The sequence below is a fragment of the Bos javanicus genome, chromosome Y (genome assembly GCF_032452875.1).
Source record: "Bos javanicus breed banteng chromosome Y, ARS-OSU_banteng_1.0, whole genome shotgun sequence".
Lineage (NCBI taxonomy): Eukaryota > Metazoa > Chordata > Mammalia > Artiodactyla > Bovidae > Bos > Bos javanicus.
In genome coordinates, this window is record NC_083898.1 from 2,701,881 (window position 1) to 2,967,957 (window position 266,077).

General features: G+C 40.7%; 1 protein-coding gene and 3 pseudogenes across 1 annotated transcript; all 4 read left to right on the forward strand.

Annotated features, from left to right (window-relative positions):
• Window positions 1-21,074: 21,074 nt before the first annotated feature.
• On the forward strand, window positions 21,075-213,055 carry LOC133243797 (melanoma antigen preferentially expressed in tumors-like; annotated as a pseudogene).
• Window positions 213,056-223,565: 10,510 nt separating this feature from the next.
• On the forward strand, window positions 223,566-232,023 carry LOC133243799 (zinc finger protein 280A-like; annotated as a pseudogene).
• A 4,497-nt stretch (window positions 232,024-236,520) lies between these two features.
• On the forward strand, window positions 236,521-237,207 carry LOC133243891 (histone H1.2-like). Its single transcript, XM_061410621.1, has one exon. The coding sequence runs from the start codon at window positions 236,562-236,564 to the stop codon at window positions 237,180-237,182; it is 621 nt and encodes a 206-aa protein (XP_061266605.1). The 5' UTR covers window positions 236,521-236,561; the 3' UTR covers window positions 237,183-237,207.
• A 5,538-nt stretch (window positions 237,208-242,745) lies between these two features.
• Window positions 242,746-254,456, forward strand: LOC133243800 (melanoma antigen preferentially expressed in tumors-like; annotated as a pseudogene).
• The last annotated feature ends 11,621 nt before the right edge of the window (window positions 254,457-266,077 follow it).

Genomic DNA, 266,077 nt, shown 5'->3' on the forward strand with positions numbered 1-266,077 from the left:
ATATGCCCGTTTTTTTTTTATCCTTTTCTTTATTGTTTAAAACAAGATATGAATATAGTTCCTTATGCTATACAGTACTTGTTTATCGTATTATAGTTTGCATCTGCTAATCGCCAGCTCCCAAACTATGCCTCCCCACGCTTCCCCTATTGGTAATCACATAGTTTGCTCTCTATGTCTGTGAGCCTGTTTCTGTTTCATAGATAAGTTCATTTGTGTCATATTTTAGAGTGCACATGTAAGTGACACCATATGATATTTGTCTTTCTCTTTCTGACTTCCTAAGCATTCTTTTTAATGCTAGTGTAGATTGAAGTGTTTACTTAACTTCATTTTCAGAATATTTGTTGCTACTGTATGGAAATGTTATTGATTGTTTTAAATAGTCATCTTGTATTCCACAAGCTTTTTATTAGTTGTAACACTTGTGGTTTCTTCAGGATTTTTTATATACAAAAGTATGTTATCTCCAATATACTTTGACTTTTTCCTTTCCATTCTGAATGCTGTTTTTTGTTTGTTTGTTTGTTTGTTTTTTAAACAACAACAGCAGCAACTCCTTTTTCTTACCTGATTGCCCTGGTTATAGAACTGCCAGTATAATATTGAGCCAAAGTGTGGAATAGACATCCTTATGTTGTTCCCAATCTTGGAGGGAAAGCTTTCAGTTTTTCATTATTATATACAATGTTTGCTGAGAGAGAGTGAGAGAGAGAGAGAGAAAGAACACACACACGTCCGTGAGAAAGCACTTTGGCTCTTCCTTTTATATGTTTTTTCCTCCACCTTGGCCTGCCCTATGCAATTGGGCTTAGCCAGGAGTGCTGTTTTTTCTGCCTGAAGTCTTCACTCTGGTCCTTGGACCTTCCTTGTCTTTTAGCCACCACCATTTTGGACTCCTTTTCCCTATTCTACCTACCTAACATTTCCCCTTCAAGAGATGGGAGGCCCAATTCTTTGGGAATAGGGACATCGAGGTCTTCCTGGCTACTTCCTGCTGAACTGTGTCAGCGAGGGGTATTGGGCCTCCCCCTCTTGCTAGTCTCAATCCTCAGAGTCCTTAAAGCAGTGTCCAAATATGTGTGATATTTTCCGTGGTTGGCTGTAGTTTTATATCTTTGCTGAATTGGCACTGCATGTTGTAGCTTGTTGACCTGGGCAGAGACAAAACAGGTTAGACAATTGATAGTACGTGGAATAATCATAAGCATCATCAATATAGCATAACAAAGACTAGTAGGGACATTGGTCAAATTTAAATACACATCGCCAGGATGGCTCAAGTCCCTCCTTGTTCAGGGATCAGAAGATCTATCTCCTGTCTGTTTTAGAGTACAGTCTCTGTCAAGCTGTGTCACCTCTTTAGAGTTATCCTGAGAAATTTATCCCCAGAAACCAGATTTTGGGGGTGTTCATTAGAATTGGACTCATTGGTAGTCCTGAATAGGTATCTGAGATCTCCCAGGGGCTCACAGGTGTATTGAGTGTCCTCTTCTGTTTTCTTCCATGGCTTGACTCATGAGTAGTGAATCCAGGAGTCATGTCCTGGTACCTTGACTGCTGTGGGGGTAGAAAGTATCACAGTGTAGGGGCCCTTCCATGTGGGCTGGAGTTGAGCCTTTGGGGACCCATCTTTCCAGACTTTAATTAGGACTTGAATTCCTGGAGCATATAGTGGTGACTCTTTAGAATCTTTTGGGTCCTGGTTCATACCCCACAAGCGTATATCCTGTTGGAATTGCCCAATGGCCATGGTATAAGACTGGAGGATCTGAACCTCTGAATCTAGGAAGAGGTCATTGACATAAACAAAAGGTCTCCCATATAGCATCTCATAAGGTCTAAGACCAACCTGTTCTTTAGGGGCAATGCCAGTGCGGAGGAAAGCTATTGGTAAAACCTCCTTCCACCCCAGGGAGGTCTGTTGGGTTATCTTTTTTATCGCTGATTTTAAGAATTGATTGGCTCTTTCTACTTTGCTGAAGATTGAGGCCTCCAGGCACAATGGAGATAAGTAATGCCCAATGCTTTCAAGACCTCTTGGGTGACCTTAGAAGTAAATGATGTCCCATTGTCACTTTGTAATGACCTGGGCAGACCAAATCTTGAAATGATTTCATGGAACAGTTTTTTTTTACCACCTTCTCAGCCTTCTAAGTCTGGGTGGGAAAGCCTTCAATCCATCCTGTGAATGTATCTATCATAACTAATAGGTATTTGTACCTTTGAGAAACTGGCATCTGGGTGAAGTCCATCTGCCAGTTCTATCCTGGGTAGGCCCCACATCTTTGGAGGGGCTGGGCCAGCTGGGGTCTTCAAGCTCCTTGGGAGTTGTTTAATTGGCAACTAGGACAAGAGGAGACCAACTGTCTTATAGTTGTTTGGAAGCCTGTTCCTCTGAAGGACCTTTCTAGTAATCTTTGGAGGGCCTTTTCTCCTAAATTAGTATTGGGGACCCTCGGGTGGTCAAGTGGCCCCATTCTTTCCAAATGGCCACATGCACATGTAGCACCAGAAAGGCATACTTGGAGTCAGTGTAGATGGCTATTCTTTTTCCTTTTCCCAGCTCTAAAGCTCGAGCCAGGGCTATGAACTCAGCTAATTGGGCTGAAGTACCTGGTGGGAGAGGCTTAGCCTCTATGGTCTCAAAATTGGAGACTACTGCATACCCGGCTCTTCTTTTTCCATCCAAGACAAAGCTGCTTCCATCAGTGTACCAGATTTTCTCAGGATTGGTCAGAGGATCTTCTGACAATCCCTCTCAGGCTTTTTCCCAGTGGTCCAAGGTTTCTAGACAAGAGTGAAAGGGGAGAGAGCCCTGGGGATAGGTAGGAGGGTGGCTGGGTTAAGAACCTCACAAGGGTATATAATAAGGCTTGGGTTTTCCATCAGCATTACTTAATATCCAAGGATTCTTTGATCAGACATCCATAAATGGCCTCTCCCATTTGGAGGTTGTTTTACTTAGTGGCTGGTAAAAATAGTTAGTTTTCCCCCAAAGGAGAGTCTTAAAGCATCTTCTATCATCATTGCAATAGCTGCAAGATTTCAAAGGCAGGAGGGCCAGCCTCAGGTAGTTGGATCGAGCCTCTTGGATAAGTAAGCTGCAGGCTGGGCTCAGATCCCAACCTTTGAGTTAACACTCCCAAGGCTATTCCCTCTCTTTCATGGGCATAAATTTGGAATGCTTTTTCTGGGTTTGGCAACCTCAAGGCAGGTGCCTGAGTTAAGGCCTGTTTTAGTGTAGCCTCTGCCTTCTTTTGAGGAGTTCCCCACATTAGTGGGATTGAATCATCTCGTCCCTTTAAGCTTTAATATAAAGGCTGGGCAATTAGACCATAATGGAGTATCCAGATTCTACAATAACCAGTTATCCCCAGGAAAGCTCGCAATTGTTTTTGAGTCATGGGGGAAGGCAACTGGAGAATTCCTTGTACCCGATCAGAGGACAGCCTCCTGGACCCGTGTGTAATCTGAACTCCCAGGTAAGTAACCTTTGTCTCGACCATCTGTGCCTTAGCACGGGAGACTTTATATCCCCTTTCTGCCAAGAAGTTTAGAACCTGAATTGCATGTTGTTGGGCACTTTTCTCATCTGGAAGGCAGATGAATAGGTCATCTACATATTGTAATATTTTCCCATTAGTTCCCAGGTCTAGATCTAGGAGGTCCTGGCTAAGGGCTTGTCCAAACAGGTGGGGACTATCTCTGAACGCCTGAGGTAATACTGTCCAAGTCATCTGTTGGTGTTTTTCTCCTGGGGCCTCCCACTCAAAGGCAAAAAGGTATTGGGATTCTTTAGCCAGTGGTATGAAAAAAAATGCATCTTTGAGATCCAAGACTGTAAACCACTTAGCACTGGGTGGGATTTCTCCCAAGATTACATAGGGATTGGGTACTGTGGGATGGAGGGGGACTACAGCTTCATTTATGGTCCAGAGATCTTGAGCCATTTGCCAGGTTCTGTCTTTTTTCTTTACTGAGAGGATTGGTATGTTACATGGCGAACAATAGCCCACAAACAAGGAACTTATGTATTGAAGGCTGTAGTCCCTCCCAAGCCTCTCTTTTGAGAGGATATTGTTTCTGGTTAGGAAACCGAGTGGGATCTCGGAGGACAATGATGACTGGTTCAGCTTGGTGGGCTCATCCAGGAATCTCCTGGTCGCACACCTGGGGGTTAATTTTGTCTTCCCATAGTTTTTGGTCCCTCTCTATTGAAGGTATAATGAGTTCTTCAGTATTAACCAGGAACTGTAGAGCTCTAGGGGCTGAAAAACTTCCCACCATAAGGGTGGTCCCCAGTTTAGTGAGTATATATCTTCCTAATAAGGGAGTAGGACACTCAGGGACCACCAGAGACTGGTGGGAAATTTTGTCCATCCCAGCAACAAAAAAGTGCTCAGGTGAATCTTTTAGTAGTTGCTTTTCCTGTAGCACCCAAAATGGTACAGGTTTGGGAGGAGAAGCCTCTGGAGTAGGAGATCAAGAGAGTAGGTAGCCCCTGTGTCAACCAAGAAATTCTCGGACCTACATGCCACATCCAGTTGCACCCTTGACACCAGCCCCATTATGGTTATCTGTGACAGGCGGGCTGGCTGGAGTGGGCAGCTTCAGTCATCTTGAACCATCGTGAGGGTAGGCTTGGCGCTCAACCTTGAGGCTCTTGGGTCCCGAGGGCAGAGTGCCACCCAATGTGCCAGAGCATGGGACATTGCTCATGTCCCAAGAGCATGAGACAGGAGGGAAGGAGGCAGAGCACAACCTTTGAACGAATAACATAGCACAAGGGTATAATGCAAACCAATTAAAATTAGTTGGGTCCAAGATGATTCAAGTAAACCTTAATCCCCAATCTATAAGCCAACAGACACACCCACAGGTGGCAGGACAGCTCCAAGGCACAGTCAAAAGAGGGAGGAGTGGGTGGTTCCCCAATGGCTGGGATTATCCTCTCACTCTTCAGCATACGAATTCCATCCCCTCACAAAACCTAGCCAGGTCTAATACCATGGCCCCAGCCCTTGCCCTCAGCAATGATTCACACCCTGAAGAGTGGCTTCTCTCTGGATCCTAACAAATCCACCTCTTATTGCTTTGTCTCCCAATGAATTTTTGCAATGAGACATCAGAGCCTGAGTTTCATTAGTTTTGGCCGGGCTTAAGTCCTGGGAGAGAGCTGAAGGACAGGAGGAAAAAGCAGTGTGCCAAGGAATCCCCTTCATAGCCCACCAGAAAATTTGGTAAATATCTGACTGGTGCTCACAGTTTCATTGGTCTGATCCTTGGCACAGAGAAAAGAAAGGACAGAAGAACTCCACCAGCTTGTGTAACAGCTACTGGGGCTCAGCAGATAGCACCTTTGGGACATGCTGAGGAGTAGCCTCTCCAGAGTCCCTCAATTGTGCCTCCTGCTGTCCACCTGTTTGTGGCAGGTTCGAGGAAATAAGAAATGAGAGATTGTAAAGGTCCCTCCAGCCATAGGAGTGAGGACCTCTTACCTTAACCAGAAGTCTTCTGGAATCTGAGATTAGGCCGCATGAGCTTTCTGCTGAGTTCATTTTTCATGGTCCCAGTTTCCAGCACTATGGGCCTTCCCCTGCACTGAGTTTCTTTGCCTTCCACTTCTAGCGAGGGAGCTTCGCTGAGCTGGGCTCCTGCTGTGCTTGGCCTCTTCTGCGCAGAGGTTGTTTCAGCCCGGTTAAATCTGAGTCACAGCACCGCAGATGTCACACTAGTGTATGTTCCTCAGTTTTTTGTCTCATCACAACAAAGATTTGGAGCGACAGACATTAAAGCCCTCTGCACGTCACAGCTCTCGGATCTTGGACAAACTGTGCTACAGTTCTTAGGCAAATCAGTATTACAGCTCCATTGTATTTAGAAGATAGCAGGAGAATCCAAGACTCAAAGAGAAGAGAGTGGAGGAGCGTGTGGGGGAGGGAGGAAAGGAGGGAGGGAGGGAGGGGGAGAGAGAGAGAGAGAAAGGGGGGGGGGAAGGGAGGGAGGGAGAGAGAGAGACAGTCAGTGAGAAAGCGCTTTGTCTCTTCCTTTTATATGTTTTTTCCCCTCCACCTGGGCCTGCCCTATGCAAATTGGGCTCAGCTGCCTGAAGTCTTTACTCTGGTCCTCGGACCTTCCTTTAACCTTCCTTGTCTTTTAGCCACCGCCATTTTGGACTCCTTTTCACTATTCTACCTACCTAACAATATCCAACTATCTAATCTGTGATTATACTTGTGGAAATCTTTTTTCTTGTGGTCTCCAAGGGCTCTTTCACAGACCTGTGGGGAACCCTCTAAGTATTGATTCCTGAACATCAGCACACTTGGCTGCCTCTGTGGGTTCCTGGAGTTGAGTCTCCTTGCTGCACTGCTGCTAAGTCTCATCAGTCGTGTCCGACTCTGTGTGACCCCAGAGATGGCAGCCCACCAGGCTTCCCCATCCCTGGGATTCTCCAGGCAAAAACACTGGAGTGAGTTACCATTTCCTTCTACAATGCATGAAAACAAATAGTGAAAATGAAGTCTCTCAGTCATGTGCGACTCTTAGCGACCCCATGGACTGCAGCCCACCAGGCTCCTCCGTCCATGGATTTTCCAGGCAAGAATATTGGAGTGGGTTGCCATTTCCTTCTTCAATGCATGAAAGTGAAAAGTGAAAGTAAAGTTGCTCAGTCATGTCCAGCTCTTTGTGACCCCATAGACAGCAGCCCACCAGGGGCTGAGTCGTAGCCCCTTTAGGAATCCAGTGTTTCATCATTGTATTCTGCCCCTGTGTGTCTAAATTTAAATGATTACTTACAAACAAAGCATAACGTAGAACATGATGTGGAGAGAAATACTTAAATTTTCTCCGTCTTAATTTAGCTATCTGATTTTTTTAAAGTCTGGTGCACACTTTCCAGTATGGTTTGACCTTGGGGATTATAAAGTATTCTTTTTGAATGAACTATGGAAAATTGTTGACAAAATCTCTTAAAAGCAGCAGAAGTATAAGCCGGGACATTATCTGTTTTTATCTGCTCAGGGAGTCTTATTTGGGAAAAGCACTGAAACAGGTGCTGAATTACATCTCTTGCTGCTTCACCTGATCTGGCAGAGGCTATAATAACATGAGAAAAGGTATCCATGGTAACATGCACAAAGAACAGTTTTCCAAAGGCAAAGATATGAGTTACATCCATTTGCCAGAGAGCATTAGGCCTAAAGCCTAGGGGATTTTTCTTCTAATGGTGGAGACGATTCAAATATTGGGCAATTTGGACATAACTATTTGTCTAGCTGTTTCCTTAGGGATATGAAATTCATACATTAAACCAGCTGCATTTTGATGGTGAATTTTGTGAGAATTTTTGGCCTTGTCAATCTTTTCATGTAAGTTTAAAGCAATTACTTTAGTTAATGTATCTGCCAAAGCATTTCCTTCATGTAAAGGGCTGAGCAAACTGGAATAGGCTCTAATATGTCTCACAAAATATGTTTATCTCTATGTTTAACCTATTCCTGTAAATCAGATAACAAGGAAAAAATGGTAATTTTATTTTTCAGAATATTAGCAGTCTCAATATGAGGAAACAACCCTACAATATATCGGGAGTCAGTCAGAAGATTGAAGGTGTGGTCTCTTAAATGTTGAAAAGCCCAAATAACTGCTCATAACTCAGCCTTCTGGGCAGATGTCTATTCAGTTACCTGAACATGGGATATTAATAATTGTGACTGCTTTACTATTAGAGGAACCATCTGTGAAAACTAAAATTGCCCCTTCCAAAGGTTGAATAGAAAATTTCTTCAGAAAAATCACTGGATGAGTTTTCAAAAAATGCAACAGGGGGCCTGAGGGCAAATGAAACAAAATTTGACCCCTGAAATCTACCAGGGCAAGTTGCCAATCATCACTATTTTGTAAAAGAAATTGCAGTTGATCCTTATTGAATGGAATCACTATGTTTGCTACTTCTTTTCCAAAAAGTTCCACACTTATTTTTCTTTTATAATTTTCCACCCTTTTCTTTTCTTTTATAATTAATTGTGCCACCGAGCTGGGATAAGATAAAACTATTTTTCTTGGGGTCATTGGTAGATGGGCCATTCCAATGGGCCTTCTTGCCACAAGCATCCTGTAGGTGTATTCTCTGTGGTGACCATAATTATATCTCATCCTCTGGTAATATTAATCCTAGTTAACTGATCATTTAAAGCCTCATACACTTTAACAAGAGCTGACTCTGCCTCACTAGTCAACTTTCTCTTAGAACTGGGATTAAGATCGCTTTTTAAGTAATCAAACAAAGGCTTCAAATCTGCAGTAGTCAGTTTTAAATGTGGGCATATCCAATTAATATCTCCTAGTCAGCCCTGGGATTTCTTTGGAAGGAATAATGCTAAAGCTGAAACTTTAGTACTTTGGCCACCTCATGCGAAGAGTTGACTGATTGGAAAAGACTCTGATGCTGAGAGGGATTGGGGGCAGGAGGAGAAGGGGACGACAGAGGATGAGATGGCTGGATGGCATCACTGACTGGATGGACGTGAGTCTCAGTGAACTCCGGTAGTTGGTGATGGACAGGGAGGCCTGGCGTGCTATAATTCATGGGGTCGTGAAGAGTCGGACACAACTGAGCGACTGATCTGATCTGAATAATTTCAAGAAATCATTTAAAGTTAGTAAATGATCTCTCCACAGCTGCAAAGGGGAATGACCCATGGTATGGATATTTAATACCCTCCCTAAATAAGAAAAAGGAGGATTTACTTGTATCTTATCTGGAGCTATCTTTAAACCCCAGTTTTCCAAGGCCTCAATCAATTCAGATAAAATTTGTTGTAATAAGGTTCTGTCCTAATGACCTGTCAAGATATCATCCATATAATATATCAAATATAGATTTTTATACTTTCCTCTAACATTTTGCACAGCTTGGTCTACAAATTTCTGACACAAGGTGGGACTATTTTTTCATTCCCTAAGGCAAAATCTTCAATTGAAACCTTCTATAGGGCTGTTTAAAATTAGCTGAAGGAAGACTGAAGGCAAACTGTTTAAAATCGTGATCAGCCAGGGGAATGGTAAAAACAAAAAACAAAAACAAACAGACAAACAAACAAAAAACCAAAAACCAATCCTGTAGATCTATAACTACCACATTATACTGAAAAGGCATAGCCACTGGGGAAGGGCCCCATTGTCTTCCATAGTTGCATTTATAGCTCTCAAATCTTGTAATAAATCTCCATTTTCCTGATTTCTTCATAATAACAAAAATAAAAGTATTCCAGGGGCTATTAGAGGGCTCTATATGGCCGGCTGCCAGTTGTTCCACAACTAAATCCTCAGCTGCCTGTAGCTTTTTAGCTGTTAAGGGCCATTGTTCCACCAATACCAGATCATCAGATTTCCAGATAATAGGGTCAGCTGCAAGAGCAACAGACTGTAGGATAAATTTGAATATCCTAGACCTTCCAGATTTTTGTTAGGAACCGCCTCTAATGGAGAAACAATTTTCTGCTGATCTTCACCAAAGCCCCTTATCAGGAGTATACCTCACTTGCAGCATTTGATTAGTAACCATTTAATCTGGGCTATATAAAACCATTCCCATCTGAGATAATATATCACTTCCCCATAAAGAAAAAGGTACTGAAGGAATCACATATGGACAAAAAGTGCCGTGTGCCCCCTTCTCATCTGACCAGGTTAAAATTTGTGAGCTCTTAGCAACCGAGGATATTGACCGTGTTCCTACCAAGCCAGCACTGGTCAAGTTTGTCAGCCAGGACAAGGGCCAATCTTTTCCAGCAATTCAAGAGACGTCTTCTCCAGTATCTAACAGCCCTGACATTTTATTCCCTTGAATTAAAAGATCTTTCAAAGGTCTTGAAGCTGTAATTTCCTGCACCCCAAAGGCTAGATCATTAGATCCAAATGCTCCGTGGCCCCTAGCTTGAGAAGTCAAGTTTTTTCCTCTCTGATAATAAAGTAAAAGCAAAAGCTGTGTTACTCTTTGACCTTTATCAATTTACAAAGTTTTGGTAGGCGGGGAGATCAAAACTGTAATTTTCCCAATATAATCAGAATCTACTACACCAGGCACCACCGAAATTCCTTGAAGAGTAAGCGAGCTATGCCCAGCCCCAGCACAAGTCCTACAATGCCCTCAGGTAGGGGACCAGCCACTCCCGTTGGAGTCGGAGTAACCAGCATGTCAGGGATTAATATTGTTGCCAAGTCCCCTCCTCTTTCTGCTTCTCTCCTAGCCTGGGTGAGGCCCTCCTGAGGGAGTTTTCTCCAAGAGCACACTTTGCATATCGTGTGTGCCTCTGCTTTAAAAGCTCCTTTGTTCAAAAAACTCTATTTCTTCCTCAGCCTTAGATAACGCTCTGGGAGGCTTTGGGAGCAAAGTGGGGAACTCCTGGGCCCTGGGATGTGCAAATGGAGGCAGCGGCGGGGCGATCGCTTTAAATCAGAAAGTGGTGGATAAGCTTTTACAGGTTTGAGTAGGGGGCGGAGGGGGCTCGCCAGGGTATCTTGCTGCAGCGTCCTGTAAGCCCGTTCCTTTCTCAGGAGGTAGAGCACAGTCTCCCTCCTTTTCTTCATCAATGGCAGAAAATATGATCTGAGCAAAAGGTGGAGACCCACAATCCACTGCTATAGCCTCTCCCATAGGCTGTCTAACAGCCTAATGACAAGGGTCCAGGGCATTTCTAATCATATTCCACAGAGCAAAAGCATCTACAGGAAACTTTTCTGGCCCACGCAAAGTATAAAACAAACATAGAAATTTAAACAGTCTTCCTGTGCTTTCTTTAATGCCTCTATGGGCTAACATGTGAAGTAATATTTCAATAAGTATGTGTCTATTCTTATATTCTAGAGAATATTCTTGTTCATTCTGTACCCTCATCACCCTGCCTAAACTGCAGAGGGGTGCCGGCCACTGACAGGTACAATCCTAACTGCCTCACGTTACAATTTCAAATTACCTACCCTTTAGTGTCCCCTGCTCTGGGCACCACTTGCCAGAGTCCAGCTCCCAGCAGCCAGGAATTCAACCTGAAGGGGTGAGCGGTGTCAGTGAGAAACTGAGGCAGCCTCTCAGTTTTCTTGGACTGCCTGTTTATTTCAAGCTTATGATTCTCTTTTATACTTTTACAAAAGCATTAGGTCAGAGGTTTGATATTTTCAAATACTCCTGACCCAGATGTGTTGTCTCCATAAATCATTGTTGCCCCTCAAAAGGAGTTTCTGCCTCAGCGATTCTATATACTTTTTCCCATGTGTCCTTGTGAATACACTGTAACTCATGCAAATGCTTGGGCTGAATACCACATTCCTCAGTTTATTTCTTATCTGTCTAAGTCCTGTTTGCTCCCAGTATCCTAAGCTCACTATTTCTTAGAAAGGGCTTCTAGCTAATAATATCTCTAAAGTCCCTAATTTCTATAAGCTATAGTAGAATATGCTAACATTACAGTAGCCCTTAGATCTTATAGCTTCTATTTTAAATATTCCTAAGCCCTAAATTCAGCAAACTCCTTTGCCATAAACACTTTCCTCACAAATAGGCTTCAGATAGCAATCCCTCTCATGGTCTCAAGCTGCGGCTTCTGTGCTCAAACTGGAACACTTTTTTGTAAAAGTCCTTGAACATATGTCAGTGATTAACTTTATGAATTATTCTCTGAGCATGGCTGCAGAAGGCTTTGTGCCTTTTCATGCTTCTCTCAAAAACAATAAGCACGTTAATATTCCTTTTCAGTCAACACGTTAATATTCCTTTTCAGTCAATTCAGCCAAGGAGAGGAAAAGACAAGTCAGAATTACAAGGCCTAACTCCTTCATCCTGGGACCGTGCCTGTGGAATGAGGAGAGGGGTCTGGGGCCATGCCTCCATTTTATCAGTAATGCCTAGCAAGACTCCTGACAATAGTTAACAGTGAGTTGAATTCTTTCAGGAGCTTTCTCTGTTTTTCTATTGATTTTTTAAGGCAATGTCACTTTGTTTTGTTTACAAATATATTTAATATCTGTCAAGATTATTATTTTGTCATTGCCCTTTGTGAATCCCCTTGTCTATTTTGTTATTTCAGATAAATTGTATTATTTTATTAATGTCTTAAAAATTGTAAGTAAAATTACTATTTATAGAAATAAAATCTTTATTCAAAATTATTCCTTCTATCTGTCTTTTTACAAATAACATGGGATATTTTTAACTTTTTAAAATAATCTTTTTGTGTTGGCCAGGACTTCTAAACAGTGATGTGTAAATGGGTTTTCTTGTTCTTAGTACCATCAAAGGCAATGAGTATATCACTTAATAAATTTCTATTTCTGTTTTTATAATTTAAAGAGAATTGTTTTATTGGATAGATTAAAACATCTGTTGAGCCATTTACATTTCTTTCTCCCTTCCTTTCTTCCCCTGTCTCTCTTCCTATTTCTTTCCTTCCTTCCTCCCTTTCTTTCCCCAGGTTTTTGCTTGACTGGACCTTTCCTGAAACAAAAGTAATTCCACTCAGGGTTGAATATTATCCTCTTGAAGTCTCATTCCATTTCTACTCCTAGTATTGGAATTAAATTCCTCTTCCCCTTATTAGATTTTGCAATGTTATATCAATGTTTCTGATTTATGTTTTCCAAGAAGCAGTGCTTGTTTTATTATCCCAACAAGTTTTATTTTTGTTGTTTTCTATTTTTGTTTCAATTCATATATACCTTCTACTTTCTTTAGGATTTGGTTATAACCTTGTATTTTAAAGGCCATCTTTATAAATCATTATGGAAATATATTTGATTTGCAATGTTGTGTTTCAGATGTATATCAGAGTGATTTAGTTATGCAGATACATATCTATTATTTTTTTAGGTTATTTTCCATTATAGGTTAATGCATGGTACTGAGTATTTATTTTTTTATAAAGGGTTTAGGATTTTACATACTTTTATTTAAATAGCAATTTTGTCTGAATCCCAAATATTTTTTGTATACATTTTTTAAATTAAAATTTCATTCTCTATGATTTTTGGCAAGGTAATTCCAAAGATTTCATTATTTACAGCCTGAATGTTTTAATTTATAGTTTACTGAGAATTCAGTTTTCCTTGGAACTCTGGGGGTATGTGTGTATATACACTGACATGTCTATATATACATTCTTTTCATATCACTACATGCATTTTTTTTAAAGATATATAAAGATATTTTCTGTTGTATGGTAGAAACGTGAACTGTTTTAATTCTAGAAATCTGTTCCCCCAAATGAATATAGTATAAAATGTATAGGTATAAAAATATTCCTTTGAGAATAATTCCTAGTAACCAAACTTGTAAATGTTAAAAAAGTATTCATAACACTTACTAAAGGTGGTAAGAAAAACTTTATTCAAGGTAAGAGTACTACAGCAGGGTCTTATAATAGGGGAGAGAGATTGAGCTTAAGTCTGACTCCAGCAGGGACACAGCTGGAATTTATAACTAAGGAATAGGGTGGGTCCATGGGGTTGCAAAGAGAGACTGGGAGACTGAAAAGCAATGAACAACAACAAAACTAGGGTGAGTGTCAGTGGATGGAAACTTGTTAAGAGGACCATAAGGGTGAGGGTGAACATGAGGGTGGTGGTGGACCATAAGGGTGAGGGTGAGGGTGAGGGTGGATGAGGGTGAGGGTGAGGGTGAGGTGAGTTCTGGTTAAACTGAGAGGATCATTGCTGAGGCTAGGCAAGGCTGATAAGATATTGAGGTGAGTGATGAGGAATTTGATCTGATACTGAGAGTGGTCAGATCAAGTGTGGGGTGTATTTTCTACACTGACATAGCAGATTCTGGCTTAGATTGGACTAAATGGACAGGCGCCCCTGGATAAAGACATTGGCAATGCATTAATGAACTACTGCTGCATAACTAAATTACCCCAAACTAACAGCTTAAAACAATATCATCTCATACTGCTGCTGAAAATGGGGGATTCAGGAGTAATTCAGCTGAGTGTTCTGGCTCAGATTTTCATGAGATTGCCATCATCTGAAGCCTTGACATGGGCTGGTGGATTTCCTTCCAAGATGGCTTACTCACATAGTTGTTTAAACCAGTTTCCTTGCTGGGTGTTTGAAGAAAGCTTCAGTTCTTTCACGTGGGCCTCTCTACTGGGCTACCTGAGCATTCTCAAAATACGACTAAGCTGGCTTCTAGAGTGAGTGACCCAAGAGAATGAGAAATGAGGCTGCAGTGCCTTTTTTGACCTAGTCTCAGACACTTCATTTTCGTTTCTACAATATTCTAACATAAGAAGTGAGCCACTAAGTCGAGCCCACATGTGAAGATCCACCCTTGAAGGAAAGGATTTGTAGACATAATCTAATACCACGTAGTATACACATGGCTAAAAGTTGTTTCCATACTGTATGTCCAAAGTGTTTTCCTGCCAGTGCTTTGAAAGTTTTTATCCATTATAGCACTAACTTTAAGTTCAGGACCTTGTCATCTAAGTCAGGTCCAGATACGGATCACTGTCCAGTTGTGTAGTATCTCAAGTATTCAGTCGCTCAGTTGTGTCCTACTCTTTGTGACCCCATGGGGTGCAGCATGCCAGGCTTCCCTGTCCATCATCAACTCCAGAAGCTTGCTCAAAGTCAAGTCCATTGAGTTGGTGATGCCATCCAACAATCTCATCCTCTGTCGTCCCCTTCTCCTCCTGCCTTCAATATTTCCCGCATCAAGGTCTTTTCCAATGAGTCAGTTATTTGCATCAGGTAGCCCAAGTATTGGAGCTTCAGCTTCAGCATCAGTCCTTCCAATGAATATGCAGGACTGATTTACTTTAGTATTGACTGGTTTGATCTTCCAATCCAAGAGACTCTCGAGTCTTCTCCAACACAGCAGTTCAAATTAGTGTAGTTCCTCTAGACCTGAGGGTCCGTGAACAAAATAGATGAGTTAATCTGCTCACTTTCACAGCCAGCATACAGTGGTGGGTCAGCATAGATCACCTACATAGACACTCCTGTTACAGAAACGGGACGGGAGATGGGAGTCAATAGTATCAGTTCTGAAATCCCGCACGTTCTTGTTGACATTTCTTGGATTAAGATTCAAGGCCTGGAAACTTCCTAAGCTTCAATCTCTGATTTTTTAATTCTGCCCTCTGACATGATTCCATTGCATGAAAGGTGGGTAGTAGATGGTTACAGTGAAACAGTATGCCTAGCCTGCTTCCTGCTTGTAGAATGTAGAAGTCCACGGCTCTCCTATTTTATATTATTGCTGGTTCTTTCAGTCCAAGCTGAACTTAAATATATTATCTTAAAAACTTGGTGTGTCTCCTTATAATCTCACTGGTGTTCATGCCAAAGCACCCCACTCCAAAGTCACAATCACACATCTCTTCATAATAAGGCCTACTCTTGCATGAGCCTGAGCATCCCCATTTGGAAAGGACAGTGTCTCCGATACTACATGGCTGTCCCTTCACAACCCACTTCCAGACCCCCCTCATCACATGTGTTTCTGTCAGTTACCTCCTATGGAATAACCTTCCTCCCTGGGGTAGTACTTCAGGGGATTGTCCCACACGTCTTTGCTGATGATTTGCTGGCCACACTAGCAAGGTCAGCCTGGGGCTGACCAGGCTCCCAACCCTCCCATGAGCAGCCAAGAACTCCAACATCAATCACCAACTGTGTGCAGACCCAAAGCAACTCCACCTCAGCAATCCTGTCGATTCTGGGCAGTTGAAGCCTGACAACCTGTTGAGAAATTTAAGGCTCCTGGTGTCCAGCCTGCTGCTTGGTGCTCCCTATTTAAAGTCCTAGAACCACTGGACTGGCGTGGAATGATGTTCCCTATACCCTTCAGACAGACAGGGGAGACTGGGGTGGATCATTCACACCCTTGCACACCCACACTCATCACCCCGGGAGCCACCTTTTACCAGTGATGTCAAGGTAATACTCCTTAATGATCACCGAGTTCAAGAAGTAGGGGTTGTCCCGAAAGGAAAAGATCAGCTTGCAGCGGGACGGCGGATGGCTCCGCACCTGCACCTGCCAGGATAGGGAGGAGGGAAAAGGTGCAAGCTTCTAGGGGCTTTAGCTTGCCTCCCAGGCAGGCATTAACAGCTTCCACGATGCCTCTCCAAAGTCTCACAGCACGGAAACATGGATAACATGATCCTCCCACTCCGCATCAGGTCACATACCCAGCTGTCCTCAGTCTCCTTCACTGAACTTCAACTCAATCATGTATCTGAGAAAGTTGTTATTTTGGTCACTAATCATGCCAAACTTGAAGGTGGTTCATAATCTGCTTTAGGTCAAGGAGCCATTCAGATCACATGTCGGGCGAAGAAGAGCCAGGAGCATCAGTCCTAGTCTGGAATGGAAGAAGGACACTGGAACAGGCATCTGCAAGGATGCTGGGCACTTCTGCTTGCCCAGCCAACACTGATGTCCTCAGGCCCTGCCATAACATCAGACATGCTCATGGCTCTGGGTTCCTTGTGGTGTTCTTCATCTGAGGTGATCTGCATTCCCCAAGCAGGCACTGTTTCTGATCTCTACTGTTCTCCTCCATACCTGTGTATGCTGGATAGTGGCATGTCACTGCTTATACGGTCAGACTTGCAGTCCTTGTGACAAACCGTGTCTGAAAGCAAAGGTGTTTGTGTGTGTGTGTTTATGTGTACGTGTGTGTGTGTGTGTGTGTGTGTGTGTGTCCTATGTCTCAGCTATATCCCAGGATCATCCATATTTACAACAGTAACTGTCTGCCAAGGCTGCTCTGGTGTACTCTCTCTGGTCATTCTTGACTTGGAGGCTTTGGGTGCTGCTCTTCCTCAGATGCAGGACTGAAGGAGACACTTAAAGTCATGGCTATGACACTTACCATTGTAACCCTCCCTGGGCTGTACTCAGTTGTGCCTTTGCAGCCGTCCAATTGCCCAGAACCACACTTCCTTCAGGGATCTCTGGCGCCCTTCCTGTGCCCTCCTCCCCAACCCTCCTCCTGTTCCTGCCTCTGCCTCTCCTCCTCCTCCTGAGCAGCGGACCCCAAGGAGCAGCGCAAAGGATACAGCTTTGGCCCAGAAGCCAGGGATGCCCTGGATGATGGCGCTCCTCCGAGCCAAGTGACGCTTCCTCCTCTGATGGTTCTTGCGCATGAACCGAACGTAAGCCCTGCGGTTTTGCTCACGCTCAGAGCTCAGTTCTACCTGCAGGGCGGCCAGTGCCTGCAGTGCATCTAGTGCCTGACGCTCACTCCAGCCTCCAGGCCTCTCCTGGCCCTGCTCCTCCACCGTCTACTCTTCCAGTTCCTGGGAGGACCCCTGTTCCCACTCCTCATCCGCCCACAACCTCCACCTCCTCCATGATGTCTTCCACCAGCAGCTGCAATTCCCACCTGATCCCCGACACATCTCTGTCCACCAGGGCCTCGCTGTCCTCCATTGCCTCCACCCTGAAGTGGGTGGCCTCTTCGCCTGGCATGACAACTGGTGGCTGCAAGGTCCCAGCCATGGACAGCATCATGACAGCAGGCCGCAGGGCCCCTGCCCTCTGAGCACCCGAGCTGACAACTAAGAAGGTCCAAGGTCCTGGGACGCTCCTGCCTTCCTCTGACCTCCTCTCACGCTCCTTTAGGCCCTGGCCTTGACCCCGAGCTGTGGCAGATGCTAAGGGACGGGACATAATAGCACAGCAAGCGGTGTCCAATGGCAGCCCAGGTTGTAGTAAACCTGTGCGGCCCACTAGCTCTTTGGGGGCGGGGAGTGTGTGGGTTGGTCGAGAGGCAGGGGCTGATGTGTGTGGGGGTGACCTGAGGCTGAAGAAAGGGGAGACAGACAGCCCAGGACAGGGTGAACATATCTTCCAGGATCACCTGAACAGGTGGGGCCCTAGGCTATGAGCCATGCGCAGGCTACTGGCCAAAATCTAGACAATTGGCTGAGAGGGTAGTGGACAGCACCCTTATGGACACTCCCCTAGACCAGAGGGCATCTTCCGCAGTTCCTGGACTCCAGCGCCCCCATGTGGCCACATTCTTCTCCAGGGAGATGGCAGGTTTTGCCTCTGCCACAAATCCCAGATGCTGTCATTGACTTGGTCTGGAAATTCCAACCACTGGTTCCCACTCCACAATCCGAACAGGACCCTCCTGTGTCCCACGGGACCGTCAATAACTAACTGGGAGCTCTCCCTGAAGTATTTAAAGCATATGCAGGTATGCCAAGTGGCTGGATACTTTTCTCCATGGGACAGAGAGCCTGTTGCTGTCTGGATGCTAGGGGAGTAGGGAAAATTCCCATCGTTTGCTAAAGTTGATCTCCACTGTTCAGGGACACCAGAGCCTTAGGGTACTGAGCTTGCTCTGTCTCTTATCTCTGCTTCTGGCATAGAGCTGTTTGGGAAATCCTTCTCTGTGTGTACCAGGGGCTGGTGTCTATGTGTCTCTGTCTCTAAGTGGTGCTTTGCTGTCTGCCATTTTCTGCACTCAGAAGAGACGATTATCCTTGGCATGAAGGCAAGCTCTTCTCGTCCTGAGTGAGTTGAACCAATGGGAGATCAAACATTTTTAGTCCACACGTTCAGAGAGTGCTTTCTCAAACTTGAAAGCCATCAGTGGGCGGTCACTTCTGAAGTGCAAACGGGGACGGGTGACCCTCCCTCCCTCGCTGGACAGACGTGAACGGTGCACAGGCCTGAGGAAGCTTGGCTGCACTTTGCACAGAGGGAGAAACAGGGCATGCTCTGCTGGCATGAGGGAACTCCTTGAGCCTTATTCAAATGCCTGCCAGGGAGACGCTAAGGACAACTCCCTATTAAGTTCCATGACCCACCAGTGCCAGAGACATGCACGTCTGCCCATTTACCCTATTGAGGCCCTTTCAAAGAGGTTCTGTTCTCCATGTGAGAATACATCCCTTCCTGCCTGGTTGCCCAAGCCTGTGGAGCCAAGAGCAGCAAGAGTGTAAAGCTAAGCCACCCATCCAATAGTCCTGATACCCAATATATGTGTTCTGCAATGAGCACAAAGATTGATGGTTCAGACTGGAAGACTCTGCAGGTAGCAGGTGCTTATGCTGCAGTGCTTGTCCATCACTGAAACCACACACCAAAAAAGCAAGGATTGCTCATGCTCATGGCAAGGTCAGGGAAAGTATGCCCGGCACTTGAGAAGGACAGAGAGCCCCTTGTAGTCAGGTGTTTAAGGGACTGTGGGGTCAGCCATTGCAGCTTCTGTGTCTGGGATTGCAGCCTGTTCTGTGTCTTGGAACCTCTGCACTCTCACTGGGCACCCCCAGCCACTTTCTTCCTGCCACTCCTTTCTGCCAGGCATCCTGTGTGCACCACTGTGATTCCATGTAGAACTTGCTCGCTCTGTGAAATAACGGGGATCGATGCCCAGGCTTCAGTGCTTCTGCTGGCCAGAGTCTATGTACCTTTCCCTATGACTTTCATGTTTTCACTACCCAACTTCCATCATCTGGCTAGGTCAGTTCTGACAGTTCATAACCATAAGCGTACTTGAAGGTGCTTCTGCTCGCACTTGTGCACACACATGCGTGTGCACACACATGCGTGTGTACACACTAACATCCCTGTGAGTAAACTTGGACATATGCAGAAGCACCAGCCATGTCAGGTTACACTAACTCTGTGACTTATCCTCAAAGCTTACAAAATCTTGGCATTTTCTCGTGACAGGGACCGACCTGAAGAGCAGTGGGCAGGGTTGGAAGTGCTAGCCCTGGACTGCTGAGTGACACACGCCTGCGTTCTGCATTCTCCCATCACCTTGGACAGCTTCACAGTACCAGTCACGTTGGCCTGATCCACTTCTTGTGCATTCCTTCACGGTACCAGAAAACAAGGACCTCTGGGCTCAGCTGACTTGGAGAACTGCTTTCTCAGTGTGCACCTATCTAGGTCATTCCTTGTCAATGTTGTGTCCCTGTTGCTAGCCTACCACCTCCTAGGGCCCACAACATTCTGAATGAGGCCCCCCTGTTCTTCCTATCTGTGTAGACTTCTGGGTGCACCTGTCTACCTGTGCCCTCAAGTGCCATTTGGACATCCAGTTACAAGAACCTCTTCCCAATTTCCCCACCCCACCCCCAGCCCACACCCTAACCCCCATCCCCACCCGACACCTCTACCAAACCTCACCTGACTCCCCTACCCTGACCCCATACCCCACCTCCACCCCACCCCCCACCCCACCTTATCCCAACCCCACTCCCTACCCCCAAGCCATCATCCCACCACCACGCCACCCCCCACCAAGCCTTACCCCCAATAGGCAACAAGACCCCCTCTCTCCCTGCCCTCCCTACCTCTTTAAATAAGCCCCTTCTGGACTCCTTGGGAGACCCACTGGCGATCCCAAGATCTCATGAGCTTTGTTCCAGGAGGAAACAGGAGCTGGGATTGGTTGGGCCACGTGATTTCCGGACACTGCTGAGTCACCAATTCTCTCCCATCAGGGTTCAGCAGGGACAAGTTGTGAGGCGCAGCTGCACAAACATTAAATTCCAACTTTGGGTCCCCCACTTTCCCACAAGGTGACCTTCAGCTAGTCCCTGGTTCACCCCCATGGACCACCATTTCTATTTGCTGCCATAAAATGAGTTATCTGAACGAGTGGCTGGAGTGAAGGCTGAAGCAGGTGAGGAGCCAGCCAGGGCCACGTGCTCCAGAAAGAGGCTGTGGAACCACTCTGTGGACTCAATAATCCAGTTAACTAGGGTCTGCTGCCACTTGGCACTGGACATGGGGTCCCTTTCTTGAGGTGGCAGGATGTGGTGGGCTGAGAAAGGGACAGAAATCGGACTTTGGGATGGTGGTCAGTGTCCTTAGAAGGGCTCTTTGACCCGAGCACCAGCTCGGCACTTCAATTGTCCACTGGTCCAGCCCTTGAAATGTTTGCTCAGATTTGGAGAAAAGAGGACAATCACACTCACATGGCGGGGTTGGCTCTCCAGTTTTCAGTTTATCGCTTGGCTTCCTAAATACACACTTTAACATACCGTCTGCTTGCTTTTGGAGCATTTTGCTTCTTGCTCTCAGAATGAGGTGGACACGGGTGACTGAGAGGATAGGAGATCAGTGAAATCAGGTGTTTGAGGGCCTAAGGCCATTGTGAGCTGAACCAGTGTGGGTGGAAGTCATCTTCAGGTAAGCTGGTCTCCGTCACCACCTCTGATTCCACCTCCATGCTTGTCATCGTGGAGCTGGGTAGTGTCTGCAGCTCGAGGCCCTCAGGGCAGGAGGAGGATGAGCAACCTTTAGTTTCCCAAGTCATTTTCCTAAGAGAGCTTTGGTCCTGCTGCTGTCTTGGAAGAGGTAGCAGCAGCGTGTTGGGGATCTATTCCCGAAGCCATGGTTAGGTTCAGAACCTGTGCTTGGGAGGCTGGTTTCAGACCCCAGACACTTGACCCCTGTGTGGTATTGGGCAAGGGCTGGGTGGTGAGCCCAGGGAAGTTTTGCTCTCCCTAAGTGTGGAACCCCTGGGAGTGAGATGCTCCAGGCAACAGAGTGAGTCCTCTAGCTGCAGCTGGAGGAGGCCCATGGAGGCCATATGGCCAGACATGAAACGGAGAAAGGAGAGGGACCCCAAAGGCAAGGACGACATTATGCACTGGGGCTGCTGGGTAGCCCTTGGCCGCTGCTGATCACAGCACACCTGCCTGTAACCACCAGTATCACTGCTGTCTCCAGAGCAGAATATGTGGACCCTCTGTCTCAGAGCTACAGACTCTTGAGTGTCTGTGTCAGGACTGACTGGGGCCAGGACCATGAGAGGAGAAAGATGTGCAAAGTGGAGAGGTCAAGGTCATGAATCCAAGGGAGTTCAGGGCTGAGGGAGAAAAGCGTCAGCCTGGGGCTGCCAGCCAGTCCCCTTCCTGTGCAACAGAGTGTGATCAGAGCCCAGGCCATGGTGGAGAGTCCCGGAGCTCTTCCTCTGCAGTCACGGCACTGGACCAGGGTCCCCACACCCATCATATCTCCTTCCTTACCTGTGGGAGGGGCTTTTGTGCACAGCTGCTCCCTAAATCCTGCTGGTGACATCCCATCAGTGAATCTGCCTACTTGGCCCTGTGGAGGGCAGGCAGTACTGGGAGGTTTCCTGCTGGGAGATGGCCTGAGCCTGAGCCCTTGGGGGACAGCTGTTGAACTGAGGTAAGGTGTAAATCTAGGACTTTCTGGATTTCTCCCCTAATATTGCACCATTGCCCCATTCTCCTGGATGACTTGGCAGTACCCACACATCTGCTCAATTCCTAGACTGTAGTGGGTGGTGTCCCCTGAAAAGAGGCTCCTGTTCTGTGCTCTGGTAGTCCCTAAGCTTTTCATTGCCCACAAATAGAGTAGGGTATTCTAGTCCTCAGAGACTTCCCTGGCCCAGGGATGGCTTAGGGAGACCTGGACCTGGCTATAGGAATCATTCCCATGTCATTCTCTGTGGCCCCTTCTGTAACACTTTCTTGAGCCCCAGGCCTTGCCTGTGAAAAGTAAAAAGCACGATAAGGCCCCTGTTGATCTGACGATGTTTCAGTTTTTGAGGAAGAAACTGAGATGAGGAAAGTGAAACACTTGGTGATTTAAAATCTGCCAAATACGAGGTACTGTCATTTTTGATTTAAAAACTAGCTTCAGGCTCTTATTCCCCATCTCCTTGAGAAACTTGAATAAAGAATGTGTTTGTGACAAAAGAAGTGAATATGTCTCAGAGTCAATGATGCCAGCAAATGTTACTTCACTTGGTAGTAATAAAGATACTTGGAGATAGTATCAGGCCTGAAAGTACAAAGAATGAGTCATTGGAAGCAGATCCAGGCTTAGGAAGTAGGGTGACAATTGGCCAGGTGGTGCATAGGAAAGATGCTCACCCCCAGTTGTAAGTTATGTGCTGAGAAGAAAGGAAGCAGAGTTGAGAGGACTCCTTGCTGACATTTATCAAAGAAATGAAACAATTTAATTCTCAATACTTAAGATCATAGAGTATTAAAAAATATAGCTTTACTATATTTATTTCTCTAAACATTTACAACCATTCAATCCTAAAGGAAATCAACCCTGAATATTCAATGGAAGGGCTGATGTTGATGCTGAAGCTCCAAAACTTTGGCCACCTGACGTGAAGAGCTCACTCATTGGAAAAGACTCTGATGCTGTGAAAGATGGAAGACAAGAGGAGAAGGGGATGGCAGAGAATGAAATGGATGGATGGCATCACTAACTCAATAAACATGAGTTTGAGCAAACTCTGGGAGACAGTGAAGGACAGGGAATATTTGTGTGCTAAGGTTCACAGGGTCGCAAAGAGTCAGACAGGACTGAGTGACTGAACAACAACAAACATTTACAACAGTAAGTGTAGCAGGGTTCTTAACTTAAAAACAAATATTGAATGGCCATGGAAAAATGTCATAATTGTGCCTTAGATTAATTATGAAAGTTGGCTGGGCAATTTCAGCAAGAATTGTCACCCTGATGGTCCTGCTCCACTGTACAGATCAGGTTTGCCTGTCATTATTTTGAGGCTTGCTTGATTTTCCTTTTTTCAGACACCCTGAGTGGAAGATCATGCCTTTGTTTCTCTTTTTTTCCCCAGTCTTACTGAGATATGAGTAGAATTGTCTCATAGCCCTGGGTAAGTTTAAGGGGTTCAGCATCATGAGTCCACTTACATCCATCCTGCAGTGGTGAGTGCAGTAAGTCTAGTGAACATTCATCATTTCATATGGATACAAAATTAAATAGAAAAAAGTATTTTCATTTTGATGAGAACTCTTAGAGTTTACTCTATTAATTTTTTTTCTATTAACTTTTATATATAACATAAAACAGCATTAGTAATATTTGTGTTGCATGTCACCTAATAAAACAATGTTAGTTATACTTGTATTGCATGTCACCTCCCTCATACATACTTCTAACTAGAAGATGAAGATGATAGTTTCACATGTCTCTCCATCACAGAGAATGATGACCCTCAGCCACTTTATAAATATTAGAAACATCCCTACTAGGCTGCCCACACCCACTTCTCTTTGAGCCTCTCTCATTTGTGTGTCCAGTCTCAGTGCTCCCTCCGAGTGCCCTTGGAAGTAGGAAGTGGGTACAGCCGCTGACATCTCCCCTAGGCAAAGAGAAACAGAGTCGGACCTTGTGAAACCATCAGGTCTTGTTTCCAGGGCTCCAAAGAGCTCTGGCACCACAGTCTTTTATGTCTCATGATGTAACAAATAGCCCCAGGTCATGCACCTTAAAACCTATATAAATAAACAATCAGCCAAGCAGAGGTATAGAATTGGTATAGAATTTAAAGACTCAAGAGCCGGTTTTCTGTAAGAGGTCAACCAGGTTTATCCTCTACTGCACATTAATGAAGTCTCCTTCATGTACAGTTGGGAAGGTTCCCTGGAGTCAGAAATGACAACCCACTCCAGTATTTTTGCCTAGAGAATCTCATGTACAGAGGAGTGTGGTGGGCTATAGTCCATGGGGTCGTGAAAATTCAGACACAACTAAGCAACTATGACTTAATCCTAGAAAGAACTTAAGTGAGAAGCAAAGTGCTAGAAAAGAAGTAATTTATTAGAGTAGGACACTTGGAAGATTCACAAGCATTGTATTACCCTAAGTACTCAGTTACACTTTCACAATTAGAGGAAGAGGGGAGAGGGGAAAGATCTTTTTCTTGAGTAGACAGCGTGTTTCCATCATCAGTGCCTCCCGCAGGTAGGGCGGGCAAGTTTGCTATTCCCGCTCTATATGGTCAGTCTAGGACTATCAAAGTTCAGTTCAGTTGCTCTGTCGTATCTGACTCTTTGATTCCTTGGACTGCAGCACGCTAGACTTCCCTGTCATATTACTTGGGAAAAATATTTTCAGGTCTCAGTACAATGCATGTCTTTCATTTTGAAGAGTTACCTTTCCATAAGTGGTTGTGTTTTGTATGCCCAGAGCCCATTTGGGGAGTAATAACTTGATGACCAATGAACAGGTTGTAGGCCTTGTTTTCTGATAGTTTTATTGTTTAGGGGCACCTTCTGAGAAGAACATGTCTTAGGGCCCAAAGAGCATTTTTCAGGGTTTATTAACTCATGGAGCTCACTGGGCAGAATGTAAGTCTTATCCCACCATTGTTTTATTGTTTTGGTCCATGACTCATGCTTCTGTTGCATGGTTTTGTTGCTAAGCAAGTTGGCTTGATTTAAACAAGCCAAGCTGGCTTTGTTACTAAGCAAATTGTTTTGCCTTGTGAATGGAGCAAGCCCACATGTTTCAGAATTTTCCCATTACTTTCTTTATTTTTTTAAATTTTTTGATTTTTTAATTTTATTTTTTAACTTTACAATATTGTATTGGTTTTGCCATATATCAACATGAATCTGCAACAGATATACACATGTTCCCTATCCTGAACCCTCCTCCCTCCTCCCTTTCCTTACCATCGCTCTGGGTCGTCCCAGTGCAAAAACCCCAAGCAGCCAGAATCGTGCATTGAACCTGGACTGGCGACTCCTTTCATATATGATATTATACATGTTTCAATATCATTCTGCTAATCATCCAACCCTCTCCCCCTCCCACAGAGTCCAAAAGACTGTTGTATACATCAGAGTCTCTTTTGCTGTCTTGTATACAGGGTTATTGTAACCATCTTTCTAAATTCCATATATGTGCATTAGTATTGGTGTTTTTCTTTATGGCTTATTTTACTCTGTATAATAGGCTCCAGTTTCATACTCCTCATTAGAACTGATTGAAATGTATTCTTTTTAACGGCTGAGTAATACTCCATTGTGTATATGTACAACAGCTTTCATATCCACTCATCTGCTGATGGGCATCTAGGTTGCTTCCATGTCCTGGCTATTATAAAAAGTGATGCAATGAACATTGGGATGCACGTATCACTTTCAATTCTGGTTTCCTCAGGGTGTATGCCCAGCAGTGGGATTGCTGGGTAATAAGGCAGTTCAAATCCTGAAAGATGATGCTGTGAAAATGCTGCACTCAGTATGCCAGCAAATTTGGAAAACTCATCAGTGGCCACAGGACTGGAAAAGGTCAGTTTTCACTCCAATCACAAAGAAAGGTAATGCCAAAGAATGCTCAAACTACCTCACAATTGCACTCATCTCACATGCTAGTAAATTAATGCTCCAAATTCTCCAAGCCAGGCTTCAGCAATATGTGAACCGTGAACTTCCTGATGTTTAAGCTGCTTTTAGAAAAGGCAGAGGAACCAGAGATCAAATAGCCAACATCCGCTGGATCATGAAAAAAGCAAGAGAGTTTCAGAAAAACATCTATTTCTGCTTTATTGACTATGCCAAATACTTTGACTGTGTGGATCACAATAGACTGTGGAAAATTCTGAGAGATGGGAATACCAGACCACCTGACCTGCCCTTGAGCAATCTGTATGCAGGTCAGGAAGCAACAGTTAGAACAGGATATGGAAAAACAGACTGGTTCCAAAAAGGATAAGGAGTATGTCAAGGCTGTATATTGTCACCCAGCTTATTTAACTTAAATGCAGAGTGTATCATGAGAAATGCTGGACTGGAAGAAACACAAGCTGGGATCAAGATTGCTGGGAGAAATATCAATAACCTCAGATATGCAGATGACTCCACCTTTATGGCAGAAAGTGAAGAGGAACTCAGAAGCTTGTTGATGAAAGTGAAAAAGGAGAGTGAAAAAGTTTGCTTAAAACTCAACATTCAGAAAACGAAGAACATGGCTTCCGGTCCCATCACTTCCTGGGAAATAGATGGGGAAAGAGTGGAAACAGTGTCAGACTTTTTTTGGGGGGGGGGTGCAGGGGGCTCCAAAGTCACCGCAGATGGTGACTGCAGCCATAAAATTAAAAGACGCTTACTCTTTGGAAGGAAAGTTATGACCAACTTAGATAGCATATTCAAAACCAGAGACATTACTTTATCAACAAAGGTCCATCTAGTCAAGGGTATGATTTTTCCTGTGGTCATGTATGGATGTGAGAGTTGGACTGTGAAGAAGGCTGAGTGTCAAAGAATTGATGCTTTTGAACTGTGGTGTCGGAGAAGACTCTTGCGAGTCCCTTGGACTGCAAGGAGATCTAACCAGTCCATTCTGAAGGAGATCAACCCTGGCATATCTTTGGAAGTAATGATGCTAAAGCTGAAACTCCAGTACTTTGGCCATCTCATGTGAAGAGTTGACTCATTAGAAAAGACTTTGATACTGGGAGGGATTGGGAGCAGGAGAAGGGGACAATAGAGGATGAGATGGCTGGATGGCATCAGTGACTTTATGGATGTGAGTCTGAGTGACCTCTGGGAGTTGGTGATGGACAGGGAGGCCTGGCCTGCTGTGATTCATGGGGTTGCAAATGTTGGACACGACTGAGTGACTGAACTGAACTGAACTGAACTGAAGGCAGTTCTATTTCCAGTTTTTTAAGGAATCTCCACATTGTTCTCCATAGTTGCTGTACTAGTTTGCATTCCCACCAACAGTGTAAAAGGATTCCCTTTTCTCCACAACCTCTCCAGCATTTATTGCTTCTAGACTTTTGGATCACACCTTCTGACTGGCGTGAAATGTACCTCATAGTAGTTTTGATTTGTATTTCTCTGATAATGAGTGATGTTGAACATCTTTTCATGTGTTTATTAGCTATCTGTATGTCTTCTTTGGAGAAATGTCTATTTAGTACGTTGGCCCATTTTTTTTATTGTGTTATTTATTTTTCTGTAATTGAGCTGTAGGAGTTGCTTGTATATTTTTGAGATTAGTTGTTTGTCAGTTGCTTCATTTGCTATTATTTTCTCCCATTCTGAAGGCTGTCTTTTCACCTTACTTATCGTTTCCTTTGTTGTGCAGAAGCTTTAAGTTTAATTATGTCCCATTTGTTTATTTTTGCTTTTATTTCCAATATTCTGGGAGGTGCATCATAGAGGATCCTGCTGTGATGTATGGCGGAGAGTGTTTTCCCTATGTTCTCCTCTAGGCGTTTCATAGTCTCTGGTTTTACGTTTACATGTTTAATACAATTTGAGTTTATTTTTGTGTATGGTGTTAGAAAATATTCTAGTTTCATTGTTAAAAGTGGTTGACCTCTTTTCCCAAAATCACTTGTTAAAGAGATTGTCTTTAATCTATTGAATATTCTTGCCTCCTTTGTCAAAGATAAGGTGTCTATAGGTGCATGGATTTATCTCTGGGCTTTCTATTTTGTTCCATTAATCTGTATTTCTGTCTTTGTGCCAGTACCATACTGCCTTGATAACTGTGGCTTTGTAGTAGAGCCTGAAGTCAGGCAGGTTGATTCCTCCAGTCCCCTTCTTCTTTCTCAAGATAGCTTTGGCTATTCGAGGTTTTTTTTTTTTTTTTCCCCCATACAAATTGTGAAATTATTTGTTCTAGCTCTGTGAAGAAACTGTTGGTAGCTTGATAGGGATTGCATTGAATCTATAAATTGTTTTGGGTAGTATACTCATTTTCACTATATTGATTCTTCCAATCCATGAACATGGTATATTTCTCCATCTATTAGTGTCCTCTTTGATTTCTTTCACCAGTGTTTTATATATAGGTAGAATATATATATATATATTCTTTAGGTAGATATATTCCTAAGTGTTTTATTCTTTTCATTGCAATGGTAAATGGAATTATTTCCTTAATTTCTCTATTTTCTCATTATTAGTGTATAGGAATGCAAGGGATTTCTGTGTGTTGATTTTATATCCTGCAACTTTACTTTAATCATTGATTAGTTCTAGTAATTTTCTGGTGGAGTCTTTAGAGTTTTCTATGTAGAGGATCATGTCATCTGCAAACAGTGAGAGTTTTACTTCTTCTTTTCCAATTTGGATTCCTTTTATTTCTTTTTCTGCTCTGATTACTGTGGCCAAAACTTCCAAAACTATGTTAAGTAGTAATGGTGAAAGTGGGCACCCTTGTCTTGTTCCTGACTTTAGGGGAAATGCTTTAAATTTTTCACCATTGAGGATAATGTTTGCTGTGGGTTTGTCATATATAGCTTTTATTATGTTGAGGTATGTTCCTTCTATTCCTGCTTTTTGGAGAGTTTTTTTTTTTTTTTTTATCATAAATGGATGTTGAATTTTGTCAAAGGCTTTCTCAGCATCTATTGAGATAATCATATGGTTTTTATTTTTCAATTTGTTAATGTGGTGTATTACATTGATCGATTTGTGGATATTGAAGAATCCTTGCATCCCTGGAATAAAGCCCACTTGGTCATGGTTTATGATCTTTTTAATGTGTTGTTGGATTCTGATTGCTATAATTTTGTTAAGGATTATTGCATCTATGTTCATCAGTGATATTGGCCTGCAGTTTTCTTTTTTTGTGGCATCTTTTTCAGGTTTTGGTATTAGGGTGATGGTGGCCTCATAGAATGAGTTTGGAGGTTTATCTTCCCCTGCAATTTTCTGAAAAAAAAAATTGAGTAGGATAGGTGTTAGCTTTTCTCTAAATTTTTGGTAGAATTCATCGGTGAAGCCATCTGGACCTGGGCTTTTGTTTGCTGGAAAATTTTTGATTACAGTTTCAATTTGCATGCTTGTGATGGGTCTGTTAAGATTTTCTATTTCTTCCTGGTCCAGTTTTGAAATGTACTTTTCTAAGAATTTTTCAATTTCTTCCACGTTGTCCATTTTATTGGCATATAATTGCTGATAGTCGTCTCTCATGATCCTTTGTATTTCTGTGTTGTCTGTTGTGATCTCTTCATTTTCATTTCTGATTTTGTTGATTTGATTTTTCTCCCTTTGTTTCTTGATGAATCTGGCTAACAGTTTATCAATTTTATTTATCCTTTCAAAGAACTAGCTTTTAGTTTTGTTGATTTTTGCTATGGTCTCTTTTGTTTCTTTTGTATTTATTTCTGCCCTAATTTTTAAGATTTCTTTCCTTCTACTAACCCTGGGGTTCTTCTCACTATTATTGTGTTATTGGTAATTTCCCCTTTCATACTTGTTAGCATTTATCTTACATATTGTGGTGCTCCTATGTTGGGTGCATATATATTTATAATTTTTATATCTTCTTGGATTGATCCTTTGATCATTATGTAGTGTCTTCTTTGTCTCTTTCACAGCCTTTGTTTTAAAGTCTATTTTATCTGATATGAGTATTGCTACTCCTGTTTTCTTTTGGTCTCCTTTTACATGAAAAATCTTTTTCCAGCCCTTCACTTTCAGTCTGTATGTGTCCCGTGCTTTGAGGCAGGTCTCTTGTAGACAACATATGTAGGGGTTTTGTTTTTGTATCCATTCAGCCAGTCTTTGTCTTTTGGTTGGGGCATTCAACCCATTTACATTTAAGGTAATTATTGATAAGTATGATCCCATTCCCATATACTTCATTGTTTTGGGTTCGAATTTATACACCCTTTTTTTGTTTCCTGTTTACAGAATATACTTTAGTATTTGTTGGAGAGCTGGTTTGGTCTGAATTCTCTCAGCTTTTGATTATCTGTAAAGCTTTTGATTTCTCCTTCATATTTGAATGAGATCCTTGCTGGGTACAGTAATCTGGGCTGTAGGTTATTTTCTTTCATCACTTTAAGTGTCTTGCCATTCCCTCCTAGCTTGAAGAGTTTCTATTGAAGGATCAGCTGTTATCCTTATGGAAATTCCCTTGTGTGATATTTGTTGTTTTTCCCTTGCTGCTTTTAATACTTGTTCTTTGTGTTTGATCTTTGTTAATTTGATTAATATGTGTCTTGGGGTGTTTTGCCTTGGGTTTATCCTGTTTGGGACTCTCTGGGTTTCCTGAACTTGGGTGACTTATTTCCTTCCCCATTTTTGGGAAGTTTTCAACTATTATCTCCTCAAGTATTTTCTCATGGTCTTTCTTTTTGTCTTCATCTTCTGGGACTCCTATGATTCGAATTGTATTTTTGAAATACAGTTAATATTGTCCTGGAGGTCTCTGAGATTGTCCTCATTTCTTTTAATTCTTCTTTTTTCCTCTCTGATTCATTTATTTCTACCATTCTATCTTCTAACTCACTAATCCTATCTTCTGCCTCTGTTATGCTTCTATTTGTTGCCTCCAGAGTGTTTTTGATCTCATTTATTGCATTGTTCATTATACATTGTCTCTTTTTTTATTTCTTCTAGGTCCTTGTTAAACCTTTCTTGAATCTTCTCAATCTTTGTCTCCAGGCTATTTATCTGTGATTCCATTTTGATTTCAAAATTTTGGATCATTTTCACTATCATTATTCAGGATTCTTTATCAGGTAGATTCCCTATCTCTTTCTGTTTCATTTGTTTTGGTAGGCATTTATCCTGTTCCTTTACCTGCTGGGTATTCCTCTGTCTCTTCATCTTGTTTATATTGCTGAGTTTGGGGTGTCCTTTCTGCATTCTGGCAGTTTGTGGAGTTATCTTTATTGTGGAGTTTCCTCACTGTGTGTGGGTTTGTACAGGTGACTTGTCAAGGTTTCTTGGTTAGGGAAGCTTGTGTCGGTGTTATGGTGGGTGGAGCTGGATTTCTTCTTTTTGGAGTGCATTGAAGTGTCCAGTAATGACTTATGAGATGTCTATGGTTTTGCAGTAACTTTGGGAAGCCTGTATATTGGAGTTTAGGGCTGTGTTCCTGTGTTTCTGGAGAATTTCGTGGTATGTCTTGCTCTGGAACTTGTTGGCTCTTGTGTGGTGCTGGGTTTCAGTGTAGATATGGAAGCGTTTGATGAGCTCATGTCAATTAATGTTCCCTGGAGTCAGGAGTTCCATGGAGTCAGAGTTTGGACTTAAGCCTCCTCCTTCCGGTTTTCAGTCTTATTTTTACAGTAGTCTCAAAACTTCTCCTTCTATACAGCACCATTGATAAAACATCTAGGTTAAAGATGAAAAGTTTCTCCACAGTGAGGGACACCCAGAGAGGTTCACAGAGTTATATGGAGAAGAGAAGAGGGAGTGGGGAGTTAGAGGTGACCTGAATGAGATGAGATGGAATCAATAAAGGAGAGAGCAGTTTAGCCAGTAATCACTTCCTTATGTACACTCCACCACTGGACCGCTCAGAGATGTTTACGGAGTTTTACAGAGAAGAGAAGAGGGCGGAAGGAGACAGAGGTAGACAGGAAGATAAAATGGGGGAATGAAAAGGAGAGAAACAGATTCAGCCAGTGATCAGCCGGCTAAGTGTTCTCCACTGTCTGGAACACACAGAAATTCACAGAGTTGGGTAGAGCAGAGAGGGGTTAGGGAGGAGACACAGGCGACCACAGGTGGAGAAAAAGGAGAGTCCAAAGGGGCAGAGAATAGTCTAACCAGTAACCTCGCTCCCAAGTAAAAATGGATAGTGAAGATTGGGTTCTTAAAGGTACAAAATTGATAACAAATACCAAAATGAAAAAAATAAAAATCTAGAGTAGAGTTTGGAATTTCAAAAATACAATGTTAAAGAAAAGAAGAAGAAAAAGAAAGATTAAAAAAAGTCACAAAAATTAAAAAAATATGTAGGTACAAAATTGATAACAAATACCAAAAAGCAAAAATTAAAAATCTAGAGTGTGGAATTTCAGAAATACAATGTTAAAGAAAAGAATAAGAAAAAGAAAGAGGGAAAAAAAAGTCAAAAATATATATATACAAAATTGATAACAAATACCAAAAAGCAAAAATTAAAAATCTAGAGTAGAGTTTTGAATTTCAAAAATACAATGTTAAAGAAAAGAAGGGAAAAAAAAGGAAAGAGAAAAAAGAAAAATAGTCACAAAAATTATAATATATATATATATGAAGCTTTCTTTTTTTAAAAAATAGGGTCTTTTTTTATTGCAAAGTAATAGTAGGTTATAAAAGTGAAAATTAAAGGAGTAATAGGGGACTCACATAGTCAGACATGACTGAAGCAACTCAGCAGCAGCAGCAGCAACAGTGGACTTAAAAAAAAAAAGGAAAGAATGATTGTAAAAATAGTAAAAATATATCTAGGACTTTCTCAGAGAAGGCAATGGCACCCCACTCCAGTACTCTTGCATGGAAAATCCCATGGATGGAGGAGCCTGGTAGGCTGCAGTCCATGGGGTCACTAAGAGTTGGACAAGACTCAGCAACTTCACTTTGACTTTTCACTTTCATGCATTGGAGAATGAAATGGCAACCCACTCCAGTGTTCTTGCCTAGAGAATCCCAGGGATGGGAGATCCTGGTGGGCTACAGTGTATGGGGTTGCACAGAGTCGGACACAACTGAAGTGACTTAGCAGCAGCAGCAGGACTTTCTCTGGTGTTGTGGTTATTGTGGGTTCAGTTCATTTTCCACTAGTTCCTTGGTCTGGCTTATATTTCTCAAGATCTATAGTCCCCTTCCTATGTAGTCGGTACTAACGACAGGGTTTTAATCTATTGCACCTGTCGCTTCCAAGGCAGTTCCCTCTGTTTTAGCTTCTTCTGTTTGCTGGTCTCTTCAGTGTCTGATTTCTGCCCAGACACAAAGGGGGCGGTAGTGGACACTTTTTTTTTTTTTTTTTTAGGCTCACATGTTCAGTTGCACTGTGGAGAGGGAGGGACGCTGCAAACAAGTAACATTGGAGTGTGCTCGCAGTGACTCAGCCACACTGGGCCTGCCCTGGCTCACGGTGCATGTACATTCCCTGCCCACACTGCTCAGGCTCTAGGTTGCTCCACCAGGAAACATCCGAGGCCGGCCCTGGGCTGCATGGACCTCCCAGGTCTAAGCTGCTCAGGTTCAGGCACTCGGGTAGTCCTCAGAGGCACAGACTTGGTTGGGCCTGCATTTTATGCCCTTCCAAGGTCCGAGCAGCTCAGGTGATGAGGTATTTGGAGAGCATGGTCGCTGCAAACAATTGCCTCCCTGCCACTCGGTTTTCTGGATGTACAACCGGCACACCTTCTCAGGTGGATGTTGACTGTCCAGAACCCCAAGAAGTCTTAGTTAGCAAAGAAGCCTGTTTACAGTTTTGTAGATAATGTCTCTCTGGGGCTGTTATTGCCCACTTCCAGCTCTGGCTGCCTGTCACCGGAGGGGATGGTCTGCAGCTGGCTATCTCTGTTCAGTGTGCGGGCCTGGCAGTGTCTTAGGTTAGGGCTGGCTTTTTGTGTGGTAGTTATTCCACAGTCTGATTTACTAACCCAAGTTAGTTCGCTCAGATTGTGCTCGGGGCATTCAGGCCACATCCTTACTCTAAGCGATGCAGCCCGCACTTCCCTGTGCAGCCCCCGCTTGCTAGTAGCGGGTGCAGGTGTCTGTGCTACTTCTCCACTGGGGGAGTTACTGTTGGGCTCATAATCTGTGGGTTTTAATTATTTATTTTTCCTCCCTGTTATGTTGCCCTCTGTACTTCCAAGGCTCAGCACAGACCAGGCAGTTAGAGTGTCTCCTGGTGTTTGGAAACTTCTCTCTTTTTAAGACTCCCTTCCCAGGATGGAGCTCCATCCTTTCCTCTTTTGTCTCTTTCTTTTGTCTTTATTTTTTCCTACATCCTTTTGAAGACAAAGGGCTGCTTTTCTGGGTGTCTGATGTCCTCTGCCAGTTTTCAGAAGTTGTTTTGTGGAATTTACTCAGCATTTTAATGTTTTTTTGATGAATTTGTGGGGGAGAAAGTGGTCTCCCCATCCTATTCCTCCACCATCTTAGCTCCTCCTCCCTCCGCCATCTTCCCCTTATATTTCTTAGAGACAAAAGTATTCTATTCTTCCTCTGGTAAGTTTGGAAAAATTAAAATAATTTTCTAGTAACAAAAAAGAGCAAGTGTAATAAACTCACATTTTGAACATAATAGCAATTTTTTTTTATTCTATCACAGTGCATTTTATTATAAAGTTATGAGTTTTTGAGTAAGAGTGAAGGTTCTAATGACATATAGGTCGTTTAAAAATACTAAGATAATTGCGAATCAGATCAATACTAACTTGGCAGTAAATTTCTTATAGAGGTTTCATCATGACTTTGTTCTCTGTGATATGTTTGTAGTTAGGAAGATTTTTCTTGGAATGAAATTGTTGAACCAGGTTTGAATACAAGCAGTTTCTTGTACAGTTCAGTGTTTTAGTATTAATCAGTATTATTTCTTTAAATACACAATTAATCTAGTAACATCTTGATTTTATATCTTTAAAAGTATGCTCTTACTCTTTTTAGCCGAACTTAGTGAAACAGATCCTTTGATCCTGAAGATGATGATGAAATCCAGTTTAGGGACCCTGCAGGTGAGAATGAAGACATTGATGTGTAAGTCCAGGCTGAACCGTCTGTGTGTGCTTTTTATTGTTTTATATATGAAAGTAGTCAGATCTTTCACCGTCTTAGGTCTCAGAAGGTTGAACATTGAATTGAATATATATTGAGGCGTATGCATCCACGAATTTGAATATTCATTAATATTCAGAAGCCAGGTGGCAACCTTTTAAATTTTCAAGAACTTTATAATTCTTTGGATCTTTTTTTTTTTTTTAATCAATTAGGTCTGACACTGGGTACTCCATAATGACACTTTACTAGGCAAGGGGGTCTACAGTGATAGTAGTAAAAAGTTTAGAAGACAGTTTTAAAATGTTTCATCTCCCAAGGCAGGTACATTTAAAGAGGAAAAGCAAGTTGAAGCCACCTTGCTGAAGATTGTAATTTCAGTGTACTCCAAAGCATTCTTAAAGTGAAGGCCTGTATTGTTGCCCATGTATTTAGAGATTACATTAATTTTCCTGTATCACTCTAGGACAAAATTTAGTTTGAAGTTTGTGGAAAATGGTTGTTTATCTTGGTAAGGAAATAGTGATGATAGGAGTTTTAAATGCCTCACTTTTTGGATGTATTTAAGTAAACATTTCCTTGATTGTATCTCTTGACTTATTAGACAGGCATATCAAGTAATTGGAATGACAGTATGGCTTATACTCTTGTAAGGCCTGCTAGACTTCTTCTTTTGGTACTTCTGTAGTAAAACTGTACTGTAGAAACCAAAAGTGTAAAAGAATCAATTAGTTCTTGATTGAATACTAAGTTGAAGTTTAGAATTCCAGAAACAGATTTTAGGAAGTCTAAATTGTATCACTGACCTAGAACACAGATTTCAAGATCTTTCAGTCACCAGCGTCCTTATTAAGAGCATTTTCAGACACTCAGAGAAAGTGAATTTTAATTTGAAGTGAGCAATCACATATTCACCAAGATTATACAGTTTACAATTTTCTACTCAGTGTGTCACATCTATCCTGTTTATACCAGTCCATATTATACTTTGACAGATTTTCCAAATCCTTTAGGAAATGAAAACAAGGCACTACCCTGGTGGTCTAGTGTTTTAAGATTCTCACTGTAGGGATCACGAGTTTAATTCCTTGTTGGAAAAGAATGAGCCGTATCCTGGATTGCATGGCCACAATTCACAATGAAAACCCAAGTTGTTTCAGATTACTCACACCATGAATTAGAATAGCTGAATATGTACCTTTATTTTTTTTTAATTTTATTTTATTTTTAAACTTTACAGTATTGTATTAGTTTTGCCAAATATCGAAATGAATCTGCCACAGGTGAATATGTACCTTTAATGATGAAATTTTTTATCAGATTTTTATAGATTTTAAAACAAATGATAATACTCTACTGAAGTGAAAGTGAAGTTGCTCAGTTGTGTCCGACTCTTTGCAACCCCATAGACTTTAGCCTCCCAGGCTCCTCCGTCTATAGGATTCTCCAGACAGTAATAGTGGAATGGGTTGCCATTCCCTTCTCCGGGGGATCTCCCAACCCAGGAATGGAACCCAGTTCTGCATTGCAGGCAGACGCTTTACCCTCTGAGCCACTAGGGAAGCCCAATACTCTACTGATGTTGTAATGCACTGTAAAACACACGAGTAATATTAAATGAAAAGATTAGGAAAATATTGTTGAAATATCATTAATGTTTTTAAATTTTTTTATGTTCCAGTTTTGCTATTACCAGAGGCCAAAAATTATACATAAATTTTTATTTTATATATTTGTGATGTTTTTGTCATCATCTTTTATGTATTTGGAGTTATGAATTATGTAAATGTTAAAATGAACATCTTAAAGACGTCCATTAAATCTTAGCTTAAAAAAAAAAAAGTTCTATTTGAAAAAGTGGACCCCAGGTTTAGGAATCAGTTGCAAATAAGAAAGCATAAAATGATTATATACGAATCAAAAAACCAGTAATGAAATGTGTATTAAGTTGATGTCTATTTAGTGATGTATTTGTAGTTTATAGGTCGTTTGTAATGCTGACAACAGCTTTCATACAAATACTGTCCTCTCTAACATTTTGTTCAGTTTTGCCAGAGCTTCCTTGTGGCTAAGTTAATACTCTGGAGGTACAACTGACAGTTATCCTCTGTGGTAAGAATGTAAAATGCACCAGTTGCATAGTATGTTATTTGACACCTGAAGATTGTCACAACTGAGCTGGGGTTGAAGGCAAGGAATCCAACCAAAGGGAACTCTTGAATACCAAGCCCCACAGAGTTAAGCCTTTCCTTAGAAGGAAAAGAGAACAGATTTCTGAAGCTGTGACTAAGCGGCTCAGTTGGGGAAAAGACGAAAGGCAATGGTAATGAAAAGAGTCAAAGAATCTGTGTTTATTTGGAAATTTTGTTTAGGTTTATATGTTTTATGTCAGAATCCTAGTTCTTAACCAGAGTCAGTTATCCCAGTGACTTACTAGACTGTTACTCCTATGATCATATTGAGTCAGAAGACTTTGATTTAGTACCACCCTTCAGTCTTTAGGAGGAAATAAGATGCTAAACTCCAATTAAAATAAATGCTGCTGCTCCTGCTGCTTCTAAGTCGCTTCAGTCATGTCTGACTCTGTGCGACCCCATAGACGACAGCACACCAGGCTCCTCTGTGTCTGAGATTCTCCAGGCAAGAATACTGGAGTGGGTTTCCATTTCTTTCTCCAGTGCATGCGTGCATGCTAAGTCGCTTCAGTCATCTCTGACTCTGTGAGACTCTGTAGACAGCATCCCTCAAGTTTCCTCTGATCACAGGATTCTCCAGGCAAGAATACTGGAGTGGGTTGCCATTTTCTTCTCCCATTAAAATGAATAAATTAGTTTAAAATATATTAAAAAATAATAGCTTGCATACCATGTGATGTTCTCACGGTGATCATAGAGATTCCGTGAAAAAAGATAAGAATGGAGAAATCAATCTGGTTGGTGTCCTTAACTTTAGTTCAAAAGGATTAGTTTTCTAAACAGTGTAAAGAAGATCCCTTATGTATTATTACAAGAATTAATTTTTCTGTAGATCAAATATTCTTGTCACTTACAGATCTGAATTGAACTCAGAGGTCTGAGATCATGCTACAGCTTGAATTTTGGTTATCACCTTTTAAGAAGTGTAAAACTTCAGTATGAATGTAGTTTAAAGTACACTGTGCCTTAAATAACCAATGGTGTGTTTTCATTGTTTTAAACTATCATATTTCTTTTAAAAACTAATGAAGCTGAATTATTTTGAGGAAAATGTTAACACTTGATTCTTTCAATATAATGGGGTAAAGACCCCTTTACTTAGGGGTAAAGACCACAAAATCTGCTGTGAAAACACTAGGAAGAAAAAAAGAAGAGAAAAGATTCCTCTCCTGTTTTACCTCCAGTTGACAGATGTTTTGAATAAATGGTCTCATCATCATAAGCCCTAGAATGAACTCATCTGTTTGCAGAGTCTTTCTGTATATTCCACTTATCTAAACATTTTCTTTAGATTTTTGATAGAATTTAAGGAAAGCAGAAATATGCATTTGAATTTAATAAAAAGGGCTATTTTCTTATGTACATTGCTCGTGTAGTTTTAATAACTTTCGGTAACATATATCATTTTCATCACTTTGTGTTGCCACTATCATAAGAAGGACATTTCCAAAGTGAAGTTTTCAGAAGACAGGATTGAGTTATAATTTTCAATTCGTATGATTAGAAGACGCAGAAATTCTACAATAAGTAATACTCAGTGTGTATGCCCAGCAGTGGGATTGCTGGATCATAAGGCAGTTCTAATTCCAGTTTTTTAAGGAATCTCCACACTGTTCTCCATAGTGGCTGTACTAGTTTGTATTTCCACCAACAGTGTAATAGGGTTCCCTTTTCTCCGCACCCTCTCCAGCATTTATTATTTGTAGATTTTTGGATCTCAGCCATTCTGACTGGTGTGAAATGGTACCTCATAGTGGTTTTGATTTGCATTTTTCTGATAATGAGTGATGTTGAGCATCTTTTCATGTGTTTGTTAGCCATCTGTATGTCTTCTTTGGAGAAATGTCTATTTAGTTCTTTGGCCCATTTTTTGATTGGGTCATTTATTTTTCTGGAGTTGAGCTGTAGGAGTTGCTTGTATATTTTTGAGATCAGTTGTTTGTCAGTTGCTTCATTTGCTATTATTTTCTCCCATTCTGAAGGCTGTCTTTTCACCTTGCTAATAGTTTCCTTTGATGTGCAGAAGCTTTTAAGGTTAATTAGGTCCCATTTGTTTATTTTTGCTTTTATTTCCAATATTCTGGGACGTGGGTCATAGAGGATCCTGCTGTGATGTATGTCAGAGAGTATTTTGCCTATGTTCTCCTCTAGTTTTATAGTTTCTGGTCTTACATTGAGATCTTTAATCCATTTTGAGTTTATTTTTGTGTATGGTGTTAGAAAGTGTTCTAGTTTCATTCTTTTATAAGTGGTTGACCAGGTTTCCCAGCACCACTTGTTAAAGAGATTGTCTTTAATCCAGTGTATATTCTTGCCTCCATTGTCAAAGATAAGGTGTCCATATGTGCGTGGATTTATCTCTGGGCTTTTTTATTTTGTTCCATTGATCTATATTTCTGTCTTTGTGCCAGTACCATACTGTCTTGATAACTGTGGCTTTGTAGTAGAGCCTGAAGTCAGGTAGGTTGATTCCTCCAGTTCCATTCTTCTTTCTCAAGATAGCTTTGGCTATTCGAGGTTTTTTGTATTTCCATACAAATTGTGAAATTATTTGTTCTAGCTCTGTGAAGAATACTGTTGGTAGCTTGATAGGGATTGCATTGAATCTATAAATTGCTTTGGGTAGTATACTCATTTTCACTATATTGATTCTTCCAATCCATGAACATGGAAACAAGAAGGGAAAGAGACACGTGTACCCCACTGTTCATCGCAGCACTGTTTATAATAGCCAGGACATGGAAGCAACCTAGATGTCCATCAGCATATGAATGGATAAGAAAGATATGGTACCTAAACACAATGGAGTATTACTCAGCCATTAAAAAGAATACATTTGAATCAGTTCTAATGAGGTGGATGAAACTGGAGCCTATTATACAGAGTGAAGTAAGCCAGAAGGAAAAACACCAATACAGTATACTAACACATATATATGGAATTTAGAAAGATGGTAACAATAACCCTGTGTACGAGACAGCAAAAGAGACACTGATGTATAGATCAGTTTTGTGGACTCTGTGGGAGAGGGAGAGGGGGGGCGGAGATTTGGGAGAATGGCATTGAAACATGTATAATATCATGTATGAAACGAGATGCCAGTCCAGGTTCGATGCACAATACTGGATGCTTGGGGCTAGCGCACTGGGACGGCCCAGAGGGAGGGTATTGGGAGGGAGGAGGGAGGAGGGTTCAGGATGGGGAGCACATGTATACCTGTGATGGATTCATTTTGATATTTGGCAAAACTAATACAATTATGTAAAGTTTAAAAATAAAATAAAATTAAAAAAAAAAAAGTAATACTCAGTTTTCCTAACGTTGAAAGTTTTTATCTGTTTGTTGAGAGTGTTTTAGTTAACATTTTAAATATTTCTCAAGTATAACAACCATTAAGGATAAAATAACTGGATGATCCTTTACAGATAAAATAGGTTGTATGTCATTTCATTCTCAAAAGTCAGATGCACTGTAACCAAATACTGCTGAATTTGATGAATCATATGGCAACCCACTCCAGTCCTCTTGCCTAGAAAATTCCATGGACGGAGGAGCCTGGGTGGGCTACAGTCCATGGATTCACAAAGAGTCGGACACGACTGAGCTACTTCACTTTACAACTACATTGTATGAATGAAAATCTAATTTCATAAATAAATACTATAAACTAAGACTTTCATAAATTTATCCCTTAGCTGAGATAAGGGAAAGGAAGGAACAGCCACTGAAAAATTCGAGAAAGTGTTGCACACAGTGTATTTTTGTGTGTTCATATTTTCCTGCAAATTTAGATACTAACCTTGCTTTTTAAAAGTGTGCTTTGAATGCATCTTCTGTAGTAAGATGAAATGAAGTTCAGGGCTAGTTCATTAAACTCAATAAAAGTATACTTGTGTGTAGTGATAGACCATTCATTAAGTAATTTCTGAAATATATTGCTTCTGAGAATTTATAGGGAATACACATTTAGCTGGGTTTTGTAATACAAAAAAGGGGAAGTAAACCCTCAGATGGTTTCATTTAATTTTGCTAGAGTTTCTTTTCCCAAGTTTATAAACTGAGTGTATACAGAATTAAATCCAAGAAAAAGTTCTCCGATGTGGTTTGTGGTGCTTCATCTGTGGAGGTCCTGAACACTTATATGCTGAATGTATTTGAGATGGAGGATTAGTTTTAGTATGCTGAAGAAAAAGCTTGAGAAGTTCACTTTATGGGTAATTGAAACTTCCTGGTGATTTAGTCTTTTTACATATCTTTCTTCAATCCTTTGCCAAAAATATCAGAATCTGCACACATGACAAAGTAAAAGACTTTTCTGTGGACTTTCTCAAACACATACAGGTTTGTCCAAAGATTTAATCTGCACTTAAATTGTAACAGTTGTCATGGTCTGATTGTTGTATGCTTGTTTGTTTTTTTTGTTTTTATCTTCCTAAAAATTGTATACTAGTCCCCTAGACCCAGAAGTTGATAGTATTGGGAAGCAGGCCCTCTGGAATGTCCTTCTGCCACCATGGAGGAACTGTTGCAAAAGGAATCTGTCCACGTATAAAGGAGGCTTCAGAGGGTTCACCATGAACAGAGGCAGCAAGAACTCAGCAGTTTGCAAATCAGAGGATCTACACCAGAAACCTAACCCGCACACTAATCCTAGATTTCCCATGACTGGAAATGAAACTTTCCATTGTTGAGAAGCCAGTTTGTAGTATTTTGACGTAAGAACTTGAATGAAGTGACACACTGGTGACAACATATTTTTTTTCTCATTGTTTAGTAACTGTGAGGCATCTTGTATCATCTTGAGTTGCTTATGTGCAATTTTATATGGAAGAATTATTTTGATACATGTCATGTAGAGATTGTATAGGTAAATTTTTGTCAGGCCTAGAAACTTTATTCAGAATTGAATGTCCCAAATTTATTTGTGCCTAAAAGTGAGTGATCTCTTTTGTTTCCTCTCCAGTAATTTGAAATATTCTATAAGATACTCTGGAGGGGAACACAAAGTAATATTTTAATAGAAACTTCACAGTTCTGTTTTGTAGGATTTTTGAGTGTGGGAACACAGTTCTTAGCATCATAGTTTGACACTGCTGCTGCTGCTAAGTCGCTTCAGTCGTGTCCAACTCTGTGCAACCCCATAGATGGCAGCCCACCAGGCTCTCCCGTCCCTAGTATTATCCAGGCAAGAACACTGGAGTGGGTTGTCATTTCATTCTCCCATGCATGAAAGTAAAAAGTGAAAGTGAAGTTGCTCAGTCGTGTCTGACCCTCAGTGACCCCATGGATTGCAGCCTTCCAGGCTCCTCCACCCATGGGATTTTCCAGGCAAGAGTACTGGAGTGGGGTACCATTGCCTTCTACCCTCATTAAAATCAGACATTGTTACATAGGTTCAGAAGATATGCTGGACCATGAGCTCCAAACACTGAAATTTTAGAAAGCAAATTTTACATTTTTAAAAATTATTTTAATGGGAAGATATTCAGTTTACATTATTGGGCTAATTTTTGCCTTCCATGAACAAGAGTCAGTCACCACTACACACGTGTTCACACATCCAGAACCTTCCTCCCACCTAACTCCCCATTCTTGTTTTCCCAGAGCACTGTCTTTGGGTGCCCTGCATCATATGTGAACTTGCACCGGTCACCTGTTTACATATGGTAATGTACATGTTTCAATGCTCTTCTCTCAAATTACCCCACCATTGCCCTCTCCACAGAGTCCAAAAGTCTATTCTTTCCATCTGTCTCTTTTGCTGCCCTGCATGTAGGATCATCGTGACCATCTCTCCAAATTGCATACATATGCATTTCTATACAGTATTTGTATTTATCTTAATGAATTTACTTCACTCTGTAGAACAGGCTCCTGTTTCACCCACCTCTCTAGAATGAACTCAAATGCTTTCCTTTTCAAAGCTGAGTAATAGTCCATTGTGTGTATATACCACAACTTCCTTATCCATTCATCTGCAGTGGATATCTAGGTTGCTTCCATGTCCTAGCTATTGTAAATAGTCCTGGGATGAATATTTATGTACATGTGTCTCTTTCAGTTCTGCTTTCCTTAGGGTCTACGCAAGCATTGGGATTGGTGAGTCACATGACAATTCTATTTCCAGGTTTTTAAGAAATCATATGGTTTACTGTGGCTATACCAGTTTTCATCCTACCAACAGTGTAAGTTGGTTACCTTTTCACTCCCTCTCCAGTGTTTCTTGCTGGAGATTTTGGGTGATGGTCGTTGTGGACAAGTGTGAGATGACACCTCATTGTGGTATTGACTTTCATCTCTCTGATGATGAGTTACGTTGAGCATCTGTCCTGTGTTCATTAGCCATCTGTATATCTTCTCTGTAGAAATGTCTGTTTAGTTCTTTGGCCCACTTTTACCCGGGTTGTTTGTTTTTCTGGTATTGCGTTGTATAAGCTGCTTGTATATGTGGCAGATTAACTCTTGGGCAGTTGTTTGATGTGCTGTAATTTGCTCCAGTTCTGAAGGCTGTCTTTTCACCTTGCTTATATTTTCCTTCACTGTGCAGACGCTTAGAAGTTTAACTAGGTCTCTTTTGTTTCTTTCTGTTTTTATTTCCATTACTCTGGGAGGTGTGTCATAGAGGAAAGGATCTTGCTATGATTTCTGTCACAGGGTATTCTGCCTATGTTTTTCTCTAAAAGTTTTATAGTTTCCTGTCTTCCACTTAGGTCTTTAATCAATTTTCTATTTATTTTTGTGTGTGGGGTTAGAAAATATTTCTTTCTTTTAATGTGGTTGACCTGTTTTCCCAGAACTGCTTGTTCACGAGGTTGTCTTTTTCCCATTGCATATTTATGGCCCCTCTGTCAAAGACAAGGTGGCCGTGGGTGTGTGGCTTCATCTCTGGACTTCCTATTTTGTTCCGTTGATCTGTATTTCTGTCTTTGGCCCAGTATCTTACTATCTTGATGACTGTAGCTTTGTAGTATAGTCTGAAGTCAGGAAGGCTGATTCCTCCATTTCCATTGTTTCTCAAGAGTGCTTTGCTCATTGGAGGTCTTTTGTGTTTCCACACAAATTGTGAAATTATTTGTTCTAGTTCAGTGAAAAACACTGTTGGTGTTTTGATAGGGATTCCACAGTTGAATCCAAGAATATCAATGGTGAATAAATGTGTCAATAGATCGCCTTGTGTTGTATACTCATTTTCACTAAATTGATTCCTCTGATCCAAGAACATAGTATACTTCTTCATCTGTTTGTGCCATCTTTGATTTCTTTCAACATGGCTTTATAGTTTTCTGTACCAGATACTTGCTTTTTTTAGGGAAATATATTCCTAAATATTTTATTCTCTTCATTGGTTGGTGAATGATATACTTTCCTTAAGTTCTCTTTCTCATTTTTCATTGCTATTGTATCAGAATGAAAGGGATTCCTGAGTATTAATTTTGTATTCTGCAGCTATACTCTATTCATCGATTAGCTCAAGTAATTTTCTGCTGGCATCCTTAGTGTTCACTCTGTGGAGGGTCATGTCATCTTTTAACAGTTATAGTTTGTTTGTTTGTTTTTTCCTATCTGTATTCCTTTTATTTCCTTTTTCCTTGATAGCTGGACCGGGACTAATTTAAAAACTAATTCCAATACATTTTTCACCTCAGAAAATCTTACTGATGAAATTACGAATCACTGAGAAATCTCAATTCTACCAGAGTCCCACAGTAAAATCATGAAAAACTTCAGGAGTTAGGGGTAATTTTTTTTTGGGGGGGGGGGGCAGGGGGATCATAAAGTGTTTAATTCTTTAGAAAAATGTAGCATAATCAAATTAGTCTGGAATACTTGTAGTATTTCCTTCAGTTTCAGAAGATTCGACAGCCCCAAGAGTTATGCAGGGCTTTCTAACTGAAACCAAGAAACTCACCAAGAGCTCACCAAACTCTAACAGTGTATATTAGAAAAATTGTGTTACTGTGCTGTTAAATCTTGTGAGCTTTATAGCTAAATTAAATAATGGCCAAAAAAAAAAAAAAAAAAAAAACCACCTTCAAGATGATTGTGATAAAGAGACTGCTAAAACAGGTGAGGACACAGGGCAAGAGAACAGGGAAGTTGTGGGAGACCCCTGAATGAAGTGTGGTCCGGGGGAGAGGCAGGCTCCAAAGGCACAGCTGAGAAGAGTCTGGCAGGGCTACACCTGTAAGTGTCACAGCCATGACTTTGGGTGTCTTCTTCAGGCCTGCATCTGAGGAGGAGCAGAATCTGAGACCTCTAGGTCAAGACTGGCCAGAGCAGCCACCGGAGATAGTTATTGTTGTAAATATGGATGATCCCAGGAAATAGCTGAGAGAGCGGTCAGTCAGACCCCCTGGAGTTGTGCTCACTAGTGCAGTGCAAAGGCACGAGGATGCCCACAAGCAAGGTGGAGTTGGAAGGGACTGCTATTCTCATCTGCTCTGAGTGCCAGACGAGCTCAGAAACATGCCTGCCATTCATTGTGAAGATAGGAAGCAGGACAGAGACTCAGGTTTTTCTTGCTGAAGACACACAAAAGCGCTCACGTGTGCGCGTGTGCATGCGTGCACACACACACACACACACACACACACACACATGCACACCACCTCCTTGCTTGAAGACACAGTGTGCAACAGGGACTGCAAATCCTGACCAGGTAAGCAGTGACATGACAGTACCAAGCACACACAAGTCAGGAGGACAGTAGTAGTCAGAAACAGCCCGTGCTTGGGGGATGCAGACCACCTTAGATGTAGAAGACCACAGGGAACACAGAGCCATGAGTGTGTCTGATGGTATGGCAGGGCCTGAGGACATCAGTGGTGGCTGGGAAAGTGGAAGTACACAGGATTCTTGGAAATGCCTATTCCATGTCCTTCTTCCACCAGAGTAGGGCTCTTGCTACTGGATTGTCTGGCCCAGCATATGGCCTGAATGGCTCCTTGACCTAAAGCAGATTATGAACCACCCTCAGGGGTCCATCATGTTCAGCGACCAAGATAAAGACTTTCTTAGCTACAAGATCAACTTGAAGGTTAGTGAGGGATACTGAGGAAGGGTGGGTATGGAACCTGGTGGGGAGTTGGGGAATCATGGTGTCCATGTTCAAGGGATGTGACTTTGGAGAGGTGTTGTGCAAGCTGTTAAATGCCTGCCTGGGAGGAAAGCTGAGGCCCCTAGAAGCTTTCACCTTTCCCCTCCTCCCTATCCTGGTAGGTGCAGGTGCAGAGCATCCAAGGTCCCACTGCAAGCTGATCTTTTCCTTATGGGACAACCCCTACTTCTAGAACACAGTGATCATTAAGGAGTATTGCCTTGACATCACTGGTAAAACGTGGCTCCGGGCTGGTGAATGTAGGTATGTAAGGGGGTGGATGATCCACCTGTCTAATCTGCCCCTGTGTCCCCTGTCTTTCTGCAGGGTATAGGGCATATTGTTCCACTCCAGTCCACTGGTTCTGGGTCATTGAATGGGGAGGACCCAGCGGCAGGCTGGACACCAGGAGCCTTACATTTCTCAAATTGTTGTCAGGTGACAAGTGCCCAGAATCAGAGAGAATTGCTGAAGTTGGGTTGCTTTGGGCCTTCATACAGCTGGCAATTGATGTTGGAGTTCATGGCTGCTCACGGGAGGGTTCAAAGCCTGGTAAGCCCCTGGCAGACCTTGCTAGTGTTGCCATAATATCATTGGCAAGACTTGTGGAACGATCCTGTGAAGTAACTACCCTAGGGAGGAAGGTTCTGACATGAGAGCTAACTGACAGAAACACATGTGGTGATGGTGTCTGGAGGTGGGCCCTGAAGGGACATCTGTGTAGGAGCCGGGACACTCTCCTTTCCCAAATGGGGATGCTCAGGCTCATGCAAGCTGGCTGTGGAGTCAGAATTTGGGACATGCATATAGCAGGTGGCCTGATGAGACTGGGGAACTGGGCACTTGGTGTGTCCCTGAGAGAATCAAATCTCCATCAAATCAGCTGTGATTGCAGCATGAGAATCCTAGGTGATACTACTAGTGGCAGGGTGAATTAAGTATCTTTGTCAGAATCATCTTTCTGTGGGTCCTGCCATCTCCCGGCCTCCTGCTTCTCACTGAGTTTGAGATTGCCTGGGCCCTTCACTCCCGCCCCTTACCGTGGAAAGGCCTGTCATTGAAAGGGCATCCTCTTCAGGGTCCCAGTGCACTTGTATGCTGACTTTGCGATCTTCTGTGAATTTTCACTTCCAACACTTGGCATCTCATGACCACCACACATGTTGCACTGGAAGCGGCTTCAGGCTGCCTTGGGAAAATACAGAAGAGCCCGGGGAGGAGGTGAACAGGTAGCCCCAAGGACAGGACATGTTGCCTACTGTCACCATCTCTGACATTGCTGAACACGGGCGTCTTCAGTTCCTGAAACACTTGTGTTCCCTGTTTGCGTTTGTGCCCCCGTGCCAAGAATGTGTGTGTATACACACGTGTGTTTGTGTCGCCTGTGTTTATGTGGGTGTTCATATGTGTTCATATGTGTGTGTCCGGCCCAGGGCAGACACAGAGATCAAGGCGACAAAAGAGGAGGTGTCGAGCAACCAGATGAGAAGACACGAGGCGTCCCCAGTCTAGGGTGTTTAGTCGCCATACCTCTGACCCCGTCCAGGATGGGAATTAGGAAAGGATGGCCAGTGATAGCTCTGGATTGTGGCTTCAGAAATCTGCATATAAACTAAATACATAACACGCTCACCATTTCTACCATGTTTTCGTGTGTTTGGACCGGGAAGAGGGGGTTCATGGTCTGAGAATTCACCCAGGGCAAATCAGGTGGAGTGGGCTTTGAAACCACTACCTGTGGAGCCCTCAGTCTGTGGGGATGTGGGCCAGCCTGTGGAAATTGTGAGCGTGGCTAGAGCAGGACCCGGGATGGTGAGGAGGCTAAGGTCCTGCAGAAAAGGGCAGATACCCGAAAGAAAATAGGCACAGTTTGCCTGCGGCACTGGAGACTTGTTCCACATATAGAAGGAGACCCAGGAAGGTCCTGGGCCAGTGCTGCCTAGGATCAGCCCATCAGCCAGCACACCGTCTACAAGAGGGTGGCACACCCTGGCACAATGCAACACAAAATGAAACAGCCTTGGGAGAGTGGGAGACAGGGAAGCCCCTGGAGGCAGTTCAGAGCCTGCTGATTTCCAAGGTCAAGGGTCTAGGCAATAGCAGTCCTGCCAGATACTCCAAGACTCATGCTGAAAATCCTGATGCGAATTCCTTTCTTCCTCTGGGGTCTTGCCTCTGGCTGTGGGGGCCAGAGGGACAAAGGTGTGTGTTGGCACCAGAGGATTCTGGCATACTAGCTGAAGAAGAATCAGGATTTTGTCCTAGGGGATCTGCACCAGGTGACACTCAGAGGGACCCTGCCTTCCAGGTGACCGACAGTCTTGGATGCCCCTGGGCCCAGCTGGAGGCTGGCTCCCTGGCATGTGGGCTGTGTAGGCAAGCAGTGATGCCTGACTGTAGGGAGTCCTACCTGGGGCTAACGAGAGTAACTGAAAGAGAGTCTTGGCATTTAGCAAGTCAGTGAGGCTTGGGGGGTTCAAGCCCTCTTGGTGCATTTAAATAGAAAAACTGTTTTCTGCCCAAGGAAGGCATGAACTGTGGGCCCAGAAAAGGCAGGTTTCCCAGGGCATCATCTGTTTGAGGACTCCATGTGTCTGAGTAGTGTTAAACAGAAGGGATGATGTGTAGGGATGCCACCGTACCTTTAAAGGCCTCAGGTTCCATGCCTTGTATCAGAAGAGACCCTGTATTCATCTGCACCTACTTCACAACATTGGACCTACCCAGGTCTGTCACAGTCTCTTGGGGCTCTTGGAGGCTCAGGCGTCTCTTTGACTTTTTCCTGATACAGGGAGATAGTGCTTTGGGGCACAGGTAGACATAGGCACAAAGACAGCTACACAGATAGGAAGAACAGGGGTCCTATTTAAGAATGTTGTGGGCCCTAAGGTGTGGTAGGCTAGCAACAGGGCCACAACATTGACATGGAATGATCTAGATAGGTGTACACTGAGAAAGTGGTTCTCCAAGTCAGCTGAGCCCAGTGGTCCTTGTTTTCTGGTTCCCTGAAGGAATGCACAGGCAATGGATCAGGCCAATGTTACTGGTACCATGAAGCTCTCCAAGGTGATGGGAGAATGCAGAACACAGGTGCATGTCATTCAGCTGTCAAAGGCGAGCACTTCCAACCCTGCCTGCTGCTCTACAGGTCAGTCCCTGTCATGAGAAAACGCCAAGATTTTGTAACCTTTGAGAATAAGTCACAGAGTTAGTAGTGCAAACGGACATGATCGATGAGTGAGTGAAAGTAAATAACCAGGACAAAGAAAGTCTGGTGCTTATCAAAATTCAGTTCCTGGAGAAGAAAGTGTGTACATCTGCATATGTGCAATTTCTTCTCAGAGATGTTAGTGTGTACACATACATGTTGTGTGCACAAGTGTGCGCATAAGTGCTTGCCAGTATGCTTGTGAGTATGAGCTGTCATAACTGACCTAGCTAGGTGGTGGAGAGCAAAAACCTGAAAGTATTAGGGAAAGGTACATAGAATCTGGCCACCAGAAGCACTGAAGCCAGGGAATCAATCCCTGTTATCTCACTGAGTGAGCAAATTCTAAGTGGAATCACAGTGGTGCACTGAGGATGCCTGGCAGAAAGAACAGGCAGGAGGAAAGCACATGGGGAAGACCAGTGAGAGTGCATAGGAGCTGAGACAAAGAACAGGCTGCAATCCCAGACACAGAAGCTGTGAGAGGTGACCCCACAGCCCCTTTGACACCCAGATACTGGGGTCTTTCCCTCCTTCTCAAATACCAGACATTCTTTAATTGACCTTGTCATGAGCATGAGCACTCCTTGCCTTTTTTGTGATGTTTCAGAGATGTATCAGCACTGCAAGATAAGCACCTGCTACCCGCAGTCTTCCAGTTTGAAACATCACTCTCTGTACTCTTTGCAGAATGCATATATTGGGCATCAGGACTATAGATGAATGGCTCAGCTTGATTCTCTTGCTGCTCCCGGCCCCATAGGCTTGGAAAACCGGGCAGGCTGGGATGTGATCTCACATGGAGAATAGAACCACTTTGAAAGGGCCTTGATAGGGTAAATGGGCAGATGTGCATGTCTCTGGCACTGGTAAGTCATGGAACTTAACGGGGAGCTGTCCTTAGCATCTCCCTTGAAGGCATTCTAACAAGGTTCAGGGAGTTCCCTCATGCCAGCAGAGCATGCCCTATTTCTACCTCTGTGAAAAGTGTGGCCAAGCTGCCTCAGGCCTGTGGAGTATTCATGTCTGTCCAGAGAGGGAGGGAGGGTCGCCCATCCCTTTCTGTGGTTCAGCAGTGACCACCCACTGCTAGCTTTAAAGTTTGAGAAAGCATTCTCTGAACGTGTGGACTATTACAATCTGATCTCCCATTGGTGCAACTCACTCAGGAGGAGAAGGGCTTGCCTTCATGCCAAGGATAAGCATCTCTTCTGAGTGCTGGTGTCCTGAGAGTGGCAGATGGCAACAGCACCACTTAGAGAGAAGGAGACACACAGACACTAGCCCCTGGTACACACACAGAAGAATTATCCAAAACAGAATTATGCCAGAAGCAGAGATAAAGGGACATAGAGCGAGCTCTGTATCCTAAGGTTCTGGTGTCCATGAACAGTGGAAATCAACTGTAGTAAACGGTTGGGGTTTTCCCTACCCACTTAGCATCCAGACATGGAGAGGGCATTGAGAGCCCAGTCCATTGCTCTTGCTGGAATATCCCATTGATGGAGGAGCCTTGTAGGCTGCAGTCCATGTGGTCACTAAGAGTCAGACAGGACTGAGTGACTTCATTTTAACTTTTCACTTTCATACACTGGAGAAGGAAATGGCAACACACTCCAGTGTTCTTGCCAGGAGAATCCCAGGGACAGTGGAGCCTGCTGTGCTGCCATCGATGTAGTCGCATGGAGTCAGACACGACTTAGGTAACTTAGCAGCAGCACCAGTAGCATCCAGACAGCAACTGACTGTCCCTAGAGAAAAGTATCCAACCACTTGGCGCCCCTGCATATCCTTTGGATACTCAGGGAGAGCTCCCAGTTATTGATGGTCCTGGGGGACACAGGAGTGTGGTATTTGGATTTCAGACCAGGAACCCGTGGCTGGAATTTCCAGAGCCAGGTCAGTGACAGCGACTGGGGCTACCCCAATTCAGTTCAGTTCAGTTCAGTTCAGTCGCTCAGTCATATACGACACTTTGCAACCCTGTGAATTGCAGCATGCCAGGTCTCCCTGTCGATCACCAATTCCCGGAGTTCACTCAAACTCACGTCCATCCAGTCGATGATGCCGTCCAGCCATCTCATCCTCTGTCTACCCCTTCTATTCCTGCCCCCAATCCCTCCCAGCACCGGAGTCTTTTCCAATGAGTCAAGTCTTCCCATGAGGTGGCCAAAGTACTGGAGTTTCAGCTTTAGCATCATTCCTTCCAAAGAACACCCAGGACTGATCTCCTTCAGAATGGACTGGTTGGATCTCCTTGCAGTCCAAGGGACTCTCAAGAGTCTTCTCCAACACCACAGTTCAAAAGCATCAATTCTTTGGTGCTCAGCTTTCTTCACAGTCCAACTCTCACATCCATACATGACCAAAGGAAAAACCATAGCCTTGACTAGACGGACCTTTGTTGTTAAAGTAATGTCTCTGCTTTTGAATATACTATCTAGGTTGGTTATAACCCTCCTTCCAAGGAGTAAGCGCCTTTTACTTTCGTGGCTACAAGCACCATCTGCAGGCAAATGAAAAACCCGCTATCTCCCTGGAGCAGAATCTGCCTACCTGTGGGCGCAAGAGCGCAGGAACCATGAAAGATGCCTTCCAGTCTAGGGGCGTGTCCACAAGAGTGCCGCCCACTACCCTCTCAGCCATTGGTCTAGATTTGGGCCAGCAGCCTGTGCATGGCTCACAGCCAAGGGACCTGCTGGTTTGCTGATTTCCCAGGGTCCCTTCACCCTGTCCTGGCTGCTCAGCACCCCTTTCTTCAGCCTTAGCCCACTGCTCACACACCAGCCCCCAGTTCCCAACTATCCTCCTCACTTCCCACTCCCAAAGAGCTAGTGGGTCACACAGGTTTACTGCACCCTGGGCTGACAATGCATACCACTTGCTGTGCTATTATGTTGTGTACCTTCACATCTGCTCCAGGTGGGGATCATGGCCAGGGCCAAGAGGAGCGTAAGAGGCAGTGAGAGGAAGGCAGGAGCATCCCCAGACCCCGGACGTTCCTGGCATCCCTGGCCTCAGGGCCAAAGCTGTATCCTTTCTGTTGCTCCTTGGGGTCAGCAGCTCAGGAGGAGGAAGGGCAGGAGCAGTAGTAGGAGGAGGGGTGGGGGCAAGGGTGCAGGAAGGGCTGAGGAGTCCCCTGAAGAAAATATGGTCCTGGGCAATTGGCAGGCTCCAAAGGCACAGCCGAGTAGGGCCTGGGCAGGGCCACAGGTGGACGTGTCGCAGCCATGCCTTTGAGTGTCTCCTTCAGGCCTGCATCTGAGGAGAAGCAGCACCTGAGGCCTCTAAGTCAGCAATGACCAGAGACAGTACACCAGAGCAGCCTCTGCAGTTATTGTTGTAAATGTGGATGATCCCAGGATATAGCTGAGACATGGGAGTCATGTGCGCGCATGCACACACACACACACACACACACACACACACACACACACACAAACACATGTATACATACACACACACACCAACCCCTTTACTTTCAGACATGGCTTGTCACAAGGACTACAAGTCTGACCATATAAGCAGTGGCATGCCATTACCCAGTATACACAGGTCTGGAAGAGAACAGTAGCAGTCAGAAATAGTCACTGCTTGGGGAATGCAAATCACCTCAGATGTACAACTTCACAAAGAACCCAGAGCCATGAGCATGTCTGATGATATGGCAGGGGCTGAGGACATCAGTGGTGGCCGTGCAAGCGGCAGTGCCCAGCATACTTGCAGATGCCTGTCCTTCTTCCACCCCAGGCTAGGGCTGATGCTCCTGGCTCTTCCTTGCCCAGCATATGGCCTGAATGGCTCCTTGACTTAAAGCAGATTATGAACCACCCTCAAATTTCTGTCAGGATCAGTGACCGAAAGTTTCTTGGCTACATGATCAACTTGAGGGTCAGTGAGGGAGACTGAGCATGTCTGGGTATGGGATCTGTCAGGGAGTGGGAGGATCATGTTATCCATGTTCCTGCGCTGTGAGACTTTGGAGAGGCATCATAGAAGCTGTTAATGCCGGCCTGGGAGGCAAGCTGAGGCCCCAAGACGCTTGCACATTTTCCCTTCTCCCTATCCTGGCAGGTGCAGGTGTGGAGCCATCCACGGTCCTGTAACAAGCTGATCTTTTCCTTTCAGGACAGCTCCTACTTCTTGAACATGGTGATCATCAAGGAGTATTACCTTGAAATCACTGGTAAAACATGACTCCTGGGGTGATAAGTGTGGGTGTACAAAGGTGTGGATGCTCTACCTGTGGGATCCGCCCCAGTCTCCCTGTCTTTCTGCAGGGTATATGGCATATTGTTCAACTCCAGTCCACTGGTTCTGGGATTTTGAACTGGGAACAATCAGCCACAGGCTGGACACCAGGAGCCTTAACTTTCTCAACTGGTTGTCAGGCCACAACTGTCCAGATTTGAACAGGATTGCTGAGGTTGTGTTGTTTGGGGCCTACACACAGTTGGAAATTGATGTTGGAGTTCTTGGCTGCTCACGGGGGTGTCGAGGCCTAGTCAGCCCCGGGCTGACTTGCTTGTATTTTCAGCAGATCATCAGCGAAGATGTGTGGGATGATCCCATGAAGTACTACCCCAGGGCGGAATGTTCTTCCATGAGAGATAACTAACAGAAACACATGTGGTGAAGGGGTCTGGAGGAGGGCCCCGAAGGGATAGCCGTGCAGTAGCCAGGACACTGTCATTTCGCAAATGGGGATGCTCAGCCTCATGCTAGCTGGCTTCAGAGCCTAAGTTTGGGTCATGCATGTAGCAGGTGACCTGCTGAGACTAGGGGATTGGGGACTCGGTGTGTCCATAAGCGAATCAAGCCTCCCTCAAATCAGCTGTGGTTGCAGCGTGAGAGTCCTAGGTGATACTACTAGACACAGGGTGAATTAAGTATCTATGTCAGAACTATCCTTCCGTGGGTCCTGCCATATCCCGGCCTCATGTGTCCGGCCCAGGACAGATGCTGAGATGAAGGCAACAGGAGAGGAGGTGCCAAACAACCAGAAGAGGAGGCACAAGGCATCCCCAGTCTGAGGGTGGTTGGTTGCCCAATCTCCACAGTGACCCTATCCATAATGGGAATGAAGAAAGTATGGCCAGTGATAACTCTGGACCATGGCTCCAGAAATCTGCAATTAGACCAAATACAAAACACGCTCACCATTTCTACCATGTTGCTGTGTGTGTTTGAACTGGGAGGAGGGGGTGGGTGCATGGTCCCCCTCACTCCCCGCCCCCAAAAACCTAGTGGGTCCCACAGGTTTACTGCAGCCTGGGCCGCCATTACGCCCCACTTGTTGTGCTCTTATGTCGCGTCCCTTCGCCTCTGCCCCAGCTCGGGGTCACCGCCAAGGCCAAGAGGAACGTGAGAGGCGGTCAGAGGAAGGCGGGAGCGTCCCAGGACCCTGGACCTTCTTAATTGTGAGCCCGGGTGCTCAGGTGGCAAGGGCCCCGTGGCCTGCCCTCGTGATGCTGTGCGTGGCTGGGAACTTTCAGCCACCAGTTGTCACGCCAGGCAAAAAGCCACCCTCTTCATGGTGGAGGTAGTGGAGGACAGCACAGCCCTGGTGGACAGAGACGTGGTGGGGATCAGGTGGGAGTTCTAGCTGCTGGCAGGAGACATCATGATGGAGGTGGAGATTGTGGTGGATAGGAGCAGGAACAGTGGTCCTCCCATGAGCTTGAGGAGAAGACAGTGGAGCAGCTGGGCCAGGAAAGACCTGGAGGCCCAAGTAAGCGCCCAGCACTAGATGCTCCGCAGTCACTGGCCTCTTTGTAGGTGGAACTGAGCTCTGAGCATGAGAAAAACTGCAGGGCCTATGTTTGCTTCATGTGAAAGAATCATCAGAAAAGGAAGTTTCACTTGAAGAAATGCCATCATCCAGGGCATCCCTGGCTTCTGGGCCAGAGCTGTATCCTTCCTGCTGCTTCCTGGGGTCCACTGCTCAGGAGGAGGCGGAGGAGGGGCCAGAGCAGGAGGAGGGTTGGGGGCTAGGGCACAGGAAGGGCTCTGGAGTCCTCTGAAGGAAGTGTGGGCCTGGGCAATTGGCAGGCTCCAAAGGCACAGCTGAGTAGGATCTTGGCAAAGCCACACATGTATATGTCACAACCATGCCTTTGAGTGTCTCCATCAGGCCTGCATCTGAGGAGAAGCAGCACACGAGGCCTGTAAGTCAGCAATGACCAGAGATAGTACACCAGAGTAGCCCCTGCAGATAATTATTGTAAATGTGGATGATCCCAAGATATAGCTGAGACATGGGAGACACACACACCAACCCCTTTGCTTTAAGACATGGTTTGTCACAAGGACTGCAAGTCTGACCATGTAAGCAGTGACATTCATGCACAGCATACACAGGTCTGGAGTAGTTCAGTAGCAGTAAGAAACAGCCCTTCTTTGGGGAATGCAGACCACCTCAGATGCCAAACACCACAAGGAACCCAGAGCCATGAGCGTGTCTAATGGTACGGCAGGGCCTGAGGACATCACTGTTGGCTGGGCAAGTGGAAGTGCCCAACATCCTTGCAGATGCCTGTTCCAATGTCCTTCTTCCACCCCAGACTAGGGCTGATTATCCTGACTCGTCTTTGCCGGCATGTGGCCTGAACGGCTTCTTGACCTAAAGCAGATTATGAACCACACTCAAGTTTCTTTCATGATAAATGATGAAGATAAAGACTGAAGCTGGCAGCTGGATTTTGACAGGCCTGCCTTGTTCATGAACTGACAGATCTGTTCGCATTTCCCAGATTTGAGGGGAGGAATAAGGGATGTTTCCAAGTGGTGTATAAAAGCAACGATCATACATATATGGGTGACATACAGAGGGTAGGTGTAGCCTCTGTTTTCACTGTTTCCCCATCTATTTTCCATGAAGTGATGGAAATGGATGCCATGATCTTAGTTTTTGGAATCCTGAGTTTTAATCCAATTATTCCACTCTCCTTTTCACTTTCATCAAGAGAATCTTTAGTTATTCTTCACTTTCTTCCATAAAAGTGGTGTCGTTTGCATATCTGAGGTTATTGACATTTTTCCCTGCAATCTTGATTCCAGCTTCTGCTTCATCCAGCCCAGCATTTCTCGAGTTATATACTGCATAGAAGTTAAATAAGCAGGGTGACAATAGGCAGCCTTGATGTACTCCTTTTCCTATTTGGAACAAGTCAGTTGTTCCATTTCCAGTTGTAACGGTTGTTTCCTGACATGCATACAGATTTCTCAAAAGGGAGGTCAAGTGGTCTGGTTATTCCATCTCTTTCAGAATTTTCCACAGTTTATTGTGATCCACACAGTCAAAGCCTTTGCCATAGTCAATAAAGCAGAGACAAATATTTTTTTTTTTTCTGGAAATGTCTTGCTTTTTTGATGATTCTGAAGATGTTGGCAACTTGATCTCTGGTTTCTCTGCCTTTTTGAAAACCAGCTTGAACATCTGGAAGTTCACGGTTGATGTATTACTAAAGCCTGGCTTGGAGAATTTTGAACATTACTTTGTTAGTGTGTGAGATGAGTGCAATTGTGTGGTAGTTTGAGCATTGTTTGCATTGCCCTTCTTTGAGATTGGAATGAAAACTGACCTTTCCCAGTTCCCTGGCCGCTGCTGAGTTTTCCAAATTTGCTGGCATTTTGAGTGAAGTACTTTCGTACCATCATATTTTTAGGATTTGAAATAACAGGAATTCCATCACCTCCACTAGCTTTGTTCGTTGTGATGCTTCCTAAGGCCCATCACATTCCAGGATATCTGGCTCTAGGTGAGTGAACATTCTATCGTGATTATCTAGGTCATGAATATCTTTTATGTACAGTTCTTCTGTGTATTCTTGCCACCTCTTCTTAATATCTTCTGCTTCTCTTAGGTCCATACCATTTCTATCATTTATTCTGTACATCTTTGTATTAAATTTTCCCTTGGTATCTCTAGTTTTCTTGAAGGGATGTGTAGTCTTTTCCATTCTTTTTTTTTTTTTTCCCCTCTATTTCTTTGCACTCATCCCTGAGGAAGGCTTTCTGGTCTCTCCTTGCTATTCTTTGGAACTCTGCATTCAAATAGGCATATCTTTCCTTTCATCCTTTGCATTTCAAATCCCTTATTTTCACTGTTTTGTAAGGCCTCCTCAGATAGCCACTTTGCTTTTTTGAATTTCTTTTTCTTGGGGATCACAAACCTTCATCCATAGTTCATCATGCACTATGTCTATCAGATCTATTCCCTTAAATCCATTTCTCACTTCCACTGTATAATCATCAGGGGTTCGATTTAGGCCGTACCTTAATGGTCAATGAGCAGGGGCCTTTTAATCATGGCTGCAGTGCCTATCACTTTGATGTTAGTCCTTAGTAAAAAAAATTAGTAATATACCAGTTTAATATTAACTACCTGTTTCTTTCTCTTTATTTTGATGCCTGCTTTTGTCACTTAAGTCAAGAATGTATTGACTTCGTACTATTGTATTGACTATGGTACTTCATACCATATTGGCTAATTCTTAAATCAATGTATTCTAGTGACAGTAGAATCAGATGGAGTCTTGACTATTCTTAGGTTATAATTGTTTTTAAACATTTAACAGTTTATCTTGAAATACGATTTTAAGAACGTTAGAATAAGCATCAACTTGTTCTCAAGTAAAAGTTTGTTAATGATCAACCTACTGTTTATTATCTGTAGTTAATGAGAGAAAGGATAGCCATGATTTGATGAATACTCGAGTGAGAGATTGCTAAGTCAGCATTTAGAGTGTAGTTTGAAATAAGCCGCTTTGATATCCAAAGATAGAGCATGCAGTCATGAAGACTAAGACTGAATTGTTTTTCTCAAATTAGTAGATAACTTAAACATTCCCAGCAGCAGATAGCTTTTTGTGGAAATAGCATTTGTGATTTTGGATTAAAGCTTCACTTTTGTTGATTTTTACTTGCTCTAAAAATAAGGGGTTAAATACATAAATGTAGCTGGAAGAGATTATAGACATTGTTTCAGAGACTAAGCGTCCTTTCACTTTCACGGAGAAAATTAATATATGTCACCTTGAGACAGCTCTCATTTGTTATAATACTTGACTTTTTTTTTTTTTTTTAATCATGGTTTGGTCTAAAGGTAGCACTAAAACTTAAGTTACCAACCTATAAACAAATGTTACATTTTAAGAAAAATCGAACACTATATTACAGGTTTGTTTGTTTGTTTTTCTTTTCTTTTTTGCCCTTTCTGAAGAATATGCTCAGGTAACCAAAATGTTGGAAAAGCACGATTGGAGGCAATGTGTTTGGATGGTGTGACAAGGATATGTCATATCCGAGGGAGTTTGAGACAAAAAATCAGTATGTATATATTTTTTACTTTAATACGAAATTTTCCTTTAAACATTTACCTGTGCTTCCAAGTGACTGGCTTTTGTGAATTCTTGAATACTTCAAAAATAGTGATTTATGTGGCAATATAAATGCATAAAATTAGAAAACCTTGATAAATTTCATAATAGTATTTATATTTAGAAAGGATGATTTGTGACACCTAGGCTGGATTTATGCCAGGTATGTTTGCACTTGAGGAAACAGACAAATTCTGTGTATGAAACAAATGGCCTAGACTCTTAATAAATATATTGAGCCATGAAAGAAAGAAAGAAAGAAAAAAAAACCCTGAAAATTATTTTTAAGACAAAAGGAGTCTAATTGCTAGCTAAATATAGTGTATGGTCTTGGGTAAGAATTTGATTTGTGGTAACAGCTGTAGGAGGTGTTGGGAACATTTGAAATTGGAACATGATAGACCATCTTATTTAGTAATTTTGGCACATTTATTGATCATATTGTTTTTTTTCTTTATTTATTTTTTAAATTTCATTTTATTATTTAACTTTACAATATTGTATTGGTTTTGCCATATATCAACATGAAACCACCACAGGTATACACGTGTTCCCCATCCTGAACCCTCCTGCCTCCTCCCTCCCTGTACCATCCCTCTGGGTCATCCCAGTGCACCAGCCCCAAGCATCCAGTATTGTGCATCTAACCTGGACTGGTGACTCATTTCATATATGATATTATACATGTTTCAATGCCATTCTCCCAAATCATCCCACCCTCTCCCTCTCCCACAGAGTCCAAAAGACTGTTCTATATATCAGTGTCTCTTTTGCTCTCTCGTTTACAGGGTTATTGTTACCATCATTCTAAATTCCATATATATGCATTAGTATACTGCATTGGTGTTTTTCTTTCTGGCTTACTTCACTCTGAATAATAGGCTCCAGTTTCATCCACCTCATTAGAACTGATTCAAATATATTCTTTTTAATGGCTGAGTAATACTCCAATGATTATATTGCTTAAAAGTTCCTTCAACCCTAATTGTTTGGATTAAAAAAATAGTTTTGTTCTCTTGAGTCATTATTCTCCAGTGACTTGGGGCCTGAATTGATGTAGATTGGTAACTATGTGGCTATATTTGTGTAGATGACTTATTTTAATTTGTTTAAAATAATTAAAAATTCCCAGAGCGATTTGTGAATAAAAGTAATTTACGTGAAAAAGAACTATGCTTTTGTAATTTTAAAAGGCTTTAGTTAAAGTAAAATTGTTGTATATTTTAATATACTAAATTAGAAAATTTGACCCAAACTGAACTGCCTAACTTTAGTTTATGCTTAATATACTGTAACTATCTATAATTAGACTTTGTCTCATAGGTATGAGGACACACACTCATCATACACACATACCTGCACATGCACACAATACACACACACACACACACACACACACTCATCTGTAGTTTTCCCCTAATTCTTAGCAGATACTTTTCACACACTGAGTGAATTGTATTTTTTGTATCACATTAAGCATGGCTTAACATCAAACACTATTGTTTGTTTGCATTTTAAATATAATATACTGTGAGTTTTCTTTTATAGATTTGGATAAATACTTCAGATATTATATTGATTGGTCTTTGAGACTATCAGGTAACAATTACACTTAAATTTACAATGTTCTTGAATTTAGGAATCATTAATATCAGTATTTCATTGATGCGATAAGATACATTCGACCTGTTCTAGCCAGTTATGATTCTCATCCTTCTGGCATCAAAATTTGTTATGATCCACTTATGTTTAAGATGATAGAATTCTGGCTGACTGACGGTATATGTGTTCTGTGGGAAGACTGGTTGTTTGTTTTCTGATTTTAAATATAATATGCAATACATATTCTCTTATAATTTTGGATAAATACTAAAGCTCATCCTTCTGTCCTTTAAAGTGCAGGTGTATTCAAGGCTCTGTGCTAGGTTTTCAGGGATTAAGCTGCAGGCTGATATTTTCAGTGTTCTGTAGTAAAATGAGAAGGTATTTTTGTATTTTATTATATATATTTCACAAAGCTAGATTATTCATTTTCCTTTCATTTTTTTTTCTTTAATATTTGATGGCACTGCAGGATGTGGGATCTTAGTCAGGGATTGAACTCAGAATACTGCTGTGAAAGCCCTGAGTCCTAATCATTGGATCAACAGAGGACTCCCTCCAGTTTTGCTTTTTAAATATTTTTGAAAAATGATCTTTTCTGAAATAAGAACAGTAGCATATGACAGTGATTTTCATTAGTATTCTCACTCATCAAAAGAAAACATTTAGTAAGTTTATATTGGGTTCTCAGTTATGATTTTTAAATTTAAAGGTCTCAGATCCAAGTTTGAGAAACCACTGCTGTAGATGATGCAGTTAAATAAGGCAAAACATCTATCTCCAAAAAAGGTTATTGTTTTTTGGCAGGGGGAAGTGCGGGGAGGCGGCTTATAGGAGAAAGGTAAGACATAGACTAGGTCTTTTAAAGTGTAAGTTATAAATCTGAGATGAATACTTAGAGAACTAATGGATAGTTGCCCACTATGGTCTCAATGTTCTGAATAAGACTTGTGAGAGAGAAATCCTTTTGATTTCTGTGTCAAACCCACTGCTTGTGCTTCATTAAATTTTGAGTAAAAAACAGCTGTTTCTCTCTATTCTACTATTGTGTCGTGTTTTCTGTAAATACCTAAGACTTTAAAGTTTTAAAGTCTTTTGTAAAGTTTCAGTCTTCTGTCTCCTTGTTGATTTTTTTGGTGCGACTTTTCTATTAGTGATTTAAAGAAAGAGTTTGAGGTCAGCCACTTCACTTTCCATCTCCAATGGTTTTCTTTTAAAGAATCTGTATGTCTTGATTTTCTATTGAAATATTCTAGAAAATAATGGAAAGATGCAATGTCACCTCACTCCAGTATTCTTGCCTGGAAAATCGCATGGATGGAGGAGCCTGGTAGGCTGCAGTCCATGGGGTCGCTGAGAGCCGGGCATGACTGCACGGCTTCACTTTCACTTTTCACTTTCTTGCATTGGAGAAGGAAATGGTAACCCACTCCAGTGTTCTTGCCTGGAGAATCCCAGAGATGGGGGAGCCTGGTGGGCTGCCGTCTGTGGGGTTGCACACAGTCGAACACAACTGAAGTGACTTAGTAGCAGAAATATATATATATATATATATATATATATATATATATATATATATTTATTTATTTATTTATTTATATATATACACACACACACACACACACACATTGTTTCCTGTATTCTTTTTATCTATGCTACCTGATGTAAAGTCTCTGTTAAGTCCAGCTTCTAGGCTTTCTGAGCCATGCTTTGGATGGACTACTTATTTCCTTATATGTGACCTCACACTTTCTCCTATTTGTGTGTCTCGTTTCGTTGTTGTTGTTGCTGCTGTTTTTGTTATTGAAAATGAAAAAATGCACATATAACATGTTGGTTTGTCCCCACTCCCCTACCATCCGGACAGTAACAGGCTTTCCGTCCCACGAAGGAAACCATCCAGTCACTTTGCACCCCTGCTAATTCTTTGGATACTCAGGGAGAGCTCCCAGGTATTGACAGTACCATGCAACACAGGAGTGTGCTGTTTGGAGTGTGGAGTGGGAACACGTGATTTGAATTTCTAGAAGCCTACTCAATGACAGCACCTGGGATAGCTCCAGACGCAAACCCCACAACTTCTATGGAGCGGTGTTTAGATACTTGGGGGCGCTGGAGCCCTGGAATCCCGGAAGACGCCCACTGTTCTAGGGGTGTGCCACAAGGGTGCCACCCACTACCCTGTCTGTCACTGGTCTAGATTTGGCCCAGCAGCCTGAGCATGGCTCACCGCCTAGGGATCCTGCATGTTAGGTTGATCTTCCAGGACCCGTGCACCATGTCCTGGGCTGTGCACCACCACTTTCTTAATCCTCAGGCCACCCCTACACACCACTCCCCACCTCCAGACCATCCCCCTCACTCCCTGCCCCCAAAGAGCTAGTGGGCCCCACAGGGTTACTGCAGGCCGGGCTGCAATTGCACACCACTTGCTGTCTATTATGTTCGGTCCCTTCACATCTGCCCCAGCTTGGGGTCATGGTCAGGGCCAAGAGCAGCCTGAGAAGTGGTCAGAGGAAGACAGGCACATCCTAGGACTCCAGACCATCTTAGTCATGAGCCCGGTGCTGAGGGGACAGGGGCCATGTGTCCTGATGTCATGATGCTGTGTGGAGCTAAGACACTGCAGTACAAGTTGGCATGCCAGGCAAAGAGGCCACCTGCTTCAGGGTGGAGATGGTGGATGATGGCAGGGCCCCAGTGGATAGTAAAGTGGTGAGGATTGGGCGGGAGTTCCAGCTGCTGCAGAGGACATCATGGAAGAGGTGGAGATTGTGGCAGATTAGGAGAGGCAATAGGGGTCCTCCCAGGAGCTGGAGGAGAAGAGGGTGGAGGACCAGGGCCAGGAAAGGCCCGGAGGCCTGAGTGAGCACCGGACCTAGATGCCCTGCAGGCACCCAGCAGGTGGAACTGAGCTCTGAGCATGAGAAAAACTGTAGGACCTATGTATGTTTCATGTGCAGAACCAAGAGAATAAGAAGCATTACCTGGCTTGGAGAAGCGCTAACATGCAGGGCATCCTTGGCTTCTGAGCCAAAGCTGTAGCCTTTCTGCTGCTTCTTGGGGTCTGTTGCTCTGGAGAAGGAGGAGGAGGGGCAGGAGCAGAAAGAGGTGTGGAGGCCAGGGCATATGAAGTGTCCCAGAGGCCCCTAAAGGAAGTGTGGTCCTGGGCAACTGGCAGGCTCCAAAGGTACTATTTTAGGCTCAAAAATCACTGCAGATGGTGATTGCAACCATGAAATTAAAAGGCTCTTACTCCTTGGAAGAAAGTTATGACCAACCTCGATAGCATATTCAAAAGCAGAGACATTACTTTGACAACAAAGGTCCGTCTAGTCAAGGCTATGGTTTTTCCAGTAGTCATGTATGGTTGTAAGAGTTGGGCTGTGAAGAAAGCTGAGTGCTGAAAAATTGATGCTTTTGAACTGTGGTGTTCAAGCATCAACTGTGGTCTCAAGACTCTTGAGAGTCCCTTGGACTGCAAGGAGATCCAACCAGTCCATTCTGAAGGAGATCAGCCCTAGGATTTCTTTGGAAGGAATGATGCTAAAGCTGAAACTCCATACTTTGGCCACTTCATGTGAGGAGTTGACTCATTGGAAAAGACTCTGATGCTGGGAGGGATTGGGGGCAGGAGATAAAGGGGATGGCAGAGGACGAGATGGCCTGATGGCATCACCCACTCAATGGATGTGAGTTTGTGTGAATTCCCAGAGTTGGTGATGGACAGGGAGGCCTGGTGTGCTGCAGTTCATGGTGTCACAAAGATTCGGACATGACTGAGTGATGGAACTGAACTGATGCAGTAAACACTGATAATTTAAAATATATCTATAAAATTTATTAATACATGTTTTCCCTGAAACTAACAGAGTTACCCAGGGGTGGGGGAGCCTGTTGGGCTGCCTTCTATGAGGTCGCACAGAGGTGGACACGGTTGAAGTAACTTAGCAGCAGCAGCAACTGTGTTACTCACTGTTGTGTCTGACTCTTTTCAATCCCATGGACTGTAACCCACCAGCTCCTCTGCTGATGGGATTCTCCAGACAATAATATGGGAATCAGTTTCCGTGGCTTATTCCAGGAGAAGAACCCACTGTCTCCTTCAGAAAGAGTGTGAAAAAAAAATCTAACCCTAAAGAAAGGTGAAAGAGGAAAGTAATAACATTTAGAATTGAAATACAATAATAGAAAAAGAAAAGACAAAAGTGAAAAAACAAAGTTAATAAAAATGGAAAAACATAGGAAAACTGAAAAAACAGAAGGGGAAGAGATTCATTTACTGAAAGCAGAATGATTAAGATGCCTTTGCTATGAATTCATACTAGATAAAGAGGATTGTTAGGTACTTTGGACAAATATTTATGCCAAGAGAAGTCTTAAGTTTTATGAAACAGTAAATTGCTATAAGAATAGACTTGATGACACAATTTAAAACATGAGAAAATCTGAATAGACTTAACAACAAAGAGGATATATTAGTAATCATATTTTCTATAAATAGAAGCATATAACCAGATAATCTTTATGGTGTACTGTACCCAATATTTTTATGAGCATTTAAATGGCAAATATGAAAAGCACAGGTGTACTAGATATATTAGCCATAAGTTAAAGTGCTATTTTGTGTTATTTTGTGCTATTTTCCTTCAGTAATGTCCAACTCTTTGTGACCACTTGAGCTAGACCACTAGGCTCCCTCGTGTGTAGCATTCTCCTCCAATGGCAGTGGCAACCCACTCATGTATCCTTCTCTGGAGACAGGAAAAAATCAACCAATTTAATTCATGAACACAGAGGTCTCAAAGAAATGGGATGCCTGAAGTGACCAAAGCACACTCAATATATATGATTTTATCTTTAAAAAAGATAAAATATATAGCTCTCCAATCATGAGGAGAAGCTAATGTCTTCTTCAGAAACCGAGGGAAAATATCTAACTCCTAGGCAAGATGAAAGAGGACTCTATATGATTTTTGGACAGATATTTATTTGTAGATTTCACAAATAAAGAAGCTTGTGCTTGGAAAAGAATATTCATAGAGAACTATCAGAGTTTGTTTATGTAGCTTTCTTACCCTTAAATTCCCTAACTCTGGGGACAAGGATCATGTATATGCTTCTGTCATAGGGATGGTAAAGTCATATGAATTCATTTCCCACATTCAGTGGGAGGTATGGGGACTGTAATACTTTTATTTTTGTTTTTAATCATTTTACCTTATTGAACATTTCCCAGGCTGGTTTTATTCAAAACAGTCAACATGCCAGTAAGGTATGTTTTGAGAAGCCTGCTATGAGCCCCAAGAGTTTCCACTGCTGCAACTTTCCTGGCAATTTTGCAAACTCAAAGCTAATTTTGAGGTTGTGGAGAGCAAACCTGGGTCAGTAGCTCAATGTTAAGAGATCGGCAGAAACAAGATTGTAGATTAGAATGAAGATGAAGGAACTGAAAATAACAAATCAAGTCAAAGTACACCTTCTCAAACCCTATTGAAACAGTTCTCCATTCCTGGAGGTAGATTAGTCCAAAAAATGGCTTTTCTTTACATGACAGAAGTGTTTTCTTCACTTTCCCTACTTTGTACATCATTTTCCCCATTTGATTTACATAGAAGTAGCAGTTTTAGAGAAATGATTCACAAGCTTTTCTGGATTGAGTAGTCAGGATGCTCAAAGCAAGTCTATTTTAGAGGATGATTGAAGCTAGGCTGTTAACCTGTGGCTGAAGCTTTTTCATAGTCTTCATAGGGGAAAATAACTGAACTCTTGATCCACTAATATGGAGAGAGATAAGATGACTTTTCCAACTTACAGCCTCCAGAGACTGGGAATAAGATCCTGAAAACTGAAAAGAAATTAAGAGTTGTGATATGCAGTGAATCGTCTATTATGTCCCCACTAAGACATTTATTGGGCAGAGATGGATGAGCAAAGGAGCCAGGTTTTCTACTTTGACTGGAATTTAGGGTGGCGGAAGGACTCTGTTACCAAAGTCCCCATCGTGCTGACCATTCAGATGGACACTCTTTATATGCATTGTTGCCCACGAACTTAAAAAGTCCAGTGTGGTTGGTAGACAAGGTTAGAATGGAACCTGTAATCTCCAGGGTCTGGTGTATTTCCTGACCTTTGCCATTGATAATGCTAGCATCCCTATACCTCCATTTTCCATGAGCTTCTGTCAGTCTGTGAGGGAAGAATGGGTTGCAAAAGAGTTGGTATAGGAGGCCTGAACTGTGGCATTGCCAGCTTTAAATCTTGGTTCTGTGGCCAAGTGAGTCTAAATTTTTGCACTGTTCCCCACAAATGCAGTGTATATATTGCCTGCTACAGTCAATTACAATCCTTTTCAAAAGTCTGAATTGCCACTTGTGGGATCAAAGCGTAGATTCTAAGTGTACTATGTGTCTCTAGGATAGGCCTGGTATCAGGTTTGTTTTGTCAGTAAAGTGACAGTTTTTATTTGTGCAAAGAACAGTTCTTGATCTTCCACAGAGGTTATCCAAGATCCATGGACTCAGCAGAAAAAGAGCCACAGGAACTTTTTCTTGGCTGTGGGTGCCATAACTTTTTCATTCATTTCACATACTTAGACCGTCAAATGTTCACATCTGTTGGAACAAAGAATACTCCAGATGCTTTAGCAGTGTCTAGATGCCAGCATGACCAGCAGTCAGATCAATTATGTCAGGCAGTTATAAACTGGCATAAGTTAACAATTTGGATTGTTCTCTTTGTATTGAAAAAATCAAGGTTAATAAGAGTAACAATGGGTTGTACAAAGACCTGTTATTTGAGGAGAGAAAGTATGATGGACAGGTACCAGCTGACAGTAAGGGCGACTCTTTGAACATTTTCTAACATCTCACATCTCAAGCAAGTAACAGTTTTTTTGCACATATTGAAGTTTAGATTTGGGGGCTACATGGCCTCATACATGTATTCTTAAGAGAATGAGGGAGGCTATAAGCACTCCCTGATTAGTTTAGTTAAAAGTAAAAGGGCATCAACCCATTAGATATGAAAGGAGACTAGCGTGAAGGCTACAGAGTGTATGATAGCTTTGAAAACTTGACAAAATTTTGAGGAGGACTCTTAACCTTTTTGGGAAAAGAAAATTAGAGCCACTCACTTGTATCCAACTCTTTGAAACTCCCTGGTCTATACAGTCTGTGGAATCTCCTCACCAGAATACTGGAGTGGGTAGCATTTCCCTTGTCCAGGCGATCTTCCCAACCCAGGAATCAAACTGAGGTCTCCCGCATTTTACAAACTAAGCAACAAGGAAAGCTAAAATTTCTAGGTTAAGGTCAAAAGGGTGAGAGGATTTGGCAAAAAGTTTGTGGCTCTTTTAGTTAAGTTCAATCGCTCAGTCGTGTCTGACTGAGACCCCATGAACCACAGCTTCCAGGCCTCCCTGTCCATCAGCAACTCCTGGAGTCCACCCAAACACACGTCCATTGAGTCAGTGATGCCATCCAACCATATTATTCTCTGTCGTCCCCTCCTGCTCCTGCCCTCAATCTCCCAGCATCAGGTTTCTTTCAAATGACTCAGTTCTTTGCATCAGGTGGCCAAAGTATTGGAGTTTCAGCTTCAACATCAGACCTTCCAATGAACACCCAGGATTGATCTTTAGGATTGACTGGTTGGATCTCCTTGCAGTCAGAGGGAGTCTTGAGAGTCTTCTCCAAAACCACAGTTCAAAAGTATCAATTCTTTGGCGCTCAGCTTTCTTTATAGTCCAAAGTGCACATCCTTAAATGACCACTGGAAAAACCATAGCCTTTACAAGATGGACCTTTGTTGACAAAGTAATGTTTATGCTTTTTAATATGCTGTCTAGGTTGGTCATAACTTTCCTTCCAAGGAGTAAGCATCTTTTATTTTCATGACTGCAGTGATTTTCATCATCTGCAGTGATTTTGGAGCCCAGAAAAATAAAGTCAGCCACTGTTCCCACTGTTTACTCATCTATTTCCCATGAAGTGATGGCACCAGATGCCATGATCTTCGTTTTCTGAATGTTGAATTTTAAGCCAACTTTTTCTCTCTCCCATTTCACTTTCATCAAGAGACTCTTTAGTTCTTCTTCACTTTCTGCCATAAGGGTGGTGTCATCTGCACATCTGAGGTTATTGATATTTCTCCCAGCAATCTTGATTCCAGCTTGTGTTTCCTCCAGCCCAGTGTTTCTCATGATGTATTCTGCATAGAAGTTAAATAAGCAGGGTACCAATATACAGGACTGACATTCTCCTTTTCATATTTGGAACCAGTCTGCCATGCCATGTCCAGTTCTAACTGTTGCTTCCTGACCTGCATACAGATTTCTCAAGAGACAGGTCAGGTGGTCTGATAATTCCCATCTCCTGAAGAAGTTTCTGCAGTTTATTGTGCTCCACACAGTCAAAGGCTTTGGCATAGTCAATAAAGCAGAGATAAATGTTTTTCTGGAACTCTTTTGCTGACAAGTAATGGGCAAAGAATGTGGACTGAACTCTCTTTTACCATGTCATAACTCCTTGGGAATTAGCAGTACTAACCTAATCTGTCAGATCATAGACTTTCAAGGGACTTGTGATCTATGCTGTTACTGTGTACTGTTACTTAGATCCCAAACTTGGATTGGTAGTCAGGAAGCACCTAGCTTGCTAGGAATCCAAAGTTCAGAAGCTAGATGGAGCTCTAGCTCCAAGAGCATCTCTGAGGTTAAAGGTTACTCAGATTGGAACTACAATGGATATTTTTCCTTTGGTAACTTGCTCTTAGTGGCCCAGAGGAGGCTTTTATACTGCTGTGATGACTCCTGGAAGGAATATTTTAGTTTTATGTTTGTGTCAGTCTTATTGTGGTGAGGAATACACTCAGGGTTGTCCACAGGAACTCAGGTGAGGAAAGTTTCCCCCAGCAGCCTTCACTTGTGAGAACTTCTAGAAGGATACTCTGATCGCACCCCAGGTGGCATCAGAGGCAAGCAAAGTTTTAACGGTGAGGAGTTAGATGTCAGTCAGGGATGTCATCAGGTCTACCCCTCGTGCATCTCCATCACTTCTCGGTGGTAGACCTGGGAGGGACAAGTATGGCTCCTGTGTTGGTAAGGGACAGACTAAGTCTGACCAGGAAAGAAAAGCTTTCATGTAAAATCTGTCTATACTCCTATCTAGAGCAGGGAGGGACGCCTTTGGTAAAAGATGGAGCTGGTCACTTTTTTTTTTTCCTCTCTCTCTCTCTCTTACAGATGGGAGCTAATAATTCCAGCCTCACTTCTTTGAACTGTTTCCTGCTTAAACATAATATTGTTTTACTATTAGACCCGTTCTGTAGAAAACAAGGGAAATGGGTAGAAGTAGCATATGTGTTGCCCTTTTTCTCTCTGAGTTATGCCAGACTTATGTCCTCAGTTCAGTTCCTTTCAGTCACTCAGTCATATCCGACTCTTTGCGACCCCATGAATTGCAGCATGCCAGGCTTCCCTGTCCATTACCAACTCCCGGAGTTCACTCAAACTCACGCCCATCAAGTCAGTGATGCCATTCAGCCACCTCATCCTCTGTTGTCCTGTTCTCCTCCTAGCCCCAGTCCCTCCCAGCATCAAGGTCTTTTCCAGTGACTCAACTCTTCCATGAGGTGGCCAAAGTACTGCAGTTTCAGCTTTAGTATAATTCCTTCCAAAGAACACCCAGGACTGATGTCCTTTAGAATGGACTAGTTGGATCTCCTTGCAGTCCAAGGGACTCTCAAGAGTCTTCTCCAACACCATAGGCCAAAAGTATCAATTCTCAGGGCTCACCTTTCTTCATAGTCCAACTCTCATATCCATACATGACCACTGGAAAAATCATAGCCTTGACTAGATGGACCTTTGTTGGCAAAGTAATTTCTCTGCTTTTGAATATGCTATGTAGGTTGGTCATAACTTTCCTTCTAAGGAGTAGGCGTCTTTACATTTCATGGCTACTGTCACCATCTGCAGTGATTTTTGGAACCCCCCAAAATAAATTCTGACACTGTTTCAACTGTTTACCCATCTATTTCCCATGAAGTGATGGGACCAGATGCCATGATCTTCATTTTCTAAATGTGGAGCTTTAAGCCAACTTTTTCACTCTCCTCTTTCACTTTCATCTAGAGGCTTTTTAGTTCCTCTTCACTCTCTTCCATAAGGGTGGTGACATCTGCTTATCTGAGGTTATTGATATTTCTCCCAGCAATCTTGATTCCAGTTTGTGCTTCTTCCAGCCCAGTGTTTCTCACGATGTACTTTGTCCTACGGTTATAGATTTGGGTGTGGAACCTTCGGGTCCCTCCTGTCCTCCTACTATGCTAGATGAGATGGAGGACAGGAGACAAAGAAATAAAGAAAAGCAGGTTTCTCCAATCTACCCCTGGCATCATATGTGCAGAGCAGCCAGAGAGACTAAGGAACAGACACACAAGCTGTTGCCTCTTCATGAAGCACCCACTGAGAGAAAGAATCAGTAAATCAGTCTGTGAGATTTAATAAGCCTTTTTCTTGTCAAAAAATACAAAGAATGAGGAGGATCCGGGAGACTATTCAGAGGACAAAGAAAAATATACTAGAGCTTTTAAAGGTGTTAATCTGCTTTATGACCTTACTTGGAAGGATGTGATGTAAATCTCCGGACAAACTCTGACTCCAGACTCGTCTCAGAAACTCTAGTTTTGGGGAAAGCGGTTGCTTATGGAGATGAATAGCTTTGTAATGAATCAGTAGGGAAGAGGGAGGACGAGATAACCGCCCTCCCCACTGGGAATCAGATCAGATCAGATCAGTCGCTCAGTCGTGTCCGACTCTTTGCGACCCCATGAATCGCAGCACACCAGGCCTCCCTGTCCATCACAAACTCCCTGAGTTCACTGAGACTCACGTCCATCGAGTCAGTGATGCCATCCAGCCATCTTATCCTCTGTGGTCCCCTTCTCCTCCTGCCCCCAATCCCTCCCAGCATCAGTCTTTTCCAATCAGTCAACTCTTCACATGAGGTGGCCAAAGTACTGGAACTTCAGTTTTAGCATCATTCCTTTCAAAGAAATCCCAGGGCTGATCTTCAGAATGGACTGGTTGGATCTCCTTGCAGTCCAAGGGACTGCACAGTTCAAACACCACAGTTCAAAAGCATCAATTCTTCGGCACTCAACTTTCTTCACAGTCCAACTCTCACATCCATACATGACCACAGGAAAAACCATAGCCTTGACAAGACGAACCTTTGTTGGAAAAGTAATGTCTCTGCTTTTGAACATGCTATCTAGTTTGGTCATAACTTTCCTTCCAAAGAGTAAACGTCTTTTAATTTCATGGCTGCAGTCACTGTCTGCAGTGATTTTGGAGCCCAGAAAAATAAAGTCTGACACTGTTTCCACTGTTTCTCCATCTGTTTCCCATGAAGTGATGGGACCAGATGCCATGATCTTCGTTTTCTAAATGTTGAGCTTTAAGCCAACTTTTTCACTCTCCTCTTTCACTTTCATCAAGATGCTTTTTAGTTCCTCTTCACTCTCTTCCATAAGGGTGGTGACATCTGCATATCTGAGGTTATTGATATTTCTCCTGGCAATCTTGATTCCAGCTTGTGCTTCTTCTAGCCCAACGTTTCTCATGGTGTACTCTGCATAGAAGTTAAATAAGCAGGGTGACAATATACAGCCTTGATGTATCCTTTTCCTATTTGGAACCAGTCTGTTGTTCCATGTCTTGTTCTAAGTGTTGCTTCCTGACCTGCATATAAGTTTCTCAAGAGGCAGGTCAGGTGGTCTAGCATTCCCATCTCTTGAGGAATTTTCCATAGTTCCTTGTGATCCACACAGCCAAAAGCTTTGGCATAGTCAATAAAGCAGAAATAGATGTTTTTCTGGAACTTTCTTGCTTTTTTGATGATCCAGCAGCTGTTGGCAATTTGATCTCTGGTTCCTCTGCCTTTTCTAAAATGGTTTGGCTGAGTAATATTCCATTGTGAATATGTACCACGTTTTTTAATCCATTCGGGTGCTAATGGACATCTAGTTTGTGTCCCTGTCCTGGCTATTATAAACAGTGCTGCAATTAACATTGGGGTACATGTGTCTCTTTGAATTTTGGTTTCCTTGGGGTGTATTACCAGCAGTTGGATTGCTGGGTCATATGGCAGTCCTATCCATTTTTTTTTTTATTTTTTTTAAGGAATCTCCACATGGTTCTCCATAGTGGCTGTACTCATTTGTATTCCCAACAACCATATAGGAAGGTTCCTTTTTCTCCACACCCTTTCCAGAATTTATTGTTTGTAGACTTTTGAATAGCAGCCATTCTGACCGGCATGAAATGGTACCACATTGTGGTTTTGATTTGCATTTCTCTGATAAAGAGTGATGTTGAGCATCTTTTCATGTGTTTGTTAGCCATCTGTATGTATTCTCTGGAGAAATATCTGTTTAGTTCTTTGGCCCATTTTGTAATCAGGTCTCTTATTTTTCTGGAATTGAGCTGTAGGTGTTTCTTGTACACTTTTGAGATTAATTCTTTGTCAATTGCTTCATTTGCTATTATTTTCTCCCATTCTGAAGGCTGCCTTTTCATCTTGTTTATAATTTTCTCCGTTTTGAAAAAGCTTTTAAGTTTAATTAGGTCCCATTTGTTTTATTTTTGCTTTTATTTCCATTATTCTGGGAGGTGACTCATAGAGGATGCTGCTGCAATTTATGTCAGAGAGTGTTTTGCCTATGTTTTCTTCTAGGAGTTTTATAGTTTACGGTCTTACTTGAAAAAACAGAAAATAAATTAAGGAAACAATCCCATTCACCATTCCAATGAAAATAATAAAATACTTAGAAATAAATTTACCTAAAGAAACAAAATACTTATACATATTAAACCATAAAACAGTGACAAAATAAGTCAAAGATAGCACAAATAGATGGAGACATAAACCATGTTCATGAATTCGAAGAACTGATACACTGAACATGAATATACTACTCAAAACAATCTGTAGATTGAACACAACCCCTATCAATCTACCAATGGTATTTTTCAGAGAACTGAAACAAATAATTTCACAATTTGTATGGAAACACAGAAAACCTCAAACAGCCAAAGAAATCTTAAGGAAAAGGAATGGAACTGGAGTATGAACGTTCTTGACTTCAGACAATACTACAAAGTTATAGTCATCAAGACTGTATGGTACTGGCACTAAGACAGAAATGTAGATCAATGGAAAAAATAGAAAACCCAAAGATAAATCCACACACCTATGGATAACTTATCTTTAATAAAGGAAGAAAAAGTATACAATGGAGAAAAGACAAACTCTAAGAGACGATGCTGGGAAAACTGGTCAACCACCTGTAAAAGAATAAGACTAGAACACTTTCAAACATCATAAATAAAAATGAACTCAAAATGGATTAAATATCTAAATGTAAAACCAGAAACATAAAATGATTGGAGGAAAACATAGGCAGAACACTATGACATAAATCATAGCAAGATCCTCTATGATCCACCTCCCATAGTAATGGAAATAAAAACAAAATTAAACAAAAAGATCCTGTTTAAATTTAAACCTTTTACACAATGAAGGAAACTATAAGCAGTGTTATAAAACAGCCTTGAGAATGTGAGAAAATAATAGCAAATGAAGAAACTGACAAAGAATTAATCTCCAATATATACAAGCAGCTCATGCAGCTCAATTCCAGAAGACTAAATGACCCAATTTAAAAAAATATGGGCTAAACAACTAAACAGGGTTGTTTCCAAAGAAGACATATAGATGTCTAACAACCACGTAAAAGGATGCTCAACATCACTCATTATTGAGAAATGCAAATCAAAACCACAGTGACATGCTATCTCATGCTGGGTAGAATGGCTGCCATCAAAAAGTTTACAAACAATAAATGCTGGAGACGTTGTTCAGAAAAGGGAACCCTTTAAGCTGTTGGTAGTAATGCAAACTTGTACATCCATGGTGGAGAACAATGTGGAGATCCCTTTAAAAAGTAGAAATGGAACTTCCATATGACCCAATAATCCCCCTGCTGGACTAATACACCTTGGAAATCAGAATTGAAAGGGACACACATACATTAAAGTTGAATGCAGCACTGTTTACAATAACTAGGACATGTAAGCAACTTATATATCCATCAGCAGATGAATGTATAAAATTGTTGGTACCTATGCCCAATATTCAGAAGTCAGAGTTCATTTCAGTCACTCAGGTGTGTCCGACTCTTTGTGACTTCATGGACCACAATACTCCACATTTCCCTCTCTATTGCCAACTCCCCAAGTTTACCCAAACTCATGTCCATTGAGTCCGTAATGCCATTCAACCATCTCACCCTCTGTCATCCCTTTCATTTCATGCCTTTAATCTTTCCCAGCATCAGGGTTTTTTTTGTTGTTGTTGTTGTTATTGTTGTTTCCAATGAATCAGTTCTTTATCAGTTGGCCACAATATTGGAGTTTCAGCTTCAGCATCAGTCCTTCCAAACAATAATTAGGACTGATTTCCTCTAAGATGGACTGGTTTTATCTATTTTCAATCCAAGGGACTCTCAAGAGTCTTTTCAAACACCACAACTCAAAAACAAATTCTTTGGTGCTCAGCTTACTTTATAGTCCAACCCTCACATCCATAAATGACTACTGGAAAAACCATAGTGTTGATTAGATGGACCTTTGTTGGAAAAGTAGTGACTTTGCTTTTCAATACCCTGTTTAGTTTGGTCATAGCTTTCCTTCCAAAGAGCAAGTGTATTTTAATTTCATTGCTGTAGTCACTATCTACAGCAATTTGGGAGCCCAAGAGAATAAAGATTCTCACTGTTTCTATTGTTCCCGTGTTTACTTGCCATGAAGTGATGGAACAGGATGCCATGATCTCTGTTTTTTGAATGTTGAGATTTAAGCCAGGGTTTTTCACTGTCCTTTACTTTCATCAAGAGGGTCTTCAGTCCTTCCTTGCTTTCTGCCATAAGGCTGTTGTCATTTACATACCTGAGGTTATTGATATTTTTCCTGGCAATCTTGATTCCAATTTGTGCTTCATCCTGCCTAGCATTTTGCATGATGTACTCTGCATATAAGTAAATAAACAGTGTGACACAGACTTGACATACTTTACTTTCACAGTTTGGAACTAGTCCACTATTCCATGTCTGGTTCTAACTGTTGCTTCTTGACCTGCATACAGATTTCTCAGGAAGCAGGTAATGTGATCTGGTATCCCTTTTCATTCAGAATTGTCCACATTTTATTGTGCTTGCACAATCAAAACTTTTGGTGTAGTCAATAAAACAGAGGTAGGTGTTTTTTGTGTACGTGAACTGTCCTGCTTTTTCTATGATCCAACAGATGTTAGCAATTTGATCCCTGGTTCCATTGTATTTTCTAAATCTAGTTTGAACACCTGGGAGTTCTAAGTTCTTGTACTATTGGAGCCTAGACTGGAGAATTTTGAGCATCACTTTGCTTGTGTGTGAGAAGAGTGCAATTGTGTGGTAGTTTAAATATTCTTTGGCATTGTCTTTTTGAGGATATTTGAAAAATAGAACCTCCTAAAAATGAAACAGGAGGAAATAGAGAATTTACACAGATGAATCATGACTATGTAAATCAAACTTTAATATGAAGTCTTCCAACAGGAAAAGCCCATGACCAGAAGGCTTAAGAAGTAAATTCTAACCAAAAAAAAAAAAAAAATTAGAGAAGAGATAACATCCATCCTATTCAAACTCTTCCACCAATTTTCAGACAAAGAAAAACTCTAAAACGCATTCTAAATCACTACCATCACCCTGATAACAAAATGAGAAGAAGATACCATAGGAAAAAAATAAAAAGAAATGAAAAAGAAGAAAAACGGGTCGGTATCACTGAAGAACATATATGTAAAAATCCCCAACAAAATTTAGGCAAACAGAATGCAATAGCATATCAAAAGCATCATATATCATGATCAAGTAGGCTTTATCCCAGAAATGCAAGGATTCTTCAATAGTCACAAATCAATAAATGTGACGCATCATATCACCATATTGAATGATAAAAGCCATATGATCATTGACAAAATTCAGCACTGATTTATGGTAAAAACTCTCCAGAACGTATACATAGAAGAAAAATACCTCAACAAAATAAGACCATATATTAAAAACCCACAGGAATCATTATCCTCAAGGCAAAACACTTAAACCATTTCCTCTAAAATCTGGAAGAAGGAAAGAGCTCTAACTCTCACCACTACTATCCAGCTTAACTTTGGAAGTCCTAGCAGCAACAATAAGAGCAGAAAGAGAAATTAAAGAAATCCAAATTGAAAAAGAAGAATTAAAACTCATGCTGTTTGCAGATAACATAAAACTCTATGAAGAAAATCCTAAAGACACTATCAGAAAATGACTAGGACAGATCCATGAATATAGTAAAGTTGCAGAGTATAAAATTATTTTACAGAAATCTCTTGCATTCCTATACATTAAACAGGAAAAATCAGGAAGAGAAATTGAGGGGAAAAAATCACAGTCATTTTTGCAATGAAAATAATAAAATATGTAGGAATAAATTTACTTGAAGAGACAAAAGGACTATAAAAGAAAACATAAACCTGATGAAATAAATCAAAGGTGACATAAATAGTTGTATAAATATACCGTGTTCTTGGATTAGAAAAATTAATATAGTGAAAAGGAGTATATTTCCCAAAGCAATCTATAGAGTCAATGCAACCTTTATTGAATTACCAAAGGTATTTTTCACAGAACTAGGACTGATATATCCACAATTTGTATAGAAATGCAGACTCTGAATAACCAAAGCAGTCTCCAGAAAGTAGAATTCAACTGAAGGAATCCACCTTTCTGACTCCAGACTATGCTACAAAGTTATAGTCATCAAGACAGCATAGTCCTGGCACAACAACAAAATTATAGATTGATGAAACAAAATAGAAATTCCAGGGATAAATCTACCCATCCGTGGATACCTTATTTTTGACAAAGGAGGTGAAAATATATAATGGAGAAAAGACAGTCTCTTCAGCAAGTGGTGCTCAGGAAACTGGTCAACTATTTGTAAAAGAATGAAAGTAGAATGCTTTCTAAAACCATAAACAAAAGAGACACTGATGTATAGAACAGTCTTATGGACTCTGTGGGAGAGGGAGAGGGTGGGAAGATTTGGGAGAATGGCCATGAAACATGTAAAATATCATGTAGGAAACGAGTTGCCAGTCCAGGTTCGATGCATGATGCTGGATGCTTGGGGCTGGTGCACTGGGACGGCCCAGAGGAATGGTATGGGGAGGGAGGAGGGAGGAGGGTTCGGGATGGGGAACACATGTATACCTGTGGCGGATTCATTTTGATATTTGGCAAAACTAATACAATTATGTAAAGTTTAAAAATAAAATAAAATTGGAAGAATAAATTTTAAAAAAATAAATAAATAAATAAAAAGTGGTTTAGCAACCTAAGTGTAAGACTAGAAACTGTAAAAGTCTTAAAGGAAAGCATAGGCCAAATATTCTCCGCATAAACCTCAGCAAGATCCTCTATTACCCACACTCCAGAGTAATGGAAAAAAAAACAATAAATGAGACCTAATTAACACCCCCAGGGACGGCGGAGCCTGGTGGGCTGCCGTCTATGGGGTCGCACAGAGTTGGACACGACTGAAGTGACTTAGCCGCAGCAGCAGCAATTAAATTTTAAGCTTTTGGAGAATGATAAGCAAGGTGAAAAATCAGCCCTCAGAATGGGATAAAATTAATAGCAAATGGAGTATTACTCAGCCATTAAAAAGAATACATTTGAATCAGTTCTAATGAGATGGATGAAACTGGACCCTATTATACAGAGCGAAGTAAGCCAGAAAGAAAAACACCAATACAGTATACTAACGCATATATATGGAATTTAGAAAGATGGTAACAATAACTCTGTGTACGAGACAGCAAAAGAGACACCGATGTATAGATCAGTCTTATGGACTCTGTGGGAGAGGGAGAGGGCGGGGAGATTTGGGAGAATAGCATTGAAACGTGTATAATATCATGTATGAAACGAGTCGCCAGTCCAGGTTCAATGCACGGTACTGGATGCTTGGGGTTGGTGCACTGGGATGACCCAGAGGGAGGGTAGGGGAGGGAGGAGGGTGGAGGGCTCAGGATGGGGAACGCAGATATACCCGTGGTGGATTCATTTCGATATTTGGCAAAACTAATACAATATTGTAAAGTTTTAAAATAAAATAAAATTTTAAAAAATTAATAGCAAATGAAACAACTGACAAAGAGTTGATCTCTAAAATATACAAACAGCTCATTAAACTCAATATCATAAAAGTGGATAGCCTAAATAAAAGGAGACAAAAGCCCTAAACAGACATTTCTTTAAAGAAGACGTCAGTCCAGTTCAGTCACTCAGTCCTGTCCGACTCCTTGTGACCTCATGAATCACAGCACGCCAGGCCTCCCTGTCCATTACCATCTCCCGGAGTTCACTCAAACTCCTGTCCATCGAGTCGGTGATGCCATCCAGCCATCTCATCCTCTGTTGTCCCCTTCTCCTCCTGCCCCCAGTCCCTCACAGCACCAGAGTCTTTTCCAATGAGTCAATTATTCGCATCAGGTGGCCAAAGTACTGGAGTTTCAGCTTTAGCATCGTTCCTTCCAAAGAACACCCAGGACTGATCTTTAGAATGGACTCCTTTAGTGTGGATCTCCTTGCAGTCCAAGGGACTCTCAAGAGTCTTCTTCAACACCACAGTTCAAAAGCATTAATTCTTCGGCACTCAACTTTCTCCACAGTCCAATTCTCACATCCATATACATGACCACTGGAAAAACCATAGCCTTGACTAGATGGACCTTTGTTGGCAAAGTAACGTCTCTGCTTTTGAATATGCTATCTAGGTTGGTCATAACTTTTCTTCCAAGGAGTAGGTGTCTTTTAATTCCATGGCTGAAGTCACCATCTGCAGTGATTTTGGAGCCCCCCAAAATAACGTGTGACACTGTTTCCACTGTTTCCCCATCTATTTCCCATGAAATGATGGGACCAGATTCTATGATCTTCATTTTCTGAATGTTGAATTTTAAGCCAACTTTTTCACTCTCCTCTTCCACCTGCATCAAGAGGCTTTTAGTTCCTCTTCACTCTCTTCCATAAGGGTGGTGACATCTGCATATCTGAGGTTATTGGTATATCTCCTGGCAATCTTGATTCCAGCTTGTGCTTCTTCTAGCCCAGCATTTGTCATGGTGTACTCTGCATAGAAGTTAAATAAGCAGGGTGACAGTGTACAGCCTTGACATATTCCTTTTCCTGTTTGGAACCAGCCTGTTGTTCCATGTCCAGTTCTAACTGTTGCTTCCTGACCTGCACATAGCTTTCTCAAGAGGCAGGTCAAGTGGTCTGGCATTCCCATCTTTTGTAGAATTTTCCACAGTTTCTTGTGATCCAACACAGTCAAAAGCTTTGGCATAATCAATAAAGCAGAAATAGATGTTTTTCTGGAACTCTCTTGCTTTTTTGATGATCCAGCAGATGTTGGCAATTTGATCTCTGGTTCCTTTGCCTTTTCTAAAACCAGCTTGAACATCTGGAAGTTCATGGTTCATGTATTGCTGAAGCCTGGCTTGGAGAATTTTGAGCATTACTTTACTAAAGTGTGAGATGAGTATAATTGTGCGGTAGTTTGAGCATTCTTTGGCATTGCCTTGACCTACAGATGGCTAATAAACACATGACATATGATTAGCATCATTCATTATTAGAGAAATGAAAATCAAAATGGCAATGAGTTGTCATCTCACACTGTTCATAATGGCCATCAGCAGAAATTCTACAAGCAAGAAATTCTGGAGAGGGTGTGGAGAATAGGTAACCCTATTACATTCTTGGTGGTAACACAAACTGCCACAACTTGTATGCAGACAAGAACTGCTACAACCTGTATGCAGAAGAGTTTGGAGATTCCTTGAGAAACTTGGAATAGAACTGTCATATGACCCAGCAACCCCACTTCTTAGCATATACCCAGAGGGAATTAGAATTGAAAGAGACACATGTATCACACACACACACACACACACACACACATATATATATATATATATATATGGAATATTACTCAGCTACAGAAAAGACATATATTTCTGTCACTTTTAAGGAGGCAGTTCAACCTGCAGCCTATTATTTAGAGTGAAAAAAGTCAGAAAGAGGGAGGCAAATATTGTTTAATAATGCATGTATATTGGATTTAGGAAGTCAGTAACAATGATCCTACATGCAGACTAGTAAAGGAGATGCGCATATAAAGAACAGACTCTTAGACTCAGTGGGAGAATTCAAAGATAGGACGATTTGAGAAAGTAGCATTGAAACAGGTACATTACCGTATATAAAAGAGATGACCAGTGCAAGTTCAATGCATGAAAGATGCACCCAACTCTGTCTGTGGAAGAACCCATAAGGATGGGGTAAAAAGGGAGGTTTGAGTTGTGTTCAGGTATGGGGGACACATGTTTTCATGTGGCTGGTTCATTTGATGTATATGTCAAAAACCATCACAGTAATGCTTAGTAATTCTTTTCCAATTAAAATAAATGATTTTTTAACAACACATTAAAAAGATCATACACCATGACCAAGTGGGCTTTATCCCAGGGATGCAAGGATTCTTCAATATCCACAAATCAATCAATGTAATACACCACATTAACAAATTGAAAAACAAAAACCATATGATTATCTCAATAGATGCAGAGAAAGCCTTTGACAAAATTCAACACCCATTTATGATAAAAACTCTCCAGAAAGCAGGAATAGAAGGAACATACCTCAACATAATAAAAGCTATATATGACAAACCCACAGCAAACATTATCCTCAATGGTGAAAAATTGAAAGCATTTCCTCTAAAGTCAGGAAAAGACAAGGGTGTCCACTTTCACCATACTATTCAACATAGTTTTGGAAGTTTTGGCCACAGCAATCAGAGCAGAAAAAGAAATAAAAGGAATCCAAATTGGAAAAGAAGAAGTAAAACTCTCACTATTTGCAGATGACATGATCCTCTACATAGAAAACCCTAAAGACTCCACCAGAAAATTACTAGAACTAATCAATGATTATAGTAAAGTTGCAGGATATAAAATCAACACACAGAAATCCCTTGCATTCCTATACACTAATAATGAGAAAACAGAAAGAGAAATTAAGGAAACAATTCCATTCACCATTGCAACGAAAAGAATAAAATACTTAGGAATATATCTACCTAAAGAAACTGAAGACCTATGTATAGAAAACTATAAAACACTGGTGAAAGAAATCAAAGAGGACACTAATAGATGGAGAAATATACCATGTTCATGGATTGGAAGAATCAATATAGTGAAAATGAGTATACTACCCAAAACAATTTATAGATTCAATGCAATCCCTATCAAGCTACCAACAGTTTCTTCACAGAGCTAGAACAAATAATTTCACAGTTCGTATGGAAATACAAAAATCCTCGAATAGCCAAAGCGATCTTGAGAAAGAAAAATGGAACTGGAGGAATCAACCTACCTGACTTCAGGCTCTACTACAAAGCCACAGTTATCAAGACAGTATGGTACTGGCACAAAGACAGAAATGTAGATCAATGGAACAAAATAGAAAGCCCAGAGATAAATCCACGCACATATGGACACCTTATCTTTGACAAAGGAGGTAAGAATATACACTGGATTAAAGACAATCTCTTTAACAAGTTGTACTGGGAAATCTGGTCAACCACTTGTAAAAGAATGAAACTAGAACACTTTCTAACACCATATACAAAAATAAACTCAAAATGGATTAAAGATCTCAACGTAAGACCAGAAACTATAAAACTCCTAGAGGAGAACATAGGCAAAACACTCTCTGACATACATCACAGCAGGATCCTCTATGACCCACCTCCCAGAATATTGGAAATAAAAGCAAAAATAAACAAATGGGACCTAATTAAACTTAAAAGCTTCTGCACATCAAAGGAAACTATTAGCAAGGTGAAAAGGCAGCCTTCAGAATGGGAGAAAATAATAGCAAATGAAGCAACCGACAAACAACTAATCTCAAAAATATACAAGCAACTCCTACAGCTCCACTCTAGAAAAATAAATGACACAATCAAAAAATGGGCCAAAGAACTAAATAGACATTTCTCCAAAGAAGACATACAGATGGCTAACAAACACATGAAAAGATGCTCAACATCACTCATTATCAGAGAAATGCAAATCAAAACCACTATGAGATACCATTTCACACCAGTCAGAATGGCTGCGATCCAAAAGTCTACAAATAATAAATGCTGGAGAGGGTGTGGAGAAAAGGGAACCCTCTTACACTGTTGGTGGGAATGCAAACTAGTACAGCCACTATGGAGAACAGTGTGGAGATGCCTTAAAAAACTGGAAATAGAACTGCCTTATGATCCAGCAATCCCACTGCTGGGCATACACACTGAGGAAACCAGAAGGGAAAGAGACATGTGTACCCCAATGTTCATCGCAGCACTGTTTATAATAGCCAGGACATGGAAACAACCTAGATGTCCATCAGCAGATGAATGGATAAGAAAGCTGTGGTACATATACACAATGGAGTATTACTCAGCCATTAAAAAGAATACATTTAAATCAGTTCTAATGAGGTGGATGAACCTGGAGCCTATTATACAGAGTGAAGTAAGCCAGAAGGACAAACACCAATACAGTGTACTAACGCATATATATGGAATTTAGAAAGATGGTAACGATAACCCTGTATACGAGACAGCAAAAGAGACACTGATGTATAGAACAGGCTTATGGACTCTGTGGGAGAGGGAGAGGGTGGGAAGATTTGGGATTCAAATTTTCTAAATAAAAAAAAAGAGAGAGAAAAAAAAATAAATGATTTTTTAAAAGAAATATGAAGAAATGGGAAAAAAAAGTGAGTTCAGAAATAGCAGGGACGTGCTCCAGAATACAACCTCAAAAGTTGTTTCATACCTATTTAAGAAAGTCATCTTAGGAGGGGTAAAACATGTGTGCTGGTATAGAAGCTGAAAGTCAAATAAGATAAGCTTGAGATTGCAACTATTTAGTTGTAGCATGACCTCAGTATAATAGTCTAAGTAGTGGAAGATTCATGTGGCAGAATGCAAGCTAGAAGATCAGCATTACTACTCTGGAGCATAGGCTCAGTAGGAGTCAAATGCATGCACTTGAGCATCCTCTCAAGAATGACAGTACATGTGTTTCAGAGTTAAGATAAATAGGTGCAGCAAAAGTGTTCTAAAATGTTGGCCAAATACTTGTAAAAAGGAAAGTTCAGAGTGGAAGCTCAGTATTTGTGGGACTAATGCTATAGACTTAGACTTAAATTGAAGAAAGTAGGGAAAACCACTAGATTATTAAGGTATGACCAAAATCAAATCCCTTATGATTATACAGTGGACGTGACAAAAGATTTAAGGGAATAGATTTGATAGAGTGCCTGAAGAACTATGGATGGAGGTTCATGAAATTGTACAGGAGGCAGTGATCAAGACCATCCCCAAGAAGAGAAATGCAAAAAGGCAAAATGATTGTCTGAGGAGGACTTACAAATAATTAAGAAAAGAAGAGAAGCAAAAGGCAAAGGAGGAAAGGGAAGACATACTCATATGAATGCAGAGTACCAAAGAATAACAAGGAGAGATGAGAAAGCCTTCCTTTGTGACCAATGCAAAGAAATAGAGGAAAACAGTAGAATGGGAGAGATTAGAGATCTCTTCAAGAAAATTAAAGATACCAAGGGAACATTTCGTGCAAAGATGGACACAATAAAGTACAGAAATAGTATGGACCTAAGAGAAGCAAAGATATTAAGAAGAGGTAGCAAGAATCTATACAGAAAAGACTAAAGAACAATACAGAAAAGATCTTCATGATGCACATAATCATGATGATGTAATCACTCACCTAGAGCCAGACATCCTGGAATGTGATGTCAAGTGGGCCTTAGGAAGCATCAATACAAACAAATCTACTAGAGATATGGAACTCCAGTTGAGCGACTTCAAATCCTAAAAGATAGTGCTGTGATAGTGCTGAACTCAATATGCCAGCAAATTTGGAAAACTCAGCTGTGGCAACAGGACTGAAAATATCAGTTGTTGCAGTATATGTATTTTAGAGCCTGTTCTCTGTAGTGATGAAATGCATCCCACAAAATGTTAGACACAACTGAAGCAATCCTGTTTAAATAGGTGCAAGAATTTTTTTTTTTTTTAACCTGTGGCAGCTTTTCCCCAGTGAGAGTTAACTGTGAAGGTGGAACGGCTGTTTGGCCTTCAGGGATCCTGGTGGTTCTAAGTGTGCAAGGTGAAGGGATACAGACTGACTACATCACAGGAGTTATGGCCCTATCAGAATCTTTTCTTGAGCTTCTTGTAGCTAACGACCAGAAGGCCTCTTTGGCCAGTGTTTCTTCCTAGTTCCACCCATTCAGGCACTTAGAAATCTTCCTTGCCTAGGATCCTTCTCTGTTGTTTCATGTGTCAACACATAGAGAGATCTCACTGCCTGGGGTCCTACTCTGTAGATCAGTGCATCAGGCACTTAAAGGAACACCCTGGGTGGTGTCCTACTCTCTTTTTCAGTGTGACAGGCATTTGATGGGCCAGCCTCTCTATTGTAATAACTGCTGATGCTAGCGTATAGGGAGAAAGAGGCTATGGTAATTGCTCCATCCCCTATATGTGACTCAGCAATATCACCTTGCTTCCATGGATGCCTGGCTTTCCTCCACACATGTATCCTACCACAGTCTCCTCCCTCACACCCCCTCTCTCCATCTCTCCACAGTCTACAGCAGCCCTCACACTGGAGTTGCTCCAAAATCCCTAAACTCCAGCTCCCAGCCACTGTGCCTTTCAGGGGACACGTGTCCCTATCTGGGATATGTACAGTTGCAACAAAGACTGTCTGATTCTCATTCTATCTAGGTTTCCACACATCAGATGTTTCATTATCAGCTTTAAATGTTTATTCTATGATTCAAACAATCACCCCAATGTGGGATTGGACCCCTGTTTCAGTTCCTTCACCCAATGAGGGCAGATCCAGTCCTACTAACACTCCTGCTTTTTCTCTCCCAGTTCTTTCATTCTACTGAGTTTTTCATGGTTCTATATGTTCTTTTCCACCGGTAAGGTACTCCTGTATGCTTTTAGCTGATGTTCTGATTATCCTTCTATGTCTAAAGGTGTATGCCTGATGGAGTACATGGAGAAATGTATTCCATATCCACCTACTGCCTCACTATCTTGTCCTCTCATCTCACGATGGTTTTAAAGCACAGAATCCACAGTGGCAGCAGGTGTGCTAGAAAATGTGAGTTCAGACATACTCCTGAGGGCAAGTTCAGTGACTTCAGCACAGCTGATCTAAAGCATGGACTTACTGTTGGCCAGACACATGCTTCACATGTTAAGAAAATTACTTATAGGGTGCCAATTCTAGAGCACAAGATCTGTAGTTGTATAACATTTGCTATAGAATGCAAGTTCAGTTGTGGAAAAAGGTATGCTCCACAATGCAACTGATGCACAATGTATAAAATGCACCATGTATAAAATGCTCCACAATTTTATACATCTTATGCTATAGCACAGCTCAACAGTGGTGGGAACTTTGGTCTAGTGTGCATTCAACAGTGGCTGGATGCCTGTTGCCTTTGCCAATGGGATAGCTTCAGACAGCCTGTTTTACAGTGCAAGCACCCTAGTGGCAGAACATGTTCTCCAGATTGCAAGCTAAGCATTTCAGTACTTCTATGTCAGAGCTCAGACACAGTAGTGATGTATGCAGGCTCTAAAGTGCCATCCTACTATTTGTGTCAAGTCTGCTCCAGAGCACAGTCTTAGAAATGGTGGAGAGAATCTTCCAAAGCACAATTTCAGGAGATGAAGCACATGTTCTCTAAAGCAAAGATTCAGTATTTGAAGCATGCCTGCTCTAGATCATGGGTCTGTATTAACAGGGGTATGTCTAAAGTGTTTCACTATTGAGATGCATGCTGAAGAGTTAAGCTCAGCAGATGCAACATGGCTGCACTGTGTGCTTCAGAGTGTTGTCTCAGGAGTTGCAGTGCACATGCTCAAGAGTGCAGACTCAGTAATTGAGAGACATGTTCTCTTGAATGCTGGGTTTTTATTTTTGGGTGCATAACCAGAGATCAAATTCAGAAAGTGTGATACACCTGCTCTTCCACACAAGCTCAGTACTGCAAAGACAAGTCCTCAACAGTGCAAGCACAAGGGTTGTGGCATATGTTTGTTGTGACCCATAATCAATTGAGGCAGGAAATATGAAGTATACACCAGGTCTGTAGTTGTGGCATGTCATACATAGATGTGAACACAGGTACACTACTCACAGCTTGCACAGTCTAGAGTGCTGGATAACTAGCAGCATAATGGCTGGTATAAAATGCTACTGGAGTAGCTGTTGCACACACTTCTAGAACAATACCTCAAGGAAGTGACTTTAATACTTCAGAATTCAAGGTCACTAGTGGTAATACAGTTGATCTAGAATGAGGGATCACTCATGGTTAGGATATATGCTTTGCAATGCAGCCTCCATTGCCCTGGAATAGGCCCTCCAGAATGCAACCTCAGTAATTGGAACACCTGGTCTAGACTACAGGAAGAATAGTGGGGGGAAATATGCAACAGAGGTCAAGCCAAGTCATTGACAAATTCCAGCTACAGAGTGTGGGCTTACTAGTGTAAGCACACAGGCCATGGAGCAAGATTAGTAGTAGTGGAACTCACGCTCTGCAAGGCAGGCTCAGCAGTGATAAAACAGAGTACCAGAGTGCAAAATCAGTAGCTGAAACATGAGTGTTTTGGGGCCTGGGCTTACAAGTGGCAAGACACATGCTTCAGAGTGCAAAATTAGTAATGGCCACACACATGCTGTAGACCACATGCTCACTAGCTGTGCCATGCCTACTTAGTGTAAGGACTCAGAAGTGACAAGTGTGCTGTAGTACCAGGATTTATCCTGCTGGGATGAATGATTCAGTGTGCAGTTGTGTAGTTCAGGTATTCTTACTCCACAGCATAATCTCAGTAGTGTCAGGACATTGGTTGTAGAAGGTCCACACAGTCATGGTGGGACATATGCTTCTGGGTAAACCTTAGTAGAGCAAAACCCATGCCAAAGTGTGTGCACCCTGTAGTCATGAGATCTGTACTCCCTGTGTGCAACTAGAGCATGTTCTCAGCAGAACCCGGATACCTGCGCTTGAGCTGATCCCCAGGAGAAGTATACCACATCCTCCAGTGTTCAAACTCACAATGTCTACAGGAGTGCTGGCTGAGTTGTGTCCAGAAGTAAACTTCAGAGTGAAAGTTCAATAATTGTTTAGGAACACCTGAACTACAGCACAGGTTGAGTAGGGGCCTGACTTGTCCATAAGGCAACAAGCTAATTATTGTGATATTTATGCTTTGGAGTGAAAGTTTAGTAGGTGATGCACTCTTGTTCAGGAAGGCAATTTCAGCAGTGCAGTGAAGCAGGATCCAGAGTGTAATATATCAAAACTGTATGTGTACTTACAACAGGCATGTTTTAGGGACAGGCTCAGTAGTGGCAGGACATATTCTCAAGAACCCGGGTTCAGGAGTAATGGGATGTATGCTCTACTGTGCAGTCTCAGTGACAGCAGCACACGTGTTCTAAATCTTGTTAATTTCAATAGTGGCAGAAAGGGTGATCCCCACTGGAAACTAAGTAGTTCCAGCGAGCGTCCTCTAGATGGCAGTCTCAGTATTGACAAGTGCGTATTCCAGAGTGCAAGCTCAGTATTTGTTGCATGTGTGGCTTGAAATGGGAGAAGGAAATGGCAACCCACTCCAGTATTCTTGTCTGGAGAATCCCGTGGATGGAGGAGCCTGGTGGGCTGCTGTCCATATGTTCGCACGGAGTCAGACAAGACTGAAGCGACTTAGCATGCATGCATGCATGCATTGGAGAAAGAAGAGGCAACCCACTCCAGTATTCTTGCCTGGAGAATCCCAGGGATAGGAGAGCCTGGTGGGTTGCTGTCTATGCCGTCACACAGAGTCGGACACGACTGAAGTGACTTAGCAGCAGCAGTAGCAATGGTTTGAAATCAGGAGTAAGTAGTTGTGAAAAGCTTCTTGCATTTTCAGTCATTATGGCATGCCAGGTCCAGAGCGCAGGCACACTTGGTTGTAATACGTGGGCTCTACAATTGTAATGTATGCTCCAGAGTGCAATCTAATTAGCATAACTGTCCTAATTCAATTCTCAGTAAAAGCGGAATACAAACTCGTGATTTCTTTATTTTATTTTTTAACTTTACAATATTGTATTGGTTTTGCCATATATCAAAATGAATCCGCCACAGGTATACATGTGTCCCTCACCCTGAACCCTCCTCCCTCCTCCCTCCCCATACCATCCCTCTGGGTCGTCCCAGCACACCAGCCCCAAGCATCAAGTATCTTGCATCGAACCTGGACTGGTGACTTGTTTCATATATCATATTGTACATGTTTCAATGCCATTCTCCCAAATCATCCCACCCTCTCCCTCTCCCACCGAGTCCAAAAGACTGTCTATACATTAGTGTCTGTTTTGTTGTCTCGTATACAGGGTTATTGTTACCATCTTTCTAAATTCCATTATATATGTGTTAGTATACTACATTAGTGTTTTTCCTTCTGGCTTACTTCACTCTGTATGATAGGCTCCAGTTTCATCCACTTCATTAGAACTGATTCAAATGTGTTCTTTTTAATGGCTGAGTAATATACTCCATTGTGTATATGTACCACAGCTTTCTTATCCATTCATCTGATGATGGACATCTAGGTTGCTTCCATGTCCTGGCTATTAGAAACAGTGCTGTAATGAACGTTGGGGTACACGTGTCTCTTTCCCTTCTGGTTTCCTCAGTGTGTATGCCCAGCAGTGGGATTGCTGGATCATAAGGCAGTTCTATTTCCAGTTTTTAAAGGAATCTCCACACTGTTCTCCATAGTGGCTGTACTAGTTTGCATTCCCACCAATAGTGTAATAGGGTTCCCTTTTCTCCACACCCTCTCCAGCATTTATTATTTGTAGACTTTTGGATCGCAGCCATTCTGACTGGTGTGAAATGGTATCTCATAGTGGTTTTGATTTGCATTTCTCTGATAATGAGTGATGTTGAGCATCTTTTCATGTGTTTGTTAGCCATCTGTATGTCTTCTTTGGAGAAATGTCTATTTAGTTCTTTGGCCCATTTTTTGATTGTGTCATTTATTTTTCTGGAGTTGAGCTGTAGGAGTTGCTTGTACATTTTTGAGATTAGTTGTTTGTCCGTTGCTTCATTTGCTATTATTTTCTCCCATTCTGAAGGCTGCCTTTTCACCTTGCTAATAGTTTCCTTTGTTGTGCAGAAGCTTTTAAGTTTAATTAGGTCCCATTTGTTTATTTTTGCTTTTATTTCCAATATTCTGGGAGGTGGGTCATAGAGGATCTGCTGTGATGTATGTCGGAGAGTGTTTTGCCTATGTTCTCCTCTAGGAGTTTTATAGTCTCTGGTCTTACGTTTAGATCTTTAATCCATTTTGAGTTTATTTTTCTGTATGGTGTTAGAAAGTGTTCTAGTTTCATTCTTTTACAAGTGGTTGACCAGTTTTCCCAGCAACACTTGTTAAACAGATTGTCTTTAATCCATCGTATATTCTTGTCTCCTTTGTCAAAGATAAGGTGTCCATATGTGTGTGGATTTATCTCTGGGCTTTCTATTTTGTTCCATTGATCTATATTTCTGTCTTTGTGCCAGTACCATACTGTCTTGATAACTGTGGCTTTGTAGTAGAGCCTGAAGTCAGGCAGGTTCATTCCTCCAGTTCCATTCTTCTTTCTCAAGATCGCTTTGGCTATTCGAGGTTTTTCATATTTCCATACAAATTGTTAAATTATTTATTCTGGCTCTGTGAAGAATACTGTTGTTAGCTTGATAGGGATTGCATCGAATCTATAAATTGCTTTGGGTACTATACTCATTTTCACTATATTGATTCTTCCAATCCATGAACATAGTATATTTCTCCATCTATTAGTGTCCTCTTTGATTTCTTTCACCAGTGTTTTATAGTTTTCTATATATAGGTCTTTAGTTTCTTTAGGTAGATATATTCCTAAGTATTTTATTATTTTCATTGCAATGGTGCATGGAATTGTTTCCTTAATTTCTTTCTGTTTTCTCATTATTAGTGTACAGGAATGCAAGGGATTTCTGTGTGCTGATTTTATATTCTGTAACTTTACTATATTAATTGATTAGTTCTAGTAATTTTCTGGTGGAGTCTTTTGCAGAGAAAGCCTTTGACAAAATTCAACAGCCACTTATGATAAAAACTCTCCAGAAAGCAGGAATAGAAGGAACATACCTCAACATAATAAAGGCTATATATGACAAACCCACAGCAAACATTATCCTCAGTGGTGAAAAAATGAAAGCATTTCCTCTAAAGTCAGGAACAAGACAAGGGTGCCCACTTTTACCATTATTATTCAACATAGTTTTGGAAGTTTTGGCCACAGCAAGCAGAGCAGAAAAAGAAATAAAAGGAATCCAAATTGGAAAAGAAGAAGTAAAACTCTCACTGTTTGCAGATGACATGATCCTCTACACAGAAAACTCCAAACTCGTGATTTCAACCTCAGTAGTTGGTGCATGCTTAATCAGGAGTAGTGGTTCATGCACTCATGAGTGCCACACCATGAGTTTCAGCATAAGTGTCACAGAGTGGGGCACAACAATGATAAGAAGCATACTTCAAAGTGCACACTAAGTAGTTGCTGGATGCATACTACAGAGGGTGAGCTCAGTAGCTTCACTGCCTGCATGCTGTACACTATGAGCTCAATAGTACTTGATGGTGTTATATTGACAGTATGGCTACTTTAGAGCACTTGCTTAGTAATGGCAGAATGCATACCTTAGAATATAAACTCGGTAGACTGGTCCTAAGATGGCAGTGGGGTATGACAAGGAGTTCAATTTCCTCCCAGTAAATACCTCAAAATATTGTCAGCATGTAGAGTAACTGTCACAAAACAAAACAGAAGCAGACTCACAGACATAGAGAACAGTCTTGTTGTTGCCAAGTGGGGAAGGGAGAAAGGTTTGGGAGTTCAGAATTAGCAGATGCAAACTAATTTATTTATAGGATGGGTAAACAGCTTCATACTGTACAGCAGAGGGAACTATATTCAATATCAAGTGATAAACTATAATGGAAAAGAATATATATGTACAACTGAATCACTGCTATAGAGCAGAAATTAATGCAGCTTTGCAATCAATTATACTTCAATAAAAATATAAACAAAATAAAAGGATAATTTTGTCTAAGACTGTGAAATAATATATCTAGGAAAACGAAAAGAAGAACAATCATCAATCAGGAAATCACAACAATCCTAACAATCTGAAATCAAAGTTGCACATGGAGCCAAGGGGGAAGGAAGAACTTCAGGGGGAGCGGTGGAGGGGGGGGGGTAGCGAGGGGTGGGGGGTGTATTGCGAGTCTGGGGTTAGCAGATGCAAACTAGTATATATATATATATATATATATATATATATATATATATATATATATATATATATATATATATATATATATATATAAGACTGCATGAACAATGAGGCCCAAGTGAATAGCATACAGAACTATATTCAATATTCTATGATAAATCATAATGGGAAGGAATATAAAAAAGAACCCATGTATAACTGAATCCCTTTGATATACAGCAGAAACAAACATAATATTGTAAAACAACTATTAAAAAAATAAAAAATAAAAGTTATATATGCTGACAGAGGACACCAGATACCCAGAAAGGCCAATCAATTTGCTCATAATGAGGGAGGAGAAGAGATAAACAAGAAAAGAGAGACAAAGGATTTAAGGATAGAGCCTGGTTCTAGAACCAGACGTACAACAATGGACTGGTTCTGAATTGTAACTCTGCTTATTTAAATTAGATGCAGAGCACATCATGTGAAATGCCAGACTAGATGAAGCACAAGCTGGAATCAAAATTGCTGGGAGAAATAGAAATAACCTAAGATACACAGATGACAAAACCCATATAGCAGAAAGTGAAGAGGGACTAAAGAGCCTCTTGATGAAAGTGAAACAGGAGAGTGGAAAAACTGGCTTACAACTCAACATTCAAAAACGAAGATCATGGCATCTGGTCCCGTCATTTCATGGCAAGTAGATGGGGAAACAATGGAAACAGTGAGAGATTTTATTTTCTTGGCTCCAAAATCACTGTAGATGGTGGCTGCAGCATAAAATTAAAAGACACTTGCTTCTTGGAATAAAAGCTATGACCAACCTAGACAGCATATTTAAAAAGAGAGACATTACTTTGCCAATAAAAGTCTGTCTAGTCCAAGCTATAATTGTGAGAGTTGGACTATACAAAAATCTGAGCCCTGACAAATTGATGCTTTTGACGTGTGGTGTTCGAGAAGACTCTTGAGAGTCCCTTGCACAACAAGGAGATAAAATCAGTCAGTCCTAAAGAAATTCAGTCCTGAATATTTATTGGAAGGACGGATGCTAAACCTGAAGCTGCAATACTTTGGCTACCTGATGCAAAGAACTGACTCTTGAAAAAGACCCCAGTGCTGGAAAAGATTGAAGGCAGGAGGAGAAGCAGATGACAGAGAATGAGGTTGAATCCATCACTGACTCAATGGAAATGGGTTTGAGCAAGCTATGGAAGTCGGTGATGGACAGGGGAGCCTAATGTGCTGCAGTCCTTGGGGTTACAAATAGCTGGAAACGACTGAGCAACTGAACTGAACGTGTGCTGGGGATAGGTTGCCTAGATCTTACTTAGGCAGACTGGTAAGAAGTCTGGTCTCCACAAAGAGGTGAAATGTGTCTGGGTTCTGGAATTCTCAAGGAGGAGAAAGGGGAAAACATACTTTTATTTTTTCCTCTATATTCCTTAGACTTAGTCACATAAAATGATTTTTTTTTCCTTTAAGCCTGAAACTGCTGATTACAAAACCAACAGCTCAGTTTAAACTCTGTAATTGGGATTATATAGCAACAATGTATTATGCTTGAGGACAGTTTCTCCTTTCTGAAAACCTTCTAACTAATCCTAATACTTTAGAAGGTATATTATGGGAATGGGTCTGGTAAGGTTTTTCTATTGTTAAATTCTAATCCTGTTATCCTAAAATGTAAATTCCGGGAGTAGGCCTGGTAAAATTTTCACAAACTTGAGACTTTCTTGTGATTTATTATGATAACTAAGTTAAAATGTATGTAACTCCTTTGCTCACATTAGCAAAGGGGGCATTCTCTATCCCCCTTCTGACGTCCATGTCAGAAGCTTTCTCTGTCCCTTTTCTTACTTTAATAAAACTCTGCTATGCAAGCACTCTTGAGTGATCAAGCCTGGTCCCTGGTCCTGAAGTTAAATCTTCTTCTTCAGAGATCATGAATCTGACACCACTCATGTTAGGCTATTAGAGAAGGAGACGTTTCCATACCACAGGAAACCCTCTCAGAGGTTGATTCAATGGGCCACTTTGGAATCTCAGAGGGTAGTATAACCACTGCCCCCCACCCCCAAAACAAAAATCATCTCAGAATTCAAACCAAAAAGGCAATTACCAGTGGAGAATTGCCTCACAGTCTTGTGTCCACCCACGATGAATGGGGTCTGTGTATAGAGGCTCCCTCTTCATCTTCAGTCTTTAGAATAAAGATGAGGAAAATTCTGAAAGAGATGGGAATACCAGACCACCTGATCTGCCTCTTGAGAAATTTGTATGCAAGTCAGGAAGCAACAGTTAGAACTGGACATGGGAAAACAGACTGGTTCCAAATAGGAAAAAAAGTACATCAAGGCTGTATATTGTCACCCTGTTTATTTAACTTGTATGCAGAGGACATAATGAGAAATGCTGGACTGGAAGAAACACAAGCTGGAATCAAGATTGCCGGGAGAAATATCAATAACCTCAGATATGCTGATGACACCACCCTTATGCCAGAAAGTGAAGAGAAACTCAAAAGCCTCTTGATGGAAGTGAAAGTGGAGAGTGAAAAAGTTGGCTTAAAGCTCAACATTCAGAAAACGAAGATCATGGCATCCAGTCCCATCATTTCATGGGAAATAGATGGGGAAACAGTGGAAACAGTGACAGACTTTATTTTTCTGGGCTCCAAAATCTCTACAGATGGTGACTGCAGCCATGAAATTAAAAGACGCTTACTCCTTGGAAGGAAAGTTATGACCGACCTAGATAGCATATTCAAAAGCAGAGACATTATTTTGCCAACAAAGGTTCGTCTAGTCAAGGCTATGGTTTTTCCTGTGGTCATGTATGGATGTGAGAGTTGGACTGTGAAGAAGGCTGAGCGCTGAAGAATTGATGCTTTTGAACTGTGGTGTTGGAGAATACTCTTGAGAGTCCCTTGGACTGCAAGGAAATCCAACCAGTTCATTCTAAAGGAGATCAGCCCTGGGATTTCTTTGGAAGGAATGATGCTAAAGTTGAAACTTCAGTACTTTGGCCACCTGATGCGAAGAGTTGACTCATTGGAAAAGACTCTGATGCTGGGAGGGATTGGGGGCAGGAGGAGAAGAGGACAACAGAGGATGAGATGGCTGGATGGCATCACTGACTCGATGGACATGAGTCTGAGTGACCTCTGGGAGTTGGTGATGGACAGGGAGGCCTGGCATGCTGCGATTCATGGGGTCTCAAAGAGTCGGTCACGACTGAGCGACTGACCTGATCTGATCTGATCTTGAATGCCCTGAGGACACTCTGAGAGGACTAATGTGATGTAGCAGCATGAACCACAGAATGTTAGAGGAAAAGAAAATAAAAAACGAAAGAAAGGGAAGTTTCCCATGGGAAGACTCTAAGACCACACTGTGATTGCTGACCTGCTCACAGAACAGACTGTGCCGTAGTATTTACCAAAGGAGAGCAAGCCAGCTTCCATTATGGCCCTCCCAGGAGGCAAAGATTCAGAATGCTGACAACCAGAGGCATAAGGCCATGACTTAGGCCCAGGAGACTGCATCTCCTGCCAAGATGCGAGCAAACTCTATCCATGAGCAGCCACTAATCATGGCTTCCTGGAATTTAGTACAGTTGACAGCTGCCAAGAATTTCATAACCTGAGAGCAACTCCTCTGAGGAGATGCACAGCTCACTATAGACTGTATCCTTGTGGAGCATCTGAGAAAATGACCAGATTGAACCTGAGCAGTGCACGATAAAGATTGTCCACCAGGGACTGTGATGTCATAGCTATCCTGAGGGCCTGAGTGGCTCTCTGGAACAGTGTACTCTGGAACATCCTGGAACCTGAGCAGCTTGGACCTGGCAAGTTCATGAGGCAAATAGCGCACCTGGGAGTATGCTCTGGCAGAACACTAGGCCCCCTGGGCCTGGGAAGATCAGGAGATGCATGGTTCAACTAGGCCTGAGCATTCATAGAACAGCCAGGAATCTGAGCAGCTTGGGCCTGGGAAGTATAGAAGGCAAAGAACCCACCTGGGACTGTGCCCTGACAGAGAACTGGGGGAGGGGGGGTGGTCTGGGCTTCTTCATCCTGGGAAGAGCAAGAGATACATGGCTCAACTGGGACTGGACCTTCATAGAACACCCAGGAATATGAGCAGCTTGAACCTGGGAAATGCAGGAGACACACAGCCAACCTGAGACTGTGCATGCCTAGCACATGATGGACTCTGAGTATCTTGGACCTGGGAAATGCATGAGCTGCATGGCCCACCTGTGACTGTGACCCACTCCGTGTTCTCACGGAGCACCCAGGAGCCTGAGTGGTTGGATCTGAGATACACACATGACTTTGGACTTTGGCAGACCCATCGCTGTCCATTCACTACAAGGGATCCCCACAAATCCCAGTGGTATTGTTTGCAGTGTTCCTACCTCTCCACAGCACAACAGAGCAAATGACCCTGAGTGTCTACTGTCACCTCTTCCTATCAGGGCTTAGATTAGACATTGAAGAGACTTGCAAGCAGAAGAGGACAGCGTAAGCAAAGACAATATGGGAGAACCACACCAGAAGTGGCAGATGCAACAGATTAAAATCAAGCAAAATTGCATTTAAGGACAATTTCAGACTTTGAGAAAAAGTGCAAGCTAGAACAAGGGATTACCTGACACTGAACTGACCCAATATCTCTTCTAATTTTTGTTGGCATTTATGTTTTGGTTTATTTAGTGTTGTACATCTGAGAGTCCAAATCCTACCCTAGGTTTTTAATTTTTGCTTTCTGATACTTGTTATTAATTTTGTAGCTTTAAGAGTCTATTTTTCTTTATATCCATTTTCACTCAAGGATTTGATTACAGGCTTGACTGCTTTCTTTTCTTTTGACTTTCTTTCCTCCTCCTGATAACCTTTATCAACCTCTTCACTCCTCTTTTCTACATATAATGCTGTGAATCTCTTTGACTGTTCAGGATGTGGAGTTATTTCACCATTAATGGTTTGTCGTCTGTACAATGTTGAAAGAGTAGTCTTCATGTCACTGAAATAGGGGGACCAAAAACCAGAGGCAGGTAGCTCAGCTCCAGAAATTTGAATTATCATAGAACCCCTGACCCTAGGGAATAGTGATAGACAAGATCTCATCCAAAAGGATACATGCCTACACTGAAAGCAAGCTCCACTCAAGAGCAGCAAGCTCCAGTGCAAGACAACCCATGTTAATCTTCCAGCAAAGAGGAACACACTCAAAAAATTAAAAGACAGTTTTCTCAGTTCAGTCACTCGGTTGTGTCTGACTCTTTGCAACCCCATGGACTGCAGCACACTAGACCTCTCAGGTCCATCACCAACTTCCAAGGTTTACTCAACTAATGTCCACTGAATCAGTGATGCCATCCAAACATCTCATCCTCTGTCATGCCCTTATCCTCTGGACTTCAATCTTTCCCAACATCAGGGTGTTTTCAAATGAATCAGCTCTTCACATCAGGTGGCCAAATATTGGAGTTTCAGCTTCAGCATAATTTCTTCCAATGAATATTCAGGACTAATCTCCTTTAGGATGGATGGGATGGATCTTCTTGCAGTCCAAGGGTCTTTTAAGAGACTTTTCCAACACTAAAGTTCAAAAGCATCAATTCTTTGGTACTCAGCTTTCTTTAGTAGTCCAACTCTCATATCCACACATGACTACTAGAAAAACCATAGCCTTGATTAGACAGACTTTTGTTGGCAAACTAATGTCTGCTTTTTAATATGCTATCTAAGTTGGTCATAACTTTCGTTCCAAGGAATAAGTGTCTTTTAATTTCATGGCTGCAATCACCATCTGCAGTGATTTTGGAGCCCCCCAAGATAAATTCAACACTGTTTCCCCATCTGTTTGCCATAAAGTGGTGGGATCGGACACCAGTATTTTAATTTTCTGAATGTTGAGGTTTAAGACAACTTTTTCACTCTCCACTTTCACTTTTGTCAAGAAGCTTTTTAGTTCCTCTTCACTTTCTGCCATAAGGGTAGTGTCATCTGCATACCTGAGATTGTTGATATTTCTCCTGGCAATCTTGATTCCAGGTTGTGTTTCTTCCAGTCCAGTGTTTCTCATGATGTACTCTGCATAAAAGTTAAATAAGCAAGGTGATAATATACAGCCTTGATGTATTCCTTTTCCTTTTTGGAACCAGTTATTCCATGTCCAGTTCAAACTGCTGATTTCTGGCCTGCCAAGAGGCTTCTCAAGAAGCAGGTCAGCTGGTCTGGTATTCCCATCTCTTTTATTATTTCCCAATGTTTATTGTAATCCACACAGTCAAAGTCTTTGGCATAGTCAATAAAGCAGCAGTATATCTTTTTCTGGAACTCTCTTGCTTTATTAATAATCCAGTGTATGTTGGCCATTGGATCTCTTGTTCCTTTGATTTATTGAAAACCAGCTTGAACATCTGGAAGTTCACGGTTCACATATTGCTGAAGCATGGCTTGGAGAATTTTGAGCATTACTTTACTAGCACATGAGATGAGTGTAATTGTGTGGTAGTTTGATCTGGAGCCAGACATCCTGGAATGTGAAGTCAAGTGGGCCTTAGAAAGCATCACTACGAACAAAGCTAGTGGAGGTGAAGGAATTCCAATAGAGCTATTGCAAATCCTGAAAGATGGTGCTGTGAAAGTGCTGCACTCAATATGGCAGAAAATGTGGAAAACTCAGCAGTGGCCACAGGACTGGAAAAGGCCAGTTTTCATTCCAATCCCAAAGAAAGGCAATGCCAAAGAATGCTCAAACTACTGAACAATTGCACTCATCTCACACGCTAGTAAAGTCATGCTCAAAATTCTCCAAGCCAGGCTTCAGCAATATGTGAACCGTGAACTTCCTGATGTTCAAGCTGGCTTTAGAAAAGGCAGAGGAACCAGAGATCAAATTGCCAACATCCGCTGGATCATGGAAAAAGCAAGAGAGTTCCAGAAAAACATCTATTTCTGATTTATTGATTATGCCAAAGCCTTTGACTGTGTGGGTCACAATCAACTGTGTAAAATTCTGAAAGAGATGGGAATACCGGACCACCTGATCTGCCTCTTGAGAAATTTGTATGCAGGTCAGGAAGCAACAGTTAGAACTGGACATGGGAAAACAGACTGGTTCCAAATAGGAAAAGGAGTTCGTCAAGGCTGTATATTGTCACCCTGTTTATTTAACTTATATGCAGAGTACATCATGAGAAACGCTGGACTGGGAGAAACACAAATTGGAATCAAGATTGCCGGGAGAAATGTCAATAGCCTCAGATATGCAGATGACACCACCCTTATGGCAGAAAGTGAAGAGGAACTCAAAAGCCTCTTGATGGAAGTGAAAGTGGAGAGTGAAAAAGTTGGCTTAAAGCTCAACATTCAGAAAACGAAGATCATGGCATCTGGTCCCACCACTTCATGGGAAATAGATGGGGAAACAGTGGAAACAATGTCAGACTTTATTTTTCTGGGCTCCAAAATCTCTACAGATGGTGACTGCAGCCATGAAATTAAAATATGCTTACTCCTTGGAAGAAAAGTTATGACCAACCTAGATAGCATATTCAAAAGCAGAGACATTACTTTGCCAACAAAGGTTTGTTTAGTCAAGGCTATGGTTTTTCTTGTGGTCATGTATGGATGTGAGAATTGGACTGTGAAAGAAGGCTGAGCACCGAAGAATTGATACTTTCGAACTGTGGTGTTGGAGAAGACTCTTGAGAGTCCCTTGGACTGCAAGGAGATCCAACCAGTCCATTCTGAAGGAGATCAGCCCTGGGATTTCTTTGGAGGGAATGATGCTGAAGCTGAAACTCCAGTACTTTGGCCACCTGATGCGAAGCGTTGACTCATTGGAAAAGACTCTGATGCTAGGAGGGATTGGGGGCAGGAGGAGAAGGGGACAACAGAGGATGAGATGGCTGGATGGCATCACTGACTCGATGGACGTGAATCTGAGTGAACTCTGGGAGTTGGTGATGGACAGGGAGGCATGGCGTGCTGCAATTCATGGGGTCGCTAAGAGTCCGACAGGACTGAGTGACTGATCTTATCTGATCTGATCTTGAGTATTCTTTGGCATTGCCTTTCTTTGGGATTTGAATGAAAACTAACCTTTTCCAGTCCCGAGACACTGCTGAGTTTTTTAAATTTACTGACATATTGAGTGCAGCACTTCCATAGCATAATCTTTTAGGATTTGAAATAGCTCAACTGGAATTATATCACCTCCCCTAGCTTTGTTCATAGTGATGCTTCTTAAGGCCCACTTGACTTCACATTCCAGGATGTCTGGCTCTAGGTGAGTGATCACATCATCATGATTATTTGGGTTGTGAAGATATTTTAAGTACAGTTCTTCTGTGTATTCTTTGCCACCTCTTCTTAATATTTTCTACTTCTGTTAGGTCCATGTCATTTCGTCCTTTATTGTGCCCATCTTTGCATGAAATGTTCCCTTGGTACCTCTAATTTTCTTTCCTTTTTTTTTTTTTCTAATTTTCTTTTATTTTTAAACTTTACATAATTGTATTAGTTTTGCCAAATATCAAATTGAATCTGCCACAGGTATACATGTGTTCCCCATCCTGAACCCTCCTCCCTCCTCCCTCCCCAAACCATCCCTCTGGGTCGTCCCAGTGCACTAGCCCCAAGCATCCAGTATTGTGCATCGAACCTGGACTGGCAACTCGTTTCTTACATGATATTTTACATGTTTCAATGCCATTCTCCCAAATTTTCCCACCCTCTCCCTCTCCCACAGAGTCCATAAGACTGTTCTATACATATCAGTGTCTTTTTTGCTGTCTCGTACACCAGGTTGTTGTTACCATCTTTCTAAATTCCATATATATGCATTAGTATACTGTATTGGTGTTTTTCCTTCTGGCTTACTTCACACTGTATAATAGGTTCCAGTTTCATCCATCTCATTAGAACTGATTCAAATGTATTCTTTTTAATGGCTGAGTAATACTCCATTGTGTATATGTACCACAGCTTTCTTATCCATTCATCTGCTGATGGGCATCTAGGTTGCTTCCATGTCCTGGCTATTAGAAACAGTGCTGCGATGAACATTGGGGTACACGTGTCTCTTTCCCTTCTGATTTCCTCAGTGTGTATGCACAGCAGTGGGATTGCTGGATCATGAGGCAGTTCTATTTCCAGTTTTTTAAAGAATCTCCACACTGTTGTCCATAGTGGCTGTACTAGTTTGCATTCCCACCAACAGTGTAAGAGGGTTCCCTTTTCTCCACACCCTCTCCAGCATTTATTATTTGTAGACTTTTGGATCACAGCCATTCTGACTGGCATGAAATGGTACCTCATAGTGGTTTTGATTTGCATTTCTCTGATAATGAGTGATGTTGAGCATCTTTTCATGTGTTTGTTAGCCATCTGTATGTCTTCTTTGGAGAAATGTCTATTTAGTTCTTTGGCCCATTTTTTGATTGGGTCGTTTATTTTTCTGGAGTTGAGTTGTAGGAGTTGCTTGTATATTTTTGAGATTAGTTGTTTGTCGGTTGCTTCATTTGCTATTATTTTCTCCCATTCTGTCTTTTCACCTTGCTAATAGTTTCCTTTGATGTGCAGAAGCTTTTAAGGTTAATTAGGTCCCATTTGTTTATTTTTGCTTTTATTTCCAATATTCTGGGAGGTGGGTTATAGAGGATCCTGCTGTGATGTATGTCGGAGAGTGTTGGGAGGTGGGTTATAGAGGATCCTGCTGTGATGTATGTCGGAGAGTGTTTTGCCTATGTTCTCCTCTAGGAGTTTTATAGTTTCTGGTCTTACGTTGAGATCTTTAATCCATTTTGAGTTTATTTTTGTGTATGGTGTTAGAAAATGGTCTAGTTTCATTCTTTTACAAGTGGTTGACCAGGTTTCCCAGCACCACTTGTTAAAGAGATTGTCTTTAATCCATTGTATATTTTGCCTCCTTTGTCAAAGATAAGGTGTCCATATGTGTGTGGATTTATCTCTGGGCTTTCTATTTTATTCCATTGATCAATATTTCTGTCTTTGTGCCAGTACCATAGTGTCTTGATAACTGTGGCTTTGTAGTAGAGCCTGAAGTCAGGTAGGTTGATTCCTCCAGTTCCATTCTTCTTTCTCAAGATCGCTTTGGCTATTCGAGGTTTTTTGTATTTCCATACAAATTGTGAAATTATTTGTTAAAATTTGCATAGAAACGAATGAAAATGAAAACACAACAACCCAAAACCTGTGGGACATGGTAAAAGCAGTCCTAAGGGGAAAGTTCATAGCAATACAGGCACACCTCAAGAAACAAGAAAAAAGTCAAATAAATAACCTAACTCTACACCTAAAGCAACTAGAAAAGGAAGAAATGAAGAACCCCAGGGTTAGTAGAAGGAAAGAAATCTTAAAAATTAGAGCAGAAATAAATGCAAAAAAACCACAAAAGAGACCATAGCAAAAATCAACAAAACCAAAAGCTGGTTCCTTGAAAGGATAAATAAAATTGACAAATTATTAGCCAGACTCATCAAGAAACAAAGGGAGAAAAATCAAATCAACAAAATTAGAAACGAAAATGGAGAGATCACAACAGACAACACAGAAATACAAAGGATCATAAGAGAGTACTATCAAGAATTATATGCCAATAAATTGGACAACGTGGAAGAAATGGACAAATTCTTAGAAAAGTACAACTTTCCAAAATTGGACCAGGAAGAAATAGAAAATCTTAACAGACACATCACAAGCATGCAAATTGAAACTGTAATCAAAAATCTTCCAGCAAACAAAAGCCCCGGTCCAGACGGCTTCACAGCTGAATTCTACCAAAAATTTAGAGAAGAGCTAACACCTATCCTGCTCAAACTCTTCCAGAAAATTGCAGAGGAAGGTAAACTTCCAAACTCATTCTATGAGGCCACCATCACCCTAATACCAAAACCTTACAAAGATCCCACAAAAAAAGAAAACTACAGGCCAATATCACTGATGAACATAGATGCAAAAATCCTTAACAAAATTTTAGCAATCAGAATCCAACAACACATTAAAAAGACCATACACCATGATCAAGTGGGGTTTATCCCAGGGATGCAAAGATTCTTCAATATCCACAAATCAATCAATGTAATACACCACATTAACAAATTGAAAAATAAAAACCATATGATTATCTCAATAGATGCAGAGAAAGCCTTTGACAAAATTCAACACCCATTTATGATAAAAACTCTCCAGAAAGCAGGAATAGAAGGAACATACCTCAACATAATAAAAGCTATATATGACAAACCCACAGCAAACATTATCCTCAATGGTGAAAAATTGAAAGCATTTCCTCTAAAGTCAGGAACAAGACAAGGGTGCCCATTTTCACCATTACTATTCAACATAGTTTTGGAAGTTTTGGCCACAGCAATCAGAGCAGAAAAAGAAATAAAAGGAATCCAAATTGGAAAAGAAGAAGTAAAACTCTCACTATTTGCAGATGACATGATCCTCTACATAGAAAACCCTAAAGACTCCACCAGAAAATTACTAGAACTAATCAATGATTATAGTAAAGTTGCAGGATATAAAATCAACACACAGAAATCCCTTGCATTCCTATACACTAATAATGAGAAAACAGAAAGAGAAATTAAGGAAACAATTCCATGCACCATTGCAATGGAAAGAATAAAATACTTAGGAATATATCTACCTAAAGAAACTAAAGACCTATATATAGAAAACTATAAAACACTGGTGAAAGAAATCAAAGAGGACACTAATAGATGGAGAAATATACCATGTTCATGAGTTGGAAGCATCAATATAGTGAAAATGAGTATACTACCCAAAGCAATTTATAGATTCAATGCAATCCCTATCAAGGTACCAACAGTATTCTTCACAGAGCTAGAACAAATAATTTCTAATTTTCTTGAAAAGGTCTCTAGTCTTTCCATTCTGTTGTTTTCCTCTATTTCCTTACACTGATCACTGGGGAAATCTTTCTTATTTCTCCTTGATATTTTTTTGAATGCTGCATTCAAATGGGTATATCTTTCCTTTTCTACTTTGCCTTTTGCTTCTCTTCTTTTCATAGCTAAATGTAAGACCTCCTCAGGCAGCCATTTTGCTTTTTTGTATTTATTTTTCTTTGGGATGGTCTTGATCCCTGTCTCCTGTACTGTGTTGAACCTCCATACATAGTTCATCAGGCACTCTATTAGATCTAGTCTCTTAAATTTATTTCTTCCTTATAGTATACAATTATAAGGGATTTGATATAGGTCATTCCTGAATGGTCTCGTGATTTTCTCTGCTTTCTTCAATTTAAGTCTGAATTTGGGAATAAGGATTTCATGATCTGAGCCACAGTCAGCTCCCAGCCTTGTTTTATCCTGTCAAGGAGGAGTAAGCATCTTTTAATTTCATGGCTGTAGTCACTATCTGCAGTGATTTTTGAGCCTGTCAAAATAAACCTGCCACCATTTCCACTGTTTCCCCATTTATTTGCCATGAAGTGATAGCACCAGATGCCATGATCTTCAGTTTTCCTAATGTAGAGCTTTAAGCCAACTTTTTCACTCTCTTCTTCCACTTTCATCAAGAGGTTCTTCAGTTCCTCTTCACTTTCTGCCATAAGGGTAGAGTCATCTGCATATCTGAAGTTATTGACATTTCTCTTGGTAATCTTGATTCCAGTTTGTGTTTCATCCACCCCAGCATTTATCTGCATAGAAGTTAAATAAGCAGAGTGACAACATACAGACTTGACATACTCCTTTTCCTATTTGTAGCCAATCTGTTGTTCCATGTCCAGTTCTTACTGTTGCATCTTACCTGGATACATGTTTCTTAAGAGTCAGGTCCGGTGGTCTGGTATTCCCATTTCTTTCAGAATTTTTCACTGTTTATTTCAATCCATACAGTCAAAGGCTTTGGCATAGTCAATAAACCAGAAATGGATTTTTTTCTGGAACTTACTTGCTTTTTCGAAGATCCAGTGTATATTGGTAATTTGATCTGTGGTCCCTCTGTATTTTCTAAAACAAGCTTGAACATCATGAAGTTCAAAGTTGATATATTGCTGAAGCCTGGCTTGGAGGATTTTGAGCATTACTTTGCTAGCATGTGAGATGAGTGTAATTTCATGATAGCTTGACCATTCTTTGGCAGTGCCTTTCTTTGAGATTGTAATGAAATCTGAGCCACTGTTGAGATTTTCAAATTTGCTGGAATATTGAGTGCCTCTCTTTCACAACTTTATCTTTTAAGATTTGAAATAGCTCAACTGGAATCAAAGCCATAATAGAGCTCCCTAATTCCCTAAGGGACAGTGCATTGCCTCACAGAAGAAATGAGATCCACACCCATCTTCTATAACAAAAAAGAAACATTCCCTCAACTAGAAAACCTTAGCAAGCCACTGGTCCCACCACATTCACTGGGAGGAGACTACAGAATCAATAGCAATGATGACCTTCCAGTCCGCTGAAAATAGACCTCAAAAACAGCCATCTAAACAACACAGAAAGGCAGAGACATATCCAACAGGTGAAGGAACACAGTAAAAACCAATAAACCAATGAAACAGGACAACAATTCAGCATAATAATAGTCAAAATCTTGGAAACAAATGGAGCTTCAGATAAATGGACTTTAGACATGGATTGAGAAGATGAAAGGGGTGTTTTAAACGAAGCTAGAAGAAATAATAAGTAGTCAATCAATAATAAACAATGCAATAACTGAGATTGAAATCACTCGGGACAAGAAAAACAGTAGATTTACTCAGGCAGAAGAAAGACTAAGTGAACTGGAAGATACAATGTTGGAGATAAATGAAGCAGAGCAGGGGGAAAAAATTAAAAAAAAAAAACAAAAAAACAGAAATAAGGACAGCCTCAGAGAGCTCTGGGACAATGTTAAATGGCCCTATATTTAAATAATAGATTTCACAGAGAAAGTAGACAAAATGAAAGGGCATGAGGAAATATTTGAGGAGATAATGGTTGAAAACTTCCCGGAAATGGGAAAGGGAATAGCCACCTAAAATGAAAAATCCCAGAGTGTCCCATAGGGATAAACCCAATACAAAACATATCAAAACACACATTAATCAAACTAAAAACAAACAAACAAACCAATATACACAACGAACAAATATTAAAGGCAGCAAAGAAATAACAACAAATGGCATAGAAGGGAATCCCCATAAGGATAACAGCTGATCTTACAATAGAAACTCTTCAGCTTAGAAGGGATGGCAGGATATACTTAAAGTGATGAAAGGCAAAAACCTACAGCCAAGATTACTCTATCCAACAAGGATAGCATTCTAATTCAAAAGAGAAATCAAAAGTTTTACAGACAAACAAAAGAATTAGAATTCAGAACCACCAAACCAGTACTTCAGGAAATGCTGAAGGATCTTTTCTAAACAGGAAACAGAAAAGCTTTATAAAAACAAAGCCACAAAAATATATAGTAAATGGTAACAAAACTATACTTATCAATAACTACCTTAAACATAAATGGGCTAAATGCTCCAATGAAAAGACAGGCTGACCAAGAATGCTTGGGGCTAGTGCCCTGGGACTACCCAGAGGGATGGTATGGGGAGGGAGGAGGGAGGAGGGTTCAGGATGGGGACCACATGTATACCTGTGGCAGATTCAGTTTGATATTTGGCAAAACTAATACAATTATGTAAAGTTTAAAAATAAAATAAAATTAAAATAAAAGAAATTGTAATCCTTTCAAGCATATTTTCTGATCACAATGTTCCCAGATCAGATATCACCTAAAGGAAAAAAAAAAAAAAAACAGAGGAAACACAAATAATTTGGAGGCTATAAACAGCAAAAATTCAAATTTGAATTCAACAAAATTCAGAGTTTTTTATGAAGTAGGCATAAACGGGACATACTTCAACACAATGAAAACCAAATATGACAAAACCACCGCAAACATTATTCTCAATAATGAAAAACTGAAAGCATTTCCTTTAAAATCAGCATTAAGACAAGGGTGACCACACTCACCACTACCAGTTTGGGGAATTCTAGCCACAGCTTTCAAGAAGAAAAAGATATAAAAAGAATTCTCATTGGGAAAGAAGAGGTAAAACTCTTTCTATTTGCACATGATACTATCCTTTACACAGAAAACCCAAGAGATGTCACCAGAAAATTACTAGAGATAACCAATGAATAGAGTAAATGTACAGGGTATAAAATTAATACACAGAAACTTTTATATTCCTATACACTAACAATGAAAAATCAGAAAGAGAAATTAAGGAACAATCCTGTTCACCATTGCAATGAAAGGAATAAAATAACTAGAAATAAATTTGCATAAAGAGACAAAGGGCTTCCATGATAGCTCGATTGGTTCAGAAGCTGCCTGCAACGCAGGAAAGAAAGAAAGAAAGTGAAGTCGCTCAGTCATGTCCGACTCTTTGCGATCCCATGGACTGGAGCCTATCAAGCTCCTCTGTCCATGGGATTTTCCAGGCAAGAGTGCTGGAGTGGATTGCCATTTCCTTCTCCAGGGGATGTTCCTGACCTAGGAATCGAACCCAGATCTCCAGCATTACAAGCAGACGTTTTACCATCTGAGCCACCCAGGGAAGCCCCAGGAAACCCCTATTCAATTCCTGGGTCAGGAAGACCCTCCAAAGAAGGGATAGGCTACACACTATAGTATTCTGGGCTTCCCTTGTGGCCCAGCTGGTGAAAAATCCTCCTGCGATGTGTGAGACCTGTGTTCGATCCCTGGTTGGGAAGATCTCTGGAGAAGGGAAAGGCTACCCATTCCAGTACTCTGGCCTGGAGAATTCCAAATTCCGTACACTATATAGTCCATGGGATTGCAAAGAGTCAGACACGACTGATCAACTTTCACTTTTGCAGAGAGGTAAAAGAACTGATGAAATAAATCAAAACACATATAGATGGAGAAACATATGTTCTTGTATTGGACAAATTCATGTAGTTAAAATGAATATACCACCCAAAACAATCAATAGATTCCATGCAATATCTCTCAAACTACCAACAATATTTTTCATAGAACTAGAACAAATTATTTTATGATTTGCATGGAAACACATAAGACCTCGAAGAGCCAAATTAATTTTGAGAAAGAACAATGGAAATAGAGGAGTCAAACTTTCTGACTTAGGACTACACTACAAAGATATCAAAAGAGTATGAAAGTTGCACAAACATAGACATATAGACCAATAGAACAAAATATAAAGTCCAAAGATAAATTCATGCACCCATTATCTTTAATAATAGAGGCAAAAATATGCAACAGAAAAATACAGTTTCTTCAAAAAGTGTTACTGGATAAACTGGACAGCTTGTGTAGAAACTAGAACACTATCTAACATCTTGTTTAAAAATAAACTCAAAATGGATTAGAGATGTAAATGTAAGATCAGAAAATATAAAACCCTTAAAGTAAAAAATAGGTAAAACCACTCCAAAATAAGTCATAGAAAGATCATCTATGACCCACTGCCTAGAGTAAAGGAAATAAAAGCCATTTTTTTAAATTTTTTTTCTTTTTTTTTATTGTTTTTTTTCTTATTATCTTTATTTTTTTTAATTTTATTTTATTTTTAAACTTTACATAATTGTATTAGTTTTGCCAAATATCAAAATGAATCCACCACAGGTATACATGTGTTCCCCATACTGAACCCTCCTCCCTCCTCCCTCCCCATACCATCCCTCTGGGTCGTCCCAGTGCACTAGCCCCAAGCATCCAGTATCGTGGATCGAACCTGGACTGGCAACTCGTTTCTTACATGATATTTTACATGTTACAATGTCATTCTCCCAAATCTTCCCACCCTCTCCCTCTCCCACAGAGTCCATAAGACTATTCTATACATCAGTGTCTCTTTTGCTGTGTCGTACACAGGGTTATTGTTACCATCTTTCTAAATTCCATATATATGCGTTAGAATACTGTATTTATGTTTTTCCTTTCCATGCAAATAGGGACCAAAAGAAAGCAGGAGTAGCAATACTCATATCAGATAAAATAGACTTTAAAACAAAGGCTGTGAAAAGAGACAAAGAAGGTCACTACATAATGATCAAAGGATCAATCCAAGAAGAAGATATAACAATTATAAATATATATGCACCCAACACGGGAGCACCACAGTACGTAAGACAAATGCTAACAAGTATGAAAGGAGAAATTAACAATAACACAATAATAGTGGGAGACTTTAATACCCCACTTACACCTATGGATAGATCAACTAAACAGAAAATTAACAAGGAAACACAAACTTTAAACGATACAAAAGACCAGTTAGACCTAATTGATATCTATAGGTCATTTCATCCCAAAACAATGAATTTCACCTTTTTCTCAAGCGCACATGGAACCTTCTCCAGGATAGATCACATCCTGGGCTATAAAGCTAGCCTTGGTAAATTCAAAAAGATAGAAATCATTCCAAGCATTTTTTCTGACCACAATGCAGTAAGATTAGATCTCAATTACAGGAGAAAAACTATTAAAAATTCCAACATATGGAGGCTGAACAACACGCTGCTGAATAACCAACAAATCACAGAAGAAATAAAAAAAGAAATCAAAATTTGCATAGAAACGAATGAAAATGAAAACACAACAACCCAAAACCTGTGGGACACGGTAAAAGCAGTCCTAAGGGGAAAGTTCATAGCAATACAGGCACACCTCAAGAAACAAGAAAAAAGTCAAATAAATAACCTAACTCTACACCTAAAGCAACTAGAAAAGGAAGAAATGAAGAACCCCAGGGTTAGTAGAAGGAAAGAAATCTTAAAAATTAGAGCAGAAATAAATGCAAAAGAAACAAAAGAGACCATAGCAAAAATCAACAAAACCAAAAGCTGGTTCTTTGAAAGGATAAATAAAATTGACAAACCATTAGCCAGACTCATCAAGAAACAAAGGGAGAAAAATCAAATCAACAAAATTAGAAACGAAAATGGAGAGATCACAACAGACAACACAGAAATACAAAGGATCATAAGAGACTACTATCAACAATTATATGCCAATAAAATGGACAACGTGGAAGAAATGGACAAATTCTTAGAAAAGTACAACTTTCCAAAATTGGACCAGGAAGAAATAGAAAATCTTAACAGACCCATCACAAGCATGGAAATTGAAACTGTAATCAAAAATCTTCCAGCAAACAAAAGCCCCGGTCCAGACGGCTTCACAGCTGAATTCTACCAAAAATTTAGAGAAGAGCTAACACCTATCCTGCTCAAACTCTTCCAGAAAATTGCAGAGGAAGGTAAACTTCCAAACTCATTCTATGAGGCCACCATCACCCTAATACCAAAACCTGACAAAGATCCCACAAAAAAAGAAAACTACAGGCCAATATCACTGATGAACATAGATGCAAAAATCCTTAACAAAATTCTAGCAATCAGAATCCAACAACACATTAAAAAGATCATACACCATGATCAAGTGGGCTTTATCCCAGGGATGCAAGGATTCTTCAATATCCACAAATCAATCAATGTAATACACCACATTAACAAATTGAAAAATAAAAACCATATGATTATCTCAATAGATGCAGAGAAAGCCTTTGACAAAATTCAACATCCATTTATGATAAAAACTCTCCAGAAAGCAGGAATAGAAGGAACATACCTCAACATAATAAAAGCTATATATGACAAACCCACTGCAAACATTATCCTCAATGGTGAAAAATTGAAAGCATTTCCTCTAAAGTCAGGAACAAGACAAGGGTGCCCACTTTCACCATTACTATTCAACATAGTTTTGGAAGTTTTGGCCACAGCAATCAGAGCAGAAAAAGAAATAAAAGGAATCCAAATTGGAAAAGAAGAAGTAAAACTCTCACTATTTGCAGATGACATGATCCTCTACATAGAAAAGCCATTTTTTTAATGGAACCTAATAAAGCTCTAAATCTTTTGTACAACGAAGGAAACTATAAGTAAGGTGAATAGGTAGCCTTCGGAATTAGGAGAAAATAATAGCAACTGAAAAACTAACAAAAAAATTAATCTCCAAAATATGCAAGCTGCTCGTGCATGTCAATGCTCAGCTACACATACTACTAAGAAAAACAAACTACCAATCAAAACATAGGCAAACGCCCTCTCCAAAGAAGATATATAGATTACTAAGAGGCATAGAAAAGTTGCTCAGCATCACTCATTATAAAAGAAATGCAAATCAAAACCACATTGAGGTATCATTTCACACTAGTCAGATTGGCCATCATTAAAATGTTTACAATATAATTGCTGGAGAGGGTGTGGAAAAAAGGGTACCTTTTTACACTATTGATGGGAATGCAAACTGGTACAACCATTATGGAGAACATTGTGGAAACTCCTTAGAAAGTTGAAAATAGAAATGCCATATGACCCAGCAATCCCACTTTTGAGCATGCACCTCAAGAAAACAGCACCCCAATGTTTATTGAAACATTGTTTACAATAGTTAGGATGTGGAAGCGACCTAGAGGTCCATCAGCAGATAAATGGTTAAGGAAGTTTTGGTACATATACATAAGAAATATTGCTAAGCTATAAGAAGTCAAGCATTTGAGTCAGTTCTAATGAGGTGGAAGAGCATAAAATATATTACACAGAGTGAAGGGACTAAGAAAGAGAAAGACACTTCAGGCTCTATTACAAAGCCACAGTTATCAAGACAGTATGGTATTGGCACAAAGACAGAAATATTGATCAATGGAACAAAATAGAAAGCCCAGAGATAAATCCACGCACATATGGACACCTTATCTTTGACAAAGGAGGCAAGAATATACAATGGATTAAAGACAATCTCTTTAACAAGTGGTGCTGGGAAAACTGGTCAACCACTTGTAAAAGAATGAAACTAGAACACTTTCTAACATCATACACAAAAATAAACTCAAAATGGATTAAAGATCTAAATGTAAGACCAGAAACTATAAAACTCCTAGAGGAGAACATAGGCAAAACACTCTCCGACATACATCACAGCAGGATCCTCTATGACCCACCTCCCAGAATATTGGAAATAAAAGCAAAAATAAACAAATGGGACCTAATTAAACTTAAAAGCTTCTGCACAACAAAGGAAACTATTAGCAAGGTGAAAAGGCAGCCTTCAGAATGGGAGAAAATAATAGCAAATGAAGCAACGGACAAACAACTGATCTCAAAAATATACAAGCAACTCCTACAGCTCAACTCCAGAAAAATAAATGACACAATCAAAAAATGGGCCAAAGAACTAAATAGACATTTCTCCAAAGAAGACATACAGATGGCTAACAAGCACATGGAAAGATGCTCAACATCACTCATTATCAGAAATGCAAATCAAAACCACTATGAGGTACCATTTCACACCAGTCAGAATGGCTGCGATCCAAAAGTCTACAAGCAATAAATGCTGGAGAGGGTGTGGAGAATACAAGCAATAAATGCTGGAGAGGGTGTGGAGAAAAGGGAACCCTCTTACACTGTTGGTGGGAATGCAAACTAGTACAGCCACTATGTACAACAGTGTGGAGATTCCTTAAAAAACTGGAAATAGAACTGCCTCATGATCCAGCAATCCCACTGCTGGGCATACACACTGAGGAAACCAGAAGGGAAAGAGACACGTGTACCCTAATGTTCATCGCAGCACTGTTTATAATAGCCAGGACATGGAAGCAACCTAGATGCCCATCAGCAGATCAATGGATAAGAAAGCTGTGGTACATATACGCAATGGAGTATTATTCAGCCACTAAAAAGAATACATTTGAATCAGTTCTAATGAGATGGATGAAACTGGAACCTATTATACAGAGTGAAGTAAGCCAGAAAGAAAAACACCAATACAGTATACTAACGCATATATATGGAATTATAAAGATGGTAACAATAATCCTGTGTACGAGACAGCAAAAGAGACACCGATGTATAGATCAGTCTTATGGACTCTGTGGGAGAGGGAGAGGGTGGGGAGATTTGGGAGAATGGCATTGAAACATGTATAATATCATGTATGAAACGAGTCAACAGTCCAGGTTTAATTCATGGTACTGGATGCTTGGGGCTGGTGCACTGGGATGACCCAAAGGGAGGGTAGGGGAGGGAGGAGGGAGGAGGGTTCAGGATGTGGAACGCAGGTATACCTGTGGCGGATTCATTTCGATATTTGGCAAAACTAATACAATATTGTAAAGTTTAAAAACAAAATAAAATTAAAAAAAAAGAGATGGGGAAAAAAAAAGAAAGAGAAAGACAAAGCTGTATATTAATTCATATATGTGGAATTTAGAAAGATGACCTATATGCAGGCCAGAAGGAGACAAAGATCTAAAGAACAGACTTTTTAACTCAGTGGAAGAAGGCAAAGGTGGGATGATTTGGAAAAATAGCATTTAAATGTGTACAGTACCATATGTAAAAATAGATGACCAGTGTGAGGTTTTATAATATGGCCACTATAGAACACCCATGTCATAACTTCTGAACTTGCAATCTAATGCATGCATCAGCCACCAATGAGCCCGCATTCCAGTGCACATCTTGCACAGCTTGCAGCCTGGAGCTATCATTTTGCCCCTTCTGACCCCATTATCCAAGGTGGGCATGTGGTAACTGCTGAATTTTTGTTTTAGGGGAGGCATCACAAACTGATTAAACCCGCCTTCTAGTGCAAACATGCTGCATCTTGAACTTGAACTCTGGAGCATGTATCTTGCCACTACTAATACTCACTTTTTCTCATCATTTAGTGTTTCACTGTCATGACATGCTTCCATCGCTTCTTCATCTCCTCAGGTCATCACTTTGAGTAGTTTATCACCATCCAATGTTTATTTCAGTCCTGCGACCTGTTTCAAGTGCTTGTTCAACCCACTTCAGGTCAAATGTATCTAGTATTCAATGCTGTGACAGGTTAAGTGTTTCTTCATTTTCCCCTGTTTAAACACACACAGTAGTTTACCACCCTTCGTGTTTCAGTTCTGTGACATGCTTCTATCCACTCCAGGTCTAACACACTCAGTAGATTATCGTCATCCAATGTTTTAACTGTGGAACATTCCACAAGTCTTCTTCATGCACCCCACGTCAAAAACACCCAGTAGCTTATCACCATCCTGTGTTTAAATGCAGTGACATGATTCAAGTGTTTCTTCATTTTTTCCATGTAAAGTACACTCAATAGTTTGTCACCAGTGTTTCACCTGTGACATGATTTTTCTTAGTTTATTTAGTTGGCTCTGTTGGGTCTTAGTAGTGTCATGTAGGATAGTCCTTGAGACAAGCCAACTCTCACCATGGCATGCAGTCTTCAGAGTGTGAGAACTTCAGTATTTGCAGCTGTGCAGGTTTAGTTACTTTGTAGGATATGGGATATTAGTTTCCCAATCAGGGATTAAACCGTCATCCCAGTCAGGGATTGAACACTACAAGGCAGATGCCTAACCACTGGATCACCAGCAAAGGCCCTGTGACATGCTTTAAGTGCTTGCTTTTACATCCCATGTCAAAAAGACACATTGATTGATGGAAATATATCACCATCCAGGTTTCCAAAGCTTTGACATGCTTCAAGAACTTCTTCATCCACACTGGTCCATAACAACCAAGTTTTTATCACCATGCAGTGCCATTCCAAGTGCTTCTTCATTGATTACTCATTGAACACATCCAATAGATAATCATCATCCAGTGTTTCAGTGCAGTGACACCTCAAGTTATTCTTCATGCACCCTGGGTCAAACACATCCAGTTGTATATCTCCATCCAGTGTTTCACTGCTGTGACATGCTTTCAGTGTTTCTTCATCCACCCCACATCAAACATACTCAGTAGCTTATCGTTATCCACAATTCAGAGAGGAGGTTCAGCCACATCTTTGTCCACCCCAGCTAAAATAGACTCAGCAGGTTATCACTTCCTGTTTTTCATTGCTGTCACAAGTTCAAGTGCATCTTTATCAAACACACCAGTAGCTTATCACCATCCAGTATGTCCAAGCTGTGACACAAACTGCTTTATCATCCAGACTGGAAAATTATATCCAGTAGTTTATCAAAGTCAGTGTTCAGTGTTGTGATGGGGTTCAAGTGCCTATTCATTCACTCTCTGGAAATACACACTCTGTAGTTTATTACCATGCAGTGCTCAGTGCCTTGACATGTGACATGCTTCAAATGCTTCTTTGTCCACCTGGTGTCAAATACTCAATAGTTTATCAACATCTATATTTCAGTACTGTGAATGGCTGCATATTCTTCTTTGTCAATCCTGGCCCATCACTCCTAGGAGTTTACCATCCTTCAGTGTTTCAGTGCTGTGATATGCTTCATGTGCTTCATCCTCTCCTGTAAAACATACTCATTAATGTATCATTATCCAATATTCAGTACAGTGATATGCTTCAAGTGCTTAATAGTCCACATCAGTAGAATGTTCCCAGCATTTTATCATTAGCCAAGGTTGCAGGGCTGTAACTTGTGGCATATATTAGTGTTTGCTGGGTCAAACTCAAAAAGTGTTTTATCACCATTCACTATGTCACTATCTGTGCTGTGACATACTGCAGTGCTTCATTATCTACTCTGGGTTAATACACACATCCATTCTTTCAGTGCTGATAAATGCACAAGTGTTTCCTCAACTATCCTGTTTCAAATACATACAGTAGTTTATCAACATCCAGTATTTAAGTGCTGTGACACACTTAAGGTGCTTCTTTATTTGCCCCTGATTGATGTTTTTCAGTCACACAGTCATGTCCAGCTCTTTGCAACCCCATGAACTATAGCACACCGGGCTTCCCTGTCCTTCACTATCTTCTGGAATCTGCCCTAATTCATGTCCATTGAGACAGTTATGCCAAGAGTCAACCATTTCATTCTCTGTCATAACCATCCCCACCTGCTTACAATCTTACCCAGCATTAGTGTCTTTTCTAATGATTTGGCTCTTTGCATCAGGTGGCCAAAGTATTACAACTTCAGCATCAGTCCTTAAAATGAGTAGTCAGTGTTGATTTCCTTCAGAATTGATTGGTTTGATCTCTTTGCAGTTCAAGTGACTCAAGAGTCTTCTCCAGCACACAGTTCTAAAACATCAATTATTTGGCATTCAACCTTCTTTATGGTTCAAATCTCACATCCATGCATGACTACTGGGAAAAACCATACCTTGATTATATGGACCTTTGCCAGCAAAGTTATGTCTCTGGTTTCAAATGCTGTCTAGGTTTGTCATAGCTTTTCCTCCAAGAAGCAAGTGTCTTTTAACTTCTTGGCTGCAGTCACCATGCACAGTGATTTTGGAACTCACAAATATAAAAACCTGTCATTGTTTCCTTTGTATCCTGATCTATTTGCTATCAAGTGATGGGACTGGATGACATGATCTTAGTTTATTGAATGTCAAGGTTTAAGCCAGCTTTTTTAATTTCCACTTTCATCTCAGCAAGGATCTCTAATTCCTCTTCTACTTTCTGTCACCTGCATATGTGAGTTTATTGATATTTCTCCCAGAAATTTTTTTTTCATGTCACCAATTTTTATTAAAAAAATTCCACATTTAAGTGAAATTATGCATTATTTGTCTTTCTCCTTCTGACTTATTTTTCTTTTTTTTTCTTTAATAGAAAATTATTTAATTTGTATACATGTGTTCCCCATCCTGAACCCTCCTCACTCCTCCCTCCCCACACCATCCCTCTGGGTCATCCCAGTGCACCAGCCCCAAGCATCCAGCATCGTGCATTGAACCTGGACTGGCATCTCGTTTCATACATGACGTTTCACATGTTTCAATGCCATTCTCCCAAATCTTCCCACCCTCTCCCTCTCCCACAGAGTCCATAAGACTGTTCTATACATCAGTGTCTCTTTTGCTGTCTCGTATACAGGGTTATTGTTACCATCTTTCTAAATTCCATTCCAGCTTGTGCTTCATCCATTCTGACATTTTGTATGATGTACTCGGCATGTAAGTTAAATAAGTGGGATGACAACAAGACAGCCTTGAAGTACTCCTTTACCAATTCTGAACAAGTCCATTGTTCCTGCCTGATTCTGTTACTTCTTGACCTGCATACAGGTTTCTCAGGAGCCAGGTAAAGTGGTCTAGTAGACCTATCTCTTTAAGAATTTTCCACAGTTTCTGTGACCCACACAGTCAAAGGCTTTAGCATAATGAATGAAGCAAAAGTAGATCATTTTCTGGAATTCCTGCTTTTTCTATGATCCAACGAATGTTGGAAATTTGATCTCTGGTTCCTCTGCCTTTCCTAATCCAATTTGTGTATTTGAAAGTTCTCAGTTCACATATCCTTGAAACCTGCTGCTGCTGCTGCTGCTAAGTTGCTTCAGTCGTGTCTGATTCTGTACCACCCCATAAACGGCAGCCCACCAAGCTCCCCCATCCCTGGCATTCTCCAAGTAAGAACACTGGAGTGGGTTGCCATTTCCTTCTCCAATTGTTGAAACCTAGGTTGAGGAATTTTGAGCATTACCTTGCCAGCATATGAAATGTGCACGATTGTGCAGTAGTTTGAGCATTTCTTTACACTGCCCATCTTTGGGATCAGAGTGAAATTGACCATTTCCTGTCCTGAGGCCATTGATGAGTTTTCCAAATTTCCTGGCACATTGAGTGCAGAATTTTAACAGCATCATCTTTTATTTTATTTTTATTTTTAATTCTTTTTTTTAAATTTTATTTTATTTTTAAACTTTACATAATTGTATTAGTTTTGCCAAATATCAAAATGAATCCACCGCAGGTATACATGTGTTCCCCATCCTGAACCCTCCTCCCTCCTCCCTCCCCATACCATCCCTCTGGGTCATCCGAGTGCACCAGCCCCGAGCATCCAGTATCGTGCATCGAACCTGGACTGGCAACTCATTTCTTACGTGATATTTTACATGTTTCAATGTCATTCTCCCAAATCTTCCCACCCTCTCCCTCTCCCACAGAGTCCATAAGACTGTTCTATACATCAGTGTCTCTTTTGCTGTCTCGTACACCGGGTTATTGTTACCATCTTTCTAAATTCCATATATATGCGTTAGTATACTGTATTGATGTTTTTCCTTCTGACTTACTTCACTCTGTATAATAGGCTCCAGTTTCATCCACCTCATTAGAACTGATTCAAATGTATTCTTTTAAATGGCTGAGTAATACTCCATTGTGTATGTGTACCACAGCTTTCTTATCCATTCATCCGCTGGTGGACATCTAGGTTGCTGGACAGTGTGGAGATTCCTTAAAAAACTGGAAATAGAACTGCCTTATGATCCAGCAATCCCACTGCTGGGCATACACACTGAGGAAACCAGAAGGGAAAGAGACACGTGTACCCCAATGTTCATCTCAGCACTGTTAATAATAGCCAGGACATGGCAGCATCATCTTTTAAAATTTGAAATAGCTGAGCTTCAAGTTTAGCATGTTTGTGGTAATTCTTCCTAAGGTCCACTTGACTTCACACCACAGGTTATCTGCTCTATGTGAGTGACCACACTATTGTGGTTATCTAGGTGATTAAGACCTTTCTTTGGTATAGCTCTTCTCTTATACTCTTGCCAACACTTCATATTTTCTCCTTCTGCTAGGTTCATACTATTTCTGTCCTTGATTGTGCCCATGTTTGCATGAAATTTTCCGTTGGTGTCTCTAAGTTTATTCCCAAGATTTCTAGTCTTTCCTATTCTATTGTTTCCTCTATTTTTTGTTGGCATTAAACACACACAGTATTATATCCCTATCCAGTGTTTAAGTTCAGATATTCTTCAAGTGTTTTTTAATCCACTCCAGAAGAAATTCATGTGATAGCTTATTGCCATCCATTTTTTTTCTGTATTGTGACATGTTTTGAGCCTCCTCCATTCCCTCCAGGTCAAATACACCCTGTAAATTATCATCATCCACTGATGCTGTGCTATTACATGCTTGAAGTGTCCCTTTGTCTAATTTAGTCAAACACTCCCTGCAGTTTACCACTATCCAGTGTGCCATTATTGTGGCATGCCTCATGTGCTTTATCCTCTCTAAATAAAATATAGTCAGTAACATATCACAATTACTGTTTCAATTCTGTGATGAGTTTCAAGTCCTTCTTTAATCCATTCTAGATCAAACACATTCCTAAGTTTATCATGGTCCTATGTTTTACTCTGTGCCATACTTCCAGTTTCTTTTCAGGCAACATGTATCAAACACACCCATAGTTTATCAACACCCAGTGTTTCAGCACTGTTTCCTGCTTCAACTGCTTCTTCATTCTCTGCAGAAAATGCACAAACCATAATTTATCACAATCCAGTGTGTTAATTCTGGTATATGTTTCAAAAGATCCTTTGTCCACCAAAAGTTGAGCACATTCTTAGTTTATCACAATCCATTGATGCAATGCTGTTACATACTTTCATTGATTTTTTCAACTACTGCAGGTCATCCTACACAATGATTTATCATGATCCAGTTTCAGTGTTGTGGCCTGCTTCATGTGCTTCTTTTCCTATACAAGGTCAAACACAGACCATCTGAAGTGCGATCATATAGTGTTTCAGTCATGCAACACACTTCAAGTGGTTCTTCATTCACTCCACATTAAATACACTATACAGGTTATCGACATTCATTGTTTCAGTGCTGTGACACATTTCAGTGGCTGCTTCACTAACTCCCAGTCAAACACATCCAGTGTTTTTATCACTATCCAGGGTTTCAAATCTGTGACATGCTTGAAGTGCTCCTGAAATTACTTAAGGTCAAGTGCACTCAGTAGCAAATGCACTTAAGGTCAGATGCACTCAGCAACCAATTGTTGATGGTTGTTATTGTTGTTGTTCAGTCATTCAGTCATCTCCAACTCTTTGCAATCCCAAGGACTGCAGCATATCAGGCATTCCTGTCCTTCACCATCTCCCGGAGCTTGTTCAATCTCAAATCCATTAGATCGGTGATGCCATCCAACCATCTGGTCCTCTATCATCCCCTTCTCCTGCTCCAATCTTTTCCAGAGCCAGAGTGTTTTCCAATGAGTTGGCTCTTCATATCAGCCTCAGCATCAGTCCCTCCAGTGAATTTTTAGGATTGATTTCCTTTAGGGTTGACTGGATTGATTTCCTTGCAGCCCAAGGGACTCACAAAAGGCTTCTCCAAGATCAAAGTTCAAAAGTATCAATTCCTTAATGCTCAGCCTCCTTTATGGCCTAACTTACATCTGCACATGACTACTAAAAAAAAAACAACAAAAACAAAACAAACAACAACAACACAAAAAAACATAGCTCTGACTATATGGACCTTTGTTGGCAAAGGAATGTTTTGCTCTTTAACATACAGTCTAGGTTTGTCATAGCTTTTCTTCCAAGAAACAAGTGTCATTTAATTTCACAACTGCAATCATCATCTGCCATGATTTTGGAGTACAAGAAAACAGAAGTCTGTCACTGTTTCCATTGTTTCCCCATCTATTTGCCATGAAATGATAGGACTGGATACCATGATCTTTTGAAGGTGATGATCTTCTTGAATGTTGAGCTTTAAGCCAACTTTTTCACTGTCCTCTTTCACCTTCATCAAGAGGTTCTTTAGTTATTCTTTGCTTTATGCTGCATGGGTGGTGTCATCTGCATATATGTAGTTATTGATATTTCTATTGATATTGATATTTTTCTCTTAATTTCAGCTGATGTTTCCTCCAGCCCAGCATTTTCCAAGATGTGCTCTGCATATAAGTTAAATAAACAGGGTGACAATATAGTCATTTCCCACCTACCCACCCCAATTTCAAACCATCTGTTCTTCTATATCTGATTCTCACTGTTGTTTCTTGACCTGGATACAGGTCTCTCAGGAGGCAGATAGGTGCTGGTATTTCCATGTCTTTAAGAAAGTTCTACAGTTTGTTGTGATCCACACAGTGGATTTTGCCATAGTCAATGAAGCAGAAAGAGATTTTTTTTTTTAAGAATTCTATTGCTTTTTCCATAATCCAATGGATATTGCCAATTTGACCTCTGATTTCTCTGCCTTTTATAAATCCAGTTTGAACACCTGCAATTTCTAGGTTTATATGCTGTTGAAAATTAGCCTGAAGAATTGTGAGCATGCCTTTGTTCAATTCAGTTCAGTTGTTCAGTCGTGTCTGACTCTTTGTGACCCCCATGGACTGCAGCATGTCTGGTCTCCCTGTCTATCACCAACTCCCTGAGTTTCTTCAACTCATGTCCTTTGAGTCGGTGATGCCATCCAACCGTCTCATCCTCTGTCCTCTCCTTCTCCTCCCACTTTGAATCTTTTCCAACATCAGGGTCTTTTCTTTCTTTCTCTCTCTCTCTCTCTCTTTATTTTATTTTTTAACTTTACAATATTGTATTGGTTTTGCCATGTATCAACATGAATCATCAGGGTCTTTTCAAATGAGTCAGCTCTTCACATCAGGTAGCCAAAGTATTGGAGTTTCTGCTTCAATATCAGTCCTTCAAATAAATATTCAGGATTGAGCTCCTTTAGGATGGACTGGTTGGATCTCCTTGCAGTCCAAGGGATTCTCAAGAATCTTCTCCAACACCAGAGTTCAAAAGCATCAATTCTTTGGTGCTCAGCTTTCTTTATAATTCAACTGTCACATCCACCCATGCCTTCTGGAAAAATCATAGTCTTAACGAAACAGAACTTTGTTGGCATTTTAATATCTCTGCTTTTTTAATATGCTGTCTAGGTTGTTCCTAATTTTTCTTCCAAGGAGTTAGCATGTGAAATAAGTGCAGTTGTGTGATACTTTGAATATTTTTTTGCATTGTCAGTCTTTGGATTTCAAATGAAAAACTGATCTTTTCCAGTCCTGCAGCCACTGCTGAGTTTTCCAAAATTTTCTGTCATATTGAATGCAGCACTTCAACAGTATCATCTTTTAGAATTTGAAATAGCTCAGCTGGTGTTCCATCACCTCCATTATCTTTGTTGGTAGTGATGCATTCTAAGAGGCACTTGATTTCACACTCAAGGATGTCTGGTGAGTGACTGCACCATCATGGTTATCTGGGTCAGTGGGATGTTTTTGGATAGTTCTTCTATGTATTCTTGCCATCACTCCTTAATATCTTCCACTTCTTTTAGGTTCATAACTTTTCTGTCCTTTATCGTGCCCATATTTTCAGGAAACACTCCCTTGATATCTTTTATTTTCCTGAAGAAATCTCTAGTTTTTCCCATTCTGTCATTCCCACTCAGTAGTTTAGCAACACTTATTGTTTCATGACTGTGACATGCTTCCAGTGCTTCTTCTTCCACTTGAATTCTGACACTCCCAGTAGTGTATCACAGTCCCATGTCTCAGAACTGGGACCTGCTTTATCTGCTTCTTTTCAACCTCAGATTAAACACATTCAGTACTTTATTACCATAGAGTATTCAGTGCATTTACATGTGACATTTCCCAATATTTCCTTGTCACCTGGGACTAATCACCCAGTCGTATAACTGCCATCCTCTACTTCAGTGCTCTTACAGAGTTCAAGTGCTTCACTTTCTGAAGATAAAACAAACTCATCATCCAATATCTTAGTGCAGAGACTTGCTTCAAGAGCTTCTTCATCCACCCAATCAAACACACCCAGGAATTTTTCACCATCCAGTATTCAAGGTCTGTAACATGCTTCAGGTGCTTCTTTGTGTGCACTGGGTCAAACACACCCAGTAGTTTGCCATTATTCAGTGTTTAAATTATGCAACATGCTTCTGGGTTTCTTCATTCCCTCAGGTCATCACACCAAGTAGTTTATCACCATCCAGTATTTCAGTGTTACAACATGCTTCCAGAGCTCCTTTTTTTCTCCCTGGGTAAAACATACCAAGTAGCTTGCCCACATCCACTTTTGATTCCTGTGAAACGGTTCATGTGCTTCTTGTCCACCCTAAATCAAGCACACTCAATAGTTTGCCACTATCCAGAGTTTCATGTTGATGACAAGGTTCAGATACTTCCTATGCACTCTTGATCATACACATCCTGTTATTTATCACCTCCTATTTAAGTTTTTTGACATGTTTCAAGTGCTTCTTGTCCATCCTGAGTCAAACACACCAGTAGTTTAGCAACATTCAGCGTTTCAGTACTGTAACATATTTCAAGAATTTTGTCATACATCACCATTCCGTAATATCCAATAGTTTATCAGCATCCCCTGGTTCAGTTCAAGGGCTTGCCTCAAGTGCTTCTTCACAACCCTAGACAAAACACACCCAGTAGATTATCACCATCCATTGTTTCAGTCCTGTGGCATGCTTCATGTGCTTCTTCATCCTCTCCAGGTAAAACAATGGGGTAACTTATCACCAGTTAGGGTTTCAGTTTCATGACATGCTTCCAGGATTTTTCCATCCTCACTAAGTCAAACACACTCAGCAGTTAACACCATCCAATGTTTTACTGTGTGACATTCCTCAAGTCTTCTTCATCACCCCAAATCAAACACATCCAATACATTCACCACCTACTGGCTCAATGCTAAGATGCATTTCAATTGTGTGTTCAGTCACACCATTTGAACACATTCACTAGTTTATCACCATGCAGTGTTCAACTTCAGTGACATGCCTCAAGTGCTTCTTCATACATTCAATGTCAAACCCAGCTGGTAATTATTGACCATTCAGGGCTTCATGGTGTGACGTGTTTAAAGGGCTTCTTTATTCACCCAGGTCAAACGTGCCCAAGACTTACTTTAAAAAAACCACTCTTTAAAGGGTGTTCAGTTCAGTTCAGTTGCTCAGTCATGTCAAACTCTTTGTAATCCCATGACTAAAGTATACCAGGCCTCCCTCTCCATCACCAACTCACAGAGTAGACCCAAATCCATGTCCATTGAGTCGGTGATGCCATCCAACCATTTCATCCTCTGACGTCCTCTTCTCCTCCTACCTTCAATCTTTCCCAGCATCAGGGTCTTTTCAAATGAGTCAGCTCTTCACATTAGGTGGCCAAATTATTGGAGTTTCAGCTTCAACATCAGTCCTTCCAATGAACACTAAGGACTGATTTCCTTTAGGATGGACTGATTATATCTCCTAGCCATCAAGGGACTCTTAAGAGTCTTCTCCAACACCACAGTTCAAAAGCATCAATTCTTCAGTGCTCAGCCTTCTTTACAGTACAACTCTCACATTCATACATGAAAAACCATAAACCACCGGAAAAACCATAACCTTTACTAGATGGACATTTGTTGACAAAGTAAAGTCTCTGTTTTTGAATATGCTGTCTAGGTTGGTCATAACTTTCCTTCCAAGGAGTAAGCGTCTTTTAATTTCATGGCTGCGATCACCATCTGCAGTGATTTGGGAGCCCAGAAAAATAAAGTCAGCCACTGTTTCCACTGTTTTTCCATCTATTTTCCATGAAGTGATGGCACCGGATGCCATGATTTTAGTTTTCTGAATGCTGAGCTTTAAGCCAACTTATTCACTCTCCCGTTTCACTTTATCAACAGGCTCTTTAGTTCTTCTTCGCTTTCTGCCATAAGGGTGGTGTCATTAGCATATCTGAGGTTATTGATATTTCTCCAGCAGTCTTGATTCCAGATTGTGATTCCTCCAGCCCAGCGTTTCTTGTGATGTACTCTGTATAGAAGTTAAATAAGCAGGGTGACAATATATATCCTTGAGGTACCTCTTTTCCTATTTGGAACCAGTCTGTTGCTCCATGTCCAGTTCTAACTGTTGCTTCTGGACCTGCAAACAAGTTTTTCAAGAGCCAGGCCAAGTGGTCAAGTATTCTTATCTTTTTCAGAATTTCCCAACGTTTATTGTGATCCACACCGTGAGAGTCTCAATAATACAGAAGTAGATCTTCTGGAACGCTCTTGGTTTTTCAATGATCCAGCGGATGTTGGCAATTTGATCTCTGGTTCCTCTGCCTTTTCTAAAACCAGTTTGAACATCTGGAAGTTCATGGTTGATGTATTGCTGAAGCATGGCTTGGAGAATTTTGAGCATTACTTTACTAACATGTGAGACGAGTGCAACTGTGCGGTAGTTGGAACATTCTTTGGCATTGTCTTTCTTTGGGATTGGAGTGAAAACTGACCTTTTCCAGTCCCATGGCCAATACTGAGTTTTCCAAATTTGGCATATTGAGTGCAGCACTTTCACAGCATCAGAATTTGAAGTAGCTCAACTGGAATTCTATCACTTCCATTAGCTCTCTTTGTAGTGATGCTTCCTAAGGCCCACTTGACTTCATAGTCTAGGATGTCTGGCTCTAGGTGAATGATCACACCATTGTGATTATCTGGATCATGAATATCTTTTTTGTATATTTACTCTGTGTATTCTTGCCACCTATTCTTAATATCATCTGCTTCTCTTAGGTCCATACCATTTCTTTCCTTTATTGAGTCCATTTTTGCATGAAATGTTTCCTTGGTATCTCCAGTTTTCTTGAGGAGATCTCTAGTCTTTCACATCCTATTGTTTCCCCCTATTTCTTTGCTTTAACTGGTGTGACACAATTCAAATTCTTCTTTTTTTCACTCTGTTCATAGCCAATATTTAGTACCATCCAGTGTCCAATGTTGTGACATATGACCAATTTCAATTTTTCATCAATGAAGTGAGTAAAAAAAAAAAAAAACCCACAAGAATTTATCAACACACAGTGTTTCATGGCTGTCACTGGATTCAAGTACTTATTCACTCACTCCAGGTTAATACAGTAGTTTAACACCATCTATTCTTTCTGTACACTGACATGCTTCAAGTGCTTCTACATCAACCCTGGTGTAAAACTTCTAGTAGTTATCAACTGCCAGTGTTTTAGTTTTGGAGCATGACTCAATGGCTTCTTCATTCTCATCCATGAACCAGACTCCGTGGTTTGTCACCATCCAGTGTTTACATACTGTGACATGCTTAAAGAGTTTCATCATCCACCCTAGATCTAGACAGTCAGTATTTTATCACCATACCAGCGTTTCAGTGTTGTAACATGATTTGAAATTTTGTTTGTCCATACCGGGGCATACACACCCAGTAGTTCATCATCCTCCAGTATTCCAGGGCTTTGATAATAGTAAATGTGTTTTTGTCCTACTGACATCAACATACTCACCATTTATAACCATCTTGTTTCACTGCAGTGACATAATGTCAACTGCTTCTTCATCCATTCCTGTGTCAAACGGACCAAGTACTTTATCCCCATCTAGTGTTAGTGTTCAGTACCATGAAATGATTCTGGAGCCTCTGTGTGTACCCCAGCTCATACATAGTCAGTATTCTCAATCAATGCTTCAGTGATGTCACATGCTTCAAATGCTTTCTTCACTCACTCCATATCAAGTATACTCAGTCGTTTATAAACAGCCAATGTTTCAGTTTTGTGACATGCTTCAAATGTTTCTTCAATACACTTGACCTGAAACATATCCAGTAGCTTATAACCTTCCAGTGTTTCAGTGCTGTGACATGTTTCAAGTTCTTCTTCTACTCCATGTTAAATACAAGCAATAGTTTATGACCATCAGTTGTTTCAGTTCTGTAAAATTCTTCAAGTCTTTTTTTCATATACTCAGGTTCAAATACACCTGGAAGTTGTTCACCATCAAGGGTTTAGTTCTGTGATATGTTTCAACTGTTTCTGTACATACCAGTTCATACACACTCATAAATTTATCACCATTCTCCTGTGTTTTAGGGCTGTAATATGATGAAATGAGTCCCCATCCTACCCAGGTCAAACACACCCAGTATTGATCAACATCCAGTCTTTCAGCTATATGACACATTGCAAGTGCTTTATCAGCCATTCTTGGAAGATACATCTAATAATTTATCAAATTCCAGTGTCTCAGTGCTGTGACTTTTCAAGTGTTTCTGCATCCAAATAGCTCAGGCATGGTTAATAGATTATAACCATCACTGTTTCCATTTTATGACATGATTCAAGTACATCTTCATCCACTTTAGTTGGAACACAATATTTACCACCATCCTGTAAGTCAGAGGTGAAACATTCTTGGAATGCTTCTTTGTCTACTGTGGGTCAAACACACCTAGTAGTTTTTCACCATTCAGGTTTTCAGTGCTGTGACAACGTCTCCTGCTTCTTCGTGTACCACAGGTCATCACACCAAGTATGTTGCAACTACTAACTTGCACTCTAGAGAACATATCTCTCCACTACTGAGACTGAGTTGGAGAGCATGCATGTCATCACTACTAAGACCCCATTCTAAGCACACAGGTCACTTCTGCGGTGGCTAAACTCTGGAGGAAATGTGATAATAGTATTGATCCTGTATTCTAGAACACACATGTTACCATTACTGAACCAGTGTTCAATAGCAGGCTTACCACAACTACTGAGCTTGCATTCTGGAAGTATCATCCTACCTCTACTGAGTCAATATTATATGGTGTACATGATCCAACTTCTGAGTTTGCACTATAGAATGCACATTATGCCACTACTGAACAACTCTAGTGTACACATGACAAAGTACTGATCCCCACATAAAACAGCAATGCCAAAAATTATTCAAAGTACTGCATAATTGTGCTCATTTCACATACTAAGCAAGGTAATGCTCAAAACTCTTTGAGCTAGGCTTCAAAGTATGTGAACCAAGAACTTCCAAATATATACGCTGGATATAGAAAAGGCAGAGGAATGAGGGCTTATACTGCCAACATCCATTGCATCCTAGAAAAACTAGGAAATTAAGAGATACCTGGAGTAGCAGGCAAGTTTGACCTTGGAGTATGACATGAAGCAGAGCAACAGCTAACAGATTTTGCTAAGAGAACTCACCATTCATAGCAAACACCCTCTTCCAACAACACAAGAGATGACTCTAGAGATGGTCAATGCTGAAATCAGATTGATTATGTACTTTGCACCCAAAGATGGAGAAGCTCTATACAGTTTAGCAAAAACAAGACTGAGCAGTGACAAGGCTCAGATCATGAATGCCTTAAAGTGAAGTTCAGATTTACATTGAATAAAGTATGGAAAACCACTACACCATTTGGGTTTGACCAAAAGCAAACCCTTATGATTACACAGTGGAGATGACAAATAGATTTGAGGGATTAGATCTCATAGACAGACTTCCTGGTGAACAATGGACCAAGGGTCATGACATTCTACATGAGACAGTGATCAAGACCATATCCAAGAAAAATAAATGCAAAAAGGCAAAAGGGTTGTCTCAGGACGCCTTACAAATAGCCTAGACTAGAAGAGAAGCTAAAGGCATAGGATAAAAAGAAAGATAACTCATTTGAATGCAGTTTTCCAAATAATAACAAGGAGAGATAAGAAAGCCTTCCTCCGTGATCAATGCAAAGAAATAGAGAAAAACAATAGATTGGCAAAGAACAGAGATTGCCTCAAGAATATTGCAGATACGAAGGGAACATTTCATGTAAAGATGGGCACAATAAAGGAGAGAAACTAAATGGAACTAACAGAAGCAGAAGATATTAACAAGAGCTGGCAAGAATACACAGAAGAACGGTACCAAAAAAAGATTTTAATGACCCAGATAACCATGATGTTTTCTTCCCTCAACTAGAACCAGACAACCTGGAATATGAAGTCAAATAGCCCTTTGGAAACATCACTATGAACAAAGTTAGTAGAGGTGATGGATTTCCAGTTGTGAAATTTTGAGTCCTACCGGGTGATGCCATTAAAATCCTGCACTCAATATGCCAGCAAATTTGGGAAGCTCAGCATTAGCCACAGAACTGGAAAAGGTTAGATTTCACTCCAGTCCTAAAGAAAGACAATGCCAAAGAATGTTCAAACTACCACACAATGGCAATTATCTCACAATCAAGCAGGGTAATGTTCAAAGTTCTCAAAGCCAGGCTTCAATAGTACATGAACTAAGAACTTCCAGATGTTAAAGCTGGATATAGAAAAGTCAGAGGAACAAGAAATCAAATTGCCAACATCCTTTGGGTCAGCGAAAAAGCAAGGGAGGTCAGGAAAAACATCCACCTTGGATTTGGACTATGCCAAATGTTTTGACTGTTTGGATGACAACAAACTATGGAAAATTATTAAAAAGATGCAAATACTAGATCTCTCTAGCTGCCTCCTGAGAAATCTTTAGGCAGGTCAAGACGCAACAGTTAGAACTGGACATGGAACAATGCACTAGATTTAAATTGGGACATAACATCTAGGCTGTATATTGTCATATGGCTTAAATAACTTATATTCAGAGCACATCATGTGAAATGCCAGGTTGGATGAAGCCCAAACTAGAATCAAGATTGCCTAGATAAATAATAATAACCTCAGAAATGCAGCTGACACCACATATATCACAGAAAGTGAAGAATAACTAAAGAGCCTGTTGATGAAAAGAAAGACGAGAATAAAAAAAGCTGGCTTAAAACTCAACATTGAAAAAATGAAGATCATGGCATCTGGTCCCATCATTTCATATCAAATAGATGGGGAAAAAATGGAAACAGTGATAGATTTTATTTTCTCGGGCTCCAAAATCACCGCAGATGGTGAGTGTGGCCATGAAATTAAAAGTTTCTAGATCCTTAGAAGAAAATCTGTAACAATCTAGAGAGCATATTCAAAAGCAGAGGCATTACTTTGCAATTGGCAGTCTGTCAGGTCATACCTATGGCCTTTCCAGTACTCCTGTATGGACGGGAGAGTTGGACTATACAGGAAGCTGAGCATGGAATAACTGATGCTTTTGAACTGTGGTGTTGGAGAAGACTCTTGAGAGTCCCTTGGACTGCCAGGAGATCAAAGTAGTTAATCCTGATGGAAATGAGCCCTGAATAGTCTTTGGAAGGACTTTTGCTGAAGCTGAAACTCTGATACTTTGGCCACCGGATGCAAAGAACTGACTATAGGAAAAGACTGATGCTGGGAAAGCTTGAGGGCAGAAGGAGAAAGGCCCAACAGAGAATGAGATGATCGGATGGTACAACTAATTTGACACACATGAGTTTGAGCAAACTCTGGGTGTTAATGATGGACAGCGAGGCCTGGTGTGCTGCAGTCCATGGTGCTGCAGAGAGTTGCTATGACTAAGCAACTGAACAACAGCAGAATAATACATTTCAGTAAGAAGACACAACTTTCAAGACGGTACTCAGAGAAAAAGAGAAAAAATATCAATTCACTTCTGATGCACCCATTTTTACTGCTATTAAAACAAGATTTTCCATATTTAAATATGACTTTCCTGAAGTTTGTGAATTCTAATTTTTTTTTTCATCTCAGAGAGGTGTATTGATGAAATCATGATGCACAGAGAAATGTCAGTTCTCACAGATTCCCTTAATAAAATCATGATGTACTTAAGGAGTTAGGGGTATTTTTTGCATGACAATAAAATATTTTGATGAGTAAATCTTTAATTCTTTAGAAAACATTAATTAATATAACCAAATTAGTTTGGAATATTTGTAGTTCCCTTTAAGTATCAGAAGATACTACTGCCCTAACAATAATGCAGGGTTTTTCAACCAAAACCCTGAAACACATGAGCTCACCACACCCTAACAGTACATGAGAAAAGTGTTGTTAATTTGCTATTAAAATCAGTGAGCATTGTACCCAAATTAAAGAATGGCAAAAACAGCTTGAAAAACATCACTAGAGCCTGATAAAAGAAACTCAGTACAGGCTTAATGGTATGCAAGGTTAGGGTAGACGAAAATCCAAATGGCTTCAGAATGAAACATAAACGTGCAGAAGAGAGTTAACAGCTAAAGTAGATATATGCATACTCGAATTATAGGAACAATGTGATGTTCCATAGGCTTTTAGGCATTCAAACCACAAATTTGAGCTCTGATGGTTAGGATACCCTTACCTCTCATCCTGGTGAACTATTGCATAGAATATTTTCATTTTGTGATAAATTTGTTCTAATCAGTATTGTTCTATCATGTTTTGAAAAATAAGTATTTTTGTGCTTTCAACTTTCAAAGTACATTTGCTTGTTGCTACATATATGGAACTACACTTCTATGTTAAACAAATTCGCATTAAAAAAGTCTCATTTATTATTATTTTAAAAATTATATTTATTTTGGTGGGGCCAGGTATTCATGGATGTTCAAGGGCTTTCTCTAGCTGAGGCAAGTGGTACCGTGCGTTTCAATATGGTGTGTAGCCCTCCCATTGCAGTGGTTTCTTTTGTTGCAGAACACTGGCTCTAGTTTTGGCACAAGAGCTCATGAGTTGTGGCCCATGAGCTTAGTTACACTTCAGCACATGGGATCTTCCTGGACAAGGATCATTGGGAAGCTGACTATTAACCAATAGATCACTAGGGTAGTTCTGAACAAACCCAGACTACACCATCTAGAAGTTTGATACAGTACATATGAAAGCCACGAACTACTTCTTAAGCAGATACTGTGTTGCTTTTGGGGATTCTCCCGGTGGCTCAGTGGTAAAAATTCCACCTCCCAATATAGGTGACCTAGGGTTGAGAAATCCCTGAGTTGGGAAGATAGATCTTCTGTAAGAGAGAATGGAAACCAACCTCAGTATTCTTGCCTGGGAAATCCCATGGACAGAGAAGCCTGGTGGGCCATGGAGATGAAAAAGCAGAAGAAATGACAGCAACTAATCACGACCACCACCACCATGTTTTGGGGGGAGATAAAGTAGATAGTTTGCTTAAATGACCTTTTTCTGAAATGTCTGAAAAGTTGTTGATGTTTTTGATTATTAAAACTATGCATAACTAAAAGGCATTTCTATTTTATTGTGAGTAAAAATCCTTTACAACATTGATTACAAATACTTATAGTGTATTGCCAGAGAACTTAGGCAGTCTTTATATAAATTTATTTAGTTCTCTTTTGAAGCCATATCTTACAACTGCAACTGATTTCAATTATGTTCTTGCTTTGGTATTCCTCTCGAATTAGATTTTTTTTTTTCATTTTTGAAAGTAGCATTTCATTAGGTTTAAATCATTTATTTAGAGGGGAGGAGCTAAGATGGCAGAGGAGTAGGAGGGGGAGAACACTTTCTCCCCCACAAATTCATCAGAAGAACATTTAAACGCTGAGTAAATTCCACAAAACCACTTCTGAATGCCAGCAGAGGACATCAGGCACCCAGAAAAGCAACTTAAGTCTCCGAAAGGAGGTAGGAAAAAATATAAAAAACAAAAAAAGAAACAAAAGAGGGAGGGACAGAGTTCTGTCCTGGGAAGGGAGTCTTAAAAAGAGAGAAGTTTCCAAACACCAGGAAACCTTCCACTGCCAAATCTCTGCCGAGCCTTGGAAGTACATAGGGCAACATAACAGGGAGGAAAAATAAATAAACAATCAAAACCCGCACACTGCAAGCCCTACGGTAACTCCCCCAGCGGAGAAGCAGCGCAGACGCCTGCATCTGCCATTAGCAAGCGGGGACTGGGCAGGGAGGCACGGCGCCTGCTGCATCCCAAGGATCTGGCCTGAATACCCCGAGCACTATCTGAGCGAAATAATTTGGGCTAGCAAACCAGACTGTGGGATATCTACCACGTGAAAAGCCAGCCCTAACCTAAGACACAGCCAGGCCTGTGCATGGAACAAAGGACTGAACAGAAATAGCAGGCGGCAGACCATCCCCCTCCAGTGATAGGCAGCCAGAGCCAGAAGTGGGCAATAACAGCCCCAGAGACATTATCTATAAAACTGTAAGCAGGCTTCTTTGCTAAGTAAAACTTCTTGGGGGTCTGGACAGTCAACATCTGTCTGAGAAGGTATGCCAGTGCACACCTAGATAGCCGAGCATCAGGGAGGTGATAAGTCGCAGCAATCGTGCACACCAAACACCTCATCACCTGAGCTGCTGGGATCTGGGAAGGGCACAAAACGCAGACCCAACTGAGTCTGGGCCTCTGAGGACTACCCGAATGCCTGAACCTTAGCGGCTTGGACCTGGGAAGTGCAGGCAGCCCAGGGCTGGCCATGGATGGTTCCTGGGGGAGCAACCTAGAGCCGGAGCAGCGTGGGCAGGGAGGCTACATGCGCCGTGAACGGGGGGCAGACCCAATGTGGCTGAGGCACTGCAAGCACACGCCTGTGTTATTTGTTTTCAGCATCCCTCCCTACCTCCCCTCAGCGTGACTGAACAAGTGAGCCTTAAAAAATAATAATAATAATAAAGTGTCCTCCACCTTCCCCTTTGTGTCAGGGCAGAAACCAGACACTGAAGAGACCAGCAAACAGAAGAAGCTATAACAGAGGGAACCGCCTTGGAAGCTACAGGCAATAGATTAAAACCCTGTGGTTAGTACCAACTACATAGGAAGGGGCCTATAGATCTCGAGAAATATAAGTCAGACCAAGGAACTAGCCGAAAATGAACTGACCCCACAATACCCAAAACAAAACCAGAGAAAGTCCTAGATATATTTTTACTGTTTTTACAATCATTCTTTCTTTCTTTGTTTTTAACTTTTTTAATTAAAAAAAATTTTAAGTCCTCTATTATTCCTTTAATTTTCACTTTTATAACTGATTACTTTGCAAAAAAAAAAAAAAAAAAAGAAGACCCTATTTTTTTAAAACAAACTTCATATATATATATATATATATATACATATATATATATATTATAATTTTTTGACCTTGTTTTTTTTTCCTTCCCTTCTTTTCTTTAACATTGTATTTTTGAAATTCCAAAATAGTTTTTTTTTAATAATTTCTGTGACACTTTTTTCTTTTTCTTTTTCTCTGTTTCTTTCTCTTTTTCTTTTAAATAACAATGTATATCTGAAATTCCAAACTCTACTCTAGATTTTTAATTTATGCTTTTTGGTATTTGTTATCAATTTTGTACCTGTATTTTCTTTAAAATTTATGCGACTTTGTTTGTTCTTGTTTGTTTTCTTTTCTCTCTCTTTCTTTTTCTTCTTCTTTTTTTAACATTGTATTTTTGAAATTCCAAACTCTACTCTAGATTTTTAACTTTTGCTTTTTGGTATTAGTTATCAATTTTGTACCTATATTTTCTTTACAATTTTCGCGACCTTGTTTGTTTTTGTTCGTTTTTTCTCTCATTCTTTTCCTTCTTCTTTTCTTTAACATCGCATTTTTGAAATTCCAAACTCTACTCTAGATTTTTAATTTTTGCTTTTATGTATTTGTTACCAATTTTGTACCTTTAAGAACCCAATCTTCAGTACCCATTTTTCACTAGGGAGCGAGATTACTGGCTTAATTGCTCTCTCTCCCTTTGGACTCTCCTTTTTCTCCACCAGGTCGCCTGTGTCTCCTCCCTATGCCCTCTGTACTCTACCCAACTCTGAATTTCTGTGTGTTCCAGAGGGTGGACAACACTTAGGGAACTGATTACTGGCTGGATCTGTCTCCTTCCTTTTCATCCCCCCCTTTTATCCTTCTGGCCACCTCTGTCACCTTCCTCCTTCTTCTCTTCTCTGTATAACTCCATGAACAACTCTGAGCGATCCAGTTGTGGAGTGCACATAAGGAAGAGATTACTGGATAGCCCACTCTCTCTATTGATTCCACCTCATCTCATTCAGGTCACCTCTAACTCCCCCCTCCCTCTTCTCTTCTCCATATAACGCTGTGAATCTCTCTGGGTGATCATCACGGTAGAGAAACTTTCATGTTTAACGTAGATGTTTTATCAATGGTGCTGTATAGGAGAAGCTCTGAAACTACTGTAAAAATAAGACTGATAACTGGAAGCAGGAGGCTTAAGTCCAAACCCTGACTCGAGGGAGCTCCTCACTCCAAGGCACATTAATTGACAGGAGCTCATCAAATGCCTCCATACCTGCACGAAACCAAGCGCCACACAAGGGCCAACAAGTTTCGGGGCAAGACATACCAAGCAAATTCTCCAGCAACAAGGAACACAGCCCTGAGCGCCAAGATACAAGCAGCCCAAAGTCATCCCAAAACCATAGACATCTCATAACTCATTACTGGATATTTCATTGCACTCCAGAGAGAAGAAATACAGCTCCACACACCAGAACACTGACACAAGCTTCCCTAACCAAGAAACCTTGACAAGCCACCTGTACAAACGCACACAGAGTGAGGAAATGCCACAATAAAGAGAACTCCATGAACTGCCAGAATACAGAAAGGACACCCCAAACTCAGCAATTTAAACAAGATGAAGAGACAGAGGAATACCCACCAGATAAAGGAATAGGATAAAAGCCCACCAAAACCAAACAAAAGAGGAAGAGATAGGGAATCTACCTGATAAAGAATTCAGAATAATGATAGTGAAATTGATCCAAAATCTTGAAATTAAAATGGAATCACAGATAAATAGCCTGGAGACAAAGATTGAGAAGATGCAAGAAAGGTTTAACAAGGACCTAGAAGAAATAAAAAAGAGTCAGTATATAATGAATAATGCAATAAATGAAATTAAAAACACTCTGGAGGCAACAAATAGTAGAATAACAGAGGCAGAAGATAGTATTAGTGAATTAGAAGATAGAATGGTAGAAATTAATGAATCAAGGAGGGTAAAAGAAAAATGAATTAAAAGAAATGAGGACAATCTCAGAGACCTCCAGGACAATATTAAATGCTACAACATTCGAATCATAGGGGTACCAGAAGAAGAAGACAAAAAGAAAGACCATGAGAAAATACTTGAGGAGATAATAGTTGAAAACTTCCCTAAAATGGGGAAGGAAATAATCACCCAAGTGCAAGAAACCCAGAGAGTCCCAAACAGGATAAACCCAAGGCGAAACACCCCAAGACACATATTAATCAAATTAACAAAGATCAAACACAAAGAACAAATATTAAAATCAGCAAGGGAAAAACAACAAATAACACACAAGGGAATTCCCATTAGGATAACAGCTGATCTTTCAATAGAAACTCTTCAAGCCAGGAGGGAATGGCAAGACATACTTAAAGTGATGAAAGAAAATAACCTACAGCCCAGATTATTGTACCCAGCAAGGATCTCATTCAAATATGAAGGAGAAATCAAAAGTTTTTCAGACAAGAAAAAGCTGAGAGAATTCAGCACCATCAAACCAGCTCTCCAACAAATACTAAAGGATATTCTCTAGATAGGAAACACAAAAACGGTGTACAAAATCGAACCCAAAACAATAAAGTAAATGGCAACGGGATCATACTTATCAGTAATTACCTTAAACGTAAATGGGTTGAATGCCCCAACCAAAAGACAAAGACTGGATGAATGGATACAAAAACAATACTCCTACATATGTTGCCTACAAGGAACCACCTCAAAACAGGGGACACATACAGACTGAAAGTGAAGGGCTGGAAAAAGATTTTTCATGCAAATAGGGACCAAAAGAAAGCAGGAGTAGCAATACTTATATCAGATAAAATAGATTTTAAAACAAAGGCTGTGAAAAGAGACAAAGATGGTCATTACATAATGATCAAAGTTCAATCCAAGAAGAAGATATAACAATTATAAATATATATGCACCCAACATGGCAGTACCGCAATATGTAAGACAAATGCTAACACGTATGAAAGGAGAAATTAACAATAACACAATAAGAGTGGGAGAATTTAATACCCTACCTACACCTATGGATAGATCAAATACACAGAAAATTAACAAGGAAACACAAACTTTAAACGATACAATAGACCAGTTAGACCTAATTGATATCTATAGGACATTTCATCCCAAAACAATGAATTTCACCTTTTTCTCAAGCGCACATGGAACCTTCTCCAGGATAGATCACATCCTGGGCCATAAAGCTAGACTTGGTAAATTCAAAAAAATAGAAATAATTCCAAGCATCTTTTCTGACCACAATGCAGTAAGATTAGATCTCAATTACAGGAGAAAGACTATCAAAAATTCCAACATATGGAGGCTGAACAACACACTGCTGAATAACCCACAAATCACAGAAGAAATAAAAAAAGAAATCAAAAGTTGCATAGAAACTAATGAAAATGAAAACACAACAACCCAAAACCTATGGGCCACTTTAAAAGCAGTCTTAAGGGGAAAGTTCATAGCATTACATATGAATGTATGTATATGATACATTCATATGAATATGCTACATTCATAGCATACCTCAACAAACAAGAAAAAAGTCAAATAAATAACCTAACCCTACACCTAAAGCAACTAGAAAAGGAAGAAATGAAGAACCCCAGGGTTAGTAGAAGAAAAGAAATCTTAAAAATTAGAGCAGAAATAAATGCAAAAGAAACAAAAGAGACCATAGCAAAAATCAACAAAGCCAAAAGCTGGTTCTTTGAAAGGATAAATAAAATTGACAAACCACTAGCCAGATTCATCAAGAAACAAAGGGAGAAAAATCAAATCAATAAAATTAGAAATGAAAATGGAGAGATCACAACAGACAACACAGAAATACAAAGGATCATAAGAGACTACTATCAACAATTATATGCCAATAAAATGGACAACATGGAAGAAATGGACAAATTCTTAGAAAAGTACAACTTTCCAAAACTGGACCAGGAAGAAATAGAAAATCCTAACAGACCCATCACAAGCACGGAAATTGAAACTGTAATCAAAAATCTTCCAGCAAACAAAAGCCCCGGTCCAGACGGCTTCACAGCTGAATTCTACCAAAAATTTAGAGAAGAGCTAACACCTATCCTGCTCAAACTCTTCCAGAAAATTGCAGAGGAAGGTAAACTTCCAAACTCATTCTATGAGGCCACCATCACCCTAATACCAAAACCTGACAAAGATCCCACAAAAAAAGAAAACTACAGGCCAATATCACTGATGAACATAGAAGCAAAAATCCTTAACAAAATTCTAGCAATAAGAATCCAACAACATATTAAGAAGATCATACACCATGACCAAGTGGGCTTTATCCCAGGGATGCAAAGATTCTTCAATATCCATAAATCAATCAATGTAATACATCACATTAATAAATTGAAAAACAAAAACCATATGATTATCTCAATAGATGCAGAGAAAGCCTTTGACAAAATTCAACATCCATTTATGATGAAAACTCTCCAGAAAGCAGGAATAGAAGGAACATACCTCAACATAATAAAAGCTATATATGACAAACCCACAGCAAACATTATCCTCAGTGGTGAAAAATTGAAAACATTTCCTCTAAAGTCAGGAACAAGACAAGGGTGCCCATTTTCACCATTACTATTCAACATAGTTTTGGAAGTTTTGGCCACAGCAATCGGAGCAGAAAAAGAAATAAAAGGAATCCAAATTGGAAAAGAAGAAATAAAACTCTCACTGTTTGCAGATGACATGAAACTTTACATAGAAAACTCTAAAGACTCCACCAGAAAATTACTAGAACTAATCAATGATTATAGTAAAGTTGCAGGATATAAAATCAACACACAGAAATCCCTTGCATTCCTATACACTAATAATGAAAAAACAAAAGAGAAATAAGGAAACAATTCCATTCACCATTGCAATGGAAAGAATAAAATACTTAGGAATATATTTACCCAAAGAAACTAAAGACCTATATATAGAAAACTATAAAACACTAGTGAAAGAAATCAAAGAGGACACTAATAGATGGAGAAATATATCGTGTTCATGGATTGGAAGAATCAATATAGTAAAAATGAGTATACTACTCAAAACAATTTATAGATTCAATACAATCCCCATTAAGCTACAAATGGTATTCTTCACAGAACTAGAACAAATAATTTCACAATTTGTATGGAAATACAAAAAACCTCGAATAGCCAAAGCTATCTTGAGAAAGAAGAAGGGGACTGGAGGAATCAATCTACCTGACTTCAGACTCTATTACAAAGCCACAGTTATCAAGACAGTATGTTACTGGCACAAAGACAGAAATATTGATCAATGGAACAAAATAGAAAGCCCAGAGATAAATCCATGTACATATGGACACCTTATCTTTGACAAAGGAGGCAAGAATATACAATGGATTAAAGACAATCTCTTTAACAAGTGGTGCTGGGAAAACTGGTCAACCACTTGTAAAAGAATGAAACTAGAACATTTCTAACACCATACAGAAAAATAAACTCAAAATGGATTAAAGATCTCAACGTAAGACCAGAAACTATAAAACTCCTAGAGAAGAACATAGGCAAAACACTCTCTGACATACATCACAGCAGATCCTCTATGACCCCCCCCCCCAGAATATTGGAAATAAAAGCAAAAATAAACAAATGGGACCTAATTAAACTTAAAACTTCTGCACAACAAAGGAAACTATTGGCAACGTGGAAAGGCAGACTTCAGAATGGGAGAAAATAATAGCAAATGAAGCAACCGACAAACAACTAATCCCAAAAATATACAAGCAACTCCTTACAGCTCAACTCCAGAAAAATAAATAATACAATCAAAAAATGGGCCAAAGAACTAAATAGACATTTCTCCAAAGAAGACATACAGATGGCTAACAAACACATGAAAAGATGCTCAACATCACTCATTATCAGAGAAATGCAAATCAAAACCACTATGAGGTACCATTTCACGCCAGTCAGAATGGCTATGATCCAAAAGTCTACAAGCAATGAATGCTGGAGAGGATGTAGAGTAAAGGTAACCGTCTTACACTGTTGGTGGGAATGCAAACTAGTACAGCCACTATGGAGAACAGTGTGGAGATTCCTTAAAAAACTGGAAATAGAACTGCCTCATGATCCAGCAATCCCACTGCTGGGCATACACACTGAGGAAACCAGAAGGGAAAGAGACACGTGTACCCCAATGTTCATCGCAGCACTGTTTCTAATAGCCAGGACATGGAAGCAACCTAGATGCCCATCAGCAGATGAATGGATAAGAAAGCTGTGGTACATATATGCAATGGAGTATTACTCAACCATTAAAAAGAATACATTTGAATCAGTTCTAATGAGGTGGATGAAACTGGAACCTATTATACAGAGTGAAGTAAGCCAGAAAGAAAAACACCAATACAGTATATTAACACATGTATATGGAATTTAGAAAGATGGTAACAATAACCCTTAGTACGAGACAGCAAAAGAAACACTGATGTATAGATCAGTCTTAAGGGCTCTGTGGGAGAGGGAGAGGATGGGGAGATTTGGGAGAATGGCATTGAAACATGTATAATATCATTTATGAAATGAGTCACCTGTCCAGGTTTGATGCAGAATACTGGATGCTTGGGGCTGGTGCACTGGGACGACCCAGAGGGAGGGAATGGGGAGGGAGGAGGGTTCAGGATGGGGAGCACCGGTATACCTGTGGCGGATACATTTTGATGTTTGGCAAAACTAATACAATATTATAAAGTTTAAAAATAAAATAAAATTTAAGAAAATGATTTATTTAATCATTTAATATTTTCTAATACTACAATTTGTCTCTAAAAAAGGGAAATGACACTCCACTTCTTCTCTGATTTTACATGCACAAGAGAGTAGTAAAGTTTATTGCTTTATGTATTTTTTCAGGGTTAAAATACTCTTTCTAAGGCAGACTTCCAAATTTCAAGCTTTTCAAGCATCTTTTTTTTCTAATCTATTTTTGTTGCTGGTCTGCTTATTCCCACAGTCGTGTGACCCTCTGGACTATAGTCCATCAACCTACTCTGTCCACGGGGATTCTCCAGGCAAGTATACTGGAGTGGGTTGTCAGGCCACTCTTCCAGTGGATCTCTCTTAGCAGATGGATTTTTACCATCTGAACCACAAAGGAAGCTTAAAGAATACTGCAGTGAGTAGTCTATTGCTTCTCCAGAGAGTCCTCCCAAACTACAAATCAAACTAAGATCTCCTGCATTGCAGCAGATTCTTAAGCAGGTGACCTCCCAGTGAAGCCCTGGTTTCTGCTAAAAAGTACCAATTGTCATTCCTTATTATGTGGACTCACTCATCACATGTCATAATTAGGTAGGAGACAAACTTTCAGTACAGTTTCATGCTTGAAGTCAAAAACAATTTTTTTCCTTCAAGAAAATTATGCTATATGGATGAAAATACCCAATAAACAATACATACTAAAATTAGAATAAATATTCAAAGAAACTCAAGGACCATAGCCTGAGAAATGGTCTTTCATACAGTTTTGAGAGGAGTGTTCTGAAGATGTAGGGGCAGAGCCAGTACATATAGAAATTTCTTTAAAGTGGAAAATCCATGACTGAAATATATATCATGATAAAAGGATCCTGTTAACCACAAAATACAGATGTGGCAAGCAGTAATGTTGGTGTTTTCCTAGGCAAGAACATGGAATCATTAACCTTCTTACTTATCTTAACTGACTAGGAACACACAACCCCAAAGCACAGAAATGCCCCATCTTGTTTTCTCATCCTGAATTTCCCAGAGGTGCATTGATGGTAGAAAACTGCAGTAGATTTTGACTTCCCCATTCAAGTGGATACCCAGTGACTATTCTTCATTGTTAAAGCAGATGTATGATATTTGTTTCACAGGTCAAAAATAGGGTGTCTAGCATAAAGTTCAAATAAAATTATATCTAGCCAGAATGTTCACTAACACGTAAATAGGTGAAAAGGTCTTCCATCACTATGAAAAACAATCCTAAACATTTTATTTCTGAAGGGAACATATTTTTTGTTTATTTGTTTACACTAACTTTCAACTTTATTCCATCACTCCAACATTGGATACACAGACTAGGGGGTTCAACCCTGATAAAACCAACAGTCCCTAGCTTAGTGGACCTAAATATTTCAAAGAGAGGGATCTGTAATGAACCTCAAGAGGCTGCTGTGTCCCAAACCTAAGGATGTTTGTTGAGGTCCTTTGAGAGATATATAAACTTTCTCTTTAATTCTTCCACCAACAGAAACATCCTGAGGGAATTCGTTATTCCAAGAAGGAAGATAACAGATACAAATTAAGTGAGGAAATGATCAGACAAGAGCATTTATTAACACATTCAGTTCAGTTCAGTCGCTCGACTCATTGCAACCCCATGAATTGCAGCACTCCAGGCCTCCCTGTCCAACACTAACTCCCAGGGTTCACTCAAACTTATGTGCATCGAGTCGGTGATGCCATCCACCCATTTCATCCTCTGTCATCCCCTTCTTCCCCTGCCCCCAATCCTTCCCAGCATCAGAGTCTTTTCCAATGAGTCAACTCTTCACATCAGGTGGCTAAAGTATTGGAATTTCAGCTTCAGCATCAGTCCTTCCAAAGAACAACCAGGACTGATCTCCTTTAGAATGGACTGGTTGGATCTCCTTGCAGTCCAGGGGACCCTCAAGAGTCTTCTTCAACACCACAGTTCAAAAGCATCAGTTCTTCAGTGCTCAGCTTTCTTCACAGTCCAACTCTAACATCCATATATATCTACTGGAAAAACCATAGCCTTGCAAGACTAGACGGACCTTTGTTGGCAAAGTAATGTCTCTGGTTTTGAATATGCTATGTAAGTTGGTAATAACTTTCCTTCCAAGGAGTAAGCATCTTTTTCTTTTTAAATTTTATTTTATTTTTAAACTTTACATAATTGTATTAGTTTTGCCAAATATCAAAATGAATCCGCCACAGGTATACATGTGTTCCCCATCCTAAACCCTCCTCCCTCCTCCATTTTATGGCTACAATCACCATCTGCAGTGATTTTGGAGCCCCAAAAAATAAAGTCTGACCCTGTTTCCACTGTTTCCCCATATATTTATTTCCCATGAAGTGACGGGACCAGATGCCATGATCTTGGTTCTCTTAATGTTGAACTTTAAGCCAACTTTTCCACTCTCCTCTTTCACTGTGTTGGATTCATTTCTATATTTGGCAAAACTAATACAATATTGTAAAGTTTAAAAATAAAATAAAATTTAAAAAAAAGAAAAAAAAATAGGCTTTTTCATTCCTCTTCCCTTTCTGCCATAATGGTGGTGTCATCTGTACCTCTGAGGTTATTAATATTTCTCCTGGCAATCTTGATTCCAGCTTGTGCTTCTTCCAGCCCAGCATTTCTCATGCATATAAGTTAAATAAGGAGGGTGACAATATACAGTCATGACATAGTCCTTTTTCTATTTGGAACCAGTCTGTTGTTCCATGTCCAATTCTAACTGTTGCTTCCTGACTTGCATACAGGTTTCTCAAGAGGCAAGTCAGATGGTCTAGTATTCCAATCTCTTTCAGAATTTTCCACAGTTTATTGTGATCCACACTTAAAAGTCTTTGGTGTAGTCAATAAAGCAGAAGTAGATGTTTTTCTGGAACTCTCTTCCTTTTTCCATGATCCAGCGGATGTTGACGATTTGATCTCTGGTTACTCTGCCTTTTCTAAAACCAGTTTGAACATCTGGAAGTTCACAGTTCACGTATTGCTGAAGCCTGGCTTGGAGAATTCTGACCATTACTTTAGCAGAAGTCTATTCAGTAGTATGAGTTAGCTCAAGCGGTTTCTAATTGGCAAAATGCATGCAGTCTCCGTTATATTAACACATCTCCTTTGTGTGGTTTTCTCCAAAAATCTATCACTCTTTACTGGAATCTGACACAGCACCCCTCACAAGGTTGAGTACCAGGAAGTCTGTTGATTTGGACTACACGTGCTCCATAGGGCAGAAGGGACTGTGCTTGGGGAATTGGCCGGTAGCATCATGCGCAAGGAAAGTGATGTTAACCCCATGACACCAGCTGGGTTGCTATTTTGTTGCTGTTAAGCATGGCCACGTGCCTCTCTCTCCCAAGTTCTCAATTCAGAGAGTGTAACTTAGTTCCTTGGAAGCCTCAGAGGATTACCTGGCAGCAGCAGCAGCACAGGAAGCTGCTTGGCAACAGTGAGCCTGCCGCTACAGCTATGCCCAAAAATAAAGGTAATGGCTCGATTTCCCAGAACCACCAATTGCTCAGCCGCCGTCAGTTGTAGTTCCTCCTTGTGGTTGGCTGATGTCTTTGAGCGGGACTGCACAGTCCACATAGGAGCAAGAAGCTGCTCCTGCTTCCTCCCGCTCTGTTCACATAGAGGTATAATCTCCTTTCCCTTTTTGTCAGTTTTACACAGAGGGTAAAATACTATTAGTTTTGGATTCCTGCCAGGTTAATTGCAGGTTCATTAGTAAACTGGTAGAAGCCTACTTTTGGTCAGTGGAGGCTTCGCCCGCCAGCCTTCATCCCTTCCCAGGACGCTCCCTTAGCTGTTGTTTATGACATACTGATTCTTTCTTTTGGGACTGTTAAATATTTGTCCATACTTTACTTTTCAGACAGTTAACTACTGGTGAAAATACTGCTTCTTTGCAAAGTGAAAGTCAAGTCACTCAGTCATGTCCGACTCTTTGCGATCCCATGAATTGTAGCCTACTAGGCTCCTGTTGTCCATGGGATTTTCCAGGCAAGGGTACTGGAGTGGGTTGCCATTTCCTTCTCCAGGGGATCTTCCCAACCCAGGGATCGAACCTGGGTCTACCATATTGCAGGCAGACTCTTTACCATCTGAGCCACCAGGAAGCTTCTTTTCAAAGACAACGGTAAATCCATGTTGCATGTTTAGGGTCATGTCTGCGGTTTACTTTCCTCTACCTGTCACAAACCTTAACCTTTCTTAGGAGGCACACATATCCCAACGTGTTCAGCCTTCTTTTCTCATAAAATAGATGCCGGCACTATGTATTTCTACCTATCTTTATTCTGAGGCAGACAGTTCACAAATAATCAGATTTGACAATAACTTTACACGTAACTTCCAAAACAGAACTTCTAAGCTAACTGTAGCTGGGCACTGGGATACTCATTCCTTGAATTCGCCTTTTTACAGACCTGAGTTCTGCTTATGTCATGTTTACTGTCCTTGTAATGCCTCCTGGAAAACTAACTGCAAGGAATGGGAATATCTCCTTCAGAATAGCACCACATTTCACATTCCACAACAAATCTCTCATCATTATTCATTCCTGGCACTTCATTTTCGCTCTCAAGTCTTACTTAACCTTTGCCATATTCAGTCACACTTATTTGCCTTTGAGTTCACTGCTCTCTAGATTCCAAAAACCACTGGCACAGCCTTTCTCTAGCAAATGCTTTACTGCTAACTATTCAGGGAAACTCTAGGAATATCTTTTTCATAATATGTTAGGTAAATTACAAACCACTTCTACTTTTTTTCTAATCTATTTAATTCAGTTTTAGCTTACAAATAAGTTTTACATTTCTATACATTCCGTGTTTCCTCCTCTGTTTCTAGGAATGAAGTTTCAGATTCCCATGTTGGATTGTGTATTCTAAAGAGAATAGCAATTATTTTATGAAGGCAGAATTACCATAACTTGGTGCTTAATATATGTTCAACACATTTTTGTTAATGCTATCTTCCTAGGCTTCATTCCAGCCTTGGGTAACTCCCTTCTTCCTTCTGTGGAACTTTTAACCCAGATAACAAAAGAAATAAAAATGGAAATCAAATTGAAATACAAACAAAAGAAAATAAAAATATGACACCCCAAAAGTTTTGGATTTAGTAACAAGCAGTGTTAAGGAAATGCATAGCATATAAACCTGCCTCAAGGAAGAAGAACATCAAAGAAACAGCCTACCTTTACATCTAAAGCAAACACAAAAAGAGGAAAAGAAGAACCCCAAAGCTAGAATGAAAGGAATCATAAAAATCAGAGCAGAAACAAATGAAAACGTAATAAAGGTGGCTATGTCAAAATTCAATAAAACAAAAGTCTGGTTCTTAGAAACATAAATCAAGACAGATCATTAGCCACAGAGATCAAGGGGGAAAAAGGGGTGAGGGGTGGGGTGACGGAGAAGAATCAAAATAATAAAATTAGAAATGAAAATGGAGAAATCACAAAAGACAACATAGAAATACAAAAAGTGAAGTAAGCCAGAAAGAACAACACCAATACAGTATACTAACACATATATATGGAATTTAGAAAGATGGTAACAATAACCCTGTATACGAGACAGCAAAAGAGACACTGATGTATAGAACAGTCTTTTGGAATCTGTGGGAGAGGAAGAGGGGGGGGTGACTTGGGAGAATGGAATTGAAACATATATAATATCGTATATGAAATGAGTTGCCAGTCCAGGTTCGATGCATGATACTGGATGATTGGGGCTGGTGCACTGGGACGACCCAGAGGGATGGTATGGGGAGGGAGGTGGGAGGAGGGTTCGGGATGGGGAACACATACATATCTGTGGTGGGTTCTTTATGATATATGGCAAAACCAATACAATATTGTAAAGTTAAAAAAATAAAATAAAAATTAAAAAAAGAAATACAAAATGTTATAAGAGATTACTGTGAGCAGTTATATGTTACTAAAATGGACAACGTTGAAGAAATGGAAAAATTCTTAGAAAAGAATAAGTCCATAACTGAATGAGCAAGAAGTAGAAAATCTTAACAGAAACATCAGAATCATGGAAATTTAAGCTCTCATAAAAAATCTTTCAACAATCAAAAGACCAGGACCAGATGGTTTCACAGATGAGCCATGCAATTTATTTATTTTTTATTTTTTAGAATTTACCAAAAAACAGGTTTATTGAAGAATGAACACGTTACCAACTCAAACTCTTCCAGAAAATTGCACGGGATGGTAAGCTCTCCAACTCATTCTATGAGGCCACCATCACCCTAATACTGAAACCAAACAAAGATGCAACAAAGAAAGAAAACTACATGCCAATATCACTGAACATACTGGCAACATAAATGCAGAAAATTTCCTGCAACTGTTAGTAAACATAATACAAGATATTGAAAAAATCATACATCATTACCTTATAAGTATGTTGGCTTCATGCCATGGATGCAAGGATTCTGCAATATTTGCAAATCAATCAATCAATATGACAAACCATATTAAACTGAAAGTTTAAAATCCATATGATTATCTCAATAGATGCAGAGGAAATCTCTGACAAAATTCAAAACCTACTTTTGAAAACTCCCCAGAAAGCAGGTATAAAAGGAACATATCTCAACACAGTAAAAATCATATATGAGAAAACCACATCAAATAGTGTATTCACTGATGAAAAATAGAAAGAATTTCCTCTAAAACCAGGAACAAGACAAGGGTGCCCACTCTCACCACAACTCTTCAACATTGATTTGGGAGTCCTAGCCACAACAGACAGAGAAGAAAACGAAATAAAAAGGAATCCATGTTGGTAAAAGAAAGAAAGAAAGAAAATCTCACTGTTTGCAGAAGACATGATCCTCTACATAGAAAGCCCTAAAGACACCACGAGAATATTACTAGAGCTAGTTGATGAATAAGATAATGTTGCGGATTATAAATTATTACATAGAAGCCTCTTGTACTGCCATACATGAACAATTAGAAAAGAAAAAGAAATTAATGAAACAATCCTGTTCACCTTTGCAATGAAAAGAATAGCATCAATTCAGTCCAGTTCAGTCACTCAGTCATGTCTGACAATTTGCAACCCCATGAATTGCAGCACGCCGGGCTTCCCTGTCCATCACCAACACCTGGAATTCATTCAGACTCACGTCCATCGAGTCAGTGATGTCATCACTGACTCGATGGACGTGAGTCTGAATGAATGCCATCTCATCCTCTGTCATCCCCTTTTCCTCCTGCCCCCAATCCCTCCCAGCATCAGAATCTTTTCCAATGAGTCAACTCTTCGCATGAGGTGGTATTTTGGAGTTTCAGCTTTAGCATCATTCCTTCCAAATAAATCCCAGGGCTGATCTCCTTCAGAATGGACTGGTTGGATCTGCTTGCAGTTCAAGGGACTCAAAAGTCTTCTCCAACATCACAGTTCAACAGCATCAATTCTTCGGCGCTCATCTTTCTTCACAGTCCAACTTTCACATCCATACATGATGACTGGAAAAACCATAGCCTTGACTAGACAGACCTTTGTTAGCAAAATAATGTCTCTGCTTTTCAATATGCTATCTATATTGGTCATAACTTTTCTTCTAAAGAGTAAGCATTGTTTAATTTCATGGCTGCAGTCACCATCTGCAGTGATTTTTAAGCCCTCCCCAAATAAAGTCTGACACTGTTTCCACTGTTTCCCCATCTATTTCCCATGAAGTGATGGGACTAGATGTCATAATCTTCGTTTTCTGAATGTTGAGCTTTAGGCCAACTTTTTCACTCTCCACTTTCACCAAGAGGCTTTTTAGTTCCTCTTCACTTTCTGCCTTAAGGATGGTGTCATCTGCACCTCTGAGGTTATTTATGTTTCTCCCAGCAATCTTGATTCCAGATTGTGCTTCTTCCAGCCCAGCATTTCTCATTATGTACTCTGCATATAAATTAAATAAGCAGGTTGACAATATACAGCCTTGACGTATTCCTTTTCCTATTTGGAACCAGTCTGTTTTCCATGTCCAGTTCTAATTGTTGTTTCCTGACCTGCATATAGGTTTCTCAAGAGGCAGGTCAGGTGGTCTGGTATTCCCATCTCTTTCAGAATTTTACACAGTTTATTGTGATCCACACTGTCAAAGGCTTTGGCATAGTCAATAAAGCAGACATAGATGTTTTTTTTCTGGAATTCTGTTGATGATCCAGCAGATGTTGGCAATTTGATCTCCGATTCCTCTGCCTTTTCTAAAACCAGCTTGAACATCTGGAAGTTCACAGTTCATATATTGCTGAAGCCTGGCTTGGAGAAGTTTGAGCATCACTTTACTAGTGTGTGAGATGAGTGCAATTGTTTGGTAGTTTGAGAATTCTTTGGCATTGCCTTTCTTTAGGATTGGAATGCAAACTGACCTTTTCCAGTCCTGTGGCCACTGCTGAAGGGTAAATTTACATAAAGAAAACAAAAGATGTATGTATATATACAAAACTATAAAACAATAATGACATAAACAAAAGACGAGAAAAACAGATGGAGAATTATACCCGGTTGATGGACCTGAAGAAACAATATAGTGAAAACAAGAATACAAACCAAAGCAATCTACAGGTTTCTTTGGTTTGTATACCAGCTGTAACAGAATGAAACCTCAACCATTATCAAGTTACCAATTGTATTCTTCACAGAACTAGAAGAAATATGTTCACAGTATGTATACTTTCACAGTAAGTATAGAAACACAAGGTAACCTCTAATAGCAAAAGCAATCTTGAGAAAGAAGAATGGAAATGGAGAAATCAACCTGCCTGACTTCAGAATATACTCAAAACTAGTCCTCAAGACAGTAGCACAAAAACAGAAATCTAGATCAATGGAACAAAATAGAAAGCCTAGAAGTAAGTCCACGCACCTATGGACATCTTAATTTTGGCAAAGGAGGCCGGAATATACAATGGAGAAAAGACAATCTCTTTAACAAGTGGTACTGGGAAAAAACGATCAACCAAATGTAAAAGAATAAAACCACAACCCTTCCTAACACCAAATGCAAAACTAAACTCAAAATGGATTAAACGCTCCCAAAACAGGAATTTTGCATTTTTGCATTTCTTTTTCTTAGGGGTGGTTTTGCTTCCTGTTTGCTGTACAATGTCATGAACCTCCATCTATAGTTCATCAGGCACTCTGTCTATCAGATGGAGTCCCTTAAATCTTGGCTTGGGTATCAGGACTCTGCAAAGGATGGCTTTGGTTGATCTTCTCACTGCTCTTGCTCCCACAATGTTAGGGTGATAGGATAAGCTGGAATGTGTTCTCACCTGGAGGCTGGAAGGAAAGAGAACTACTTTCAAAGGGTCTCTGTACAGTCAATGGCAGACTTCAGTTATTGTGGAACCCATGAATTATGGCCTTTACTACAGTGCTGTCCCTTTTTATCTCCACATTTAGTGACTTTTCATCTGTAAATTTCTCTCCATAGAGAGAATTCCAATTCTAAATATAGAATTCTCTGAATGTCACATACTGACATGTGGGCAAAATTTTGCTATATAAAGCATTGAACTCAATAGTTCACATATGAATACATGCATGTAATTTTCCTCTCTGAAATATGAAATTCTCTGTATTTCACCTGGGAAAATAACAGCAACAAACTTTCCAAAACAAAATTGGAATTGTCTATATTTCATATGAAAATCTGTGCACTCCCACTTGAAATTAGGAATTTTATATTTTACATATGTGAAAAACTTGGTGCTATCTTTTCTCCATGAAATGTGGAATTTTGCATGTTTCCCATATGAACATATGGCTATTGATTTTAGCACACAAAAGATGGAATTTTGATTTTTTCACATATGTAACACAGGACACTGATTTCCACTATTAAATATGGAATATTCTATATTTCATATTTGAAAATCCAGGCAGAGATTCAACCCATCAATAACGAATTGTCTATATGTCATTCATAAAACGTGGGTCATGATTTCCCTACATGAAATATTCACTTATCTATATTTCAAAAGTGGAAATATCAGCCCAGATTTTGCTACATGAAATATGGATTTCTCTATCTTTGGCTTTTTAAACTCTAGGCCTTCCAGGATAGATCATATCCTGGACCATAAATCTAACCTTTTTACCAAGGATAGATTTATTTATTCATTTATATTTATTCAAAATAATTGAAATCATTCCAAGCATCTTTTCTGACCACAGTACAGTAAGATTAGATATCAATTACAGGGGAAAGAAATCTAAAAATTCCATTATATTAAAGCTAAACAACACACTTCTGTATAACCAGCAAATCTCAGAAGAATTAAAAACAGAAATCAGCATACACAAAGAAATGATCAAAAGTGAAGACACCATAACACAAGACCCATAGGACACTGTAAAAGCAGTGCTAAGCAGAAGTTTCATAGCAATACAGGCTTACCTGAAGAAACAAGAAATAAGTAAAAAAAAAAAAAATCACCTAACTCTAGATCTAAAGCAACTAGAAAAGGAAGAAATGAAGAATGCCAGAGCAAGTAGAAAGAAAGATATTATAACAATTAGGACAGAAATAAATTCAAAAGAAACAACAGAGACAATAGCAAAAATCAACAAAGCTAAAAGCTTGTTCTTTGAGAAGATAAATAAATTGAAAAACCATTAGCCAGAGTCATCAAGAAACAAAGGGAGAAGAATCAAATCAACAAAATTATAAATGAAAATGGAGAAATCCTAACAGACAACACAGAAATACAAATGATCATGAGACAACTTATGATCATAAATTATAATAATAACTTATCATAAGAGAAAACCTACCAGCAACTATAGGCCAATAAAATGGACAACTTGGAAGAAATAGACAAATTCTTAGAATGGTATAAGGCTCCAAAACTGAAGTAGGAGGAAATAGAAAATCTTAACAGACACAAGCATGGAAATCAGAACTGCAATCAGAAATCTTCCAGCAAACAAAAGCCCAGGACCAGACGGCTTCACAGCTGAATTCTACCAAAAATGTCCAGAAGAGCTAACACCTATTCTACTCAAATGCTTCCAGAAAATTGCAGAGGAAGGGAAACTTTCAAACTCATGCTATGAGGCCACTTTCACCCTAACACCAAAACCAGACAAAGATGCCACAAAAAAAGAAAACTACAAGCCAATAACACTAATGAAAATAGATGCAAAAATCCTTAACAAAATCCTTGCAAAGAGAATACAACACCATATTAAAAAGCTCATACATCATGAACAAGTGGGCTTTATCTCAGGGATCCAAGGATTCTTTAATATTCACAAGTCAATCAATGTAATACACGACGTTAACAAATTGAAAGTTAAAACCATATGATTATACCAATAGATTCAGAGAAGGCCACTGACAAAATTCAACATCCATTTATAATAATAATAAAAAAAAACTCTCCATAGAGAAGGAATAGAAGAAACGTACCTCAACATAATAAAAGCTATATATGACAAACCCACAGCAAAGATGATCCTCAATTGTAAAAAATGGAAAGCATCCCCCCTAAAGTCAAGAACAAGAGAAGAGTGCCCACTCTCACCACTAATATTTAACATAGTTTTGTCAGTTTTAGCCATTGGATCAGAGAAGAAAAAGAAAAGGAATTCAGATTGTAAAAGAAGAGTTAAAACTCTGACTCTTTGATGATATCATGATCCTCTCCAGAGAAAACCCTAAAGACTCCACCAGAAAATTACTAGAGCTAAGCAATGAATACAGTAAAGTTTCAGGATATAAAATTAATACCCTGAAGTCCCTTGCATACTTATACATTAACAATTAGAAAACAGAAAAGCAATAAGGAAATATTATCATTTGCCATTGTAACATAAAGAATAAAATACTTAGGAATAAATCTACCTAAAGAAACAAAAGATCTATATAGAGAACACTATACAACACTGATGAAAGAAATTAAATAGCACATAAATAGATGGGGATATATACCATGTTCATGGATTGGAAGTATCAATATAGTGAAAATGAGTATACTGGCTAAAGCAATCTATAGTTTCAATGCAATCCTTATCAAGCTACCAATTGTATTTTTCACAGAACTATAACAAATAATTTCACAATTTATGGAAATAGCAAAACCTTGAATATCCAAAACAATCTTGAGAAAGAAGAGTGGATCTGGAGGAATCAACCTGCTTGAGTTCAGACTATACTACAAAGCTGTAATTACCAAGGCAGTATGGTACTGGCACAAAGCCAGAAATATAGATTAATGGAACAAAATAGAAAGCCCAGAGATAAACCCATGCATCTATGGACAACCTCTCTTTGACAAGGGAGGCAAGCACATACAATGGAAAAAAGATAATCTCTTTAACAAGTGGCGCTGGGAATAATGGCCAATCACGTGTAAAAGAATGGAACTAGCAATGAGGTACCTTCTCATGCCTGTCAGAATGGATAATATCCAAAAGTCTACGAAAAATAAATTCTGAAGAGGGTATGGAGAAAAGGGAACATTCTTACACTGTTGATGGGACTGCAAACTATGACAGGCACTATGGAGAACAGTGTGAAGATACCTGTGGCAGATTCATTTTGATATATGGCAAAACCAATACAATATTGTAAAGTTATAAAATAAAATAAAATAAAATAAAAATATATATATAACTGGAAACAGAACTGCCATATGACTTAGAAATCCCACTGCTGGGAATACACACCAAGGAAACCAGAACTGAAAGAATCGCGTGTACCCCCATGTTCATCACAGCACTGTTTATAAGATCTAGGACATGGAAGCAACCTAGACGTCCACTGCCAGACGAATGGATAAGAAATCTTTGATACATATACACAATGAAATATTACTCAGCCATTAAAAAATTCATATGAATCAGTTTTAATGAGGTGGATTAAACTGTAGCCTATTATACAGACTGAAGTAAGTAAGAACGAAAAACAATAGAGTACACTAATGCAGATATACGGAATTTAGAAAGATGGTAACAATGACCCTATATGTGAGACAGCAATATAGACACAAATGTAAAGAAGAGTCTTTTGGACTCTATGGGAGAAGGCAAGGGTTAGATGATTTGGGAGTATAGCATTGAAACATGTATATTATCATATGTGAAACAGATCATCAGTTCGGGATTGATTCATGAGACAAGGTACTCAGGGCTGGTCCCCTGGGATGATGCTGAGGGATAGGATGGGGAGGGAGGTGGAAGAAAAGTTCAGCATCAGGAACACATGTAAACCCATGGATGATTCATGTCAATGTATGGAAAACCCACTACAATATTGTAAAGTAATTTGCCTGTCAATACAGGGGACATGGGTTTGACTCTTGGTCTGAGGAGATCACACCTGCTACCAAAGTAGATAACCCTGTTTGCTCCAACTACCTAACCTGTAGATTAGCAGAATCTAGAAATTCTGCTTTGCAAGAGAAGGAACTGCCATGAGAAGCTAGCTCGCTGCAATGAAGAGAAGTCCTCACTGCAAGTTGAGAAACTTTGTGCAAAACAATGAATTCTCAGAGCAACCATAAATAAATAAATAAATCCTAAAAAAAAAAACTCTAGATACATAAATTTCTTCCATGTAATATTAAATTCTTATATTTCATTGAATATCTGGATGTTGAATTTACTACTTGAAATTTGGAATTCCTATATTTCAAATATAAAACTCAAGGGCACTATTCCTAAATGAAATATAAATTCTCTATATTTCACATCCAACTAACTTGGTGTAGATTTTCCTATATGATTCTCTAAATTTCACACAGGAAAATCTAGGTGTCAATTTTATTTGAAAGTTGGAATTCTCTATAACTCACATTTGAAATTCATGATGGTTATGCTTCCTACTCCAAATGTGAAATCCCTAATTTTGTATGAAAATCTGGGTGTAAGTTTTCGCAGATGAACAATCCAAATTTCTGTATTTCAATTCTTTACCATTGAAGCTACCAGGGAACTTGAATAGTTTTAGGAAAACCTCCAAAGTTTTCTAAAATTAACACCCCAAAGACATGGGGTGAAGAAAAGTCGTGACACACCTGGCTTCACAATGTACTGAGAAGCAGAGATATCTTTTTGTTGACACAGGTCTGTGTAGGCAATGCTAGGTTCCCCCTGCCCAGGGGATATGTATGGATGTCCATCTAGTGTGACCCTACAAAGCATCACTTAGTTTCACTGAGTTAGACAATGCGGTGGTCCATGTGATGGATTGGTTAAGTTTCTGTGATTGTGGTTTCAGTGTTTCTGGCCTCTAATGCCCACTTTCAGCACCTACCATCTTACTGGGATTTTTCTTACTTTGGACGTGGAGTATCTCTTCACTGCTGCTACAGAAAAGTACAGTCACTGCCCCTTACCTTGGACGTGGGATATATCCTCTTGGCTGATGGCTGTTCCAGTGTCACAGAGCCACAGATCTCTGCTCCAGTGAATTTGGAATACTCAGCAATGCCCACAGGAATGGAAAGTGTCAGTTTTCATTCCAATCCCAAAGAGAGGAAATGCCAAAGAATACTCAAATTACTACACAGTTGCCTTCATCTCATGCACTTCGTGTCTAATACTCAAAATTCTCCAAGGCAGGCATCGACAATATGTGATCCGTGAACTTCCAGATGATCAAGCTGGTTTTGGAAAAGGCAGAGAAACCAGAGGTAAAATTGCAAACATCTGCTGGATCTCTGAAAAAGCAAGAGAGTTAAAAAAAAAAATCTATCTCTGCTTTATTGACTATGCCAAAGACTTTGACTCTTTGGATCACAAATAACTGTGGAAAATTCTACAAGACATGGGGATATCAGATAACCTGACTTGTCTCTTGAGAAATCTGGATGCAGATTAGAAAGCAACAGTTAGAACAAGGCATGTAAGAACAGCCTGGTTCCAAATAGGAAATGGAGTAGGTCAAGGCTGTTTGTCACCCTGATTATTTAACTTGCATGCAGAGTACATCAGAGAACACTGGGTTGTATGAAATACAAGCTAGAATCACGATTGTATGGAGAAATGTCAATAACTGCAAATATTCAGATGATACCACCCTTATGGCGGAAAATGAGGAAGATCTAAAAGTCTCTTGATGAAAGTGAAAGAAGAGACTGAAAAAATGGCTTAAAAATGAACATTCAGAAAACTAAGATCGTGGTATCTGGTCCCATCACTTCATGCCAGATAAATAGAGAAGCAGTGTTAGACCTATTTATTTTGCTGGTGGAAGATGGTTCCAAAATAACTGCAGATGGTGATTGTAGCCATGTAATTAAAAGATATGTACTCTTTGAAAGGAAAGTTAGGACCAACCTGCAGAGCATATTAAAAAGCAGACCTTATTTTGCCAAAAAAGGTTTGTCTAGTCAAAGCTATGGTTTTTTTTCCGTAGTCATACGTGGATGTGAGAATTGGGCCACATAGAAAGCTCAGCAGAGAAGAATTGAGGCTTTTGAACTGTGATGCTGGAGAAGACTCTTGAGATTCTCTTGGACTGCAGGAGATCCAACTAGTCCATCTTAGGGAGATCAGTCCTGGGTGTTCATTTCAAAGACTGATGTTGAAGCTGAAACTCCAATACTTTGGTCACCTGATCAGAAGAGCTGACTCATTGGAAAAGACCCTGATGCTGGGAAATATCGAGGGCAGGAGGACAAGGGGACGACAGAGGATGAGATGGTTGGATGGCATCGCAGACTCAATGGGCATGAGTTTGGGTAGACTCTGGGAGCTGGTGATGCACAGGGAGGCCTGGACTCCTGGAGTCCATGTGGTCACAAAGAGTTGAACATGACTGAGATAATGAACTGAACTGAACTGAGCTGATGTCTGGATGTGAGAGTTCGACTATAAAGAAGTCTGAGTGCCGAAACTTAACCTTTGGACCTCTCTTGCTGAAGGTACACCCAAGATGGAAGGGTCATGGTAAGGTTTTGACAAAACGTAGTTCTTGGAGAAGGGAATAGGAATCTCTTCAGTATTGCTGCTTTGAGATTCCATAAGCATCATCCAATGGCAAAAGATAGCATAGAGAAAGAGGAACTCCCACGGTTGGCATGTACCCAATATGCTACGGGAGATCAGTGGAGAAGGAATTACAGAAATAATGAAGGCATGGAGCCAGAGCAAAAACAGCACCCAGTTTCATATATGACTGGTGATGAAGTCTGATCTTGTAAAGAGTAATGTTGCATAGTAACCAGGAAGGTTAGTAGTGAAGTAGTGAAGTCCCTCAGTCGTGTCTCTTTGAGACCCCATGGACTGTAACCTACCACACTCCCCCATCCATGGGATTTTGCAGTCAAGAGTACTGGAGTTGGGTTGCCATTTCCTTCTCCAGAGCATCTTCCCCACCTAGGGGTCAAATCCGGGTCTCCTGCATTGTAGGCAGATGCTTTACCGTCTGAGTCACCAGGGAAGTTGTTAGGTCCACGAATTAAGGTGAATTGCAAGGGATCAAACATTGAAGACAAGCATGAGCATCGATCTTTTAGGAATCAGTGAATTAAAATGGACTAGAATGGGTGAATTTAACTCAAATGACCATGTCCTACAGTGAGCAAGAGGACCTTAGAAAAATTGGAGTAGCCGTCATAGTCAAGTGTCTGAAATGTAGTACTTGGGGGCAACCTCAAAAACAAAAGAATGATCTCTGTTTGTTTCCCAAATAAATCAGTCAATATTAGTCATCCAAGCCTGTGCCACTAATAGTAATGCTGAAGAAGGTGAAGTAGTACAGTTCTATGAAGACCTACAAGCACTTCTAGACCTTACACAATAAAAGATGTCATTTTCATCATAGGGAAATGGAATGTAAAAGTAGGAAGTCAAGAGACACCTGGATTAACAGGCAAATTTGGCATGGAGGACAAAATGAAGCCACTCAAAATAGAGTTTTGCCAAGAGAACATAGGATGCATAGAAAGCACTCACTCCCAGCAACAGCAGAGAAAACTCTACACATGGACATTTCCAGATGGTCAACACTGAAATCAGATTGATTCTTCTCTTTGCAGCCAAAGATGGAGAAACTATATATAGTCATCAAAAATAAGACTGGGATCTATTGTGGCTCAGATTATGACCTCCTTAATGCCAAACTCAGACTTAAACTTGAAAAAGGAAGGAAACTACTATTCAGGTAGGACCTAAATCATACCTCTTATGATTTCACAGTGAAAGTGACAAATAGATCCAAGGGGTTAGATCTGATAGACGCAGTTCCTGAGTACTATGGACAGAGACTTGTGAAATTGTACAAATGGCAGTGACCAAGACCATCCTTAAGAAAAATAAAGGCAGAAAATCAAAATGGTTGTCTGAATATAACTTAAACATTTCTGAGAAAAGAAGAGAAGCTAAAACAAAGGAGTAAGGCAAAGATATATCCTATGAATGCAGAGTTCCAAAGAATAGGAAGGAGAGATAAGAAAGTCTACCTCAGTGAACAATGCAAAGAAATAGAGGAAAATAATGGAATGAAAAGACAAGATATCTTCAAGAAAATTAGAGTTACCAAGGGGACATTTCACGCAAAGATGGTCAAAATAAAGAACAGAAATTGTACGGACCTAACAGAAGCAGTATGTATCAATAAGCAGTGTCAAGAATTCACAGAAGAACTATACTAAAAGGATCTTCAATACACAGATAACTACTATGGTGTGATCACTCACCTAGAGCCAGACATTTTGGAATTTGAAGTCAAGGCATCCTTAGGAAGCATCACTATGGAGAAAACTAGTGGAGCTGATGGAATTCCAGTAAAGCCATTTCACAGACTAAAAGATGATTCTATGAAAGTGCTACACTCAATATGCCAGCAAATGTGAAAAACTCAGCAGTTGCCACAGGACTGGGAAAGTTTAGTTTTCAGTCCAATCCTAAAGAAAGGCATTACCAAAGAATGTTCACACTACCACACATTTGCCCCAATGTCAAATGGTAGAAACATAATGCTCAAAATTCTCCAATCCAGGCTTCAACAGTTCATGAACAATGATCTTCCACATGTTCAAGCTGGATTTAGAAAAGGGTGAGGAATGAAAGATCAAATTGCCAACATCCACAAGATCATTAAAAAAGCAAGAGATATTTATATTGAAGCCTTTGTCTGTGGGAATCACAACAAATTGTTTAAAAAATTTAAAGTGGTGGGAAAACCAGACCACATGACCTAACTCCTGAGAAATCTGTATCCAGGTCAAGAATCAACAGGCTATGGGACAGCAGGCTCCTTCCAAATCAGGAAAGGATTATACCAAAACTGCATATTGCCACTCTGTTTATTTAATTTCTATGCAGTGTACAGCATGTGAAATGCCAGGCTAGATGAAACACAAGCTTGAATTAATACTGCTGGGAGAAATATCAATAAACTCAAAGAATTAGATGACATCACTCTTATGGCAGAAAGTGAAGAAATAAAGAGCGTCGATGAAAATGAAAGAGCAGAGGGAAAATTTTTACTTAAAAACTCAATATTCAGAGAACTAAGATCATGACACCTGATCCAATCATTGCTTAGCAAAGGGATGGAGAAACAATGGAAAGAGCAAAAGACATTATTTTGGGTGTTCCAAAATTACTGCAGATGTTAACTGCACCATGAAATTAAAAGGTGTACTCATGGGAAGAAAGCTATGACCAAACTAGACAGCATGTTGAAAAGCAGAAATATTGCTTTGCCAACAAAGGTACACATAGTCAAAGCTATGGTTTTTCTAACAGTCATGTATGGATGTGAGATTTGGACTCTAAAGATAGCTGGGTTTGGAAGATTTGATGCTTTTAAACTGTGTTGTTGGTGAAGATCTTAAGTGTCTCTTGGCCTTAAGGAGGCTAAATGAAATAAATCCTGACTATTCATTGAAAGGACTGATTCTGAAGGTGAAACTCCAATAATTTGTACACCTGATGCAAAGAACTGACTCTTTTGAAAAGACCTTAATGCTTGGAAACATTGATGGCAGGAAGAGAAAAGGATGACAGAGGATGAGATGGTTGGATCACCTACTCGATGGACATTAGTTTGATTATGCTCCAGGAGTTGCTGATGGATAAGGAGGGAAGCATAGCATGCTGCAGTCCATGGGGTCACAAAGAGTTGGACACGATCCAGAGACTGAACTGAACTAAACTCAAATGGAGGATCACCTACATTTTTACACGTGAATAAGCTGATGCTGGATTTACTACATGATATCTTATATTTTTATTTCACTTCATGAAACTATAGAAGCTGTTTTTCTTACAAGAAAGGTGGAATTATCTACACCTCATGTGTGAAAATCTACATGGTGGTTCTATACCATTAAATTTGGGAATATGTATATTTCACATATGAAAATGTTGGCAGTGGCTTTCTGAAGATAAGGAGAACCAGTATGAAATTTCAATTTTCTCTGTTGCACAAATGAAAATCTGGACACCACTCTTTCTTCATAAAGTAGAGAGTGTTTGGATTTCTCAAACATATATCAAAACATAGAGTTTGTTCCATGAAATGTGGAATGTTGGACTTTTCCATATTTCATATTTGAGATCAGAATGGAAATTTTCCTATGAAAACATGGAAATCTCTATATTTCATATGAAACCCTGGTTCTTCAGCTACAGAAACACCTATGTTCCCTGTTTGCCTGTTTTCCTGTGCCTTAAACATCTCTTTGTGTCTACATGTGTGAGGTTGTTTTTTGTGTTTTGTGTTTTGTTTTGTTTTCTGTGTGAATGTGTGTCCTTCCACAGCTGATGAAAAGATGAAGGTGACAGATCACGAGATGTGTAGCAAGAAGGATCTCTCTTCGTTTCCAAGACAAACCATTCAATCGTACAGTAATCCAAGCCTGTTTTCTGACGAGTACACTGAAGTAGCTGAAGTGGAACAGTTGTATGAAGACTTACAAAACCATCTAGAACTAACATCCAAAAACAAAAAAGAAATCCTTTCCTTCATAGAGGAATGGAATGCAAATGTAGAAAGTCAAGACATACCTGGAGTAACAGACAAATTTGGCATTGGAGAACAAAAGGAATCCAGTCAAAGGCTAGCAGAGTTCTGCCAAGAGAATCTGGACACAGCTTATAGCAAGTACCCTGGTCCAGCAACACAAGAGAAGACTGCACATGGAATCACTGATGTTCAATACTGACATCAGATTGATTCTTTTCTTTGCATCCAAAGATGGAGAAGCTATATATCAAAAACAGGACTGTGATCTGACTATGGTTCAGATCATGAACTCCTTATTGCCAAATTCAGACTTAAGTTTAAAAAGTAGGGAAAGGCATTCAACTCTTCAGGTATGACCTAAATAAAATCCCTAAGATAACACAGTGAAAGTGACAAATAGATTCAAGGTATTAGATCTGACAGAAAGAGTGCCTGCGGAACTATGGACAGAGGTTTGTGACACTGTACAAGAAGCAGTGATCAAGACCATCCTCAAGAAAAAGAAATTCAAAAATGAAAAATGGTTTTCTAAAGATGCCTTACAAATAGATGTGAAAAGGAAAGATATACCCATTTTAAGGCAGCGTTCCAAAGTATAGGAAGGAGAGATAAAGCTTCCTGAGTGATCAATGCAAAAAAGTAAAGGAAAATAATAGAATGGGAAAGACTAGATCTCTTCAAGAAAATTAGAGATACCAAGGGAATATTTCATGCAAAGCTGGTCAAAATAAAGGACAGAAATTTCATAGACTTAATGGAAGCAGAAGATATTAAGAATTGGTGGCAAGAATACAGAGAAGAACTATACAAAAAGGGTTTTCATGAACCAGATTACCACGACGTTTTATTTAGTCACCTAGAGCCACACATCTTAAAATGTCAAGGAGTTCTTATGGAGAATCCGTATAAACAAAGGTGTGAAATTGATGGAATTCTACTTGAGTTATTTCATAGCTATAGAAGTGCTTCACTCAATATGCTACCAAACTTGGAAAACTTAACATTGGACACAGGACTGGAAAAGTTCATTCTGATCCTATAAAAAGACAATGCCAAAGGCTGTTCACACAATCATACACTTGCCCTCATCTCAAAGGGAAGCAAAGTAATGTTCAAAGTTCTCCAGGCTAGGCTTCAACAGTACATGAATCATGAAATTCCAGATGTTCATGATGGATTTAATAAAGGCAGAGGAACCAAAATTCAAATATCCAATATGTGTGGGCTCATCAAAATAAAAAGAAATCTCCAGAAAAAAAAAGTATACTTCTTTTTCATTGTTTATATCATTGAGTTGGTGATCCTATCCAACCACTCAGCCTCTGTCATCCCTCTCTCTTCCTGCCCTCAATCTTTCTCAGCATCGGGATCTTTTCCATTGAGTCACTTGTTCGCATCAGGTGGCCAAAGTATTTGAGTTTCAGCTTCAATATCAGTCCTTCCAATGAACGCCCAGGACTGATCTCTTTTAGGATGAACTGGTTGAATCTCCTTGCAGTCCAAAGGACTCTAAAGAGTCTTCTCCAACACCACAGTTCAAAAGCATCAAAACACCACAGTTCAAAAGCATCAATTCTTGGTGCTCAGCTTTCTTTATAGTCCAAATAACACATCCATACATGACTACTGGAAAACCATAGAATCAACTAGACAGACATTTTTGGCAAACTAATATGTCTGCTTTTTAATATGCTGTTTAGGTTGGTCATAACTTTCCTTCCAAGGAGTGCATTTTTAATTGCACTCAACATCTGCAATCAACATCTGCAGTGATTTTGGAGCACCACCCCCAAACAAATAAAAATAATGTCAGCCAGTTTCCACTGTTTTCCAATCTATTTGCATTGAAATGATGGGACTGGAAACCATGATCTTAATTTTCTGAATGTTGGGCTTTAAGCCAAATTTTTCACTCTCTTCATCACTTTAATCAAGAAGCTCTTTAGTTGTTCTTCCCTTTCTCCCATATTGGTGGTGTAATCTGCATATCTGAGGTTATTGATATTTCTCCCAGCAATCTGGATTCCAGCATGCATTTCCTTCAGCCCAGCATTTCTCATTATGTGCTCTGCATTTAAGTTAGATAAGCAGGGTGACAATTTACAGCCTTGACATACTTCTTTTCCTATTTGGAAACAATCTGTTTCTCCATGTCCAGTTCTAACTGTTGCTTCCTGACCTGCATACAAGTTTCCCAAGAGTCAGATCAGGTGGTCTGGTGTTCCCATCTCTTTGAGAATTTTCCACAGTTTATTATGATCCACAGAGTCAAAGGCTTTGGCATAGCCAATAAAGCCGAAATAGATACTTTTCTGGAACTCTCTTGCTTTTTCGATGATTCACCAAATGTTGGCAATTTGGTCTCTGGTTCCTCTGCCTTTTCTAAAACCACATTGAACATCTGGAAGTTCACGGTTCACACATATTTGAAGTAATGGCTTGGAGAATTTTGAGAATTATTTACTAGCGTGTGAAGTGAGTGCAATAATGCAATAGTTTTAGCATTCATTGGCATTGCCTTTCTTTGGGTTTGGAATGAAAGCTGACCGTTTCCAGCCCTGTGACTACTGCTGAGTTTTCCAAATTTGTTGACATATTGAATGAAACACTTTCACAGCATCATCATTTAGGATCTGAAATAGCTCAATTGGAATTACATCACCTCCACTGGCTTTGTTCATAGTGATACTTCCTAAGGCCCACTTTGACTTCCCATTGAAGGATGTCTGGCTCTGGGTGAGGGTAAGTGATCACACCATTGTGATTATGTAGGTCATGAAGATCTTTTTCGTACAGTTCTTCTGTGTATTCTTGCCACCTCTTCTTAATATCTTCTACTTCTGTTAGTTCCATACCATTTCTGTTCTTTATTGAGCCTGTATTGGTATGATATGTTCCCTTGGTATCTCTAATTTTCTTGAAGAGACTCTAGTCTTTCCCATTCTATTGTTCTCCTCTATCTCCTTGCATTGATTGTTGAGGAAGGCTTTCTTAAGTCTTCTTGCTATTCTTCGGAACTCTGCATTCAGATGCTTGTATCTTTCCTTTTCTCCTTTGTTTTTCACTTCTCTTCTTTTCACAGCTCTTTGTAAGCTCCTCTCAGACAACTGTTTTGCTTTTTCGCTTTTCTTTTTCTTGGGGTTGGTCTTGATTCCTGTCCCCTGTACAATGTCACAAAACTCCATCCATTGTTCATATGTAGTGTACAACATGCTAAATGCCAGTCTTGAAGGAGCACAAGCATGAATCAAGATTGCTGGGAGAAATATCAACAGCCTCAGACACTTAGATGAAATCAAGCCTATAGCAAAAAACGAAGAAAATGTAAATAACTTCTTCATGAAAATGAAAGAGAATGAAAAATTTGGGTTAAAACTCGACATTCAGAAAACAAAGATCCTGATATCCGGTCCAATCACTGCTTAGCAAATGGATGGAGAAACAATGCAAATACCAACACACTTTATTTTGGGTGGCTCCAAAATTATTGCAGATTGTGACTGCTGCCATGAAATTAAAAGACACTTAGTGCTTGGATGAAAAGCTGTGAACTACCTAGAGAGCATATTCAAAAGCAGAGAAATTGCTTTGCCAGCAAAATTCCACCTGGTCAAAGTTATGGTTTTACACCAGTCATGTACAGACGTGAGATTTGGACTGTAAAGACAGCTGAGCATGGAAGAATTGATGCTTTTAAATTGTGGTGTTGGTGAATACTCTTGAGAGTCTCTTGGACTGCAAGGAGACTAAAGGAAATCAGTCCTGAATATATATTGGAAGCACTGATGCTGAAGCTGAAACTCCAATAACCTGGACCCCTCTTGCGAAGAACTGATTCATTGGAAAAGACCCTGATGCTGGGAAACATTGAAGCCAATAAGAGAAGAGGACGACAGAGGATGAAATGAATAGATGACATCACCGACTTGATGGACATGAGTTTGAGTAGGGTCTGGAAGTTGCAGTTGGACAAGAAGCATGGCATGCTGCAGTACATGGAGTCACAAAAGTTTAACACAAGTGAGACACTGAACTGAATTGAACTCAAATGTAGAATTACCTACATTTTACATGCAAATATAGTGATGCTTGTTTTCTTCCATGTTATATTGCATTTTTTATTCCACTTTATGAAAATCTGAAAGCTGTTTTTCTTATCTGAAATGTGGACTTCTCTATAGCTCATATATAAATTTTGGTGGTGGTTCTTTACCATTAAATATGAAGTTCTGGATATTTCACATAGGAAAATCTTGGCACTGCTTTTTTTAAGATATGGAAACCCATAAGAAAATGGATTATGTCTATTTAGGAAATGAAAACCTGGGCACAACTGTTTCTTCATAAAGTAAAGAGTTTTGTATTTCTAATAAGGTATACCAAAACAAAATATTGATTCCATGAAGTGGGAAATGTTTTGTATTTACTGTATCAAAACATAGGTGCTAAGTCGCCATCATGAAATTTGAACTTCTCATGTAGATCACAAAAAAAAAAAAAAAGAAAGAAAGAAAAAAAACCTGTGGAGAATTCTGAAAGAGATGGGAATACCAGACCACCTGACCTGCCTCTTGATAAACCTATATGCTCGTCAGGAAGCAACAATTAGAACTGGACATGGAAGAAAAGGCTGGTTCCAAATAGGAAAATGAGTACGTCAAGGCTGTATATTGTCATCCTGCTTATTTAATTTATATGCAGAGTGCATCATGAGAAATGCTGGGCTGGAAGAAGCACAAGCTGGAATCAAGATTGCCAGGAGAAATATCAATAACCTCAGATATGCAAATGACACCACACTTATGGCAGAAAGTGAAGAAGAAGAAAAGAGCCTCTTAATGAAACAGATGAATGAATAAGTTGGCTTAAAGATCAACATTCAGAAAACTAAGATCATGGGATCTGGTGCCATCACTGCATGGGAAATTGATGGGAAAACAGTGGAAACAGTGTCTGACTTTATTTTTCTGGGCTCCCAAATCACTGCAGATGATGGTGGATCCATGAAATTAAAAGACACTTTCTCCTTGGAAGAAAAGTTATGACCAACCTAGATAACATATTGAAAGTTATGACCAACCTAGATAGCATTGCTTTGCCAACAAAGGTCCTTCTAGTCAAGACTATGGTTTTCCCAGTGGTCCTTCTAGTCAAGGCTATGGATTGCCCAGTATGGATGTGACAGTTGGACTGTGAAGAAAGCTGAGCACCAAAGAATTGATGCTTTTGAATTGTGGTGTTGGAGAAGACTCTTGAGAGTCCCTTGGGCTGCAAGGAGATTCAACCAGTCCATTCTAAAGGAGATTAACCCTGGGTGTCCTTTAGAAGGAATGATGCTAAAGCTGAAACTCCAGTACTTTGGCCACCTCATGTGAAGAGTTGACTGATTGGAAAAGACTCTGATGCTGGGAGGGATTGGGCGCAGGAGGAAAAGGGGACGACAGAGGATGAGATGGCGGGATGGCATCACTGACTCGATGGACGTGAGTTTGAGTGAACTCCTGGAGATGGTGATGGACAGGGAGTCCTGGCGTGCTGCGATTCATTGGGCCACAAAGAGTAGTACACGACTGAGTGACTGAACTGAACTGAACTGAACTGAATTCCTTACATCAGGGAACATTACAGGACAAGCACACACCCCAGAGTTTTCATGTATACCTGGAAAGCAATCTCTACACTCGAGCCAGCAAGTTCAGTACAAGAAAACCCACAGCTATTCTCTAGTAAAACAGAAACATAACAGTGAATATTATAAGAGGGGGCTCATGAAGCCATACCAACCCACAAACTCCCCAAAGCACAATCCACGGACAATTCATTGCACTTCAGAGAGAAGAATTACAGATCCACCTGCCACTGCACAGACACAAATTCACCGAAGCATTAAACCTTGACAAGTCACTGGTCCCATCCCACCCACAAAGGGCAGTTTCTACAACACAGTGGAGCCATAACCCTCCAGCCTGCAGAAAAGAGACCCAAAACACAGCAATTGAGACAAAATGAAAAGGGAGAGAAGTATGCAGCTGGTGAAGGTAAATGATAAAAATCCACCAACAAAAACAGAAGAAGAGGAGATAGGAAGTTTTCCTGGAAAACAATTCAGAATAATGAGAGTAAAGATGACCAAAATCTTGAAAACTTAGTAGAGTTGCCATTAAATACACTGGAGTTCTTGAATGATAAGAAATTAAAATGTTTACCGTGGATATCGAAGAAATAAAGAAGCAATCATCAATGCAATAACTGAGATTAACAACACCCTGAAAGGAACCAACAGTAGAATAACTGAGATAGGGAAAGAACTAAGTACAAGGTAAATTGGAAGTGGTCAAACAGGAGATGGAAAGAGTGAACTTCCATATTCTAAGAATCAGCAAGCTACAACGCACTGGAATGGATGAATTTAACTCAGATGACCATTATATCTACTACTGTGGGCAGGAATCCCTTAGAAGAAATGGAGTAGCCATCATGGTCAACAAAAGAGTGAAATGCAGTACTTGGAGGCAATATCAAAAATGACAGAATGATCTTTGTTCATTTCTAAAGTAAACCATTCAATATCATTGTAATCCAAGCTTATACCCCAACCATTAATGCTGAAGAAGCTGAAGTTGAATGGTTCTATGAAGACCTACAAGGCCTTTTAGAACTAACACCCAAAAAAGATGTCCTTTTAATTATAGGGGACTGGAATGCAAAAGTAGGAAGTCAAGAAACACCTGGGGTAAAAGGCAAACTTGGCCTTGGAATACGGAATGCATCAGGGCAAAGGCTAATAGAGTTTTGCCAAGAGAATGCACTGGTCATAGCAAACACCCGCTTCCAATAGCACAAGAGAAGACTCTACACATGGACATCACCAGATGGTCAACACCAAAATCAAATTGATTCTATTCTTTGCAGCCAAATATGGAGAAGCTCTATACAGTTAGCAAAATCAAGACCGGGAGCTGACTGTTTTTTCCAAATTCAAACTTAAATTGAAGAAAGTAGAGAAAACCACTAGGCCATTCAGGTATGAGCTAAATCCAATCCCTTATGATTATACAGTGGAAGTGAGAAATAGATTTAAGGAACTAGATCTGATAGACAGAGTGCCTGATGAACTATGACCAGAGGTTCTGAAATTGTACAGGAGACAGGGATCAAGACTATCCCCATAGAAAAGAAATACAAAAAACACAATGGCTCTCTGGGGAGGCCTAACAAATAGGTGTGGTAAGAAGAGAAGTGAAAAAGCAAAGGAGAAAAGCAAAGATATAAGCATCTGAATGCAGAGTTCCAAAGAATAGCAAGGAGAGGTAAGAAAGCCTTCCTCAGCTATCAATGCAAAGAAATACAGGAAAACAACAGAATAGGAAAGACTATAGATCTCTTCAAAAAATTAGAGGTACCAAGGGAACATTTCATGCAAAGATGGGCTCAATAAAGGACAGAAATGATATGGACCAAACAGAAGCAGAAGATATTAAGAAAAGGTGGCATGAATACACAGAAGAACTGTAAAAAAAAAAAAAAAAAAAAAGTCTTCAGGACACAGATAATCATGATGGTGTGATCACTCACGTGGAGCCAGACATCCTGGAATGTGAAGCCAAGTTGGCCTTAGAAAGCATCACTATGAACAAAGCTAGAGGAGGTGATGGAATTCCAGTTGAGAAATTTCAAATCCTGAAAGATGATGCTGTGAAAGTGCTGCGCACAATATGCCAGCAAATTTGGAAAACTCAGCAGTGTCACAGGACTGGAAAAGATCAGTTTTCATTCCAATCACAAAGAAAGGCAATGCACTCATCTCACACACTACTAAAATAATGCTCAAAATTCCCCAAGCCAGGCTTCAGCAATATATGAACCATGAAATGAAACACAGTGTGATGCACACACACACACACACACACACACACACACACACACACACACAGAAAACTGGAAAAGATCTGATTGGGGCAATGATAAATGTCTCATGATGAGAAACATAGGTTTCCTGATGGAGAACACCAAATCAAAAAGGAGTGAGGTACATGGAAATTTCTTGAGGAAGTAAAAGTTGAAACCACCCTTAAATGAATCAACACACAAGCATTGGGACCAGACAGGGAACAATTGAGCACTTCAAAACTGGGAAAGGAGAGTGACAATGCTCTATATTGTCACTTGCTTATGTGAATCATATGCAGAGTATACTATTAACATACCAGGTGAGTGAATCACAAGCTGGCATCAAGGTTGTTGTGAGAAACGTCAAAAACCTCAGCTATATAGATGGTAACACAGAAACAAACAGAAAATGAAGAGGAAATAAAGAGCCTTTTCATGATGGCTGAATGAGGAGAGTGAAAACCTGTGCTGAAAACTTAACATTCATAAAAACAAAGATAAGGGCATCTGGTCCTATCACTACTTGGCAAATAGAAGGGGTAAACATGTGGAAACAGTGACAAGCTTAATCATCTTTGGTTCCAAAATTACTAAGAATGGTGACTGCAATTATCAAATTGTATGTCACTTGCTTTTGGATGTAAAAGCTATGACAAACCTAGACATTGCATTATAAAGAAGACACATCACCTTACTAAATTCTCAGTAAACAAAAGGTCAATTAGGGTAAGTGTAGAGGCTATGGGATGTTGTTGAGTAATGTACATAGCTTTTGATTGCTAATTTATTTAGCATCTCTTTATTGCTAATTCAGTAAGTAGGTAAAATACATTATTTGGCAGACACTATATCTTAGCTGATGTGCAAGATACATATGGAAACTTGGGTAGACATGAAACACATAGAGGAATTAGATATCTATGGTTAACTTGGTGGGAAGGAAGACAGATTCTTTCCAATCCCAAGCAAGTGCTTAGGAAAAGTTGTGAAATGTAGCTTATTATGACTGAAAATATTTCTCCTGATTGTAGCTCTAGAAGTTCAGTGAAACAGATAATGAAGCTAAGAAGAGAAACAGATGTCATGTCTTCCAAGAACTGATTACCATGCTGAGATGCTGCATTCACCACAAGGATTTAAGTCTGTCTTTGCAGGAACAGGAAAGCAACATCAAAATATCCATTAGGAAATATAGGGTGGTGTCTTGGTGGGAATAAATAAAGTCATGACATAAGGAGAGCAGAGCAAGAATGACCTTTTATAATACCACTTGTAAAATGCCAATTTTTTGCTGACTGTGGTGCAATTTTTCAATATGTCATGTTATCATTGGTATCCCAGTAATGCTATGATAGTGATCATGATTAATGAGTAGGCTTCATCTACATTTTAAAGTATGAAACATATAAATAAAGACAAAATGCTGTCTAACCTCTTAGCTTTGTTCCCAGTAATGGACATAATATAATAAAACTGAGAAAACACTAAAGTACATACTGTTCATTTGCTTTTTCTAAATTTGATTTGTATCTATTCCTTCTCCCATACCATCCTAACTTAGACATCCAGTCAGTTCAGCCTGGATGATATCAGAAATCAATTTATTTACCTTTCATCTGTTAACTTTGTTCACATTTTCTATTATTTTCAAATAATTCATTAGGTGTAATTTACCTAGGGTACATATGGAATGTTTCCTTGAACAGAAGTGTTTATATTAAAGCAGAGTAAACTATCCAGGAACTGAAATTCTCATTTTAGTCTTAATTATTTCAAATAGAAATTAACACTGTGAAGATGAATATGTAACTTTATTCTTCAAATAAGCAAATTGCAGGAATTTGTTGATATCTGCCAATATTAATTTTAATCTTCCATATCCTGCATAATCTGACAATTATTTGGTACACCAGATGTATTAGGATGATTTTCAAATAATTAAGATGTTTGATGTGTTAACCTAGAAAGAGAGGCAGCAATGTATCAGGGATCTTTGGCATTGGGAAACACAAATTACCTGCCTGTTGTAGTTTAAGAAAAGGATCATCATGGGCTGACCTATTACTGTACAAACCTGGAAAGGTAGAAGGTTCCACCCTCAGTCCAAAATAACTTTATGTAATGGAGATAAAATGTGGTACTAAGAAATAGAACTAGACATAGCTGCAAAATTTTTATTAGAGCCATTTGATTTAGTGCAGCTGCTAGGTGAAATACCATGAAAAATGCTCAACCTAGATTGTGGGATGGTGAAGGATATGGGAGGGTGTTCCAAAAGGGAGGGAATATAGGTATATCTAAGGCTGATTTATTTTGAGTTCTGACAGAATACAGCAAAATTTTGTAAAGCAATTACCCTTTGATTAAAACAACAACAACAGTAGGTTAATGTATCACAATATGCTCCTGTGGTCTAACTGATATTGATGATAGAGAAGAGAAATAATTTCAAGTTGGGGCACTTGTATCAACAACTATCTGGATGGTAGAACACTTCAGTTTGAATGGCACACTTAAACTTCTGCAGGCTGAAAATACATTCTCTTCTCTAGTTTCAGGATGGAAGTAGGAGTTAAGATCATCCACATTACCCCTTGCTTTAACATTCTTCTTCTTATAATCTCAGACTAATGAAGATATTGTAGTGACATTTTTATCCCCAACTCTTCATTTGATTCTTATTAAATCTGGGGATATCCTCATTCAAAATATGGTTATGATAGAAATGTAACTAAAACCAAAGTGGGGGGGATATTTAGTAACTTTTTGAACCAAGATAAGTCAGGAAAGCAAAGAAAAACTGATTATTTTAATAAAAAGTTAATAGCATCAAATAATCACAGTCCATTAGTAGTTTAAGAAATTATATAGTAGTAGAAATTATGCTCCTCAAGTAAAATATGTTATAAATTGATATTAAATGCCATTTAAATGGCTTCATTATTTGTATCCTTATCCAAGATTTTTTTTGTTTCTTGGTCAAAATATAATTTAAGGCATCTTTATTAAGCTGGAAAAACAAATGACACACCCAAGAGAGGACCTCTCCAGATGGTCAACATTGAAATCAGATTGATTATATTCTTTGCAGCCAAATATATAGAAGCTCTATACAGTAACCAAAAACAAGACTAGGGCTGACTGTGGCTCAGATCATGAGTTCCTTATTGCAAAATTCAGGCTGAAATTGAAGACAGTGAAGAAAACCACCATAGCATTTAGGTATGACATAAATCAAATCCCTTATGACTATACAGTGGAAGTGATAAATAGATTTAAGGGACTAGATCTGATAGATACAGTGCCTGATGAACTATTATTGGAGGTTCATGACATTGTACAGGAGACAGTATTCAAGACCATGCCTAAGAAACAGAAATGCAGAAAAGTGAAATAGCTGTCTATGGTGGCCTATCAAATAGCTGTGAAAAGAAGGGAAGTGAAAAACAAAGGAGAAAAGGAAAGATATACCCATTTGAAGGTAGAGTTCCAAAGAATAGCAAAGAGACATAAAAAGGAATTCCTCCGTGATCAATGCAAAGAAATAGAGGAAAATAACAGAATGGGAAAGGCTAGAGATCTCTTCAGGATAATTAGAGATACCAAGGAAATATTTCATGCAAAGATGGGCTCAATAAAGGGCAAAAATGGTAGCGACCAAACAGAAGCAGATGATATTAAGAAGAGGCAGCAAGAATACACAGAAGAACTGTACAAAAAAATACCTTCATGACCCAGATAATCACAATAGTGTGATCACTGACCTAGAGCCAGACATCGTGGAATGTGAAGTCAAGTGGGCCATGAAAGCATCACTATGAACATAGCCAGTGGAGGTGATGGAATTCCAGTTGAGCTATTTAAAATCCTGGAAGATGATTTTCTTAAAGTACTGCACCCAATAGGTCAGCAAATATGGAAAACTCAGCAGTGGCCACAGGGCTGGAAAAGATCAGTTTTCATTCCAATATCTAAGAAAGGCAATGGCAAAGAATGCTCCAAATATCACACAATTGCACTCATCTTACACACTAGTGAAGTGATGCTAGAAACGTTTTTTTTTTTTTTAATATTTTTTATTATTTTTTTAAATTTTATTTTATTTTTAAACTTTACATAATTGTATTAGTTTTGCCAAATATCAAAATTAATCCATCACAGGTATACATGTGCTCCCCATCCTGAACCCTACCATCCCTGTGGGTCGTCCCAGTGCACTAGCCCCAAGGATCCAGTATCGTGCATTGAACCTGGACTGGCATCTTGTTTCATACATGATATTTTACATGTTTCAATGCCATTCTCCAAAATCTTCCCACCCTCTCCCTCTCCCACAGAGTCCATAAGACTGTTCCATACATCAGTGTCTCTTTTGCTGTCTCGTACACAGGGTTATTGTTACCATCTTTCTAAATTGCTATATATGCGTTAGTATACTGTATTGGTGTTTTTCCTTCTGGCTTACTTCACTCTGTATAATAGGCTCCAGTTTCATCCACCTCATTAGAACTGATTCAAATGAATTCTTTTTAATGGCTGAGTAATACTCCATTGTGTATATGCATCACAGCTTTCTTATCCATTCATCTGCTGATGGACATCTAGGTTGCTTCCATGTCCTGGCTATTATAAACAGTGCTGCAGTGAACATTGGGGTACACGTGTCTCTTTCCCTTCTGGTTTCCTCAGTGTATATGCCCAGCAGTGGGATTGTTGGATCATAAGGCAGTTCTATTTCCAGTTTTTTAAGGAATCTCCACACTGTTCTCCATAGTGGCTGTACTAGTTTGCATTCCCACCAACGGTTTTTAAAAACTTAGATGTGACTTGGCCAATAGCGACCCATAGAGTCACATCTATGGTCTTTCCAAAGACATGTACAGATGTGATAACAACAAGGAATTACTGACTTTGAACTGCTTTGCTGGGGAGGGCTTGTAAGAGTCCCTTGGACTGCAGGAATATCAGACAAATGAATCGTAAAGGAAATCAACATTGAAGAATCACTGGAAGGACTGATGCTGAAAATAAAGCTGCAAAGCATGGTCCATCTGAGGTAAAGAGCTGATTTATTAGAAAATACCCTGATCTTTAGAAAATGTTGAAAGCAGGAGGAGCAGTAAGTGAGAGAGGATGTGACATTTGGATAGCATCAGCAATTCAAAGGACATGATGTTGGGGAGATTATAGGAGATAGTGAGGGACAGAGAAGCCTGATGTGCTACAGTCCAAGGGGGCACAAAGAATCAAACGTGGCTTAATGGCCAAAGAACAACAACATTTTTGTTAATAAAATGGGCCTTGGAGGTTGACTATGTATGAATATGAGAGTTGGACTGTGAAGAAAGCTGAGCGCCGAAGAATTGATGCTTTTGAACTGTTGTGTTGGAGAAGACTCTTGAGAGTCCCTTGGACGGCAAGGAAATCCAACCAGTCCATTCTGAAGGATATCAGCCCTGGGGTTACTTTGGAAGGAATGATGCTGAAGCTGAAACTCCAGTACTTTGGCCACCTCATTCGAAGAGTTGACTCATTGGAAAAGACTCTGATGCTAGGAGGGATTGGGGGCAAGAAGAGAAGGGGATGACAGAGGATGAGATGGCTGGATGGCATCACTGACTCAATGGACATGAGTCTTAGTGAACTCCGGGGGTTGGTGATGGACAGAGAGGCCTGGTGTGCTGCGCTTCATGGGGTTGCAAACAGTTGGATACGACTGAGTGACTGATCTAATCTGATCTGATCAACCTTGGGTTTTATCTTCTGTTCTTAGGATACAGAATTCTTGATGCTACTGTAACTCAGGGACCAAAACCCAGAGGCCATGAGGTCAATTCCAGATCTTTATATCATTGTTGAACTCCTGCCACCAAGGAACATTAAAAATAGATTCAAATGTTTCCATGCCTATGTGGAAATCAAGCCCCAAGCTGAGGCCAGCAAGTTCAGTGCAAGACAACCCACACCTATTCTCCAGCCAAGCAGGAACACAAAAATGAATATTATAAAAGGTGCCACCTGAAGCCATACCAAACCCACAGACTCCACAAAGCACATTACAGGACAATTCATTGCACTTCATAGAGAAGTGATCCAGCTCCACCTGACAGACCACACGTACAAAATATCCCAAACATTAAACCCCGGAAACTTACCGGTCCAATCCCACCCACAAAGATCAGGTTCCACAGCAAATTGGATCCAAAAGTCTCTAGCCTGCAGAAAGAGGACCCAAACAACAGCAATCTAAACAAAATGAAAAGGTATAGAATCAGGTAGCTGGTGAAGGTACATGATAAAAACCCACCAAAACAAACAAAAGAAGAGGACATAGGACTTTTCCTGAAAAAAAGAATTCAGAATAATGAGAGTAAAGATGACCCAAATCCTGAAAGCTAAGTGGAGTTGCCAGTAACTACACTGGATGCTTGGACTAAGAAGAAATAAGCATATTTACTATGTATCTAGAAGAAATAAAAAAGAATCAAGCAGTAATAATCTATGTAATAAATTAGATTAGCAAACACCCTGGAAGGAGCCAACAGTTAAATAACTGAGACAGAGAAGGAACTCATTAGGTGGAGGTAGAAAGGAGGAAATAAACAAAATACATTGGGGGTGTAAAAAAAAAAAAAAGAAAAAGAAAAACGTGGAAAGCTCTGAGAATTCTTGGACAATAGCAAATGCCATCCCATGAGAATATCCACATGAAAAAGACCAAAAGAAAACACCAAAAGGAAAAAGAGGGGAGGGGCTTGAGAAAATTCTTAAAGAGATGAAAGTTGAGAACCTCCATTAAATACGGGAAGGAAATAGCTCCCTGAGTGCCAACACACCAGAATGTTCCAAACAGGATGAACCCAGTGAAACACCCTACAACAAATACTTTAATCAAATACTGGAAATATAAACAGAAAAACAAACAGACAAACATTAAGTGTAGCAATAGGAAAGACATAAATATTATACAATTGGATAGCCATAAAGACAACAGTGATCTTTCAATAGAAAGTCTTCAGGGAAGTAGAGCATGGTAGAATGTTCTCAAAATGATGAATGAGCCAAACCTAACACCAACCAGGATCTCATTCAGATATAAGGGAGAAATCAAATGGTTTAAGCAAAACCTTTGAGCAGTCATTAACATGAAGCTGCTAAATTCTTGGTGATGCTATTAAACTGGGATACTGAATTCACGTCATCAGATTTGGAAAACTAATCAGTCGCCATGAGATTGGAAAAGGTAAGTTTTCATTAACTCAAAGGAGGGTAATGCTAAAGAATGTTCAAACAAGCATGCACTGTTGCTCCTTTCACATGCTAGCTGGGTAAAACTCAAAATTCTTCAGCAGTACATAAGCCAAGCACGTCCAGAAGTGAAAGCTAGACTTGGAAACAATAGACGAACCAGAGAACAATTTGGAAACATTCACTGGATCCTAAAGGAAATAAGGGAATTTAAGAAAAGCATTTACTTCTGCTTCAGTGACTTCACTAAAGACATTGGCTGTGTGTATCACAGTAAATTATGAACAGTTTGAAAGAACAGGAGCCACAGACCTTCTTACCAGTCACCTGAGAAATGGGTATGCAGGTCAAGATGCAAGAGTTGGAACAAGACATGGAACAACTGATGAGTTTAAACCTGGGAAAGGCAAGTGACAAGACTGCACATTATACTCTGCTTATGTGAAATATACACAGACTATACTATTTAAAATGCCAGGCTGGATGAATAATAAACTGGAATCAAGGTTTCTGGAATAAACTTCAACAATCTTAGATATGCAGATGGGAACATTGTAAAAAGAGAACGTGAAGAGGAACTAACGAAGACCTTGATGAGGATGAATGAGGAGAGTAGAAATCTTGCTGAGAACTCAACATTCAAAAGACTAACACAGGGTGTCTGGTCCCATCATTACTTGGCAAATAGAAGGGGAAAACGTGGAATCAGTGATAGACTTAATATTCTTGGGCTCCAAAATCACTGTAAATGGTGACTGCATGTATGAAATTAAGAGACACGTGCTTATTGGAGGAAAAGCTATGACAAACCTAGACCTTGTATTAAGAAGAAGAGATATGAGCTTATTAACAAAGATCTACTCTGTCACAAACCCCTGTTTTTTATCCAGTAGTCATGTATAGATGTGAGAATTGGAATATAGAGAAGGCTGAGAGCTGAGGAACTGATGCCTTCAAACTGTGATGCTGGAGAAAACTCTGAGGGGTGCCTTGAACTGCAAGATCAAACCAATCAATCCTTAAGGAAATCAACCCTGAATATACTTTTGAAGTACTAATGCTGAAACTGAAACTAGAGGATTTTGCCAACCTGATACAAAGAGACAACTCTGGAAAACATCATGACAGTGGGAAATACTGAGGAAAGGAGGAGAAAGGGGTGACAGAGGATGAGATGGTTGGACGGCATCACTAATTCAATGGACATAGTTTGTTTGAACAAACTATGGGAAACAGTGAAAGAGAGGAAGGCCTGGTGTGCTGCAGTTCAGGGAATCACAAAAGAGTTGGACATGACTGAATGAATGAACAACAGCAATCAAAATATCTAGAACTATTTCTTTCTTTTTTTTTTAATTTAAAATCACTCTAAAATATATTTAGTAAAAGAAATACCAGGGACAACAACAACAACACATTAAGATGGTATACTAGAAGATGGGACAATGAATTTATTTTTAATATGGCAACAATAGACTGTAAAAGAGACAAATCTTACAATTGAATAGATTTCTAACATTACATTGTAAGGAACATTTTATGCTAGCAATAAGTAATAGAGTGCCATAGTTGCTGTACTAATAGAAAACAAACAGACTTTAAATCAAAAATGATATGAAACAAATGGCATTAAATATATTCAGAGTAGTCACACAAACATATCTGATTCTTTGCCACCCCATGGACTGCTGCATTCAAGGCCCCCCTGTCCAAAACCAACTCCTTACGTTTTCTCAAACTCCTGTCCACTAAGTGGTAATGCCCTCCAACCATATATCCTCTGTTGTCCCCTTCTCCTCTTGCCTTCAATCTTTCACAGAAACCGCGTCTTCCCAAATGAGTCAGTTCTTCGCATCATGTGGCCAAGTATTGGAGTTGTAGCTTCAGCATCAGTCATTCCATGATTATATTAAATATACATTTTTCATATTATCTGTATATTAGTGATATATGGATATATCACACACAGAGACACACACATGCACATAAGTTCACATCATCAGAGTTACAGTTGCCCAATATTTGACTGGTTTCTCTGCCTTTAGGCTAACATGAAGTGTAAAAGCTGCTAAACATGAGCAAGAATTATAGTCCAAGAATAAATATCCAGCAATAAATATTAAAATAATTCAATAAGATGATAAGACCACTGAGGGATGAGAAAACTAAAATCACAATACAAACCAGTGGGCCAAACACAGATGTGCAGAACATTCAACCCAAAATGAACAGAAGAATACACATCTGTCTCAACTGCACATGGAATAATCTCCAGAATATTCCTGATAAATGGGTTTGTATTAAGCCATGGAATAACCATTAATAATGCAAATCATACCAAATATGTTCTCTTGCATCTAAACCATATAAATTGAAATTAAAAATGGGAGGACATTTTGAAAAATGTGTAGAAAATTAAACAGCAATTCTGAAGGGCTGAATGAGGCAAAGAATAACTCACAGGGGAAATGAGAACGTATTCTGAGGTGATTCAGAATGAAAACACAATGTAGCAGGTCATCAGATACAGCACGAGAAGAACACAAATATATTTAAGCTTATATAAAAAGAAAGCTCTCCAATCCTGGGAAGAAGCTAATGCCTTCTTCAGAGGCTGGCAAAAAAAAGTCTAAATTCACAGCAAGCAGAAAGAGGAAGTCAACAAATAATAGTATGAGTATAAGATAATACAAGTAGTAAAAGAATAGAAAAAAATCAACAAGAAACAGAATTAGTAAAAAGAACATTCAGTTCTGTTCAGTTCAGTTCAGTTGATCAGTTTCATCTAACTCCTTGCTAAGTTGCTTCAGTCGTGTCCGACTCTGTGCGACCCCATAGATGGCAGCCCACCAGGCTCCATGGTCCCTGGGATTCTCCAGGCAAGAACACTGCAGTGGGTTACCATTGACCAGGCCTCCCTGTCCATCACCAACTCCCAGAGTTCACTCAAACTCAGGTCCATCTAGTCGGTGATACCATCCAGCCATCTCATCCTCTGTTGTCCCCTTCTCCTCCTGCCCCCAATCCCTCCCAGCATCAGGGTCTTTTCCAATGAGACAACTCTTCACATGAGGTGGCCCAAATATTGGAATCTCAGCTTCAGCATCAGTCCTTCCCAATGAACACCCAGGACTGATCTCCTTTAGGATTGACTGGTTGGATCTGCTTGCAGTCCAAGGGACTCTCAAGAGTCTTCTGCAACACCACATTTCAAAAGCATCAATTCTTTGGCACTCAGCTTTCCTCACAGTCCAACTTTCACATCCACACATGACCACTGGAAAAACCATAGCCTTGACTAGATAGGCCTTTGTTGGCAAAGTAATATATGCTTTTAAATATGCTATCCGAGTTGGCCATAACTTTCCTTCCAAGGAGTAAATGTCTTTTAATTTCATGGCTGCAATCACCATCTGCAGTGATTTTGGAGCCCCAAAAATAAAGTATGACACTGTTTCCCCATCTATTTCCCATGAAGTGATGACACCAGATGCCCTGATCTTCATTTTCAGAATTTTGAGCTTTAAGCCAACTTTTCACTCTCCCCTTTCACTTTCACCAAGAGGCTTTTTAGTTCCTCTTCACTTTCCTCCACAAGGGTGGTGTCATCTGCATATCTGAGGTTATTGATATTTCTGCCAGTCTTCTTGATTCCAGCTTGTGCTTCTTCCAGGCCAGCGTTTCTCATGATGCATATAAGTTAAATAAGCTGGTTGACAATATACAGCCTTAACACACTCCTTTTCCTATTTGGAACCAGTCTGTTGTTGCATGTCCAGTTCTAACTGTTGCTTCCTGACCTGCATATAGGTTTCTCTAGAGGCAGGTAAGGTGGTCTGGTATTCCCTTCTGAAAAGTCTCTTTCAGAATTTTCCACAATTTATTGTGATCCACACCGTCAAAGGCTTTAGGTAAATTAAAGAAATGAAAAGAGAAGATTTAGTTCCTGAAATGAAAATGAAAAAGATGCCATTGCTATTACACATACTAAATAAAGAAGAATTTTAGGTGTTTAGGACTAGTATTTCTGTCAACAAAAGTCTCAAGCTATGTGAAGCAGTCAAATTTATAGAACAGATTGACTAAAATAATTTTCAAAACTGGAAACAAATGAACAGATTCATAAAAAAAAAATGAGGTTGAATTGGTTATCCCATTTTTCTAAATAAACCCATAGAACCAGATTTTTTTATGCTGTACTATACAGGTCTGTAGGTGCACAATATGCCACTGGAGATTAGTGGAGAAAGAACTCCAGAAAGAATGAAGAGATGGAGCCAAAGCAAAAACAATACCCAGTTGTGGATGTGACTGGTGATAGAAGTAAGATCCAATGCTGTAAAGAGCAATATTGCATAAGAACCTGGGATGCCAGTTCCGTGAATCAATGTAAATTGGAAGTGTTCAAACAGGAGATGACAAGAGTGAACGTCGACCTTCAAGAATCAGTGAGCTAAAATGGACTGGAATGGGTGAATTTAACTCAGATGACCATTATATCTACTACTGTCGGCAGGAATTCCTTAAAAGAAATAGAGTAGCCATCATGGTCAACAAAAGATTCTGAAATGCAATACTTGGAGGCAATCTCAAAAATGACAGAACGACTTCTGTTCCTTTCCAAGGCAAACCATTCAATATTATGGTAATCCAAGTCTATGACCCACCCAGTAATGCTGAAGAAGCTGAAGTTGAACAGTTCTATGAACAGCTACAAGACCTTTTAGAACTAACATCCAAAAAATATGTCCTTTTCATTATAGGGTATTGGAATGCAAAAGTAGGAAGTCAAGAAACATGTAGGGTAAAAGGCAAATTAGGCCTTTAATACGGAATGAAGCAGGGCAAATATAAATACAGTTTTGCCAGGAGAATGCACTAGTCATAGCAAATACCCTCTTCCAACAACATAAGAGATGACTCTACACATGGACATCACCAGATGGTCAACACTGAAATCAGATTGATTCTATTCTTTGCAGCCAAAGATGGAGAAGCTCTATACTGTCAACAAAAACAAGACCAAGAGCTGAGTAAGGATCAGATCATGAACTCCTTATTGCTAAATTCGGACTTAAATTGAAGAAAGTAGGGAAAACCACTAGACCATTCAGGTATGACCTAAATAAAATTCCTTATTATTATACAGTGGAAATTAGAAATATATGTAAGGGTCTAGATCTTATAGAGTGCCTGATGAACTATTGCTGGAGGTATGTGACATTGTACAGGAGACAGAGATCAACACCAACCCCATATAAAAGAAATGAAAAAATTTAAAAAGGCTGTCTGAGGAGGCCTTACAAATATCTGTGAAAAGAAGAGAAAAGCAAAGGAGAAAATGAAACATACAACCATCTGAATGCAGAGTTCTAAAGAATAGCAAGGAGAGATAAGAAAGCCTTCCTCAGTGATTAAAGCAAAGAAATGCAGGAAAACAACAGAATGGGAAAGACTAAAGATCTCTTCAAGAAAATCAGAGATACCAAGGGAACATTTCATGCAAAAATGGGCTTGATAAAGGACAGAAATGATGTGGAACTTAAAGAAGTAGAAGATATTAAGAAAAGGTGGCATGAATACACAGAAGCATTGTACAAAAGAAGATCTTAACCACCCAGATAATCATGATGGTGTGATCGCTCACCTAGAGCCAGACATCCTGGAATGTGAAGTCAAGTGGACCTTAGAAAGCATCACTATGAACAAAGCTAGTGGAGGTGATGGAATTCCAGATGAGCTATTTCAAATCCTGAAAGATGACGTGTGAAAGTGCTGCACTCAATATACCAGCAAATTTGGAAAATCAGCAGTGGCCACAGGACTGGAAAAGTTTAGTTTTCATTCCAATCCCAAAGAAAGGCAATGCCAAAAATGCTCAAACTATAGCACAATTGCACTCATCTCACATGCTAGTAAATAATGCTCAAAATTCTTCAAACCAGGCTTCAGCCATATATGAATGTTGAACTTCCAATGTTCAATCTGGTTTATAGAAAAGGCAGAGAAACCAGAGATCCAATTGCTAACATCTGCTGAATCATCGAAAAAGTAAGAGAGTTCCAGAAAAAAAAAAATCTATTTCTGCTTTATTGACTATGCCAAAACTTTTGACTTTGTGGATCACAATCAACTGGAAAATGCTGAAGGAGATGGGAATATTAGATCACCTGACCTGCCTCTTGAGAAACCTATATGCAGGTCAGAAAGCAACAGTTAGAACTGGACATGCAACAACAGACTGATTCCAAATATGAAAAGGAGGACGTCAAGGCTGTATATTGTCACCCTGCTTATTTAGCTTGTATGCAGAGTACATCATGAGTAATGCTAGGCTGAAAGAAGCACAAGCTAGAATCAAGATAGCTGGGAGCAATCTCAATAACCTCAGATATGCAGATGGCACCTCCCTTATGACAGAAATTGAAGAGGAACTAAAAAGCCTCTTGATTAAAGTGAAAGAGGAGACTGAAAAAGTTGGCTTAAAGCTCAACATTCTGAAAATGAAGATTTTGGCATCTGGTCCCATCATTTCATGGGAAATAGATCGGGAAACATTGGAAACTGTGTCAGACTTTATTGGGGGGGAGGGTGGCCTCCAAAATCACTACATATTGTGACTGCAGCCATAATTTTAAAATGATTACTACTTGGAGGGAAAGTTATGCAAAACATAGATAGCATATTCAAAAGCAGAGACATTACTTTACCAACAAAGGTCTATCCAGTCAAGGGTATGGTTTTTCCAGTGGTCACATATGGATGTGAGAGTTGGATTGTGAAGAAAGCTGAGCACTGAAGAATTGATGCTTTTGAACTGTGTTGTTGGAGAAGAGTCTTTAAAGTCCCTTGGACTGCAAGGCGGTCCAACCAGTCCACCCTAAATGAGATCAGTACTGAGTGTTCATTGGAAGGACTGATGCTAAAGCTGAAACTCCAATACTTTGTTCACCTCATGCACGGAGTTGACTCATTGGAAAAGGAGCTGATGCTGGGAGGAATTTGGGGGTAGGAGGAAAAGGGGACGAAAGAGGATGTGATGGCTGGATGGCTCACTGACTCGATGGAAATATGTTTGAGTTGGTGTTGGACAGGGAGGCCTGGTGTGCTGCAATTCATGGGGTCGCAAGGAGTCTGACATGACTGTGCAAGTGAAGTGAAGCGAGTGAATGAACTGATTTTTTACTGAACATGTTATTGGTAATATATGAAAGGAACACTTATGATATATAACTTATGATATGTATACACTTATGATACACACACATACACACACACACACACACACACACATATATATATATATATTAGTACTCATTACCATGATATTTTTTTGTGTTAAGTCACTACACTCCTGTCTGACACTCTGTATCACAAAGATTGTCACCATTGTGTATTGTCAATCCATGGGATTCTCAAGCCAAAGAAATAGGAATAGGTTATCATGCTTAGTTCCAGGAGATTCTCCCAACCCATGGATCGAACATGCATCTCTTATGACTTCTGCATTAGAAGGTAAGTTCCTTAGTATTAGTACTACCTGGGCAACCATTATTTTATATATAGCTACATGTATATGTGTATGTATATGTAGAAAGTTTAGGTGTATAATTTTCTGTCTATAGGCAACAGTATATATTTTGCAAGAGATACATAACTGCAGGTATGTACTTTTGCAGGATCTGATGATTAGCTAAAACTGCTTTCCCTTACATTTACCTCAGATAATTACCTAATTTCCCTTCTGACTTTCACTTCGAATTATTGGTTCTTTAGGAAAGTTGTGTTTGATTTTACACACATTGACAAATTTGCAAACATGTATCCCATTTTTAACTTTTAGCTCCACTTCTTGGTTTTCAGAGAATATACTTTATATGATTTAAAATACTAAGACTTGCGTTATGCCTTAAAGTGAAGCCTATTTTTGAGAATATTCCAGAGAAAGTTCAGATACATATGGAAATATATGTGTGTGTGCTTATATATGAGTAGAGATAAATATATACACAGTATATGTATATAGGCCTATTTGAAACTATTAGTTGTAGGTACATAATTTCAAATATACCTATATACATACATTTTACCTTCCTTAATCTTCAAGTGTTTTGGGTCATGTTCTTCAAATTTATATTTTGCTTTCAGTCTCCTGTCTCTTTGGGATTTGTACTAAACCCGTATTAGGTATTTTCACATTACTTTAGGTCCTCTGTATATCCTGTTGAGGTAGAAGCCCACAGTCACCTTCTGTGAAAATATAAGAATCTTTCTACAGATAGTAACTTTTTCTGAGGTTGTAGAGAATAGCACACTGTGAACCAAGAAATTTGCTAGCCGTATCAGTAAACAAAAGATGCTGCAGTCATCAAGTAATAAGCCACTGCATCCATCCATAAATGTGAATCATGGGGGAACTCTTGATGAAATCAGGTTGCCCGATATCAAGTCCTTAGTTACTGCAGCTGCAGTGTTGCCCGAAGAACTGACTTGAGACAGAAAGAATAGATACTAGCCCTAGTTAAGGTGCTTATCAAAGGAATTATTTCAAGGAGCCCAGATTCTTGCATCTTCCCATAGGTAGAAAATATCTCAATCCATTCACTCGAAGTGTCCAGTTTTTAATTCGATCATCATAGTATTTAAACATTCTCTATGCCTGATCATTGTACAAAAACTGTAAAACCTGGATTCTCCTAGCCATCTTCAGAGCAGTCTTTTCACAATACTTGAGAAGTTGCTTCTCATGAATAAATCCTTAGGATGAAAGGCCTGAGGAAGAAAACATAATTTTCCACTTTTGGGCTATGCATTTTTCCCAGTCAGTAGCACACATTCTAGAATTGCAATATAAGGGATTCTTGTGCAGCACCTCAGTTTTAACCTACGTTTACTAATTCCTACTTAGTATAGTTCTAAAAGTCAAAGGTCTGCTATTACTTATTAGAACTTGAGGGGATTCATGGCTTCATAAATTGGTGACATCAATTTATGAAAACATATAACCATATATGTTTACTTTACTTTTAGAAATCCCTTCTTTACTTTCAGAAACAATGAAAAATTAATGAAGTGAAAGGACCCAAGTGTAGAGCATGAATGTATTCTGGCTAACTTAGCTCTGCATTCAAGTTTTGTTTTGTTTTCTTTTGCTTTGTCTATATATACTAAAGCAGTCCTGGGTACACATTTTATTTGACACACACTGTAATGCTTTATTTGTCATTTGCAAAAGTTAGCCAAGGACTGATTTTCTTTCTTCACTTGAAACAAAATGATTAAAATTTGGAGTATAATTAACTTACAATGCTGTGTTAGCTTCTACTGCCCAGCAAATAAATCAGTTATTAGTAAATGTATCTGAGCCTCCCTTTTGAGCAGTCCTCCCATCTCCCTCTTAGGCCTCCTCTCCTACCCCACAACCCACTCATCTAGAGCACTCCATAGCACTAGCTATCAATACATGGTATTATACATATGTTAGTGCAATTTGTTCAATTCATTCCATTATCTCCTTCCTACTCTGTCCCCACAAGTATGGTTTTTATGACTGCATCTCTTCCTATCCTCCCAGTGGGTTCTTCAGTACCTTGTTTCTGGATTCAAGGTAGAAACTTACAAATATTAATATGCAATGTTGATCTTTCTGTTTTTTAATTGCTTCACTGTGTAATAAGCTATAAATTCCTCTGCATCTCTACAAATAATCCAACTTTGTTCCTTTTTGTGGGTGAGTAATTTTCCATCCTAAAACACAGCAGTGGCCACAGGACTGGAAAAGGTCAGTTTTCATTCCAATCACAAAGAAAGGCAATGCCAAAGAATGCTCAAACTACCACACAATTGCAGTCATCTCACATGCTAGTAAAGTAATGCTCAAAATTCTCCAAGCCAGGCTTCAGCAATATGTGGACTGTGAACTTCCTGATGTTGAAGCTGGTTTTAGAAAAGGCAGAGGAACCAGAGATCAAATTGCCAACATCTGCTGGATCATGAAAAAAGCAAGAGAGTTCCAGAAAAACATCTATTTCTGCTTTATTGACTATGCCAAAGCCTTTGACAGTGTGGATCACAATAAACTGTGGGAAATTCTGAAAGAGATGGGAATACCAAGCCACTTGATCTGCCTCTTGAGAAATTTGTATGCAAGTCAGAAAGCAACAGTTAGAACTGGACATGGGACAACAGACTGGTTGCAAATAGGAAAGGAATACCTCAAGACTGTATATTGTCACCCGGCTTATTTAACTTATATGCAGAGTACATCATGAGAAACGCTGGTCTGGAAGAAATACAAGCTGGAATCAAGATTGCCAGGAGAAATAGCAGTAACCTCAGATATGCAGATGGCACCACCCTTATAGCAGAAAGTGAAGAGGAACTAAAAAGACTCTTGATACAAGTGAAAGAGGAGAGTGAAAACGTTGGCTTAAAGCTCAACATTCAGAAAATGAAGATCATGGCATCTGGTCCCACCACTTCATGGGAAATAGATGGGGAAACAGTGGAAACAGTGTCAGACTTTATTTTTCTGGGCTCCAAAACCACTGCAGATGGTGACTGCAGCCATGAAATTAAAAGATGCTTACTCCTTGGAAGGAAAGTTATGACCAACCTAGATAGTATATTCAAAAGCAGAGACATTACTTTGCCAACAAAGGTCCATCTACTCAAGGCTATGTTTTTGTTTTTGTTTCCTGTGATTATGTATGGATGTGAGAGTTGGACTGTGAAGAAGGCTGAGTGCCAAAGAATTGATGCTTTTGAACTGTGGTGTTGGGGAAGACTCTTGAGAGTCCCTTGGACTGCAAGGAGATCCAACCAGTCCATTCTGAAGGAGATCAGCCCTGGGATTTCTTTGGAAGGCATTATGCTAAAGCTGAAATTCCAGTTTTTTGGCCACCTCATGCGAAGAGTTGACTCGTTGGAAAAGACTCTGATGCTGGGAGGGATTGGGGGCAAGAGAAGGGGACGGCAGAGGATGAGATGGCTGGATGGTGTCACTGACTCGATGGACGCGAGTCTCAGTGAACTCCAGAAATTGGTGATGGATAGGGAGGCCTGGCATGCTGCGATTCATGGGGTCGCAAAGAATTGGACACGACTGAGGGACTGGTCTCATCTGATCTGATCTGATGTATGTACCATAGCTTCTTTATCCGTTCTTCATTCAATGGACACTGAGGTTGCTTCCCTTTATTGGCTCCTCTAAATGGTGTTGTTATGGTTACTGACATACATATCTATTTTTCATTAAGTTTTCCTTTGAGTATAAGCCAAGTAGTGGGATTGTTGGTTTAAATGGTAGTTTTATTCCTGGTTATCTAAAGAACTTCCATACTGTTTGGCATCATAGCAGTATTTATTAATATTCCTAACACTAGTGCAGGAGGGCAGGAGGATTCTCTTTTCTCCACACCATTTGCTTCATATATTATTTGCAAATATAATATATATTTATACCCACACACATACGTTTACCTCTTTATTTGGTTGCCACAAACCTCAATCACTGTGTGTGGAATCTAATTACATGACCAGGGATCAAGCCTGAGATCCCTGCATTGGGATCATGGTGTCTTCACCGCTGGACCAGCAGGGCAGACACCTGCTGTAGTTTTTGTTTTTTTTTTTTTTTTGATTATGGCCATTTGGAATGGTGCAAGGTGATACATAATTGTAGTTTTGATTTGTGTACCTTTGTTAATTAGAGGTAGTTTTTGCTATGTTCAGTTTTTGGAGAGTTTCTATCACAAACACTTGTTGAATTATATCAATGTTTTTTCAACATCTATTGAGGTGATCATATGGCTTCAATCCTTCACTATACATTGATATGCAGCTTTTGAAGATTGTTTACATATCTGGGAGAAACCCCCCACTTGATTACGGTGTTCAATCCTTTCAAGGTTTTGGTGGATTTTTTTGCTCATACTTTGCTAAGGATATTTGCCTCTGTTCACCTATGTGATATTGGTCTCTAACTTTCCTTTTCTGTGTTATCTCGGTGTTGGTATCAGGGTGATGATGACCTTGCAGGATAAGGTTGTGGGTTTTCCTTCCACTCTAGAATTTTGGAAGAGTTTCAGAAGTGCATGTGTTAGCAGTTCTCTGACTGGTTCATAAAATTTCCATGTAAAGCCATCTGGCTTTAATTTTGTCAACTGGAAAATTTTCACCATAGTTTCAATATTAGTGCTTGTAATTGTTCTGATCATATTTTCTGTTTCTTCTTAGTTGAACTTCTGAGCATTTGTCCATGGATTTCAGATTCTAAATTTTATTCAGTTAGAGTTGTTTGCTGTACTCTGAAGACGTCTCCTCTTCAGGAGGGCTCTCTTCCCCTCAGGACAGCTCTCCCACAGGACAGCTCCCCCCTCAGGACGGCTCCCCCTTAGGACAGCTGCCTTCAGTATGGCTGTATCCCCCTCAGGATGGTTTGATTAACGTTATGATTCTTTGATATTGCTGTGGTATCAGTTATGTCATCCTTCCTCATGTAAAATTTGATTGATAAGTGTTTGTATTTTTTTTTTTTTTTCGTCATAAGTCCGGACTACGATTTATCTATTTTGTTTATCCTCTCCAAGAGAACCCTTTTAGTGATACTGATTTTGGCCATTTTTTTTCATCATTTATTTTTTTTAATGTCAGTAAGTGCCCAATATGCTACTGGAGATCAGTGGAGAAATAACTCCAGAAAGAATGAAGGAATGGAGCCAAAGCCAAAAGAATACCCAACTGTGGATGTGACTGGTGATATGAAGCAAGGTCCGATGCTGCACAGAGCAATATTACATAGGAACCTGGAATGTCAGGTCCATGATTCAAGGCAAATTGGAAGTGGTCAAACAGGAGATGGCAAGAGTGAATGTCGACATTCTAGGAATCAGCGAACTGAAATGGACTGGAATGGGTGAATTTAACTCAGATGACCATTGTATCTACTACTGAAGGCAGGAATGCTTAAGAAGAAAGGAAGTGGCCAACATGGTCAACAAAAGAGTCCAAAATGCAGTACTTGGATGCAATCTCAAAAACGACAGGATGATCTCTATTCGTTTCCAATGCAAACCATTCAATATCACAGTAATCCAAGTCTATGCCCCAACCAGTAATGCTGAAGAAGCTGAAGTTGAATGGTTCTATGAATACCTACAAGACCTTTTAGAACTAACACCCCAAAAAATGTCCTTTTCATTATAGGGGACTGGAATGAAAAAGTAGGAAGTCAAGAAACACCTGGAGTAACAGGCAAATTTGGCCTTGGAATACGGAATGAAGCAAGGCAAAGACTATAGAGTTTTGCCAAGAAAATGCACTCGTCATAACAAACACCCTCTTCCAAGAACACAAGAGAAGACTCTATACATGGACATCACCAGATGGTAAACACCGAAATCAGATTGATTATATTCTTTGCATCCAAAGATGGAGAAGCTCTATACAGTTAGCAAAAACAAGACCAGGAGTTGACTGTGGCTCAGACCATGAACTCCTTATTGCTAAATTCAGACTTAAATTGAAGAAAGTGGGGAAAACCACTAGACCATTCACGTATGACCTAAATCAAATCCCTTATGATTATACAGTGGAAGTGAGAAATAGATTTAAGGGCCTAGATCTGATAGAGTGCCTGATTAACTATGAAATGAGGTTCATGACATTGTAGAGGAGACAGGGATCAAGACCATTCCCACAGGAAAAAAAAATGCAAAAAAGCAAAATGGCTGTTTGGGGAGGCCTTACAAATAGCTGTGAAAAGAAGAGAAGTGAAAAGCAAAGGAGAAAAGGGAAGATATAAACACCTGAGGGCAGAGTTCCAAAGAATAGCAAGAAGAGATAAGAAAGCCTTCTTCAGTGATCAATGCAAAGAAATTGAGGAAAACAATAGAATGGGAACAACTAGAGATCTCTTCAAGAAAATCAGAGATACCAAAAGGAATATTTCATGCAAAGATGACCTCAATAAAGGACAGAAATGGTATGGATGTAACAGAAGCAGATGATATTAAAAAGAGATGGAAAAAAATAAATAAATAAAAAGAGATGGCAAGAATACACAGAAGACCTGTACAAAAAAGATCTTCACGACCCAGATAATCATGATGGTGTGATCACTGACCAGGAGCCAGACATCCTGGAATGTGAAGTTATTGGGCCTTAGAAAGCACCACTATGAACAAAGCTAGTGGTGGTGATGGAATTCCAGTTGAGCTATTCCAAATCCTAGAAGATGATGCTGTGAAACTGCTGCCCTCAATATACCAGCAAATTTGGAAAACTCAGAAGTGGCCACAGGAATGGAAAAGGTCAGTTTTCATTCCAATCACAAAGAAAGGCAATGCCAGAGAATGCTCAAACTACCACACAATTGCACTCATCTCACACGCTAGTAAAGTAATGCTCAAAATTCTACAAGCCAGGCTTCAGCAATATGTGAACCATGAACTTCCTGATGTTCAAGCTGTTTTAGAAAAGGCAGAGGAACCAGAGATCAAATTGCCAACAACATCCACTGGATCATGGAAAAAGCAAGAAAGTTCCAGAAAAACATCTATTTCTGCTTTATTGACTATGCCAAAGCCTTTGACAGTGTGGATCACATTAAACTGTGGAAAATTCTGAAAGAGATGGGAATACCAAATCACCTGATCTGCCTCTTAAGGAATTGTATGCAGATCAGGAAGCAACAGTTAGAACTGGACATGGAACAACAGACTGGTTGCAAATAGGAAAAGGAGTACGTCAAGGCTGTATATTGTCACTCTGCTTATTTAACTTATATGCAGAGTACCTGATGATAAACGCTGGACTGGAAGAAACACAAGCTGGAATCAAGATTATTGAAATATCAATAACCTCAGATATGCAGATGACACAGAAAGTGAAGAGGAACTCCAAAGCCTCTTGATGAAAGTGAAAGTGGAGAGTGAAAAAATTGGCTTAAAGCTCAACATTCAGAAAACGAAGATATGGCATCCAGTGCCACCACTTCATGGGAAATAGTTGGGGAAACAGTGGAAACAGTGTCAGACTTTATTTTTCTGGGCTCCAAAACCACTGCAGATGGTGACTGCAGCCATGAAATTAAAAGACGCTTACTCCTTGGAAGGAAAGTTATGACAAACCTAGATAGCATATTCAAAAGCAGAGACATTACTTTGCCAACAAAGGTTCATCTAGTCAAGGCTATGGTTTTTTCTGTGGTCATGTATGGATGTGAGAGTTGGACTATGAAGAAGGCTGAGTGCCAAAGAATTGATGCTTTTGAACTGTGGTGTTGGAGAAGACTCTTGAGAGTCCCTTGGACTGCAAGGAAATCCAACCAGTCCATTCTGAAGGAGATCAGCCCTGGGATCTCTTTGGAGGGAATGATGCTGAAGCTGAAACTCCAGTACTTTGACCACTTCATGAGAAGTGTTGACTCATTGGAAAAGACTCTGATGCTTGGAGGGATTGGGGGCAAGAGGAGAAGGGGACGACAGAGGATGATATGGCTGGATGGCATCACTGACTCAATGGACATGAGTCTGGGTGAACTGAGGGAGTTGGTGATGGACAGGGAGGCCTGGCTTGCTGCATTTCATGGGGTCGCAAAGAGTCGACACAATGGAGTAACTGAACTGAACTTAACTGAGACAGTGTATCTGCTGATGATTTGGTTTGTGTTTCTGTCTTGCTTGTTTTGTGGTGTGAGGCATCAGCTCTGGGTTTTGAGGGAGTTGGGTGGATTGTATCTTAGGTTAAGAAGGAGGCCTTCATGGAGACTGTCACCAGTTAATATTTACTGTAGACAGGAATTCTCTGGTGTCCCATGATCCTGGTCTCAGTGCTTTCACCCGAGAAGATCAGGCCCAACTTATGCTGAGAGAACCATTATAACATAGTAAGAGATTGAGGAGGTTAAAACAGTAACATAGGTAAATGGCAAAATAAATAAATAAAAGGTACCACAAGCAATAACACTACACAGAAGACAACTGATTCATAAAGAGAACTAATCAAGTTAATCTCAAGGCAAAAAACAACACCAGAGCAGAGTATCAACTGAAGGATAGAGAAAGCAAGTCTGACAAGATCAGATACAGCCCCCACAGAATAACAGAAAATCACAGTTAATATAGAAATGCATACCTGTTTTTAAAAAAATGAAGAGATGCAACAGCAACAAAAGGCACAGAAAATAGGAAAACAAATTAAAAGTAAAAATAGCTATACAAAAAATAAAAATATAGTTGAAATAATCTTAAAAGACCAAATCAATGTGTAGTAACAAAGAAGACTACAACTAAGAAAAATAGTGCACCTACAACACAATAATTCAATGCATCAAAAGAATAATACATATTTCCTAGTGCCACATCTGTCAGTGTCCTAGTCCCCAACATGAGCCAGAGGACCTTTTTGGGAAGCTCTCCAAAGATGGAGAGAACTGGACTCTGGATCTCTCTAAGGACAGCTCAGACTCAAAACTTCTATAATTCCTGTGTTTTCTTACAACTACCTGAGGCTGGGCATTTTCTTTCATTTGACCTCTTCTCATCTTTTGATGTATTCCATAGACACAGGGTCTGTGTCATAAATTGTGTGTATTTAATCTGCAGCATGCACAACTGATTGGAAGATTTCCAATGCTCTTCCTTAATGGCTCTGTCCCTGGGTCTCAGATGTAATTTCCATTCTTCCTCACATGAGGTCACCAAAGGATTCTGCTTTGAGACACTTGTATAGCACTGGAGTCTGCCTTGATGAGCACTAGAGGTGATACAGCTGCTTGGAGTGCTGGAACCCTGGTGGTGCCAGTTATGAATAGGAGCCAGCAGCCATGGAAAGAAGAGATTTGGCCTTAATGGGTTCCTTTTCTAGCCTGTTTGCAGGAGCATGAGTGGTACTTCTGAATGGTCTTTCTCTATTGCCTTGTAGCAGGTGTTAACAGGTGGGATGAGGAGGGCTACAAAGGAATCTCTACCTCTCGAGTATGACACAGCAGTAAGGTCCTGCCTCTTTGGCAGTTTGGGAATTCTCAAAAGGCATTCCCTGCTACACAACTACTTGTATCTGCTCTGTCAGACCCTCTGCACATAGTCAACAGCAGTCCTCTCCCAGGATGGCTCTCTAAATCCCGTGTTCCAGTTTCCAGACCCCATGCACACTGGTTGAGCTGCATTGCAGTCTGGGCCATATAGGACCATGACACACATTGTGTGATTCTAGTTCTATACAAATTATATTTCATCAGCTGCTTTACCTTGCTTCCTTTCATTCCAAAGTAATTTACCCTTTAGTGAAGGGGTTTGCCTCATTCTGGAAACCTCTTCCCTGCTTCTCCATCTTCCACCCAAAGGCACAGGTTTTGACTTGTTTCTTCTTATCCTCCTCCTCCAATCTTAAGTCCTCTCCACCCAGGTATTTCTGAAACCCACATGGGACACTTTGGTGACCAGGGTCTTCTGCTAGTACTTATGTGATGCTCTGGAAGAACTATTGTACGTGTAGAAGTATTATTTGTGATCCAATCATTGAGAAAGCTGCATTTCACATCCTCCTACATTTCTGCCTTCTTGGAACTTCTCAGTTTTCCTGGAAAGCTCTATTATTTTTTTTTCCTTAACAGTAAAACATGAAACATTAGTTAACATGAATTAATCTGTTTGATGGGAGGTTGCATACATACACACATAACTAGTACTACTTTGACTTCCAGCATCCAATCAAGCACATTTGTTGTTGTTGTTGTTGTTTTTCTTTCCCCCTTGGAAATTTCTCTTAATGAGGAATTGTCATCAGCATGAAGAAATGCAGAATTTTCCACATAAAATATAATAGCATAATTGGGCTCAAAAAGTCAGCACTTGAATATATATAGCTTTTAAAAAAAAAAATGTTCCTGACATTTTCCCAGAGTACAGATGTTTGATTTTGAATCTTGAAGTTTAACTCCATTCAGTGGGTGTCAAACGTCGGAGACTGTCATGTGCATAATTTAATTTTTATAGAATAAGATTGCAAGTTCATAGGAAATTACCAGTTGGCACTTGACTACTTGAAAAATAGAGAAACTAACAACAGCAACCATGACCAAAAAATAAAACAAAACAAACAAACAAAAAAAAACCCAAGCAAACACAGGAATGTGTAGTTGGTGATTTAGTCATAAGAGGTAAACATGGAATGTGTAGTTGGTGATTTAGTCATAAGAGGTAAACATGAATGGATATTTGGATCATAGAAAAAGCAAGGGGATACCATACAATCATCTATATCTGCTTAATTGTCTCTGCTAATGACTTGGACACTGAACCACACAAACCAGAAAAAAAAAAAAAAAGAAAAGTAATTTTGGAAAATTCTTAGAGATAAGAATACCAGAAGTCCTTACCTGTATCCTGTACAAGTGTATGCCTGTAAAAGTGCAACAGTTAGAATTGGACACAGGACAAAATCGGGAAAGGAATAAGTCAAAGCTATATATTACTGCCCTGCTTATTTAATTTATTGCAGAGAACATCATGAAAAAATAAAGTCCTAGCTCAAGCTAGAAACAAAGTTTATGTGGGAGATAAGAATAACCTTAGTTATCCTGATGACAACACCCAAATGACAGAAGAATAATAGGAACTAAGGCACCTCTTGATGAAGGTATTATCTGTTTCAAGTATAGACATCTGAAATGAGATCAGTTCAGTTCAGTTCACTCAGTCAGTCATGTCCGAATCTGTGACACCATGAATTGCAGCATGAAAGGCCTCCGTGTCCATCACCAACTCCCGAAGTTCACTTAAACACAGGTCCATCTAGTCGGTGATGCCATTCAGCCATCTCATCCTCTCTCGTCCCCTTTTCCTCCTGCCCCTAATCTCTCCCAGCATCAGAGTCTTTTCCATTGAGTCAACTCTTCACATGAGGTAGCTAAAGTACTGGAGTTTCAGCTTTAGCATCATCCTTTCCAAAAAACACCCAGGGCTGATCTCCTTTAGAATGGACCAGTTGTATCTCCTTGCAGTCAAAGGGACTCTCAAGAGTCTTCTCCAACACCACCAAAAGCATCAATTCTTCAGTGCTCAGCTTTCTTCACAGTCCAGCTCTCACATCCATACATGACCACTGGAAAAACTATAGCCTTGAGTAGACGAACCTTTGTTGACAAAGTAATGTCTCTGCTTTTGAATATGTTTTCTAGGTTGGTCATAGCCTTCCTTTCAAGGAGTAAGCATCATTTAATTTCATGGCTGCAGTCACAATTTGAAGTGATTTTGGAGCCCCAAAATCAAAGACTACCATGTTTCCACTGCTTCAGCATCTATTTCCCATGAAATGATGAGACCAGATGCCATGATCTTCATTTTCTGAATGTTGAGCTTTAAGCCAACTTTTTCACTCTCCTCTTTCACTTGCATCAAGAGGCTTTTTAGTTCCTCTTCACTTTCTGCCATAAGGGTGGTGTCATCTGCATATCTGAGGTTATTGATATTTCTCCCGGCAATCTTGATTCCAGCTTGTGTTTCTTCCAGCCCACCGTTTCTCATGATGCACTCTGCAAAGAAGTTAAATAAGCAGGGTGGCAATATACAGCTTTGACACCCTCCTTTTCCTATTTGGAACCAGTCACTAATGCATATGTATGGAATTTAGAAAGATGGTAACAATGACCCTATATACGAGACAGCAGTATAGACACAAATGTACAGAACAGTCTTTCGGACTCTGTGGGAGAAGGCGTGGGTGGGATGATTTGAAAGGATAGTATTGAAACATGTATATTATCATATGTGAAACAGATCACTAGTTCAGGTTCAATTCATGAAACAAGGTGCTCAGTGCTTGTCCCCTGGGATGACCCTGAGGGATGGGATGGGGAGGGAGGTGGAAGGAATGTTCAGCATCAGGAACACATGTAAACCCATGGCTGATTCATGTCAATGTATGGAAAACCACTACAATATTGTAAAGTAATTTGCCTATCAAATGCAGGGGACATGGGTTGAACCTTGGTCTGAGGAGATTGCACATGCTACCAAAGTAAATAACCCTATTTGCCCCATCTACATAACCTGGGTGCTCTAGAGCTTCTGCTTTACAAGAGAAGACACTGCCATGAGAAATTAGCTCACTGCAATGAAGAGCAGTCCCCACTTACTGCAACTTCAGAAACTTTGTGCACAGCAATGAAGACTCACTGCAGCCATAAATAAATGAACTACAAAAATTATAAATAAATTAACTATAGGTATGTAAATTTATTTCATGTAATATGAAATTCTTGTATTTCATTGAATATCCAGATGTTGAATTGACTACTTGAATTATGGAATTCCTATATTTTGAATAAAAAACTCAAGGGCACTATTCCTAAATGAAATATAAATTCTCTATATTTCACATGAAACTAACTTGGTGTAGATTTTCCTATATGATTTTCTAAATTTCATATATGAAAATATAGGTGTCGATTTCTAGGTGTCAATCTAGGTGTCAATCTATTTGAAAGTTATTCTTCTGTCTTAAATTCTTCTTTCTTAATTCTTAAAGGAATTTTCTATAATTCACACATAACATTCAGGATGGTTATGGTTCATACTGCAAATGCGGAGTTTCCTAATTTTGTTTGAAAATTTGGGTGCAGATATTCGTAGATGAACAATGTAAATTTCTATACTTCAATTCTTTACCATTGAAGCTACCAGGGAACTGTAATAGTTTTTAGAAAACCGCCAAGATTTTCTAAAATTAACACCCAAAAGAGATGTCCTTTTCATCATAGCTGACTGTGATGTAAAAACACGAAGTCAAGAGACATGTGGAATAACATGCAAGTTTTGACTTGGGGTACAAAATGATTCCTAACAAAGGCTAAAGGCTGAGTTTTGCAAATGCAAAGATTAAAAATGGAAACAGCAACAGACTGTTCTTGGGCTCCAAAATCACTGGGGATAGTGATTACAGCCATGAAAATAAAAGACTCTCACTCTCAGGTAGAAAAGCTGTGACAAACCTAGACACAATGTACTGAGAAACAGAGACATCACTTTGTCGACAAAGGTCCATGTAGGAAAAGCTAGGATTTCCCCCTGCCCCAGGAGATATGTATGGATGTCCATCTTGTTTAACCCTACACAGCATAGCTTAGTTTCATTGAATTAGACAAGGCAATGGTCCATGTGATGGACTGGTTAGGTTTCTATGATTGTGGTTTCAGTATTTGTGCCCTCTAATACTCTCTATCAGCACCTACCAGCTTACTGGGATTCCTCTTACTTTGGACATGGAGTATCTTTTCATTGCTGCTACAGCAAAGTACAGCCACTGCTGGACATGGGATATCTCCTCTTGACTGCTGGCTGCATCAGTGCCACAGAGCCACAGTGCTGGTCCAGCGAATTTGGAAAACTCAGCAATGGCTAAGGGAATGGAAAATGTCAGTTTAAATTCCACTCCCAAAGAGAGGCAATGCCAAAGAATACTCAAACGACTACACAATTGCCTTCATCTCATGTGCTAGTAAAGTAATACTCAAAATTATCCAAGGCAGGTTTCAACAATAAGTGAATCGTCAACTTCCAGATGTTCAAGCTAGTTTTTGAAAATGCAGAGGAACCAGAGATCAAATTGCAAACATCCGGTGGATCTCTGAAAAATCAAGAGAATTCCAATACCTATTTCTGCTTTATTGACTATGCCAAGACTTTTACTCTATGGATCACAATAAACCGTTTGAAATTCTTCAAAAGATAGGAATATCAGACCACCTGACTTGTCTCTTGAGAAATCTGGATGCAGATCAGAAAGCAACAGTTAGAACAAGGCATGGAAGAACAGATATGTTCCAAATAGGAAATGGAATAGGCCAGGGCTGTATTGTCACCCTACTTGTTTAACTTATATGCAGAATACATTATGAGAAACACTGGGTTGTATGAAGTACAAGCTGGAATCAAGATTATACTGATAAATATCAATAACTGCAAATATGCTGATGACACCACCCTTATGGCAGAAAATGAGGAAAATGTAATAGCTTCTTGATGAAAGTGAAAGAATAGAGTGGGGGAAAAAATGGCTTAAAATTCAATATTCAGAAAACTAAGATCATAGTATCTGGTCCATCATTTCATGGCAAATAGATAGGGAAACAGTGTTAGACTTTATTTATTTATTTGGTGGAGGGTGGGTCCAAATCACTGCAGATGGTGACTGTAGCCATGAAATTAAAATATGCTTCCTCTTTGGAAGGAAAGTTATGACCAACCTAAACAGTATATTAAAAAGCAAAGGCATTACTTTGCCAACAAAGGTCTGTCTAGTCAAGTCAGTGGTTTTCCCAGTAGTCATAAATGGATGTGAGAGTTGGACTATGTAGAAAGCTGAGCACAGAATAATTGAAGTTTTTGAATTGTGATGCTGGAGAAAACTCTGAGGATCCCTTGGACTGCAGGAGATACAACCAGTCCATCTTAAAGAGATCAGTCCTGGGTATTCATTTGAAAGACTGATGTTGAAGTTGAAATTCCAATACTTTGTCCACCTGATGAGAAGAGCTGACTCATTGGAAAAGACCCTGATCCTGGGAAATATTGAAGGCAAGAAGACAAGGGGATGACAGAAGATGAGATGGTTGTATGGTATCGCACACTCAATGGGCATGAGTTTGGGTAGACTCTGGGTGTTGGTGATGGACAGGGAGGCCTGCAATCCTGTGTTCTATGTGGTCACAAAGAGTTGGAAATGACTGAGAGAATGAACTGAACTGAACTGAGCCAATGTATGGATGTGAGAGCTCAATGATAAAGAAGGCTGAGTGCCAAAGAACTGAGGCTTTGAACCTGTCTTGCTGAAGGTGACTCTTGAGAGTCCCTTAGACAGGAAGAAGATCAACCCCTTCAATCCTAAGAGAAAGTAACTAAATATTCATTGGAAGGACTGATGCTGAAGATAAAGCTCCAATACTTTGGCTAAAGGACTCATGAGAAAAGACTGATACTCTACCTTGTCTTGAAACATTATTGACTCTGATATGGCAAAGACTGAGTGAAGAAGAGGGCAAAAGAAGTTGAGTTGGTTGGACATGCTCGAATCTCTTGACTCAGTAAAGATGAGTCTGAACAAAGTTTTGGAAACAGGGAAGGGCAGAGAAGTCTGGAGTGCTACTGTCCATGGTGTTGCAGAGTTGGAAATGGCCAGTCAACTGAAAAACAGCAACAAATTTGTTTCACATATTTCAACCAGAAGCAGATTTTTTAACATGAAATCTTGAATTTTCTATAACCTCATAGGATAATTAGATACTTCTTTATGAATTATGGACATCACTCTATTTCATTTCAGAATGTCTGGGAGGATATTTTACTTCTGAAACTATGAGAGATTCAATTACTTAGACATCAAACTTTAATAAAAATATGTTTACATGTAATATGGAGTATTGTACATTTCAAATGTGAAAATCAGTGTATACATGTTCTTATGGGAAATATTTTCAAGGCTAGAAAACTATATGCAGGTTAGGAAGCAACATGGACATGGAAGGACAGACTGGTTCCAAATAGGAAAGGAGTATGTCAAAGCTGTATATTGTCACCCTGCTTATTTAACTTCTTTGCAGAGTACATCATGAGAAACGCTGGACTGGAAGAAACACAAGCTGGAATCAAGATTGCCGGGAGAAATGTCAATAACCTCAGATATGCAGATGACACCACCCTTATGGCAGAAAGTGAAGAGGAACTCAAAAGCTTCTTGATGAAAGTGAAAGTGGAGAGTGAAAAAATTGGCTTAAAGCTCAACATTCAGAAAACGAAGATATGGCATCTGGTCCCATCACTTTATGGGAAATAGATGGGGAAACAGTAAAACAGTGTCAGAACTTACTTTTCTGGGCTCCAAAATCAGTGCAGATGGTGAAAGCAGCCATGAAATTAAAAGACGCTTACTCCTTGGAAGGAAAGTTATGACCAATATAGATAGCATATTCAAAAGCAGAGACATTACTTTGCCAACAAAGGTCTGTCTACTCAAGGCTATGGTTTTTCCAGTTGTCATGTATGGATGTGAGAGTTGGACTGTGAAGAAAGCTAAGTGCCAAAGAATTGATGCTTTTGAACTGTGGTGTTGAAGACTTTTGAGAATCTCTTAGACTGCAAGGAGATCCAACCAGTCCATTCTAAAGGAGATCAGTCCTGTGTGTTCTTTGGAATGAATGATGCTAAAGCTGAAACTCCAGTACTTTGGCCAGTTCATGCGAAGAGTTCACTCATTGGAAAAGACTCTGTTGCTTGGAGGGAGAAGGGGCAGGAGGAAAAGGGGATGAGAGAGGTTTAGATGGCTGGATGGCATCATGGACTCAATGGAAGTGAGTCTGAGTGAACTTCAGGAGTTGATGATGGACAGGGAGGCCTGGTGTGCTGCAATTTATGGGGTCGCAAAGAGTCAGACACGACTGAGAGACTGAACTTAACTGAACTGGATTGTCCTTTTAATTAAAATCCAGCTTCAGGCTCTCATTCCCCATGCCAGGAAAAACCTTGAATAAAGAGTGTGTTTTTGACAAAAGAAATGAAGATGTCTGAGAATCAATGATCACAGCAATTGTTACTTCACTTGGTAGTGGTAAAGAAACCTGGAGATAGTATCAGGCCTGAAAGCACAAAGAATGACACGTTGGAAGCAGATTCAGGCTTAGGAAGTAGAAACAATTGGCCGGGTAGTGCATAGGAAAGATACTCACCCCCAGTTGAAAGTTATGTGATTAGAAGAAAGGAAGTAGAGTTGAGAGGACTCCTTGCTGATGTTTATCAAAGAAATGAAACACTTTAATTCTCAATGCTTAAGATCACAGAGTACTAAAAAAAAAAAAAAAAAAAGCTTTACTATATTTATTTCTATAAACATTGACAACCAGTCAATCCTAAAGGAAATCAACCCTGAATATTCATTGGAAGGGCTGATTTTGAAGCTGAAGCTCCAAAACTTTGGCCACCTGATGCAAAGAGCTGACTCGTTGTAAAGGCCTCTGATGCTGGGAAAGATGGAAGACAAGAGGAGAAGGAGATGACAGAGCACAAAATGGATGGATGGCATCACTGACTCAATAGATATGAGTTTGAGCAAACTCTGAGTGACAGTGAAGACAGGGAATCCTGGTGGGCTAAGGTTCCTGGGGTCTCAAAGTGTTAGACAGGACTGAGTGACTGAACAGCAACAAACATTTACAACACATAGTGTAACAGGGTTCTTAACTAAACAAATATAGAATGGCCGTGGAAAAATGTCATAATTGTGCCTTAGATTATGAAGGTTGGTTTTGCGATTTCCACATGAGTGTTCATCCTGATGGCCCTGCTTCACCATACAGATCAGGTTTTCCTGTCATTATTTTTGAGGCTTGCTTCTTTTCATTTGTTCAGACACTCTGAGTGGAAGATCATGACTTTTTTTTTTCCTTTCCAGTCTTACTGAGATATTAATCGAATTGACATATACCCTGTGTAAGATTAAGGGGTTCAGCATCATGAGTCCACTTATATCCATCCTGCAGTGGTGGGTGCAGTAAGTCTAGTGAACATTCATCATTTCATATGGATACATATGAAATTTAATGTAATGGAAAATTAAATAGAAAAAATATTTTCATTTTGATGAGAACTCTTAGGGTTTACTCTATTAACTTTTATATCTAACATAAAACAGCATTAGTTATACTTGTGTTGTATATCACCTAATAAAACAGTAAGTAAGTAAACAGTAAGTTACACTTCTGTTGTATATCACCTCCCTCATACATACTTCTAACTAGAAAATGAACATGATAATTTCATGAGGTATCTCTCCCGTCACTGAGAATGATGACCCCCCAGCCACTTTTAAAATATTAGAAACATCCCTTCCCAGGCTGCCTACACCCACTTCTCTCTGAACCTCTCTCATCTGTGTGTCCAGTCTCAGTGCTCCCTCCGAGTGCCCTTGGAAGTAGGAAGGGAACAGCCACTGGCATCTCCCCTAGGCAAAGAGAAACAGAGTTGGGCCCTGTGAAACCATTAGGTGTTGTTTCCAGAGCTCCAAAGAGCTCTGGCACCATAGTGCTTTATGTCTCATGATGGAACAAATAGCCCCAGGTCATTCACCTTAAAACCAACATAAATAAACAATTGGCCAAGCAGAAGTATAGAATTGGTATAGAATTTAAAGACTCAAGCACCGGTTTTCTATAAGAGGTCAACCGGGTTTATCCTCTACTGCACATTAATGAAGTCTCCTTCATGTACAGTTGGGAAGGTCCCCTGGAGTTGGAAATGACAACCCACTCCAGTATTTTTGCCTAGAGAATCCCATGGACAGAGGAGCCTGGTGGGCTAAAGTCCATGGGGTTGCAAAAAGTCAAACACAACTGAGCAACTACGACTTGATCCTAGAAAGAAATTAGACGAGAAACGAAGTGCTAGAAAATAAGTGATTTATTAAAAGTAGGATACATGGAAGGTTCCCAAGTGTTGTGTTGCCCTAAGTACTCAGTTACACTTTCACAATCAGAGGAAGAGGGGAGGAGAGAAAGATCTTTTTCTTGAATAGACAGCACGTTTCCATCACCAGTGCCTCCCCCACGTAGGGCAGGGAAGTTTACTTGTCTGCTCTATATGGTTAGGCTAGGACTATCATAGTTCAGTTCAGTTGCTCAGTCGTATCCGACCCTTCGCCACCCCATGGACTGCAGCACACTAGACTTCCCTGTCATATTACTTGGGAATAATATTTTCAGATCACAAGGCAGGTCTTTCATTTTGAAAAGTCACCTTTCCATAAGTGGTTGTGTTTTTTATGCACAGAGCCTGTTTGGGGAAGTAATTAACGTGATGACCACTGGACAGGTGTAGGTCTTATTTTCTGCTATTGTTTTATTGTTTGGGGGTGCATTCTGGAAAGAACATATTTTAGGGTACAAAGAGCATGTTTTGGGGTTTATTAACTCATGGAACTCACTAGGCAGAATGTTAGTCTCATGCCACCATTGTTTTATTGTTTTGGGCCATGTCTCATGCTTCTGTTGCATGGTTTTGTTGCTAAGCAAGTTGGCTTGATTTAAGAAAGCCAAGTTTGCTTTGATGCTAAGCAATTTGTTTTGCCTTGTAAATTGAGCAAGCCTACATGTTTCAGAATTTTCTCATTACTTTCTTGAGTGTCATTAGTCTTATTGTGGTATCCCAAAACCACGTAAAGTTTCTTCTCTATCTACAGTTCCCTAATGGGGTATGGAGATAACTGTTTGATCATTCTGTTCTCTTGTTCTTCCCTACCACCTGGGGACACTCCCAGCCCCCAAGTGCAGGCTTCAGTACCCTCAGTGATCCCGACAAAACTCCAGGAAATGAGATGCAGCTCTGAGAGCCAGGAGTCTAAGCCTCTAGTTCTGCTGTCATTTTCTTCTTCCCACTAATTCTTGGCTACACCCTGCCAAGTCCTTCAGTCCTATCTGCCTGGAGCACAGCCTCAACCTCCCACTCCCTGCCCACTCCACCCTACTGCTGCTTTGCCTCTAGAAGCACCACACTCAGGAGCAACTGGTTAGAGTTAGGGTGACCTGGACATCTGGCAAGTCTCCACTGGGGAGCAAGAAGGAGGAAGTCTCTTTTGTTTAGGTGTAGCTGTCATTGAATCTGTCTTGCCAAGCACAAGAAGAGGCAGAGAGGATTCATAGAGAGGGTAGACTATTCCAGGGTAAGAAGAGATCTGACTCCAGAGTGGAGGGAGGACAGACATACTGGAACTCCATGTGGGATCTCGTCTGCTGGAGGCTGGGTCTCCAGGGCTTCTTGTCAGTCTGGGGCCTCTGAGGACCAGCCAGGCTGTGCTCTTTCTCCAGAAACCAGGGAGGATCATCTTCCAGAATTTCAAGTTCCTCTTTGGGCACAGATGTATTCCAAAGACCCCCAAGGAAGGCCCTGGGAAGCAGATGCTTTGCAATCGCAGAAAGAATTCTGCAACTACAATGGGAATGAGCTCTTCCCACTCCGAAACGAGCTCAGAGGCTGCACCAGCCTGTGCAACACAAAAACAGGTAGATATGTCCCCCAGGTTGACTCATGCCTGGGTCCTGGGAATCGTCCTGGACTGACCTGACACTTGGCAGAAAGAATATGTCTTCATGTAGATGAGCCGCTAGTGCTTCTGTGTCCAGTGAGTCCCCTGCACAAACAGACTCTGTGGAGCTGGAGGTGGACAAAGGCCTGTCCCCTGCCTTACTCAAAAAGACTTTTTGGCTGATACTTTCTGTTTTAATATCATTTGAACACAGTGATCCCTCCTGCATCCCTAGATCTCCTGGACACTGAGTTCCCATGGAAACATCCCAAGCTTAGACTTCTGCTGTTTCCTGTTTCCCAAAGTCCCTGTGAAGTCAGCTAGCTCTTCCTAATGTTCAGTTGGGCAGATCCGTCTGTCCATCCATCTTCGCCCAAGTGCGTCTTCTGGTTCCTCCTTTAGGGAGCATGACAGCATCCTGCCTTGGCTGTCTCGGGCTCACCAGGCTGGAAAGGAAACCAGCTATGAACTTCAGCTTCTCTCTGAAAGGTATTTGAGGCACTGTTGGAAAGTGCCAATGTCAACATGGCTGCTCCTTAATCAGGGACTTGATAATTATCTTTGTTGTGAATCTTGGCTCCTGAAGCTCACTGGTCAAGGTGATTCCCGGAAGTCAAAATGCCCACAAGGCACTTTCCAGCTTAACTCTATTTTTAGGTTTTCACTCTATTTAAGGGACACCTACATCTCTGGCTGATAATGGAAATGGTAGGAATTTGGTGACTGCCATCTCTAAGCATTTACCAAACTACAGAGTATCCTTTAGGGAAGGCCACCTTCTCGCCCTCCAAATGGAAAAAACTGTTGGGGCATCACAATGCCAGGGTGGAGAAGTTCCGTCCGTCTGTGTTCTGAGACCGCAGCAGAACCAGAGTGTCAACAACCCAGCAGGGGCTTCACCCCAGACTCTTTGATGCAGGCTTTTCTCCTCCCCTAGGAGAAAGTCTGTGTTGTTACCTGTGCTTAACGCAGAGCAAAGGAAAAACGTAATTGTGTTTGTGGGCTTAAAGTTGACCTCCCGTCAGAATGTGTGTAACTGAGAGCCTTAAGGGAGGGAGAGGTGTGGGGGTTGGGGGTTGCGAAGGCGCTTTGCATTCTTTGGTCACTGGCAGTGAGGTAACGTCAGGTTACCCAGCTATACTTGGGAGGGACCCTTTGAAGGTCATTGTGAGGGTTCAGGTCACTGGAAAAAGCCCAGGCTGGGATCTGCAGGACGACGCTTGAACCTCCGGTTGCAGCTGTTTGCTGACACATAATTATGTCCTTGTCCCATGTTTATTTCCCTTCAGGAGTGCCCACAGCCCTAAGCCCTCAGGGGCTTTCAGGCGGAACAAGGTGTTTCCCAGGTTTGGCCAGCCAATAGCGTTCCATCCTCTCCTAACCCACATTCCTAAATTTAATCTCCTAGCTTCAGGAACCTCAGTCCATAGTCCATCAGGCACTCTATCAGATCGAGTCTCTTAAATCTATTACTCACTTCCAATGTATAATCATAAAGGATTTGATTTAGGTCATACCTGAATGGTCTAGTGGTTTTTCCTACCTTCTTCAATTTAAGTCTGAATTTGGCAATAAGGAGTTCATGATCTGAGCCACAGTCAGCTGCTGGTCTTGTTTTTGCTGACTGTATAGAGCTTCTCCATCTTTGGCTGCAAAGAATATAATCAATATGATTTTGGTGTTGACCATCTGTTGATGTCCATGTGTAGAGTCTTCTCTTGTGTTCTTGGAAAAGGGTGTTTTCTATGACCAGTGTGTTCTCTTGGCAAAACTCTATTAGACATTGCCCTGCTTCATTCCATATTCCTAGGCCAAATTTGCCTTTTACTCCAGATGTTTCTTGATTTGTACTTTTGCATTCAAATCCCATATAATGAAAAGGACATCTTTTTTGGGTATTAGTTCTAAAAGGTCTTGTAGGTCTTCATAGAACCGTTCAACTTCAGCTTCTTCAGCATTACTGGTTGGGGCATAGACTTGGATTACTGTGATATTGAATGGTTTGCCTTGGAAACAGAAATCATTCTGCTGTTTTTGAGATTGCATCCAAGTGCTGCATTTCATACTCTTTTGTTGACCATGAAGGCCACTCCATTTCTTCTGAGGGATTCCTGACCACAGTAGTAGATATAATGGTCATCTGAATTAAATTCACCCATTCTAGTCCATTTTGGTTTGCTGATTAGTTTGCTGAGCTTTGTGACGTTGTACAGGAGACAGGGATCAAGACCATCCCCATGGAAAAGAAATGCAAAAAGCAAAACGGCTATCTCGGGAGACCTTACAAATAGCTGTGAAAAGAAGACAAGTGAAAAGCAAAGGAGAAAAGGAAAGATATAAGCATCTGAATGCAGAGTTCCAAAGAATAGCAAGAAGAGATATGAAAGTCTTTCTCAGTGATCAATGAAAAGAAATAGAGGAAAACAACAGAATGGGAAAGACTAGCGATGTCTTCAAGCAAATTAGAGATACCAAGGGAACATTTCATACAAAGATGGGCTCAATAAAGTACAGAAATGATATGGACCTAACAGAAGCAGAAGATATTAAGAAGATGTGGCAAGAATACACAGAAGAACTGTGCAAAAAAATCTTCATGACCCAGATAATCACGATGGTGTGATCACTCACCCAAAGCCAGACATCCTGGAATGTGAAGTCAAGTTGGCCTTAGAAAAGATCACTATGAAAAAAGCTGGTGGAGGTGATAGAATTCCAGTTGAGCTATTTCAAATCCTGAAAGATGATGCTGTGAAAGTGCTACACTCAATATGCCAGAAAATTTGGAAAACTCAGCAGTGGCCACAGGACTGGAAAAGTTTAGTTGTCATTCCAATCGCAAAGAAAGGCAATGCCAAAGAATGCTCAAACTACCAAACAATTGCACTCATCTCCCACGCTAGTAAAGTAATGCTCAAAATTCTCCAAGCCAGGCTTCAGCAATATGTGAACCGTGAAATTCCAGATGTTCAAGCTGGTTTTAGAAAAGGCAGAGGAACCAGAGACCAAATTGCCAACATCTGCTGGATCATGAAAAAAAGCAAGAGAGTTCCAGAAAAACATCTATTTCTGCTTTATTGACTATGCCAAAGCCTTTGACTGTGTGGATCATAATAAACTGTGGAAACTTCAAGAGATGGGAATACCAGACCACCTCACCTGTCTCTTGAGAAATTTGTATGCAGGTCAGGAAGCAACAGTTAGAACTGGACATGGAACAACAGACTGGTTCCAAATAGGAAAAGGAGTACATCAAGGCTGTATATTGTCACCCTGCTTATTTAACTTATATGCACAGTACATCATGAGAAACGCTGGGCTGGAAGAAGCACAAGCTGGAAACAAGATTGCTGGCAGAAATATCAATAACCTCAGATATGCAGATGACACCACCCTTCTGGCAGAAAGTGAAGAGGAACTCAAAAGCCTCTTGATGAAGGTGAAAGAGGAGACTGAAAAAGTTGGCTTAAATCTCAACATTCAGAAAACAAAGATCATGGCATCTGGTCCCATCACGTCATGGGAAATAGATGGGGAAACAGTGGAAATAGTGTCAGACTTTATTTTTGAGGGCTCCAAATTCAGTACAGATGGTGACTGCAGCCATGAAATTAAAAGACACCTACTCCTTGAAAGGAAATTTATGACCACCCTAGACAGCATATTGAAAAGCAGAGACTATTTTGCCAACAAAGGTCCCTCTAGTCAAGGCTATGGTTTTTCCAGTTGTCAGGTATGGATGTGATAGTTGGACTGTGAAGAAAGCTGAGCACTGAAGAATTGATGCTTTTTGAACTGTGGTGTTGGAGAAGACTGCTGAGAGTCCCTAGGACTGCACGGAGATCCAGTCAGTCCATTCTGCATATCAGCCCTGTGATTTCTTTGGATGGACTGATGCTAAAGCTGAAACTCTAGTACTTTGCAAAGAGTTGACTTGTTGGAAAAGACTCTGATGCTAGGCGGGATTGATGGCAGGAGGAGAAGGGGATGACAGGGGATGAGATGGCTGGATGGAGTCACTGACTCGATGGACGTGAGTCTGAGTGAACTCCGGGAGTTAGTGATGGACAGGGAAGCCTGGCGTGCTGCCATTCATGGGGTCGCAGAGTCGGACACGACTGAGCGACTGAACTGAACTGAACTGAGCTTCAGGAAGGAAATGTCTTTTGCCTCCAGGGAGGCAAAAAGCATGGGTCTTGGGTTTTCCTTGGGTTTAAAGCATCCACCTAGTCCCTTTTTAGCCTCTCCCTCTGCTGGCAATTTATCAAGCCTAGCCTGTGAAATGTCTTTGAAGTGTCAAACAAAACACATTTGTCTTCGGTACTTTCCTTGATTTCATTACACGTGTCTGGTCCCTCTGTTCTCCTGGCCAGCTCCTAGGTGTCATTTTGACCTGACCAGTTCCAGGGAAGCCTGGACCCTCAAAAGCTGGAGGACCCACCATCCCTCCATTACACCTCTGGTCCTCTGTGAATGGGCACATGTTTCACTGTCTGATATAATGTGGAAGTGACGGTGTGATATTTGGGAATCTTTGTTTCTTTTTCTTCTGTGGTGACACCACCATCTGCACAAAGCTGTCTGAATGTGAACATGTGGGTAATTTTGATGTGGCCCAAACTCCCCCAACGAACGTACCTTCAGGTTGGTTTTCTTCTTTTATATTTTGCTTTTGTAAACAGACATAGGATCCCATCAGTTGTATGTAGTGAGAAAGTAAAAAAAGCCATGCAGACTTAGCTGTATGGAGATCTAGTAGTAAGGTAGCACTTTAGCCAGAAATGGAAATTTCAGCCAGAATCTGAAAAGTATGTCCTGGAAAGAGAAGAGGGACTCAGGCCTGAGCATACTACTCCCCGCTGGAGCCTCAGGCTCTGACAGCTGTACCTGCCGGGGTCTTCATGGGACAATCCATGCAGGACACGATCCTACAGAGAATTTTCTTTGCCTTTCCATTCACGTTGGCAATTGCATGCTTTGCTTTTGCTTCTACATGCAGTTTTACCTTTCTGCCAGACAGTTTGGTTTCTTCTTTGATTTTTGCCCCTTGTACAAACCATTATAATACTTCTTATCTAAATAGAATTTGGCAGGGGGACAGGGGGATGGCATAGGCAGGGGTGAGAGTGAGGGGATGAGACCACACTGAACAGCATCTGGGGTCGTATTTCCCTGATGGGGATAGAACTCGTGCCCCTGCAATAAAAGCAGAGAGTCCTCCTCCCAATCTACCAGGCGAGTTCCTGAAATTGATTTAATGAAAGACATCTAATTAAGAGGAATTTTCGGGTGACATTTTACATTTTATATTGTGACCAGTAGTTATAGTTCATATAATTTTATAGTTTTGTGATTTTATTAGCTTAAAGAGTTTTGGGGGTGTCTTTTTTGTTTTTAAAGCTAAAAACTGTTTTTTAATTTCATGGTAAAAAAAATTGTAGAATATTTGAAAGAGTAGAGGCTTTGTTCTGAATGTGAGCACTTTGCACCACTGAACTGAATGGTAAGAACATTTGTAGAAGAGACACACAGTGAAAGGTACATCTTTTTATTTAGTGACATAAGAGCAGCCATTGTGTGAATTATTGGTTGGTATTTAGAGACAGGCCATTTTGAGCTAAACTCCTTATTCCTGTTTTCAGCCCTTGAGTAATAATCAGAAGCTTTCTCTGAAGAGAGTGGGGTCATCTGTCAGACTCCTAGGTATCTACCAGCCAGCAGGGCTGGGATTAAATGCAGCAGCTGGTAAATATGGGATGGGGCAAAAAAATCACCTTGTCCCTTTGTTCTGCCTGGAGAGATGCTGGTCCTGGTGCCAGTGGGGCCAAAGCTGTGACTTTTTGGCCAGAGAATGTCTCTGACCCTGACATGGTTTCCCTGAGGATAGAGGGACAGCAGTGTCTCCCTGGTTCCTTGGCCAAAGAAGGACCCTCCCCTACTTACTGTCTGCCATCCCCCCAGGAATCATTCTGGCCTAGGTTCTTCAGGATGGCCATCCAGGCCCCATCACAATTCCTGGAGCTGGCCAGCCAGAGCCTGCTGCAGAATAAGTCCTTGGCCTTCGCAGCTCTGGAGGAGCTGCCCATTGAGCCCTTCCTGTGGCTATTTACAGCAGCCTTTGCTGGGAGGCACACCCAGGCCTTGAAGGTGATGTTGCAGGCCTGGCCCTTACCCTGTCTCCCTCTGGGGGCCTTGATGAAGGACAACCATCCTCATCTGGAGGCCTTGCAGGCTGCGCTCGACAGCCTGGACATCCTTCTTGCTCAGGAGGTCTGCCCCAGCTAAGGTGAACCTGGCAGAGTGGTGGGGACTGGGGTGTGAGCAAGATGCAGCCAGGGCAGAAGGATGATGGGTCACCTGAGAACAGGCTTTCGGGTGTACAGGACTGGCTGAGGGGAAGAGGGGACAAAAGGCACGTGGGCCCACCCTCCCAGGGTCCCTTAGTGTGGGGATCAAGGTGGGGCACAGAAGCCAGAGGATCTGTGGCATGTGGAGTGCAGAGCCCTCACAGGATCCAAGTGCCTGTCAGCCTCTGCACAGCTCAATATGTCCCCCGCAGCCCCACAGGCAATGGAAGTTGCAGGTGCTGGACTTGCACCAGAACTCCCACCAGGACTTCTGGACCCTGTGGTCTGGCATCTTGGCCAGCGTTTGCTCGCTGATGGAGCCCAACCCAGCCCAGCCTATGCAAGAGAGGCACAGATGGATGCACAGGTGGGGCTGAAGCCAGTGCAGGTGCTGGTCGACCTGTGCCTCAAGGAGGACACCCTGGATGAGATCCTCAGCTATCTGCTGAAAAAGGCCAAGCAGAGGAGGAGACTGCTGCAGCTACACTCCCAGAAGCTGAGAATCTTCACCATGGCCATGCAGAGCATCAGGAGGATCCTGAAGATGGTGCAGCTGGACTCTGTCCAGGACCCGGAGGTGAACTGTACCTGGAAGCTGGCCACACTGGGCAGGTTCGTGCCTCACCTGGGCCGGATGGGCAACCTGCGCCTGCTGCTGGTATCTTGCATCCACGAGTTGCCACACACTGCCCCCGACCAGGAGGAGCACTGCATCGGCCAGCACACCACCCAGTTCCTGAACCTGTCCCACCTTCAGGAACTCTACCTGGACTCCATCTCCTTCCTCGAGGGCCGCCTGCACCAGGTGCTCAGGTGAGACGTGGCTCCAGCTCTGCAGACGAGAACAGGCCTCTCTCATTTCGTTACCCTCAAGTTGTCTGCTCTGTGCACGCTGGGTACATTGCCAGGGTGCACGGGCATCTCTTTAGTCCTCATGATGCTGCCGCTCTGTCCCCAGGCATCTTGTCAGGTCACCTCCCTGGTTAGAGTCAGAGGCATGGCCTAGGTTAGATGCTGCCAAAGAGGACTTTTGCTGGGAGTCTGCACAGTAGGGGTCAGGTGTGATGCCCTTGGAAGTTCTTTCCAAGAGAGTGATGTCTTAGCTGAGATGATGACAAATAACTAAGCGAGAAGGACATTGGTCCATTAGCCATGAGATTTGAAGTCCAAAGCTCTGTCTCTCCCTCCCACCTGCCGCTTCTGTCCTGAGCTGTTCTGGGAATCTGGCCATCTCATCCTCTGTCATCCCCTTTTCCTCCTGCCCCCAACCCCTCCCAGCATCAGAGTCTTTTCCAGTGAGACAACTCTTCGCATGAGGTGGCCAAAGTACTGGAGTTTCAGCTTTAGCATCATTCCTTCCAAAGAACACCCAGGGCTGATCTCCTTTAGAATGGACTGGTTGGATCTCCTTGCAGTCCAAGGGAATCTCAAGAGTCTTCTCCAACACCACAGTTCAAAAGCATCAGGATCAGGAGGGGGAAATTGTGGCTCCTAAGAAGTCCAGAGAAGAGAAAAAAAATCAAATGAGCATCACTGTTGAAGTGGCTCCAATCTCTTTAAGTCCAAATTACAATTATTATTTTCCTCTAAGACTTCTGAATGCAGAGGAAATCCTCAGTAACAGGTTACCAGTATGCCTTAAACACAGTGATAAAAACTGAGAGGATGCAGCCTATTCTGTCACTATGAATGAATTGCATTGATTCCCTTTTTGGCAGCTGTAAACTCCAAGCATTAGAAATAAAAACATTCCCTGAGAAACCAGAAGAACAAAAGAGAAAAAAAAAAATTGTAGGTGGTGATGGACAGTCTGTGGCCCTGAATACCTGAATATCTGTGGGATATTCACCCAGGGATCATCTGTAACTGCTGGGACCCAGCAGCTCATGTCCACTCCATCCAGCCTGCTGTTTAATTCAACTAGTCATGTCCTGTAAAAATATCTTAATTCCTTCGAACAAAATACTAGTAATCTGAAATAGACAAATAACATTTCTTTACTGTTTGTTTTCCACATTGAAAATAGTTCATCATTTTGTGCAGGGGTAGGTCATATCCATGTGAGCATGACCTTCCCCCATGAAGACCCCCTGCCTTCCTGTCAAGAATGTGAGAGGCCAGCTCCAAGCCAGTGAGATCCCCTGTGTTCTGGTGAAATAGGCCTCTCCTCCCCATATCCCTCTGCCTAACATCGCTGCCCCTGGGACTGCCTACCCTGTCTTTCCCCAGGTGACTGAAGACCCTTCTGGAGACCCTGAGGATCACCAACTGCCTGACTTCAGAGTCAGACCTGATGTACCTGTCCCAGTGCCCCAGCGTTAGCCTGCTGAAGGACCCATGCCTCAGCAGGGTTGACCTGACCAGCCTCATCTTGGAGCCCCTGCAGGTCCTGATTAAATGGACCTCCACCACCATGCAGGAGTTGGAACTGGATGAGTGTGGCTTCATGGACAAGTTCAGGACCGTCCTGCCCTCCCTGAACCACTGCTTCCAGCTCACCACCTTCAGGTTCTACAGCAACTTCATCTCCATGGCCATGCTGGAGAGCCTGCTGCACCATACCATGGTGCTGAGCAAGCTGAGCCATGTGCTGTACCCTGCACTCCTGGAGAGCTATGAGGGTGTGCGTGGCACCCTGTCCCTTGGCCTCTTGGCTCAGCTGCACACCCAGCTCAAGCCACTGCTGTGCAAGTCTAGGTGGCCCAGCATGGTCTGGGTCAGCGCCAGCCCCCGTCCACACTGTGGTGACCAGATCTTCTATGACACCATGCTCATCCTGAGCCCCTGCTACACAACCACCTAGCCCAAGCTCCCAAGTTTCAGGCCCTGTACCCAGCACTGGGACACTGCCACCCAGACTTCAGTGCATCTAGAAGGAACACAAACCACAGTTTCAGACAATTGTTCAGTGCATGTGGGAAAAGGAAAGGTGATTTAGAGTGGGAAGGAGGGAGGATTTGGTGGGACTTTTGGAGAGATGTGTTCCTACAAATTTAGAAATGTGAATCTGAATTTTGGAGGGGGAATTGTGGGCTTGGGAGGTTGATGGGGTCATTACCCCTCTGTTGAGTTGTTACAAAGAAATAAAGGGAACTTCAATGTCAATCATTTGGTGTCCTCTGTGATCTGTGACCATGATTTTCCCCTTTAAATTCATGACTCTCCTGTTAGTGGTTAAATAAAAGGGCCTGAGCATGAGTGGGGCCTAGATACTCCCTGATAGGCAAGGATCAGCTAAAGGAGTTCAGGGCACCATCTTTCCACTCCCTGTGGTTCTTATTTCCAGGGCATCCACCTCCTCACTTATTTCTGAGGCTGTTCAATCTGTCATCATATATAAGGTGTATCCTCAGGGCCTGGAACAAACTAAGTGTCCAGGAGTGAGCACCGCTGGAGGGAACCTTCTTCCAAGGGGCGCTCACTGCTAACCCCACTCAGGCCCTGGACTCAAGCATTTTCCCCAGTGGATCCAGCAGATGCAAAGCCTCAATCTCAGACCCTGGACATGCCAAGACAGGTTCACTGTGCAAAGTCAGGTCCAGAGTCCTGGGGGATATTCACCAGCAGACCATCTGGAGCCTCTGGGACCCACCAGCCTGTGCCCATCTTCCCACTGTTCAGTAATGTCTGACTCTTTGGGACTCCATGGACTGTAGCCTGCCAGGCTTCTCTGCCCATGGAACTCTAGAGGTGAGAATTCTGCAGTGGGTAGACATTCTCTTTTCCAGGAGATCTTTCCAACCCAGGGATTGAAGTTGGGTCTCCTCCATTGCAGGCAGATTCTTTACCATCTGAGCTGCCAGGGAAGGCTCCAGTTTCTAAGAGACAACCCAACATCCCTGAATCCATTGTCTAAATGTGCTTTTATGTCACTAATATCACCACAGGTTTAATTTTTTTTTTTACATTAAGCAAAATTTTCACACATAATTATGTATTCAAAGGCTGACAGAAATTCATTCCTAATCGTCAAAAAGAGTCACTTCCGAGTTCAGTATTTCAGTGTTGCGTGTAACTTGGCATTTTTATCCTTGATGTGATTCATATGTAACTTAAAAAAAAAAAAAAAAAAACCTAATCCTTTAGTTTTTACATTAAGCCACATTTTAAAGATAAAACTTGCTCCAAATCCTGGTTCTCTGAAAACCTGGCAGCACTAAGGCTTTTAACTAATTCTCTTTGCCCATCAGAACTCTTTGCTGAGACCAAGTCCTCTAAGATTCAGAGAAGATTTAGCAACTAAACAAAATAAGAGCACCCCTTCAGAGTGGAGGGCTCCAACTATACCCCTTTTTGTGACCAAAGGAGCTGGGACTCGCATGGAACATCCAAATTTTGATCTAAGGATGTCCTGGAAATTAGCATCATCTTGATTTGAGCTTTCCTGGTGGCTCAGATGGTGAAGAATCCACCTTCAATGCAGGAGACACACGCTTAGTCTGTGAATTGGGAAGATCTCCTGGAGAAGGGAGTGGCTACCCACTCCAGTACTCTTTCCTGGAGAATTCCATAGAGGAGTCTGTCGGGCTACAGTACATAGAGTCAAAAAGAATCAGACCGGACTTACTAACAGTTTCACTTCACCTCTACTACTGTGGGTAAGCAAGTGCTACAAGTCATCGTTGATTGAGTTTTTCAATGTGTCACGATCCCTTAAGTTTCAGTCTCTCTCTGTCCCACACTTGCATTTAAACTGTGAAGCCATCCTTTTATGATGTCTTACTCAGGGAATTAGAACTGAGAGCAGAAGCAACAAGAAGCCAGACACATTGCACTGATCACGTGAGGATGGAGGTGGAGTGTGAAAGAGCCGGCTTAAAAACAAGTATTAAAAATAACTAAGGTCATGTCATCTGGCCCCATTACTCCATGGCAAATAGAAGGGGAAAGGGTGGAAGTACTGACAGATTTCTTCTTCTTGGTCTATACAATCACTACCATGGTTATTACAACCATGAAAGCAAAAAATGGTTGCTTTTGGCAGGAAAGGTATGACAAATCTAGACAGTGTGTTGAAAAGCAGAGACATTTCTCTGCTGACAAAGGGCTGTAAAGTCAAGGCTATGGCCTTCCTAGTGGTCATGTGAGAGCTGGACCACAAAGATGGGAAAGTGCCATAGAATTGTTGCCTTCAAGTTGCAGTGCTGGTGAAGACTCCTGAAAGTCCCTTGGACAGCAAGGAAATCAAAGCAGTAAATCTTAAGGGAAATCAACCCTGAATACTGGTTAGAAGGACTGATGCTGAAGCTGAAGGTCCACTATATTTGTCATCTGATGTGAACAGCTGATTGACTGGAAAAGTCTCTGATGCTGCACATGATTGAGGGAAGTAGAAGAGGGCAACAGAGAATGAGATGGCTGGACGGCATCACCAATGCAATGGACATAAACTTGGGCAAACTTCAGGAGATAGTGAGGGACAGCAAGGTCTGGTATGCTGCAGACCATGGGGTTGCAGATACAACTGGGCAAATGAACAACAACAATCTCTTGAGAAAAAGTTGTTCCAGGGAGAGTAGAAGAGAAAAAGGTTTGTGAGAACAATGGAAGCACCAAGCTCTCCTCTAGAGATGGAGGAAGTCAGTTGAGGCTGGCCACCAGGATTAATGCCCCCTTTAAGGTGTGCCATCTGGGCACCTTATAGAATCCACTTCTCACACAGCCCTGAGCTGTAGGCCAGCAGGCACCAGCCTGTGTCTTGAGGGCCTGATCTCCTCCTGGGTAGCAGGTTCTCAGTTGGTGTGACATGCCCAGCCCTGTTGGTGGGACACTCAGGCTGACCACATGTCACTCCACTGCCACAAGCCCCAGGGAGCTTCCTCCTTGACCACAGCAATGGACCTGGGCTGGATTTGGCCTTAGGGTTGTCCATGGAAGAAAAGATAGGAACAGGTCATGTTTTTCTGTTTTTGTTTCTTTTTTTGGCCAAACAATGCAGCTTGCAGGATCTTAGCTCACCAACTAAGGCTAGAATCCACTCCCTCAGCAGTGAAAGTGCAGAGTCCTAACCACTCCGGGACTACCAGAGAGTTCCCAGTAAGTCATTTCTTGAGCCTGGCAGATGGCCCAGAAGTCTGATGTTGGTTGCTATGGGACAGGCTTTGATGAAGTCACCAAACATTCCTCTCTCCCTGACCTCTGGGAGCCCTGTGACCATGGCTCATATCATAGAAACTTCTGGAGGTAGAGAGAACTGAAGAATGATATACCCTTCTCCACTCATATTCCTCTCCTGGTTACAGACCCAAATGCCTTCCAATAAATTCATCTGCTCTCAACCCATCTACTAAGCATGCTGTCCTCCTTCCTGGAAACCTTCCCTGCAGAAGGGGTTAAACTCATGTCCTCTGATTCTTCCTAACCTGACATGTGAAGGGTTTTCTATACATCTGGTGATAAGCTTCAATGTGTTCTGCTGGACAGCTGAGTTTTTTTTTTTTTTTTCTTTTCCTTTTTTTTTTTTTTGGTTAAAAGACATACTCCCATTCACATCCAGGATGGTTTGAACACAGGCCTCACTCTGTTCTCAAGGTTCTGTCCCTCACAGTCTAGGAGAGTAGTAACAAAAATTGGAGCCAGAAAGAGAGATGGGTGGGGAACTTTAGCAGCAGTGGTCTGCAAGAACTGGTCCACAGGAGCAGGCTGCATCCTGGAAAATCTGGATGGGTGGGCATTTGTTGATGAGTGGGAGTCACCAGGGAGCTGAGTCACAGCCTGCAAACACCCTACCTGTCCTTGAGGTGAGCTCTCTCTAGAGACTCCTGATCTAAAGAACATGTTAAAGTACTAAGCATGTGGAAGTACTAGAATCTCTGAAGGGTAGTGGGGAGAAAGAAGCTCCCAGCTCAAGCAACAACATCTGATTGGTGTATTGAGTTACCTATAACCTGATCCTCCCAAGGCAGGTGCTCAGTGTGTCATATGATGAAAAAATTAATTCCTGACCCTCAACCCTCAGGGTCTCCTGAAGGAGTGGATTCTTGAGCACTTTAAGCATGTACTTATTGTTGTTTGGGCTCCCCTTGTGGCTCAGCTGGTAAAGAATCTGCCTGCACTATTGGAGACCTGGGTTTGATCCCTGGGTTGGGAAGATACCCTGGAGAAGGAACGGCTACCCGCTCCAGTATTCTAGCCTGGACGATTCCATGGACTGTATAGTGCATGTTGTCCTGAAGGGTCGGACACAACTGAGCGACTTTCACTTTCACTGTTGTGGTTTAGTTGCTAAGTTATGTCTGACTATTTTGTGACCCCATAGACTGTAGCCTGCTAGGCTCCTCTGTCCATGGGATTCCCCAGGCAAGAATACTGGAGTGGGTTGCCATTTTTTTCCTCCAGGGGATCTTTCTGGCCCAGAGATTAAACCAAGGTTTCCTGCATTAACAGGTGGATTCTTTACCTTTGAGCCACCAGAGATCATTCTTCCCAAAGTATTGGAGGATTTTACACCCTGGGATTCACTTCACTTCAGAATTAAATGAGGCAAACATTCAACTTTCAGATTCCAAGGATCCCTCTTTCTGGCAATTTGAGTTTCTTAGGTGTGATATGCAGCCCTGGAATCTCTATGTTTAACAATGTCCCAGGTGATTCTGAGATTTGAGCAATTTTTAGAAGCATATGAAACTGAAAGTGTTAGTTGGCCAGTTGTGTTCAACTCTTTGCAAACCCATGGATAGTAGCTCCTCAGGATTCTCTGTCCATTGAATTCTTCAGGCAAGAATACTGGAGTGGATAGTTATTCCCTTCTCCAGGAGGTCTTCCTGACCCAGGGATCAAACCCCGGTTTTCTGTACTGTAGGCATATTTTTTACTGTGTGAGCATCAGGGAAGCCTAGAAGCATAAATAAGTAGTCAAAATTTTCCTTCCTTTCCCCTAAGTTTTTGCAAGCATTTTAAAATTGACATCCAAAATGTTTTTGTTGTAAGTGTAAACACTACAAAGGATGTAGCTTTTGGCATAAAAATAAAAATAAATCCTTTAAGCAAATAAAACTAGGAATTATCTGGTAAACCATTGATTAGTGCTCAATGGTTTCACTCTGGTGACTTGGATTCAGTCCCTGGTCAGGAAATTAAGATCCTGCAGGAAGTCTAATTGTGTATCCATAAGTAAATAAAACTTTAATATCGTGCTTTCTAATATATCCAGAAGAATGTAAATAACATAGAGTTTTTTAAAATATTTATTTTTATTTACTTATTTGGCTGCCTGGCGTCTTAGTTGTGGCATGCAGGATCCTTTGTGGCTTCTACTGTCCTCTGGCATGTGGGATGTTAGTTCCCCCAACCACAGATCAAGCCGATATTCCCTGCATTGGAAGGCAGATTCTCAACCACTGGAACACCAGGGAAGTCCCTAGCCTGGGTTTTTATACTCACCAACATTGGAGAAGGACATGGCAACCCACTTCAGTATTTTTGCATGGAGAATACCATGCATAGAGGAGCCTGGATGGCTACAGTCCATGGGGTCACAAAGAGTCAGACACAACTGAGCAACTAAGCACAGCACTCATCATCAACTGTCTTAAAACATTATAAAACGAGTTCTTTCTAATGGTCAGGTTTTTGTTTTCCTGTTTCACTGAGATGTAATAGACATATATTGTGTAAATTTCAAGTGAACACATGTTGATTTGATAAGAAAGGTATTTTTGATATTATATCTGGTTACAGCACTTGAGATCACGTTCATTAGTGAACTTCATTTTTGTTCTAATTCAGTGACTGTTACCTTATAAGGAATGGAAATACACATATTTCTTCTCTGAAACCCTCCTTCCCCCTTATGAATTTGTGTGTAGAGGGCTGTAAAGGCAGTGGGAGGGAAAGCTTGAGATAGAATCTATGTGGTGTAAAGAGGAAGAAGAGAGAAGAGGGCGAATGAGGGAGGAAGGGAGAAGGAGGAGACCAGGCTGATCTGACACCACTGACGTGGTTTAAGAAAGCATTAGCCCCTACCTGGAAAAAGCTCCTGAGGTTCAGCATGAAGATCCACAGTGAGGACCCTGGGAATCCAGCGAGTGCTAAGTCTTCAAGTGCAGATCACTTGGGAATAAGCTTGATTCCTGCTCCCCTCACCCTGCCCCCCAGACCTCCCACCCACCAATCCACCCACCTTGCCCCTGGAAGAGAACAGGGATGTAGTGTTTGCAGCTGGAGAATTTTCTGGCATTGGAAGAGGACCCCTGCCTTTTTAGGTTCCTGACATCAGCCTGTGGAGAAGGCAATGGCACCCCACTCCAGTACTCTTGTCTGGAAAATCCCTTGGATGGAGGAGTCTGGTAGGCTTCAGTCCATGGGGTCACTAAGAGTCGGACATGACTGAGTGACTTCACTTTCACTTTTCACTTTCACACATTGGAGAAGGAATGGTGGCCCACTCCAGTGTCCTTGCCTGGAGAATCCCAGGGACTGGGGAACCTGGTACACTGCAGTCCATGGGGTGGCACAGAGTCGGACACGACTGAAGAGACTTAGCAGCAGTAGTAGCAGCAGACATCAGCCTGAGCTCTGTTGGAATAGCTGTGTGGACCACCTTCCTCTGCCCTTAAGCTATTGAACCACAAATAACTCATGATGCAGATAAATTAGAGATAAGGTGGCGGGCTTCTGAATGCCAGAGAGGGAAGTGGGGACTCTCACTACACTGAGACCTGGAAAACAGCCCCTGGGTGGGGCCCTGAAGCCCCATCCACATTCTTTCCTCTCTCTAACAATTTGGTAAAAAGGTTTCTAGTTGAAAGATCCTACAGGGAATAACTAACTGGTTCAGAAACCTGATTGGAGCCTGGTTTGGATACTATGGATTGGATTAGAATGGGTTTTAAAAGGCTTGGAATATCCTGATCCAGCCTCACTGAGAAAAGGCTTTTGGAGTTCCACTGACACAGGACACAGGAAGAGGTACTGGTATTTCCAGAGAAATCTCTCTGGGATGTGGATATAAAGACACTCCAACTTCACCGTCCACTGGGGCTAAACATTGGGAAGTGTTTAGCTGCACTGAGTCAACTGGACTTCAGGAGCTGGTGAGCCATGGGGTTTGGAATGCTTCATTTTGTTCTCTGAAGCCATGAGTCTGCAAAATTTCTCTGTAAAGGGCTAGAGAGTAACCAGGCATTAAGGGCCATCCAATTTTTGCCATTAGCAGTGTGAAACAGCCTCAGACAGCAGTAAATGATTACAGCTGTGTTTCAATAAAAATTTATTTGTGACACTGAAATTATATATCATATAATTTTCACATGTCACAAAATATTCCTTTGTTTCCCCCCAAATTTAAAAAATAGTAAAAATATTAAACGTATTTTTAAAGGTTAAAAAAAAAAACAAAACACCTAAAACATAAAAATCATTCTTAGCTTGCTGGTTGGGAGAAAAAACAAACAGGAGGCAAGCCAATTTGTTAATCCCTATCTAAACCATTTGCCTATATAATTCAGCTAGCATCCCATTAATGGCTTGTGACATGAATTTAGCAGGCTGCATTCCGCTTGTGAAAACTAGAAATATTCATTAAATCTAAGATGACATCAGCTGTAAGATACAACATTATTCCTTATTATTATTTTTTTTTTTTGGCCACACCCTGTGGCAGGTAGGATCATAGGTCCCTGACTAGGGATTGAACCCTGCCCCCTGGCATGGAAGTGAGAAGTCTTAAATACTGGATCACCAGGGAAGTCCCACAGCATTATTTTTCTTACCACTATCAAGTATGTATTTATATACATATGTATGTGTGTATGCTTAGTTGCTTCAGTCATGTTTGACTCTTTGCAACTATTTAGTGTAGCCTACTAGGCTCCTCTGTCCATAGGATTCTTCAGGCAGGAATGCTGGAGTGGGTTGCCATGCCCTCCTCCGGGGGGTCTTCCTGATCCAGAGATGGAAACTGCATATCTTACGTCTTCTGAATTGGCAGGAGGGTCCTTTACTGCTGCTGCTGCTAAGTCACTTCAGTCCTGTCTGATTCTGTGTGACCCCATAGATGGCAGCCCACCAGGCTCCCCCATCCCTGGGATTCTCCAGACAAGAAAACTGGAGTGGGTTGCCATGTCCTTCTCCAATGCATGAAATGAAAAGTGAAAGTGAAAGTCAAATCCTGTCCGACTCTTAGTGACCCCATGGACTGCAGCCTACCAGGCTCCTCCATCCATGGGATTTTCCAGGCAAGAGTACTGGAGTGGGTGCCATTGTCTTCTCTGCCTTTACTGCTAAGGCCACCATTTACACACAGCCAAACTATGATATGCTTCTGATAAAATGTGATCCTGTATCAGAAATGATCAAATGTAAACTTTAGTATGTTCCTTAATGTCAATGAAACATGTCGATGGAATGGAAGCTATCAACAAACGTATTATATGGAGAGAAATTGTGTTACAAACCCTTTTATTTCAGTGACAACCACTGCCCCTGTCAGCATCCAGCTAAATACTGGCTGACTTTCTCCCTTGCATGATAGTTTTAAATCATGAAGATTTGGATTTTATGAAATGCTTGGAGAAATCGCTTCTCAGCCTTTTGGCTAAGATCAAGTGGAAGTGCCTGGGGAGCCAGGAATTAGTGGGTCAAGCCTGTGGTACTGATAAATGATTGTATTAAAACACTGTTTATTTTTGCAGCAGACATGTAACACTGACAGATGCCACATGTTCTATAGCTGGTGAGTTGCCAGCATGAGGCAGGTTGAAGTTTTGCCATTAGAACTTTCTGGATTTTTTTTTTTAATTTTCTGATCCATGGATAGAGTCCAGTGCCTTCTGGACTCAGAGAGTGAAGGGAGTGAGGGTCACTCCCAAGGGACAGTGGGGGGCTCTTTTGGACATTTTATGTATGTCAGCATTTCTGAGTGAGACTGGAGATCTATAAGAAAATTGTGCCTACCAGCTCTCCTGCAGAGTTTAATAGGAGTGCTGGGGCCACCATGGGGAGACAAGGCAAAAGTGGGGGATGGAGAAGGAAGTTTAAAACTGTCATGTCACTTAACTGAGTTTGAGATGTTTCCTTATGTATAAAATAATGGTGTAAATAGTTATCTCAATGTTTCAGCTGATGATTAAATAAGATACTAATTTTGTCTTTTGAAATAAACATAAACATCACCATTTATTTGCAGAGAATAAGTTCCAAGACTCCCAGGGGACATCTGTAACATTACCTAGTATCAAACCTTATATACACAATGTTTTTGCTATACAATATACCTGCAATGCAGTTTATTTTACAGTAAGAGATTGGCAAGTAACTAATAATAACAGGAAAGTGAAAGTGAAGTCACTCAGTAGTGTCCGACTCTTTGCAATCCCATGGACTGCAGCTTACTATGCTCCTCTGTCTGTGGGATTTCCCAGGCAAGAATTCTGGAGTGGGTGTCATTTCTTTCTGCAGAGGATCTTCCCAACCCAGGGATCAAACCCAGGTCTCAGGAATTGTAGGCAGATACTTTACCATCTGAGCCACCAGGGAAGGTATAATAATAACATAGAACAATTATAACAATATACTTTTATAAAAGTATTGTGAGTGTAGTCTCTATGTAAAAAGATATTATTGTACTAATTTAGTGATTTTTTTCACCCTAAGCACTTACTATGCTCTGTGTCCATACTTTTGCAGTTTGAGTTTTGACAGCAAAACTAACCCAGATTTCTTTTCTCTTCTTCACATTAACCAAAGATCTTAGCAACCTCAGCATACAATGTTTTCTCTTTTTATATCAAATTGAGAACTTTGATCTTTTCACTTAAAGCCAGCACTTAGTGGATTCTCTCTGGCATATCTAAATGGCCAGCATCACCCCACTTATGCTTTGGGGCCATTATTGAGTAAAATAAGGGTGACTTGGTCACAAGCCCTGTGACATCTCAACAGTCATTGTGGTAACCAAGTGACAAATGGGTAGGATGTGCAGGACTAAGGAATAATTCACATCTGGGCAGGAGGAAGAAGGATGGTGTGAGATTCCAATTACACTCCTCAGAATGACATGCAATTTTAAACTTGTGAGTTAATTTCTAGAATTTTCCATTTAATATTTCGGTGAACAACTGAGGGTTAACTGAAACCCAGAGAGTGACACCTGAGATCAGAGGGGATAACCTTTTCCTGTGGTTGCCTTTAGATGGAAAAAGCACTAGAAGAAGGGGCCACTTGAAGTGAAAAGTGATTATAAAATGGCCCATCTCTTCCCATGTGAGGAAGCACAAGCACCACCATAACCTGAGAAAAAGACCAGAAGTTCCAAATCCAGATATGAGGACGATACATTGCTGAGGTTGTCTTTGTTGGAGTGGAGCACATCAATGAAGATGCTGAAACCCTCTTTGTCAGAGTGAGTTCAAGTTCAAAGCCAGTCATTTCTAACATTTTGAACAGAGTGACCAGGGACTCATCTTCAAGAAGAAAGAAAGGCCATATGACTCCAGATCGCTCCTGCCTGTGGAAACCTTCAAATCTCAGGACCCCAGCAACAGAGCCAGAAGCTGCCTCACTAGCTTCTCAGTCTGAATGCAGAGGAAGAGACAGTGCTATTATTTCTGAGCCTTCATCTAAACCTGATTATAAAATGAGCTGTCTGCAACCTGTACTTCACAATACAGAATTGCTCTCTCCTCAGGCTCACTGTCTATCTGGAGCTGTTCTGTCATTAGGAGGCAAGCATGAAGGTCCTCTTATTCAAAGTGATGTCCCACTTCAGATGTAAATTTTAACAGTGGGAATCCCAAAAGACCTAAACTCAGCGATGGAATCCCAGAGGGACCAGCCTCCACCATGGGCCCTCCAGGAATCTCTCCTACAAAGAATATGATTATGACCTTGGAAGATCTCCCAGACTCACCGAGCCATGTTTATGGTGAGGTGTCATTATCATGGACTCAGGCAAATGACTAGGCATGCTTCAGTCTTAAGGATCCAAACAGAATATGTAGTTTGGAAGGGCTGGAGAAAACAGACTTTTTGACTCTTGCAAGTCAGAGCAAGACTGTTGATCCCATGAAAGGAAATCTGATCATGTTACCTGATGACTTTTACTATGGACAGCATACAAGAGATGGGCAGCCAGAACAGAAGACTCACAGCCTATAAATGCCTCATCTGCTTGAGAGTTCTAAAAAATGTCAAGTTATGACCCACGTGAGGAATCATCTGGAGCTTGAGAAGCAGAAAGGTGACAGCTGGGAAATCCACACTACCTGCCAGCACTGCCACCACCAGTTTCCTACCATGATCCAGCTGCAGTGTGAAATTGAAAGTGTCCATGCTTTCCGGGAGCCCTCCACAGTCTGTAAAATCTGTGAATTGTCCTTTGAAACAGATCAAGTTCTCTTACAGCACATAAAGAACAGTCACAATACTGGCAAACTGCCCTATGTGTGCTGCATTTGCAATAAGATCCTCACCCTTTGCTAATGCAGAGGCACATTTTAGAACACAGCATGGAAACATGAACAATTTGCTTTGTCTGTTTTGCCCCAAAATTTTCAAACTGGCGACGTCCTTCATAAATCACCTTTGGAGGCACTGGAACAGAAGGGTCTTTCCATGTTCCAAGTGCTGGCTACAGTTTTTGAAGCTGAAGGAAAAGACAGAGCACCAAACCAAGAATCATCAGTCATTCAAAAAGCCAGAGCAATTGCAAGGGTTGCCTCCTGAAACAGAGGTCATGATCTGAACTTGAGTTCAGCTGATACTGAGAGAGGCATCATCCATCATTGTGAGGAACACTGACTCCCAAGTGCCACCCAGAAAAACTACAAAGAAGATTGACTACAAACATAAAATATTCCAGACATGTTGCAGCAAGGGATTTGGATAAAAATTATGTTCTACCCACCTCCAGAAATTTTTTAAAAAAGCTTCATTGAGGTTCAGCCAGCTGTACATAAAGAACTTACTTGGCTTTTGTTGTTCAGTTGCTCAGTCATGTCTGACTCCCTGTGACCCTATGAACTTCAGTACCCCAGTCTTCCCTGTCCATCACCATCTCCTGAAGCTTGCTCAAACTCATTCCATTGGGTTGCTGATGCCATCCAACCATCTCATCCTCTGTCACCTCTTCTGTTCCTGCTTTCAATATTTCCCAGCATCAGGGTTTTTTCCAAAGAGTTGACTTTGACCATCAGGTGGCAAAGTATTGGAACTTCAGGTTCAGTTCTTGCACTGAATATTCAGGGTTGATTTCCCTTAGGATTGACTGGTTGGATCTCCTTGCAGTCCAAGGGGCACTCAAGAGTTTTCTCCATTCTCAAGCACCACAGTTAAAAAAATAAAATCTTCAGCACTCAGTCTTCTTTATGGTCCAGCTCTTTCATCTGTTTTTGCCTCCTGGAAAATCATACCTTTGACTTTATGGACATTTGTTGGCAATGTCTCTGTCTTTTAATATGCTGTCTAGATTTGTCACAGCTTTTCTTCCAAGGAGTGAGCATCTTTTAACTTCAAGACCTCAGTAACAGTCCACAGTTATTTTGGAACCCAAGAAAATAGTCTTGCTTTACTATAACTGAAATTGTACTTGCTTCATCTCTCCATCATCAAGTACCTTTGAAATATCCATGTTCCTTCCTGGCTACTCTCTGCTTCCCAAACTAACCACTTCTCTGATCTAGCACCAGGGATTCATTTTTCTTTGTTTTAAATTTTAAATAAATAGAATTACACAGTAGTTTCTGTTCCCCTGGTCATGGTTTTCTTTTAAATAAGTGAGATGCATTCTTATTTTATGTAGTTGTGGAGCATTCTTTTTCATTGCTGGGTAGAATTCCCTTGGAGGAATGGGCACAGGCTTATATGTCCATTTTACTGTGCCTGAAATTTCAGGCTCTTATTTTGCCTTTTTGAATAAGCTACCTATGAACCTGTGTGTGTCTTTCATAGTAATTTTTCAGGGATAGCTATATCTGTATGTCTAGATATGAGATTTTCTAATAATGCTTGTTGTAATGGTTTAGTTGCTAAGTGGTATTTGATTCTTGCAACCCCATAGACTCTAGCCCACCAGGCTCCCCTGTCCGTGGGCTTTCCCAGGCAAGAATACCACAATGGGTTGTCATTTCCTTCTCCAGAGGATTTTCCTGACTCAGGGTTCAAACCTGGGTCTCCTGCATTGCAGGCAGATTTGTTACTGACTGAGCCATTCTAATATGCAGGTACAGTCAAATGCTTTTTCAAAGTGATTGAAGCAATGTGTATTTCCACTAACAGTATCAGCATTTTCATTTCTACCAAACTTGGCATTGTCAGTCTGTTTCATCATATAACTGAGCAGAACCCTGCATGCATTCCCAGCAACCGACCACCCCTGCCTCAACCCCATCAATGTACCCTGTCTGTTATTTGTAAAAAAAGTACACGTCCTAGACCTTCCATAAGTTTCAAAGAACAAATTTAATTAGAAATGAAAAACTTCAGAAACAAGAAAAAAATTAAGCAAAACAAACAATATTTTTTTGTTGTGCAGTCGTGTTCACTCTTTGTGACCCCGTGGACTATAACACAGTAGGCTTCTCTGTCCTTCTCCATCTCCAGAAGTTTGCTCAAGCTCAAGTCCATTGAGTCTGTGATGCCATCCAACCATCTCATTCACTGTCATCCCCTTCTCCTCTTGCCTTCAATCTTTTCCAGCATTAGGGTATATTCTACTGAGCCGGCTCTTCCCATAAGGTGGCCAAAGTATTGGAGCTTCACTTTCAGTATCAGTCCTTCCAGTGAATATTCAGAGTTGATTTCCTGTAGGACTGGCTTGATGTCCCTGCAGTCCAAGGGACTCTTGACAATCTTCTCCAACACCACAGTTCAAAAGCATCAATTCTTTGGTGCTTAGCCTTCTTTATGGCCCACCTCTCACATCTACACGTGACTAGGAGAAGAACCATAGCCTTGACTACATGTACCTTTGTTGGCAAAGTAATGTCTTTCCTTTTTAATATGCCATCTAGGTTTGTCACAATTTTTCTTACAAGGAGCAAACATCTTTTAATTTTATGGCTGCAGTTACCATCTGCAGTGATTGTGAAGCTCAAGAAAATAAAGTCTGTCACTGTTTCCATTGTTTCCTCATCTATTTGCCATGAAGTGATGAGACCTTTGACTGTGTGGACCACAACAAACTCTGGAAAATTCTTAAAGAGATGGGAATACCAGACCACCTGACTGCCTCCTGAGAAATCTGTATGCAGGTCAAGAAGCAACAGTAGAACTGGACATGGAACAACAGACTGGTTCCAAATAGGGTAAGGAGTACATCAAGATTGTTTATTGTCACCATGATTATTTAACTTATATGCAGAGTGCATCATGAAATATGCTGGGCTAGATGAAGCACAATCAGGAATCAAGATTGCTGGGAGAAATATCAACAACCTCAGATATGAAGATGGTACCACCCTCATGGTAGAATATGAAGAGCTTCTTGATGAGAGTGAAAGAGGAGAATGCAAAGTCTGGCTTAAAACTGAACATTAAAAAAATGCAGATCGCAACATCTGGTCTCATCACTTCATGGCAAACCAATGGAGAAAAAGTGAAAGCAACAGCAGATTTTCTTTTATTGGGCTCCAAAATCACTGTGAATGGTGAATGTAGCCACAAAATTAAAAGAAGCTTGCTCCATGGAAGAAAAGCAATGACAAACCTAGACAGCTTTAAAAAAAAAAAAAAAAAGTGAAGGCATCATTCTGCTGCCCAGAGTTTTTATAATCAAAGCTATGGTGGCTCAGAGAGTAAGGAGTTCACATGCAATGCAGAAGACCTGGGTTTGATCATGGGAAGAACATCCTTGTAGTCCAGTGGTAAGACTCTGTGCTCCCAAATTAGGGAGTCCCAAGTTCATTCCCTGGTTGGGGTATTAGATCCAACATACTGCAACTTAAAATACCACATGGGAACAATTAAAAATCCTGCATCCCACATGCTACAATAAAGATTGAAGAGCCCTTGTGCTGCAACTAAGACCAAGCACAGCCAAGTGAATGTATACATATGGGTTAGGACTTGATGCTTTCACTGCCAATGGCCAGGGCTCCACACATTGTTGTGGAATTAAGATCCCACAGGTTCCATGGCATGGCCAAACAAAAACCCAGATAGATCACTGAGGAGGAAACAACTCCCAACATTTGAAAACAAAGCAGTATAACTGCAAACAGGCTGAGGATAGAGTAAGGATTGCCAGGAACCCAAAGTGCAAAAGTGGCACCTCTGTAATACACAAGCCTCTTTAATGTTGTGGTATAGGCTCCTCCTACTCCTGCTTCTGAACCTAAATAACTTGTACCTCCTAAGAGAAATTTTTATGGATAAAAGAAAATATTTGAGCTGAATGATATTGAAAATAGCAAATTTTTTGAGACAGAGCTAAAGCAGTTTCATATATTAGCATGCATTATGTTTGAAAAGAAGAAAGGTTGGCAAAACAATGATCTAAGTCAGTGCGATTCATGGAAGTTTCTGCAGCAATAGAAATTTTTTTAAATCACTGTTACATGTATTCCCTAATAAGGACAATCAACTTTTCACAGATATAAATGCATATTTTTCTCTTCTGTGAGGTGACCTGTTTATATCCTTTATCAGATTTTTCAGATGGAGTGTTCATCTTGTAGGATTTTTTTTTTTTTTTGGCCTTTCTATGAGGCTTCAGTTGGAGGCTTTTAGGGGATCTTAGATCTTCAACCAGGGATAGAATCTCTGCCCCCTGCAGTGGAAGCACAAAGCCTTAACTACCACATCACTAGGGAATTCTCAGTGAAAATGTTTTCTCTCTCCTTGTCTAATACATCACTTTGGAGATGTTAAAATGTATCTAGTGTGACTAAGGTATTAAATCTTTGCCTGTGCTCAGTAGCTTCAGTCTTGTCCAACCTTTTGCCACCCCATGGACTGTAGCCCACCAGGCTCCTCTGTTCATAGGATTCTCCAGGCAATAATACTGGAGTGGGTTGCCATTTCTCTTTCCGGGGATCTTCCTGACACAGTGATTAAATTTGCATCTTTTATGTCTCCTGCATCAGCAGGCTGTTTATTAACCATTAGCACCACCTGGGAAACCTATTAAATCTTTACTTTATTTAATTTAATTAATTTAAAACTAAAAGATATGGCTAGAAGAATCAGATCTTCCTTATACATGAGTTTCAGTTAATTTGTATCCTCAGTAATTTGTATATCTCTTAGATATTTTCCTCAAAATGACAGTCCATGCCCCTCCCTAAATGTAGGCTGGGTTTAAGTGACTAGTTTCCAAGAACAGAATATGTCAGGGGGAAGGAGATAACTTTATAGCAGAGGAACTAGTGGTAAGTCATATTGATAGTATGAATCCTTGATGGGAAGTGATGAGAAAGATATATTGCCTTGGAGGTAGAGTTCTAAAAATATAAACCCCAGTGCAACCAGGAGAAATATATCAAACCCATATTGAGAGTCATTCTGCAAAATTCCTGTCCCTAATAGACTCTTGAAAATTGTCAAAAGTCATGAAAAGCAAGGAAAGTTTAAGAAACTGCTATAGACCAGAGTAAGCTAAGGGAGGGATCTGTAGCTTTTTGGTGTATATCCTCATGCAGTTCAGTATCCTATATGGGAATATGAAACTGGAAAAGAACATCTACGGGAAAAATATGGTAATTTTTGAATAAAATCTTGAACTTAGTTAAAGTTACCCTGCTTAATGATGCTGGGATAAATATGAGGCTTAAAGGAAGTTATTTCATATATATACATTTTAGACATTGCAAGTATTTTCTCTATGTCACACTCACTTCATTTTGAATTCACTGGAATGGAAATCTAAAGTATGGTATAATTAACTGAATGGAAATCTTCAAATATAAAGGATCAATAATTCAATAATATTTAGACTGTGTGATATGACCATAATGCAATAATGAGAAACTGACAAAGAAAGATCTTTTAAAATGTAATTCATTTGGAAAATATCTATAAATATATTAATACATAATATATATTTCCATGGAATTTTCAGGCAAGACTGCTATTGCAGATTGCCATTATTTTCTCCAGGGGATCTCCCTGACTTGGGAATGAACCTGGGCCTCTTGTGTCTCCTGCATTAGCTGGAAAATTCTTTACCAGTTGAGTGACCAGGGCAGCCCATACAATATATAATCTTTGTCTTAAGAAGATAATATTAAACTATACTTGGAAGTGAATGATAATGAACATACTATTCAGCAAAAATTGTGGGACACAGTTGAATTTGTACAGGAAAATAACAGAAACAGAGACAGACTTTATTTTCTTGGCATTCAAAATGATTGTGGATGGTGACTGCAGCCATGAAATTAACAAATATTTGCCCCTTGGAAGAAAAGCTATGACAAACCTACACAGCATATTAAAGAGCAGAGACATTACTTTGCTGACAAAGTCTGTCTAGTCAAAGGTATGGTTTTTCCAGCAGTCATGTATAGATGTGACAGATCATAAAGAAGACTGAGTGCCAAAGAATTGATGCTTTTGAACTGTGGTATTGGAGAAGACTCTTTGAGAGTCCCTTGGACAGCAAGGACATCCAACCAGTCAATTCTAAGGGAAATCAACTCTGAATATTCACTGGAAGGACAGATGCTGAAGCTGAACATCCAATACTTTGGCCACCTGATGTGAAAAGCCAACTCATTGGAAAAAGACCTTGATTCTGGGAAAGACTGAGGATGGGAGAAGAAGTGGGCAAGCAAAGGTGGAATGTTTGGATAGTATCACCAACTCAATGGACATGAGTTTGAGCAAACTCCAGGAGACAGTGAAGGACAGGGAAGCCTGGTGTGTTGCATGCAATCTGTGGGGTTGCAAAGAGTCCTACATGACTGAGGGACTGAACAACAACAACAAATTAAGGTAAATTTATAGCGTTACATATAAGACAAAACAAATAACTATTTTAAAAAGTAAAGATGAGCAACAGAACAAACATAGCAATAAGAAGGAATGAAATTAATAAAGAATGAAAAATGAATGTAATAGAGAAGAAAATACAGTAACAAAACAAAAACTTTATTCCCCCATATGACTAGTAGGACTTCCAGCAGAACAGAGCATTTAAAAAAGACTGTCTAAAGACCAAAAAAGAAATACTTTAGGCTTTGTGAATACGATCTTTGGCAATTAATCAAGTTTGCAGCCATAGACAATAACCAGAAGAACTGAAAATTCCCTGTTCTAAGTTTAAGGACCCTGAAAATTGAATTTTACACAATTTTCACATCAGAAAATAATGTTCTTTTCAGTTTTCCTCAGCCATTTTAAAGTGTAAGGCTCTAAAACCAAATAAATAAATAAAGCTCATTCTCAGCTCACTATAGCCTGTGCAAAAACAGGAACAGGCTTACCTGAATTGATCCAAATGGAATTCCAAGAGGAGGAGCTTCAAGATCCAGGTGTATGGTCAAGTTCTTTAAGCAAGGGGCAGGTTACCCCTGAGTTATGAGAGTGCTGGACATCATCACTGGACTCCCCTGGTAGACCTGGATGCTGCTCTCAGCCCTGTGCCGTGGTGACTATGCAGTGTTTCCCCCCACCCTCTCTCCCCCTACCCGCTTCGGTGAGCTGCGCAGCCTTGACAGACCCAAGACCTTTGAGAAGCAGGTTCAGCCTGACCACGCCCCCAGAGGTTGCCACCAGAGTGGCTATCTCGTGCGCATGCGCCCAAATCGTCCTTGCGCCTGTCGGGGTAGTGGCGGTAGCGCCTGGGGACTGAGAAGGCCTGGTCACCTCAGGCTTAACCTGCGGACAGCCTAGGGGCAGGTGAGCTGCATGCAGTTATGACACTGCCGCCAGCGATGACTGGTAAGGACTGGGACGTGGTGCGGCCAAAGTGGTGCCTGAGGGCCGAGGGCCAATGGGAAGGTTTCACTAATCCCCACACGCGCGGGACCTTACTCGGCCGGGATGACTGTTAGAACCCGCAGACCCTCAGGAGGGACTATGCGACCGGGCCCACAGGCCCCAAGGCCCCTTGCACCCTCTTCCCTCTCTACTCTGGTCGGGCATTGCTCCCTGGCAGCCTTCCTCCCCCGGGGGTGGTACTAGCAAGCTCAGGGAAAGGACCTGTCAAGGCCCTGGCCCCCGCCCATTCTCCTGTGAAAACTAATATATTTAAACACACACACAAATCTTCACAATGGGTTTGTGACTCTGGCCTGACCCGGTTCTGCACCCAGGCACAGTCAGGTGGGCACAGCAGAAAATAAATAAATAAATAAAATAATAATAATAATAATAAATCTAGTGGCTTCTTCACTGCCACGGTGCCTTGGTCGTTTTCCTGTTTCCTCTGCCTGTCCTCATAATACACGGCTGCCCCTGTCCCTGGGGGCCCCGAGATTCAGGCCTTTGGTTCTAGAAGTTGGCAGATGAGGTATTTGTTTGATTGTTACTGAGAGAAGGGAGGTGGGAGGAAGAAGCTCAGGGAAGAGGAGTTCAATCACTTGCTCTGGTTGAGTGTGAGACACCTGGTTAGCATCCGTAGGGTAGGACCAGGAAGGGCCTGGGGATAGAACATTCCCAGAACACATAACTCACCGTGACCTTTCCCTCTGCCCACCCCCAGGATGTGATCTTCTGCCTGGGTAGTCTCAAGCACTCAGGTTTTCAATGTGCCCCTGAGGTAAGGTGACAGACATCTTTACAAAAAGGAACAAAGTTCTGTTTTTCTTGCCTTCCATTTTTCTCATTTCATTCATGGGCTGACACACTGTGGTTGAGAGAGAGTTCTGATTGGGGATTAGCTGACCGTGATTGCGGGTGTGATTTCAGGGCAATCGTGGTTTCAGGTCACTCTGAAGCTCTCTGAGTTGCACCCTTAAAAACAGGCAGGGAGGCTGATGGCTTGCTTTCTCCTGCCTTCTTGAAAGAAAAAAGTAAGAGCACCATGGATTTCAAGCTGTGTAGAGCTGACTCCTACCACTTGGTGAGGCTAAAATGGGACAATGCTCATATCCTAACGTTTATCTACAAAATCAAAGTAATGAATATGTGGGAATTCCCTGGTGGCCTGGTGGCTAGGACTCTGGGCTTTCACTGCAGTGGTCTGGGTTCCATTTCTGGTCAGGGAACTGGGATCCCACAAGCCAAGCAGCATGGCCAAATTAATAAATAATTAAAATGATTCATTCAGAGAAAATATGTTGTGATTTAACATGTTTACATGGGATTACTTCTCATTTCTGTACCCTTTAGGGCTTTATTTTATTAAGTAATTGAACTCCACTGGATGGGGGCAGGGGACCATCTGAGTATATCTCATGCCAGTAAACAAGATCATAGGTAGCTCTATGCCCAGCAACTTGTGCCTACAGCTCTGTGTATAGTTATATATATTGCTGGTACAGCTTTGAACTTCACAGCACATCGATGTTGCCATGTTTTGTTTTGTTCACACCATGTGGCTTCATAGGATATTAGTTCCCCAACCAGGGATTGAACCCAGGATCCTGGCAGTGAAAGGGCTGAGTACTAACCTCTGGACTGCCAGGCAACTCCTGTTTTTAGGTGTTTTGGTTTGTTTTGTGTTTTTTTAATTTTTGCCATATATATAGGAGAACTCTTCTGTGTGTAAGTATGATGTGAATGATATTATAACTTGAAATGTTTGTGTTGCACATATTACCTCAAAATCAAATAATTTGAAAGAACTTCCATTTGTTATCTCTTGGTCTAGAATCCAGTTGAATAGTTTAGCCTCAGGCTTTCTGCTGAGGTTGTAGTCAAGCTTTTATCTGGTTTGACAACCTCTGAAGACGTGGCTTGTTGAATCTAAACTCTCTCACTTGGCTGTACTCATGAGGCCTCAGTTCCTCCCTCTGTGGGCCCCTCCAAAGAGCTTGGTTGTTTGGAGGCTGCTGTCTTTTCCCAGAATGAGTGATTCAGGAAAGAACTTGCACTCAAGATAAAGTGCAGTCTTTTTTCAGAAATTACACATCTTCACTTCTGTATTTGCCTAGTCTCACATGTCAACCCTGTGATAGTTTGAGAGAGAACTACACAGGGGTGAGAATATCAGGAGATGTGATTTACTTGGGGTCATCTTGAAGGCTGGATACCATATGCATTAGTCCATCATGCTAACATTTCTTTATATGTCTCATTTCTGTTACTATAAGCAAATTATTTGGCTTGTGTACACTTCTTGTGGGCTAGATGTACTCAATTTTTGTTTATTCAGTGATATTCTAGCAAGTCTCTTCTTTGTCCTGGATTAAGTTTTCTGTTTCTCTGGATGGTTCCCATCAGCAAACAGACTGACTATAATGTCACCTCTCATTAAAAATCTGTCTTTTGGTGACACATCCTGCTTCTGCTACTTTTATTTCATATTTGCTTTCCAGACTTCTACAGAGTTGTTTGTAGAACTTGCTATCTCCAATTCTCTAATTTTCCTTTAAATCCACTCTTGTCAGGGTTATCAGTGAATTCCAAATGTTTAACTCAGTGGTCAATTTTTAGTTTTTATTTTATTTATTTGCAGCCCTTATCAGAGTAGTTCATTTCCTCTTCTCAAAAAAAAAAAAAAAAATGTTTCGTTTGGATTACAGAATGCTTGTCTTACCTGCTTCTCTTCTATTTACACTTCTCCTATGTACAGTGTGTGACCTTTGTGTCTCGCTTTATTCAGGTATCATAATTTCTTTTTAAACATTTATTTATTTAGCTATGGGGCATGAGAGATCTTGGTTCCCAGCCCAGGGGTGGAACCTATACAGAGACCTAAACAATGGATCTCCAGGAAAGTCCCCTAGTTTGTGTATTTTCAAGATTCATCCATTTCATGGAGGTATAGCAGTGCAGGTTTTTCTATGACTGAATATAGTATATGAATCATATATGGCTTACATGTAGTCCATTGTGAGCATACACCACAGGTGATTTATCCATTCATCAATTAATGGATAGCATTTAGATGGTGTACTCTTTGTGGCTATTGTGAGTAATGTTGCTGTGAATATTGTTTTTGCATGGACTTAACATTTTCAGTTTTTATGGATGTATACAAAAGCATGAAATTGGTGGATCATTTGGCTACTCTAATATTTGAGGTACTGACAAACCACTTTTCAAAAGTTGTATAATTTTCCACAATTACATCAACAATATATGAAGATTCCTTTTCTCCACATCCTCTGCAGCACTTGTTATTATTCCTCTTTTTGATTATACCAAGCTAATGGGTGTGAAGTAGTATCTCACTGAGACTGATTTACATTCTCCTAATCACATTAAGCAGTATTTTTGTTATAGTTGGCCGTTTGTATATCATCTTTGGTGAAAAGTCTATTCAAATCCTTTTCCTGCTTGTTAAATATTTTGTTTCTTTTTTTATTGTTGTAAAAAACGTGTAACTTAAATTTTACAATTTTAACCATTTTTACATGCTAAGTATTTCACACACTTTCATCAGCCTTTTTGGAGAAGGAAATGGCAACCCACGCCAGTATTCTTTCCTGGAGAATCCCATGGACAAAGGAGCCTGGTGGGCTACAGTCCATGGGGAAACAAAGAGTCGGACACAACTGAGCAACTAACACATACACACACACACATAGTCACAGTGTTGTTGTTGTCATTGTTTTAGCTGTGCTATGCAGCTTGCATGATAGTTCCCTGGTTGAGGATCATACCCAGGCCACTGATATGAAAGCGTGGAGTCCTAACCTCTGAACTACCAGGGAATTCCTTATCACATTGTTATGAAACAGATCTCTACACCTTTTCATCTTGCAAAATTGAAACTCTGTACACATCACCTGTCCCATTAGATAACAACTCCTCTTTTCTTCCCTGTTTCCCTAGGCCCTGGACTCCATTGTTCTGCTTTGTTTCCTTTCTATTGCTTGACTATATTAGATATTTCATATAAATGGAAATATGCAGTATTTGTCTTTTTTATAACTGGCTTATTTCATTTAGCTTAATGTCTTAAAGGATCATGCATGTTGTAGCATGTGGCAGAATTTCCTTTATATGGCTAAATAACATTTCATTGTATGTATATATCACATTTGATGAACATTTAAATGCTTCCACCTCTTAGTTGTGATTAGTGCTGCAGTGAGCATGGCCGTGCAAATATCTCAAGACCCCATGTTAACTTCTTTTGAATTTATATCCAGAAGTGGATATAAATCACTGAGTCATGGATATAAATTGCTGAATCATGTGGTATTTCTAGTTTTAATTTTTTGAGGAGACTTTATACTGTTTTCTGTAGCAGTTGCACCATTTTAAAATCTATCCATATCGGCGCTTTGCCACTTGTACCCAAGTTCTAGATCTTCACCATGTCGGAGACTGCTCCTGCTGCTCCCGCTGCCGCACCTCCTGCGGAGAAGACCCCAGTTAAGAAGAAGGCTGCCAAAAAGCCGGCTGGGGCGCGCCGGAAGGCCTCCGGGCCCCCGGTGTCCGAGCTCATCACCAAGGCTGTCGCCGCCTCCAAGGAACGCAGCGGCGTGTCTTTAGCTGCGCTCAAGAAAGCACTGGCGGCCGCCGGCTACGATGTGGAGAAGAACAGCAGCCGCATCAAGCTGGGTCTCAAGAGCTTGGTGAGCAAAGGCACCCTGGCTTCTGGTTCTTTCAAGCTCAACAAGAAGGCAGCCACCGGGGAGGCCAAGCCCAAGGCGAAGAAGGCGGGTGCGGCCAAGCCCAAGAAGGCTGCCGGGGCGGCTAAGAAGACCAAGAAAGCCACGGGCGCGGCCACTCCAAAGAAAACTGCTAAGAAGACCCCAAAGAAAGCGAAGAAACCGGCCGCAGCTGCTGTGACCAAGAAAGTGGCGAAGAGCCCCAAGAAAGCTAAGGCTGCCAAGCCCAAGAAGGCCGCCAAAAGCGCAGCGAAGGCGGTTAAGCCGAAGGCCGCTAAGCCCAAGGTTGCCAAGCCCAAGAAGGCTGCACCCAAGAAGAAGTAGGTTGTTAAATCGTCTGCTTCTAAAACCCCAAAAGGCTCTTTTCAGAGCCAAAAAAAAAAAGAAAAGAAAAGAAATAAAATCTATCCATAACACACAAGGATCCAGTTTCTGTATGTGCTTGCCAACAGTTGTCCTTTCCTTTCCTTCCTTTTACCTTTCCTTTCCTTCATATGTATACACACACACATGCACACACAATTGTTTTTCATATCCTTTCCATTATTGTTTATCACAAAATATGAGTATGGTTCCTTGTGCTATACAGTAGGATTTTGTTTATCTATTCTATATATTAATATTATAGTTTGCATCTGCTAATCACCAGCTCCCAATCTGTGCCTCCCCCAACCTTCCCCTCTTGGTAATCACATAGTCTGCTCTCTATGTCTGTAAGTCTGTTTCTATTTCCTGGATAAGTTCATTTGTGTCATATTTTAGATTCCACATATAAGTGATACCATATGATATTTGTCTTTCTCTTTCTGACTTCCTAAGTATTCTTTTTAATGCTAGTGTAGATTGAAGTGTTTACTTAACTTCATTTTCAGAACATTTGTTGCCACTGAATAGAAATGTGATTGATTTTTAAAGTATTTATCTTGTATTTTGCAAGATTTTTATTAGTTGTAATACTTGTGGTTTCTTCAGGATTTTCTATATACAAAAGTATGTTATCTCCAATATACTTTGACTTTTTCCTTTCCATTATGAATGTTGTTTTTGTTTTTGTTTTTTTTTAAACAACAACAACAGCAACTCCTTTTTCTTACCTGATTGATTGCCCTGTTTATAGAACTGCCAGTATAATATTGAGCCAAAGTGTGAAATAGACATCCTTGTGTTGTTCCCAATCTTAGAGGGAAAGCTTTCAGTGTTTCATTATTAAGTATGATGTTAGCTGTGGGTCTTTTACAGGTACGCTTTGATTAGAAAGTTCTCTTCTGTTCTTAGTTATTAAGTGTTTTTTTTTTTTTTTAAGCCCTATGATGAAAAGGTGCTAGATTCAGCAAAATGCTTTTTCATCAGGCAGATGTGTTTTTTGTCCTTTTTTTTTTTTTTTTAATTAAAATGGCATAGAGAATAGATCTGATGTGGTTGGGGGCCAACAGAGAAAAACTCATATATCCTATAGCCCATTCATTTGTATTTACAGATACTCGCCCTTCATGAATTTTCTTTAATAGTGACAGGGACAGAATAAAGTGATAATGTAGTTGATCATATAGTTAGTTATACTACAGGGGATTGAAAGTAGAAAAAATATGGGAGACCCTTATAAGTTAATGATTACTCAAGAGAGCAGGTTTGCTTAACCACAAAACCAAGCAGACTTGTTTAGCAACAAAAGCATGCAACAGAAGCACAAGACATGCCCCCAAAACAGTAAAACAATGGTGGCATGAGACCCACATCCTGCTTGATGAGCTCAAAAAATTAATGATCTCTAGGGCAAAAATCAGTAACTTATGGACTTAGCTTGAGCATGTAGGGACAAGAAAATTCTCCTGCCCAAGCTGGAGGAGGAGCTGATGATGGAAGCAAGATGTCTACTCAAGGAAATGTTTTTCTCCCCCTCCCCCTTATCCTTTGATTATAAAATCATAGCCTAGTAAGTTCTCAGGGTGTGACACCCTGTTGTAAGCCTCACAAATGTCCTATTCTAATAAATCACATCTTATCTATAAAAAATAAATAAATAAAATGGCATAATGTTGATTGACTTTCATATAATGAACCAACTTTGCATACCTCCATAAATCCCACGTGATCGTGGTATGTAAACTTTTTTATATGTTGTTAGATTTTGTTTGCCAGTATTTTGTTGCAGACTCTTGCCTCTATATTCATAAGGGATATCAGTTGTGTGTGTGTGTGTGTGTGATGTCTCTGTCTGATATTGGTATCAGAGAAATACTGGCATCACTTTGCCTGCTATATGGGGAAGAGACATGTGGAGTGAAGGATGAAGCATTGTTGGATTTAAGTTTAGTCAGGATTAGAGGGAGAAATTTAAGATTATCAGTGTGGAATTGGGGTGAGATTATCAAGAGAGTTCATTCTCAATTTGCTAGGCCTGTGTTAAGTGCTTGACATTGAATTATGCTGTTTGTTAACTATGTCTAGATACTTTACACTTTGAATCTGCTATCTATTTTCTATATTAACATTTATGAAATTAGTATGTGTGAATCCATTGTAATGTGCATTTAAGATACATTTTCTTCCAATTTTACTACAAAAGAGGATGCCATTGAGTAGCTGATGCTTTTTAAAAAGAGCTGTTAACCTTAAGTCTAAGAAATAAGCATTTTTGTCTTTAAAATAAAGAAACACATTTAAAAGTTATAAATTTGCCGAAAAAGATGCAGCTGGTGTGTGGCTAACTTAGAATTCCAGCTCAATCTTCTTTGACTCTGAAGTCCATGTTTCTAAACACTGTACAATAGTGCTTTTGTAAAAAGACTTGTTCTTTACATGTAATTTCACCTAATGATCAGTGGTGTTTTTTTTTTTTCCTTTTTTTAAATAGAAGAGATTAAAATCAACATGGGACAAAGCTATGATTCTAGAGTCATGTAGACTTGTAGTCATAGGTTTTTTAGCTGTCATTTAGTCTCTTTAAGGCTCAGTGTCTTTATCTCTAAGATAAGGGTGTTTATAACTACCCTAGAGTTTTGGAGATAACCAAATAGCACATTTTTCTGTTTCTGTACTTAACTAATATGTAGTATGTTTATACTTAGGTGGCACTTTATATAAAGAAAGTACTTGGACAGTGGCCACACCCTTCAAGAATAAAAAATTATTTAAAATATAAAACCACCATGTATGTTATGTGAAGAAGAACAAGAGTAAGAACCACAGAAGAGCATGGGAGAAACCAAACAAGTAGATGATGAAGACGCTGAACTGATCTTAGTTGAAGTGGAACATGTAAATGAAGATGCTGATGTGATCTTTTTTAGGATGACCTAAAATTCAAAACCAGTCTTTTCAAACATATTGAACAGAGTTGCCCCAGGTTCATGTGCAAGGAGAAAAAGGTATGGTAACTTCAGGAAAGATAATGCTCAAAAATTACAGCCTGTTAGTCATGTGACTCCTACATCAGCAGCAAAGACTGTCTTGCCAGTTTCTGGCTCTGAATCAAGATCAACACATCAGTTCAGTTCAATCGCTCAGTCGTGTCCGACTCTTTGCAACCCCATGAATCACAGCAAACCAGGCCTCCCTATCAATCACCATCTCCGGGAGTTCACTCAGATTCATGTCCAGCGAGTCAGTGATGGCATCCAGCCATCTCATCCTCTGTCGTCCCCTTCGCTTCCTACTCCCAATCCCTCCCAGCATCAGTGTTTTCAAATGAGTCAACTCTACGCATCAGGTGGCCAAAGTACTAGAGTTTCAGTTTTAGCATCATTCTTTCCAAAGAGATCCCAGGGCTGATCTCCTTCAGAATGGACTGGTTGGATCACTTTGCAGTCCAAGGCACTCTCAAGAGTCTTCTCCAACACCACAGATCAAAAGCATCAATTCTTCATTGCTAAGCTTTCTTCACAGTCCAACTCTCACATCCATACATCACCATTGGAAAAAACATAGCCTTGAATAGATGGACCTTTGTTGGCAAAGTAATGTCTCTGATTTTCAATATGCTATCTAGGTTGGTCATAACTTTCCTTCTAAGGACTAAGCATCTTTTAATTTCATGGCTGCAGTCACCATCTGCAGTGATTTTGGAGCCCCAAAAGATAAAGTCTGACACTGTTTCCACTGTTTCCCCATCTATTTCCCATGAAGTGATGGGATCAGATGCCATGATCTTCGTTTTCTGAATGTTGAGCTTTAAGCCAACTTTTACACTCTCCTCTTTCACTTGCATCAAGAGGCTTTTAGTTCCTCTTCACTTTCTGCCATAAGGGTGATGTCCTTTGCATATCTGAGATTATTGATATTTCTCCCGGCAATCTTGATTCCAGTTTGTGTTTCTTCCAGTCCAGCATTTCTCATGATGTACTCTGCATATAAGTCAAATAAACAGGGTGACAATGTACAGCCTTGACATACTTCTTTTCCTATTTGGAACCAGTCTGTTGTTCCATGTCCAGTTCTAACTGTTGCTTCCTGACCTGCATACAAATTTCTCAAGAGGCAGATCAGGTGGTTTGGTATTCCCGTCTCTTTCAGAATTTTCCAGTTTATTGTGATCCACACAGTCAAAGGTCTTGGCATAGTCAATAAAGCAGAAAATAGATGTTTTTCTGGGACTCTCTTGCTTTTTCCATGATCCAGCGGATGTTGGCAATTTGATCTCTGGTTCCTCTGCCTTTTCTAAAACCAGCTTGAACATCAGGAAGTTCATGGTTTACATATTGCTGAAGCCTGGCTTGGAGAATTTTAACCATTACTTTATAGTGTGTGAGATGAGTGCAATTGTGTGACAGTTTGAGCATTCTTTGGCATTGCCTTTCTTTGGGATTGGAATGAAGACTAACGTTTTCCAGTCCTGTGGCCACTGCTGAGTTTTCCAAATTTGCTGGCATATTGAGTGCAGCACTTTCACAGCGTCATCTTTGAGGATTTGGAATAGCTCATCTGGAATTTTATCACCTCCACTAGCTTTGTTCATAGTGATGCTTTCTAAGGCCCATTTTACTTCACATTCCAGGGTGTCTGGTCTAGGTCAGTGATCACACCATCGTGATTATCTGGGTTGTGAAGATCTTTTTGTATAGTTCTTCTGTGTTTTCTTTCCATCTCTTCTTAATATCTTCTGCTTCTGTTAGGTCCATAATATTTCTATGCCTTTATCACGCCCATCTTTGCATGAAATGTTCCTTTTGTATCTCTGATTTTCTTGAAGAGATCTCTAGTCTTTCCCATTCTGTTAATTTCCTCTATTTCTTTGCATTGATCGGTGAAGAAGGCTTTCTTATCTCTTCTTGCTATTCTTTGGAACTCTGCATTCCTTGGCCCATGTTTATTTCCCTTCCTGGGAGCCCACAGCCCTAAGCCCTCAGTGGCTTTCAGGCAGAACAAGGCATGTCCTAGGTTTGGCCAGCCAAAACAGTTCCATCCTCTCCTAACCCACATTCCTAAATTTAATCTCCTAGCTTCAGGGAGGAAATGTCCTTTGCCTCCAGGGAAGGAGAAAGTGTGGATCTTGGGTTTAAGGTATCCACCTCGTCCCTTTTTAGCCACTCTCTCTACTGGCAATTCTCAAGCCTAGCCTAAGAAAATTCTTTGAATTCCTCCAAAAAAAGTTCACTTGTCCTGGGTACTTTCCTTGGTTTCATTACAAGTGTCTGTTCCCTCTGTTCTGGCCAGCTCCTAGATGCCATTTTGACCTGACTAGTTCCAGGGAAGCCTGGACCCTCAAAATCTGGAGGACCCACCATCCCTCCATTACAGCTCTGTTCCCCCGTGAATGGGCACGTGTTTTGCTGTCTGACATATAAGTGACAGTATGATACTTGGGAATCTTACTTTGTTTCTTAATCTTCTGGGGTGACACCACCATCCACACAAAGCTGTCTGAATTGTGAATATTTGGGTGATTTCGATGTGGCCCAAACTCCCCCAACGAATGTACCTTCAGGTTGGTTTTCTTCTTTTATATTTTGCTATATTTTCTTTTTTATTTATTTATTTTTAATTTTATTTTATTTTTAAACTTTACAATATTGTAATAATATTGTATTAATTTTGCCCAACATCGAAATGAATCTGCCACAGGTATACCTGTGTTCCCCATCCTGAACCCTCCTCCCTCCTCCCTCCCCATACCCTCCCTCTGGGTCATCCCAGTGCACCAGCCCCAAGCATCCAGTACCATGCATCGAACCTGGACTGGCTACTCATTTCATACATGATATTATACATGTTTCAATGCCATTCTCCCAAATCTCCCCACCCTCTCCCTCTCCCACAGAGTCCACAAGACTGTTCTATACATCACTGTCTATTTTGCTGTCTCATACACAGGGTTATTGTTACCATCTTTCTAAATTCCATATATATGCATTAGTATACTGTATTGGTGTTTTTCTTTCTGGCTTACTTCACTCTGTATAATAGGTTCCAGTTTCATCCACCTCAATAGAACTGATTCAAATGTATTCTATTTAATGGCTGAGTAATACTCCATTGTGTATATGTACCACAGCTTTCTTATCCATTCATCTGCTGAAGGGCATCTAGGTTGCTTCCATGTCCTGGCTATTATAAACAGTGCTGTGATAAATATTGGGGTCCACGTGTCTCTTTCCCTTATGATTTCCTCAGTGTGTATGCCCAGCAGTGGGATTGCTGGGTCATATTTTCTTAATCTATTGTGAACAGACATAGGATCCCATCAGTTGTATATAGTGAAAAAATAAAAATCCCACTCAGACTTAGGTAGATGGAGATCTAGTAGTAAGACAGCACTATAGCTGGAAATGAAAATTTCAGCCAGAATCTGAAAAGTATGTCCTGGAAGGAGAAGAGGGTCTCAGGACTGAATACACTGCTGCACGCTGGAGCTTGGGCTCTGACAGCTGTACCTGCTGGGTTCTTCATGGGACAAGACGTGCAGGCCATGATCCTCTAGAGAATTTGCTTTGACTTTCCATTCACGTTGGCATTGGCATGCTTTGCTTTTGCTTCTACCTGCAGTTTTACTTTTATCCCAGACAGATTGGTTTCTTCTCTGATTTTCGCCACTTGTACAGACTGTTACAACATTTCTTAACCAAATAGAGTTTAGCAGGGTAGGGGCGGGGCAGAGGGATGGGATAGGGTGGGGTGACAGAGAGGATGGGGCCACATGGAACAGCATCTGGGGTCATAGTTCCCTGATGGGGATATAATTCGTGCCCCTGCAGTGAAAGCACAGACTCCTTCTCACTGAACTGCCAGGGAAGTTCCTGGAATGGATTTAATGAAAAACATCTAATTAGGAGGAATTTTTGCATGACATTTTACATATTAGTTGTGACCAGTGATTGTAGTTCATATTATTTTATAGTTTTGTGGTTTTACTAGCGTAAAAGATTCTGGGGGTTTATTTTCGTTGTTTGTTTTTTTTTTAATTTTATTTTATTTTTTAAATTTACAATATTGTATTAATTTTGCCAAATATCAAAATGAATCCACCACAGGTATACCCGTATTTCCCATCCGGAACCCTCCTCCCTCCTCCCTCTCCTACCCTCCCTCTGGGTCATCCCAGTGCACCAGCCCCAAGCATCCAGTACAATGAATCGAACCTGGACTGGCTACTCATTTCATACATGATATTATACATGTTTCAATTCTATTCTCCCACATCTCCCCACCCTCTCCCTCTCCCACAGAGTCCATAAGACTGATCTATACATCGGTGTCTATTTTTCTGTCTCATACACAGGGTTATTGTTACCATCTTTCTAAATTCCATATATATGTGTTACTATACTGTGTTGGTGTTTTTCTTTCTGGCTTACTTCACTGTGTATAATAGGTTCCAGTTTCATCCATCTCATTAGAACTGATTCAAATGTATTCTTTTTAATTGCTGAGTCATACTCCATTGTGTATATGTACCACAGCTTTCTTATCCATTCATCTGCTAAAGGGCATCTAGGTTGCTTCCATGTCCTGGCTATTATAAACAGTGCTGCAGTGAACATTGGGGTACACGTGTCTCTTTCCTTTCTGGTTTCCTCAGTGTGTATGCCCAGCAGTGGGATTGCTGTATCATAAGGCAGTTCTATTTCCAGTTTTTTAAGGAATCTCCATACTGTTCTCCATAGTGGCTGTACTAGTTTGCATTCCCACCAACAGTGTAAGAGGGTTCCCTTTTCTCCACACCCTCTCCAGCATGTATTGCTTGTAGACTTTTGGATCATAGCCATTCTGACTGGCATGAAATGGTACCTCCTAGTGGTTTTAATTTGCATTTCTCTGATAATGAGTGATGTTGAGCATCTTTTAATGTGTTTGTTAGCCATCTGTATGTCTTCTTTGGAGAAATGTCTATTTAGTTTTTTGGCCCATTTTTTGATTGGCTCATTTATTTTTCTGGAGTTGAGCTGTAGGAGTTGCTTGTATATTTTTGAGATCAGTTGTTTGTCAGTTGCTTCATTTGCTATTATTTTCTCCCATTCTGAAGGCTGCCTTTTCACCTTGCTAACAGTTTCCTTTGATGTGCAGAAGCTTTTAAGGTTAATTAGGTCCCATTTGTTTATTTTTGCTTTTATTTCCAATATTCTGGGAGGTGGGTCATAGAGGATCCTGCTGTGATGTATGTCAGAGAGTGTTTTGCCTATGTTCTCCTCTAGGAGTTTTATAGTTTCTGGTCTTACGTTGAGATCTTTAATCCATTTTGAGTTTATTTTTCTGTATGGTGTTAGAAAGTGTTCTAGTTTCATTCTTTTACAAGTGGTTGACCAGTTTTCCCAGCACCACTTGTTAAAGAGATTGTCTTTAATCCATTGTATATTCTTGCCTCCTTTGTCAAAGATGAGGTGTCCATATGTGTGTGGATTTATCTCTGGGCTTTCTATTTTATTCCATTGATCAATATTTCTGTATTTGTGCCAGTACCATACTGTCTTGATAACTGTGGCTTTGTTTTTTTTTTTTAATATATATAAATTCTGCTTTATTTCAAAACACATTATTAATAGACACAAATGCATATATTATATGTACATACATACACATAGATATATTTTATTCTTTTGTATTCTTTTATTTTTTTATTTTATTTAATTTTTAAACTTGACATAATTGTATTAGTTTTGCCAAATATCCAAATGAATCCACCACAGGTATACATGTGTTCCCCATCCTGAACCTTCCTCCCTCCTCCCTCCCCATACCATCCCTCTGGGTCGTCCCAGTGCACTAGCCCTAAGCGTCCAGTATCGTGCATCGAACCTGGACTGGCTTCTCGTTTCATACATGGTATTTTACATGTTTCAATGTCATTCTCCCAAATCTTCCGACCCTCTCCCTCTCCCACAGAGTCCATGAGACTGTTCTATACATCACTGTCTCTTTTGCTGTGTCGTTCACAGGGTTATTTTTACCATCTTTCTGAATTCCGTATATATGCGTTAGTATACTGTATTGGTGTTTTTCTTTCTGGCTTACTTCACTCTGTATAATAGGCTCCAGTTTCATCCATCTCATTAGAACTGATTCAAATGTATTCTTTTTAATTGCTGAGTAATACTCCATTGTGTATATGTACCACAGCTTTCTTATCCATTCATCTGCTGATGGGCATCTAGGTTGCTTCCATGTCCTGGCTACGATAAACAGTGCTGTGATGAACATTGGGGTATACGTGTCTCTTTCCCTTCTGGTTTCCTCAGTGTGTATGCCCAGCAGTGGGATTGCTGGATCATAAGGCATTTCTATTTCCAGTTTATTAAGGAGTCTCCACACTGTTCTCCATAGTGGCTGTACTAGTTTGCATTCCCACCAACAGTGTAAGAGGGTTCCCTTTTCTCCACACCCTCTCCAGCATTTATTATTTGTAGACTTTTGGATCGCAGCCATTCTGACTGGTGTGAAATGGTACCTCCTAGTGGTTTTGATTTGCATTACTCTGATAATGAGTGATGTTGAGCATCTTTTCATGTGTTTGTTAGCTATCTGTATGTCTTCTTTGGAGAATGTCTATTTAGTTCTTTGGCCCATTTTTTGATTGGCTCATTTATTTTTCTGGAATTGAGCTGTAGGAGTTGCTTGTATATTTTTGAGATTAGTTGTTTGTCGGTTGCTTCATTTGCTATTATTTTCTCCCATTCTGAAGGCTGCCTTTTCACCTTGCTAATAGTTTCCTTTGATGTGCAGAAGCTTTTAAGTTTAATTAGGTCCCATTTGTTTATTTTTGCTTTTATTTCCAATATTCTGGGAGGTGGGTCATAGAGGATCCTGCTGTGATGTATGTCAGAGAGTGTTTTGCCTATGTTCTCCTCTAGGAGTTTTATAGTTTCTGGTCTTACGTTGAGATCTTTAATCCATTTTGAGTTTATTTTTCTGTATGGTGTTAGAAAGTGTTCTAGTTTCATTCTTTTACAAGTGGTTGACCAGTTTTCCCAGCACCACTTGTTAAAGAGATTGTCTTTAATCCATTGTATATTCTTGCCTCCTTTGTCAAAGATGAGGTGTCCATATGTGTGTGGATTTATCTCTGGGCTTTCTATTTTATTCCATTGATCAATATTTCTGTATTTGTACCAGTACCATACTGTCTTGATAACTGTGGTTTTGTAATAGAGCCTGAAGTCAGGCAGGTTGATTCCTCCAGTTCCATTCTTCTTTCTCAAGATAGCTTTGGCTATTTGAGGTTTTTTGTATTTCCATACAAATTGTGAAATTATTTGTTCTAGCTCTGTGAAGAATACCGTTGGTAGCTTGATAGAGATTGCAATGAATCTATAAATTGCTTTGGGTAGTATACTCATTTTCACTATATTGATTCTTCCAATCCATGAACATGGTATATTTCCCCATCTATTAGTGTCCTCTTTGATTTCTTTCACCAGTGTTTTATAGTTTTCTATATATAGGTCTTTAGTTTCTTTAGGTAGATATATTCCTAAGTATTTTATTCTTTCCGTTGCAATGGTGACTGGAATGGTTTCCTTAATTTCTCTTTCAGTTTTCTCAGTATTAGTGTATAGGAATGCAAGGATTTTCTGTGTGTTGATTTTATATCCTGCAACTTTACTATAATCATTGATTAGTTTTAGTAATTTTCTGGTGGAGTCTTTAGGGTTTTCTATGTAAAGGATCATGTCATCTGCAAACAGTGAGAGTTTTACTTCTTCTTTTCCAATTTGGATTCCTTTTATTTCTTTTTCTGCTCTGATTGCTGTGGCCAAAACTTCCAAAACTATGTTGAATAGTAATGGTGAAAGTGGGCACCCTTGTCTTGTTCCTGACTTTAGAGGAAATGCTTTCAATTTTTCACCATTGAGGATAATGTTTGCTGTGGGTTTGTCATATATAGCTTTTATTATGTTGAGGTATGTTCCTTCTATTCCTGCTTTCTGGAGAGTTTTCACCATAAATGGATGTTGAATTTTGTCAAAGGCTTTCTCAGCATCTATTGTGATAATCATATGGTTTTTGTTTTTCAATTTGTTAATGTGGTGTATAACATTGATTGATTTGCGGATATTGAAGAATCCTTGCATCCCTGGGATAAAGCCCACTTGATCCTGGTGTATGGTCTTTTTAATGTGTTGTTGGATTCTGATTGCTAGAATTTTGTTGAGGATTTTTGCGTCTATGTTCATCAGTGATATTGGCCTGTAGTTTTCTTTTTTTTTTGTGGGATCTTTGTCAGGTTTTGGTATTAGGGTGATGGTGGCCTCATAGAATGAGTTTGGAAGTTTACCTTCCTCTGCAATTTTCTGGAAGAGTTTGAGCAGGATAGGTGTTAGCTCTTCTCTAAATTTTTGGTAGAATTCAGCTGTGAAGCTGTCTGGACCTGGGCTTTTGTTTGCTGGAATATTTTTGATTACAGTTTCAATTTGCATGCTTGTGATGGGTCTGTTAAGATTTTCTATTTCTTCCTGTTCAAGTTTTGGAAAGTTGTACTTTTCTAAGAATTTGTCCATTTCTTCCACGTTGTCCATTTTATTGGCATATAATTGTTGATAGTAGTCTCTTATGATCCTTTGTATTTCTGTGTTGTCTGTTGTGATCTCTCCATTTTCATTTCTAATTCTATTGATTTGCTTTTTCTCCCTTTGTTTCTTGATGAGTCTGGCTAATGGTTTGTCAATTTTATTTATCCTTTCAAAGAACCAGCTTTTGGCTTTGTTGATTTTTGCTATGGTCTCTTTTGTTTCATTTTCATTTATTTCTGCCCTAATTTTTAAGATTTCTTTCCTTCTACTAACCCTGGGGTTCTTCATTTTTTCCTTTTCTAGTTGCTTTAGGTGTAGCATTAGGTTATTTATTTGACCTTTTTATTTTTTCATAAGGTGTACCTGTATTGCTATGAACTTTCCCCTTAGGACTGCTTTTAAAGTGTCCCACAGGTTTTGAGTTGTTGTGTTTTCATTTTCATTAGTTTCTATGCAAATTTTGATTTCTTTTTTGATTTCTTCTGTGATTTGTGGGTTTTCAGCAGCGTGTTGTTCAGCCTCCATATGTTGGAATTTTTAATAGTTTTTCTCCTGTAATTGAGATCTAATCTTACTGCATTGTTGTCAGAAAAGATGCTTGGAATGATTTCTATGTTTTTGAATTTACCAAGGCTAGATTTATGGCCCAGGATGTGATCTATCCTGGAGAAGTTTCCATGTGTGCTTGAGAAAAAGGTGAAATTCATTGTTTTGGGATGAAATGTCCTATAGATATCAATTAGGTCTGACTGGTCTATTGCATCGTTTAACATTTGTGTTTCCTTGTTAATTTTCTGTTTAGTTGATCTATCCATAGGTGTGAGTGGGGTATTAAAGTCTCCCACTATTATTGTGTTATTGTTAATTTCTCCTTTCATACTTATTAGCATTTGTCTTACATACTGCGGCGCTCCCGTGTTGAGTGCATATATGTTTATAATTTTTATATCTTCTTCTTGGATTGAACATTTGATCATTATGTAGTGACCATCTTTGTCTCTTTTCACAGCCTTTGTTTTAAAGCCTATTTTATCTGATATAAGTATCGCTACTCCTGCTTTCTTTTGGTCCCTATTTGCATGAAAAATCTTTTTCCAGCCCTTCACTTTCAGTCTGTATGTGTCCCCTGTTTTGAGGTGGGTCTCTTGTAGACAACATATGTAGGGGTCTGTTTTTTTTATCCATTCATCCAGTTTTTGTCTTTTGGTTGTGGCATTCAACCCATTTACATTTAAGGTAATTACTGATAAGTATGATCCCGTCGCCATTTACTTTATTGTTTTGGGTTCGAGTTTATACACTGTTTTTGCATTTCCTGTCTAGAGAATATCCTTTAGTATTTGTTGGACAGCTGGTTTGGTGGTGCTGAATTCTCTCAGCTTTTGCTTGTCTGATAAGCTTTTGGTTTCTCCTTCATATTTGAATGAAATCCTTGCTGGGTACAATAATCTGGGCTGTAGGTTATTTTCTTTCATCACTTTAAGTATGTCTTGCCATTCCCTCCTGGCTTGAAGAGTTTCTATTGAGAGATCAGCTGTTATCCTAATGGGAATTCCCTTGTGTGTTATTTGTTGTTTTTCCCTTGCTGCTTTTAATATTTGTTCTTTGTGTTTGATCTTTGTTAATTTGATTAATATGTGTCTTGGGGTGTTTTGCCTTGGGTTTATCCTGTTTGGGACTCTCTGGGTTTCTTGGACTTGGGTGATTATTTCCTTCCCCATTTTAGGGAAGTTTTCAGCTATTATCTCCTCAAGTATTTTCTCATGGTCTTTCTTTTTGTGTTCTTCTTCTGGTACCCCTATGATTCGAATGTTGTAGCGTTTAATATTGTCCTGGAGGTCTCTGAGATTGTCCTCATTTCTTTTCATTTGTTTTTCTTTTATCCTCTCTGATTCATTAATTTCTACCATTCTATCTTCTAATTCACTAATCCTATCTTCTGCCTCTGTTATTCTACTAATTGTTGCCTCCAGAGTGTTTTTAATTTCATTTATTGCATTATTCATTTTATATTGACTCTCTTTTATTTCTTCTAGGTCCTTGTTAAACCTTTCTTGCACCTTCTCAATCTTTGCCTCCAAGCTATTTATCTGTGATTCCATTTTGATTTCAAGATTTTGGATCAATTTCACTACCATTATTCTGAATTCTTTATCAGGTAGATTCCCTATCTCTTCCTCTTTTGTTTGGTTTGGTGGGCATTTATCCTGTTCCTTTATCTGGTGGGTATTCCTCTGTCTCTTCATCTTGTTTAAATTGCTGAGTTTGGGGTGTCCTTTCTGTATTCTGGCTATTTTCATTTTAAAAGCTAAAAACTGTTTTTTAATTCCATGGGATACCAAAAAAAAAAAAAAAAAATCTGTAGAATTTTTAAAAGAGTGGGGGTTTTGTTCTGAATGTGAGTGCTTTGCTCCACTGAACTGAATGGTAATAACATTTGTAGAAGAGACACCCAGTGAAAGGTACGTCTTTTTATGAAGTGACATAACAGCACCCATTGTATGAGTTATTGTTTGGAGTTTAGAGACAGGCTATGTTGGGCTAAACTCCTTATTCCTGTTTTCAGCCCTTGAGTAATAATCAGAAGCTTTCTCTGAAGAGAGTGGGGTCAGCTGTCAGACTCCTAGGTATGGACTGGCCAGCAGTGCTGGGATTAAATGCAGCAGCCAGTACATACAGGATGGGGCAAGAGGTCACCTTGTCCCTTTGTTGCTGCCTGGAGAGATTCTTGTCCACGTGCCAGTGGGACAAAAGCTGTGACTTTGTGGCCAGAGGATGTCTCTGACCCTGCCTTGGGTTCCCCTAGGGTGGAGGGACAGCAGGGTCTCCCCGGTTCCTTGTCCAGAGAAGGAGTGGCACCCCTCCATTGCTCTCTGACATCCTCCCAGAACTCATTCTGGAGTATGTTCACGATGGGCATCCAGGCCCCACCCAGACTCCAGGAGCTGGCTGTCCAGAGCCTGCTGTGGAATGAGGCCTTGGCTTTGGTGAAGCTTCCCATTGAACCTTTCCCACTGCTGTTTATAGTGGCCTTTGCTGGGAGGCACACCCAGGCCCTGAAGGCGATGGTGCAGGCCTGGCCCTTCCCCTGCCTCCCACTGGGGGCCCTGATGAAGGACCACCAGCCTCATCTGAGACCTTCCAGGCTGCACTCAGTGGCCTGGATGTCCTGCTTGCTCAGGAGGTCCGCCCCAGATAAGATCAACCTGGCAGACTGGTGGGGTCTGGGGGTGTGAGCAAGATGCAGCCAGGGCAGGAGGATGAGGAGTCACCTGGGAACAGGCAGTCGGGACCTTTTGAAGGGGAGAGGGGAATAAAGGTATGTAGCCCATGCCCCGGTGTCCCTTAAAGTGGGGATCAGGGGGTGCCAAGAATCTGGAGGAGCTGTGGTGTGTGGAGTGCAGAGCACTCGCGGGGTTCTGGTGCCCATCGGCTTCTGCACAACTCAGCATGTCCCCCACGGCCTCACAGATGGTATAAGCTGCAGGTGCTGGATTTGCAACAGAGCACCCACCAGGACTTCTGGACCCTGTGGTCTGGCATCAAGGCCAGCGTTTGCTCGCTGCTGGAGCCTAAGCTGATCCAGCCTGTGCAGAAGAGGCACAGGCAGTACTGAAGCCGGCATGGGTCTCTATGGAGGTGCTGGTTGACCTGTGCCTCAAGGAGGACACCCTGGACGAGACACTCAGCTATCTGCTGAAGAAGGCCAAGCAGAGGAGGAGCCTGCTGCACCTGCGCTGCCAGAAGCTGAGGATCTTCACCATGCCCATGCAGAGCATCAGGAAGATCCTGAAGGTGGTGCAGCTGGATTCCATCCAGGAACTGGAGATGAACCACATCTGGAAGCTGGCCACGCTGGGCAGGTTCATGCCACACCTGGGCCTGATGGGCAACCTGAGCTGGCTGCTGATGTCATGCATCTACATGTCACGGCACACCGCCCCTGACTAGGAGGAGCTGTTAGTCGACCAGTTCACTGCCCAGTTCTGAACCTGCCTCACCTTCAGGAGCTCTACCTGGACTCCATCTCTTTTCTTAAGGGCCGTCTGCACCAGGTGCTCCACGTGAGGCGTGGAGCCACCTCTGCTGCCCAGAATGGGCCTCTCTTGTTTCATTATTATCGAGACATCTATTCTGTACCTGCTGGAGATGTTTCCAGGATGCACAGGCCGCTCAGAAGTCCTCACAAAATGACAAGGCAGAATCAGGATGGGGAAATTGTGGCTCCTAAGCAGTCCAGAGAAGTGAAAAAGTCAAATGAGAATCATTGTTGAAGTGGCTCTAAAGTCTTTAAGTCCAAATTACAGTTAATATTTTCCTCTAAGACTTCTGAATACCTAGGAAATCCTCAGAAACAGGTTATTGCTCTGCCTTGAACACAGTGATAAAAGCTGAGAGGATGCAGCCTAGTCTGTATGAATGAGTTGCAATGATTCCCTTTTGGCAGGTGCAAACTCCAGGCGTTAGGAATAAATATACTCACTGAGAAATCAGAAGAAAGAAAGGAAAAAATAAAAAAAGAATTGTAGGTGGTGATGGACAGTTTGTGGCCCCTGAATATCTGGGGGATATTCACCCAGTGATTGTCTGAAACTGCTGGAAATCAGCAGCCTATGTCCACTGCATCCAGCCTGCTCTGTAGTTCAACTCGTCGTGTCCTGTAAAAGCATCTTAATCCCAGCAAACCAAATACTAGTAAACTGAAATACGCAAATAACATTGGTTTCTGTTTGTTTCCCACATTGAAAATAGTTCATCATTTTGTGCAGAGGGAGGTCATACCCATATGAACATGACCTTCCCCTATGAAGACCCCCTGCCTTCTTGTCAGGAAGGTGAGAGGCCAGATCCAAGCCATTGAGATCTCCTGTGTTCCAGTGAAACAGGCCTCTCCTCCCCACAGCTCTTCGCCTGCCACCTCTGCCCCTAGGACTGACTGCCCTGTCTCTTTCCACGTGCCTAAAGACCCTTCTGGAGACCCTGTGGATCACAAACTGCCTGATTTTAGAGTCAGACCTGACGTACCGGTCACAGTGCCCCAGCGTCAGCCTGCTGAAGGACCTGGGTCTCAGCGGGGTCAACCTGACCAGCTGCAGTGGAACCCTTGCAGGTCCTGATCGAGTGGACCACAACCACACTGCAGGACCTGGACCTGGATGAATGCAGCATCATGGACTCCCAGTTCAGTGCTCTCCTCTCCTCTCTGAGCCACTGCTCCCATCTCACCACCTTCAGCTTCTGTGGCAACCCCATCTCCATGGCCATGCTGCAAAGCCTGTTGCACCACACTATGGGGATGAGCAAGCTGAACCATGTGCTGTACCCCGCATGCCTGGAGAGCTATGAGGATGTGTGGGACACTCTGCACCTGGACCTCCTGGATCAGCTGCATGCCCGGCCCAAGCAGCTGCTGTGCAAGTCTGGGCGGCCAAGCATGGTCTGTGTCAGCGCCAACCTCTATCCACACTGTGGTGACCAGATCTTCTATGACACCGAATCCATCCTGTACCCGGCTACATGCCCACCTAGCCCAGTTCATGATTTGCAGGCTTTGTCCCTGGCACTGGGAAACTGCCACCCAGACCTCAGTGCATCTCGAACAAACACAAAAGTTTCAGACAACAGTTTGGTGCATGCGAGAAAAGAAAAGGTGATTTAGAGTGGGCAGGGGGAGGGATTGGTGGGATTTTTGGAGAGATGTGTTCCTACAAAGTTAGAAATGTAAATCTAAATTTTGGAGGGGGAATTTTGGGCTTGGGAGGTTGATGGGGTCGTTACCCCTGTATTGGATTATTACAAAGAAATGAAGGGAACTTCAGTGTTAACCATTGGGTGTCCTCTGTGTTCTGTGACCGTGATTCTCCCCTTTAAATTCATGATGCTCCTGTTGGTGTTTAAATCTGAATGTGAGTGGGGCCTAGATGCTCTAAGATAGGCAAGGATTAGCTACAGGAGTTCAAGGCACCATTTATCCACTCCCTGTAGTTCTCATTTCCAAGGCATCCACCTCTTCACATATTTCTGAGGCTGTTCAATCTGTCATCATACACAAGGTGCGTCCTCAGGGCCTGGAACGAACTAAGTGTCCAGGAGAGAGCACTGCTGGAGGGAACCTTCTTCCAAGGGACACTCGCTGCTAACCCCATTCAGGCCCTGGACTCAAGCACTTTCCCCAGTGGATCCAACAGATGCAAAGCCTCCATCTCATACCCTTGGCAGTGCCAAGACATGATCACTGTGCAATGTCAGGCCCGGAGTCCTGGGGGATATTCACCAGCAGACCATCTGGAGCCTCTGGAACACACCAGCCCATACCCACCTTCCCACTGCTCAGCCATATCTGACTCTTTGGAACTCCATGGACTGTAGCCTGCCAGGCTTCTCTACCCATGGAATTCTACAAGTGAGAACACTGCAGTGGGTAGCCATTCTTTTTCCAGGGGATCTTCCCAACCCAGGGGTAGCACTTGTGTCTCCTGCATTGCATGCAGATTCTTTACCATCTGAGCTGCCAGGGAAGCCTCCAGTTTCTAAGAGAAAACCCTGAGTCCATTGTCTAAGTGTGCTTTTATGCCAGTACTATCCACACAGGTTTTATTTTGTTTTTACATTAATCAAAACTTTCACACACATTTATTTATTCAAAGGCTGACAGAAATCCATTCCCAATTGCCGAAAGAAGTCACTTCTGAATTGAATATTTCAGGGTTGAGTGTAACTTGGCATTTTTCTCCTTGGTGTGATTCACCTCCAAGAATATTGGAAATACAAGCAAAAATAAACAAATGGGACCTAATTAAACTTAAAAGCTTCTGCACAACAAAGGAAACTATTAGCAAGGTGAAAACGCAGCCTTCAGAATGGGAGAAAATAATAGCAAATGAAGCAACTGACACAAACAACTAATCTCAAAAATATACAAGCAACTCCTACAGCTCAACTCCAGAAAAATAAATGACCCAATCAAAAAATGGGCCAAAGAACTAAATAGACATTTCTCCAAAGAAGACATACAGATGGCTAACAAACAAATGAAAAGATGCTCAACATCACTCATTATCAGAGAAATGCAAATCAAAACCACTATGAGGTACCATTTCACCCCAATCAGAATAGCTATGATCCAAAAGTCTACAAGCAATACATGCTGGAGAGGGTGTGGAGAAAAGGGAACCCTCTTACACTGTTGGTGGGAATGCAAACTAGTACAGCCACTATGGAGAACAGTGTGGAGATTCCTTAAAAAACTGGAAATAGAACTGCCTTATGATCCAGCAATCCCACTGCTGGGCATACACACTGAGGAAACCAGGAGGGAAAGAGACACGTGTACCCCAATGTTCATCGCAGCACTGTTTGTAACAGCCAGGACATGGAAGCAACCTAGATGCCCTTTAGCAGATGAATGGATAAGAAAGCTGTGGTACATATACACAATGGAGTATTACTCAGCCATTAAAAAGAATACATTTGAATCAGTTCTAATGAGATGGATGAAACTGGAGCCTATTATACAGAGTGAAGTAAGCCAGAAAGAAAAACACCAATACAGTATACTAATGCATATATATGGAATTTAGAAAGATGGTAACAATAACCCTGTGTACGAGACAGCAAAAGAGACACTGATGTATAGACCAGCATTGTGGACTCTGTGGGAGAGGGTGAGGGTAGGGAGATTTGGGACAATGGCATTGAAACGTGTGTAATATCATGTATGAGACGAGTCACCAGTCCAGGTTCGATGCACGATGCTGGATGCTTGGGGCTGGTGCACTGGGACGGCCCAGAGAGAGGGTATGAGGAAGGAGGAGGGAGGAGGGTTCAGGATGGGGAGCATGGGTATACCTGTGGCGGATTCATTTCAATGTTGGGCAAAGCTAATACAATATTGTAAAGTTTAAAAATAAAATAAAATTAAAAAAAAAAAAACTTTAATCCTTAAGTTTTTACCGTAAGCCACATGGTAAAGATAAAATTTCCTCCAAATCCTGGTTCTCTGCCAATCTGGCAACACTAAGGCTTTTAACTAATTGTCTTTGCCCATCATAACTCTTTGCTGAGACCAAGTCCTCTAAGATTCAGAGATTTATCAACTAAACGAAATAACAGCACCCTTCAGAGTGGAGGGCTCCAACTGTACCACTTTTTGTGACCAAAGGAGCAGGGACCACCAAAATATTGATCTAGGAATGTCCTGGAAATTAGCATCACCTTGATTTGAGCTTTCCTGGTGGCTCAGATGGTAAAGAATCCACCTGCATTGCAGGAGACTCAGGCTTAGTCCCTGAATCTGGAAGAATTCCTGGAGAAAGGGGTGGCTACCGACTCCAGTATTCTTTCCTGGAGAATTCCATAGAGGAGACTGTCGAGCTACAGTACATGGAGTCACAAAGAATCAGACAGAACTGACTAACATTTTCAGTTCACCTTTAATACTGTGGGTAAGCAATTGCTGCAAGTCATCATTGATTGAGTTTTTCAATATTTCATGGTCCCTTAAGATTTGGTCCCTCTCTGTCCCACCCTTGCATTTAAGCTGCAAAACCATCATTTTATGATTTCTTACTCAGGGAATTAAAACTGAGAGCAGAAGCAGCAAGAAACCAGAGGCTCTGCACTGATAAGGTGAGTATAAAGGAGGAGAGTGAAAGAGCCAGCTTAAAACCACGTATTAAAAAAAAAAAAAAACTAAGATAGTGCAATCTGGCCCCATTACTCCATGGAAAATAAATGGGGAAAAGGTGGAAGTACTAACAGATTTCCTCTTCTCAGGATGAACAATCACTGCAATGGTGATTGCAACAGTGAAATCAAAAGACAGTGGCTTTTTGGCAGGAAAGCTATGACAAACCTAGACAGTGTGTTGAAAAGCAGAGACATTTCTCTGCTGACAAAGGTCTGTATAGTCATGGCTGTTGTCTTCCTAGTGGTCATGTATGGTTGTCAGAGCTGGACCACAAAGAAGGTAGAGTGCCAAAGAGTGTAGCCTTCGAGTTGCAGTGCTGGTGAAGACTCCTGCAAGTCCCTTGGACAGCAAGGAGATCAAACCAGTCAGTCTTAAGGGAAATCTACCCTGAATACTTGTTAGAAGGACTGATGCTGACCCTGAAGGTCTACTATATTGGTCATCTGATGTGAATAGCTGACTGACTGGAAAAGTCTCTGATGCTGCACATGATTGAGGGAAGGAGAAGAGGGTGACAGAGAATGAGATGGCTGGATGGGTATCACCAGTGCAATGGACATGAACTTGGGGGAAACTTCAGGAGATGGTGAGGGACAGCGAGGTATCGTGTGCTGCAGTCCATGGGGTTGCAGATACAACTGGGCAAATGAACAACAACTGTCTCTTGAGATAAAGCTGTCCCAGGGAGAGAAGAAGAGGAAAAGGGTTGTGAGAACAATGGAAACTCCAAAGTCTCCCCCTACTGATGGGGGAAGTGGGTAGAGGATGACCACCAAGATTAGTGCCCTCTTGAAAGGTTGAAAAGTTGGTATGACATGCCCAGCCCTGTTGGTGGACACTCAGGCTGACCACATGTCACTCCTCAGCCACATGCCCCAAGAACTTCCTTCCTCCTTGTCCACAGCAATGGACCTGGACTGGAGTTGGCCTTGGGGTTTTTCATGGAAGGAAAGGTGGGAACAGTTCATGTTTTGTCTTTCTGTTTTTGATTATTTTGTTGGTCAGCCAATGCAGCTTGCAGGATCTTAGTTCCCCAACTAACGATAGAATCCACATCTTCATCAGTGAAAGTGCAGAATCTTAACCACTCCAGGACTGCCAGAGGGTTCCCAGTAGGTCATTTTTTGAGCCTGGCAGACGGCCCAGAAGTCTGACATTGGCATTGACAGCCTTCTATGGGTCAGGTTTTGATGAAGTTACCAAACATTCCTCTCTCCCTGACCTCTGGGAGTGCTGTGACCATGGCCCATAACATAGAAATTTCTGGAGGTAGAGAGAACTGAAGGACAACGTACCCCTCCCCACTCATATTCCTTTCCTGGCTACAGACCCAAATGCCTTCCAGTAAATTCATCTGCTTTCAACCCATCTACAGAAAGCATGCTGTTCTCCTTCCTGGAAACCTTCCCTGAAGAAGAGGTTGAACTCATGTCCTCTGATTCTTCCTAACCTAACATGTGAATGCTTCTTTACATCTGGAGATAAGCTTCAGTGTGTTCTGCTGGACAGCTGTGATTTCCTTTTTTTTTTTTTTTGGTTAAAAGACATACTCCCCTTCACATCCAGGATGGTTTGAGCACAGGCCTCGCTCTGTTCTCAAGGTTCTGTCCTTCAAAGTCTAGGAGAGAAGTAAAAATAGTTGGGGCCAGAACGAGAGTTGGGTGGGGACCTTTAGCAGCTGTGGTCTGAAAAAAGTGCTGCACAAGAGCAGGTTTCCTCCTGGAAAATCTGAGTGGGTGGGCATTTGTTGATGGGTGGGAGTCACCTGGGAGCTGAGTCATCATCTGCATACCCCCTAACTGTCCTGAGATAAGCCCCCTTTAGGTACTCTAGATCTAAATAGTCTGTTAAAGTACTAAGATGGCCACCAGAATTACCACAGAATTAAATAACAGGAAATTGTTTTCTCCCAGTTCTGGAGGCCCGAAGCCCAGAATCAAGGTTTCGACAGTGTGGTGTCTCTGGAGTTCTCTTTATTTGATGTGCAGACAGCCACATTCTCCTGTCCTCCTGTCCTATTATGTCCAAGCATCCCTGATGTCTTGTGTGTCCCAATTTCCTCTCTTTCTTTTTTTCTCTCCTTGCTTCTTTGCTTCTGGGACTTAGTTTCCTGACCTGGGATCAAACTTGAGCCCTTGGCAGTGAAAGATATAAGCCCTAACAACTGGCTTGCCAGGGAATTCCCCATTTTCTTTTTGTATTGAAAACCATCAGATTGGACTAGGGACCTCATTTAAACTTAGTCACCTCATTAAAGGTATTATCTCCAAGTATGGTTACATTCCAAAGTTTTGTAGGTTAGGATTTATAAAATGAATTAATTTATTTGACTGCACCAGGTCTTAGTTGTGGCATGTTCGGTCTTCCACCTTCCTGGCAGCACGTGGGATCTAGTTCCCTGACCAGGGACTGAAACCCAGCCCCCTGCACTGGGAGTGGAGAGTTGTAGCCACTGGATCAATGGGAAAGTCCCATCAACATATGGATTTTGCAGGACACAATGAAGGCCAAAACAGGATTGATGTTAGGGTGATTTGCCTGGATACACATTTGCAATCTACCTGCTCCTTAGAAATATCTGAGACCTTTAATAACATTGACTCCCTGATCGCATTCCTGGAGATACTGATTCTGTGTGTATGGAGTAAGATCGGCAGAATCAAAAAGAACATCAGTACTTTACAAAAGCTCTCTAGTACTCACTGTTTAATATGGACACCTTAATCACCCTAGGCAACACCTGGAGCTTGTGAGAAACTCGGACTCTCAGGGCCCACACACAACTGTTGGACGAGAATGTATTTTTGCACAAGACACTTAGGCAATTCCTTAGATTCACTGAGAGTTAATAAGCACAGCCCAGGAGATTTGAAAGTGTGATCCAATCTGAGAAGTTTGGATACAGATCTCTGGGCTTTGCTTATACCCTATCTTCCTCCAATACGAAGGACATACAGAAGCCCCAAGAGAGCATGTGGGAGTCCTAGAATCTCTGAAGGGTGGTGGGTAGGATGAATCTCCCAGTTCAAGCAACAACATCTGATTAGTGTATTGAATTACCAATAACCTGATCCTCCCAAGGCAGGTGCTCAGTGTGTCCCATAAAGAAAAAATGAATTCCTGACCCTCAACCCTCAGGGTCTCCTGAAGGAGTGGATTCATGAGTACTTTAAGCATGTTCTTATTGTTTGGGCTCCCCTTGTGGCTCAGCTGGTAAAGAATCTGCCTGCACTATTGGAGACCTGGGTTTGATTCCTGGGTTGGGAAGATCTCCTGGAGAAGGGAAAGGATACCCACTCCAGTATTCTAGGCTGGAGGATTCCATAGACTGTATAGTCCGTGGTGTCACAAAGAGTCAGACACAACTGAGTGACTTTTACTTACTTTCAGCTTTGTGGTTTACTGACTATGTTGTGTCTGACTATTTTGTGACCCCTTAAACTGTAGCCTGCCAGGCTCCTCTCTCCATGGGATTTCCCAGGCAAGAATACTGGAGTGGGTTGCCATTTCTTCCTCCAGTGGATCTTTGCAACACAGAGATTGAATCCAGGTCTGCATTTACCCTGGGATTCACTTCACTTCAGAATCAAGAGAGGCAAACATTCAACTTTCAGATTCCCAGGCCCCCTCCTCTGGCAATTTGAGTTTCTTAGGTGTGATATGCAGCCCTGGAATCTCTATGTTTAACAATGTCCCAGGTGATTCTGAGATTTGAGCAATTTTTATAAGCATATGAAACTGAAAGTGTTAGTCAGCCAGTTGTGTTCAACTCTTTGCAAACCCATGGATAGTAGCTCTACAGGCTCCTCTGTCCATGGAATTCTCTAGGCAAGAATACTGGAGTGGATAGCCATTCCCTTCTCAAGGAAGTCTTCCTGACCCAGGGATCAAACCCCGGTTTCCTGTACTGTAGGCATATTTTTTACTGTGTGAGCATCAGGGAAGCCTAGAAGCATAAATAAGTAGTCAAAATTTTTCTTCCTTTCCCCTAAGTTTTTGCAAATTTTAAAGACTGACATCCAAAATGTTTTTGTTGTAAGTGTAAACACTGCAAAAGATGTAGTTTTTTGCATACAATAAAAATAAACCCTTTAAGTAAATAAAACTAGGAATTCCCTGGTAAACCAGTGGTTAGTGCTCAGTGCTTTCACTCTGGTGATCTGGGTTCAGTCTCTGGTCAGGAAACTAAGATCCTGCAGGAAGTCTCATGGTGTGTCCATAAATAAATAAAACTGTTAATATCATGCTTACAAATATATCCAGAAGAATGTAAGTAGCACAGAGTTTTTAATTTTTTTTTTTAATTTTACTTATTTGGTTTCTTGGGTCCTAGTTGTGGCTTGCAGGATCCTTACTCAGTTCTACTGCCCTCTGGCATGTGGGATCTTAGTTCCCAAACCATGGATCAAACTCACATTCCCTGCATTTGAAGGCAGATTCTCAGCCACTGGACCACCAGGGAAGTCCCTAGCCTTGGGTTTTGATACTCACCAACATTGGAGAAGGACATGGCAACCCACTGCAGTATTTTTGCCTGGAGAAGTCAATGGATAGAGGAGCCTGGCTGCCTACAGTCCATGGGGTCCCAAAGAGTCAGACATGACTGAGAAACTAAGCACAGCACTCACCATCAATAGTCTTAAAATTTAATTTAAAAATTAAAAAAAAAATTAAATATTGCAAGAATTACCAAAATGCAATATAAAGACATAAAGTGAGAAAATGGTGATGGAAAAACTGCACTGATAGACTTGCTTGATGTAGGGTTGTCACAAACCTTTAATTTGTAAGAATGTAGTATCTGCTAAGAACAATAAAACAAAGCACATAAAGCAAGGAAAAAAATTATAAAATGAGCTCTTTCTAATGGTCAGGTTTTTTGTTTTTCTTGCTTCATTGAAATGTAATGGATATATATTGTGTAAATTTCAGGTGAACACATGTTAATTTGATAAGAAAGGTATTTTTGATGTTATATTTGGTTACAGTACTTGAGATCACGTTTATTAATGAGCTTCATTTTTGTTCTAATTCAGTGACTCTGTTACCTTACAAGAAATGGAAATACACATATTTCTTCTCTGAAAACATCCCTCACCACTAAGAATCTGTGTGCAGAGGGCTGTAAAGGCAGTGGGAGGGAAAGCTTGAGATAGAATCTAGGTGGTGCAAAGGGGAAAGAGAGAGAAGAGGGGAAGTGATAGAGGAAGGGAGAAGGAGGGGGACTAGGGTGTGACCTAACACCCCTGAGGTGGTTTAAGAAAGCATGAGCCCCTGCCTAGAAAAAGCTCCTGGGGTTCAGCATGAAGATCCACATTGAGGACCCTGGGAATCCAGCGGGTGCTGAGTCTTCAAGTGCAGATCACTTGGGAGTAAGTTTGCTTCCTGCCCCCATCTCCCAGGCCCCGGCCCTCCAACCTACCCCCCTTTCCCCTGGAAGAGAACAGGGGTTTGCTGTTTGCACCTGATGAATTGGAAGAGGACCCCTGCCTTTTAGGCTCCTGACATCAACCTGAGCTCTGTTGAAATAGTTGTGTGGACCACCTTCCCCTACCTTAAGCTATTGAACCCCGAATAACTAAAGATGTAGATAAATTAGAGATAAGGTGTTGGGCCTCTGGATGGCAGAGAGGAAAGTGGGGACTCTCACCGACCTGAGATCCGGAAAATAACCCCTGCGTGGGTCCCTGAAACTCCATACACATTCTTTCCTCTCTCTTGCAATTTGGTAGAAAGGTTTCTAGTTGAAAGATCCCATGGGGAAAAACTGGTTCAGAAACCCGATTGGAGCCCGGTTTGGTTACTATGGATTGGATTAGAATTGGCTTTAGAAGGCTTGGAACCTCCTGATCCAGCTTCACTGAGAAAACGCTTTTGGAGATCCAGGTAGGAGTGTCATGGACACAGGACACAGGAAGTGGTGCTGGTATTTCCAGAGAAATCTCCTTCAACGTGTAGACAAAGACACTCCAGCTTCACCCTCCACTGGGACTCAGTGGGAAGTGTTTAGCTGCACTGAGTCAACTGGACTTCAGGAGCTGGTGAGCCATGGGGTTTGGAATGCTTCATTTTGTTCTCTGAAGCCATGAGTCTGCAAAATTGCTCTGTAAAGGGCTAGAGAGTAACCAGGCATTAAGAGCCATTTTGTCTCTTCCATTAACAGTGTGAAACAGCCTCAGGCAGGATTAAATGATCAGAGCTGTGTTCCAATAAAACTTTATTTGTGACACTGAAATTTAGATATCATATAATTTCCACATGTCAAAAATATTCCCTTTTTTCCCCAAAATTAAAAAAATATATATTAAACATATTTTTAAAAGTTAAAAAAAAAAAGGAGGCAACCTAATTTGTCAATCCCTGTCTAAACCATTTGCCTATATAATTCAGCTAGCATCCCATTAGTGGCTTGTGACATGAATTTAGTAGGCTGGATTCTGCTTATGAAAAATAGAAATTTTATTAAATCTAAGGTGACATAAGCTGTAAGATACATTATTCCTTTTTTTTTTTTTTTTTGTCCACACCCTGAGGCATGTGGGATCATATGTCCTTGACCAGGGATTGAACTTATGCCCCCTGGAGTGGAAGTGAGGAGTCTTAAATACTAGATCACCAGGGAAGTCCCAAAGCATTATTTTTCATACCACTGTCAAATATATATATATTTATGCATGTGTGCTCAATTGCTTCAGTCATGTTTGACTCTTTGCAACCCTATGGACCTCCCCTCTGTTCTTATGATTCTTCAGGCAGGAATGCTGGAGTGGGTTGCCATGCCCTCTTACAGGGGATCTTCCTGGCCCAGAGATGGGACCTACATCTCTTACGTCTTCTGCATTGGCAGGATGGTCCTTTACCACTAAGACCACCATTTACACTCAGCCAAACAAACTATCATATGCTACTGATGAAATGTGGTCTGGTATTAGAAATGGTCCAATGTAAACTTTAGAATGATCCTTAATGTCAATGAAATGTGTTAATGACATGGAAGCTATCACCAATGTATTATATGAAGAGATATTGTGTTACAAACCTTTTATTTCAATGACCACCACCTGTATAGTTTAACAGGAGATCTGGGGCCACCATAGGGAGAAAAGGCAAAAGTGGGGGCTGGAGAAGTAAGTTTAAAACTGTTATGTCACTTAACTGAGTTTGAGATGTTACCTTAAGTATAAAATAAAAATGTGAATAATTATCTCAATGTTTCAGCTGCTGATTAAAGCAGGTACTAATTTTGTTTTCTGAAAGAAATACAATAATCACCACTCATCTGCAGAGAATAAGTTCCAAGACCCCTAATAGACATCTTTAACCTCACATAGTATCAAACCCTATATACATAATGTTTTTGCTATACAAACATACCTGTGATGCAGTTTATTTTATAAAAGTACAGTAAGAGATTGGCAACTAATAGTAACAGGAAAGTGAAAGTGAAGTTGCTCAGTAGTGTCTACCCTTTGTGACCCCAGGCAGCTTACTAGGCTCCTCTGTCCATAGGATTTCCCAGGCAAGAATTCTGGACTGGCCTTCCATTTCCTCCTCCAGAGGATCTTCCTGACCCAGGGATTGAACCCAGGTCTGAGCCACCAGGAAAGGTGTAATAATAGGATAGAACAATTATAACAATATACTTTGATAAAAGTTTTGTGAAAGATGTAGTCTCTATGTAAAAAATATTACTGTACTAATTTAGTGATTTTGTTTTACCCTAACTAAGCACTTACTATGCTCTGTGGCCATAACTTCTGCAGTTGAGGTTGACAGCAAAACTAACCCAGATTTCTTTTCTCTTCTTCACATTCACCAAAGATATTAGCATACAATTCAATACAACCTCGGCATACAATTTTTTCTCTCTTTATATCGAATTGAGAACTTCAATCTTTTCACTTAAAGGCAGCACTTAATGGATTCTCTCTGGCATATCTAAATGGCCAGCATCACTCCACTTATGCTTTGGGGCCATTACTGAGTAAAATACGGGTATGTGGGCACAAGCCCTGTGACATCTCAACAGTCATTGTGGTAACCGAGTTACAAATGGGTGGGATGTGCTGAACCAAGGAAAGATTCACATTCAGGGCAGGAGGATGTAAGATGGTGTGAGATTCCAATCACACTCCTCAGAATGAGATGCAATTCAAAACTTATGTGTTATTTCTTTCTGGACTTTTCCATTTAATATTTTCAGTGAACAACTGAGGGCTAACTGAAACCGCAGAGAGTGACACCTGAGATCAGAGGGGATGACCTTTTCCTGTGGTTGCCTTTAGATGGAAAAAGCACTAGAAGAAGGGGCTACTTGAAGTGAAAAGTGATTGTAAAATGGCCCATCTCTTCCCATGTAAGGAAGCACAATCACCACCACAACCTGAGAAAAACACCAGAGGGACCAAATCCAGAGATGATGATGACAATGCTGAGGTCATCTTTGTTGGATCGGAGCACGTCAATGAGGAAACTGAAACCCTCCTTGTCAGAGTGAGTTCAAGTTCAAAGCCAGTCATTTCTAACATTTTGAACAGAGTGACCAGGGACTCATCTTCAAGAAGAAAGAGGGGCCACATGAGTCCAGATCC

What these genes read in the sequence shown, in the direction of transcription:
- LOC133243891 (XM_061410621.1), top strand. Translation starts at nt 236,562, where the DNA reads ATGTCGGAGACTGCTCCTGCTGCTCCCGCTGCCGCACCTCCTGCGGAG.